Source organism: Chlorocebus sabaeus, chromosome 9 (assembly GCF_047675955.1).
Source record: "Chlorocebus sabaeus isolate Y175 chromosome 9, mChlSab1.0.hap1, whole genome shotgun sequence".
NCBI lineage: Eukaryota > Metazoa > Chordata > Mammalia > Primates > Cercopithecidae > Chlorocebus > Chlorocebus sabaeus.
The window spans coordinates 123,052,640-123,340,997 of record NC_132912.1 but is presented as its reverse complement, the minus strand read 5'-3'; the positions used below and the strand labels follow the sequence as shown (position 1 = coordinate 123,340,997).

The 288,358-nt window shown below is 42.6% G+C and overlaps 1 protein-coding gene across 4 annotated transcripts; it reads right to left on the bottom strand.

Moving 5' to 3' along the window:
* Positions 1-71,716: 71,716 nt before the first annotated feature.
* On the bottom strand, positions 71,717-207,768 carry PLPP4 (phospholipid phosphatase 4). 4 transcript variants are annotated; one of them, XM_007964268.3, is made up of 7 exons: positions 207,089-207,768; positions 157,452-157,560; positions 147,629-147,719; positions 142,735-142,798; positions 140,510-140,634; positions 84,043-84,213; positions 71,717-72,268 (listed from the first exon to the last, which is right to left on the bottom strand). In XM_007964268.3, the coding sequence occupies exons 1-7, from the start codon at positions 207,142-207,144 to the stop codon at positions 72,069-72,071; spliced, it is 816 nt and encodes a 271-aa protein (XP_007962459.2). In that variant the 5' UTR covers positions 207,145-207,768; the 3' UTR covers positions 71,717-72,068. The 4 variants fall into 4 exon arrangements, with proteins under 4 accessions (XP_007962459.2, XP_037865544.1, XP_037865545.1 ...); XM_038009616.2 differs by lacking the exon at positions 84,043-84,213; XM_038009617.2 differs by lacking the exons at positions 140,510-140,634; positions 142,735-142,798; positions 147,629-147,719.
* Positions 207,769-288,358: the final 80,590 nt, after the last annotated feature.

Sequence of the window (288,358 nt, the reverse complement as noted above, 5' to 3'; positions counted from 1 at the left end):
GTTGGAGATGAGAAAACCAAGGTCACAGCAAGGAAGTAAAACCAAACAGAATCTCTCCCCATCCAAAAATAACCCCGAAAGCTAGAGTAAAAGATGACAGAATTATGACCAAACACACAAAAATTACTTCAGTAATCATAAATTTGAAAAGAAAAAATATAAACGACGGGAAAGCCAGCTTGGGCCCACATGCCTAACACCTCCTCTGCCGCACCCTCCTTTGCAATTGAGATGACCAATGACAGCAAAACCTGGGAGTTCAAGGTAGGCTTGAGGCATAGGAAATGCAGAAAGTAGGAAGTTCCCAGAGGCCTCCTTGCTGCTGGTGAGTCTCCCTGAACAGCCCTGAGACTGCACAAATTCCAGACTCATGAGCAAATTTCTTCTAGCAAGCACCTCATAAATTCTGGAGATAGTAAACAAAGTTGTGTTAAAAAATCAATAATCTTGTAACGCACTGTTTGGAAATGTAGGAACAGAGTGTGCAGCCAACTCAGCCAGAAGTGTTCGAATTAGCATCAGAGACAGAGGCTGGTCTGTAAATATGAAATCAAATGGAGAATTGCAGGTGAGTGTGAGCAAGTGTGCTTTTTCCAGGGCCAGGCTCCACAACTGTGATCAACTCTGGCATGGCACAGCCCTGCTATCAACAATGTGTACTTTATATTCAGATTTCCTAGATTACAAGCAGTACAAGTTTCGTGGGGTCAAAAGTTTGTATAATCTTTGAGCTTTCTTCAAGGAAAAAAGAACAAAAAAAGTGATCATAAAACTTATTTAGAATGCAAAAAGGAGTTACAGTAAATTTCAAATTTTGTAAATTTGACAAATATTGCAGTCAAGATCTTCATAAAATAGTATGATAATTTCATTAACCACTGCCTGGTTTCTATATTTTTTTTGTAATTTTTTTGGCTAATTACTCTCTGATTTCCTTTGTAACATTTTTGGATGAAGTAAAATAGGAAGCTAATTGAGCCTTTGCTCTAACATGATTGACCAACATTTGTTTTATATTTGTTGATAACTTAGAAACATTTATGTTCACAACTTGTCATTGGTAATGCCATACAATTTTTAGGATTGTTGTTAAATTTGGGAAAATTCCATCATTTTCTTTTTGTATTTGAGATGTAACTTTTGGAAGAATTTTCCACAGATCGACTTCATAGCATCATACAGGTAAAGTTTCATTTCTTCTCTTCTTTATTCCTGGTGTAAAATACCAGACGTAACCTGTCCTGGTTTGAGGTGCGTTGGCAGAGTTAGTGGTAGGAATGTTCCTGGAAGTCATGCTTACATCTCGAGAACAAACAATAACCTGATACAGAAGTGGTTGCAAACCATGAACAAATCTGCCACTGATAAACCAAATGCTACCCAATTCATCATCCCCTTAGTTAGACCCCAGACATACCAACAGCCACTGCAAAGTCAAACCTATAAGAGTGAAGCAGATGGACGGGAAGTTGAAGTGGAAAGAGACAGTAATCTTAACTGACTGCAAACGAGATACTTTACTTGTGCAAATTTTACGAAAATGTATGACCACATGAACATGTTCCAGAGTTTTGGAAGTAGTATAAGCAAGGGACCCTGAAGCTGAAGCTTCACTAGTTTCATGGTGAATTCACTTGTACCTACATTCAAATCCTGCCTCTGCCTCTCTGCCTCTCACTAGGGAGTCAGGCAAGTTGCTTTCTCACTTGGTCATCTAATGTGTAAAATGAGGAGGAAACATATTCCTAGAAAAGGGCTTATTGTGAAGACTAAGTGTGACAGCATGCATGAAGGGTTAACATGAGGTGCTGTAACAAACAAACTCCAACATGTTAATGTCCAAAGACTGAAAGTTTGTGTCTCACACATCATCCTGATGTGGGAGTGTGTGGTCAGCAGGCGGCATTGCTCCAGCTGACAATTAGGTTCCCAGTCTCTTTCTGAGCTATGATCCTGCCATTCCTTAGGATCTAGGGAGTCTGTACTTAAACCTTGTAAGGAGAAAGAAATAGTGGGCCAGGAACACTCACTTAAAACCCTGGTCCTGGAAGTGGCACATAAGACCCAGCTCACCGTATTGACGAGACTGAGCTCATGAGCACACCTGTTTGTAAGAGAGGCTGGGAAATGCATCCCAGGTCAGCTGCCTCCCAGGATGGAGAGAGGAGTGTGCATTTTTGATGACAGCTAGTTGTCTTTGCCACAGTGCTTAGCCCAAGGCCAGGCATGCAGGAACAGATCAGGTGGCAATCAAAAAGATCAAGGGGACCCATGGCCCAAAAAAAGCCATCCATCTAAGCTGGGGGTAGCACACTCAAATGCCTTTAAGGACCAATCAGTTTGCATAAATGAATGAGGCAGGCCAAGAGCAAGGAAAACAGCTCTGTAAGTGTGAGGACAGGCAGCAAGTGACACCAAGGAGACCACAGGGTGGGGCTGGGCCACCTGGAGACTACAGACCTCATCTAAAGATGACCAGTGATACTTGGGTCCAGGAAATTGTAGCCCTGTGCAAATAGTGGTTCATTTGGCCAGAGCATCTGAATTTCCAAGAGAAGCTGGAAATTTGGATTTTTAGGTAATTTTTTTCAATCAATGAATGGAGTCAGTTATCTATTGTGTGGTTAAACAAACACACAAGTCATGCCCCAAACACCCATACTTTTACTCATGATTCTGTGGATGAGGAACTTGAGCAGGTGTGATAGGGATGACCTGTCTGTGTCATGTGGTATTCCCTGGAGGATGACCTGGGGTGGCCTCCTGCATAGGGTTGAGGCTGTAGCTGGGGTGACTAGAACAGCTAGAGATTAGCTGGGCACCAGAATCAATCTTGGCACCACTATTTACTATGCATTCTTTTACAACAACTAACTCTATTTTACTTGATTTCTATTTTGTTATACAGCATAGAAAATTAACCTGATGTGAAACTTTGAAGGTTTTGTGTCTCTAAAGAACATGCCACTGACAATCTGATGTTCTCTTCCTAGTCTCTCCCTTCCTAGACTCTCATTTTCCAGGTCAGGGTGGCCTGTGGGAGCCAAATCCTCTGGCTGCCTGTTTTTGTGAATAATGTTTAACTGGAACACAGCCACACCCACCTGTTTGCATATTGTCTGCGGCTGCTTTCTCTACAAGGGAGAGTTGAGTGGTCATGACAGGTGGTATAATCTGCGAAGTCTAAAACGTTTACTATCCGGCTCTTTACAGAAAAAGCTTACCAATCCCTGCTCTTTCAATTACTATTGGAATTACCAATCATTGAGCAGGGACTCTGTGCCTGCCTTAATATCCATGATCTCATTTAATTTTCACAACATTGCAAGGTATATATGTTGCTCCTACTTTGTAGAGGAGGAAATTGAGGCTCAAGGAGAGCCAGTGATTCACCCACGGTTCCACAGGCAGTGAGTAGAGAATATGGAACTCCAAACCTGATGATCTCTCTAGCAGGCCACACTGCCACTGGAGTGGACCATGTTGCACTGGCTGTGGTTGGGAGGGGTAGGAAGAAGAAATGGTATCCCGATATCAGTGGTGCCCCCTGTGTAGACACCCCTGTGTAGAGGATCTCTGTGGCTGGAAAGGAATAATGGAAATAATGAAATATTATTTCCATTAATGGAATATAATAATAATGAAAAAGAGCCAATAATGCAAAGGGCCTAGCTGGGTAGGAGTGGCCTCTCCTAAAGGTTGCCTGCCTCCCTATCAGCAGGCTGGATAACCCTAAATAAATGGCTTTATTTAAAGTGAGGTTTCAAATGGTGTCCAGGCAGGAATCTAGTATTCAAGTGTAAAGAGCTTGATTTTCAGTGCTTCCTGATTTCAGTCTTTAAGCATTTGTGTTGGTTGTAGAAGGTTATACTTTGTGAAAAGTAAAAGTAATTTATTGCTTTTGTAAGCCTGGGCTCCTCTGCAGTAAGCCTGGGCTCCTCTGCAAAAAAAATGCCCCACAGAAAGAAGCCACATTGAGGTGACCAGATGTGTTCATGCCACAGCTCTTAAAGGAGGACTTCCAGCATCTGCCCCAGAGAGAAAGTCATGCTGCACCTAAGCCAACAGAGGGTAATAGGAGTCCCTCAGATTTCCAGCTCCTTTACTGCCTAGGGAATCCCACCTTCCAAGGGGCTGGCTCACCTCCCTTTCTCTTCCTCCCTCCAACCTTCTGTGGCCAGTTTAGAGATCCAAGGGACCACAGTCAACTGAAGAGTGTGCAGCTTCTCTCCTCATCACCAGGCATTCCTTCACTGTAATCACATTTGTTTCTATGGGCAGTCATAGAGAAGAACAGTAAACCATTAGCTGCAGGCAGGTGGACAGGCCCAAATCCTCTTGCAAAAGCTTGCTCTGGAACCCATCTTAAACCATCTCTCTGCCTTGGGTGGGCTCAGGGAGAGCAGCCCAGAAGGGCTTTCTCTGGGGCATGGGGTAGGTAAAGGAGGTTTCTTCTGTTTTGAGTTTGGGACCAAAGTTTGGGGCACCATCTGAGTGGTACAGGGGTTGTCACCTAACATACAGATGCCATCCCTGAGATGAGACCACATTTGGTCTGATCATCAGTGGCATGTTCTTCAGAGACACAAAACCTTTGAAGTTTCACATCAGGCTAATTTTCTATGCTGTACAGAATACATATTTTGTATAACAAAATAGAAGTTGAGTAAAATAGAGGTAGTCATTGTAAAACAATGCATCATAAATAGTGGTGCCAAGACTGATTTCAGGTACCCAGGATCACTAAACTCCCCGGGGCCTTTAGCTGATACAGGAAGGAATGGGAATGAGGCCTTGGGTGGTGAGCTCTCTCTCATAGTAAATGTATCAGAACCCCATTCAGGACCTTTCCCACGTGCAATACACCCTATTCTTGGGCACAAAAAGGAGGACTTGGTTTTTTTTTGTTTTTTTGTTTGTTTGATTTTGTTTCTGTTTTTTGAGATGGAGTCTCACTCTGTCACCCAGGTTGGAGTGCAATGGTGCAATCTTGGCTCCCTGCAACCTCTGCCTCCTGGGTTCAAGCCATTCTCCTGCCTCAGCCTCCCGAGTAGTTGGGATTATAGGCGCCCACCACCACGCCCAGCTAATTTTTGTATTTTTAGTAGAGACAGGGTTTCACCATGTTGGTCAGGCTGGTCTCGAACTCCTGACGTCAAGTGATGCTCCTGCCTTGGTCTCCCAAAGTGCTGGGATTATAGGCTGAGCTGCAGTGCCCGGCCAAGGACTTGTTCTTGTTTTCTTCCTTTGCCCTTCCTCTCCAAAGCGTGTCCCCACTGAGCTAGAGCACTCAGACAGGCCTGGGTAGAGAAAGACATTCCAACCCCATCTCTTCTTTGTCTGTCTCTTTTTTTTTTTTGAAGGACTAGCACAGAGACTGCTGGAGCTTTCCTGCATGCTGTGTGATAAACCCACACGCTAGCCCAGGAGAGAAATACGTCTCTATGAGGATGTCAGGAAAGCAGCTTACACAAACTCAGCCTAGTGTCTTGCTAGCTAGTTTTAAACAGCATATGTGCCTAAAAATGTCTTGTTGGGATCCAGAAACAGATAGAAAAGCATTGAGGAAATTTAAGAAATCTGAGGCTGAAGTTCTTTTTATCCCATGCTGCTGTTTAGGGAACTCAGTTTTACAAAGTAAGCCTTCATATAGAATACTGTCGACTTCCCTACTATAATTTATAACCTGTATCTAGTTTTGTAATGTTACCCTCCTTCCCACTCCCTCCCACCACCGTTCCACTCTTGCATCTCTGGCTCTTTGTCACTGTTTGTTCACAATAATGACACCCGAGGTAATAAAAGAATGTTCCTGCAGTCTTTCTTCTGGGCAGAGTGGTGAAGTATAAAGGGCTCTGGATGAGTGTCAGAAATCTGAATTCAGAGCCCTGCGGCCTTCAGCAATTCACTTAACCTCTCTGGGATTCAATTAACTTGTGTCAATAAAGCAGTGGATTATCTCTGAAATCACTTGCAGCCCCCACCCCCCGACATACACACATACCAAATTAAGTAGGAGAATGAGAAATGTCTTCAAACAATAATGATAGGTAAAACCAAAATCAATGAATATGAAGAACTGAAGGAAGCATTCAGGCACCAGGGATCACAAAGGAGGAAATATTTGTCCGCTATAGCATTCTATGAGCTATGCAAATCCGATATTGATGGTCTCCAAGGGCAAGTTCACACTACCATTCACCATCAGTACAATTAAACCAATTTAGGAATATACAAAGCTACTAGGTAAGTCTAACTTTGGTGAAGAACAAGAAGTGGGGTGCTACATGCCCTCCACCCTAGAGAATGAAACAGATCCTGCTGTGAATGAACCCATTAATATTACTTTTTATGGGGCAGAGGGAAGAGCCTTGCTCCTAAGATATTGCAACCGTGCCTTGTTTCCTGACGAAGGCATCCATGGAAAGCTAATTAGTTCAGATCTATTCTCTAGGACATCATGCCTGGCTTCTTTTTGCCTCAGTTACTTTTCTAAGAGATTGAGATGAGGCTGTTGTATCTGCAGATCTATGGAGAAGAACAGCACTAATCCATATGGACCATCAGAACAGCAAGACACCAGCTGTTTCCACTGATCAATGGTGGGTTGCAAAGATGTCTATCAAGTTTACACAGCGATTGAGAGTTACACTTGAAGAATCAAATATCATAATAGATATCAAAGAACTTTGCAATCTGAAAATAGCGTAAAGATGTTGGTCATTATTTGGAGCTATCCAGTTAAAATCCTTCACTTTACAAAGAAACTGAAGCCCAGGGAAGGGAGGATGTGCCTGAAGTCACCAGCAGGAGAGTGGCAAGAGCCACCCTGGGGGTTAGGGCTCAGGAGAGTGGCCAGAAAAACAGACTAAGCTCTCGGACTGTATAAGTCATCTAACGACCAGGAGAGTACAATTTGCCTTTTTATCACCTTAAACATTTTGACTTAGAAGAATCTTAAAATGCTTTATTTGTGGCCCTGAGTATGCTTGGAAGCTACAATTAAACTCTAAAAATTAAAACAAGTTAGAAAAGTAAAAATTCCTGATTGGCCAGGAATCATATGGAATGAGGAGTTTGGCCTAATTGAGGCCAAAATCAATGGATGATTTTTATCTTATGATTAAAAGCTTTCATTTTGAGTGTCTGTTTTATGCCAGGAACTATAGCAGGCATTTTACATGCACGATCTTCACGTAATTTTCACACTAACCCTCAGGGTGGCCACGGGCTAGGAACTCCTAGCCCATTTCTTCTTTCATGTTGATTTATTTAAATTGGTTTCTCTTACTTACAAGCAAAGACTACAAACTATATATCCTATTGTTACCCTGTGGGATGGCTAGCATTTCCATCTCACAGGAAGACAAAAACCACATACCCATAGCCACCCAGTGCAGATCTAGGTTTTGCACCCAGGCCAGTAGAACCATAGCTTCCCCACCTTGCAACACACACCCTTACACTTCCTCCGGGCTCTCCACTGGAAGGACGGCCTCCTGACATGGGCCCAGGGCACTGTCAAAAACAATGGCCTCTTCCATGGGCCAAGAGAGGGACATCCAACCTGAGCCAAGCCACCAGCTCTGTCTTGACTTTGGGGTAAAACCCCACAGGAGGACAGCAGGTGGGGCTGGGTCATTCTGATGAACAGACCCTCAAAAGACAGCCCCTGGATTCCTACTCCCAGACCCTTGAGCTGTGCCCTTTGTCCCGCCGAAGGCTCTTTGTTCCACTGTCCTTCAATGCCCTTCTTCCAGTGTATAGAAGCTCCTAACCCATTCCTTCTTTCGTGTTATTTAATTTTTTTTTTTACTTAGAAGCAAATAATCCAAACTATGCATCATATCATTACACAGGAATCCATTGTTTCGTTTTCAAATGTCAACCACTAAAAATAACTTTCTAAACCCTTTAGCATCCACGTATCAGCTTTGTTACATACAATACTCTGAATATGTCAATATATTACTAATGAGAGAATCTGGGGTGCCTCAAAGTGAATACAGAAGGCACAGTAAATTGGCCTGCATCTTTACTGAGTCTAAGACACAAGGTGGAAGATACTTTAGGGGAAAGGGCACAGGATTCTTTTTCTTTTCTTCTAAATCCCTAACAGAAAACTTTGTGTTTTGCCACATGCTTTAAAATGTACCAAGGATTTGTCTTAATCAGGTATAGTAAGATATGCAGACACGGGAATGACAATTGTGAAAAAAAGTTTTTATTCTCACGGATCCCTAGAAACAGGAGGCACCCCATACCATACAGGCCATCTGTGGCAGGCACCAGGGTGGGTCTGGAGGCAGAAGGAAGCAAAAGAAGGTATGAGCATGGCCTTTATCGTGGTTTCCTTGGAAAAGCAAATGGGATATGTAACTTAGGTTTGTCTAATTTGAATAATGTTGGCGGGCTCAGGGATATAGGGGTGGTCGCCAGTTATCCAGTACCGGGCTCTGGGGTGATTTAGAGCCGTGGGAATATCAGCTTTGTGTGTGAGGTAGATAAAGGAGCTGGTTGGGTGTCTGGGCTCTAGATTGGTTGATTTTCATGTCAAACATATGCTCACAGGCAAGTCATTTGTTATCTCGAGGAATTAGCTAACCCTGGGAGGGGCAGTCTCTCCTCAGGTCTGCAAGGCCCCAGGATGTTAAAGCAACATAAAATATAGAAAATAAAGAAACACGATTCTGTACCTGAGCCCTGTGAAATCTCCTTGGTAACCTAAGCGAGCCTGCTATCACTCCCTAGGCAGGCCTTCCTCCAGTCCCCAGGGCTCTCCCCTACTGTCCTCTTGGTTTTCTCTAACTGGTGCCAAGAAGGAGCTGCTGCCTTCCCTCCACAAGGTCTCCATCGTTTTTACTTCTCATCATCCTCATTAATCTCCTGCAACTCAGGAGCCTGTTGAGGGTGGGGGAAGCACACAGTTCATGCAAGGCTAGTTTTGTATTAGAGAAGGGAGTTACAGTATCAAACAAGAGGGCAGTTAGAGGATCCTGCAGTCTCCTGCGCCATCCCCGGTGTCACTGGACTGTATGTGGTGTTTGGTCCTGCTATGCCCAGCAGGCTGAACCTATTCCATGCATGGTCTTTCCATTCACTTACTGGTCTTTCTACTCCTTTCCAGGCAGGACTTTGCAGGCTGAGTTATCTCAGGTCTGCACAAAATTTGAGATTTTCCTAGACAATGTGTGCACATTCTCTTTCACCTATTCCTCCAGGTGGGCTGGAATGTAACTCTTGAATCTAACACGAAGAACTGGTTCTTTATTCTCCAGGATTCCTTTGATGGGTTTGACCACTTAACAGTATCTACAGTTGCTCCACACCCCTCTCCTTCATGAGGGACATCCAGATGAGCTCTACATGCCACAGACATTTGGTGAGCACCTGTGCTCTATGCTATGTACTGTACTAAGTACTGAGGACATAGAGTTTGATAAAACAGTCTCTGTCCTCAAGAACTCCAATACCAGGAGGGAAGCCAGGAAAGTAATCATTGCGTTACTGTGGGCCAAGTACCATATGAGAGATGTGAGGGGAAGAACTGACACACAGGCTGCAGAGAGGGAAACTCTGGAAGTCCCCAAGAATCCCTTCTCTTCTGCTACACAGTGTACCCAATGCGTCTGGTAAGGGTTGGTCAACTAAGGGGAGAGTTGCAATCCATCACTGATTCTTCACGTTGTTATGAGTTCATGCAAAATTCATACAAGACCCTCAGCTCACTGCCATTATTATTGATCAGCCAATGCATATGTATCAGTCACATCAACATCACTCATTCTCCCTCCAACAGGAGCTATGTAATGAGAGGCCTCATTTAGCTGATGGGAACATGAGCTTGGCTTTCATCGTGAAGCGTCCGCAGGCATTCTAAAGAAATCATTGGACCCCAGGGGGAATTAATGTGAGGACACCACTAACTGATTTATTTTTCCAACTGGTTCCCTTAAAAGCACGAGGGTGATATCGACCGCTTGCCCTTCAGTGATTTTATTTTCCAGCCCCTTTGAGGAGGCCTGCATGGAGACAACAGTCATGCAGATTCCTTGGTTAATTCACAATCTAAGGTTGGAACTGCCTCAAAATAAGTGGGCTGGCAGCTGCCTCTGAAACTACATGGCCTCTGCCTAAAAGTACATGGGACAACCAGGCAGGGCCCCAAAGAGGCCCCAGACAGGCAACAGTTTAGATTGCCCTTGATTCCTCTTCTCTTTGTGAAAGTTCAGAATCATTCTGGCTTGCATCATGCTTCTGCTTTCTTTTCCCACACCCTAAACAAAGAAGACTCTTTGCTTGCTCACTCACTCTTGCAGTTTTCTTCCTCTAGGCCTCTTAGTCCATTTTCTGCTGCTTAAAAAAGAGAATGCCTCAAACTGGGCAATTTATAAATAAAAAGAATGTATTTCATACTGTTATGGAGGCTGAGAAGTCCAAGGTCAAGAGGCTGCACCAGGCAAGAAGCTTCATGCTGTAGAGTCTCCCTGTAGAGTCCTGAATTGGTGCAGGGCATCACAGAATGAAGGGGCTGAGCATGCTAGCTCTGATCTCTCTTCCTCTTCTTATAAAACCAACAGTCCCTTTTCCATAATAACACATTAATCCATTAACCCACTGATTCATGAATCTACAAATGGACTAATCCATTCATGACCCAGTCACCTCTTAAAGGCCCTATGTCTCAATACTGTCACATTCGGGATTAAACATCCACATGAGTTTTGGAGGGGACAGATACTTGAATTGTAGCAAGACCTTTGTAAAATTGCCTGTCTATGGTCAGCTTCCCACAGCAAAATACAAGCTCCACAAGAGATTCATGTGCTTTGCAGGATCCTCAGCACCTTTAGAAGTGGCTGGCGCACAACAGATATTTGCTAAATAATATGTGAGTGAATAAATGAATGAATTTTCTTCACTCTTCAACTTCAGCTTGTCTCTGTGGGGATAACTAGTTGCAAATCATCTCCAAAACAAAGCTCCCCCATCACCAGTTGCCTGTTTTCATTTCTCTCTGCTGCCTGCTTACACCAACATGCTTGCAACAGAAGCCTTCTTTTTCTCTAAACCAGCATACCCACCAGACCTTGCTATTTTTTACCAGCAACACCATCAATCACCCAATGGCTCCCATGCAAAACCTCAGTGTGGGGCTGCCGCCCCTCTTCCTTCTGCCAACCATAGCTTGCTATAGAGTCTGCTTAGTTGTTCATTGCAACGTTTCTGGCCACCTTCCTTAAAAAAAAAAATCAATGCCAATCCCATGGCCTAATTCAGAATCTCATTCCCTTGGACTTACCTATTACATCAGCCTCAGAACTGGTCTCATTGATTTTCTAATTCATTGAACACTTCTCCAAATTAGCGTTCCCAAAATTCTATGTTCATCTGCCTCTTCTCTAACCAAATCAAAAATCATCAACCACTCCCTACTGCCTACTGGCTTTAATCTTGGCATCCAGGGTCCCCCAGGCTCACCCCCTAATCATTTTATTTAGTTTCACCTCGAATAATTCCCAGATAAGTATTTTACCTCTATGTAGCCTTCTTCTTGAATGTGTCTTACATCCTCCCCGATCTGGACTTAGGTTCTCTCATACCCACTGCCCCAGGAGTCTCTCTTCTCAACTCTGTCTAGTAAAATCTCACCCAGCCTTCAAGGCCAGCCCAGATCACACCTCCTCCATGAAGCCTTCCCTGACCAGTTGAGCCCATAGCTCTTCCTGGCCCCCATCTGAATTCCTATAGCTTGTGTTGCTTATACCTCTCACTTGATCATAGCCTGAAGTCCTTAGTCATTTTTTCATGTGTTTTAGTCTTATCTCCTCAGCCAGCTGGTAAATTTCTTTTGAACAGGGCTCATGGTTCATGTTTTCTTATCTTCCCTACAGCAGTTCAGCTTCCTGTTTCCCAACCCAGGCCTTTCAGAGAGGAAGAACTCAGTGGATATCAGTTGATTCTGAAGTAAGATAAGACTGAAATAAAGGAACATCATGCTAGGAATCACACTATGCATATTAGGGAAGAGTATTTCCTTGGGGCATTTTTAAAGCATTCTCCCTCAAAAAAATTGGATATTTTAAATGGTACCAATGTCACATATTAGGTGTGAAATGCATTAGCTCACCTTAGGACTTACTTCACTGTTACTAATATACAGAAGAAAAAAAATTAGAGAACCTATTAAATTCTAATAATGAAAGTAGGCCATCTGGAAATCAATCTTAACTTTTCATATTTAAAGCACTTCGTTTCAGCAATAACTCCATGGATTTGGCAATAAAAGGCTCACAGAGTAACTCTTTTGCAGTATTTGCTTTCAAATCAACACAAAGGCATTATTTATTCTGTTCTTATTCAAATACGTTAAAATGCATTCACTTTGGATTTCAGGAAAAGTCCAGTGTGACTCTGGACTCAAAAGCCCAGATTTGGTCCTTGCGCTCTCCCTCCCTCATCACCTTCTCCTCTTTCCTAACCTGTCCTGAAGACTGGCTCATGCACTGAGGTCTGGGGAATCTTCTGATAAATGCAGTTTCCTGGATCCAGTCATAGACCTATGGCTCATGATCTCTCAGAGAGAGGCCCGGGACTATGTTAAAAATCGTCTCCTGGTGATTATGATGAAGAATCAGCTTAAGGAACGCCTTTAGGTGTGAAGAGGCCAACTGGCCTCTTAAGACCCATAGAGTAGCCAAAGAGTCTCTGTTGACCTCAGCTCACAAGCACAGTCTCATTTTGGACCACTCCACTCTCTAAGCATATGCACGTGTGCACACACATGCACATACACACGCTTGCACACAGTGCCTTTTCATACTTACACAGCTGCTCCACCTGCCTGGGTGTGCCCCTCCCCACCCTACCAGTTCACCCAGTCCTCCTGCAAAACCTCCAGACTGCCCTCAGGTTAATCTGAGCCCTTGCTCCCTGCATCACCACTGCCCGTGTGGCTCTCTAGTTGGACATCTTTCCTTCTTTCCTTTACTGCATTCAATGAACCTCAGTGCAGCACCCCTTGTGTGCCAGGCCCTGGGACTGTGGGCGCTCAGCACGTGGAACTGCATTGGCAAAGTTCCTGAGCCCCTGAGTTCAAGGCGCTTAGAATCTAACTGGAGAAACTTACCAGAAAACCCAAGATAAGCCTTACACTTTCAACATCCCTCACATGGGGCAGGCACAAGAAAGTAGTATACAAGTCAGACTCTGGAAGTAGAGCTTCCTGAAAGCTGACTCTTCAGCTGAGGTTCTGTTCTCTATTGTATTGCAGGTTTGGGTTGTTTGCATGGAGGCAAACACACAGTGTAAAGAGCAAAACTGTTCAAGATTTGTTGTAGAAAGCCTTTGATCCCTGTTTTCTGCCATTTCCTGTTCATCTGGGCAAGTCATGTTGACCCCCTTCTGCTGAGTGTTTTCATTTTCATCTTCATGTCTTTATATAGCAGATTTGAATTAACCTTTTTTTAATTCAGTTTAAGGAATTTTTGAGATGGAGTTTTGCTCTTATTACCCAGGCTGGAGTGCAATGGCACTATCTCGGCTCACCGCAACCTCCACCTCCCGGGTTCAAGCGATTGTCCTGCCTCAGCCTCCCGAGTAGCTGGGATTACAGGCATGCACCACCATACCCGGCTAATTTTGTATTTTTAGTAGAGACGGGGTTTCTTCATGTTGGTCAGGCTGGTCTCGAACTCTCGACCTCAGGTGATCCACCGCCTCAGCCTCCCAAAGTGCTGGGATTACAGGTGGGAGCCACAGTGCCCAGCCAGTTTAAGGCATTTTTAATTGACTTTACACTAGGGAAGACAGGACTTTAGTCCCTGCCCACGTGTGTCTTTCTACTTTCCATTCTCCCAGTAGAGCCATATTGTGATTTTGATTGGATCAATATCCAGTGTTTATAATATGACATCGTAACGTAACTAAGTTGTTTACTCCCTGGAGTTGCTTTTTAAACATTTGCGTAGTACACTATGTTCTTATTACTAAGATCAAACTCACAAACAATTGTCTGAATATCCTCACAAGAAGTTTAGATGCATTTGGTACTCTCTCAAGTTCATCTTCCTAAGGAAGCTCTTTCCCAGAGCCTTTAGCTGTGCTCCAGGATGGACCAGTGGCCCTGTGCACTAGTACCCAGCTATCACCCTGGCATCTCCTTTTACCATCATTTTCATGAATCCCCTCACCTCTCTCCTGCAGTGGATACTGCTTCCTATATCCATGATTTATGGCCCCATTTTGGTAGAGCACATTCTCTGATATTTTCCCAGAAAGGGTATCTGGAATGTAAACTTTGAGACTTTGGATGTTTGGATATGTCTTTGTTCTAACCTGACACTTGATAGTTTAGCAGGTATTTTAATTTGGGTTTCCTTAGAAGCAGATCCCAAGACAAGGAAGTTAGGGTAATGATTGTATTTGGGAGGTGATCCTGGGAGCATCAAGAGGAGAATGAGGAATTGAGACAGGGACAGGAAGGAACAGGTTACCATTGTGGGCAACTGGGCCTCAGTCTTGCTGGGGGCCTCTGGGAGACTGCATAGAGCACACCTCAGAGATGCCTCTGAAGGGCAAGAGAGCCCGTCCTCAGTTGAAGACTGTGGCTGCTCCTGCTCCTGGGGCATTCACTTTCCTTCAGAGTGTCCCAGAGTTACAGATGCTTGTCCTGCAAGCCATCAGGTCATCGTGCACAGATTCAGGGACTGCTGGGAATACAGGTGGATACTGACAGCATCTGTTATGGAGACCATTTCCCTCTGGTCTTTTTTTTTTTTTTTTTTGGGGGGGGTGGGGCAGAGTCTCACTCTGTCACCCAGGCGGGAGTGCAGTGGTGCAACCTTGGCTCACTGCAACCTCTGCCTCAAAGGTTCCAGCAATTCTCCCACCTCAGCCTCCGGAGTAGCTGGACAGGCTACTGTGCCCCACGCCCGGCCAATTTCTTGTATTTTCAGTAGAGATGGGGTTTCACCATGTTGGCCACCCCTCTGGGATTTTTAATGGTCCTTCCATTACTTTCGAACTTTGAGTGATGCTTTAGAGAGGTTAGAGCGCTTCTGGTTCCTGACCCTTCACATGTGAACAGGCTTTACTCTCTGGAGGCTGTAAGATCTTTTTGTTTCTATTTTTCTGAAATGTTTACAATGATGTACGGCAGTGAGTGTCTATTTTCATCCATGGTGCTGAGCCCTCAGTGGGCCTCTTCAGAGTCTGCTAAATTTTCTTAAATAATTTCATAAAAAGATGGTTGCCTCCTGTTTTCTTCCTTTTCTCTTCCTAGACCTGTGATTCAGATGTTGCACCTCTAGGTTGGTCCTTGGGGTCTTATCCCTTCTTCCTTAGTTTTGTTTGTCTTTTTATACTCTACTTTCTGGGGTCTTCATCTTTCAAGTGTTATAGTACATTATATTTTTCTTACGTTTTAAATATCTAGTGGTTTTGTTGTTGCATTGTTATTGTTGATGGAATATTCCTTCTAATAACATCTTGTTCTTATTTCATTGTTACCATGTCTTCTTTTGTATCTCTGAGGACACCTAGTACAGATTTTCTGGAATTTCCTTTTCCCTTCATAGCTTGTTTCTTCACAGTTTGTTTTGTTCGTAATTCCATCTTCCATGTTAGAGGGTTTCCTCAGCTGCCTGGCCATCCCTAGTTGTCTGTTTATATTTCAAAGCGGGGGACTGGAACCTCTGAGTAGACGTGTGGAGCTGGTTGATTGCAAACTTCAAAGCTGTGAACGGGTGGGAACTTTAATTTGTAGAATCTCTGATGAACGGATACTTAGGTCTCTCCTCATTTTCTGCTTTGTTGTGAGGATTGCGGGGAGGCAGGTTTCTAGCCACCAGCATTGTGGGAGTCAACTTGGGGGAGAGGGCTGGACACTTGGCATTCAGTATTCAATGCTTATTTTTTCTATTTTGGGTATGGCACTCCTGTGCCCAACCATTTGTGAAATCCTGTTTTATCCTCTCCAGAGAGAGGGAAAACTAGTCTTCCAGAAGGGAGAGGAGAAACTCGGAACCAATCACTTCTGATGCCACTTTTCCCCCGTTCTTATTTTAGTTCCTTCCCTTAACCTCCACTTACAGATACACCATTGCAGTAATTCCAGGCCTTTTAGGGAATTCTGGAAAGCAAGTTGGCTACAGTCTTTCCATTGCAGGTTTAGGATCCAGATTAGTGTTTTTACCCTTGTCTGTCTGCTTCCCAGCTACCAAATTTTCATTGCTATTTTCATCTCTCATCCTCCCTGTCCTTGAGGGTTTATATTTTTAAAATATCCCTTTTCTGTCATTTTAGTGTTGTTTCAAGAGGGAATAGTCATAGATGCATGTTAAAAACCCACCAAATTTACCCAGAAGCTTAATCTGAATTACAGTATTAGAGGAATGAGTCTCATTCATTTTTATTCCCAATTCCTCTGTCAGGGGCTCAATAATGTTCCTAAAATAATAATACAATGCTGTTTATACAGGAAATGAAGAAACAAATGAATAAATGAGCCATGGCTCAGCTGCTTCCTTGTGTTGTGGATCCTAGGGCTCCTTAGAGGCCCCTCGATGAGAATGATCAGAGCTCAGGAGAGCAGGAACCATCTCTTCCCCTTGTTCTTCATACCTCCTCTGGACAATGACTTGTTATGTGTTGGTTGTGTGAACATGAGTGTCTTCACCTTGGTGTTGTCATTATTTATTGAAATATCTGTCAAATGGCACAAATGTCTTTGAAACATTCACTTAAAAAAGAAAAAAAAATGAATTATTCCCTAACATGAGGAGACCAAGTATTTTCTGGTATAAACACCCCTTTCTTGCCCTGAGTCAGGGCAAGTACAAGTACAAGGTGATGGGGTCAGTCAACAAGTGGTTCTCAGGGATGCCAAAGTTGGGGACCATCCACAGACCCCTCTACCTTGATTTGCCACAGTGCCTCGATGTGCCTCATGAAAACCACTTCTCCATTGTTGCATGCCTAGAAAGTACCTGTGAGCAATCAAAGATGCCGTCTTCTCTGGGATGACCCATTAAGAAACTGACCTCCACCAACATAGCAACACAACCACTATTGTACCAATTATCTCAACACCTATGGACACGTGTGTCTCAGGCTAGATCAGTGTTCTCAAAATGTGGTTCCTAGATCAGCAGCATCAGCAGCATCAGCATCACCTGGGGAGTTGTTAGACATGCAAATGATCAGACCCAACTCCCTGTCAATTGAATCAAAAACTCTGGAGTCCAAGAGTCAGTGTTTGAACAAGTCCTCCAGGTAATTCAGATGTACTCTTAGTGAGAAACACTGGTCTGCAGCATTAGTCTTTGCAAGGCAAGGACCACATTTTATTTGTGTCCTTCCATATGTCTAGCACTACAGGTGTTCATATGTTTGCACAAATTATATGAGATTAACATATTAAGTATTAATCAAATGGAACCCTGAAAGGGTGAGTCATAAAACCCAGATGACTATTGACGTAAGCAAAGCAGCGAAATAAGAATTGAGGCACATTCTTCAGAAAGAGGCTATATGAGAAGTATGGGTTGGGGGGCAGGCAATGACAAGGGGAGTGGAGGATGGCAATGGCAAGAACAAAGTTACCCTGTTAACAGATTCACCTGAGATGTCCCAGAACATCTGCATGATTTTGGTTTGACCTTGTTAATAAAGTATGACACAGATGGAGAGAAGAGAAAAAAAACTATGTACCACGCATTTCCTATTTTCTCCTTGCTATTTTAGGAAGAAAGGAAATAGACTCATTTGTGCTATAACAAGTACATAAAGATGAAGCAGCCGTGCACTCACCTGGGTTCCCTGACAACTGCTGTCTATGGAATTGACCCCATTTCTTGCCAGGTTGCAGGTTGATCATGGTGGCCTCTGGACCCAGCCTTTTATACAGTCTACAACCAGTGACTGACGAGTACTCTGATCCATTACCATCTGTCTTTAATGTCCTTCAGCTGTCTGTGGGGACGTTTATTATTGATGGCCTTGGGCAGGCAGCAGATTGAGCTACAGAGAAACAAGTAGAGGATATGGCAAAGGACCTACAAAGGGGTTCAGGATTGCAAAGGGTATGATCAAATATCAGAGCTGATCATTCACCTGCTGTAGTCATCAGAGAAGTGTTTGCAACTCAGCTCCTTCATGGTTTATTTCAATTCTCATTTAGACATCACATCTGAAAGCTGGGAACAAACAACCCATTGCTCCTTTACTGTACCCATTAAGTATACAGAGAAAGAGGAATTAGCATTTCAAAGCTAATAATAATTATAATTATAATCCTAGCTAAAATTCAGGTGAACAGCTACTAAGCACCAACCACAGGTGTTTTACATCCCTTTCCTCACTTCACCTTCACCAAATGACAAGACTGTCTTCAGGTGAAGACCCTTGCCAAGGTCACAGGGGTAGAAAGTGGCAAAATATATATTGGATTTAATGATGGAATCACAACAGTCATTCCCCGAGCATGTGCTATTTGGGGGAAATCATAGGGTGATAGTGAAAGAGCCTGAGCTCTGAAGCTCTGAGCTCTGAAGGGTTCAAATTCTCACTCTACCTCTTAGCCACTCTATGCCTTGGTTTTCTTGTGAGTAAAGTACGTATCTCATATGGAAATTGCTAGGATTAAGTGAGTTATATCAAAAGCACATCGAAAGCACTCAGTAAATAGCAGCTATTGTTATGTGCACTGAGATCTTGAATTCACTATCTTCTTAATCTCCACAATAACTTTATGATGCAGGTAATTTATTATCTCCATTTTTCTGGTAAAGAAGCTGAGGTCTAACTAGGGAGCAAGGCTAAATGTTAAGACCACGTAGCTGGAAGGAGCCAGAGCCAAGCCCCAGCTCCTAATGAAGCTTTTTCTATCTCACATCACCAGCCTCCCTCATAAAGAACCTCATGCACAATTAAATGCAAACAAAGATACTTTCAGAAAGTTCATTATTGTGTTAGTTCACTAGGTCCTCCGAGAAGCAGGTATCAACATAGGATGGATGTGGAAGAGATTTATTGCGGGGGAAGTGGGAGGCGGGAAGCTGGAGGAGTCTGGGAGAGTTGCGGGATCAGATGCAGGTCTGATTTGAGTGGAGGATGCAGGGAAGGGCCGAGGCAGGCTGGGGAGTCTTGAGGGCAGAGTCCTTCTAAGACATTGGTGAAGCCCAGGGGGCGCCCTCGAGTCCAAGTCCCTTTTGGGAAGATTCTTGTTTCTCCCCAACGAAGTTTCCTTAGAATTCCTACCAAGCCCAGTCATTGGTCGTGAGCAGCGTGTGGAGCGTGATGCTAATGGCGGGATGGGCTTCAGCGGAGACCATCACCAGCTATGCTCCTTGAAGTTGAGGATCTGAGAGGAGCACTTTCAAGGCCGTCATAATTAGCAACAGAAATACCTGGCAAAATATTCTGTGGGAAGACATTCAACTCTAAGGAATATTTTGATGTCATGCTTTGTAAATCAAGAGGTCATTTCTTTAGTAAAAGGCTACTCTTGTGTGTGTGTGTGTGTGTGTAGGTGTGTGTGTGTGTGTGTGTGTGTGTGTGACAGAGTTTCAAAAAAACTCCTTCTCTGGAGTGCAATGGTGCAATCTCGGCTCCCTGCAACCTCCGCCTCCTGGGTTCAAGCAATTCTCCTGCCTCAGCCTCCCGAGTACCTGGGATTACAGGCGCCCGCCACCATGTCTGGCTAATTTTTTGTAATTTTAGTAGAGACGGGATTTCACCATGTTGGTCAGGCTGGTCTTGAACTCCTGACTTCAGGAGATCCACCCACCTCGGCCTCCCAAAGTGCTGGGATTACGGGTGTGAGCCACCGCACCTGGCGGAGAAAAGGCTACTTTTTACACAACAAAGGCTTCTTCCTCCAGGTTGGCCTCTTAAGAAACGCAGGCCAAGGCAGGTGCCTCTGAGTTGCCGGCATCTGGCTGACTTCCGGCCCTGCCCTGCAGTTGCTCATTTCTGTCTGTACTAGTCTCACCTCCTTCTCTCACTTCAGTAACCCCCGTTCTCCTTCTTTGAACTTCTTTGGTGCTTTCTGACTATTCCAAGGTTGTTTTAAGCTTCTAAGAAAAATGTCCTGATTCCCAAGGTGACCTAAAGATCTACAGGAGTTTTCTGGATTCCTTGAGGGGGTTCCCTGGGAAAGTTAAAGATCAGGTGTTTTGTGATGTTACTGAATATTTTATTTTCAAATGTGCGGGAGTGCATTATTTCTAATCCATTCCTTCCCTTCACATCACACCTTCCTTCTCACCCTCACGCAGTGCAACTGTTCCAAAGCGCAGTCCAGGAATGGAAAGTGGAGTCAAATGAATGCTGTGGGTGGGGAGATGATTCCAGTTGTTCTACCCTAAGGTGGCTAAAGAAGAACATAAAACAGCAGTACAAATTGTATTGCAAAGCCACAGTATCTAATCTGACCCATGCTTATTACCTTAATTTTTACTTAGAAATTATTATTTTGGGTGGACTTTAACCTGGATCATGGGTGCAAAACGGCATAAATTGCACTTTATGATTCATAACTTATGTCATTAAAACTTTTCTTCTTGATTTGATTCGGTTCTTTACGTTCTTTTAATGCAAATTTTCATGACTTCATGGGAGAAGCCAGTTCCTGTGCTCAGTTATTGGATCCATACACTGAATTTCTTCTTGCTGACCTCTAAACACTGCAAGAGGTCTCCTCATCAACACTGTAGGTCACTTAGCATAATGACTGGCATATGATAAGTGTTATAATAATCCTTTGTTGGAATAAACAATATTCCTCTTTCAGGGATGGAGGCCCATGGTTTTCAGTGAGTCACCAAGCCTTGTCCTCACGGAAGTCAACCCTTTCCTGGACAAAGAGAGACCAATATCCCAGCAGTTTCAGTTAAGAGAATTAAGTACAACCAGAGAAGTACCCTCTGGGTGCTAACTCAAACGGGTGGGAGACTTCACAGAGGCTCCCAGGAGTAGGCCACCCCATGCTAAACACAAACACAAACAGGCAGGACAAGGGATTGTCCCTGGGTGTTTGGCCTGCCTCTGTTAAGCTTGTGAAGACAACAAGCTCACCCCCTGCTTCGTTCTTTCCTGTTCTCCCCTTTCCAAAGAGCTCTTCCACCCATTCACTGAGTCAGTCCCAACCATGCTGCAAAGTCAAATTCTTGTCCACTTTATTATTGATAATAGTAATAAAATAGTAAGTTTCTATGTGTTAGCCACTATACTCAGTGTCCTCCATGCACAATGTCATTTCAGCCTAATAGCAGGATTGTTATTTTCCCCTTTTTGCGGATGATAAAACAGAAGCTCAGATTGATCCAGTAACTTTCCCAAGGTTATGCAGCTGATCAGTTATGGAACCTGGCCTTGAACCAAAGGCTGTCTCACAGATGGCCCTCAGCCCATCCATCCCATCCTCTGTCCACGAAGAACTTCTCCCATGCTTCTGCTCTCACCAATTCCTATTCCTTCTGAACAGTTATGGTTCTCACAGTCTGTGTACAACAATACGAATTTTACATTTGCTTGTGGTTTTTGCTGCTGCCTAAAATTTCATATCCCTAGTGGAGCAGCAAACTCTCACACACTGCTAGTGGGATGGAAATTGTTATGACCACTTTTGTAAACACTTCGGCAGCATCCATATACCTTCTGACTCAGCAATTCAACTCATAGGTATTAATCTAAGGGAAAAGAAAACATTTGCCTACACAATGCCTGGTAAAAAACTGTTCATAGTTTATTCATGATAACCCTAAGCTGGAAGCAACCCAAATGCCTGTCAACAAGAAAATATAGTACTATACCAATAATGAGCACAAATAAACTACAAACACATACAGCAATATCAGTGAACCCCACAAACATGCAGAGGAAAAAAAAGCCAGAAAATAGTAACAGTGTATGATTCCATTTTCACATGAGCCAAACAGGCAAAAGTAATCTATGCTAATTAATATAGGGATAACGGCTAGCTTTGGAAGAAGGTAGAGACTTCAAGGGAATATGAGGGAGAATTCAAAGAAGCTGGTGTTATGTTCCTTGATTTTGGAACTTGTTGCAAGGGTGTTTTCAGTTTGCAAGTTATATAAGCTGTACACTTAGGATATGTGTATGTAAAGTACAGGTTACAGATACATATCCTATGTGTATGTATGTAAACTATAGGTTAATAAAAAGTTAAAGCAAAATCAAAGGAAATTTTATACCCTTTTCTGGACAACAACTGGCTTAATGACTGGGACCATAGGTTACACCTTTCTATCCCTCTTTTTCTTTTTCAAATGTATAAGTTGGAGGTGTCCCAAACCTATCAATGATCAACTCTTTCTTTATTTGACATCATTTGTTTTTCACAAAAATCAAGATAGTTTTGTAGAAATACTGCTTACTTTTAAGTTGGGGTGTGTATATGTTGACAAAAATAGTCAAAGCCTGTAAAATATTTTAAGATATTTATTCTAAGCCAAATATGAATCACCAGTGGTCTATGACACAGTCCCAGGAGATCCTGAAAACATGTACCAAAGGTGATTAAGCTACAGCTCAGTTTTATACATTTTTGGGAGACATAAGACATCAATCAATACCTAGAAGATGTACATTGGTTTGTTCCAGAAAGGCAGAACAACTGAAAGTGGGGGCTTCCAAGTCATAGGTGGATTAAAAGATTTTCTGATTGGCAGTTGTTTGAAATAATTATTATATAAAGACCAATAATCAATATAAAGGAGTGTCTGGGTTAAGATAAGGGGTTTTGGGCCAGGTATGGTGGCTCATGCCTGTAATCCCAGCACGTTGGATGGCTGAAGCAGTTGGATCACTTGAGCTCAGGAGTTCAAGACCAGCCTAGACAGCATAGCAAAACCCCACCTTTACAAAAAATACAAAATTTATCTGGCCATGGTGGTGTGCACCTGTAATTCCAGCTACTTAGGAGGCTGAGTTGGGAGGATGGCTTGAGCCCAGGAGGTGGAGGTTGCAGTGAGCAGAGATTGTGCCACTGCACTCCAGCCTGGACAATAGAACGAGAGCTTGTCTAAAAAAAAAAAAAAAAAAAAAAAAAAGGCGTTTCAGAGACTAAGGTTTTATCATATAGATGAAGCCTTCAGGTAGCAGGCCTCAGAGCTCTTTTCAGACCTAAAAAGGTGCCAGAGTCTTAGTTAATTCTCTCTTGGATCAGGGAAACGACCTGGAAAGAAACGGGGATTCTCTACAGAATGTAGATTTTCTCCCACAAGAGTCATCTTTGCAGGGCCATTTCAAAATATGTCAAAGAAATATAATTTTGGGTAAAATAGTTTGATTTATTTTCAGGGCCTGCTATCTGTGGTGTAATGCTATAGTAGAGTCAGGCTGGAATTTGGTATCTTATTGCTACAAAAAAAGTCTGTTTCGTTAGTCTTAAGATCTCTGTTTTAATGTTAATAATGGTCAACTGTGCCTGAATTCCAAAGGGAGGAAGGTATAACGAAGAATGTCCAACCCCCACTTCCCATCATGGCCTGAACTAGCTTTTCAGGTTAACTTTAGAATGCCCTGGGCCAAGGAGAGGGTCCATCAGTTATTCGAAGGGCTTAGAATTTTATTTTTGGTTTACACATATATTAAAAATTTGTTCTTTCTTCCTATAAAATTATGGAGCCAACTCAATACCATTTGTGATTCTATCAGATTCTGACTGTCCTGAGTGTTATGCCTCAGAGATCTCCACTCTCATTAGTGTCTGTTCAGGTCAGGAAAGTTCCCTCCCATTGCTACAATAGAATCTTAGTTCTAATTACCAGGCTTATTTAGAACTATAATTGCTTTTAATATCTCAAATCCTTTGGAGATACAAAATTATTTGTTTTCAGCTGAACTCTAATTTCTATATATATTTTATTACATATATAATTATCCTTACATCATAAGAATATTTCAGTGAAGCTCTAATTCCCTTAAAGAAACTATATACAGATGTCCCCATGGATAAAAAAACCCGTTGACTCTCTCCATTTTTGATTTTATGTGTTTTTTTCTAACACTTCCATTTAACTATCATTTTCATCCCTCTGCTGAAATTCTCCATCTGTTCAAGCATGGTATCTACCTTTTCTATTACTCTTTTAACTTATTAATCATAATTCTTATGGTCCCTATCTCAAAGTCTCAACATCTGAGTCATCTCTGAGTCTGTTTCTGTTGATAGCCTTTGTCTCTTTACAATTTTTTCCCTGCTTTTCTGTATATCTTATAATTTGTGACTGCATAGGACAGCAGAGATGAAGGTAAATAGTATTTATTCTATAAACGATCCCAATATCTCCTTCTGTGAGAGCATTAGTGTCAGAGTTTGAGGTTATCTAGTCAGTAGTTGAGCTGGGTATGGGTTTTGTCGTTGCCACTGTTACCTTCAATAGACCACAGGTTTCAAATTCCTCTAGAGGTGGGAATCATGTTATCTTGTGCTTAGTGTGAGTGCCAAGGTGCCAGAATGTTTCCCAGGTTTCCTGCTTGCCCCTCAGCTTTCTGTTGTAGAGGGGAAGAGAGTTTTTCCTCCCTCTCTGAAGGATCAAGTCTGTTTAAATGAACTGTCAATAGACAGATTAACAGGAGATAAGGCATACAAATTCATTAATATGCAAGTATGCATGGGAGCCATACAAAATATGAGATTCAAGGAAGGGCCAGATGGCTGAAGCTTAAATACCATCATCTTCATAGGGGGAGGAAGATGAGGGAATGTAGGCAATTTTGAGGGGTAGTGAATTATTTTTAGGGAAAACCAATGAGCCCAAAGAATAGAGAATGGCCTGGGACAAAGTTCCTCTGAGCTCTGGGGAAGGTGGCAACACGTTTTGTGAAATTGAGGGGTAGAACTTCCCTGTGAATAAATGTTGTCTTATGCAGATAACATCTTCCAGGTAATGTCTCAGAGCTGCCCTCAGAAGAATAGATGAAAAGTCTGCCTGGATGTGGTGATGACTTTTAGTCTTTTCTCTTCTCTAGTAGCTCATCTTTCCTGGTGATTTGATAAAGTTTCTAGGGAGGGAGTTTTAAGACAATTGCATTTCTTTTGGAAGAATTTTTCTCATTCAGATGAGGAAACTTCTAGAGAATGCCCCTTACTATGCTTAGGGTTTCAGGGTGGAGGGAAGAAATAGGAGAAGGTTAGAAGGTCTTTGGTTCTGAGGCAACTTCTAACACCTTCCAATTCCCTTTAATTAAAAAGTACTCAGCATGCCAAAGCACCATACTTTGGGGTATCATTATCTGAGCTCCAACACAGCCAGCCTGGCATACCCATGCCACAGAGGGTCCTCTGTCCATGCTCTTAGCTCCCCTATCCCAGTGGCAGATGACTCTGGCCTATTATTCAGTGCTGGGCCTATATTGGGGTACAGAGGCAAGGGAAGAGAGGTAGATCTCAGTTCTTTTGGTTTAGCCTTAGTCTTAGGCAGGCACCATGTGCCTGGGCCTGGAGATGAGGCTTGCTCAGCATTCTAATCCCTCCTCCCCATGGCAGCCAAATACTGCTTCGTATCTGAGCTTGGACTTGGGCCAGAGTTTTCTGCCCCTCCTCGGCAGTAGGATATCTTGGGTCCCACACAGCTTCCTGCCCTTCCACTGGGGGTTGGAGATTTTGCTTTGACCCTCCCTAGCACACTAGTCTTTGGCCTGTGCCTTGGGGGAAAGAGAGTCTGCTGCCTCTCCCCCAGCAGTTCAAGGCTTCTTTCCTAGGAGGGAAGGGCTGGGGAGAGGATTGTGTTTATTCTCCCTACAGCCACAGAGAACTCCCCAGTACCTACCCCACCAAGCAGGGCTCACTCCATGTTCCTGCCCTATATCTTTCTCTCAGTAACTGGCGGAGCCATGTGGAGAAGAGCATGTGCCTCTGAGCTTCCTCTGTGTCCGGGCCCCCAGTTATTCCAAACTGACATTCTAGCCCACACATGGCTTTGTCAACCTAAAATAATCAAAAGGGTCATAATCTAGTTTAAAGAGAGTTTACACAAGCACAAAGTTTAAGGATGGCCAGCTACAAAGCAGAGATTCAAAAGAATGGAAGTCAGGGTTCCAAAGTGTAGAAGTTTGGAATCATTTATATAGATAAAGTTTAGGAAAGCTTAACAGAATTTCTGTATCTTTCTATGTAAGGCTTAATGCATAGTTATCATGATCTAATCAGTCAAGGTGATCTTTTTCTTTAAGAAACGGTATAGTTGACATTCCACACCAAAGATGTTATAGTCCTGGAGTCTTTTGCCCCATCTGGTCTGAGTTGGGTAAGGACAAAAAAAGCAGGCAGTGAGTCTTTAACAAAGACAGATGATTGGGAGGTGAGGGGTCTATTCTCTGGTCTCTCCTAGTCATTCATAGAACAAGAACAATGAGGAAGAGAGATAGTCCATAATCTAAGAAGCAAAATAGCAAACATGCTCTGTGACTCAGTCTCCAGAGCTTAACTTCCCCCTTGGCATAATAAATTCAGAGAGTCCTGAAATTGTATTTTCTTTTATAGCCTTTAATAGTTTTAACATCTTTTAGCTGATTTCTTTTTACACATCTGTATGGCAGCCACCTCTCTCTCCCATGTTCTGTGTAAGGTGACTGTTTGTATGTCTCTTCACCCTTTAATAGAGCCTGTCCCTCTTTGGAATTTGGTTTGTTTGCCTGGATTTCAGCCCTCTAAATGGCTCAAGAAAACTTACAATTGCTGTAGGTTTTTTTGCCTTTTTCTCATCGTTATGTGTAGGTTTCCACATCCTAAATGAAAACTGATTCTTCATTCTCTTTCAAGTTAAGACCAATAGGGACAAAACTAGTGTGCAGTTAATCTGCTTTCCATTTTACAGTTGGAATGTCTATTTAATCTATATTTCTGTTTACGTAAACATGTAATTTCAATAATAAAACACCAAATATTGCAATTATTTAGTATCTTCTGAAGGTCAATAACTTTTCTATCACTGTTTAAAGCTAAAGATATAATAAAGATTTTAAATAACGTTTTACCTAGTACTTTTGTGTAGAATAAACTTTCAAATTGTAGACTCAGTTGTAGATTAATTTATAGTTGAGTTCACTGCATGAAAATTTAAATTTTTCTTTGTAATTTGAACCTGCAGTTTAGCAAGGGGTTTCTCTAAGCTTGGAAAGGTACAACAAAGAACTGAAGGAACCACCCTTAGGAGCCATACGCTTCAGGCTTTTTCTTTGAGAATTCAGTGTTCTTGCCAAAGGTGGAGCTATTGCAGTAAGCAGACATATAGTTCAAACAGGCATAAAAAGAGACAGATTCAAAACCATTATTCAGAAATATCCGTTAAAGTTGTTCCCAATTTAAACTTTTCCTCCTACTTCCTTATTATCAGGGCTAGTATTTTCATGTAGGGTTTTTAAACCTCAGCACTGTAGATATTTAGGGTTGGATAATTATTTGTTTTTAGGTGGGGCTGTGATGTGCATTACAGAATGTTTAGCGGCAGCATCTAACCACTAGGTGCCATTGGCACCCCTGCCACACCATCCCTTCATTTTGACAACCAAAAATGTCTTCAGAGGTTGCCAAATGTCCCCTGGAGAAAGGGGCTAAAATTACCCCTGCTTGAGAACCACTGTTCTGAGTATAGACTATGACTATGGTCTACTTGTTTTTTTGCAATTGTATATCCTCCTGATACTTGGAAAACAAGGCTGATGTGTGTGTGACATAGTTTGGCTGTGTCCCCATCCAAAGCCCATCTTGAATTGTGGTTCCTATAATCCCCACATGTTGTGGGAGGGACCTGGTGGGAGGTAATTTAATCATGGGGGTGGTTACTTTCATGCTGTTCTCATGATAGTGAGTGAGTTCTCATTAGAGCTGATGGTTTTATAAAGGGCTTTTTCCCCTTTGCTCTGCACTTCTCCTTGCTGCCATCATGTGAAGAAGGACATGTTTGCTTCCTCTTCTGCCATGATTGTAAGTTTCCTGAGGCCTCCCCAGGCATGCTGAACTGTGAGTCAATTAAACCTCTTTCTTTTGTAAGTTACCCAGTCTCGGGTATGTCTTTATTAGCAGCTTGAGAACAGACTCATACAGTATGGTTGTGCAGGTTATTCACTACACAAGCGTACCTGGCCAAAAGTATAAGGAAAGGCTGAATCTAGCCATTGCTCTGCTCACCAAGCCATGGCCCTGGAATGCACTCTGTCTTGGAGGAAGAGGCTTCTAATTAAAACTTGCATAAATGTGCTTTGTGGGCTAGCACCTATTAGCAAAGTGTAAAATGTGATAAAATGTCTAGAATATCTGAAATTCATCTAGCCTGATTCCTTCTGTTTTACAGATTAGAAAATGGAGGTCCAAGGAACTCTGGAAAGGTAACGATGAGGGGTTCAACATCTAATTTAGACAGAAAACTTGGGATGGAAAGGGAGAATTTACTACACTTCAAGGAGAGCTTGACCACTAAACAGGGAACACATTCTAAGTCACATTTGGGAGAGGGGCTCTTCTGTGAGTCGGGGAAGGAAGTCTAGCCCAGTGTGCAGGCAGGTACAAAACAGAGATGAGATAAACCCCTCATATGAAAGAGAAACTGAGCAGGAGGAACAGAATGCCCTGGACCACAAAGGGGTTGTCCCTGAAGAACCTGCTGATGCCCACGACTAGGCTGGCATAGCCACAGGCAGTGTCTAATTCACCTTTATAGTCTCTGAGCTTGTGCTCAAAGCAGAAGCAAAGCAAAACCCAATCCTGGGCAAAACATTGTTGACTGTGGAAACCAGAAACAGGAAGTCCTCCTTATGGAAAGCGTAGGCTGTCCAGTGGAGAGAGCATTGCAAGAAGCTACTGCTTCAGTCCCTGCGACCATCAGAGAATTTACCTCTTTATAAGAAAGCATGGCTAATATGACACCTGTCCTCTTCCCGATGAGCCACACAGCAAAGGAGATAAGCACAGGCTGTATTTTGCCACTTTCTGCGCTGGTGTGTCTGGCTGTACCACTGACCCCTGGACTCACCAGCAGGAACACATCCCTTCCCAGGTCAAGCAAGGCTGTGGGGCTCTGAGCCCACTGACATCCTGGCACCTCAGCATACAGACATCTATCCCAATGCATGCTGTTCTCCTTGCTCCTGCAGGTTGACTTTGCCTTGGCCAAGGGCTCAGCCCTCTCACAGTCCCCCAGCAAGAATCTTGATCAAGTGGGATGGGTTTAACAGAAGCTGTATCAAATGGCACACAAGCTCAGAAACCACCATCGACATGTTGTTCCTCCGCACAACTCTAGGCTGGAACCGGTGGTAATTCTCCTTCTTGCCTCCTGCCCAGGGAGCCTCAAGTTTCATTGGTTCCTGTTTCTCTTGCTCCTCGAGGGTGATATGAAAATATTTAGGAAGCAACTACAGAGCACCAACTAGTTCTAACAGGTGCCCTCCAGAACACATGATCAGGGTCCCTAAGGCCCCCTACTGGGTCAGAGGTTCAGCCACTAGTGGCTGAATGACATGCAGGCAGTGAGTCTGGGGACTGTTTACTGGCATCCCACTGGTACAAGAGTATTCAGTGTTCTAACCCTGGTAGGGTCTTAGCAATGGATATCAGTCCCAAATCTTTCTCTCCTTCTTGGAGTACAGTTTGGCTCCTGCAAACTCAGACTCCTGTAGCCTTCAGGAGAGCTGCCCTCCTCAGGAGGTGATGAAGGGTCTAGAGATAACCCTTTAACAATATCCCCTTGCAATTTTCCTTCCCACAGAACACAGGCATGACACCTTTAAGGGAATAGCTTCACTATGCAGCCCAGGCTGCTGAGTCCGTCTCTGTTCTGCCACCAAACTTAGATGTTTCTGTAGAGTCTGACTTCATAACAATCTATAAGGCACTGACTCCAGCTATAGTCACACTGGAAGAATCAATCCAGCAGCAGCATGCACCCGGGGAGGGATATATTTCCTGTAACATCCCCAGTGGGCCACAACCCTCCTCTGGCTGCCGTGGCATGTGGCAGAGAGCATTCTGTCAGCAGCACAGACATCCAGGGTACACTCTGGCTGTGACTTCCATGCAGAGATTTGGAAATTAGCCATTGGAGCTGCAGTAACAGCGGCATGGAAAAATACAGATACACCTTGGAATGATTCAGATCCAGTTCCAGACTGCTGTAATAAAGCAAATATTGCAATAAAGCAAGTCACACATTTTTTTTGGTTTCCTAGTACATATTAAAGTTATGTTTACACTATAGTCTATTAAGTGTGCAATAGCATTATACCTGAAGAAAACAATCTGCATACCTTAATTTAAAAATGTTTTATTGTTAAAAGATGCTAACAATCATCTGAGCCTTCAGTGAGTCATAATCTTTTTGCAGGTGGATGATCTTGCCTTAATGTTGATGGCTGCTGACTGATGAGCGTTCTGGTTGCTGAAGGTTGGGGTGGCCCTGTCAATTTCTTAAAATAATACAACAGTGAAGTTTGCCATATTGACTGATTCCTCTTTTCATGAAAGGTTTCTCTGTAGATGCAAGGCTGTTAGCATTTTACCCATAGTATTAGAAATTCTATTAGAAATTGGAGTCAGTCCTCTCAAACCATGCCACTGCTTTATTAACTAAGTAGATGTATTACTCTAAATCCTTAGTTGTTATTTCAACAGTCCACAGCCTCTTCACTAGGACTAGATTCCATTTCAAGAAACCATGTTCTTTGCTCTTCCATAAGAAGCAACTCCTCACCCCATTAAAGTTTTGTCATGAGATTGCAACAGTTCAGTCATATCTTCAGGCCCCACTTCTAATTCTGGTTCTCTTGCTATTTCCACCATATCTGCAGTGACTTCCTCCACTGAAGCCTTGGGCCCCTCAAAGTCATCTGTGAGTGTTGGAATCAACTTCTCCCAAACTCCTGCTCATGTTGCTATTTTTACCTCCTTGCATGAATCATGAATCTTCTTAATGGCACCTGCAATGGTGAATCCTTTCCAGAGGCTTTCAATTTACTTTGCCCAGATCTATCAGAATACTCACTATCCACTGAAAGCTACAGCCTTACAAAAGATATTTCTTAAATAATAAGGCTTGAAAATAGAAATAATTCCTTGATCCACCAGCTATAGAATGGATGCTGTGTTAACAGGCATGAAAACAATCTCCTTGTACATCTCCATCAGAGCTGATTTCTCATGATGATTTTTCTCTACATGATGTAGTGAGATAAATGTCCCTTTCTTCAAAGGACATGTCTATCTGGATCCAATGAATGTGGCCTTATTTGGGGGAAGGGTCTTTCAAGAATGATTAAGTTAAAGATTTGGAGATAAGATTATCTCAGATTAGGATGAGTCCTAAATCCAATGACAACTGTACTAGCCCAGTTTCATGCTGCTGATAAACACATTCCTGAGACTGGGTAATTTATAAAGAAAAAGAGGTTTAATGAACTCACAATTCCATGTGGCTGGGGAGGCCTCAGAATCATGGCAGAAGCTGAAAGGTACATCTTACATGGTGGCAGGTGGGAGAGAAAGAGAGCCAAGTGAAAGGGGAAATCCCTTATAAAACCATCAGATCTCGTGAGACTTATTCACTACCATGAGAACAGTATGGGGAAACCATACTCAATATAGAAGAGAATTGGAAAAAAAAAAAAAAAAAAAAAAAACCAGAGGAGAGGATGATGTGAAGACAGAGCTAGAGGTCTGAGCGATGAGTGAACAAGACAAGGAATACCAAGGATTGCCGGCAGCCACCAGAAGCTAGGAGAGGGCATGGAACAGATTTTCCCTTAGGACCAGTCCTACTGACACCTTGACTTTGGACTTCTGGCCTCTAAGAGTTTGAGACAATAAGTTCCTATTGTTTTAAGTTGCCCAGTTTGTGGAAATTTGTTATGGCAGCCAAGGAAAATGAATACACAGGGTAACTGGTGATATGGTTTGGGGAGTGGCATCGAATGCTGGCTTTGACATCAGAGTAACCTGGATTTGGATTTGAATTATACCTCTGCCATCTTCTACTTGTACACCTTAAACAGGTGAGTTTTCAGTGTTCCATTCTGTACAATGGGGATAGTAAATAATATTTATTTTGTGAGGTTATGAAAACAAAATGAGAGATGCTTGCAGAATGCGTGGCACATAGTGGGTATTAGATGAAATTCAGGTTATTAGCAGGAGCTGCTATCAGAAGTTGGTTGAACACTGAGGTTAATGACTAGTTACAGGGGAGATAAGAAGTGACACAAGCTCCTTTAGAAGGAGGCATTCCAGAGGGACATAGTGGCTCCTCTTCTGAGAGGTAGGGACCGAAGACATTTGGAAGAAAAACTGAGAAGTCTATTGGCTGTATTTAGAAGAGGAGATGGGAGGAGGAGAGAGAAAGAGTAGACTGAGAAAGACACGGGGGAGGACCAGTTTTAAAAAAATGAAACAAGTATTGCTATTTTGGAAGATGAATACAGGGCTATTGCTCTGTGTTTCAGAGAAGGATGGAAATGAGGAAACTATTATTTTAGGGGATAGAAGGAGAAATGCTATAATTATAAAGGGGGTGTACATATCACTTCCTGTTGGGTGATCAAATGAACAGGCTCTGGGGAGGGAGTAGAAAGGAGAGGCCCAGGGAAGGATGAATTTTCTAGGCAGGATGCCTCTAGCTATCAAAATGGGCACTTGCCTGTCTCTTGGGTCTGGCAGTGACAATAGGTCACAGAGAAATTTCTAGGCAATTGTTCAGCATGAAGAAAACAGCACAGTCTTCAGGCACATTCAGCAGAAACTTAAAACTATGAAAAAAGAGTACAAAATATATTTCTCAGTTCTCATCAATATTGAGCTAGTCCTTGAGGTGTGATTTTGACAGTTGAGAGGGTAGTGTGTGCTCTAGAGAAAAAAGAAACAGCTTGGGCAAAGATAGTGGGTTAATCAAGGGGGTTTGGGAGGAGGGGATGGGAGCAGGTTTGTGCAAGGCAGAGGTAGAAAAGACAGGTGAGAAGCTAGGCATTGATTACTCCTGAGCAAGAGACTGCAGTGAGCAGAGGTATGTGGGAAGCTCTGCATAGAATAAACAGTATAAGGAGGATACAGGCAGCAAAGAGGCCATTTAGGAAGCACAAAACCCACGTTAGAGGCAGGGGTCAAGGGGAGGCAGGGGAGGATAAGGGTGGATACAGTGACCCTATGGAAGTAGAACTGACAAATGAGGCAAGGGGTTAAACTTGGGCTGCCATGTGAAGGGGCTAGGACTGGGAGTGAGAGACAAGCAAGAGCCTAAACAGGTCCCAGGTTTCAACCAGAGAGGCCTGGGGTTTGTGCCATCACCGAAACAAGGAGCTCCTGGAAGGAAGGGGAGCAGAGAATGGAAGAAGTTCTTTAGTTCAGATTGGACATCCTTGATGATCTTTAAATGTCCTTCTATCATTAGAATTCACAATGTATTAGGTTGGTGCAAAAGTAATTGCTGTTTCAGACCGTGAATTTTAAATCATTGTAACTAGGCTCAAACATATGTTTATTAATCAAAATAGAAACCATTACAATCAACACATTTTTGCCAATGAGAAATAAGCTTGTTTATTCCTGTAGTGTAAAAATTCTTGCTTTGGGATTTGACAAACTCTTGGAAAGCATTTTCTGCATCCTGCTGATCATGGAGCATTTTCCCTGGAAAAAAGTTGTAGAGATGCTTGAAGAAGTGATAGTTGGTTGGCGAGAGGTCAGGTGAATATGGCAGATGAGGCAAAACTTCATAGCCCAATTTATTCAACTTTTGAAGTGTTGGCTGTGCTATGTGTGCTTGAGCACTGCCAAGGAGAATTGGGCCCTTTTTGTTGACCAATGCTGGCTGCAGGCATGGCAGTTTTCAGTGCATCTCATGGATTTGCTGAATATACTTCTCAGATGTAATGGTTCAACTGGGATCCAGAAAGTTGTAGTGGATCAGAATGGCAACAGACCACCAAACAGTGACCATGACTTTTTTGGGGGGTGCAAGTTTGGCATTGGGAAGTGCTTTGGAGCTTTTTCTCAGTCCAACCACTGAGCTGGTCATTGCCAGTTGTCATATAAAATCCACTTTTTGTCACATGTAACAATCTGATTGAGAAATGGTTTGTTTTTGTTATGTAGAATAAGAGAAGATGACACTTCAAAGCAATGAATTTTTTTTTTAATTTTTGCTCAGCTCATGAAGCACTCGCTTATGGAACTTCTTCACCTTTGCAATTTGTTTCAAATGCCAAATGACCATAGAAGGGTCAACGTTGACTTCTTCTGCAACTTCTTGTGCAGTTGTAAGGAGGATCAGCTTCGATGATTGCTCTCAATGGTTACTGTCAACTTCCGATGGCAAGCTACTGCACTCCTCATCTTCAAGGCTCTTGTCTCCTTGGCAAAACTTCTTTTTTTTTTTTTTTTTTTTTTTTTTTTTTTTTTTTTTTTAGACGGAGTCTTGCTCTGTAGCCCGGGCTGGACTGCAGTGGCCGGATCTCAGCTCACTGCAAGCTCCGCCTCCCGGGTTTACGCCATTCTCCTGCCTCAGCCTCCGGAGTAGCTGGGACTACAGGCGCCCGCCACCTCGCCCGGCTAGTTTTTTGTATTTTTAGTAGAGACGGGGTTTCACCGTGTTAGCCAGGATGGTCTCGATCTCCTGACCTCGTGATCCGCCCGTCTCGGCCTCCCAAAGTGCTGGGATTACAGGCTTGAGCCACCGCGCCCGGCCGGCAAAACTTCTTGAACGACCACTGCACTGTATGTTCGTTAGCAGTTATCAGGCCAAATGCGTTGTTGTTGTTCAGAGTTGTCTCTGCTGCTTTACAACCCATTTTGAACTCAAATAAGAAAACTGCTTGAATTTGATTTTTGTCTAACATCGTTTCCATAATAAACATAATAAACAGTCTAAAATAAACAGCGGCAGGAGGAGGGGGGCACCCAAGATGGCCGAATAGGAAGAGCTCCAGCCTCCAGCTCCCAGCGTTAGTGACACAGAAGATGGGTGATTTCTACATTTTCAACTGAGGTACTGGGTTCATCTCACTGTGGCGTGTCAGACAGTCGGTGCTGGTCAGTGGGTGCAGCCCAACCAGCGAGAGCTGAAGCAGGGCAAGACATTGCCTCACCTGGGAAGTGCAAAGGGGAAGGGAATTCCTTTTCCTAGCCAAGGGAAACTGAGACACACAACACCTGTAAAATCAGGTAACTCCCACCCTAATACTGTGCTTTATCAATGGTCTTAGCAAACGGCACAGCAGGAGATTATATCCCACGCCTGGCCCAGAGGGTCCCACGCCCACAGAGCCTCCCTCATTCCTAGCACAGCAGTCTGAGATCTAACTGCAAGGTGGCAACAATGCTGGGGGAGGGGCGCCCACCATTGCTGAGGCTTAAGTAGGTAAACAAAGCCACTGGGAAGCTCGAACTGGGTGGAGCTCACCACAGCTCAAGGAGGCCTGCCTGCCTCTGTAGACTCCACTTCTGGGGACAGGGCGTAGCTAAACAAAAAGCAGCAGAAATCTCTGCAGATGTAAATGTCCCTGTCTGACAGCTTTGAAGAGAGCAGTGGTTTTCCCAGCACGGAGGTTGAGATCTGAGAACAGACAGACTGCCTGCTCAAGTGGGTCCCTGACCCCTGAGTAGCCTAACTGGGAGACATCCCCTCTAGGTGCAGACTGACACCTCACACCTCGCACGGCTGGGTACACCTCTGAGGCAAAGCTTCCAGAGCAAGAATCAGAGAGCAACACTTACTATTCAGCAATATTCTATCTTCTGAAGCCTCTGCTGCTGATATCCAGGCAAATAGGGTCTGGAGTGGACCTCAAGCAAACTCCAACAGACCTGCAGCTGAGGGTTCTGACTGTTAGAAGGAAAACTAACAAACAGAAAGGACATCCACACCAAAACCCCATCAGTACGTCACCATCATCAAAGACCAAAGGCAGATAAAACCACAAAGATGAGGAAAAAGCAGTGCAGAAAAGCTGGAAATTCAAAAAATCAGAGTGCATCTCCCCCTCCAAAGGAATGCAGCTCATTACCAGCAATGGAACAAAGCTGGACGGAGAATGACTTTGACGAGTTGGGAGAAGAAGGCTTCAGTCGATCAAACTTCTCAGAGCTAAAGGAGGAACTACATACCCAGTGCAAAGAAACTAAAAACCTTGCAAAAAGAATGGAAGAATGGATAACTAGAATAACCAATGCAGAGAAGTCCATAAACGAACTGATAAAGATGAAAACCATGACACGAGAACTACGTGACAAATGTACAAGCTTCAGTAACCAACTCAATCAACTGGAAGAAAGATTATCAGTGATTGAAGATCAAATGAATGAAATGAAGCGAGAAGATAAGTTTAGAGAAAAAAGAGTAAAAAGAAATGAACAAAGCCTCCAAGAAATATGGGATTATGTGAAAAGACCAAATCTACATCTGATTGGTGTGCCTGAAAGTGACAGGGAGAATGGAACCAAACTGGAAAACACTCTGCAGGAAGAAACTGCATCAACTAATGAGCAAAATAACCAGCTAATATCATAATGACAGGATCAAGTTCACACATAACAATATTAACCTTAAATGTAAATGGACTAAATGGTCCAATTAAAAGACACAGACAGGCAAATTGGACAAAGAGTCAAGACCCATCAGTTTGCTATATTCGGGAGATCCATCTCACATGTAGAGAGACACATAGGTTCAAAATAAAGGGATGGAGGAAAATCTACCAAGCAAATGGAAAACAAAAAAAGACAGGGGTTGCAATCCTAGTCTCTGATAAAAAAGACTTTAAACCAACAAAGATCAAAAGAGACAAAGAAGGCCATTACATAATGGTAAAGGGATCAATTCAACAAGAAGAGCTAACTATCCTAAATATATATGCACCCAATACAGGAGCACACAGATTCATAAAGAAAGTCCTTAGAGACTTACAAAAAGGCTTAGACTCCTATACAATAATAATGGGAGACTTTAACACCCCACTGTCAACATTAGACAGATCAACGAGACAGAAAGTTCACAAGGATATCCAGGAATTGAACTCAACTCTGCACAAGGGGACCTAATAGACATCTACAGAACTCTCCACCCCAAATCAACAGAATATACATTCTTCTCAGCACCACATCACACTTATTCCAAAATTAACCACATAGTTGGAAGTAAAGCACTCCTCAGGAAATGTAAAAGAATAGAAATTATAACAAACTGTCTCTCAGATCAAAGAGCAATCAAACTAGAACTCAGCATTAAGAAACTCAATCAAAACCGCTCAACTACATGGAAACTGAACAACCTGCTCCTGAATAACTACTGGGTACATAATGAAATGAAGGCAGAAATAAAGGTGTTCTTTGAAACCAATGAGAAGAAAGATACAACATACCAGAATCTCTGGGACACATTTAAAGCAGTGTGTAGAGGGAAATTCATAGCACTAAATGCCCACAAGAGAAAGCACAAACGATCTAAAATTGACACCCTAACATCACAATTAAAAGAACTAGAGAAGCAAGAGCAAACACATTCAAAAGCTAGCAGAAGGCAAGAAATAACTAAGATCAGAGCAGAACTGAAGGAGATAGAGACACAAAAAAACCCTTCAAAAAATCAATGAATTCAGGAGCTAGTTTTTTGAAAAGATCAACAAAATCGATAGACCACTAGCAAGACTAATAACGAAGAAAAGAGAGAAGAATCAAATAGATGCAATAAAAAATGATAAAGGGGATATAACCACCGACCCCACAGAAATACAAACTACCATGAGAGAATATTATAAACACCTCTATGCAAATAAACTAGAAAACCTAGAAGAAATGAATAAATTCCTGGACACATACACTCTCCCAAGACTAAACCAGGAAGAAGTTGAATCCCTGAATAGACAAATAACAGGCTCTGAAATTGAGGCAATAATTAATAGCCTACCAACCAAAAAAAATCCAGGATCAGACAGATTCACAGCCGAATTCTACCAGAGGTACAAGGAGGAGCTTGTACCATTCCTTCTGAAACTATTTCAATCAACAGAAAAAGAGGGAATCCTCCCTAACTCATTTTATGAGGCCAACATCATCCTGAAACCAAAGCCTGGCAGAGACACAACAGAAAAACAGAATTTTAGACCAATATCCCTGATGAACATCGATGCAAAAATCTTCAATAAAATACTGGCAAACCGAATCCAGCAGCACATCAAAAACTTATCACCATGATCGAGTGGGCTTCATCCCTGGGATGCAATGCTGGTTCAACATATGCAAATCAATAAACATAAACCAGCATATAAACAGAACCAAAGAAAAAAACCACATGATTATCTCAATAGATGCAGAAAAGACCTTTGACAAAATTCAATAGCCCTTCATGCTAAAAACTCTCAGTAAATTCAGTATTGATGGAATGTATCTCAAAATAATAAGAGCTATTTATGACAAACCCACAGCCAATATCATACTGAATGGGCAAAAACTGGAAGCACTCCCTCTGAAACTGGCATAAGACAGGGATGCCCTCTTTCACCACTCCTATTCAACATAATGTTGGAAGTTCTAGCCAGGGCAATCAGGCAAGAGAAAGAAATAAAGGGTATTCAATTAGGAAAAGAAGAAGTCAAATTGTCCCTGTTTGCAGATGACATGATTGTATATTTAGAAAACTCCATCATCTCAGCCCAAAATCTCCTTAAGCTGATAAGCAACTTCAGAAAAATCTCAGGATACGAAATCAACCAATGCTTGCAAAAATCACAAGCATTCCTATTCACCAATAACAGACAAACAGAGAGCCAAATCATGAATGAACTCCCATTCACAATTGCTTCAAATAGAATAAAATACCTAGGAATCCAACTTACACGGGATGTGAAGGACCTCTTTAAGGAGAACTACAAACCACTGCTCAATGAAATGAAAGAGGACACAAACAAATGGAAGAACATACAATGCTCATGGATAGGAAGAATCAATATCGTGAAAATGTCCATACTGCCCAAGGTAATTTATAGATTCAATGCCATCCCCATTAAGCTACCAATGACTTTCTTCACAGAATTGAAAAAACTGCTTTACCAAAAAAAGCCCGCATTAACAAGACAATCCTAAGCCAAAAGAACAATGCTGGAGGCATCAAGCTACCTGACTTCAAACTATACTACAAGGCTACAGTAACCAAAACAGCATGGTACTGGTACCAAAACAGAGATATAGACCAATGGAACAGAACAGAGCCCTCAGAAATAACACCACACATCTACAGCCATCTGATCTTTGACAAACCTGACAAAAACAAGAAATGGGGAAAGGATTCCCTATTTAATAAATGGTGCTGGGAAAATTGGCTAGCCGTAAGTAGAAAGCTGAAATTGGATCCTTTCCTTACCCCTTATACAAAAATTAATTCAAGATGGATTAGAGACTTAAATGTTAGACCTAAAACCATAAAAACCCTAGAAGAAAACCTAGGCAATACCATTCAGGACAAAGGCATGGGCAAGGACTTCATATCTAAAACACCAAAAGCAATGGAAACAAAAGCCAAAATAGACAAATGGGATATAATTAAACTAAAGAGCTTCTGCACAGCAAAAGAAACTACCATCAGAGTGAACAGGCAACCTACAGAATGGGAGAAAATTTTTGCAATCTACTCATCTGACGAAGGGCTAATATCCAGAACCTACAAAGAACTCAAACAAATTTACAAGAAAAAAACAAACAACCCTATCAAAAAGCAGGTGAAGGATATGAACAGACATTTCTCAAAAGAAGGCATTTATGCAGCCAATAGACACATGAAAAAATGCTCATCATCACTGGCCAGCAGAGAAATGCAAATCAAAACCACAATGAGATACCACCTCACACCAGCTAGAATGGCAATCATTAAAAAGTCAGGAAACAACAGGTGTTGGAGAGGATGTGGAGAAATAGGAACACTTTTACACTGTTGGTGGGACTGTAAACTAGTTCAACCATTGTGGAAGACAGTGTGGCGATTCCTCAAGGATCTAGAACTAGAAATACCATTTGACCCAGCCATCCCATTACTGGCTATACACCCAAAGGATTATAAATCATGCTGCTATAAAGACACATGCACACGTATGTTTATTGCAGCAGCAGCACTATTCACAATAGCAAAGACTTGGAACCAACCCAAATGTCCATCAATGACAGACTGGATTAAGAAAATGTGGCACATATACACCATGGAATACTATGCAGCCATGAAAAAGGATGAATTCATGTCGTTTGTAGGGATATGGATGCAGCTAGAAACCATCATTCTCAGCAAATAATCACAAGAACAGAAAACCAAACACTGCATGTTCTCACTCATAGGTGGGAATTGAACAATGAGAACACTTGGGCACAGGGTGGGGAACATCACACACTGGGGCCTGTTGTGGGGAGGGAGGATGGGGGAGGGATAGCATTAGGATATATACCTAATGTAAATGACGAGTTAATGGGTGCAGCACACCAACATGGCACACGTATACATATGTAACAAACCTGCACGTTGTGCACATGTACCCTAGAACTTAAAGTATAATAAAAAAATAAAATAAAATAAAATAAAATAAACAGCAAGTAATAAGTCATTAGCAAAAAAAAAAATAGAGAAATCCCATTAAAATGATTTATAACTTAACCGTCTTGATTTAAGAATGTATTCCAATATCAAACAGCAAATTCCAACAATGCAAAAATCGCAATTACTTTTGCACTCACTTTAGTACATCGGCTAGTTTCTTGTCATTTTGAATGTGGCCCTGGACCCAGCAGCATCAGCATCACCTGGGAACTTATAAAAAATACAGATTCCCAGGCCCTCCCCTGCCCTCCAGCCACTGATTCAGAATCTGCATTTTAATGAGATTCCCCAGGGGATCTGTGTGCACATGAAATTTAGAGAAGCACAGATGTAATCTGTTCTTTATTTCCTTCCTTCTTTGGTGCTTCTTTTAAAGAAAGGGAAAACACCTCTCTCCCCACTGCTTTAAATACAGGTGGCAACTAGTCACATATACTTCACAGCAACAATATTACCCAGTAATATTATGCATTGTGGATTTGTGATGTTACCCTGAGCCTTCTTCAGTTGGTCATCATTCATCTGCTAAGTTCTCTATTCTCCCCTTGTAGGTAAGAGAAAAACTGTGCTATCACTTTTTTTTTCTCACCTGACAAGGGTGAGTCCAACCAAAGGAGGATCTCCCAGAGATACTAAGTCTTTTTTTTTTTTTTTTCCACTAATAAGATTAGCCACATTGTCTGCTGCTTTGGAGTCTTTTAAGAAATTCTCTATCTCTCTCTCTCTCTCTCTCTCTCTCTCTCTCTCTCTCTCTGTCTCTCTGTCTCTCTCTCTCTCTCTCACACACACACACACACACACACACACAGTTTTCTTTTTTCATTCCAACATAAATATTAGTCACAACCTATTGATGTCCATATAGTACTTTGGGATTGTGACTCAAAAGAACTTGAAATTTAAGAAAAACACTTTTGCTCTGGTTATTGGAATATCCTTTAAAAAACACACTAAGTGTAAACCCAAGACTATGGACTGCCCATCATGAGCTAAAGCAAGCCAGCAAACATATTTTATTCAGCCTCTATAGTGTTTCCTTAAAAAGTTTAAGAGTCAATACCTAAAAATTGAGAGATTTTACTTAAAAGCCAGATTACTGGCATCTCTTGAAAACTCAGAAGCTCTAGTGATGCTGGGTGCACATTTCAGTGTGGCCTCAGGGAGTATGAGGCAAGGGGCTGCTGATGCTTTAGAAGATTCATCACTCGTTGTCATGGCCCACCTTACCTACCACTTTACCCATTTATATGACCTGCCTTGGCCTTGTGAGCTAGGCACAGCAAAGCAGATGGCACCAATGGGCAATATAATATGTTCCTGACCTCTCTCCCTGCAGGCCCTAGTGCTGAAATGCATCTTGGAACTGCTCTGTTGAGTAGCAGTTGAGTAGTGGGGGACATTCCACTCCCTCTCTCCCTGTGCCCTCTCCCAGTACACAGTCAGACCCTGTGTATTGTGTGTTCTCCATTCCTGTTGTTCCCCTTCAGTCAATCTTGCATCAATAACTTTATTTTTACAGATGAAGAAACTGAAGTTTTCTGGATCTTCAGGAATAGTACATAAGACTACTGTCAGATAAACCTGTCTTTGAATCTCAGTGCTACCATCTCCTAGCTCTGTGATCTCAGAGAGGCTTGTAAACCATATGAGATACTATTTCCTTTAAAAGGAGGATGTTAAACGTACCTACCTCATGGAGTTGTTATAATAATTAAATAAGTTAATACATATAAGGTGCATACCATCAGTAAGTACTCAATAAATGTAGCTATTGTTATAGCTCAGAGAAATTAAATGGCTTGTCCAAGGCCATGCAATTATTAAATGAGGGAGCTGATATTTAAACTCTAAACTGCCCATACTCTTTAACTTATGTTCTTTCTACTAAGCCACACTGCTTTTAACCCTATATTAGAAAATAGAAGGCGGCCGGGCGCGGTGGCTCAAGCCTGTAATCCCAGCACTTTGGGAGGCCGAGATGGGCAGATCACGAGGTCAGGAGATCAAGACCATCCTGGCTAACACGGTGAAACCCCGTCTCTACTAAAAAAATACAAAAAACTAGCCAGGCGAGGTGGCGGGTGCCTGTAGTCCCAGCTACTCAGGAGGCTGAGGCAGGAGAATGGCGTGAACCCAGGAGGCAGAGCTTGCAGTGAGCTGAGATCCGGCCACTGCACTCCAGCCTGGGCGACAGAGCGAGACTCCGTCTCAAAAAAACAAACAAACAAACAAAAAAGAAAATAGAAGGCTTTACTCCAACTGGAAAAAAATACTTACAAGGCACCTAGTATGTGCAAGGCCTTATGGACATAGATGAACCTTTAAAACTTATTTAAAATCTTACTAATAAGTTAGTATCTTATCCTTATTATTACATTTCTTTTACTTATTTTTGGCTCTTGGTTTTCTATCTTAAGTTGAAAACAAATAATTGATTTTATATCTTTCTTCTTTTTGAATATAAATATTTAAAATTATAAATTTCCCTCTAAATATTGCTTTAGCTTTCTACTAAAAATTTTGATATGATGTGCTTTTATTTTCATTCATTTTAAAGTGTTTCTATTTTTCTTATTATTTCTTCTGTGACTCATGGGTTATGTAGAGGTGTGTTTCTGAATTTGCAAATATTTGAAAAATGTTTAGATATGTTTTGTTAGTAATTTCTAAGTTAATTACATTTTGGTCACAGAACAGACTCTATGATTTTGATTCTTTTAGATTTATTAAGACTTCTTTTATGGCCCAGCATATAGTCTATCTTGGCAAATGTCCCATGTGCACTTGAAAATGATGTGTATTATGCTATTGTTGGGTTGAGTGTTTTATAAATGTCAATTGAATCAGTTGATTGACCGTGATATGTGTTATTCAAATGTCCTTTATCCAATATTCATACTTAATTTTGTTTTTAGTCAATTTGTTCTATAAATTATTGAAAAAGGAGTGTTAAAATCTCCAGTTATAGTTGTGGCTCTATTTCTCCATTCAGTTCTATTACCTTTGCTTAATGTGTTTTAAACTTGTTGTTAGGTGCATACATATTTAAGACTGACATGTCTTTCTAGTGAATTAACTCTTTCATCATTGGTCTATTTAACATGAACACTTCGGTTTTCTTATGATTAATATTTACATATACATTTTACATATCTTATTATTAACCTATCTGCCTTCATATTGAAAGTGAATTTCTTGAAGACAGCATATAGTTGAGTTTTATATTTTTATCCACTCTGACAATCTCTGCCTTTTAACTGAAATATTTAGGCCATTTACATTTAATGTAATTATTGACATGGTTGGGTTTAAATATACCATCTTGTTTTTCTTTTTTGTCCTTTTCTACCCACCTTTGGACTGAGTATTTTTAGTATTTCATTTTACCTCGTCTATTAGCTTATTATCTTTATCTCTTTTCTAAGGTGATTGCTCTAAGATGTATAATATATGTTTTTAACTAATAACCCAACATTACACTACTTCAAGTATAACCTAAGAACCATGTATTCTTATACCCCAATTCCATTATTGTTGTTTTATCATTTATCCTATGTCATAAACCCACAATATATATGTTTATACACAATATATAATACATATCTATACACAAAGTAACTTAAAATGGGCCATATATTTAAATGCAAAAGCAAAAACCAAAACTTCTAAGGAAAAACAAGATAGAATAAAGAGTATGTTAGAAAAGACAATTTTTTTTTGACAAAACACAAAAAACACCATAAAGGACAAAAAACATGAAAAGCTGCACTTTATCAAAATTAAAAACCTCTGTTTTTCAAAGGACACTGTTAAGAAAATGAAAAGTTAAATGACAGACTGGGAAAGAGTATTTGCAATACCTATTTATGAAATAGGACATGTAACCAAAATATATAGAGAACTCCTACCACTCAATAATAAGAAAAGAAACAACACAACTAAAAATTGGTAAAATATTGAAAACAGCCACACACAGAAGAATGGCCAATAGATACATGAGAATACACTCAATATAACTGGTCATTGGGGAAGTACAAATTAACAACACAATGATACAGCAACACCTACCGACTAGGAGAACTAAAATTTAAAGAGACTGTCAAGATAAAGTGTTGCTGAGGATGTGCAGCAACTTGAATTCTCATACATTGTTAGTAGGAATGTGAAATGGTACAGTTTGCAAACTGTTTAGAAGTTTTTCCTTTTTATAAGGCCAACCCTATACTTATCCGATGACCAACAATTCTACTCTATTTTCCAAAGAGAAATAAAAACAAACTTCAACAAAAATCTTAAAAACAAACATTCATAGTAGCTTCATTTATAGTAGTCAAAACCTAGAAACTTCTTATTTTCTACAAACAGGTGAAGGAGAACTGTTTATATATTCATACAATGGAATACATTCAACCATAAAAAGTAACAGCAATAAAATAACTGATGTTATACACAACAATCAAGATCATCCTAACAGACATGTTAAGCAAAAGAAGTCACACATAAAAGAACGTATGCCATTAATTGCATTTATATGAAATTCTAAAACCAGCAAAACTTATGATGGTGATAGAAATTGGATCAGTGGTTGGCTATGGGATACAGATTAATTCTGAAGGAGTGCAAGTGACTTTCTGAAGAGATAAAAATGTTCTATGTTGGAGTAGCAGTTAGACAACTGTATATATTTGTCAAGATTCATCAAACTGTACACTTAAAACCTGTGCATTTCATTGGTATAAATTATACTTTGATAAAGTTGATTTAATAAGTTCCCCTCCCATTGGGACAGCCTAGAGCAAGAAAATAACTGCCAAAGAAAAGATAGATGAAAATGGGTCATGCTGAAAAAGGAGACAGCCCCAGCAGCCTCAGCCAACCCCTTCTAGCAAGCAGCTAGCATCCTGCAGGGCATATTAGAACAGGGCAACATCTTTCAAAGAAATAAAGTGACTGAAGACTCATGCTGTTAGAGGATATACTTTGAGCAATAGAGCAAGTGCAAAGGCAACATTCCAACCCTCAGTCACAAGGGCCCTGTAAAACAAAGTGGACATTTCACAGGGGCAGTGTGGATGGCTGATGATGGATTAGGGGCATACAGGTGCCTCCATTATTCTGGGGAAAAAGAAGAGTCCAGCAAGACCAAACTATTCCTTTAGCTAAAGTTGAGAATTTTGTTGTTGTTGTTGTTGTTGTTGTTGTTGTTGATGGTGGTGGTGGTGGTGGTGTGTGACATGTGTGTGAATGTGTGCATGTGCATTTTAGCCTACTTCTTAGGATGGAAAATCTGGAGTCAGAAATTAGAATCACGCAGAGCCTTCATAGCCAGTTAACCTGCATCTAGTTTTCCTTCAAGAGTTCAGGTTTAGACATTCCCCTGGTATCTCTATGACGTCTTTAGTCAAAAGCAAACATGTAGATACAGCATTTGGGTGGACCCTATGAGGCTTATTAAATCAAAATTCTGAAAGTCAGAATTGCTAAAATCAAATTAACTGCTACAAATGTTATCTTTGTAAGGTTTCTTTCTGGGTGGAATACAAAATATTAAGCAAAATTCTGGGATCTTTTCTGTTTCTTCTGTGGTTTCAAATTCAGGACAGTTATATCTATGAACCACATTAGCTGAGTATCAGACCTTATGAAAATACAGGTATTACCCCCATGTACAGGGAAAAGCTTTGGCAAGCTTTCTTAATGTGAATATGCTATAATGTTCTTCAATCACCCTTGAGAATTGAAAATACAACCTAGAGATGGAACCAGGATTTACCTTCCTCAGAAAGATCAAAGGAATCCAGCATTTGCAGCTGAAACTGCAAATAACTAATAGTCGTCATACAATTCAATTTGACTGTAATTAATATTTATTACTTTTACTGCTGTGTGACATTTCCTCAGGCTTGTTTTAATCCTTTCAGCAAACTTCCCTTTATTCTCCTCCATCAAACAATTTTCAAGTTCCTGCCCCAGCTTACATAAGAGAGAATGACACTTCAGTGGCCCACCCACTTGATTAAGAATAAACTCCAGGAACAAAATACATGCTGGCAAGAAACCATATATCCAAGTAAGCATCCTGGCACACACGATATAACAAGCCTATAGGGGAGATAGGCTGGAGCTGAGCTTGAAGGCTAAAAAAGCAGATGGAGAAGTCAAGTAGGACCTTCCTGATTGGGGGACTGGGGAAGGAGTTAGCTAAGAAAAGCAATGGAGCTAGGGCTGAGGGTGTTCACTAGCCATAGACAATTGCTTGCTTGGCATAATTTGACAAGTCCCATCGAACACCAGTCACTCCCATTGTCCTTCCCTGCTGCACAAAGATATCATTATTCATGTGCATCTTGTCTAGGCTAAGGACCCAGGATCTTGGGAGGAAATTACACAGTCCATATTCATTTACTAGATCAAGATTAGCAACTGTTGTCATCCCTCAAAAAAAAGAGGAGGGAGAGGGTCAGGAAAAATAACTAATGGGCATTAGGCTTAATACCTGGGTGATGAAACAACCTGTACAACCAACTCCCACGACACAAGTCCACCTATATAACAAACCTGCACGTGTAGCCTGAACTTAAAATAAAAGTTTAAAATAGAAAAGAATAAAAGACTGCTTCAAAACAAAAAATAAACAAAAGTAAGTCTGGGTCAACGGTGGGTCAGGACTGACAATGGGAAGAGGAAGAAGTGTTTAAGCCCGGCTAAGAGGGTTATCGGTGTGAGAGTCCTAGACAGGGAAAGCCAGGCCATGCCCAGACTACACATCTCTATTATTATTCCCCATGGTGGACTTATTTATATGAATGCCACTGAGTTACAATCTCCTCTCCAACCCCAACCTCCAGGTCCTGTTTCCATTCAACTATGTAATGTTCGATGAACTGTTGGCAGCAGAAACAGTGCAACACGTGTATGCAAAGACTAGGAAACTAAGAACTTCCATTTCTGGCCATGACAGAGTAACTGGAAGCTGATGTATTTTCCAGCCATAAATTACTAGAAAACTAAATAATATATATATAACTGCTTTCAGGTATTGGACAACAGGTAGCATAAGACCATAGACCCTGAGAGAAGATAAATAACAAGGTGAGCCCCACAACCACCCCAGATTTCTGCCTGGAGGCACCTTCCAGGCCTCAGTGCCCAGAGCGATGCCAAGGAGAACACAGCAGTCTCAGTGAATTGATGAGACAGAGATCATAGTTTAGAGAGACTGAGGCAGCTTTGTGAGGTAGAATACTGGAGAGGAAAAAACTACACAAAGAAAAAGTTCCAGAAATCTGCATGGGTATCTCTATGGGTCTCTGGTTGAAAACTGAGCTGTGTATTTTCAGAGTAAAACTCCATCTAACTGGTCAAAGAACTGCTAGTTGTAAGCTGTGAGCTGAATAATTCCCAGAGCTCACACAGCGTTGCAAGATAGTTTAGTTCCAATCAGAGTAGAGAGACCTGGTTAAAATCACAGAGTATTTAGTAGAGACTTCACGAGGGCCATGCCATTGTACTAGCCCTAAAGACTACTTTAGGACCACACTAATAAAGCTTAAAAACAAACCTCAAAAAAAAAAAAAAATTGGCCGGGCGCGGTGGCTCAAGCCTGTAATCCCAGCACTTTGGGAGGCCGAGACGGGCGGATCACGAGGTCAGGAGATCGAGACCATCCTGGCGAACACGGTGAAACCCCGTCTCTACTAAAAAATACAAAAAACTAGCCAGGGGAGGTGGCAGGCACCTGTAGTCCCAGCTACTCAGGAGGCTGAGGCAGGAGAATGGCGTAAACCCGGGCGGTGGAGCTTGCAGTGAGCCAAGATCTGGCCACTGAACTCCAGCCTGGGCAACAGAGCGAGACTCCGTCTCAACAAAAAATAAATAAATAAATAAAAATAAAAATTGATGCTCAAATAACAACTTTCTGCCAAAGTCTAACTCTCTTTAAAGGATGACAACAAAATCCAAATACTCAACAAAGTAAAATTTACAGTGTTCAGCGCCCAGTTAAAAATTACTGTACAGGCCAAGAAACAAGAAATGATAGTCTATACAACCAGGAGAAAAATTAGGCTATAGAAACAGAAACTCAAAACCAAAATCCTTAGGTATATTTTTGCCTGTTGTTCAAATTCCTCTTCTCAATTAGCAATTGATTTTATCCCTGTCAAATTCTCTGAATATGAAGTCACTTATGTTTATTTCTCACTTAATGTGCTTAACAGCTAATTAACAAGATGTCTACAGAAAGTCCTTAGAGACCAGTAGACAGTCTCTGCCTTGGAAAAGCCAAAGGCTGGGCTTGCTTGGTTGAGAGGAGAAAAGCTTCTCACCCATGACACATGAAAATAACTAATACTTGATGAATTCCTTCCAGAGACTTTATGTGCCCACCTCCTTTTCAACCCATATGAACTTTTTGAAAGCGTCTCTCATCCTCACTTCCCCAACCCATACCTATGGTGATTTCAAAGTAAAAGAGTGAGAAAACCACATAGCAAATATTGACAAGTTCCCAGAAGAAAGTAGAAAAATGCAAAATTGAGACTCTTACTTGGATGATGCCTTGGTTTTCTCTCATATGCTTGGGGAGTTATACCAAATTATTTCCTTGGCTTTAATAAGCACATTAAAAAGTGACCCAACATTATATAACAATGATTTTATAAATAGCTACCTAGCACAACCTGAAGAAAGTAGCAGTCACCACGTCCATAGAATATATTGCCCCAAGAACAGGTAGAAGGAGAAAATGTTTTCCATCAGAACTTTTAAACAGTAGCTTAGGCTTGGCTTAGCTTCATAATAAATGTGATCAATGCAAATGTAAGCCTTTATTTTAAATGTAAAAATCTCTGCCCCCACACACAAGGCTCTTTACATGGAGAGTTAGGTGCCAAAGCAACTCTAACCATAAGAAGGATGCTTGTTCATTCTCAGAATATGCTGAAGCTCACTGAATTGTAGAACTACACAGTAGCTCCCAATGTTATTATGCTGTATGTCCTGGAGTTTAAGTGGCTTCTGCAGTGCCTCTTACTCATGTCATTGTGTGGGTGGTAGTATTCTGGCCAACAATGACCATGGGATTGAGCATCTTTTATAATCATCTTACTAGGTTCTGAGAGTTATCCAGAACTGACAGCACAGGGCTGCTTACAGATGCGAATTAAAAGTACAACTCAAGTTATTTCCTAGATAATGAGGGGAAGTATTTGTGATTTAACTTCTACCTACTATTGTTCCATGTGGAGTTTTTGGAGGGAAGTAATTGCCTCATTGCTGCAAAGTGTTAACTTGGTTTGTGCCTTGTTGTTGCTGCCATAGTTTTTTCCTCCTCTGAACTCTGCATGAGTCTAAGGGTTATTTGTTCCCAATGACTTGAGATTCTTTCAGGTATTCTATTAAGATGACCGCTTAATTTCCAAGAGTCAAATGTGAAACATAGAATCTCAGTAGTTAGTCTAACATTTTCCTCAAAGTTTAAATTTCCTTGTCAACATACCCTATATGTGTTTCGTCTCTGCTGGAAAGTCTCCAGACAAGAAACTCACTACTCACTGGCAAGCCCATTTCTCTATTAAGAAAGTTCTTAAAACTGAACCAAAGTCTCTTTCCTACTCATTGGTTCTAATCCTTCCTCTGCCATGCAAGAAATAAGCCTACTGAGTTTTGCATATGATAGCTCTTGATGTGTTATACTCTGCTCAAACCCAGCAGCCACTCCCAACGACCTGTCAAACCCCAAGTAGCCAATGACACTGCACTGGAATTCTGACTCTCTGGGTTTCTTTTTTTTTTTTTGGAGTGCTGGAGTGCAGTGGCGCGATCCCGGCTCACTGCAAGCTCTGCCTCCCAGGTTCACACCATTCTCCTGCCTCAGCCTCCCGAGTAGCTGGGACTACAGGCACCTGCCACCACGCTTGGCTAATTTTTTGTCGTTTTAGTAGAGACGTTGTTTCACCGTGGTCTCGATCTCCTGACCTCGCAATCCATCTCTGATTAAAAGAAATTTTCCTCCATTCTTCCTTCCTTCCTCTCATTTTCTTCTTTCCTTCCTCTCCCCTCCCTTTCTCTCTCTCTCTCTTCCTATTACAAAACATATACAATTTAAAAACATTGTTCAGAAACACCATCATATGCCTCCACAAGTCTCTTTGGTAGTACTAGACTCAAATCTTCTCCTCATAAGCACTGCTTTCTTGCTCCATAAAAAGAAAATCTCAGGTCTTATTTGTCTATGAAATCATGGTAAAAAATTATCTTTGGGGTCTTATTTTTTTTTCCAGAATGCCAATACTGGTCTGTAGGAGCTAGACCTCACCTTTCCATTTCATGACACAACTGCTTTCTTCTGAGCACAAAATGGAGCTGAGAGTCAAGACAATTACTTGGTTAAATTCAGATGACAAACATTTTGGTCTTAGCAGCTGATAGAAGAAAAAAAGATTTTATTAACATAAAACTTGCTGATGGGTGTCCAAAGCCTCCACAACATCACACACAGTGCAGACATGGCCTTTGAGAGCACACCAAGCTTAGTAACCTCCTTGCTCACTAAACTGTGGTGCTTCTCTTTTCATAAACATAAGCTGGGATCTTAGAAACTCCCCATCTGCCCACAGGTGAATATGTCATTTGAGAGAGGAGGCAGTTGTTACAACTCTTCATGGAAAGCTGACATTGTAATTGCAAAAATAATTTCAAATGGTATTTCACGTGTTTCATTATTGCTTGTGATACTGACGGTGTATGAACCTACTTTTCTCTTATTTCTTCTTTTTTTTTTTTTTTTTTTTTTTTTGAGACGGACTCTCGCTCTGTCGCCCAGGCTGGAGTACAGTGGTGCAGTCTCGGCTAACTGCAAACTCCTCCCAGGTTCATGCCATTCTCCTGCCTCAGCGTCCCAAGTAGCTGGGACTATAGGTGCCCGCCACTGCACTCAGCTAATTTTTTTTTTTTTTTTTTTTTTGAGACGGAGTCTTGCTCTGTCACCCAAGCTGGAGTGCAGTGGCGTGATCTTGGCTCCCTGCAAGCTCTACCTCCCAGGTTCACGCCATTCTCCTGCCTCAGCCTCCCGAGTAGCTGGGACTACAGGTGCCTGCCACCATGCCCGGCTAATTTTTTATATTTTAGTAGAGACAGGGTTTCACAGTGTTAGCCAGGATGGTCTCGATCTCCTGACCTCGTGATCCGCCTGCCTCGGCCTCCCAAAGTGCTGGAATTACAGGCATGAGCCACCGCACCCGGCCCTTTCCTCTTATTTTTATGGGAAAACACAAAGACCTTATTTTTCCCTCAGATCACATCAAAGTTAGGATAGATTTAAATGTACTTTTATTTATTTATATACAGATACTCAGATAAGTTGCACAGTCACATCCCTACATTTTCTAAAATGACATAATGGGCATCAATAACAGGGTAAAATTGTGGCTCTGAGCCATCAGACAGAAACTGACATTGTAGCCCAGCTGTGTGTACACAAACACTCAGGCTGATGAAGGCAGGCCATGGAATTCAAACCAGCACATCTTGCTGCTTTGCATTCAGCCTGCATCACCCGGGACAGAAAAACAGCGTGCTAATGAGAGAGAAAGCTGAATAACATAGAGTTCCTCTTTACAGGTTCCTCACATTAGCTGGACAAACTGAGTGTTAGAGCTGGCCCGAGGGCTGACGGTGAGCAAGGGAACCGTCCAGGAGCAAATGAAACTGTCATGAAGGAAATGCCAGGCTCAGATAGGCAGTTAGACCCCACTCAGGAGGAAGGAAACCAGTGAGAAGAGAGGAAGTGGGCCCCACCTCTGTTTCAGGACTTGGACTCGTGGTTACTGTCCCTTGCTAAGATCAATGTCCATTCTGTTCAGTCGCGTGGGATGCAAACTCTAACCAAACCTTGATGAAGAGGAAAAGAGAATGCATCGACTCAAGTACCTGAAAAGCCCAGGGCAGGGCTGGTTTCATGCATGACTGGGTTCAGAACCCAGGTGATTTCAGGAGTTCACTCCCTCCATGTTTTGCATCTGATTCCACTGCCTGGGATCCACCCAGAAGCACCTTCTGCAGTAAGATGGCTGCAGCTGTCCAGGTTCACCATTCTACCCTCACAGCAACTCTAGCCAAAACAGAGTTTCTCTTTTTCAGTGGTTCCCATTGAAACCATTGAACTGAGTCTCGATAGCTCTGATTGGTCAGCTGTGGGCCACATGTTCATCCCTTAACCAATCACTATGGTCAGAGAGATATGTTCTTATTGACCAGGCGGGGTCACATGCTCATCTCTGAAGCTGAGGTGGGGTCAGTCCTACATTGATCACTTGAAGGGTCATTGATCAAGGGAAGACCGAATCATTCTCAAAGAACAGTTGAATTCTATCAAGGGGCCAGGAGTGTAGGACAGCAAACAAAAACAGGTAACCACCTCAGGTTAAAAAACTGCATGAAGGGAGGGGTCACAGTTTACAGATGGCAAAGAACTCCTAGATACAATGCTAAACAGTGGCTTCAGTAGTCATCATCCCATATGTATCCACACAGGCTAACAGATTCTGTAACGGATTAGGGCTCTGCTCTTACCAGCCATCACTCTGACCCTGCCCATTGTTGAGGACTATGGCTCCCAAGTTGGTCTTGCCATGAGATTTTAAAAGCATGAAATTATCAAGGACAATTAGAATGAATTTGTCTTCATCATCAGCCAGTCAGATGTTTTGAGAACTAATAATGCTTAAAATCTATAGTGATCGCCTTTAATTATTCTTTCAGCCTGCAAGTTTTTGTGTTTTCTTTGCTGACTTTTAATAATGAAACTGGCTGACTTTTAATAGTGAAACCACTGTTCTGACTCATTATTTATATCAGGTGTGTTTCCAATGTGAACTTATAAAGTGGTAGACATTTCTTGGTTATTTTATGTTTTGTTAAAAGTATCAGGGGTCATTATGTGTAAGTTTGTTAATTATGTTGATACTTCTCCCAAGTGTTCTGTTACTCTCAATGTCAGACAACTGGGAGAAGTTGTTTTGAAAGTCACAGAGAGCAGATAAGAGCCTTTTAACAGATGTATTCATTTCTTTAATGAACTGGCAGTGTCTTCTCTCTGGAATCTCTGTTAGTCATTCCTACTGACTCATAGCAATTCCCTCTCTGAGCAGAAGTTCCCATGAGAGAAGACCCCAGCAGATGGTGATGTCAACTGATGGAAGAATTTTGGATGATGTTTACAAAGCAAGGAGATCTTATGACTCTCACCAGCAGGCTGGTGTCAAGTGGAGGAGGCCAGGCCTGGCTGTTGGCCATAGACTTGGCTGCAATTGGCAAAGGTGCCATTTTAACCTCCACACCCTGATCATCACTACCTACTCTACTCCTGACCAAGCTATTTATACCACAAACGCCTGACTACAGATAGGGGGGCATATGTGAATGAGGGAAAAAGAAAGAGAATGGGAAGCATTTTCCCATTTGTGCCATTACAACTGGTCAGGTCCCCACGCATTCACTTGTTGTCGTCTACGAGTCTGACAGCTACTCTGTGAGTTAGGTAGGGCAGGTATTGCTGCTATTTTACAGATGAGGCTCCTCCAGGATCACACAGCCATCTTGGATCCACTACCCGGTAGAGCTTGCGGAATCCTTCTCAAAGGGATTAACAGGATTGAAAGTCTGCCCTGCAGATACTGATCAGTCAAGACTTTCTGCATGTTCAGGACAGCTACTGTTCTCTCCTCCCACTATTTCAAATAGCTCAGTCTCAAACTCTAGGCCGATCTGAAGCCCTTGCCCCTTCTCTCTCCTAAAGGGTCAAAAGATATGGTAGCCAGGGAGCCCTTGAACATGCTCCTCCCAACAGCAGCCCAGAGTTCATGCAAGGGAAAGGCTTTGTGAAGACATCAGCCACCCTCTAGCAGATTATTTTATAAGTCAGATAAGCTAACTTTTTTGTTTCAATGTCTTCACTTTTTTCTTCTCTTGTTTATTTGTCCAGTTAGTCACTCTCTCGGAGGTAAACTGCATTCCCTACGGTGGCCACCAGTGTCCCAAAGGAAGAAGAGTTTGTGAACTGTGCTAATGATGCTACAGCATACCTAACCTGAACCCTGCCCTGTGTGCTCTTTGCCACATGACTCAGATCATTGGTCGGTCTTCTGTGAGCCCCAGATCTTTCTCTTTAAAGTGTTAAGCCACTGTATTATCAGTCCAATTTCTAATCATGGCTTTTACCCATTGTTAGTCAAAAGTAGAGAAGAGTATAAGGCCTTATGAGAGACCCCTGTCCATGGTATTTAGAGAGGTATAGAACTTCAGAAGTCATCCACTTCAAAGCTTTACAGTGGGTAATCACTAACAATTTCCTTCTCCAAGATTAGTCAGTAAGTAATAGTGAAAATAAGAGCCACTTTCTCAGGTTCTTGTCAGGGGCCAAGCACTTTTTCTAGATATTTTAAATGGATTGATTCATTTCATTTTCATAGTAACTTCCTCATTATCACAATGTTACAGATGAACAAACTGAGGGTAAGAGAATCTAGGTAACTCACCCAAGGCCACATAGTACAGCTGGGATATAAATCTGTGGGTATGAACCTGTGTTTGAGCTATGATTTGAATAATTCTAGAGCTATGACTCTCACCTACTCAGCTATACTTTTTCAACCAAAAGAAGAGATTAGCTTATGTATTGTGTGTGTGTGTGTGTCTGTGTGTGTGTGTAAAAGCATGTATAATAGGCCCTCCCTGTCTCCTTGCCCAGCTGAGGGCCTGGGGGAGGGAGAGACCCAGAGCACAGGACAGCAAAACCTCTCATTCTTTTTATTATCTTTCAGCAGCAAAAATAGAACCTGAATTAATATCTCAATAAATGATCCTGCCCTCCATGGACCAGCCAGTGGGCATTCAGCACTATGGACCCATCTTTTAGCTGGTGTGGGGGACAAGGAGACATGAGAGTGAAGATAATTGTAAAATTGTCAAAGGTCTTTCTTTCTTACTGAAATGACAAAGCTTGAGAGGTTCCTCCCTCCAGTCTCAGGATAATGAGACAGCATTTGCACACTTAAAGAGATTTTTCTCTCTCCTGAATGCTATTGCGTTCCACAAAAGAGCTCTGCTCTCAGTGTAGGGGAGGCTGATGAAGTTCTACTATAGCCAAACAGGCAGCCTGATAATATGACAGGACGACAGAGAGAGACAACAGAGCGACAGACACACGGAGAGGCAGAGAAGTGCTGGTAGAAGAATGAGCAGAGAAGTCAGAAACACACTGTGACGTATAGAGACAGAGAAAAGACACCCCAAGAATATAGAGACCAAGACAAAACCATGAAAGAGAACACAGCCAGAGTTAGAACTCACCAGTGCCCAGCTGTACATTAAATATGCTATCTATCATTCCCCAAACTTAACTCATTTCAAATTAAAGTAATAACTGTACTACTTAGGCCCCTTGGGAAAAACAAATGAATTGAGTGGGCTATCATATTGCAAACCTGCTTCCAGGTATCTGGTCACTCAAAGAAGTAATGTATTTATTATCTCTTGCCCACCCTCCATCCCCAAACACCCCTCTGCATGCATTTGGTCTCTCATAACCTGTCTGGTGTTGGTTTAAAAGCTGCCATGGCCTCTTTTTTTTCTGGCCATTCTGGCAAATGCCTCTTAGTTTGCTGGTGTGTTTTAATCAATGGGCCTACAGCTCCAACTATGCAACTGACAGCTTCTTGAAAGATCTTTGTAAATCACATGGGAATAAATAATATCATATGAGAATGGATTGGGGTGTCTGCTTTATAAATGAGTATGATAGCCAATACTTAGGTTAAAAAGGCTGAAGACGGTTTTTGTTGAGTTGGTTGGTTTGCTTTGTTTACTGGAAATAATGCCATTCAGGGTATCTGGGTTTGGTTGATTTGTTATTGTTTTTGCTTCTCTCCCCACAGCCCAAATGAGATAGCTTTGAACTTCCTGAAACACTTTTAGAAGAACAAGCCTTCTGTATCCTATAAGAAGGAAAAGACAGTAGAATTTGTTTCCAGATTTTATCTAATATAAGAAAGCCCCCAGGGAACTGTGGCATAATTAGAATGATACAGCCCCAGGTTTCAAGAGTTCTCTGTTTTAGCCATCAACTTGGGTAAGGAACCTAAGCTTGGTGAGCCAACCTTATAGGGATAATGGCAACAATGAAATAACATGATGTACTCATTCATTAATGTGGTAATATTAGTATATTGAGGAGTAAGTAATAGTGAAAATAAGAGCCACTTTCTCAGGTTCTTGTCAGGGGCCAAGCACTTTTTCTAGATATTTTAAACGGATTGATTCATTTCATTTTCATAGTAACTTCCTCATTATCACAATGTTACAGATGAACAAACTGAGGGTAAGAGAATCTAGGTAACTAGATTCTCTTAACATGATGTACTCATTCATTAATGTGGTAATATTAGTATATTGAGGACCCCCTCTAGGGACAGGGCTATGAAAGACAGAGGGGATCCCTGCTCCCATGAAGCCTGCAATCTAGAGAGGGCAGAAAGGAAAAAATATATACATATTAGTAAAGTAGTGCTGCTGTAACAAAGCGCCAAAAGCTAGGTGGCTTAAACAACAGAAAAGTACTGTCTCGTGATTCTGGAGCTGGAAGTTCAAGATCAAGGTGTCAGCAGGGTTGGTTTCTTCTGAAGGCTGTGAGGAGAATGAATCTGTCCCAGGCCTCACTCCTTGGCTTGTAGATGGCTGCCTTCACATTGCCATCCTTCTGTGCAGATCTGTGTCTAAACCTCCTCTTCTGAATAATGACTCCAGTCATGCTGGGTGAAGGCCTGCCCTAAGGACCTCGTATTCACTTGATTATCTCTCTAAAGGCCTTGTCTCCAAATAAGGTCACATTCTGAGGTACTGAAGGTTAGGACTTCATGGGGACAGGGACAATTCTACCCATAAGAATATATGGAAAATATAACTGTGACATGAAGGAACTTAGGAAAATACGATAAAAACTAATTGTGTGTGCTGGGGGAGAAGGGGTGCCGTCACAGTGAGGGCAGCACTCAGGAGGTGGCATCGAGGCTGAGGCCTGAAGGAGGAGAAAGAACTAGGTGAGGGAGAGTTATCCAGGCAGAGGCACAGGAGCACGGTCAGAAATCACTCAGCTGGTTTTGAAACCGTTCCCCAAAAAACTTTATAAAATTGATTAAAGGAAAAAAGTAAAATTCAACTAGGCTAGCAACACAATCAGCAGAAATCACTAAGCCAGCTTGCCCTTTGGCCCACTTCCTGGTAGCAGGTTGCTGCTCACAACCCCAGGATAAGGTAGCCCTCATCACAAGGCTCTTTGTTCTGTGGATAAAATCTAAGCGTTTCTCCTTTAGATTCTGCAAACTAACAAAACTATCCATCCCCCTGCCCTGAAGGACCCACTAAACAGCTGACTCATGGAAGACACAGTTTCCACATCCTGATAATTTCACTCCTTTACCGGACCAGTCGATGACCCCATATTTTCCAGCCCCTCATCCTCCACAATCCCCTTAAAATCTCTTGCCCAGAACTCCTCAGCAAACAGATTTGAGGCTGGGAATTCCTCCTGTTTTCTTGTTCAGCGGCCTTGCAATCATTAAGCGCTTTCTCTGCTGCAAATCTTGCTGTCTGAGTATTGGCCTGTTGCTGCACAGTGGGCTGATGAACCTGGCAGTTTTGCAACAGTTTGATGTGCAATAGAGAGAGAGCCCAGATGAAAATATACAGTGATGTGGATGAATCTTAAATGAGAAAAAAATCCAAACCCAAGGACATCATGTATGATTGTATTTATATGACATCCTAGAAAAGGCAAAAATCAGACAGCAGAAAGCAGACCTAGGGCTGCCTGGGGCCAGGGACGAAGAGCAAAGGAGCAAAAGGCAGCTTTGAGGATCAGTGAAGTGCCTTCTGTCTTGGTGATTACACAGTTATGTATTAGTCAGTGTTCTTTAGAGGGACAGAAGCTGAGGGGCAAGGAAAACCAGCCCAAGTCCCCAAACTGAAGAACTTGGAGTCTGATGTTCGAGGGTGGGAGGCACCCAGCACGGGAGAAAGATGCAGGCTAGGAAGCTAGGCCAGTCTCGCCTTTTCATGTTCTTCTGCCTGCTTTACATTCGCTGGCAGCTGATTAGATGGTGCCCACCCAGACTGAGGGTGGGTCTGCCTTTCCCAGCCCACTGAGTCAAATGTTAATCTCCTTTGGCAACACCCTGAGACACACCCAGAATCAATACTTTGCATCCTTCAATCCAATCAAGTTAATACTCAGTATTAACCATCACATATGTCATCCTAGAAAAGGCAAAAATCAGACAGCAGAAAACAGATCTAGGGCTGCCTGGGTCCAAGGATGGAGAGCAAAGGGGGCAAAAGGCAGCTTTTAGGATGAGGGAACTGCCTTCTGTATTGGTGGTTACATAGTTATGTACAAGGATCACAATTCAAACACCGTACACTTAAAATAAGTGAATATTGTTTTCTGAAAACAGCGCCTTAATAAAAAAGGAACACACCCATACACACTTGGGCTGCAGTGGAAAGTGGATTTGGGGGAAGTGAATGTGGCACTGATGGGTGGGAGGCATCCCAGCGCTCAGGTGAGCAGGGGTGACAACAGGGGTGGACTACGGTAGCCACAGTGAGCTGGGGGGAGTGGTTAGTTGTTGAGTCCACTTTGAAGGTAGGAGCCAGAGGAGATGCTGATGGATTAGAAACAGAGAATCAAGGAAAGGACCGATCAAGGCAGGTCCCTAGGGTTGAGGTTTAAGCAGATGAGTTGATAGTGGTCCCAGAACGCACAACACACTGTGAAATATCAACCAAACATAAAGAAATGTCGTCATTTCCCGAGATCCCTCTTTCCAGGATAGAGCACACCCCAAGAACAGCCTGGAAAAACTGTCTCTTCTGCATTGTGTCCAGCAGGCAGGACAGAGGGCAGAAGCTCCCACACCAGGTGAGCCTGAGATCCGCGTGGGTGAGTGCTCATTACAGAGTCCCAGTTCTGGTCCCCAGAGTCTAATTCAGTAGCTCTGGGTGGTATCTGGGACTCGATAATCCCATGAATGAGGATACTGCGGCACCTGTACATAGGCAACCTGAGAACTCACCTTTGAGAACACAGCCCCTGGGAGAAAGGGAACAACACGCCTCTGCCGCCTGCCACACACAGCCCACAGTTGCCCCTGGGTCAGACACAGGTAATGTCTTAACCTGTGTAGAGAAAAAACCTTAGACAAACTCAACTTAACAGAGTTTAACCGAGCAAAGAATGATTTGCGGATCAGGTAGCCCCAGGAATCACAGTAGATGCACAGACGCTCCAGCGCAGCCACGTGCTGGAAGAAGACATATGGACAAAAATACGAAAGTGACGTCCAGCAAAGGGAAGTGGGGTACGGAAACAGCCAATTCGTTACAGCTCTTGGTGTTTGCCTTATTTGAACATGGTTTGAACAGTTGGCTGCCTGTGATTGGCCGAACTCTGTGATTGGCAGAAGAGCAGGTGATAGTCTGCTTACACATTCAGTTAGGTTACAGTTCACTATGAACGGAGAAACCTTCAGGCTGAACTTAAAATATGTACGGAGGCAACTTTAGGCTAAATGTAATTTAACAACTGAAGCCACTGGGTGGGGATGCTTTGGATCCTGATGCCACTTGGCAGTGGCCTAGTTTGCTGAGTCACTTCCCCCAACTAGCTGCTCAGGTCACTGCTGAGGACACAGGCTCGCTCACCTATCCATCAACAGATGGGCTCCCACCCAAGGGGGCCACCAGGGGGTGGTCCTGAGCTGAGGCTGCAGCCAAGCTCTCCCAGTCCAGCTTATATGTCAGGCTCCCAGAAAATCCCATTCTAGGCTGGGAGTGTGTGGAGGCTGGAAATGGGGTTGGGGAGTCCAGGCTGTCAGGGTGGTCAGGAGAGTGAAGTGAACTCCTCAGGGTGCCCCGAGGCAGGATCTCAGCCTCTTCCTTGGGGGACTGCTGAGATGGCAGTTGTGCTGGGTTTGGGAGGGAGTGTCACCTCTGTGGGCACCAGCACAGAGCAGGGAGAGGAGGGAGCTGGCCACCAGCAGGCACACAGAGGAAACACATGCAACAAGTCCCAGACTGTGGAAACTCATCCAGAGTCCCTAAGTCCTTCCGTCCTCTCTGTTTCCTGAAATTCAGGGGTTCTGGGCAGAGGAAGCAGAAGCAAGCAGGCCTTCAGTTACCATCTCTGAGTGCCCTCCTGAGCCTTCACCTATGGCAGCTGCCTCTCCCTCTTCCCAGAGCTGGCCTCGGGCTGGCCTCAGGCTTCTGCAGCATCCTAGGGCTTCCCTCTGCCCCCATGGACCCCACATCCATTGGCCACCTGTGCACCTTGATGTCCACTGGGCCCAGCACCTGTGCTCCCATCTGCTCCGATCGCCCTACAGAGTGGTGACCTCGAGGCTGGGAGACCCGCAGCCAGGGAGCTCAGCTGCAGCCTAGAAAGCTCTGACCCCCTCTCCCAGCTCCCACTTCTCCCCAAATCTCCATCCCCCTTGTGACTTTCCAGGTTCAAACTTCCTATTTATATTCCCAGTTCCATTCTGCCTACACAGCCTGTCCTTAGAACACGTTTCTGGAACAATAATCTAGTAATGAGATTCCAATGGACTACAAAACATGAAGAAGGAGACACAAGGAAGGAACGAGCTCTTTTCTGTTTCTTAATATTCATTTATTCGACAAATACTAATTGAGCCTCTATTGTGCGCCAGGTTCCATTCTAATGCTGGAGACACAGACAACTCAAAACAGATGCCCCCCACTCAAGGGGCACATGGCACACAGGGAATAGATGCCTCATTACATCTGTTTAAGAAACAAAATAGCCACTGCGGAGATTCACAGCAGGCTGAACACGTGTTTATCTCCACTCCTCTTGCATCCACTAAAATGATAGTAAAGTTGTAGACCACCCATAAGGACAAAGGAAATTGGAGACGGTAGAAGAGAGATTGATTTCAGCAATGTTTTAAAGATAAAAATGTAGAAGGACAACAACTTCAGCCATCCTTCTCTGCTCTGACAAGCGCCTGCGCAGGGAGCACGCAGCTTTGGGCTGCAGAATTCCATCTGGAAAGGATTGGAAACTGACCACCCCAGGCAGGAAGAACCACCAAATTCACTGCAGGCCACAACTGTGCGTGGTGTTAAATGTGCAGGCTCTGCAGAGAGATTGCAGGATTCAAATCCCGGTTATCTGCTCACTGGCTGTGTGATATAGATCAAGGTTCTAAACATCTCTGTGCCTCTTCGTCCTCATCTGTACACCAGGAGCAGCAAAAGTGCCTTTCTCACAGTGCTGTTCTGAGTGTGCCTGAAAACCCATCACAAGCACTCAGTGCAACCCCGGACACAGGGTGAGCACTCAGTAAGAGGCAGCTATTAGCATCGCTATTTCTCTCTCTCAGCTCAGAGGGTCTCCCAGAGCAGCCAGTCCTCACACCCTGTCCCCAGTATGGAAGAACAGGTGGAACCTAATGCCATCACCGCATAGTATCGTTGGGAAGTTGTATGGCATCCCTTTGTTTGAGTTAATAAAGCCCTTTCCCTCCTTTAGATTAAAAAAAGAAAGAAATGGAATGGGCAGCGCTCTGCCTGGCTTCTCCTCCACATCTCTGAGGCGGGACGCTTCCCCACAGACCCGCAAATCACTCAGTCTCATGCGACCATCGTGCCAGGCGGAGCGTGAGGTGGCGGCAGTCCAGCCTCTGCATGTCACTGCACAAAGTTGACTCCACAGAGGGGAGTGACACCCACAAGGTCACACGCTGGTGACTGTTGGGGATGGGAATGCAAAGCCCTGTGGCCTCACCTGCTGTCTCTGTCCCTCCACGTTGCTTCCCATGTGAAACCGGCCACAATTCAAGGAGACAGGCAGAGCAAAGGGGGTTTGATAATATGTGAGCCTCAGGCCCTGTTCTTTCCCAAACCACACCCGTGTCTCCCACTCCTACCCCTCCCCGCCCTTGTTACATGGCTGCTTGTAACGTGGCGCCAGGCTCTCCAGAACTCCAGCGGCGGAAGGTGTCGCTCAGCATCAAAGATTTTCCACCACGATGGAGCAGCTGGATTCTCAATGACCAGAGGTGCAGGGAGAGCGGTCAGGCTTGTCCTGAGGAGCAGTGACAAGGCAGATGGCACCACCTTGTGAGGGAGGAGAGCAGCAGGATGCCCCAGTTATAGTGGCATGCAGGTGCCCCAGCCAGATGGCTTTTCCCAAGTGCAGATTTTCAGGCTGATCTGAACACCCAAGATTCCCAGCTTCTGTGCTGAGGAGTCCTGGCCTGCTCTTGAGCTGGTGAGACCGCAGTTCCCCTAAGGGCCTGCTTCCCAGCCGTTCTCTGGTTTAGGGCCCACAGTTGACCCCTCTGGGAGTCCGTTTGGCAACTCAGAGGATGCTCTGAGCACCTGGGGGAAGAAAGAACTTGCTGGCCTCACCCTTGGGACTCTGCAGGCCATCTGTGCTTTCCCTACTCCTCCTGGAATCTGAAGGGTTCTGGTCCCCAGGAGCTCCAGCCCGTCCTCCTGACATTGACACAGGAGACAGCCAACCGACACCACAGATATCCCACAATACAAGCTTCAGCAGAGCCAAAGAAGCAATGGTTCTGCTATTACACAGGCCTGGATGCTGTTGTCTTGCTCTCACAAGCTGTGTGACCTTGGGGAGGTGGCTTGCCTTCTCTGATTCCCATTTCATCTGTAAAGTGGTGGAAATTGGATGAATGACCCCAGAATATCCAGTGCTACTCAAAATCCTGGCACTGAGTTCTTCGGAAGAAGCCTCTGGACAAGGAAGGCCAGGGACTGTAGAATTCATCTATCAAAGATTTTAAACAAAATGGTCAGCATGTGAGAGAGGCTCAAGACACCACTCTTCTGGGAAATGAATTCATGTAGAACAGCCCAGGCCTCACAACACAGTGACAGATCACACTGACTAATCACAAGAACTAGCATTTATTGAGCACTTACTGTGTACCAAGCCCTGTACTAAGCACTTTCTGTACATACCTTCTTCATTTAATCCTCACAAAAAACCCATCTTACACATGAGGACACTGAATCTTTGAAAGATTTGTAATCTGCTCAAGGAAATATCTGAGCTGGATTTGAACCCAAGCATGGCTGAGTTTGCTCTTGTCTGTTATGAGGGTGGGAAGTTACTCTATTTTGATGATATTCATCAGGTCAACCCCAAAAGGCAGTCCCTGCTTTGCCTTGGGGGTTCACCCTCAAGCTATCAGCAGTGAGTGTGACTTCAAGGATCATTCTTTTCCGTTTGTTTTTGTTTGTTTTTAGAGACAGGGTCCCTCTCTGTCACCTAGGCTCAAGTGTAGTGACATGATCATAGTTCACTGCAGCCTCAAGCTCCTGGCCTCAAGTGATCCTCACAGGTAGCTGGGATTACAGGTGTGCACTACCATGCTCAGCTATTTTTTTTTAACTTTTTCATAGAGATGGTGTCTCACTCTGTAGTCCAGGCTGGTCTTGAACTCCTGGCCTCAAGTGATCCTCCTGCCTCTACCTCGTAAAATGCTAGGATTACAAGTGTGAGCCACTGTGCTGGGAAGGGATCTTTCTAGAGCTCCAGGGTGTAGATATAGAGCTGACTGGGAGTTCTATAGAACTTGGAATGTTCTACAAAGTCTGCTTCAGGCAATGGCAAGTCCAAGTGAAACGCGATTTATATGATCCAGGGAGAGCTACATAATCTATCCACCTTTAGACAATTTCTAGTGTGTATGTGTCTCTATGTATGTACACACGTGTATGCGCATGCATGCAAGGAGGTATCTGACTCCTCTTTTTAAGGAAGGCTGGGTCCGTCATTTCCTAAAACTCCCCTTTCCCTGAAGCTTTCTCTGCATATACACTGTCTTCACTGGCTCCTGGAATACAGGTATGAACACTTTTTGTCCAATTGGTTTCCATGTGAATGAAAACATTCTGCAATCCCTAAGAGGCTCACAAGTCTTTGGGTCTTTCCATGAGTATTTCTAATTTCACACTTTTCTCCAATAATTCAAGTATCCATCAGCTTAGCTCACCCTCTTCCTTGGATAACTGGAGGTTCTCCCTGCCCCTCTCCTGCTCCCCTTCTTTCAGGAGGCCCCCTAAGGAGTGAGCCCTGGTGTATGGAGGCTTCTCACTCCTTAGCACCCCTAAAGCTGTTTGTCCTGCCCTGGCTTTGGCTCAGATGGGCCTTTTTCTTCCAAATAGCTGGTGCCTGGAGCAACATCTGACTTAGGTTGAATACCCCTCAGACATATTACTTTTTCTAAAACTCAACATAGTGAATTTTGCTGTATTATTAATTCAGCCTTCTTATGGGGGAATCTGGTTCCCTAAGAGGATAAACTGTATCATTACCTACTGGTGGCAGCAGCAATTAGAGAGATTATAATTCAATTATAATTCAATTAGTTTTAATACCTGATTACCATAACAGTGTTGCCAGTGAAATTCTCCTACTTGTATCAGAATTGCTGTTTACTCTTCAGAGATGCTATAGACTGTATGTTTATGCCCCCCGCAAATTCAGATGTCAAAATCCTAACTTCCAATGTTATGGTATTAAGAGGTGGGGGCCTTTGGGAGGTAATTAGGTCATAAGGTTAGGACTCTAATTAATGGGATTAGTGTTCTTATAAGAGAGACCCCAAAGAGTTCCCTTGCCCCTGCCACCATGTGAGGACATAGTAAAAAGACAGGGGTCTATGAACCCTGAAGCACACCCTTACCAGACACTAAATCTGTAGATGCCTTGATTTTGGACTTCCCATCCTCCAGAACTGTCAGAAATAGGTTTTGTTGTTTATAAGCCACCAGTCTATGATATTCTGTTGTAGCAGCCTGAACAGACTAAGGCAAGAGAGTTTTAATGCCAGGTGCTTCCTTTATTCATGTCTCAGATACCCCAGGAGTTCTGCAATAATCACAACTATCAAGGTCTGATATCTTATTATATTGTCGCAAAGGTAATTGCTGTTTTGATCACTACTTTTAATGGCAAAACCACAATTACCTTTGCACCAACCTAATATATTCCTAATCACTAAACCATTGTAGAAGGTCCTATAAGGTTGGTGTTACTCCTGTTTTGCAGATGCAGACACTGAGGCTCATGGGTGTGAAGCAGTTTGCTCAAGGTTAAGTGGCAGAGATGTTAGCAGGACTGCCTGGCCCTGTTCTAAGTGGTTCTCTCCTCTGTGCCATCCTTGAAGAGCACCCTGTATGTGGATGAAAGCAGGTGCTTAGCATCACATCACAGGACAGTGTACGATGTCCCCAGGGCATCTGCGACTGTGTTCTATGTCAGTCTGGGGATCTTTCCAGGGCATAAAATGAAGAGACACCACATAGCAAGAAGAGACACCAACCATCACACAGCATATGTTGTGTTAAGATATTACTCTCATTGTCTGTCACTGGGAGCATTATTATTCCTGATCATTTACAGAATCCACTGGCAAGCAGTCATGGCAGCACCACTGCAAGCACTGGGATGAAAATATGTGATCGAGGAATGAAAAGCGGCGCTGGGCGCAGTGGCTCATGCCCATAATCCCAGTACTTAGGGAGGCTGAGGTGGGCAGATCACGAGGTCAGGAGATCAAGACCGTCCTGGCTAACACAGTGAAACTCCAACTCTACTAAAAATACAAAAAGTTAGCCAGGCGTGGTGGCGGGCACCTGTAGTCCCAGCTACTCAGGAGGCTGAGGCAGGAGAATGGTGTGAACCCGGAAGGCAGAGCTTGCAGTGAGCCGAGATAGCCCCACTGCTCTCCAGCCTGGGTGACAGAGTGAGACTCTGTCTCAAAAAAAAAAAAAAAAAAAAAAAAAAAAAGCCGGAGGCAGGGCATGTTTCACAGTCAAACAGTTTCTTCATGGCAGGACTTTTCAGAGCCTTTAATACGCTATTTTACATTTGGATCTGTAAGAGGAGAATTTAGAATCTATTAATCACACCTGCATTGTATTGTATTTTCACAAAGCTGGACCAGCTCTATTAAATTCCCTTTGAGAAAAGAAGAGGCCCTCTCTTCTTTTCCTCTGCCTTCATACACACACAAACTGCTTCTAGATTTCTAGTTCTTCATGTCCTCTACTCCCAGACAGCAGCAATGGTGCAAATTACATTAAAGTATTTATCCTAATTGAGACTGAACTCCTTTGGTCTAGGATGGTTATAGCCTGGGGCTCTCAAATCCATCTTCTAATATATTAACGCTCTTCTTGACCAAAGGAGGTACCCATGTCCCCAAACACATGGTGTGCTGAGAAGAGATAGGACATGCCTATCAAAGTTCTAAAGGCATAAACACAAACACACATGCACGGGAAAAAATACTGCCCAAAGAAGCACACATCTTTAACATTCACGGTAAACTTTACACTGAAATTGGCATTTTACTTTTTAAAACTTAGGAAGATGGTTTTGCTTTGTTGTTGCTACTGTGGTTGTTTTGCTTTTATTTGTTTTGAACTGGGCACAAAGAGCAAGATCCAAGCACTGTGTCAGGCTTCCCTCGAAATGCTACTGTAGCTGGATGTTTTTGTGTGTGTGCCAGAGTTTGGAATCACTAAATGCTAAAGATTCGGGAAACATGCCAGTTTAGATGAACTACCTGCCAGGCATTCTCTGAAATTTCCACCTGGGGTTTGCATGATGGATGAACTAACCTTTGGAAAGTTCGGTTTTGACAGGTGGGAGTGGAATTTTGAAGCCCGGTGTCATCATTGCAATGCTCTGTACACCTCTTGGAAATAACTCTTCCACATCTGGAGAGCTGGGACTGATGAAATTAAAGCTCTTGTTTAGAAGATGTTTCAGTTGTGAGAAACAGAAAGCAGCTCTAGTTGGGGGAAAAATGCATGCATTGGCAGGCTGTGGGTGGCTCACAGTACTGAAGGAAGAGCTGAGCAACCATTTCAGGCAGGCAGGAAATGGGGCACTCTGGGCTATCTGGAAGTAGGGGCTTATGTTTTTCTTTTCTAAGAGGCTGCCATTAAGGTGGCTCAGCTCTGTTCCAGCTCCTAGGAGTGAGACTGAGATTGGGTCACCTAGGCTGGGGGTCTTCCTTTTGACCAGTAGGTTTGAGTGGGGAGGGAGAGGGGAAGTTTGCCAGTCATCATTTCTGGAACCCTAGTCCTGTGTGTGAGGAGTTTTTCTAAGGAAGGAAGAGCCTTCTCAAGTGGGGTCAACTCCAGATGTGAAGAGGAAGCAGATAACTGTGGATGTGACATTCGTTCTGAACTGGAAAGAAGGGACATATGTTAAGTGATAAGTAACGGGAGGTGAGAAAACAGTGAGTTTAAGGAAAAGAACAGTATCTTCAAAATGGTAAAGCTGAGGGGAATGTGCCAGAACCTTCAGGGAGGTGGAGTATGCCCAGACAACTAGCACCGCGGTTTTACCTAGAAAAACTCTTTAGGAGAAGGGCAATTCAATAGAGCTAAATAGATTGACAAAAGAGCCAGCTCTTCTGCTCAAATTTTAATCCACTAAGAAGCCATGTGAGCCCTAAAGGAGACTGCAAACAGCCTGCTCTACATTTTTATGTGACTGAAGTGCCATTTTTGTGTTTTAATTAAACAAGTTTGGTGCTCTCACAGACACTGTTTATTGTCAACCCAACAGCCATTCTTTAACCCTTTTCCCAAGCAGGTAGAATCTGCCTCCTGCAAAGAGACTGAAAATGCTGGATATTCACTCTTCCTAGTCCCCCTGACTTCTTGGGGTGGCCATCTAACATCATTCTAGCTAATGCAAGTAAAGGAAATCTTTCTCAGGGGTGCTGGGAAACTTCTTCTTCCCTGATAAAGGGACCCACAAGCAGAGTTATCTTGTCACATGAATGGGCTCCTTTCTTTCTGCCTTTGAGCATGATGGGATGAGGATGTGATTCTTGGGGATGCTGCAGCCGCCTTGTGATCATGAGGGGAGAATCACTGGCATACTGAAGATGGTGGAGCAAGAGGCTGGGGGCTTTAAGAACACCAACTTCTCAATTTCTTATTATTTTTAATCTTAATAAACCCCTACTGATTAAGCTTCTTTCACTGGGGTGTATTGTTGGCTGCATTCTAATGTATCTCAATGGAAACAGTCGCCCAAGGTAAAATCAAACAATGTCATATAAAATGAAGATTCTTGACTTCTCTTGGGGGAATATGTGTTTGGGCCGGCATGGTGGCTCACGCCTGTAATCCCAGCATGTTGGGAGGCCAAGGTGGGCAGATCACGAGGTCGGGAGATCAAGACCATCCTGGCTAATATGGTGAAACCCCGTCTCTACTAAAAAATACAAAAAATCAGCTGGGCGTGTTGGTGGGCACCTGTAGTCCCAGCTACTCAGGAGTCTGGGGCAGGAGAATGGCGTGAACCCAGGAGGCGGAGCTTGCAGTGAGCCAGGATCATGCCACTGCACTCCAGCCTGGGCGACAAAGCAAGACTCCGTCAAAAAAAAAAAAAAAAAAAAATCAAAAGATCTGACAACACTGGGCCTGCCTTTCTATCCGACAAATAACAACCTGCAGCTAAAGAGGGTCAGCACCACTTCCCTTGGGTGTGTGCTTTTAGTTCTCCACAGTCTCCACCATTCCTTAATGTCCCCACTTGCCTCATTCACTGTAATCTCTTCCTAGTACCTCAAGGTATCTGAGCTTGTGGCTGCCGATCTCTAATATGGACTCTGAGTAAGTTTACTCAATGAAGGAAGAAATTCAGGCAGCCCACAGCTCCCAGGGTGGGCTCGGACTCTTCACACTGTGTGTAACCTACTTTGCCAAAGAAGACTGAATTAGGAACCCCACATCCAAAAACAGTCAGGGGTTGAGGAATAAATGTTCTCATTATGGCCATTTAATTGGTACACTGTGATGTTATATTTACTTCACATGAATAGAGCATGAAATTAAAACATAAGGATCTGTAAAAATACCTGCCTTTTGTGAACTGGCTTACATTGTTCATTATGACTCCTGAGGATCCTACCATCAGCTTCATGTTATTACATCATTTGTAGTTTTAACGATATTTTAATCAAAGCTTTTACATGGCCAGTCTTAGGATTTTCTGTGTAATTATCGGCATTAATAATACTCTGTTGTTACTTTGCAGAGTACTTCCTGGCCATTTATCTTTAATTATTTATATTAAATTTACACTTTGTGGTTCAGAATTTTAAGCCTTTAACAACTGAAGTACAATCCTTTTCCTTTCCTCCTGCTTTCTGTCACAGAACTCAGATAAAACCAGAATCAAATAAGAATGTGGGCCACATCAGGATGGGTTTTTTTTTTTTTTTTTTTTTCCTAACATTAGCAAAGGATTCTTTTCCTATATTTCTATTTGGGGCTTTATTTTTTGAAAATTATAGAGTTTTTAGTTAAATTATTGTTTAATTTTCTAATTTTAAATGAATTTTAGCTCAGAATTTAAAATTATGTCTTTTCAATTGCTATGATTTATCTCTTAAAATATCCACATTCATCTTCAAAGTTGCTTGCCAATGTAACTACTATAACTTTTAAAAAATCAATGGCTTGACTTTGGATGGAAGTCAATTCAAGCCTCCCCTTCTCCCACTCCATCCATGGGATAATCACATGACTCTGTGCCAAAGCCAGTTTGGAAGGACCAGCGCTGGAGAGAGCTGCACTGGGGCTCATGGAGCATAGTCTGTGGTACATGCACTCCAAGGTTAAGCCCATGGAGCTTAACGGAAATGGCTGATCAAAGATATTCTGATGTTTCTAACTTGGACATGCAGCCCAGCGCTGATCAGTTGACCATTTAAGCAGCCACTCAAGTCTCTCAAAATGCAGTCTGTTATGTTAACTGCCCAAAAGTGACACTCTTGGCCAGGTGCAGTGGCTCACACTTATAATCCCAGCACTTTGAGATGCTGAGGCGAGATCACTTGAGGCCAGGAGTTCGAGACCAGCCTGGCCAACATGGTGAAATCCCGTGTCTACTAAAAATACAAAAATTAGCCAGGCGTGGAGGTGGGTGCCTGTAGTCTTAGCTATTTGGGAGGCTGAGGCACGAGAATAGCTTGAACCCAGAAGCAGAGGTTGCAATGAGCCGAGATCATGCCACTGCACTCCAGTCTGGGCAACAGAGCGAGACTCCATCTCAAAAAAAAAAGTAACACTCCGGATAGCAAAGATGCATCACCTCGTAGCACCCAGGCCCAGGAATCTGAAGAACCACATGGTACATCCGATCGGAACTGGATGAAGGGGATGTTCACTGCCTTGAAAAAACAAGCTGGCCAAGGAGCAGTGTGCTGTATACTCAGACTGAAAAGGGTTCATATTGACTGGCTGGCTGGCTGTATTCAACAATGCAAAGAGCTGAGCGAGAGACATGGCACATTGCTGATTCTGTTCTTGTACCCTCTACCAGAGTCCTATCATGCTGAAACATTGCCTGCTAGATAGGAACGGGAACACACCACCACTTGGAGAATCCTTAGAGCAGAGCTCTGCAAACTCAGACCTTAAAGGGGAAAAACTCTCAGCCTGAAGCTGCTTCTTACCTCCAATGGCCACTCAGCCACTCCCTTGAGATGAGCCCCAGGCATGCGGTTTCTGATCTGTGAGATCAGTCACACCACTTCTTGCAGAAGAGCTAAGTAAAGCCCCCATGCCCCCAAAATTCACTGTATGAGGCAGAGCTACAGAAGTGGCTCCACAAACAGACTGGAAGATGGGAAGGATATTGTGCCCATGAACCCTCAGGCAACTACAGTGACCTCATCCCCCACACATGCACGCATGCATCTTCACGCTCATTGTGTTTGGTGGAGGTCTGTGCATGAAGTTATTAATTTTATTTGCTTCCAGATTCAATGATTCAAAAGCCCTGGAAATGCTCAAGCTGTCACTCCAAGTTTCAAATCTATTTTAGAGACATGGGCTATGAGAAGCTGATGGCTCAGAAAGGTTCTGAGCCTTTGCTTCCAAGCTCAGCACCTGGAATGACCTACAGACAAAGCTGGCTTTGGGTCTCTGCTGAGAAACCCGCTGCATCCCCAAATGACTTGTTGCACTGGGCGGCCAACACCAACTCTTCCAGGTGGGAGGTTTTATTATGTTTTACAACCATGAAAACATAGGAAGGTGGCTGTTACAGCAAACACTTTGGATACAGGAATCGGCCAAGCTCCCCAAACCCCACCTTTGCAGCCTCTTCCACACGTCTCTCAGAGATTGTTCCTGGAGTCCTTCGTTTGCAAATTCAAGGATGTTGGAAGTAGACATTTAAAGTAGCAGGAACACCATCAGTGAAACAGAAGCAGAAGTACGATGACTTTGAGAAACAACTGATGAAAAACACTACAGAAAACCATTTCTAGTGTGTTATGATGTCAGGGTGGCAGATGTGCCCAGGGCTTAGCGTCCATCCTCCCAGGACACTGGTCATACGGGGCCTTCAGTGATCCCCTCCAGAGGCAAGCTGGGTGCGCTGTCTGCTGTGGGTCTCTCCTCTTTCTTCAGCGAGGCTGGGACTCGCAGACTAACGTAGGGTTTATGGCAAGCTGTGTTGGCCAGAGGAGGATAGTGCTGTCTGTAGCAAATGTATGCAAAAATGAGGCCGATGACTCCGCCCACAAACGAATCTAGGCAGGAAACAGCAGAGCGGGAAAAATGGGTTACTATTTGTTCAAATGTGGCCAGTTATATTTTCCAGAAAGCACTTCTCCTTCCTGTTCTAAGACCTGGTTTGCTTATAGGACCCCCTGAAAGACTAACGGAAAGAGAAACCACGGTAGTGGCCTCTGCAAACTGCCATCATTTCTGGCACTTAAACATTAAAAAATGAGTACTTGATTCTTTCTTCCCTGTTTTTTGCTCTGTCGCCCAGGCTGGAGTACAGTGGTGCAATCTCGCCTCACTGTAGCATCCACCTCCCCAGTTCACGTGATTCTCCTGCCTTAGCCTCCCAAGTAGCTGGGATTTCAGGCACGTGCCACCACTTTCAGCTAATTTATGCGTTTTTAGTAGAGACAGGGTTTCACCATGTTGGCCAGGCTGGTCTTGAACTCCTGACCTCAAGTGATCTGCACATCTCGGCCTCCCAAAGCGTTGGGATCACAGGCGTGAACCTCCACACCAAGCCCTTCCCTGTATTTCTTTAACTCACACCTGAGCATTGCATAAACTCAAATTTGTATTCCTGATTTTTGAAATCAATTCTAAATTCTGGAAGAAAAATTCAAGCCATCTCTGTAGGATCTAAATATCTCGGGAGCTGTGTGTGTGTGTGTTTTTTTTTAGTAAGTTCCCACCAGTGTAATATTGCTGGTGTGCTGCTGAAAATCCAGCAGGTGAAAGGGTCTCTGCCTCATGATTAGTGGTTTCCCAGGGATGAATTGAACCTTCTGTGTCACAGACAAAGTGAATAAAACATTTTAAGACATGCCTGTGTTGGCAAACTCAGCAGACCTATGGCAGGAAGGGCTCAATTCTCTGACAGCTACAGATCTTACCAGCTGGGAGGCGAGAGGGGAGCAGGTGAGGCAGGGGGGTACATCTGCAGGGAATACCAGCCCTCTGCCCCAGGGAAGCCCCTTGCCAAAGAGAACATTCAGGTAGTTCTCAATAGAGACCTCATAAAAACAGCTCACACCAACAACGCTTGCTTAGTATCTGTGTGTGTGTTCACTTTAACTGTCTATGGGTTATTTTTGCTGAAAAGATTCTAGTCTAGTGGAAAATCTCCCCTAACCAAAAAAAAAAAAAAAAAAAAAAAAAAAAGGGAACTCTTTCAAGGTTGCTGTCAGGCTGAATTGCCATTCTCCATTGGGGGGGTCTCCACTTTCACAGTTATTTTCTTGTTGAACCATACAGACTTCCCGTAGACAGGCAGGATCAGCCCCATTTTCCCCAAAAGAATTGGGCTTGAAACCTGGAGTCCTGATCCTGTAGTTGCACTGGTCCGTGGTGCTGTGCACACACCCTGGCGGGTTCATTCCAGGCTCAATAACCACATGACTCTGAGGTCCCAGCCTTCAGGATGCAGCAGGCCCATGGGCTGAGAGGTGTGTCCGCCTGCATTCGGGTCGGGGCCAATGGTGTTCCTGAAGGATCAGTGCTCAGGGTGGTAAGTTTTCCAACACTTCTCAGTAAGCAACACACTGTAGAGACTTCAATTTAAGTCACAAACTAATGTGCCTCTGTCTCCTGTAGGTGACATTTTGAGTGGTTGTCAAAGAAATGTATCTTTCAAGAAAACAAGCTGCTCAATGCTTAGAAATGTGCATTGCACCTATCAGTCATTTTTTGTGATCCTGTTATTGGTATCCTGGTTCTATCTAGATCTAACAGGATAATTTCTGAGGACAGGGACAATATTTTCATATTTCAGTATCGTTCATAGAACTGTTTCTACTTTCAGAGTTTCTATGAAGCTAATAGAAAAACATGAAAAGTTCTATAATGAACAGCTTTATCTTCTTTAAAACAAATTTAGTAATTTCATGCATGTAATTTTATTAATCTGCAATAGCAAAGCAGGAAAAGAAGTATAAATAAAAGAAAAGCTTTTTTATTTTAGACATGTCCATGATGACAGCATAAGCTTTCCATGCATGCAGACCCGGGACCCAGGACACTGCTCTGGAACTGGACTTGGGACACAGCGGTGATGTTCTCTTAAGAGTAAATAGGCACAGCCATTCTCCTGCTTGGCTGACTCCTTCCCACTGCTGTAAGAGAACAGCCAAGCCCCTGTATCATTTAAGGCTGCATCCCTGGCCCTGCCAACCATCCCAGCTATTTCCCCTTCACTCATCCTACCGAAGCCATGGTCTTCCCTTTAGTTCCTCAAATACATGTGCTGCTTCTCCTCTTGGGGCTCCACATGTGCTGTTCTGATCCTGGATTCCCAGGAATCCCTTCTCCTCATGCCTTCCCCTAATCAATTTCTATTCATATTTCAGAGCTCAATATCATTTTTCTATTCATACTTCAGAGCTCAATACCCTTGTGCAACATAGCCTCATCTGACCTCCAGACTAGACCAAGTCTCCCAGTTACACATGTTAGTAGCCCATCCCCACTCCCTGTGCAATTAGAGTGGCGAACAATGACAAATTGTGCGACTGTTTAATATTTAATGCTGGACTCAACTCTATAAGGGTTGGCCATTGGTTCCTTCAACACCTTGGCCAACACCTCGCTCACAGCATAACTATGTTTGTTGAGGGAAATGGATACATAGTAACTCAGGGTTAGATTGGGTTGCTGTCCTGTGTGTTTTTGGGTGTGCCCCTTTCCCATTCTGGTCCTCTTGATGACCTCATCAGTAACATATTAGCATGGAACCACACGTCCAAGGTGCCTAAGAGGACTTGTTATATAAATGTTCCAGGAATTTGATCCTGAGTCAGCCTACTAAGGTCATACATTGAGATTATTTGGAGACTCTACCAAGGTGCATTAAGAAAATAGGTCATATCCCTTAGCACTTTGTGGGACCAAGGAGGGCGAATTGCCTAAGCTCAGGAGTTTGAGACCAGCCTGGGCAACACAGTGAAACCCTGTCTCTACTAAAAATACAACAACAACAACAACAAAATTAGCCAGGCATGGTGGCATGCACCTTAATCTCAGCTACTCGAGACTGAGGCAGGAGAATTGTTTGAACCCGGGAGGCAGAGGTTGCAGTGAGCTAAGATCGCACTACTGTGCTCCAGCCCAGGTAACAGAGCAAGACTCCATCTCTTTAAAAAAAAAAGAAGAAAGAAAAAAGAAAAGAAAAGAAAAAAAAATAGGTCATATCCTCTCGTTGGTTGAGATAAAATATCAGAAACAAAAGTCATTCTAACTGATCAAAGGGAGAGACCAAATAATTGTCACTGCTTTCTCCCCATACTAGTTCAAACGTCCACAACTGATGAACACAGTGTGACTGCGCAGTAGCTGTCTGGCAAAAAGGCAACGAATACATATTCGTGTCTGCTCAGACTTGGTGAGCAGCCATCAGAGTAGGGGGGATTGGAGGACAGCAGGGAAAACAAGCGGCATTACCAAGAATGAACAAGAAAAGGAAGTAGCAGATCCATTCCCAAGAGAAGAACTGTTTGGCCATTTGGAGGCTCCTGGGGCTGTGGTAAGGTAACCACCACTTATCCTCACCCCCGATCCAAGAATCTTCAATGCTGAGAAATCCTAAGGCTGACATTGCAGCTCCTACCAGGGCAAGTTGCTTTGCCTCTCTGAGTTTCCTTATCTCTCAACTGTGGATCTCAGTATGTGCCTCAGTAAGTTGTGATGATAATTTAATAATATATTACTTCTAATGATTATTTCATGGAGCATGCCAAAATAGGACATAAACATAGTATCCATCCTTGTTATCCTTTTCCCATTCCTCTCACATTCCACTCCAGAGCTGCTGGAGGCTTTCTCATCCTGCCCCATCCTTCTCCTCACACAGCGATGCAGCAGCTTACAGATCTCACCTCTCTGACATGGCTACATTTTCATAGCATTGTAAATAAACTTCTAAGGAACTTAAAAACACATTTGTCACCCAAGAAATTGTAAAACCATATGTACCATGAATTCTGGAGCAGGGCCAGAGGGCGTAATTAGCATGATTAAATGAAGTTGCTTAAATGAAGAATCTCTTCACTAGCTTATGGCCACCAGCCTATAAAATGTGTCAGGCCTTTTACTAGTTCAAGGTCTTAGAGTTGCACTATTGTTTTGTTTTTCCTCTAACCCCAGGAAACAGTCCCATGAGGTATTTTTATTAGCATCTAAAATGAGCCACAACATCTGCAGTTGAGCCATTGACTAAACAGACCAAAGAGTAAAACCTACAAATAACACCATTCAACATTCTATTTTCTGTAGCACAGCATTTCATTAGGTGGATCATTGACCAAAAGACATCAAACCATCCCAAGGATGTTTCCCAGACTTACTGACATAGCAGCATGCATGGAAATGACAATTCCTGCCAATTCTGTTTCCCATTTAATGGAATGAGTGAAAAGTGATATCACAGGTGCTATGGGAGTTATCAGAAGTAACAAGGGCAATGAAAGGTCTATCCAAGCTGCTTCTCAGCAAAGTCATTTTGGGGTTGTGTTTATTACAAAGGTGGTGAACAAGATCCAAACAATAACTTACTTTATGAAGGAGCTTGTCATCAATTGCCTCAAGTGGGCTATTGCTATTTTGATAAAATCGCATTCGTATCCTCTTGATAGACAAGCAAGTGGGGGACAAGAAAGCCCTTATTGGGGGAAAAACACTTGGGATTAACTTTGCCCCAAATCAACTGGACGTCTCAAAAGGGAAATAAATGGATCTCAGTGTTTTTGGAATACAAAATACTTCTGTCTCCTTACGTAGCACTGATGCCATTCATTCATACACATGCACTGCATATGTATCAGGGGTCGGGCATGATGGCCAAGCCTAGGGCACAGGCTGAACCAATGGGACAAGTCCCTGCTGTCCCAGAGTTTCCAGCAAAGGGACAAGACAGACACTAAACAATGACAGCCTTATCAGCAATTTGCAGCTATGATAAGCACCATGAAGGAAACGTGTAAGGGTCTGTGATCTCACCCAGTACACAGACTTGGGCTATTCCAGAGCAGAGGTTTTGCTGAGGACATGACCCTCAGGCTAAGACCAGAAGGATGAGCAAGAGTTAATCGGGAGAAGTTGAGGAGTAGAGGAAAGGAAGGCACTGGTGGTTTTCCAGGCAGAGAGAAGGGTGTGTGTGAAGGTGCTGATGACAAAGGAGATTTGGTAAATCTGAGAAACTGAAGGTAGACCCATCTTTTAAGAGAGGGGTAGTGTCTTTGTAAGACTATAGGACACAGGTTGACCAGTCATCTGGTGTGGGCTGGAGCAGAATGTTTTCCATGTCCCTTTGTGGCTCTGTGGAGCCCTCAGCATGGACCTGGGGCCCTGCTGTCTCTCTGGGCTGCCATCTATGCACTCTGTGGCCTCACACCTACCACCAGTGGGGTTTCCTGTTTCTGAATCTATCTCCCTGACTACATGTCATTATCTAGGACTCTGGGATGTTTCATCCCTATTTATTTCCCAGAACTCAGCAGACTTTTATTCAGTAAATGGGGAACTGACATGAGCTGAACAACATCTACAAGAGGCACTAAAGAATCAACATCACCAGCCACAAAGGGCCACACATTGTGTGGTTCTATTTATATGCAATGTGCAGAATAGGCAAACCCACAGAGATAAAAAGTAGATCAGTGGTTGCCAGGGCCTGGCACACAGAACACCAAAGAAAGCTGAGAAGAGACAGGTTCCCTTGAGTAAAACAAAGGAAGGATGCCAGTGAGACTTGGGAGCAAGCAACGTCCACCTTCCCTGGGAATTACATCATGGGGAAACACCAGGAGGCAGGAAGACGGCAGAAGTCCTGACTGAGAATGCCTCTCTTGAGGCTGAAAGCAGGCTATGCAGTGGACTTTGACGGGAGGGAGGGGTGAGCCAGGGGCTGAGGCTTCTCACGCTCTCCTGGGCACCAATACAGAGCCCGGTGGATTGAGATGGGCAGCCAAAACTCAGAGGTTCCCAGACAGAGGCGGGGGTTGGCAGCCAATGGTAAATGTGACTGTGGGCCCTGCCACACAGAGCAGCCAACTGTGGAGGGAAAATGAGGTGAGATCAATTCACTCGGGCTGAGGATGGTAGAGGGAGAATCTCAGTGTTTTTGTTCTACCCAGGCTGGCAGGCTTTTGGTGGGAACAATCATATTGTTCCAAGGGATCTTTTTCAAGTCACTTCATTTAGAAAATCTACAGATTGCTTCTGACAGCACAAGGGAGGCCTGGTTAACAGTGTGTGTCCCTCAGCCATGTGTGTGGGTGTGGGTGTGTGTATGTGTGTGTGCGTGTGTATGTGTGTGTGCGTGTGTGTGTAAGAGGCAAAGGCAGACAGAGAGATGGAGACAGAGACAGAGGGGAGGGAAGGGGAAGGTGTTACTCAACGTAAGGCTTACATGACATAGCTGGATTTTCACCCCTCCCTAACTCTGTTTATCTTTAAGAAATGGGGCCCCTGTGGTAAAAAGCTCCCTTTGTAACTGGACTACCTGAAACTGGTAAAACCAAGATAGCTGACAGAACAACTTCAAGAAGACCTCAGGCTTCATTATAATCTAATTTCCATGCTAAATGGCACTCTCACTAGCACCATGACAGTTGACAATTGCCATGACAACAACTGGAAGAAGCCATAAAAGGAAGGCAGCACTCTGGTTCCCAGGAGTTCACCATCCATTTCCAGAAAAAGAGTCGACTATTCCTCCCCTAGATTCTACTACCTGACCTCTTCGTTAGAGAAACCCTACATTTTAATCCCTTCACCCCTCACTAACTGAGAAGTTCATCTGAGAGCTGTGTTCCCCTCTCTCCCTCCCTCCCGCTCTCCCTCCCTTCCTTCCTTCCTTCCCTCCTTCCTTCCTTTCTTTCTTTTTTTGACGGAGTCTCACTCGGTCGCCCAGGCTGGAGTGCAGTGGCGCAATCTCTGCTCACTGCAAGCTCTGTCTCCCAGGTTCACACCATTCTCCTGCCTCAGCCTCCTGAGTAGCTGGGACTACAGGTGCCTGCCACCATGCTTGGCTACTTTTTTTGTATTTTTTTTTAGTAGAGACAGGGTTTCACCGTATTAGCCAGGATGGTCTCAATCTCCTGACCTCGTGATCTGCCCGCCTCGGCCTCCCAAAGTGCTGGGATTCCAGGAGTGAGCCACCGTGCCCAGCCCCCACTTCTCTATTCTTTGGCCATGGAATAAAACTTATTCTGCTTGATGCTCACGTTTGATTTCACGTAATGGCTCTGTCACACTGAACAGGGAATGATCCCATCCTTTGGGGCTACTGAGTTTATCAGTAACAAAAGGAAAGAGAACTCGAGAGAGTCCTGTGAGTTACAGAATGTCATCAGGCTTTGAAGCAAGGGTTTCTCCAAAGGGAATAGCTTCTGCCTGGGCTTCTTGAGGCCAGAAGTATTTTGTGCACATGAAACAGTCCAGCACAATATCCAACCACCAAAACACCTGCATTTGCAGGGTCAGTAATCTCCTGAAGTTTGGTAACTACATTTAGTTCATTGCAAATCACAGACCCTTCACAGCCCAATCCGGGAAAGCAGGCGGAGGCAATAATGGCCATCTTGAAAACTTCAACCCAGTTAGACAACTGTGTCTGTATCTGACCGAGACACTTGCCAACCTTAGTCTGGGTGGGAATAAATGACTGCTTCATTCTTTGAGACCGGTTTCCCTAGATTACATCCAGAGGGGGGTGTTCTTTCTTATAATGAAACACCACTCGGGGACCCAGGGCTGCTTCAAATGACCTATAAGTAGAGAAACAAGTGTTTAAAACGTTATCTCCAAACCTAAAGTCACATGGGGAGAGCCTGGTTTCAGGTGCAGGGACTTGAGGGGTCAGGGGACCTCATTATTAAGTCCAGTGATAGAGCAAACACCACATTCCTGGCACTAGTAGCTGTAACCCTCCATTTATGAGGAATCGTAATCACACAAGAGCGTGAATAGAGGCAGAAGTCGGTTTAATGACATGCTCTGCTCTTTGTCTGCATTTATTTTCTCTAGCAGGGGGATTCCACAAGTCTGAGCACCGTTAAACACACTGTCAATCACAAAGGGGAGCTTGTTTGAGAGGGTACTGGGCTTTGTAGTTAGCATCATCTGTGAAACTCTCCAGCTTCCAGTTGACCTGCAAGCCAGAATGTCACAAGGACACAGGGCATATCAGCCACATAGAGATTTAGTATTGATCCAGCTGGTTTTGTGTCTGGGGAAGTTCTGTTAAATGTTTCATGTGTCCTTCCCTATGCCATGGCCTGTGCCTCTGTATTTTCCTCACTTAATAAAACAATAGATTTGTATATTTGGAGTGGGCTGGGGAGGCAGAAAAGACCAGGGGGTGTCAATAACAGAAAATAACCATGATAGTGGAGAGAGAGAGAGTCATTGGAGATTATGGGCTATTTATTGGATATGATGTGTAATCGAGTAATTGGATGTATTTCTACATTAGGCACAGTTGCTTAAATCAAAATTGAAATGGAGTCATAAAATCTCACAACATGAATGCTGTTAACTAAAGTCTATAATGAGGGGGACTTGAGTTTTGCTGATGCTAATGGGCCTCCATGTGAATTCTCACCATGATGGATGGCCCCCGCCCACAGTCACTGGGCAGCTCAGTTCACCAAAGGAAAACAAGTTATTTATCTTAATCAGGCATCCTGCCTCAAACATCCACCTACACTGCAGTTGAAGACCTCACTCTGCCTCCCTCCTCCCAACGGGAAACCGTTGAGGGCTCCTTGATTTCTCCCTTAATAATTGAGTGTTGAATTAACAAAACTTTCCACTCCCAGAACATTGCTGCTTCTTAACATGTAACAGGGAAAAGAAATATGGAACTGGGGTACAATGTAGAACAGGGGTTCTCAAACTGGGCAGTATTGACATTTGGGTTTGGATAACTCCTTGTTGGTGGGCAGGGGGCCTTGCGATTGTAGGACATTTAGCAGCATCCCTAGTCTCTAACCCTCCACCCATTGGATGGCAGTAGCACCTACCTCTCAAAGTTGTGACAACTAAAAAGATGTCTACAGACATTGCTATATGTCCCCTGAGAGGTACAGTCAGCCTCTCCATCACCCAGTTGAAAACAACTGGTGTGGACAGTGGCAGACAGCCGCATGAGGGGGGAACTCAGGTAAAATGAGCCTGACTCAGAGCCCTTTAGAGTATCCAAACGAAGCTGTGTTCCTCTCCTGGCTGACTCCAAGGGTATAAGTTGAACAGATAATGACAGAGCTGAACTGGTCCTTGGGCTATATCAATAACCTGTACCAACAGATGCACGTTCAGTTTTGGCTGCAGAAGTCTACCATGATGCAGTTTTGGTTTGATTCCCAAATATGGTTTTAACCATGACTGAACATAAATTCTCTTGCTTTGCTTTCCCAACAGCCCACAGAGGATGAATATTCTCACTTGACTGCTCATAGTTCCTTTCTGTGCCTGTTGGATAGTATGGTTGGTTTCAAAGCCCCAGTTGCCAACAGGCCTTGGGTACACCAGCTGCAGCATAAATTCACCACTCTCTAAAGACAAGAGCTGTGATTCCACATTCCTTTACTCTGGCCACGTTATACTACCACAGCTAGGAAATGAGCAACAAAACAGGGTAGAGTCAGAGAGTGCTAAAGACAGGCCAGCCTCACATCTTAGGTTGTCAGTACTATGCAAAGGCTCTTACTGACTCCAAGATAAAGGAAAAACTGATTCAATTCTGAAACCCCCAAATCATTCCTCGAATCCAAAGTGACTGAATAAAAGTGAAAACCTGGCATTTGTAGCTTACAAATAAATCATGTTCCAAAAAAAAAATGTCTGCCTCCAAGTCAGTTGTTTGGGAAACACAACGCATCCTTCCTTAGCGAAAATGTACTAAGCAACAATGATACCACTTTGCATGTGTGTAGTAAATTTCCATTTACAAAGAACATTTGGACCCATTATTTCTTTCAATCTGCGAAAAGCTCTGTGAAATATTTAGGGATTAATTGTTCCTGCGCTCAAAGAAGAAACTGGCTCAAAAGGGATCAATGAGAAGCAGTCCATAAAAGGCCATTTGGCCCATAATATTCTCCATGGGGAAATGCCCTAACCACATATGTGGAAAACAATTCTGTGGGAAAATATTCCCAGTTCCAAGGGGGGGCTGTGCCTTTGTTTTTGTTGGCCCAGTGACTCTCTCCATCCTTCCGTCTCATGATGTGGCTTCTTATCATCCAGCATTTCATCCGAGTCATTGATTAAAAACAGAACAAGGGCAGGCTCAGACCTGTGACCCTCTTCTGACCTCCCCCATCAGGAGGGCCTCAGACCTTAGTAGCACTTGATACTTGCTGTGCTGTCCAAACCATGTCAGCATCTCTTTCCCTATACCCTTCACCCTTCAGCTCAAAGCTAGGCTGGGGTCACAGGACACCCAGAGCATGAGCTCCAGGAGGATATGGGGGTAGGGATGAGACTAGAAAGGAACAGGAGAAGCTGGGCAGTGCTGAAAAGAGCACAAGGTCTCCAGAGAAGATGAGGAAGGAGGGGCTCTCAGCTAGGAGTTCCCCTCAACTCTGTCCCCATCCATTGCCTCATTACCACTACAAAAAAAAAAACCTGGAAAAGGTAGGAAAAAAGAAAAGGAAAAGTCCTGCAAGGCAGCTGGCTGCAAAGACAGAGAGAGGGGGGAGATGAACAATGCCCAGCAACAGTTGGAAAACAAGAAAGGGAGAGGAGGTTTGGGTCACAGACCTATCATGGAAGCCCATTCATCCAAAGAAGCTGGATTCAGGCACGTTTTCTTTGCTTTGTTTTGTTAAAATTGACACATATGGTGGAGCTCTTTCCCAGTGCTTCTTAGACTTCATCAGCAATGATAGGCTTGCTTAACAACCATGACGATTCTAGACCACTGCTCCAGATGCACCTTAACAACCATGACGATTCTAGACCACTGCTCCAGATGCACCTCTAGAGAGTCCAATTTCTAGATCAGGGCAGCCTGATCAAGGTGATCCAAGGATTCCCCTTGGGAAACCCTGCCCTAGACCCCACGCTTCCCAGAGGCCACACCTCCTGTGGACATCACCTCCGTCTCGGCTCTCTGTGTGCTCTGGCAGGTGGTGGTTTTCTTTTAGACAGACTGTGAGCTGCAGTTTCTCTGCAGAAGGACATGGCATGGTTTAGTTATATTTCAGGAACAAGCCCCTCCCTTGTTTTGTGTTATTTGGATTTTTAACAAATATTCCAGGACTGACGTGTGTGTGTGTGTGTGTGTGTGTGTGTGTGTGTGTGTGTAGGCAAACCTCACCCCAGGCTTGCAGCTGTGGCTTGGAGCATTACTGGAATGAATCCCTGGCTGGATATACCTTTCAGAAGAGCATCCACGGTGACAAATATGTCCTTGTAGGCTGGATTCAATAAGCAAAGGAAGCCAAAAACCACTTGGCACTAAGTCTGAGGACTGAGGCAAGTGATCCAGCAGGAAAATCACATTTGGGTCTCAGGCCAAGGGTGACTCTAAACCAAAGGGCCTGACATTCTGGCAGGACTCAAGCAGTCTCCTGGAGCATGAAGGAGGAAGAAGACCTCCAATTCTTTCCCCAAGAAGGCCAGACCTCATTTGAACCAGCATATTTGCTTCAAAATTATATCCACTCTGTCATTTCAGCCTCCTCTGGTTTCGGACAATGGGCACTTAGCTCCCCACAACTGGTGCATTTCTACACCCATCCCTGGAGGAGAGGGGCAACCACGGTGAGGTCTAGTCAGGCCCTGGGCAGGGACTCACCTTGCCAGTGATGCTTGTAGTCACACATGCGGGACAGGGCAATCATCATGGCGCAGTACAAGGGCAGGATGGCAGCACAGAGCCGCCAGCTCTTTCCCCGCCCACTCTCGGTGAAGCAGTGCAGCTTTCCCGCCAAGTAGAACGTCGTGAAGCCAAGGCCTGAAAAGGCAACTGCCAAACAGAAACAGCAGGTGTTACTCTAGCAGGTGGTGAGTGGCAGGGAGTCAGAGCATGCTGGGCATTCCGTCTGCCACCTTGCACACCCTCAAGGCCAAGGCCATGTTGGCACCAGGCACTCTCTAGGCAATCTGTGCTCCTGCTAGAACCAGGCTGCTATGAAACTTTCAACCATAAGAATAATCTTCCAGGGTTACATGTGATCAAAACCTATTTTATTTCATCCATTCATTCAACAGTTATTTCAGGAGTCTCCACTCTGTGCTAGACAGGCACTGCACTAGATGTGGGGAAAAAAAGATGCATCAGATATTATCTCTGGAGTCAAGAGGCTCATGGTCTAGTTGAAGGACATACCATACTAAGAGATAATTTTAATATAATGTGATACATTCTATAAGAAACAAGTACATACAGAGCAAAGGACTGTGAGAACTGCTTAGATCTGAAGGGTATGGGAAAGTAAAGGGGCTAGGATCAGCCCCAGGTTTTTGGGTTGGGAGACTGAGTGTACAATGGTGGCATTCAGTAAGACGGGGCCAGCAAATGCTACAAAAGAGTGAGTTTCATGGAGAAGTCAGTGATGACAAATACCTTGTTTTCTGTCCGAAATAATGGTTATTGTTTTTTCAGAATTGCAAAGAAAACTCATGGCTGTGCTAAATCCATTGTTGAAAGCGTGGAGGTCTGAGTGTAGCATACATAAGCCCCAAGCTTTACTTACATCCAAGCAGGTATAAAACATAGTTGGGAGCTCAGTGAGATTTAAGGTGGGAAGGGCTTAGAACAATGGTCCTCAACCAGGAGGTCCTCAACTCTCCAGGAGGCTGGAGAGTTGGCTCCCATTGGTATTGACCCCATCCTGAGCCCTTTCAGGAGGAATAATGAACTTTATTCAAATCAGGTGGCTTAGCAAGTTTATCCACCTAATTACAGTAAATGCAGGAAGCACAAAAAAACTGCCCTGGGGCTTTGTGTGGTTAGGGATGAAAGTCTCCAAGATCTGAATCAGAGGAGAGGCAGCCTTGGGTGTTGCCAAACTGGCATCTCTTAGGGAAACAAAGCAGCAAACAAATCAATGAATATAGTTGAGCTGTTGAGCTATACAGAGTCACCTCTAATACCTGGGAAGCTTTAAAAAATACTGATAGCCAGGTTCCATTGCCAGCCATTCTGTTTGTAGTGGTCTGGTGGGAGCCGAGAGAAAGAGAGAGAGAGAGAGAGAGAAAGAGAAAGAGAGTGTGTGTGTGTGTGTGTGTGTGTGTGTGTGTGTGTGTGTGTACTCCCCAGATGATTCTAATGGCGGCCACAACTAAGCTTTGAGGCTTTCATTGAAGGCAGGTGCTACAGCTCCCCATCCCTCTGGACACCAGTCTAATCCAAACTTTCTTCTTGATTAGAAAGTACTTCTGAGGGGGCAGAGCTCCTAGGTAACCAGCCCACACAATGACTTGGCAAAACAAGTATTATAAATATTCTCAATGCCAATACACCAGCAACTTTAAGAGACTGCCCAAAGCCCTGAGCCACAGCCTGAGCATCATGCAGGCATTGGTGACAAATGCAGATCCTCAGATCCAGCCCACATCTACTGAGTTAGAATCTGCATTTCACAACATCCACCAGCAATCTGTGCACACACTGCACTTGGAGAAGACTTGGCCTAAAATACATTCATTATCTTTGTAAGAGACCTTGGAACGTCCATCTTAAGAAAATAATATAAAATACAAGGGAAATCTAGAAGGTTTTCTGCTCAAAGTTATTGATAAATATTGAAAAACTGAAAGTGATCAGTACAGAAGAACAGATAAGCAAGCTGTGACATTTCCATGTAATGGACTATGATGCAACCATGAAAACCACGTGATTCACATCTACAACATCCGATCTTTGACAAACCTGACAAAAACAAGAAATGGGGAAAGGATTCCCTATTTAATAAATGGTGCTGGGAAAACTGGCTAGCCATATGTAGAAAGCTGAAATTGGATCCCTTCCTTATACTTTATACAAAAATTAATTCAAGATGGATTAGAGACTTACATGTTAGACCTAAAACCATAAAAACCCTAGAAGAAAACCTAGGCAATACCATTCAGGACATAGGCATGGGCAAGGACTTCATGTCTAAAACAACAAAAGCAATGGCAACAAAAGCCAAAATAGACAAATGGGATATAATTAAACTAAAGAGCTTCTGCACAGCAAAAGAAACTACCATCAGAGTGAACAGGCAACCTACAGAATGGGAGAAAATGTTTGCAATCTACTCATCTGACAAAGGGCTAATATCCAGAACCTACAAAGAACTCAAACAAATTTACAAGAAAAAAACAAACAACCCTATCAAAAAGTGGGTGAAGGATATGAACAGACACTTCTCAAAAGAAGACATTTATGCAGCCAACAGACACATGAAAAAATGCTCATCATCACTGGCCAGCAGAGAAATGCACATCAAAACCACAATGAGATACCATCTCACACCAGTTAGAATGGCAATCATTAAAAAGTCAGGAAACAACAGGTGCTGGAGAGGATGTGGAGAAATAGGAACACTTTTACAATGTTGGTGGGACTGTAAACTAGTTCAGCCATTGTGGAAGATAGTGTGGCAATTCCTCAAGGATCTAGAACTAGAAATACCATTTGACCCAGCCATCCCATTACTGGGTATACACCCAAAGGATTATAAATCATGCTGCTATAAAGCACATGTATGTTTATGCACATGTATGTTTATTGCGGCACTCTTCACAAGAGCAAAGACTTGGAACTAACCCAAATGTCCGTCAATGACAGACTGGATTAAGAAAATATGGCACATATACACCATAGAATACTATGCAGCCATAAAAAAGGACGAGTTCATGTCCTTTGTAGGGACATGGATGAAGCTGGAAACCATCATTCTGAGCAAACTATCGCAAGGACAGAAAACCAAACACCGCGTGTTCTCACTCATAGGTGGGAATTGAACAATGAGAACACTTGGACACAGGAAGGGGAACATTACACACTGGGGCCTGTCATGGGGTGGAGGGAGGGAGGAGGGATAGCATTAGGAGAGATACCTACTGTAAATGACGAGTTAATGAGTGCAGCACACCAACATGGCACATGTATACATATGTAACAAACCTGCAGGTTGTGCACATGTACCCTAGAACTTAAAGTATAATAAAAACAAATAAATAAAAGAAAACCACGTGATTATGTAACAATATAGACAACACTTAGGATGCATGCTGAGTGAAACAAGTAGGACCCTAAAATGTAAGTTCAAGAAAATCATTACTATAGTACCAAACAGTGAACAACCTGCAGCTTTTCCAAATTATCTCTGATAAGAATGTGCCTTCTTAAAAGCGATTTTGGTTACAAACACAAGATTATACCAAAGTAGAACTTTTTCAGCAACCAAATTAAACAAAGTTACAGTGGCTTAAAAAAAATTTTAATGGAATATTAAACCAGGTTTATCCTAGGTATAAAAATGCAGCAAAAGAAAGTAAATGCAAATGTGAGTGGTGTGTGCACTGAGACATTTCTGCATAATGATTAGCATTCAAACATCAGAGCCGTGCCAATATATATTAAGTATTCTGCTGAAAGTAAAAATAAGTGGGAAGAAACCACATTGCTCAACCCTGCTCTAGATACTGTGGAGGAAGGTTATTAAGGGGTTTACATGATGTTCCAAAGTGGCCCTATTTGGCCACCATCCTAGCAAGCACAACCACCTCTTAAATTCTATCCTCATCCACTTTGCTCTGTTCCTTCTATTAATTTCATTCTTCCTTGAGGTATCTGAGTGGGAGAGGAGGCTGGAGAGTTGGCTCCCATTGGTATTGACCCCATCCTGAGCTCTTCCAGGAGGAATAATGGACTTTATTCAAATCAGGTGGCTTAGCAAGTTTATCCACAGAATTACACTAAATGCGGGAAGCACAAAAAAACTGCCCTGGGGCTTTGTGTGGTTATGGATGAAAGTCTCCAAGATCTGAATCAGAGGAGAGGCAGCCTTGGGTGTTGCCAAACTGGCATCTCTTAGGGAAATAACAAACAAAGAAATCAATGAACATAGGGCAGCTATTGAGCAGGAATTTCTGTGTCCCCATAAAAAATGACTTGGAGACTTTAAGACATATGAGTCATCAGCTCAAGCAACCAATACTGCCTGCAGCACCTCCGGGCACATCCAGGGCATGAGGAAGGGAAAGGGCCGTGCAAACCCTCCACTGTCAAGACCTCGGGCAAATGGTTTGAGGTGAGGTTCTCAGGCTCCTCCTGATCTCTCTGTCTCAGGAACTCGAATTTGGCCAGCATTGGCACCACAGGCTCTGACTCATTCTTTGGAGGGCAGGTAAAATGTATTCTCTCCCACACGGTGGGAGTCAGGACCACCACTGCGACCTCTCCAAAATGTTGGAGCCTCTGCCTCTTTGAAAAAGAGGATAAATTATTCCAAGCCATCTTTACAGGCTATATGTAAGAGCCTAGATCCTGTGAGCACCCAGCAGCAGCCAGTCTTCCTGGACACATGCTACTGGGTCTTTGAATATTTTTTTAAACATCACTGTGTGCCCTTACTTTCCTAAGTTACATGATGAGGCTCCAATTTCATGCTAAACCTTATCCTTGTCACTTTCTTACTGATATTTATAGTTATTGAACTAACATAATATCCTTTGACAAAGGACTTCTGGCCCAAGGGCATGTCTGAGCTATGGGAAGCCTTGGTTCTCTGCACTCCGGTTTTTCCAGTAACTACTTGAGGAAGAATGAGACTCTACCAACCTATACTGACTTAGTATGATTTCATAATTTTTCTGCCATCTCTTCCTGGCAGCTAAGGGGTTGGGGACCAAGATGCGATCTCTCCCATGAGCCATCTCCTACCCAACTCTGAAATCCTAGGACTCTAAAGCATCAAGGCTCAGATTCAAGTTCAACTGGGAGGAAGAAAAACAACAACAACAAAAAACCAGGAAGGCTGCCAAAGACATGTTTTCTGACTCTAGCCATAGGGCATCCTACTCTCTTCTCAAAGAAAACAAGCATTTGACACGCTGTGAGGAGGGGGAGGGTGTTGTATAATGTTTATTCTAGCATTGAACAAGTTAAATGACCTGCATTCCAAGTGAGTGTCTGTCCCCCACCCTACCCCCGTCTTCCCTTTATGCACAATCCTAGCTTTCTGCTTGATTAAGAACTAAAACTGAGACATGAACATTCAAAGACTTAGGGCATTAAACATTTTTAAACATGGGGATTATAAGAGAGAGGACAAAAGTACTCACATTCTGCTAACATTACCAACAACAGAAATGAGTAGAAAACTCCCAAGCCAGTGGGATGAGAGGATATTCAGAGTCTACTTGTCCTAGGCAAACTTGTTCATTTGCTCTCCAGAGTTGGAGACACACAGACCTCCCCCCGGCCCCCACCACACACACACACCTTTACTACTGATGGGAAGGAAGTAGGCATAGTGACCTGTGAGAAGAGCATGTGCCCCTCTTTTTCAAAGCCTTGTAGCAGGTTTTCTTTATTTGTAGCAGGTTTTCTTGGTTGTTAATATTTATGTGTTGATCTGTCTGTGAGTAGGAAAGATAGTCTAAACTAGGACGGAGATGAAAGATAATGGCTTTTCACCCTGTTTCTGACACTTGTGATGCTTACTGGCTATTGTGAATGAGGGTAGATAGGCAAAGCATTACAATAGAAGGAGCTGACATAGGTGGTAACACCAGGTCCATCCCATGAACAGGGCTATCTGCCTGCCTGGTGACACTGAAGAGGAATCACTGATTCTTCCCTCCAGCGACCCAGATGAGTTCAAAACTCTCCCTTTGCAAAGAAAGATCTTGTCATTGTGTTAGCTTAGGTGTAATGTTGTAGTTTTCCCTTCAACCCCAGTTGACTCTTAAACTAAGTGGAAAATCTTTGGACCCTACTGATTGCAAGAAACACAACACTGGCACCAAAAAAGCAAACTCTTTAAAAAACAAATGAGATAAGAATCGGGAAGACAGATCCTGCTTTTCATGTTGTATTTTTTTACTTTTGCTAATTATAATACATTTCTCCACACAAGCTGATAATTTCTGGCACTGAAGACACAATTGTGCTCTGATGAGTCAATCTATACAAACTTTCCATTTTGGGATGTTCAGAGAGTTGGTACAATCTTCTCTAAGAGGCAGAAGGGCAACGTTGGGTAGCTTAATAAACCTTAGTACGGAAGGGTGTTTTGCAGAGGATGTAAGCTCATCTCCACAAGACCGTTTGAAACAAAGGATGTGGGAAACAAGCCTGCCTGGTCAGTGCCTGCCCAACCTCATCAGCAGGAGGAAACTATGGCAAGCAGAGCAGGCAGAGGAGCATTCCATCAGAAGGACAGCCAGGTGATCAGAGGTTGAGTGCCTCCCACGGGCCAGGCACTGTGCTCGAAGCTTCTCATTACGTTGCCTCATTTCATCCCCAGAACAACACAACGACATAGTCATTAGGCCATTCTACCAATGAGAAATAGAGGCTCAGAAAGTACAAATCATTTACATGGGTTCGATGCAGCTTTTTAGAAACTATGAGTTCTCTTTAAATACAGCAAAAACTACAGATGTTCTTAGCGTTATTACAGTTACAGCAATGCTAACTGCCTATTTGTTTTCATACCCCCAGTAGGGACATGCCCATCAGGGTCACCGTTGAAGCTCTAGGACCGAACGCACTGCCTGACAATAGGAGGCACCCGACACGTAATGCCCAAATGAATATATAAATGGTAGAGACCATGTATTCATTTTACAAATATACTTGGACCCTATTAAGTATTCTGGCAAGAGGCCAAGGTCCTTGGGGACAGAAAGACATGAAAGGTCATGTCCTTTGTCCCCTGTTTCTAGGCAGGGTGATACCTGAGCTACCGAGCCATGTGAGATTTTCATCTCATGATGGAAAGGGTTGTACAGTCTTTTTTGAAAATGAGCAATGGGGAAAAGGAAAAGGAACTCAAAAACTCCTAATTAGTCTGAAAGCAAATGTCAGAGGCAGGAAATGCAAACAGAAAAAAGCAGACTGTAAACTCCTTTTGTTACCTCATGTTGCATTTTCAAAGAGGATTTTGTTCTGAGAAAAAGAATCAGCTCAGGCTGAATGCACAAGAAGTGCAGAGGAAGAACAGTCATGGGAGGAAAAATGACAGCGAGAGGAAGGTGGTCATCCTTCTGTCAACCGGCTGGAGGCACTGATCCTGGTCATGGGCAGTTACAAGGAGGGAAAGTAGCAGCAGAGGAGGATTAAGAATTTTTTTCATTTTTTTATTTTATTTTATTTTTTTATTTTTTGAGATGGAGTCTCACTCTTCACCCCAGGCTGGAGTGCAGAGGTGTGATTTCAGCTCACTACAACCTCTGCCTCCTGGGTTCAAGTGATTCTCCAGCCTCCCCAGTAGCTGGAATTGCAGGTACCCATCACTATGCCCAGCTAGTTTTTGTATTTTTGGTAGAGTTGGGGTTTCACCATGTTGGCCAGGCTGGTCTTGAACTCCTGACCTCAAGTGATCCGCCCACCTTGGCCTCCCAAAGTGCTAGGATTGTAGTCGTGAGCCACTGCACCTGGTTGGGAATTAAGGATTTTTGAATGACAGAAGCTGCTTTGGCTCCACTGTCCACCCCACACTCCTTGATGAAAAATGCTTATGAGAACTCATAAATGTTACTCTTTGCACTGCAGAAAACTACTGACAGTCACAAGGATGGGAAGTGGTTTTGCATATCTAAGCATCCTAATCTCCAGAAGGTCTAAATCCCCAGGATAACTTTTCCTTTGATTATACGCCACAATGATCTGAAACATAAATATAAAAATAAGCCTTCAAAAGGAAGAAATTGCCTTTTTCCATAATGACATTAGAGGAGCTGATAAGAGCATGAGCAGGATTAAACTAAAGATGATATTTTAATGAAAAATGATTTTTAGTTTACCTTCAAAGGACTTAACAGAGCATAAATTTGATGATGGTATTTGAATAGTAATGCACATTTAAGAAACCACCACAAGGAGTAGTCGTTGATTTGCCCAGTGTGCTCATCTGATCATCCTCTAATTGGAGTGCATGGACTTCAGGAGAAGCCCTTAGGTTGTAATAACTGTTTCTGCCTTGCTCTCTTCTAAAAGAGTAGCCTCAATTCCTCCTCCCTTTTACGAGATGTTACACAACCTGTCTCAGGGTTTGCTAGAGAAAAAGAACCCTTCTAACCTTCCGCTAGCAGCCTTGAGTGAGGGTCTTAGCCAGCACGAGAAGAGAATATAAACGGCCTTTGCATTAAGAAGATCTGCTACCCCTGAAATGTTTGGCTCAAATGCTGACTAATAGGGACAGTCTGTGATGAGTGCCGGCCACATGGCCCAATCAGATATTAAATATTGTATGAGTGGAAAAAGGGAAGCAGATTGACGTCAAGCTACTGTCCTGAGCTAAGCCAGGTCCTTATTTTTGTAACTCAAGAAAACTGTAGCACAACCCAGTCTGAGAAACCCCAAGTGATTGTATCAGTGATGAGGTGGCTTTCCAAGATTTCCTCATGTTCTGGTTTTTCTTGCAACAAATTCCCTGTCATCAAAGACCATTCCATGCTCATCTCACACATCATAAAGGAAGCTGACCATAAATAGAACTAGTAGCCTCATTACTTGACATAAGCAAAGTCTATCTTTCCAATACTTATGCCATCTGAATTTAGAAAGACAAATTTTATGTTTGTACAAGAACTGATAATTTTTTAAAGTCAGGAAGGCCATTTTAAATCTGGAAAAGCAAATAAGTTGCATTTTTCATCTCTTGCAACTTTTGCAGACACTGCTAATTGGGTCAGTGAACTCTTTATCAAACAAATAACAAACAAACAGCAACAACAAGAAGAAAACCCAGCTTTGGGCTCAGGATCTCCCTCAAGATAGTGTCAACGCACTGACTTGCCCCAGACAACAAATTGAGATCCACTTGCTGACTTCTCTGAAATAATTTAATCCAAGATGGCATTGAAGCAAAAATAACTCTTCTAGGTATTAAGACTTGGGTTCCAAATCAGTGTGGTGTCCCCTCAACAATCTCATCTATTCTCTTAACAGGCACAACATCTGCTTCAGCCAGCTCTCCAAAGACTTGATATTTGTGAAAGGACTTTGTAAAGAAATGCAACATACAAATAAAAGGTGTTACTTTTAGTAAAGCTGAGGAAACAAATATCTGGAAATATTGAATATGGAGTCTAGTCTCAAACCCAGACATGTCTATTTCTTAGCCAAAGTTTAGTTCCCATTTTCAAATACAAGAATGCCTAATAATTCCCAAACGTAGGACTTCTATTTCTAGCAGTGTAGCAGATTATATATTTTGTTTGAAATAATTCAATGTTAGATGAAATATTAAAACAATCTTTTAAACATGCCACTATGTTGACACAGAGAAAAATTAATAAAAACAAGGTTCCCAAAAATGAAGGGAGAGAAAACACGTAGGGTGCAAGGACACCGGAAAGCCAGAGATCCACACTTGACCCCAAGTGCGTCTGTGGGGAACTGCAGACCTTGAGCTTCCACTTTGATGTCTCCCTGGGGCATAAGGAGGAAGAAACAAAGTCTCAGGACTGCCCATGATGAAAAACATAACAGAAGATCCCTGAGTAAATCTTGCACCCCAAAGACTAAACAACCTGCTTAAGTAGGAAAAGGCTAGGCATGGTGGCTCACACCTGTAATCCCAACACTTTGGGAGGCTGAGGTAGGTGGATCACCTGAGGTCAGGAGTTCAAGACCAGCCTGGCCAACATGGTGAAACCCCATCTCTACTAAAAATACGAAAATTAGCCAGGTGTGGTGGCGAGCACCTGTAATCCCAGCTACTCAGGAGGCTGAGGTGGGATAATCGCTTGAACTCAGGAGATGGAGGTGGAGGTGGAGGTTGCAGTGGGCTGAGACTGCACCATTGCACTCCAGCCTGGGTGACAGGGTGAAACTCCATCTTAAAAAAAAAAAAAAAGAAAAGAAAAAGAAAAAGAATAAGTAGGAAAAGAAGTCTGCCCTTCAGAAGGAAACAGCAAGGAGGACACTTGCCTGTCTCCATCTTTGTGCTATGTGGAGAGATTTTAGAACTACAAGCCAACTCTCATAGGTTTTTGCTATCCAATTCATGCTTCTCATATGGTCTCCAAAAAACCTTAAGAGGAGAGTTAATTTTGAGTGGTCCTGGGGTAGTTAGTGCTGTCAGGCAATTGGCAAAATATCTCTCTGGAGGAATTCAGCTTCAACCCAGACATCAAAGTATTTCCCAAAAATAAACTTCTAGGAAAAATTAAAAGCCCAGAGTAAGAAAACTGAAACACAAAGATTTAGGATATCATAAATGAGAACCTATAAGAAAAGCTGACTCATAACAAGTTTAGATAGTAGAGTTATAAAGCATGAATACAAAATAACTATTTGCAATATGCTTGAAGAAATTTGAGAAAAGCTTAAAACTAAGGACAGAGAACAAGCATTATAAAAGAATAATAAAGCAGATTTTTAAGAAGACAAAATAGAATTTCTATAAATGAAAAATATAGTAATTAAACTTTAAAACTCAATAGATGGATTAAACAGCACGTAAAACAAACCTAAGTAGAGAATTAGCAAATTGAAAGATAGATTCAAATTTTAACTGGAATTTAGTTAAAAATTTAAAAAGACATATGAAAAATAATGAAGGAAAGATTAAGTGACATGGATGATATGCTGAGAAGGTCTTACAAATGTCTACGTGAAGTTCTAAATCAGAGGAGGAAGTAATAGAGAAAATGGAGAAGAAGAAATATTCCAATAGATAATGGCAGAGGATATCTCAGGATGTTGAAAGACACAAACTTGAGATTTATAAAGCCCAGTGAATCCCAAATAAGATATATAAAAGGAACTCCACACCTAGACACAGCAATAATAAAACTTTACAACACAAAAAGAAGCAAGTTGTTAAAGACATGCAGAAAGGAAGAAAAGAACACCTACAAAGGAGCAGCAGTTTAAGACTCACAGATGATTTCAAAAGGTCCAAAAAATCAAAGCTAGAAGCCAGTGAAATAATATCATCAAAGTTCCGAAAGAAAGAGTAACTGTCAAACTAGAATTCCATATTGAATAAGGCCATCTTCCAAGAATGAAGTCAAAGACAATTTAGGAAATTCAAAAACACACAGCATGTAGCACGCGCACACACACACACGCACACACAAATAAATCAAAGGAAATGTAAGGGATATGTTTTAGGCAGAAAGTGGTAAGGCTGAGACACACGAGGGAATGCTAAGCAAAGATACTGGCATATCTGTGGGTGAAAGTAGGCAGAGGTTGGTGGTTTGTTGGGAGGAAGGAGAAAGAATCAAGCTACAATTAAAATACCAGATAACATTATCAAATAAGTTAGAATATATTATTGATCACAGTTAAAGAATTTAATGTTCTTACATTGCTCAGAAGGAAGAAAAGGTATTAACCTGAGACTTCGTTAACTATGTGTGTTAAACTAGAGGTTTGATAGAACTTTCAAACTAAAAGAGGAAAATAATGAATTCAGACATAAAAACAGTATAAGAAAGGAGAAAGAAGTATATAAAGAATATATGAATAAGGCTTTAAATATGTGAGTAATTACAAGAAATAGAATTGAAATGTGCTCCCTATTTAAAAAATTTTTAAATGCATACATAAAATATAGGGCACACACAAAAAAGAAAAAAATGAGGCAAATATTAATGAATACAATTCTTTATCAATACTAATTTTAATTTTGAGGGTCTTTATGGTAAGAAGCAATATTAGAGATAAAGATGACCATGACTTACACAGTTAGTAGGAGGTATAATAGGAAGTATTATAATTCTAAACTGTTTACACCTCACTCCAAAATACATGAATCAAAAAAATTGATGAAATTACAAATACCCTAGAACTACAACATTTACCATAATAGTGGGAAATTTTAATTCACATCTTTGCTATTGACAAATTAAGAATAAACAGAAAACAGAAATATTAGATAGGACATATAAGATCTGAACACCAAATTAACAATCTTGTTCTAATAAACATATAACAACTTTGTGTCCAACAATTTAAAAATTCACTTTCTTTTAAAGTCATATAGAATATTTATAAAAACTGGCCTTATGCTAATTCTCAAAGCTAATCAAAGATCTAAGGACTGGTTATTTGTATAGATCTCTATCTGATCATAATGCAATTGAATTATAAACTATTTTGAAGATAAAACAAGAAAAATATCTTACATTTGGGATTTTTTTAAAGTTCTGCTAAACAACTGTGGGTCACAGAAGAAAACAATGAAAAATTAGAAATATCCAGAATTAAAATTAATGAAAATAATATGTATTAAAACTTACAGAATATAGCTAATGCAACATTTAAAGGAAAATTTATAGCCTAAATTGTTTATGTTAGAAAAACAAGATTAGCATTATTGAGCTGCATTTAAATTAACAATAAGTTCAAAAACAACAATAGAATACATTCAAAATTGGAAGAGAAAAATAACAAAGATAATAAGAAAATAATGAAAAGCAAAACAAACATACAGTAAAGAGGCTCAAAGCAAAAAAAAAATCAGTTCTTTGAAAAGACCAATGAAATAAATTGAAATGACTAAGTTCTAAAAACAAAAATTACTAAAATATCTCAAGACAAAAATATTTTAAATTCAAGAGTTTTATAGCTCTAGGTAAACTGATTCTATATTTTGAAAACTAGGACCAAATTTTCATGGGCACATTTTCCAGACATTCCTCCAAAAAATAAATCAACTCACATAGACACTTTACAAAGAATTAAAAATGCGGGGATATTTTATGAAGCTTGTTAACTATGATAATTGAGTCTTATATATTTTCCAATTTATGTTTGATCTATCACTCACCGAAATGTACATTTACATCTTTTTTGTTTGTTTGCTTGGTTTTGTTTTTGAGTTGGGGTTTCGCTCTTGTTGCCCAGGCTGGAGTGCAGTGGCGCGATCTCGGCACACCACAACCTCTGTCTCCTGGCTTCAAGCGATTCTCCTGACTTAGCCTCCTGAGTAGCTGAGATTATAGGCACCTGCCACCATGCCTGGCTAATTTTTGTATTTTTAGTAGAAATGGGGTTTCTCCATCTGGCCAGGCTGGTCTCAAACTCCTGACCTCAGGTGATCCACCTGCCCTGGCTTCCCAAAGTGCTGGGATTACAGGTGTGAGTCACCTTGCCCAGACTGAAATGTATGTTTATATCTTAAACAATTTTCATGGATTTTACAGGTCTCATACTTCTATTTTGTACATCTGTCTTATTCTGGTAACAGTAATTCCAAAACCATACAGGTATGGTACAAGAAATGAGAATTACCAACCAGTATTACTCAAAACATATTTACAAAAGTCTTAAACAGAATATTATCAACCAAATCTAGCATTGAGTAAAAGGGGAATACATCTTAGCCAAGGAAGGTTAATTCCAGGAATTAAAGCAGGTTTAATGTTTTTTAAATTGATTACTATAAATGACCACATTAATATATCAAAGGGAAAGTATCACTTTTTTGATCCACAAAATTCAAAGTTCATTCTTAACAAACTAGAAATGGAAGGAATCTCATAAAGAATATCTAGCAAAAAAGTCCTACTTATTGGTCACATGTTTAAAGCATTCCCTTAAGATCAGTAACAAGACACAAACGTTTGCTATCCTCACTTCTAGAACATTGCACAAGAAGCCCTAGCTAGAGAAGACAAGAGAACTCAATAAAAGGGTTAGGAATTAGAAAGGAAAAAATGAAACTGTCATTATTTGCAGGTGGTATGATTTTCTAGGTAGAAAACTCAAAATAATTTATGGATAAGTAATTAGAATTACCAGGAGAGTTTTTCAAAATTTCTGCATTAATAAAATTAATATACCAAAGTCACCGGCATTTCTGGATACCAGAAAATAATTAGCTAGGAAATATAACTTAAAAAATAAAATTTATAATAGTAAGAATATAAAAACCTAAGAATTAGTCTAATAAATGATGTGCAAATCCTTTAAAGACAGAAGGATAAAACCACTAAAAGACATTAAGACCTAGATAAATAGACAAATACACCATAAGCTTGGAAAGGAAGACATGATTTCTCCTCAAATTGAACCCTAGATTCACTAAAATCCCAATCAAAATCTCAATAAAGGTTTTCATGGAACTTGACAAGCTGGGTCTCAAGGCTGAGAATAGCTAAGACACTTCTGAAGAAGAGCAATGGAAGAGATGTGGTAGACAATCCTCTGCTTCCAGTTATACAAGGATTGCAACCTTGAAATCCCCTGCAACCTTGAAATCAGGCGTGGTCATGGGAGTAGCTCTGCCAATGAAATGTAAATATAACTGACATGTGTCCCTTCTGGGAGAAAGCATTACAAGTTGATAAGTGATTCTCCGTGCTCTCTTCTCGCCTGTGGAAGAACATACTGAGATAGTAACAGAGCCTCTGCCTGGGACCCTGAGTGACCACAATTGTATGTGTAGCATGAGCAAGAAACAAGCCCTTCGAGTTTTAAGCCACTGAGGTTTGTACCCAAAGACAGCCCAACCTTCCCTCCTAACCTATCCACTTAGATTTGTCTTATTTAAACCTTGTTATAAAATGTATTATGTCAAGACATATTATAAAGGCATAATGATTAGGACACTGCAGCACTGGTATAGGAATAAGTAAATAGACCCATGAATCAGAATTTTAAAAGTCAAGAAAAAGACCCATCTTTACATGAACATGAAATACGGCAGGGGTCATGGTATGTTGTTGGTCGGTGCACATCAATAAATGGTGCTGGTATCTATATGGGAGAAAAATTGGACTGCTACTATATCCAGAAATCAATTCTGGCTGATAAAGCTAAAGGAGAAAGCAAAACTATAGGGCTGTTAGAAGATAACTCAGTCTCGGAATTGACAGACATGTATTTAAAAATATACAAAAAATAAATACTAATCACAAAGCAAAGGACTGATAAAACAGACTTTAACATTCAGAACTTGGTTCATCCAAATACATATTAAGTCCTAGATTGGATACTTGTTTGACCAAAGCTCTAAAGGACTGCTGGCCAACTGGGAAAATTTGAAGATGGTTTACCTATATGGTGAGAGGAAATCTACTCAAATGAAAACTTGGAGGTTGGTGACTGAAAATTACTTTTGATTACATATACGGTTGACTCTTGAATAATGTAGGGGATGGTGCACCAACACCCCATGCAGTTGAAAATCTGAGTATAACTTTTGACTCCCCGCAAAATGTTACTACTAGCCTACTATTGACCAGAAGGCTTGCTGATAATATAAATGGTCAGTTAACCCAAAATGGTCAGTTAACCCACACTTTGTACAGGTTGGTGCAAGAGTAATTGCAGTTTTTGCTGTTAAAATTAATGCTACTATTTTTTTGTTTTGTTTTGTTTTTTTAAGACAGAGTCTCACTCTGCCACCTAGGTTGGAGTGCAGTGGTGCGATCTCGGCTCACTGCAACATCTGCCTCACGGGTTCAAATGTTTCTCCTGCCTCAGCCTCCTGAGTAGCTGCGATTACAGGTACGCACCACTGCACCCAGCTAATTTTTGTATTTTTAGTAGAGATGGGGTTTCACTATGTTGGCCAGGCTAGTCTCAAACTCCTAACCTCAGGTGATGCGCCTGCCTCGGCCTCCCAAAGCACTGGGATTATAGATGTAAGCCACTGCACCCAGTCTGCCATTACTTTTAATGTCAAAAACCACAACTTCTTTTGCACTAACCTAATATTTCAGAAAATGTGTAAGGTTTTCAAATCTGTTGATGCAGCTGTAGTGACAGCTTCACAAATGATTTTTTTCTTTCTTTCTTTTTGTTTGTTTGTTTTACAATGGTTCTTAGGCTTGATTCATTCATCTTGAAATGGTGGGCAACCACAGTTACAGACCTCAATCTATAGTACATACTCAGTACAATTCAACTTTTCCTTGTAATGTCACGACTTTTCTCTGCTTCTCGGGAGCACTTCCAGCATCACTAGTGACATTTCGTAAGTCCCATGGTGTTATTCAAGGTTTACACCATTGCTCCAAACACAATGGGAAATATGTGAGAACGGCGAAAAATCACTTTCACCGTGGCTCGCCGCCAATTTCGTGGAGACATGAACTGCCCACGTGAAGGTGATCAGCACCACACAGGTGTTTTAAGTAGATATTCAAAACACTTGAGCTCACCACAATAGCAATGGGAGGTGGCTATAAAATTACCACAGTAGCACAGCACGTTTTACAGTTAATCTTATGCAGTTGTGATTTAATACTGCAGCTTCAAGTTTATTGACTGCGAATGATGCCACGCACCACCTATGTTTGTATGTGTAAAGTCTAATAAATTTCAACTTTTCATAACAGATTTGTGTATATTTTATGATAGTAAATGATATATGTAGATGTAGTATCTACATATATTTTATGCATTCATGACATAGCTTTTTAAATTGTTTTTATATTTCTAGGCTTTGTGGTTCCTCTATGAGTTTTTTTCAAATTTTCACAAATCCCCCCAAAATTTTCAGTATATTCACTGAAAACAAAATCCACATATAAGTGCACCCTCACAGTTCAAACCTGTGTTGTTCAAGGGTCAACCGTACATACATACACATACATGTATGAAATTCAGAATATGAAATCCTGCAGAAGATACTAATTCTGGTGACTTCAGGGCAGTAAGAATATAAAATTCTTTTTAAAAAAGTTTGCTTCTCTGTATATTTTAACTTTCTACAATGTGTATGTACTCTTTCTTTAATAAGAGAAGGATTATAAGATAAATGAATTAATAAATACATAAAAGAAACATAAACAAATAATAAATACACAAACATCTCCCTTTTTTGTGGAAGGCAAAAAAAAAAATGAAAATGAAAAAGATAAGCACGGAAAGGGAGATATTTGCCACAAGTATGACCAACAAAGAACTAATATCCACAATATTTTTAAAACCCTAATAATTAATGAGAAAAAAGTGACAACCTAATTGGAAAAAAATTGGCAAAAGACATGAACAGGTATGTTATATAAGAGAAAAGCTAAGATCCATTAAACTAATGAATGATCTAGCTCAGCAGTCATCAGGAAAATACATATCACAACTACCAGGAGCTACCAATACATCTTCCAGACCAGCAAAAACTAAATTCTGACCATATTAAGTGCCGACAAGACTGTGGGGCAATGGGAACTTTCGTAACTTGCTGGTGAGAGTGTAAAAACAGTTTGTCATTAGTTACTAAAGCCGAAGATAAGCAAATGACCCAAAAATTTTACCACAAGAAATTTATCTGAGAGTTATATTTGGAAGAAGTACAAAAAGAATTCATGGTGACATTTTATAATAGGTCCAAACTAGAGATGACTCAGATGTCCATGAGCATTAGAATTATTCTTTTAAAACCGAAGTATAGTCATGGCTTAGAATGGCAGATAAAAATGCAAGTGAATAAACTCAGCCTGGGCGTGGTGGCTCACTCCTATAATCCCAGCACTTTGGGAGGCCAAGGTGGGCGGATCACTTTAAGGTGAGGAGTTCAAGACCAGCTTGGCCAACATGGTGAAACCCCATCTCTACTAAAAATACAAACATTAGCCAGGCGTGGTGGTGGGCGCCTGTAATCCCAGCTAATCAGGAGGCTCAGGCAGGAGAATAGCTTGAACCTGGGAGGTGGAGGTTGCAGGTCACACTGACCTGAGATTGCACCACTGCCCTCCAGTCTAAGTGACACGGATTAAGTAAAACAGCGTTTGTAGAATGTCTGGTGCATGCCTAGCATCCAGTAAGTGCTCAATAAATGCTAGCTGTATTTTGGAACTATAGTCAGCAGAAAGCCTCTATGCTTAGTTTACTACACTCAACAGGCGACTGGACTTTTTTCTGAATTTCTTCTATCATGAATGGCAAACTTAAATTTTACACTCTTGTCCACACCATTTGGCCTCCTGCCCAATAAATCTGAACACTCTCTGCATTCACAAACAGACATGTGAGCCAGAAATAGTTTAAGTTAAACATAACTCTTCCACTCCCGTCTCAAAAAAAAGAAAGAAGATGAATCAGTTCCTGCTACATACATCCATAAATAGAAGAATCTCAAAAAACAATAACGAGCAAAAGTAGCAAATCACAAAACATATGCTGTGTGACTCCCTTTATGTAAAGTTCAAAACCAGGAAAAACTAATCAATAATTTGCTTAGGAATGTATACATGTGTATGTGTGTGCATGTAAAACTATCTAGAAAAGCAAAGAAATAATTTTGAAAATCTCAAGATAATGGCCACAGTAAAACGGAGAAGGATCAGCCACCAGGAGGGTAATGTAGGATTTCTAAGGGTATAGTTAAATTCAACCTCCTAAACCAAGTGCTGGGTACATGAAGGACTGTTTATTATTATTACTTAATATTTATTAATATTATTATTTAATAGTAAGTATACTATTTAAGCCAATGATTATTTTTCTATATGATTTTGTACATACATTTCACTGTTAACTAATTTACCCTGTTAAACAACTGTGGTGTGCCAAGGAAATTATATAGTGCAGAGCAAATGCAGAAAGAGCTAGTAACTACACTGTTTGCTCTACAACGGGAGTTATGCAGCCATTCATTTGGTCATCAGGCAAGTCAGACCATTTTAAAAAGGAACACATTCAACTCCTTCAGCCCTTTTGTCATTGTCAAAGCTTAATTGTAAAACTCCATAATCACAGGGCATACGCTATGTATGCCAGGGCTACGCATGTCGACTGCAGCAACACACTAACGACCATAAAGTATTGAATTTGGTTTTTGGAGATGCTAACTATTATAATTAGGGAGGCTTTCCATAGCATTTTTTGTAACAACTGTGATTCAGCTAACCAGAAAAACAGAAGCCGTGCTCCTCAAGAAAAAACAACAAAGGAAACCTACCCAAACATCACCTCATTATTCAAGTGCAATGAACTCCAACTAATACTTAATTACAAGAGGCGTTTGGAGGCTCAGAGTAGAATAAGACATGGCATTCTCCGGAGGCACTTGATTGATTTCTCAGATTACAAAATTCAAGCCACTGAGAATTCTGAAAACATCGATTTAGCAAGAGAGAGCCCAGGGAGCATTCAAGGCTTGTAATGGGAATAAATTCAGATTAAATGAAACTGGCTGGGTTACCTGTTACAGATCTTACACCAGAACATATTTCAAGCTTCATTGCTGTTTTATTTTTCTAATGCAGCTATTTCTTAAGGGTGAAAAGACAGATTTCATTCCTTTTTTTCCTATTCATTACAACACACACCTGAGACTGGCCATTTGTCGTGATGGTTAGCATGATTCGCCCGGGCTCAGAAAAATGCTAAGCCAGGACTTGGATTATTTATTTTCCTTGAGAATTATTAGCAATAAAAAAAGCCCCACAATCATTAAAATAAAATAAAATAAAATAAAATACTTTTGTTACAAAGTTTTTGAGGAGGAAAACAGCTGCATGAATCATCAGTTGGAGATCTCTTCACTGACTACAACATCTTAACCTCAGTATTAGGTTGGTGCAAAAGTAAATTGTGGTTTTTGCCATTAAAATTGCAAAATCTGCAATAAACTTTTGCACCAACCTAAATATAAGATAGGTAGATGTGGATGCAAAGCAACATCTCAGTGCTGAGGTTTGAATCCTAGATTCACTACTTGCTGTGTGACCTCAAGCAGGATACTTAACTCTGTTTCTCACCTGCAAATGGGATCAATACAAATATCCACCTCATAGGGGTTTTGTAAGGATTAAGTAAAACAGCATTTGTAGAACGTTTGGTGCATGCCTAGTATCCAGTAAGTGCTCAATAAATGCTAGCTGTATTTTGGAACTATAGTCAGCAGAAAGCCTCTATGCTTAGTTTACTACACTCAACAGGAGACTGGACTTTTTTTCTGAATTTCTTCTATCATGAATGGCAAACTTAAATTTTACACTCTTGTCCACACCATTTGGCTTCCTGCCCAATAAATCTGAACACTCCCTACATTCACAAACAGACATGTGGGCCAGAAATAGTTTAAGTTAAACATAACTCTTCCACTCCCGCTGTGATCTCTAACATGAGAAAGAGAACAAACATCAGAAAAATCAAGAACAATGTCAGCCACCTGTCAGCTTTAAGAGAGACAAAAAATCTAGGACTAGAAGAATTAATCCCCAGGGCACTAACAGACCCTCCCCAGTGTGATCAAAAGTTACTTCCAGGAGTCTTTGCAACACGTGAACAGCAGGAAAGCTCCCAGAAGCCTGACAAAAGGAAAATATCTTGATTAGTTAAAATATACATACATAGACATTTAAAAGAAAACTTGGAATTCCAGAAGGTAAAGACCAAAGCTTTTGATATGGGTCTCTGGCAATAGTCACAGAACAGAGTGTGTGATCTAACAGGCCTCACCACTTTAGCTAAGAAAGAAAGCAGAGGCCGGGTGCGGTGGCTCAAGCCTGTAATCCCAGCACTTTGGGAGGCCGAGATGGGCGGATCACGAGGTCAGGAGATCGAGACTATCCTGGCTAACACGGTGAAACCCCGTCTCTATTAAGAAATACAAAAAAAAAAAAAAAACTAGCCGGGCGAGGTGGCGGGCGCCTGTAGTCCCAGCTACTCGGGAGGCTGAGGCCGGAGAATGGCGTGAACCTGGGAGGCGGAGCTTGCAGTGAGCTGAGATCCGGCCACTGCACTCCAGCCTGGGCGACAGAGCGAGACTCCGTCTCAAAAAAAAAAAAAAAGAAAGAAAGAAAGCAGAGGGGGGCAGTCCTGCAAGCCACAAGCCACCAGTCTGAGAAAACAAGAGATAGAGGGAGTGAGCACCCCTACAATTTGGTCCTCACTATACAGAGGCAGTTACTCTCTTGGAAGGATCCCTCCTTACCAGACTGGAATTTCTTAAGAACAGATGCTGTCTTTTTCACTTTGGGATCCTCATAACTTAATTTTGTGCCTGGCACCCAGGAGGCAATCAATAAATGTCTGTTGGGTGAATCAGTGAGATGCCAAGAAACCTGCTGAAGGTCATGGCTGACAGGCGATAGATACAAGACTTGAAATGACATTCATTCATGCATTCATTCATTCAAACAGGCAGGCACTAAACCAGGCAGACCCATGCTCTTTCTGTCTCTGCACCCAGTGTGTGCTGATGTAGTAAGGTGTTTGGCAAGGCCACAGTTAAGAAGCATAACAGGCTGAGCAGCAAAGAGCTATTTTGGAGTTTTAGTAGCTGACCGAACAACTAAACTAAAAAGTATTGATGCTGACCTGTTCAGAGACCCTGGTCTCATTTCTATTCAGTCTTTCCAGATGAGTTGGGTGAAAAATTGAAAACTGTGGTACCAAAGAAAGTCCATTTTATCTAAACAATCTCACGTGGCCCAGGCACAATGCAAGGAACATATAAAATGTGATTTAAACACTAGAAAAAAGCCAGCTGGGGACAGCCTACCATTTGTAAGCTTGTACATTATTCAGACCAACCAGAGGACAAACACAATTTTTTTTCAGTCTAGCTATGGGAGTAAAAGTTCTTCCATGGAGCCAGATTTTTCATTTTCTTTTCTAGAGGTAAAAATAAGTATTTTGTTATGTAGGTTCTGCTTGGTTTTAGTATTTTTAGTTTATTCTCCTTTACCTGTATTTTCCCTACTCTCTTCCACCCCCACTCCCCACATTTGCCACTCACTTTAATCTGACAGCCACTGGGAGATTATGAACATTCCCAAAATTTCTCAAAGGTGGGTTTGGGGCAGGCAAGACAGACATATGCTACCTGTACAAAGTGGCAGACAGAGCCAGCTGTCTTGGGCGTGCAGGTGGGAAGCTGCTGGACATATGCAGGGTGATATGCTTTGGATTTGTCTTCCCACCCAAATCTCATGTCAAACTGTAATCCCCAATGTTGGAGGAGGGGCCTGGTGGGAGGTGATTTGGTCACAGGGGCAGATTTCCCCCTTGCCGTTCTTGTGATAGTGAGTTCCCATGAGATCTGGTTGTTTAAAAGTGGGTAGCACCTCCCACTTCACTCTCTTCCTCCTACTCCAGCCGCGTAAGACATATCTGCTTCCCCCTCACATTCTGCCACAATTGTAAGATTCCTGAGACCTCCCCAGTCATGCTCCCTGTACAGCCTACAGAACTGTGAGCTAATTAGATCTCATTTCTTTATAAAGTACCCAGTCTCAGGAAGTTCTTTACTGCACTTTGAGAATGAACTAATACAGAAAATTGGTACCAAAGAAGTGGGGCTTTGCTATAAAGATACCTGAAAATATGGAAGTGTCTTTGGAATTGGGTAATGGGCAGAGGTTGGAAGAGTTTGGAGGACTCAGGCAAAGACAGAAAGAGGATGGAAAGTTTGGAACTTCCTAGAGACTTGTTAAATTGTTGTGACCAAAATGCTGATAGTGATATGGATAATAAAGTCCAGTCCAGGCTGAGGTGGTTTCAGATAGAGATGAGGAGCTTTTTGAAAATTGGAATAAAGGTCACTCTTTGTGCTATGATTTAGCAAAGAGACTGGCAGACTTGTGCCCCTGCTCTGGGGATCTGTGGAACTTTGAACTTGAGAGTGATCATTTACAGTATCTGGCAGAATAAATTTCTAAGCAGCAAAACATTCAAGGGGTAACCTCGCTGCTGCTAATAGCATATGGTCATATGCATGAGCAAAGAGATAATCTGAAACTGAAACATATTTAAAATGGAAACAGAACATAAAAATTTAGAAAGTTGGTAGCCTGACTATGCGGTAGGAAACAAACAAACAAACAAAAAAACACATTTTCTGCAGAGGAATTCAAACCAGCTACAGAATTTGCATACTAGGAGCTGAACGTTAATAGCCAAGACAATGGGGAAAATGCCTCAAAGGCATTTTAGAGACCTTCATGGCAGCCCCTACCATCAAGGTCTAGATCCCTAGGAGGGAAGAATAGTTTCTCATGGGCCAGGCCCAGGGTCCCACTACCGTGAGTAAGCTGGGGACATGGCACTCAGCATCATGGCCACTCCAGCTCCAGCCATGGCTTAAAGTGACCAAGGTACAGCTCAGGCTGTTGCTTCAGAGGGTGCAAGCTGTAAGCCTTGGCAGCTTCCACGTGGTGTTAAGCCTGTGGGTATGCAGAGGGCAAGAGTTGAGGCTTGGAAGCCTCCTGCCTCTTTCTCAAGAAATGTACTTTGTCATCAAATTGGTGAGATTTGCCTTGTGCTATTTGTTGTTTTAATCCATTGGGACTGCTGTAACAAATACCATACACTGGGTACCTTATAAACAACAAAAATTTATTTCTCCCAGTTCTGGAGGCTTGGAAGTCCATGATTAAGGCAGATTTGATGTCTAGTGAAGCCTGTTTCCTGGTTCAAAGGTGGTACCTTCTTGCTGTGTCATCGCATGGTGGAAGGGGCAAGACAGCTTTCTGGGGCTTCTTTTAGGACACTAATCCCATTCATAAGGACCCTATGACCCTATGACCTATCATGAGGCCCTATGACCTAATCACCTCCCAAATGCCCCAGCCCCTAAAACCATGACATTGGTGATTACTTTTCAAAGTAGGAATTTTGGGGAACACATTCAGATCATGACAACTGTCATATTAAAATGACCAATAACCAGTGGTAACTGAGAAAGAATAAGAGGCTTCCATCAGGATTTGGCAGGAATAAGTGTTTGAAAGCATCTATTAGAAGTGGTAAATTCATTACTACACATTTTCTTTCATATCATGCTGATTTTGGCTTCCCCATGCAATCTCATAACTACAAAGAATCAGAAGAATCAGATAACAGTAACTTGAACGTTGAGAACTCTAATGTCCATGCCCCTCTCAAGCACAGCAGAAGTGCTACCTATGGTGTATCAGTCAGCAGCAGAGTCTCAGCTTTCTTGGATCCTCCAAAGGCCTTTTTCTGCATCAATTCCATCAACTCCAGTCTTGTTACTCAGTCCTTGGAGAGCTGTGTAAATCAGCATAGCCCATATGCCTGTCTAATCACTGATGCAAGTCTACAGCTTGCAAGAAATGAGGCTCAGTGGTGAAAGTTAGTTTGTGTTCTGTAGGGCCAAAGTAGGTCATAGATTCAGTAAAGTTCAGTTAAAACAAAAAACAAACAAACACAAACAAAAAGCAGCAGCCAAGCCGCTTGTCAAGACAGTCAAAATGGTCCTTCTCCCCCACCAGCCAGATTGCTTTCCTGGGAGTGAGCACAAAAGTATGTGCATGTGAAACACAGGAAATATGCACATCAAATTCAAATAAAATTCTGGAGGCTTCCCAAGACATTTTTTGATGGCCAATGGTGATAGAATGAGAATGGATAATGTCAAAAACAATTAGAATCAAATCAAATTCCAACTTTATCCACTGGAGAGAAGACGATATACCACCCTGATGTTGGCTTCAACGTTTCATCCGGTAGATTAAGAAGCTGTGATTCAGTGAAAGGTCATCTAACTATAGGCAGCCAAATACCTGAGTTTAGAGAAAGATGCCTTATTCTCTCTGGTAATACAAGTTTTTTTTCAATGAATAAGAATTTGGCCTGCTAGGATTTAGAGAAATGTGTGGACTTCACAAAACAACATACAGACACACACGTCCCACCACCAACAACAACACAATCACCATCATTATCACCACCTGGGACAACAGAATTCAGCGTTTTACAATGAAGCTACTAATTCAACGAATAAGAATTTGGCCCGCCAGGATTTAGAGAAATGTGTGGACTTCACAAAACAACATACACACATACACACACACACACAAACACACACACACCCCACCACCAACAACAACACAATCACCATCATTATCACCACCTGGGGCAACAGAATTCAGCGTTTTATAATGAAGCTACTAATTCAACAAATATTTACTCAGTTCCTGCTACAAGTCTGGTCAGGTATTATGCTCAGTTCTGGGGGGCAAACAAGACAGACTTGGGTTTTGGCATTATGGAATTTAGAGAGAAATAATTACAAATTGTAAAAAAAAAAGTTAGGAAAGCCACAAATAGGCTTATGAAAAACAGAATGGTTGATGAGAGCAGGGTAGACTCCACTTTATACAAACCTGAAAGATGAGAAGGAGCAACTTATACAAACAGCATTAGAAGGAGTGTCCAAGGTGCATAGGTCTTAAGTACCCCAAAACATAGACACTCATGTAAGCAAGACCTCAATAAACATAGAGAACATTTCCACCACATCAGAATAATCTGTTACAGCTCTTGCCAGCCAGTTCTCTCCCTTGCCAATGACCTCCCCACTCAGGACAACTACTCTAATTTCTACACCATAGACTAGTTTTGATTGTTCTTGGACTGCATATAAGCAGAATATTATAGCTTATACTCTTTTCTGTCTGACTTCCTTTTCTCAACATAATGTTTTCGAGATTCATCCATGTTGCAATATTTGTTACTAGTTTGTTCCTTTTAATTGCTATGCATTCTCCTATTGATTAACTTTGGATTGTTTCCTGTTTGGGATCATTAGGAATAAAACTGCTATTAATATTTTGTACAAGTCCTTTTATGAATGTATGTTTTTATTTCTCTCGGGCAAATACCTAGAAATGAACTTGCTAGGTAGTAGGATAAGTATATGATTACTTTAAAAGAAACTGACAACCAATTCACAAAGTGGCTGTAACAATTTAGACATCACCAGCAATATTTGAGAATTACACTTAAATCCATACCTGTCAACATTTTGGCATTGCTGATCTTTTTGAATTTAGCTATTCTAATTGTTGTGAAGTGATTGTAATTTGTATTTCCCTAATGAGCAATAATGGAGCACCTTTTCGTGTGCTTACGGATCATACATACAGTTCCCTTTATGCAGTCTCTGTTCAAGTCTTTTTCCTACATTTGTATTGGGCTCTTTTTATTGCTGATCTGTACATACTCTTTATATATTGTGGATATGAATGTACAAGTCCTTTTGAGACCTATGAATTGTAAATATTTTCTTTCAGTCTGTGACTTGCCATTTCTACAATGTCTTTTGAAAAGCAGACATTTTAAATTTTGCTTAAGTTCGGTTTATCTTTTATTTTCTATCGTTGGTGCTGTTGTGTTTCTCCTAAAGAAATCTTTGTCTATCCCAAAGTACCAAAGATATTATTCTATATTATCTTCTATATGATTTATAGATGAACTTTTTGTATATGATTCATTTTGAATTAAGTTTTATACATAGTATGAGGTAGGGGTCAAGTTTACTTTTTTCCCATACTTTTATTCAGAATCTCTAATATCATTGATTTTAATCTTTCCATTTGCCACTAGATTACTTTGACACCTTTTTCGAAAATAAACTGACTATATATGTGGGTCAATTTCTTGACTCTATTCTGTTTTATTGACCTATTTATCTGTCCATAACCACATTGGCTTTATCACTATAGCTTTATAAGAACTCTTGAAATTGGGTACTGTCAGTATTTCAAACGTATCCCCCTTTCTGAAAATTGTTTGGCTATCCTGGGTCCTTTGGATTTTCATATAAATTTTATAATCAGTTTTCCAAGTTCTACATAAAAAATCTAAATATGGTTTTGTTGAATCTATATTTAAACTTAGGGATAATCAATATCTTAACAATATTGGATCATTCAGCCCATAAATATCGTATACTTTTCCACTTATTTAAGTCTTATTTCATTTTTTAGCAAAGTTTTATAGTTTGAAAAATATAGGTTTCACAGTTTTTGTTTATTAATTCCTAAGTACCTATAAATAGTACTTTAAAAGTCTCTCTTTTCTAATTGCATCTTGACATTGTATAAATATTTGATTGATTTTCTATATTGACCTTGTATCCTATGATCTTGCAAAATTCATTTATTCTAATACATTTTGTACATCTTAGAACTTTATAAATAAATAATCACGTTATCCAAAACTAATTTTACTTCTCCCTTGCCTATTACTTTATTTTATGGTCTAATTGTACTGACTAGGACCACCACTAAAATTTTGAATAAAACAGTAAAAATAGACATCTTTTTATGATGTCTGCAATCAAAAAGGAAAAGCATTCAATCTTTCACCACTAAGTATGAAGTTAGCAGTAAGCTTTTCATAGATGCCTTTTTCAGACTGGGAAGTTTCTTTCTATTCTTAGTTTAATGACAGATTTTTTGTCATGAATACGTGTTGCTTTTTCTAAGTCTATTGAGATGATTATATGGTTTTTCTTCTTTATTTTGTTAATGTGCTTACTTGCAATGGCTGATTTTCAACTTTTAAATCAACTGCATTTCTGGAATAAGTTCTAATTCTTCTTTATGTATTGTTGGACTTATCTTGATAATTTGAGAATTCTGTGTCTATATTTATGAGGAATTTTGGCCTATAATTTTCTTGGCTGCAATATCTTTGTCAGATTTTGTTATCAGGATTATCCTGTTACCTTATCTGTATAGCCTTACAGAGTCAGTCAGGAAGTGTTCCCTGTTCCTCTGGCTTTTTTAAAGTTTTAGGTAAGGTTAACATTTGTTCTTCCTTAAATGTATGATTAAAGACACCAGTGAAACCATCTGGGCCTGGAGCTTTCTTTCTGAAAAGGTTTTAAATGAAAATTAGATTTGTCCTTCATCTAGTATCCATTTTGGTTAGCAGTGGTTTACAAGGAAATTAATAATTTTACTTAGTTTTTAAATTTGTTGGCATGAAACTGCTTACAAAATTATCCTTTTTTTAAAGTATTTAGGATTTTTTAGAAGTATTCAATAGCTTTTCTTTCCTTCCTGATACTGCTAATTTGTGTGGGTTCTCTATTTTCCCTGGATCAGTCTTGTTAGGAGTTTATCAATTTCATTAATACTAAATAATAATAATAATAATAATAATAACAAGGGCAAGTTCAGTACCACGTTCTCCCTCATGTCTAGAATCAGAAGTACTTTATCTAAAAATTTTGGAATTGTGAGAAAATATTTACAAACTATGCATCTGACAAAAGTCTAATATCTATAACCCATAAGGAACTTAAATGAATTTACAAGCAAAAATCAAAAAACCCCATGAAAAATTGGGCAAAGGACATGAACAGACACTTTTCAAAAGGAGACATTCATGTTGCCAAAAAGCATATGAAAAAATGCTCAACATCACTAATGATTAGAGAAATGTAAAGCAAAGCCACCAAGAGATACCATTTCATAACAGTCAGAATGGCTACTATTAAAAAGTAAAAATATAACAGATGTTGGTGAGGTTGTAGAAACTGAATACTTATACACTGCTAATGGGAATATAAATTAGTTCAGCCATTGTGGAAAGCAGTTTGGCAATTTCTCAAAGAACTTAAAACAGAATTACTATTTGACCAAGCAATCCCATTATTGGATATATACCCACAGGAATACAAATTTTTCTACCACAAAGACATATGCATGCATATGTTCATTGCAGCACTATTCACAATAGCAAAGTCATTAAATTAACCTAAATGTTCATCAATGGTAGACTGGATAAAGAAAATGTGGTACACACACAGCATGGAATACTATGCAGCCATGAAAAAGAATGAGACCATGTCCTTTGCAACAACATAGATGAAGCTGGAAACCTTTATCCTAAGCAAACTAATGCAAAAACAGAAAACCACATACCACATGTTCTCACTTATAAGTGAGAGCCAAACACTGAGTACATATGAACACAAAGACAAAACATATGACAAAAACTAAGGCCTACTTGAGGGTGAAGGGTGGGAGGAGGGTGATGATCAAAAAACCACCTATTGAGTATTACGCTTATTACCCTGGGTGACCAAATAATTTGTACACCAAACCTCCACAACACACAATTTACCCATATAACAAACCTACACATATACCCCTAAATCTAAAAGTTAAAAAAAAAGATTGGCAATGTTAAACAACTGCCATCTACATTAATTCCCCAAATCTAACACCAATCATCATGGTCCACATGTATTCATTATTCTTAAGAAATTCAATAGCATGTGACTAAAACAAATCAGCGTATTTGGAAAGTTTCATGATATTATCCTCATAATATTATGAACTATTATTATATTCATTTCAAAAATAGAAAATCAAAGCTTAGAGAAATTAAGCAATTCTCAAAGTCAAAGAGCTATTTTGGATTCAACCCATGTCTCTCTGTTCCAGTGCCTAGGAACTTCTCACTGTTCCAGTGCCTATGAACTAAACCATGACATTTTCATGAACAAACAATCGAGATCCTATCACCACCACTGGGGCAGCCAACCTTTGGAAAGGTATGGTGCCTCACGAAACTGGGATAAAGACAGATGGAAAAAAAGAATCTATGATAAGAAAGGATGTCTGTCAGTTTTTCACATGGGTCAAGAAGTTTCACACTGTACTGAATAAAATACTATTGTTGATGGAAACAACAGAAAGTAATACTTTGACGAATGCAGCTCTAGAGGAATGTAGCTCTTTCTTGATTTATTAATAATCAATCATTCTCCTACTGGGTTTCTCCTCCAAAATATCAATTTTTTAAACACATACACAATTTTCAACATCCACTTCAAAACGATGGGAAGTATCGCTTGCAAGCTTATAATACGCTGTGTTGACCAAATCATGCCATTTCTTTTTATTAAATAATAGGTTCTCATAGGGTTATGATTTTCCCTCTTATTTCTAGAGATTTCTTTGAAATAAATGCCTTTCTTTGAAAGCATTAGCTTTCAAAGGTTGGATAGGGAAGGTTGGATAGGGGTTTGAAAGGCATTTATTTCTTCTTAATCAAGAAATATTAGGGTTTAACTAAACATTTATTTCAGGACTTGTTCTTATCAAATGCCTCATTTTAGAAAATAAAGAAAAATAACTCTCATTTCTATTATCTATGTTCACCATTCTTAAAGATTAAAAAAAGGACAACTATTTCAGGAACATCTATTTAAAAAAAAAAAAAAAGTGCTACCTAGAGTCCCTGAACTCTAGTAAAACACTGGACATACATGTTAGACCTATACCTTGTGAACATCTATTATTCATTTCACCTGTGAATCAGTGCATATAACAAATTTTCCAGTGCTAAAAACAATCATAGAACTGTGCTTTTAATTCTTCTTTACATTCAGGTTTACAGTGGGAAACACTTTCTCATGTATTCTCTAGCATTATCCTAACAACCATTTTGCAAAGGAGATAGATGACATGGAGAAGCAAATGTGGATTTTGCTAATCAAAGGTTTCTAGGAAGTTTGGAAACATGAATCCAGACCTGACAGATGGGTAGGCAGGATGTGGATGCATTTTCTCAACATCTACAGTGCCAGGCAGGGCAGGCTATACAGAAGAGCCAGGAGGGCACTGCGTGGGAGGAAGGAGCAGGAGCCACAGACCAGGGCAGGCACTGTGAGGGCTTGGGACTGACTGGTTTGAAGAGTACATGCTGGAGGAGAAAGAACGTGCTCTTCTCAAATAGGTAGGAGAGAAAATGCAAACTGGTTCAAGTAGGCTTTGGGAAAATCCCCAGGTTAGAATTCCCCAGCAAGTTATTAAAGGAATTGATGAGTGATTCTGAGTGATGCAGATCCCTAGGTTTTCGAGGCAGGTGCCACAGAGGAGAGATGAGGGCTTCTGGTGCCACTGTGTGGGAGAACTGTACAGGAAGGCTGTATAGCAGGCGGGGGATGGGGGAGGTGTAGGATGCAGGTCCATTTTCCATTCTCAAGAAGGATTTTGTGTGAGTAGGGTTTTCTAGAGGGACAGGACTAATAGGATAGATGTATATATGAGAGGGAGTTTACTAAGGAGTATTGACTCATACAAACACAAGGTGATGTCCCACAATAGACCGTCTGAAGAAAGCCAGTCCGAGTCCCAAAACCTCAAAAATAGGGAAGCCAACAGTGCAGCCTTCAGTCTGTGGCTATAGGCCTGACAGCCCCTGGCAAACCATTGGTCTAAGTCCAAGATTCCAAAAACTGAAGAACTTGGAGTCCAGTGTTCAAGGGCAGGAAGCATCCAGCACAGGAGAAAGATGAAGTCTGGAAGACTCAGCAAGTCAAGTCCTTCCATGTTCTTCTGCTTGCTTTATTCTAGCCAGGCTGGCAGCTAATTAGATGGTGCCTACCCAGATTGAGGGTGGGTCTGCCTTTCCCAGTCCACTGACTCAAATGTTAATCTCCTTTGGCAACACCCTCACAGACACGCCCAGGAACAATACTTTGCATCCTTCAACCCAATCAAATTGACACTCAATATTAACCATTACAGATTCAAATAAAAAACTGGAAGGCAGCCAAACCCCTATCCAACCTTCCTTTAGGCTGCATTGCCACTTCCAGGATAGAGTGAGATGAGACAACATTCAGAACCCCACTTCTGGTGAGCATGGGTTACCAGCAGAAGAGGATAAGTGAGGTCTCTGAGCCTCCCTTCCAGGGCAGAAGCATCACCCGAGCTTCCCAAATCCTGGAGGGACGCAAAGAGAAGGGAAGGAGTCAAAGCCCTTTTCTGGGCCTGCTACCAGAGGGTAAAAGTGAGCAGAGGCCAGAAGAACTATCAGGACAATGAAAGGAAAGAATGTCCACGAGTAAAGGCAAGAATGTTCATGAGTAAAGGCAGAATATCATACTCATCCCTTGGCTTTGTGTAACCAAATCTCTGGCCCTGAAAAGCACGACGATGTAGTGGAAAGATAAAGATCAGTAATAAACGAAAATCATTCTTATCCTATTAAATTGCTTTCGTAAATAAAGAGGAAGTCTTGGGTCACCACCCAGGACTTAGTTTCCTGAAGGACCGGGAAAGGGTAAGAGCAAATGAATTTGGAATTGGCCAATGGCAAGTGCTGGCTAAGTGGCTGGCTCTCCAGTTTGCCTCCTTGTGTCTGCCACAGTGCCACACAGGCAAGCTGGCAGCCCTATAAAGATCCTCACCTTCAGAGACCTACAGAGACCTACAGATGGTCCCAGAACTCTGATCAGCAATGCCTTCTCAAAGCAGAAGTGACGCCATCAACCAAGCACGTGTCACTCCTCGACCAAAAGCAAATGCTCAGGGAGAATCCCTGGCCCTGACAATGACCCTTCTCTTCTTCTGGCATAGACTTCCCTAGCAAATGTCTGAGTGGAGACAGCCTGGGCATCATCCTATTCCCTGGTTGATACTCTGATCCCCTGGCTATGCTTAGATGGGCTACACAAAGCCTCAAACCAATGGGCCCTCCTGCCAGTCCGATTCAAAAGTCTTCCTAGGTTTTCGGGTTTCTATCTATGTGGAAGTTCAACGATTCAGCCTGTGCTGTTCACCAAACCTGTAACATGTACAAAGTGCTAGGCTGGGCCCAAAGAGATGGCGAGATGAGCAGGCAGGCCTGCCTTCTAGGGGCTTGTAGTCTAGAAGGGAGGACAGGCTCACACTCCAACCTCCACTGGCTGGAGGTGGAAGGGGGAAGAGTGAGGCCTGGGGAGCAGGAGAGTCCATGTATGGGAGGGGAAGTTTCCTAGAAGGCAGGGATGCGAGCTGGGCCTTGAATGAGAGCCTTGACCAGGGCTCTGTGTTGCGGGGCGGGAAGGGTAGTGAGGGGCTTAGCAGCAGGAATGGGCGACTTGCTTTTGGGAGGATCGAGAGAATGTGGAAACTCAGTTACTACATCTTCACTTTACTTTGACTCTAGTCTCCCAGGCAGAGAAGATGACACATCCCCCAGGGGCTCCGTCAAAATTTCAGGGAGTCCACTATAAAAAAAAATTAAAACAGAAAATAACAAGTATTGGCCAGGACATTGGATATGTACTGTTGGTGGAAATGTAAAATGATGCAGCTGCTGTGGAAAGCAGTACAGTGGTTCCTCAAAACATTAAAAACAGAACTACCATATGATCCAGCAACTCCACCTCTGGGTTTATACCCAGAAAGAATTGAAATCAGAGGCTCAAAGAGATATCTGTACCCCCATGTTTGTAGCAGCATTATTCGCAATAGCTAAAACATGAGAGCAACCAAGTGTGCACTGCTGGATGAATGGACAAACAAAATGTCATGTAGACATAAAATGGAAGAATATTCAGTCTTAAAAAGGGAGGAAATTCTGAGATACGCTACAACATGGATGAACCCTGAGGATGCGTATGCTAAGTGAAAGAGAACAGTCACAACAAGACGAATACAGTATGATTCCATTAATATGAGGGGACCTAGAGTAACTGAAATCACAGACGGAAAACAGAGTGGTGGTTGCCAGGGGCTTGGTGAAGGGGAATGGGGAGTCGGTGTTTAACGGGTACAGTTTAGTTTTGCAAAATGAAAGAGTTCTATGAATAGATGGTGGTGATGGCTGCACAACACTGTGAATGTACGTAACGTCACTGCACACTTAAAAATGGCTAAGCTGGTACATTTTATGTTCGGTATATTTTACAACACCCCAAAAATCTACACATTCAGGAATGTTCTCTCCTCTGTCCCTCGTGGACAAGGCTGCAGGGATTGGTCAGGGCCAAATGACAAGCTGAGTATGGTTTTTTATTGCATTGAGAATCTGCCAATCTGGACTTGATGCCAGAGGCTAGTAATGCTTACACCCTCACCCGAGCACCAAGGCCTTCACAAGCTCCAGCTCTTCCCACCATAGGAGCTATTGGGAGCAACAGGCCAACCATAACAGCAGGGAACCCTGAGACAGGCAGCTGCAAGGTGCCTCGGCTCTGCCCCTCCTCTGCCTCTACCATCCACAGGCAACATCACCTCCTAGACAATGCCAGCTGGAGGAGGAAGGACTGAAAAGGTGCCTGTGCTAAAGACACTGACTCTAGTCCCCTGGGTGTCCCTGGGACCCCCGGCTCTATCCCCTGTGATGTTATTCACTTGGCTGTGGCAGGCAGGTCTCAAGTGCTGGTAGAGCTGGATGACCCTTACTGCTCATCTCTACCAAGGTGGTCCAGCCCTGCCACCCGCACCCACACTCACCCACCGTCCTGGGAATGGGTGTCAGGCTACACAGAGTACCACGTTCTTCATAATCTCCTTCTACATGCCCATGGGCCCTATGACACATTTCTTGGAGTAGTGTCTCTCAAGAATGAAGGACACAAACTGCCTCTGGGAGGAGCAAACCTCATCCCACTACATGTTGCAAATGCATAGAATAATTTTGGAAGATGAAGCCATCTTTTGCCCACAATCGGAGGTCTAATTGATCCAAATGCCCAGAATGAAGCATCAACAGTCACTCTGCAGTGGGTTTAGAGACTGTTACTGCATGAAAAAGCTTTTCACCCACTTAATTACTCAGCAGCACTTGTGGAATTGAGAATACAGGCTGAGTGCAAGAAAAGAACTAAACAAACTCTTACAAGGTCACTTTTTTGCTGAGGTTTACACATGTGGGGCAAAAGTCTTCTAATAGCACCTTTTCTAGGGGAGGCAGCCAGTTCCTCTGCAATGAGCTTGCATGGCCAAGCCTGTGCTATTCCAAATCCCATCTCTCATAAACATCCTGGAGGAGACCCAGGAAACAGTGGTCCCCAGGTTGTCCTCTAACTTTTTAGGACAACTATCCTAGTTGTACCCAGAGGCTTCCTTTGTGTCTCTAACAATTGCTTCCATAAATTATGTGATTCACTATTAATTCTGTTCTTCCAGTTTAGCCACCATCCAAAACAATACAATGGAGAAAACAGCAGGTACTGACCTTCTGTCCCCACTGTTTAAAATCAGACTCTGACTCTGGTCATTTGCATCTGAGCCCATGCTGGCTGACACACTGGCTGACCTCACCCTGGGTGTTCCTGCCTCGGTGACCTCTGTAGGTATGGGTGCAACCACTAACCAGTGTTCCTGGAAATGAACCTCCAGCAGGCTTCCTCACCTCCAAGCTGGAGGCTGGCAGGCAAGAGCGCCTTGCTGTGCTCATAACATGTGGCCATCTCCAGAGGCCTAACTCAAGGGAGGGCTGTTTGAAGTACACACTGACTTTCAAGAATGACTTAATGAATCACATGGTCAGGAGTTCGAGACCAGCTTGGCCAACATGGTGAAATCCCATCTCTACTAAAAATACAAAAAATTAGCCGGGCATGGTGGTGGTCACCTGTAATCTCTCAGCTACTCGGGAGGCTGAGGCAGGAGAATCGCTTGAACCCAGGAGACAGAGGTTGCAATGCGCCAAGATTGTGCCACTGCATTCCAGCCTGGGTGACAGTATGAGACTCCATCTCAAAAAAAAAAAAAAAAAAGAATAACTTAAATGGCATTTTATGTTTCTTAAATGCACAGCAGGCCATGACCAGAGAAACAGTCTTCGATTTTTTATTTTTGCTTTGAACAACTGCAAGACACGGAGTTTCCAAAGCATGTGGATCTGTACTCAGAATCAAATTAATACCATAAGTGGGGACACGAGAATCACTCCAAAAGGAACGTGTTGACTAAATACATGTCCCCTCTCACAGCAAAACACACGCCATGGAGGGCATCACTAAGAATGCAATAATCGAACAAGTACCGTTCAGGAGGGAAATAAACTGGACTGAAGGATTTGTAGCTTCCTCTAGTGTTGCATGAGACAGAAGTGCATTCCAGTAGGTACCTGTCAGGACTGCCTCTGGCTCTCCCATCATCTGGGGACAGAGACCAGTTTCTGACCTTTCCAGAATCATAGTTCAATAGGGAATGGCGTTACATTATCCCATCTAATTTCCCTCACAGCCTGAAAGGTAAGGACTGCAACTCCCATTCCACAAATAAATAAACAGAGGCACAAAGTGAAGCAATTGGCCCAAGATTGCATCATTACTAAGTCATGGAGCCAGCTCAAACTCAGGTCTGTCTGAGTCTGAAAATAATTCTCCTCTCATCAATACAGAAACACACTTAAATACGAAGTAACTCAGTTTCTTTATGTAGAGTAATGATTACAAAAGCAAATATATCGTTTTTGGCCCCAGGTGAGGTCCTGAAAAGGCATTCTTTTGACACTTAACAATATCTGGTTACGAATATACAGAAAAAGAATTTAAAAATGAATGGTCATGGTATTTAGACCAGAAACTCAAAAGTTAAAAGGCTCTATGTGGTCTGGTCCTTCTCCACCATAGGTTAACTCACCTCCCTCATCTGCACATGTGCCATGATGACAGGCAAGCGCACTGGAGGGTGTTCCGCTCAGAAACGCCCTACTTCTTGTGGCCTGTTCTCACCTCATTCTTCCTTCAGAAGTAATTGTCCCAGATTTGTCTATGTTAAAGACACCATTATCATGCATTACATAGTTTTCATACTAGCGCATAACAGGATTGTAATTAAGTGGCCATTTCCGTAATTATTTGTGTAATGTCCATTGTTGTCCATCAGGGCTGCCAAGAATAGTTGTTCAGGATGTGCACTGCCCAAGGGTGCCCAGCAGAGGAGCGAGGCCTCTTCTCACTTTGCTCTGTACCTTGGGTTGCAACTGCTAGGAGGATGCGATGCCTTTTCCTAATTGGCATAAGGCATTGCATGGGCTCACAGCAGTCCTGCCCTGTAAGCACTGCTACTTCCTCCTGCACCAAACATAAACCTAGTAGGTATCCAGTAAATATGTGTGGAACAAATTATTAAATGACTAAATGAAAATGAATACTTTTTAAACATTTTACAGAGTATTGAGAGTGTTACCAAAGATATCATGACAAAGGCCAAATTGTGAAGCGTGGCAATGTCACGTCACTTGTTCTAGCAGCTAAAACCTTAGCCACAGGAGGACACAAGCCCCGGGTTCACAGGACGAGCCCTGGGGAGAGCTGGTAGCTGTGCATTTGGCTCCCTCGCTCTCTCCAGAGTCAGCAAATGCAGTCATTTTTCTTCTTTTTTGGAAGAAAATAGTTTTGATAGAAAATAATTAGAATCTTATTTATAAAGCATGGAAAATGATCTCCAGGACAAAATATTTGGAGATTTGACCAAAAGACCATATTAGTAAAGGGCAAAAACGGAGACTTTTTTTTTTTTCCACAAGCTTATTAATCATCTTGGGATCTGTGGAGGGAGGTTCAGCTGGTGGCACTCAAAAATACCAAGTGTTTTCCCTAGCATCTGTTATTAGGTAGGTGCAAAAGTAAGTACGGTTTTTATAATTACTTTTGCACCAACCTAATAGTAAATAAATGTATATAAGAAAAGCAAGGGTCCTTCCTCCCTCACTCCTCCTATATAGAGTTCCTCATGAGGGAGATCCCATGAAAGAGAACAACTTGTGGCCTGAAATGGAATCCATTTATTGGTAGAAATAAGCAGAAAGAGGCTCTCAAATAACTTTTACCTTCTGAAAATGTCCGCTTATTAAAAAAAAAAAAAAAAAAAAAAAAAAAAAAAAAAAAAAAAGAAAAGAAAGAAAGACTTGAGGTATGTCCAGGCTCTGGAGTAAAAGTGATCATTTATCTCTGCCCCGCCCCAAGTCCCCAGTTCTCCAGGTCCACGTTCTCAAGCTTCCAGGTAGAAAGGGCCCTAACTCACAGGTGTTCATGTTAATCTTTCAGATCCTTAGCTCTGCTGGGAAGGCAGAGAGGGAATCCAGCAGTTACAAGGGGCCCACTGTGTGCTGGGCACAGTGCAATGAACTCACACCTCTTATCCCTTTCAATGATCACCAGGCCTTCTTTGACAGGCATTTTAAAGCCCTCCTATGAAGCTGATTAGACCGAGGCTGAAAGAGACCACAGAATTTCCTAGCTCCAAGTGACCTGACCTGTGACCATATCCCGACCCCTTCAGCCTCTAACAGCAGTGGCTCTAGGGGACAGGTTGAGCATCTGTTCCCTGCACATCCAGTTCCCCACCAGCACAGGCAGCATGCGTTCCGGCAGCCGGCAGAAGCCCTCAGAGAGGAAGGTTCAGCTGCCACCAGTTGGAAATCAGACAGGTGTGCATGGCCATAGTAAGGGCTGAAGGAATTAGTATGTATGAGCTTCTGACAGCCTGTGGGAAATATGAGAGAAGGGCAAGTGCAAAGGCCAAGGAAGGAAACAAGCAATATCTCCAGTGGAGTCTGCTGGCAAGAGCTGAGCTCTGAAATCAAGGGTTTGGGTTCTGATGTCAGATGATCTGGGTATAAATGCCAGCTCCGTGACATGCTGGCTGTTGACATGGAGTCAAATTATTGCACTCTCTCAGTTTCTTCAACTGGACAATAGGGTTAGTAATAGTAAAGACCTCAGAGATTTATTTTGAGGATAAAACAAAATAAAGCCTTTAAGGCCCTTAACACAAAATCTGACACATTTCACATCCTTAATAAATGATAGCCATTTGCATTATCATGGAAAGGACAGGGTGGCTAGAATGTAATGTATAAAGAGGAGGGGAGAAGGACATGAGGTTGAAGAGACAGCAGGGGACAGATCCTGCAAGGGCCTGAAGACCATGTGAAAGGGCCTGGGTTTTCTCTCAGGTGCACTGGAAGCCACTGCAGAGTTCAAGCTGAGGAGTGACCTGACACGATCATTCTAGAATGTCATTCTCCAAAAACATGAAACGTCTTTTCTATGTCTCTATCTCCAGTATGAAATCTGCTGCTGGCATAGAGGGAAGGTGCTATTTAGCACTAATTAGCAGACTCCGAAGGTTGATGAAAGGAAAGAAGCATTGGTCTGAATCATCCAAAGATGGCACAGACTTGGCTATAGAATGATCTGTTTCATTTTCCTTTGGCAGACTTAACTCCCTAATTATGATTGTTCTGGCTAACATTCAAATGAGTTTGCATTTTCCAAGGAGTGGCCAAGAAAGGCAGCCCCAGCCCCACCGGGAGGCGTAGGAAGCAAGCCTGGAAGGAAATGTTTGCTGTGGAGGCCCCCATGGGAATGACTTATCCAGGCTTATGAGTTCTATCCAAAAGGGAAAAGAAAATATCTGGTTCTAAGAAAATGCATACTAGATATGAATCTGAAAACACACATACACACACACACACACACACACACACACAGAGAAAGGGCCTGGTAGTTCTGAATCCAAAACAGAAGGTTTCTGTGGCAGGGCCCCAGCTGAGGATGGACACCCAGCTCGGGACTGGGACAATTTCCAGAAAAAGGGAATGTGGAACAGTGCTCGCTCATGGTATTCAGATCTTTAATTGTTTTCAGCTTTATTGAGCTCTAATTGACAAATAATAATTGTATATATTCAAAGCATACGATGTGATATTTTGATATATGTATTTATTGTGAAAAGATTGCCACAAGCAAGCTAATTTACATATCCATCACCTCACATAGTTACCTTTGGGGGAGGGGTGAGAATGCTTAAGATCTACGCTCTTTGCAAATTTCAAGTATACAACACATTACTAATTATACTCGCTCCCTGTACATTAGGTTTTCAGAATTTATTCATCTTATAAGTTTGTACACTTTGACCAACACCTCCCCATTTTCCCCAACCCCACAGCTCCTGACAATCAACTTTCTAATCTCTGCTTTGACGAGTTCAACTTTTTTAGATTTCACATCTATGTATGTAAGATCACGCAGTAGTTATCTTTCTGTGTCTGGCTTATTTCGCTTAGCATAATGTCCTCTAGGTTCATCCATGTTGTTACAAACCGTAGAGTTTCCTTTTCTTTTTTTGAAGTGGAATAATATTTAATTGTATATCTATATTTATCACATTGTCTTTATTCATTCCTCCATTGACAGGGTGTTTCCATCTCTTGGCTATTGTGAATAATGCCGCAATGAATTTGGTGGTATGGATATCTCTTTGACATATTGATTTCATTTCCTTTGGATATGGACTCAGAAGTGAGATTGCTGGATCATATGGTAGTTACATTTTTAATTTCTTTAGGAAGCTCTATGCTATTTTTCATAAGGGCTATACCAATTTACATTCCCACCAACAATGTATAAGGGTTCCCTTTTCTCCACCACTTCGCCAACATTTATTATCTCTTGTCTATTTGACAATAGTCATTCTAACAGATGTGTGATGACACCTCATTATAGTTCTGAATGGTATTTCCCTCATAATTAGTGCTGTTAATGTATCTGTTGGATATTTGTAGCTTTCTTTAGGACAATGTCTATTCAGGTCTTTTGCCTGCTTTTTAGTTGGGTTATTTGTCTTTTTGCTATTTAGTTGTATGAGTTCTTCATATATTTTTGATGTTAACCTCTTATTTGATATATGGTTTGCAAATATTGTCTCCCATTTCAAGGTTGTCTTTTCATTTTGTTTATTGTTTCCTTTGCTGTGCAAAAACATTAGTTTTTTTTTTGTAATCCCATTTGTTTATTTTTCCTTTTTTTTTTTTTTTTTTTTTTTAAACCTGTGCTTTAGGTGTCATATACTAAAAAACCATTGCCGAGAAGACCAAAGTTGAGGATCTTATTTCCCTATGTTTTCTCCTAGGTGTTTGATGGTTTCAGGTTTTATGTTTAAATCCTTAATTCATTTTGAATTGGTTTTTGTGTATGATAAAAGGATCCAATTTCATTTGTCTTTACATGTGGATATCCAATTTTCCCAATACCATTTATTGAACAGAGTACCTTTTCCCTCTGGTGTGTTGTTGGAGTCTTTGTCAAAAATAAGTTGATCCTATGTGCATCAGTTTATTTCTAGGCTTTCTATTCTATTCCATTGGTCAGTTTTTATGCTAGTATTATACTGTTTTGATTATTACAGTTTTGTAATATAATTTGAAATCAGGAAGTGTGATGCCTCTAGCTTTCTTCTTCTTGCTCAAGATTGATTTACCTATCTAGGGTCTTCTGTCTTTTCATGCAAAACTTAGGGGTTTTTTTCTATTTCTGTGAAAAATGTCATTGGAATTTTGATAAAGATGGCATTGAACCTCTAGATTGCTTTGGGTAATATAAACATTTTGACAATATTGATTCTTCATAAGCATGAACTATCCATTTATTTGTGTCTTTAATTTCTTTCATCAATATTTTATAATGTCCATTTCCCAAAAGATGTCCATTACAAAGGACACATGGTAATTTTTAATTTCTGTTTTTGAAATGTCTTGAATGATCTCTAAATTCAAATTTGGAAGACTATTATAAGTCAATAATTTGAAACAGTAATAAAAGAAAACCACACAAAATAGCTGTTATCCAATCCCTTTATAATTTAAGTCTACTCCATCACCAAGGGTTAAGAACAAGAACTCTGTTATTAAAAGGTTTCACAATTGATGATCCTAGGGGCTTTGCATCCACATGAAGTCACATCATGAAACAGGAAGAGATAAAATAAAAAACGAGGACATTTAATATTGCAAAAAAGACTCAAACTATCAAGAAGACACGATAATCATAAACAGGAATGTGCCTATAAACAGAGTCCCAAAATATATGAAGTAAAACCTCACAGAACTAAAAGGAGAAACAGACAAATCTACAACCATAGTTGAAGACTATCAAACTCTACTCTCAGTAACTGATAGAATAAGACACACACACACAAAAAGCAAGGACCAAAAATCTCTGAACATCATCATCTTAAGTAATTGACACATGGAATGCAACACCCAACAGACGCAGAATAAATTTTCAGATGTGCATAGAACATCCCCCAAGATAAACTATACATTGAGCAATAAAACAAATCTCAATAAATTTCGAGACTAAAATTTCATATATCATGTTTTCTATTCACAATAAAACTAAATTAAAAATTTATAATCTTAAGTAGGGAAGCCTTAAATATTTGGAAAGTAAACAATCAACTCCTAAATAGCCCACAGATAAAGGAAATCACAAGGGAATGTAGAAAATGCTTGAACATCATAATAATAACACCACCAGGGGCCTCATATTGTGGGGAAAATAGACTTCACTAAAATAATCCAGCCATTCACTAAGCAAATGACAATAATAAGCTTTAGAATGCAAGGTGAATAGTACTGAGAATTGCTCTTTTACCTAAATTCACTGGCCTCCAACAACAACAAAAAAAATGAGACATGCAAAGAAACAGGAAAATCCAATCATACACCGGGAGAAAAAGGAGGCAACAGAAATTGCCTGTGAGGGCCACCAGATGTCAGATTTAACAAAGACTTCAAAGTAGTCATTATAATTCTATTTAGAGAACTAAAGGAAAGCATGCCTAAGGAAGGGATGGAAGGGATGATGACAATGTCTCATCAAATTAAGAATATCAATAAAGAATGTTCTCACTCATAGATGGCAACTGAACAATGAGATCACTTGGACTCGGGAAGGGGAACATCACACACCGGGGCCTATCATGGGGAGGGGGGAGGGATTGCATTGGGAGTTATACCTGATGTAAATGACGAGTTGATGGGTGCTGACGAGTTGATGGGTGCAGCACACCAACACGGCACAAGTATACATATGCAACAAACCTGCACGTTATGCACATGTACCCTAGAACTTAAAGTATAATAATAATTTTTTTAAAAAATTAGAAAAAAAAAAGAAAACGTGTAAGGCACTGTGTTATACACTGTTCATAAACGAGAAATAAATAAAATGTTCCCCTTGCTCTCAAGAAGTTCAAAAAAAAAAAAAAAAGGATATCAATAAAGAAACAAATTATAAAAGAGAACCAAATAAAAAGTCTAGAATTGAGAAGTACAGTAACCAAAGGGAAAAATTTACTAGAGGGCCTCAGCAGTAGATTGGAAACAAAGAAGAAAGGATCAGCAAATTTAAGATAGTTTGATAGCGATTTTGGAATCCAATAAATAGAAGGAAAAAAAGAATGAAGAGAAATAAACAGTCTCACAGAAATATGGGACACATTTAAGCATACCAGTGTAGATGTAATGAAAGTGCCTGAAGACGTGATAAGAGATGAAGAGGAGCAGAAAAAAACATGCAAAGGAATAATGGCTGAAAACATCCTAAATTTGATGATAAACATTAATGTACACATCCAAGGAGCTCAATGAACTCCAAGTCAATAAATACAAAAAGATCCACATACAGATAATCATAATAAAAATAAGGAATGACAAAGAAGGAAAAAATATTTAAAGCAACAAGAGGAAAAATGATCTGTCACAAGGGACTCTAATAAGATAAACAGCTCACTTCCCAACAGAAACAACTCCAGAAGAAAACAGAACAATATACTCAAAGAAAAAAAAAGTCAATCAAGACAAAATCATTGTTCAAATCTGTAGGCAAAATAAAGATGTTCCCAGAGGAAAAAAAACTAAAGCTGAGAGAATTCATTGCTAGCAGACCCACCTTACAAAAAATGCTAAAGTCTTTAGACCAAAAACAAGTGATCCCAGACCGCAATTTGAAATCGTACACAAAAAAACAAAGAACAACAATAAAGTTGATTATGTAATTATAAAAGACAGTATAAATGCATCTTTCTTCTTCTCCTTTCTTAACTGATTTAAAAAGCAGTAATAAAGAACGATACCTATGTAATTGCATTGTTGTTCCTACAACATATGGAAAGATAATATATTTGCTAATAGCAGCACAAAAGAAGTGGGTGGGAGCAAAGCCGGATTGGACTAAGGAAATGAAACCAGATGGTAACTCAAATCCACAGGAACAAATGAAAAGAATCAAATATGTTAAGAAAGTAAATATAACAAATTCTAGGAATATATATATTTGCTCTCCTTTTTTCTCTCAGCTTCTCTAAAAGACATACAATTATATAAATAATAATTGTAACAATATATTATTGGGTTTGTAATATATAAAGATACAATATGTACAGTAATAGCAGCATCAAGATAGGGAGGAGGTAAGAGAGCTATACAGGAAAAATACAACCTTGGGTTAGGAAATTGTTTCTTAGATATTATGACGAAAGCACAGATAACAAAGGGGAAAATAGATAAATTTGACTCCATCAAAATTTAAAGCCTTTTGCTGTAAACAATACTACCATGAGAGTAAAAATACAACCCACAGAATGGGAGAAGAAATTTGCAAATCATATGTTTGAGAATGGTCTTGTATCTACAATATGTAAAACTACACTTAAACTTCAATAATACAAAGACACATAACCGGATTTAAAAATGGGCAAAGGATTTGCACAGAAAATTCTACAGATAAGATAAACAAATGGCCAATAAGCACATGAAAACGTCTTCAACCTCATTAGTCATTAGGGAAACATAAATCAAAATCATAATTAGATACTATTTCATACCCATTAGCATGGCTATAATAAAAAAGATGGAATATAACAAATGATGGCAAGGATGTGGAAATATTAGATGTCGGTCTGTTGGTCAGAATATAAAATGGGCCATTGTAATGCAGCAGGTTGGCAATTCCTCAAATTTATACCCAGAGTTACTGTATGTCCATCAATTCCATTCTTAGTTATTATTACCTTCAATAGCAAAAACCACAATTACTTTTGCACCCACCTAATATGTACCCAAGAGAAAACATATATCCACATAAAAACTTGTATACTATTTTTATAGCAGCATTATTCGTAATAGCCAAAAGCTGGAAACAACCCAAATGTCCATCAAATGACTTAGATACATGGATAAATAAAATGTGATCTGTATCCACATAATAAAAGATTATTGAGCAATAAAAAATAAAGTACTAATACATGCTACATCAATGAATCTTGAAAACATTATGCCAAATGAAACAAATCAGTCACAAAGGACTATATATTGTATTATTTCATTTATATGAAATGTCCAGAGTAGGCAAATTATAGAGATAGAAAGTAAATTAATGTTTGCTTAGGTCTGGGGATAGAGAAGGTGGGAACAGGTGGAGGGAGAGAGCTAATAGATTCAGGTTTTATTTTATGAGAGACAAAAATGTTGTAAAATTAGATTGTGGTGATTGTGCAAATGCTGTGACTATACAATAAACAATATACTAAAAACATATACCATAAACCATTTTAAATGGGTGAATTGAATCATATGTAAAATTTATTTCAAATGAATGTAATTAAATAAAGATCTTGCCTGATGTCAAGATCTAATATAATGCTATACTAATCAATATAGTGTGGTTCCATATGTTCATTGCAGCACTATTCACAATAGCAAAGACTTGGAACCAACCAAAATGCCCATCAATGATAGACTGGATAAACAAAATGTGGTACATATACACTATGGAATACTATGCAGCCATAAAAAAGGATGAGTTCATGTCCTTTGCAGGCACATGGATGAAGCTGGAAACCATCATTCTTAGGTAAACTAACACAGGAACAGAAAACCAAACACCGCATGTTCTCATTCATAAGTGGGAGTTGAACAATGAGAACACATGGACATAGGGAGCGGAACATCACACACTGGGGCCTGTTGAGGGCGTAGGGGTTAGGGGAAGGATGGCATTAGGAGAAATACCTAATGTAGATGATGGGTTGATGGGGGCAGCAAACCACCATGGCACGTGTATATCTATGTAACAAACCTGCACGTTCTGCACATGAATCCCAGAACTTAAAAGTATAATAAAATATATATACATATATATATACACACACACACACATATATATATATATATGTAGTGTGGTTCTTACATAAGGATAGGAACACAGATTAATGAATAGTATGCAGAGTGCAGAAGTAGACCCAAACTTATAGACTATTAATTTTTGCAAAGGCGCCAAAGTAATTTGATAGTGAAAGTAATCTCAACAAATGGTGCTGAATACATGAATACTGTTATGAAAAAATATGAACTTCAAACTCTACCCCATACTATAAACAAAAATTAGAGAAAAGCCTAAATATAAAAGCCAAAGTCATAAAGTTTTAAAGAAAACATATGAAGACAGATTTATAACTTGAGGGCGGGAAAAGGTTTCTTACGACACAGAGCACAATAGTCATAAAAGAAGAAAGTAGCAAATTAGATTTAATCAAAATTAAAAGCTGCTGCTCATCAAAAGACATCATTAAGAAAATGACAGGCTGCCAGGCGCGGTGGCTCACGCCTATAATCCCAGCACTTTGGGAGGTTGAGGTGGGCGGATCACGAGGTCAAGAGATCGAGACTATCCTGGCCAACACGGTGAAACCCCATATCTCCTAAAAATACAAAAATTAGCTGGGTGTGGTGGCACGTGCCTGTAGTCCCAGCTACTTGGGAGGCTGAGGCAGGAGAATCGCTTGAATCTGGAAGGTGGAGGCTGCAGTGAGCCGGAGGTTGCAGTGAGCCGAGATCACGCCACTGCACTCCAGTCTGGCAACAGAGCGAGACTCCATCTCAAAAAAAAAAAAAAAAAAAAAAGAAAGAAAAAAGAAAGAAAAGAAAATGACAGGCATGCTATCGATAGAAGAAAATAAGCATGAACAATTATCTGACAGAAGGCTTGCAAACAGAATATGGGGAAACTCCACCAATTAATATAGTAAGATAAGTGAAAGCCTGTATACAAATGACAAGGTGCACAGCATCATTAGTCATCAGGGAAATGCAAATTACAACTACAGAGATACCACTATACACCCACCAAAATGACTAAAATTGAAAAGAGTGATGACACCAAATGTCGGTGAAGATATGGAGAACTAGCATTTTCATAGACGGCCCATGGGAATGCCAACTGACACAAGCATTTAGTAAAAAGGCTGGATGGTTTCTTCCAATGTTAAACACAGACCTCACTTTTAACCAAGCAACACCATTCATAGTTAGCCAAGATAAGTGACAACATACGTCCACTAAAATAATCGTACATAAACATTCAGAGCAGCTTTATTCACAACTGAACAAACTAGAACAACCCAAATGTTTAGCAAAGGTGGGTAAAGAACGTGTGTGATACTCATTATAGTGAAATACATTTCAACAATAAAAAAGAATACATGATTGATACTTAACATGGATGGATTTCAAGACATACTGAGCCAAAGCTGTCAGATACAAAAGAGCACATACTATATGATTCCATTTCTATGAAGTTCCACAACAGGCAAAACTAATCTAAAGTTTTAAAAAGGCAAAAAAACAAAACAAAACAAAACAAAAACCCTGAACAGTGGCTGCCTCACGGGGATGAAGATTGACTGGAAATGGACAAAAAAAGAGATTTCAGTGTTATGGAAATATTCTGCATTGTGATAGGAGTATAGCTTACACAGTGTGTCCATCTGTAAAAACTGAATGGTTATGATTTATGCATTTTGATGTTAATTTTACCTTAAAATGCTAAAGTAACTTTAAGAATCATCATCACTGAATGGTGGTAAGAAACGGGACAGGATACAAGAAGGGCAGAATGCTGTACCTGGGGGAGATGAGGATTCGCTAGACATTGCTGTCTTTTATAGTCTGAAATGCTAGGCCGGGCGCGGTGGCTCAAGCCTGTAATCCCAGCAGTTTGGGAGGCCGAGACGGGCGGATCACGAGGTCAGGAGATCGAGACCATCCTGGCTAACACGGTGAAACCCCGTCTCTACTAAAAAATACAAAAAATTAGCCGGGCGTGGTGGCGGGTGCCTGTAGTCCCAGCTACTCGGGAGGCTGAGGCAGGAGAATGGCGTGAACCCGGGAGGCGGAGCTTGCAGTGAGCCGAGATTGCGCCACTGCACTCCAGCCTGGGAGACAGCGAGACTCCGTGTCAAAAAAAAAAATGAAAAAAAATAGTCTGAAATGCTGTACAATAAAAAGCTGAAAGAAAGAGGCATTGGGTTTTTGTTGGTTTGAGACAGGTCTTGCTCTGTTGCCCAGGCTGGAATGCAGAGGTGCAATCATAGCTCACTTCAGCCTCAAACTTACAGGTTCATGCGATCTTCCCACCTCCGAATAGCTAGGATTACAGGTGTGCGCCACAATCCCTGGCTTCTTTTTTAAAACTTTTTTTTTGTTTCTTTTATTACTTTTTGTTTTATCTTTTTTACAAACCCTTGTGTTAAGGGCTGACTTTCAATAGATCTCAGCAAAGGAGCTACTCTGCTGCATACGAAAAAATGTTTTCTAGAGACCTGGTCTCACTATGTTGCCAAGGCTGGTCTTGAACTCCTGGTCTAAAGTGGTCCTCCTGCCTCAGCCTCCCAAAGCACTGAGATTACAGACATGAGCCATGATTTCTGGCTTTGCATTGGGTTTTAATTATAACCTTTAATCTGACTCTGATCTTTTTTTCATAGAAATCAAATAGTGAGCTATTTCTTTGACAAAGAGTATTTTGAATTAATTACACAGTATCCATTGCTAAAAATATTCTACTTATTCAGACCAGGAATTTGGAGAGTGGATGAATTTAACACAGTGATCAATTTCTTCCATATATTTGCCTAATTACCCTAGAACAGGCTTCCTCAGCCTGGACATTATTCACATTTGAGGCCAGATAATTCTTTGCCACAGGGTCTGTCCTGTGCCCCACAGGGTATTCAGCAGCATCCTTGACCTCTGTGCTCAAGATGCCAATAGCACCCCCCGTTACACATGCATGCACACACACACACGTGCACACTTGCAACAATCAAAAATGTCTCCAGATGTTGCTAAATGTCCCCTGGGGATGCAAAACTGCCCGGTGGAGAACCACTGCCCTAGATCATGCGTTCTCGTATGTCCCCTGAGGAGATGAAAATTGGTTCCTGGGGAGATCTTAAAATCTTAGATATTACAATTATTTAGGGAAAAAAACCATTAGGAAATTTTTAAAAATGAGGGGCTCTTGCCTAGTACGCTGATGTCCCTTAACATGACTGTGAACCTAAAAGCTTGTATTTTTAAGACATAAAACAGATATATATCTGTGGCATTAACATTTTATGGTGGGAATTATTTTAAAAAAATCTAAAAAGGCTCCATGGGGAGGAGGGAGTGATAAACAAAACAAAACAAAACAAAACAAAAAAACCAAGTTGAGAAACACTGCCCTCCAAAGAGGTCTGTCTGATTCGGTTTTAAACAACCATTCCCTCCAGGGGTTTGACATGCCCAAAGCAAGCCTCCCAGGATCTAGGAGGAATCTTCCTTTATTTGGCAAAAACAACTGTGGTTGCTTCCCAGAACCTCTGCAATTGTCTTGAAAGCTTGAGATGTAGGGTTATAAAAATTCAGGGAGAAAACCATGAGGAGATCTTGCCAAGTTCGCTGATATCCCTTGACATATTAGTGAACCCAGAACTTTCATTTTTAAGTTATAAGAGAAACCACACAAGTTGAGGTGACCTCGGACACATGGCCACCAATGTGTCCTGTTGGAACAAACGACCTAAGCAGTGCCATTTTATACAATTCTTAAAAGAAAAGAGAGTGGTATTTTTCAAATTTCCCATCTACCAGCAAAACCCCTTGACAGCAATTTCATCCCATCGAATGATGCAAAACAAACAAACCTTGCAATTTCCCCTACTCTGTTTCCTCTTTCTTCACGCAAAGGCCTGCCTAACCACTCTAAGAAACAGCTGGTTTATAATATTGAATATTCACGCCCGATGGCATTAAACCTGGCATAGATGCTATCATGTGATAATTTCTCAATTCATAGTTAAAACCTACTTAGACTCTTTCAGCAAAAGCAAACTCCCAGACACGCAGCCGGTAAAAGACCATATAGTCTGTATGCTCCACCCTTAAGGACTCTGCTATCAACAGTAATAACACTGAGGCAAAGCAAGAACTCTCTTAAAAATGATTCCTCTACAATGAATGCATTAGAGCATCATGATGGTATTTGTGACTTTAAAATGATAGGGGAAGAAAGGAAGAGCAGTGTGATGGGTAACCTCACGTGTCAACTTGGCTAGACTATGGTGGCCAGTTGTTTAGTCAAACAAACACCAGCCTAGATGTTGCTGTGAAGGTATTTTTAGCAGTGAGGAATGTTTGCAGCCAACTGACTTTAAGTAAGCAATTATGGAGGGTATGATTTATTACCCTTTATAATGTGAGGGGCCTCATCCAATCAGTTGAAGGCCTTAAGAGTAAAGATTGAGGTTTCCCAGATAAGAAGGAATTCTACCTCAAGACTGCAGTGTAGAAATCCTACCTGAGTTCCAGCCTGCTGGTCTGCATATTTGGGGGGTCAACAATGTAACATCAATTCTTACCTGAATTTCCAGCCTGCCACCCTGCCTTACAGATTTCAGACTTGCCAGCCACCACAATTTCATGAACCAATTCCCTAAAATAAATCAATCGATTGATAGATTGCTAAGATAGATAGATGACTGATGATTGATTGATGGGTATTACAGATAGGTAGACAGATAGACAGACATCCTACCAGTTCTGTTTCTCCAGAGAGCCCTCACTAATACAAACAGGAACACACATTCCATCTAGGAGCACCTGAACACTACACCACTCTATGAAGATGGGAAGCAGGTGGCAAAGTAGATACTGACTTGCAGAGCTGAAGGCAGATCAATCTACACACCCGCAGAGGGTGGTGCTGATAAGAGGCAGCCCATTCACCAGGCAGGGCCCTGCAAAGGCCCTGGTGCCTTTGAAACTAGAGGCACCAGATACTGCAGAAGGCAGGGGGTGAACTATGGGGCTAGAAACAGGCAAATAGATAGAAAGTGCCGATAAAGAGAAGTTAAACGCTCCAGGTTTCCACACCTCCTTCAAAGCCAGGAAACCATCCCCTTTCCAACTCTTGAGGAAGACAGACGTTTTAACTATCTGAGGCTCTGGTTTTGGAAACACAGATGAGTAGAGGGCATGGTTGAACAAACAGATGGAAAATAGGGAGATGATGTGAAAGACTAAGAACTGACCTGTGAGTGCCGACACCCTTCTGCACAGCCTCCAGAATGCCAGGTTCACATACAACAGGCAGGAGTACGAAGAGCCTCCTCTAGGGAATCAAACAGCCTCAAAGTAAAGGCCAGATGCTAACATTAGAGGTCAACCAATGAAAACCCAGCTCACTCCACTCACCCTCAGCGAAGCCCAGTTAACAAGCCCTTGCCCAATTAGCTTTATGATTCAACCTTAAATAACAACATACAGCAAAGGTACCAGATATTTAAGGAAAGCTAGATACAAAAACACACAAATAAAGGGAAGGCAGGGCACAGGTGAAACCTGCAAACAAAGCAGGGTAAGAGATGACGTATCCATGAAAAGACAAAAACAGGATGTTAATGATTTTTCTCATCAGAGTTCAAGAAAGAGCTCTTGGAAATTAAAAATATAAAAATCATAATAAAAATTCTGTAGAAGCTTTAGTAGATGAAAATTGTAAAGTCTCCCTGACGGATGAATAAAAAAGACAAAGAGACAGTAGGAAAGAAGAGAGAATAAAAAGATCAGTCCAAGAGACTCAACATCTGCCTAATACAATTCCAGGGAGAAGAAACAGAGAATACAAAGGTGAGGTACAGGCAGTTCCAGATTCAAAAGACCTACAGAGTGAGCAGAACGATAAATACAAAAAACAAATCCCGGTAAGGTACATCATTGTGGACTTTAGATGGTGAGACACAGAGAAAGAACCGTCCAAGTGTCCAGAGAAAGAAAAACAAAGCAAAGGCAAGGAACGCAGTCAGACTTCTCAAGCACAATGTGAACTGGAATCCAGCATGGAAATGATTTTCCTCCTAGAATTCTACAGGCAGCTAAAGAATAGAATTAAGACATTTCATAACTAAACATCTCAAAACATGTAACTTGTACGTACTCATTTATGGGAAACTATAAGATAAAGGGCTTTTCCTCTCTGGAGGCTTTCCGTGTCCCCTGATTGGAATTCTCAGCTCCCCAATCCCAGAGTGTGGTGTTCAACAACTTAATGTTTGACTTCATCCTGGAGAAAAACATGTGCCATGTCTGATCACTCTTGTACTCTCCCCAAGGGCTCAGCCTGGTACACACCTAACGGAAAGAACTCAAGAAGCACCTGTTGAATCTTCATCAGCCAGGAATACATTTTAGACTTTCTCTGTCGTTTAAAAAATGTATTCCACAAGCAATAACTGCCCCTTTTTATACTGTAATAGAGTTTAAAATGTTTAAAATGGAAACGTGCACAATTTGAGTGCACTGGTCTTGCTTTAGTAAAGCTTTTTAATACTATCTGTTTGGAGCAGGGGCGACTGCAAGGTTAGTAAATTTTCTCTGTAAAGGGCCAGATAATATATATTTTCAGTTTTGTGGGCCATGTTTCTCTTCTGAGACTCCTCAGCATGGCCACTGTAAAGTGAAAGAGGCCATAGACAACATGGAAATGAACAGGCATCTCTGTGTTCCCGTAAAACTCTACCTATGAAAGCCAGCAGCCACTGGACTTGGTCCGCATGCTGTCATTCGCTGACACCTGGATGAGAGTAATGCTTTATTTATTCCCACCATCTTCACAGGAAAGAAGTTTCTTAATACCTCGACGCAGCATTAATAATTTGGTTTTTCTATTTTTCTCTCTTAAATCTATCCTCTCTCTGGAAGTCGAATCAATACTCAATCAAAAATCGAGATTATGCTCTGAGAGACAAATTCTCTTTTCAGAATATCCCTGCTTTAAGAACTATGGGAAGGTACACTGCCTTTCTCCACTTTAAAGCCTAAGCTTCTTTAGATTGGATGAAAATCACTTGCTCTTTGAAATTGTGGTCTCTGCTTTTCCAATCAAGGGTGGTTTAGGCTGCCTTACAGAGCAAGCCCCATAAGAAGGCTGCCATGGGGAACTGCTGTTTGCTGAGAGTTTGACACATAAGCCCTTCAGACAAGCGTTGTTTGGCTGCTTATGGTAGATTAAGAACAAGATCCTTTGTTTCCAAAAGAAATCAATGTTTGTTCTTAAGTTCAAAGAAAACCAACTGTTCTAAGGACGATATGAGGACACGGACTCCATTCCAGCCGCCAATTATCTGCAAACACAGCAGAAGCAAAACCCACGTCTACCTAGCATGGAGAATTAGTCTTAGGCGATCCCTCAGTCCAGAACTCCCCTGCCCAGCCACTCAAGTCCAGCCTACGAGACTGATTTCTTAAGGAAAAAAAGAGTGTTTGTATCAAAATGGGAGTCCACTTAGGTCACCCCCTCTGAGATGCAGTCACATCAACTACTAGGCTTCTTATTAGCTACTAAGAAATCCAGAAAACAGCACTGGTGGTTTTTTTAAGTGGATATGGCACTCCCTCCAAGCCAATCACTAACCTGTCATTTAAAAAAAAATGAGAAAATAAATGAAAGTACCACCATCAAAGCCTAGAGGCTGGGTAGAATTCCGTGTCTGCCAAGGAGTAAAACTGCGTAACATTTTAAGTAGCATCATAAGCAAAGGATCTAATTGCCTCTGCCAAAAAGCTGGTCTAGCACCAATCAGATGTCAGCCATGCATTTGTCAAGGCAGCCGAAAGCCAGCCATGTCAGAAAATGCTTCCTGGTGGTTGGAAGGGAGGATGTGCATCTAAAATCAACATTTTTGTGGGGCCCAGCTTCTAATCTCCGAGGTCCAGTAGCCTGACAGCTTGAGAGATTCACATGACAGCTATTTCGTTCCCAAGTTCAAATGCAACAGTAGACAGTAAATTGTGCTACAGTCCCCCATCAACCATTCTAAAAGCCAATATTAAGGTTTTTCTTAGAGTTTCACTTCTTGGGTGCTTTTACTTTCTGAAGCCCCTTAAGATTCAGCACCAAGTCTTTGGGAGGACAGAAAGTGACAGGAGGGAGAAGGGAGGAATGAAAGAAGGAAGAGAAGGAAAGGAGAAGAGAACAAAGGAAGAAAAAAGCTAAGAGAACTTCAGTGACCCCACCAGGAGACAGATGGAGAGCAGATGGGAGCTGATCCCAGGTGAATATTATTCCAGGTACCTCTAAACAATGCCAGCATGGGACTCCCTGGAAACAAGGAGGCAGTAACTCAATACAGCAGGAATTCCTCCAGCTGGTAACTACAAGTCCTCCAAAACAGGTGATCACTTAAAATGGGACTTCATAGAGAAAAAAAAACATATTGAGGCAGGAAGCAACTCCAAATGGGTGTTCTGCCTTAAGTCACAGGAATGGCTGGAGCCTGCAAGAACCCTGAGCCTTTTTTTTTTTTTTTTTTTTTTTTTTTTTTTTGAGACGGAGTCTCACTCTGTTGCCAGGCTGGAGTGCAGTGGCATGATCTTGGGTCAACCTCTGACCCACTGGTTCAAGCTGTTCTCCTGCCTCAGCCTCCTGAGTAGCTGGGATTACAGGCATGCGCACCAAGCCCAGCTAATTTGTGTGTGTGTGTTTTTAGTAGAGATGGGTTTCACCATGTTGGCCAGGATGGTCTTGATTTCCTGACCTCGTGATCCACCCGCCTTGGCTTCCCAAAGTGCTGGGATTACAGGCATGAGCCACTGCACCTGGCTGAGCCTTTCTTTTATAAGAACACCTACCACTGGGCTTAGGGTTCACCCTAAATCCAGAATGATCTCATCTCGAGATCTGAACTTAATTGCATGTGCCAAGATCCTTTTCCTTTTCCTTTTTCTTTTTTGGCATGTAAATGAGTGTTCATTCTTTCAAATAAAAATATACATAGCAAAAGGATTATGACAGTCAAACAAGTTACCATATCCATCTCATCACATGGTTTATTTTTTTGTGATGACAGCACCTGAAATCTACTCTCTTAGCAAATTTCCAGTCCACAGGGTCGTAGTATTATCAAACAAGACCCTTTTTTCAAATCAGGTCACACTCACATGTTCCAGGGGCTGGGACTTAAACGTATCTTTTTGGAGGCAACTACTCAACTCACCACAGTTTCCAACAAACTAGAGAAGAAAATTAGTTATTTACTTAAATAAACATGGACTGTAAATGCTTTGTTGTATTTGATCATTGAAAGTCCCAAGACAGCAGGAATTCCTCCAGCTGGTACCTACAGATATTCCTGTCAGAGCTGGTGTCCTTAGACAAGTTACCAAGCCTGCTTGGTGCCCTTGTGTGTGAAACTGAGACAATCCCCCACCTGGTAGGTTGTTGTGCAAGTTGACAGTGATTCATTTAGAGTATCTGCCCCCAGCTAATGTGTGGTTGACAGGCCCTAGTTTTCAATGGCTTTGAGCAACATGTCCAACAGCCACTCTCCAGGAAACAGCGTTCAGTTATTTCTTGATTCAGCCATTAGTAGGATGTGTCTCAGGTATTTAGGGAAAAAAAGAGGCTAAAATAGCAGGCTTGCTAAAGGTAAATAATAATCAGACTTGTAGGAGAATTAAGGACTTGGCATCATGAGAAGAGCCTGTCATATTCAAGATGGTCATTTGTGACCATTACCCAGGAATCATCAACTAAAATACACCATCTCTCACTACCTGGGCACTCCCCAGGACACGAGCTGCATCTTATTTATCCTTGCATCCCCCATGCCTGGCACAGTGCCTGGCACCTGAGTCATGCCATATGAACTGACGGATGGATGATGACGTGAGCCAGAACGCTCAGGAAACTTCAGCTCTGATAATCAATAATCATGTAGATAACTACTGTTTATTGGAAGTCACAATACTAAGTGCTTTACATATACTGCATGGATTAAATAAGATAATTTATGTTACCATTTTGGCAGAGCTGCTGCTCCAGAAATGGGAGGGATCATCACCACTTATTTAATCCTCATTCCAACCCATAAAGGAGTCATTCTTATTCCCATGTTACAGCACGAACTGAGGCACAGGGAGGTGAAGTTCCCCAGCTAATACCTGGCAGAGCCAGGGTTTGTTAGCCTTCAAAGACCTGTGTCCTTTTCAGCTACATTGCACTGCTTCTGATTCACAGTATTAAGTCTTTGTTTTAAGGCATTCACACATCTATAGTCAGACTATAAACTGGAGGTATGGGGAGATGTATCTGTATATGCATGTACATACATATGCATATGTATACATATGTGCTATATATTTGTGTACACACATGCGCAACACCTCAATTGAAGAAATAAACTAGAGAGAACAATGACCTAAAAAATGGAGGGTCCCAGGGAGCATGGAGAATTCCCTTGTCCTGAATCGTACTGTGCAGGGGTAAAGCATCACATGTTACGCTCTGCCAAGCTCATGAAAGCAACACATACAATGTTTTATAAGCTCCAGAGCCTCATCCCAGGCTTATTACTTCCTGTTGAATAATCTTGTTTCTAAGCCAAACACCGTACAGTGAAGAAAAATGAACTGCACTTGACATTCACATACCAGTGCTTTGCTCTGCACCTAAATTCCCAAAGACAGAGAGCAGGAAACATGACTGGGGGCATTAAGAGCATCCCAGCCATGAACTTACAGGAGGAATGGATGCTGGGGAAGCTTTTGCGGCCCTCGGACACCAGATCAGGGTCACCTGTGCAGTGCATTTCCGAGTTCATCACTCCATCTGGAAAGCAGCGGTAAAAGAAATCGGGGCGAGGTCTACAAAAGACACCATGGACATTTTCAATATAAAATGTTGCCATCACAAATGACCCCAAGCTGACCCCCCCAAATCCCCACTGCCCCTAGCTCCTTCCTCAGCCCCCTTGGCCGTCAACACTGGAGCTCCCCACAGAATACTCTAGACACAGCCATTTGAGGAAAAGCTCAGGCTTTGGTGTCAGAAAAATCTGAGTTGGCGCTCCCACGTACCACTTACTCGCTTTATGACCTTGGGAAGGTCACTTGGTCTCCCCCAGTTTCAGTTTCCATGTCTGTAGAAGGGGGAAATCAATACTGACCCAAAGCTGAGGTCCTGAAGATAAAGTGACATGACTTACAGGAGGCACCTAAGCAGTGTCCTCTGGCCCAAGCTCCTTGTTTGACAGGTGTGAAAAGGAAGGCTTCATGCCACCCGTAGACTAAAAGTTACTTCCTGTCTTGATCTACCGCTCTATTGTTGGATATTGGCATGGATTGCTCAAATGCCAATCCATAGGTCTCATCCAGAAGAGAATGATAAATAAGTAATCCTATTTATCTACTGCTCTACTGTTTGATCTATTTCAGAAGCTGCCTTTGGGATCCAAGACTCCGGGCGCCTCATGTCCATATATCCCGAATTTGGGTGGCCACTTGCCCTTCCTGAAATGGCAGGCCTCACCTGGCCTTACTGAGAGATCTTAAATATTCAGCTCCATGATGCAGAAGACACAGTGCCCCAGATTGGCCTCTCTGGTCCAGGACATGGGAAAGAGACCTCTACACAGGGGTGGCCCTGGGCCTGAAGTTGAGCCTCCTGCAGCAATCACAGCTGAAGGAAGTCCTGAGTGCTTACTGGGCTTCAGACGCAGTGCTAAGGTCCACACACCCACTGTGCCATATAATCCTTAGGAGAACCCTGAGGCAGAGCCTGGGGCTGTCTGTATTTCACAGGTGCAAAAATGAAGGCTCTTTATTGCTCAAGGTCACACACATCCAGTAAATGGCAAAGACGAGCTCTGAACACCAGTGCCTGGATCTTTGTGCCAACATACTTCACCGCATGCTTTACTGCCTCACTCAAATGAGGGTCCTTACACAGGTAGGTGATCGCCTATCACCTCACATTCATACTCAACTAATATTCGCTGAGCACCTACCATGGGTGAAGCATAGCTAATGTTAGAAACACAGCGCCTGCTTTCTGAGCACTCCAAGTCACAGTCCTGATCACTGGTCCTTCAGTTCTGCAACTCAGGTAGGGCCTAAGCAGTCTACCAGAACAGCTGGGGTTCTGTCTCTCCAGTACTCAGCCAGCGTTTCTCCAAGTACGGATGTCCACCTAATGCACCAGAACCTCAGAGGGCCGAAGCCTGAGAGTGAGCACTGGTTAGGGCACTGTGGTAGCTCTAAGCACACAAAGTTAAGGGAATACAGCAGCAACAGGCCATGTACTGCCTGATTTTTATCTATTTCCTGCCCCCTCAGTCCCTGGTCTGCATCCAGTAGATAAAATAAATACTAATGTTCTGAGAGGGGATCTAGTGTGTCCCAGGCCAACAGCCAGCTAGAGTTAGTTAGGTCTTGTATTCAGATGTTTTGACTGCTCATGTCTGCAGAGACCAGCTCTTCACCAGAGCAGTCAGAAGAGAAGGAAAGATAAATGGAAAACAGAAATCATTTCTCAGGGGCAGTAAGAGAAATGTGCCATAAGCCCAGGCTCAGATGCCAATCCATATGTCTCATCCTGAAGAGAATGATAGGTAAGAAATCCTACTTATTTATTAGAGACCAAAACTGACAAGTGAGAGGGTGTCAGGGGAGGCCTTGGGCTGGCAGTGGAAGGAACTGGAAACACCAGCAGTGAGCTTTGTCCCCCAAGAAAGTATGGTCAGTGGGCATTTCCTTGCCAGTGATCTCCTGGCTATTTTAGCATTCTAAAATAGTGAGTTTGTAATTCAAAGGAAAGATCTGTGCAAAGGATGGAAAGCTCAGAAGGACGGTTTAAGGGAGAGCTAGATGAGCTCAAATCTGTCCCATCCAGTGTCTGCTGGCCCAGCTTCCTATACAGATGACCTTCATAGTCTAAGTCACCATTTCATTCTTCTTGGAACTTACCTTCCCACTATTAATTTAATAGTGTTTGTGCAGACTCCATTCAAAGCAAGAGCCAAGGACACCGCTACAAAACAAAACCAACAAACAGAAAAATAGCAAGCTGGCTCTCAAATCAAAATCATCATCATCATTATCATCATCATCACTGTTACATTATAATACTATTTAATGACCATAGAAATAGGCATGAATACTTTGAAAACAGAGATACGTTTGGGTTGCTAGAGCAAAATATAATTACGCCAGGACTTTGGAGAGTGACTCATAAAATTCTAGGCCCCTGTGTCATGAAATTTATCTCTCTGCCTTGACTGAAATTTTCACAATCACAGAGGAGCTCATCCATCATTTTCTGGCCTGATATGAACAGATTTAATACCACAGCATGTAGAATTTCTTTTACTGGTAGCAAGAAACATAACTTTTTTTATTTCCTCCTGGCAACCTTCTCAGACATAATTCTAATCAGAGCAGCTGCTGGAATCCTACTGCAGAAAAGGACGTTCCCACTCGGCAATTATCTCATTATTGACCCATCACCAGCCGACAGCTGTCCATTTGTTATCAAACAAATCACTGTTTCTGCGAAGGTGCAGAGTCCAAAAGCCTCACTGGCTTTGGAGAAGGTCTGCCCAGGCGGTGCTTTTTGCCATCTAAAACAGCAAGAACTTCTGGGATACATTATTTGACCATACAGAGCACAGGGACTTTCTCCAAACGGTTTGGGAAGACTTTGCCAGACGCAGCACAGATTGTCCCGAAGGCCGCAGGTAACATGAGTCACAGAGCTTTCACTGCAAAGATCTTGCACCTCTCTCCTGTGGTTTACTGAGAGTGCATAAAAGGCAGAGTCATCACCATCAATGTGATAGAAGGTCAAATGCCTCACAGAAGCAATAAAAACCTATTGATGCCCTATTCCACTGCTTTGTTGAATAATAAAGCATGTGAGCTACCATTTCCCTTTGGCAAATATTAACTGTTCAATACTAGCTGAGATTTATATAAGAATTTAGCAGTGAATGGGGGCATTTTCGGGAAGGAGCTGCCTAGGGCAATTCACGGCCCATCGAGAGAGACAAATATGTTGTTCTATGAGCAGAAAGTATTGTGGAATGGCCAATACCACTAAGAGCACGAGCCACAGAGATGGGAACACAACCCACCTGTTTTTAGTAAGTCATCTGAAGCAGAGAGAATGGGAGGGACACATTCAAATGAACATCTTTGTCAAAGGGAAACAAATCACCTACGTGTGAGATGGGGGCAACTGGCCATATCCGAGTGTGGCAGAAAGGAGGGACAGGCCACAGTCTTGGAGGGCAGAGCGTGAATCAGCAGCACAGCACTGCCATTAAAACACGGAGCATGAAATGGGCGTGCAGAAATTGGAACTGAATATGAGGGAACTTGGAAAGATCCACTGACTGCATTCTGAACACATAGACCCTTCCTTCCTCAAATGCCAGCTCCCCTTCTCTCTGGCAAGCTCAGAGCACTGTGGAGAGGCCTCTCTCCAAGAGGGGAGAAAAAATTCCCTAGAATATCTTTGCCATATTCTCTCCACAAACCCTGATAATTAACAGGTTGTGAGATTGCCGGGAAATTACTGTGGTCTTTTCTCTGTTAGGGCTGGCCTGCCAGGCTCACTGCTGTGTTTTCCCAGTGGGGCTGGACTCATTCTCATCCTGGTCCTAGCATGGCCTCTCTGGGAACAAGCAACCCTGGCCAATTCCCTATCACCCCACGTAGACCTTGGTGAACTTCATACACAGCCACATGGATCACTTCCCCAGCCTCTGAGCCTGGTGGGCTTATCACAGCACAGAGCCGTTCTTTAAAAAGTCTGAAGTAGCTAAGCTGGAAAATGTATGGATGTGTTATAACCACCAACAATTGGCAACTTTCCTGTCTGATCCAAACACCTGAAGGAAACAGAAAGGTAGGAAGCTGGTGATGATATTTAACACAGTTATTTCAGCATTATAGCAGGAACCTAAACTGTTTAATATTTTTATCGGAATAGCACAACCCTCTGGGGATCAATGCAGGAGCCCCTCACTGATACCAGAGAGAAAGCTGTGCTGGGATCAGACCCATGAAAGGCTGGACAAAAAGAAAAATAAATGGCCCCCATCAGGAATGCTTGTTCATTAACAATAACCCAGTGGGTCTGGTTCATAAAGGCTGTTCTGTTTTTACAGCATCCCACAGCACTGTGGGTTTGAGAGAAGAGTCAAAAAGACAAACCATACTGTGTCTGATAAAAAATTTCAAAGCAACGTGTCCCGTGAGTTGGCTTGTAAGCAGCCTGTACTTAGGACACTACTGGTTATAAGCATTCCAGGGGATTAGAGGGCTTTTGTTGTTCCTTTCATTGCTGTAGGAAATCAGTACTATTGTGCTTTTATAACAGGGTTCCTAGAGTATACAGACCTGACTGTTTTGCAGCCTGAATTCCTAAAAGCCCAGAGCTGCATGGGGCAAACCTCACTCCTCTCAACCAATGCCAGATGCACAAACATGGCCACTGTTTACCTGGAGATGAGGGCAGCACTTGGGATCCAGGTTTGGAAGCCTGGGTTAAAGTCTGCTGAAGACATCTGAGTAAAGAAGAGCACTGAGAACTAAACCTCCTGGTTGATAAGAGTCCTGAATTCCAGACAACACTGGAAAATCTATACCCACTTTTCTGTCCTTGGCTTTTAAAGATCACCCACCTCCACCCCCTACTTCCAAGGCTTCCTAAAAGTAGCAATTAAAAAAAAAAAATCTCTACACACAATGGGAGGCTGTTCATCATTTTTATAGGGCAGGCTGTCATTTATTTAGGCAAACAGAACATCCAATAATTCCACCTTCTCCTGTTAACATATAGCAGACAGAGTATGATGTTCAGTTTTGAAATGTCAACCCAAGGGAGATTTCGCTCAGAATGAAAAGTCTGGAGAAGGCAACTGTGAGCTACTCACTGCTGTGACAGCAGCCCCACTCTAAAAGCTGGCCATCAGTGAGAACCACAACCACGAAAGACAGTTCTTACCCACAGTCACTTATCTTGAGACTCCATGCCAAGGGAGCCACTAGAATAAAGCATGAACTAAAGGGATTTCCAAGTGAACTGAGAGCGCTCCCAACAGTACTTTTTGGAGACTATGGTGACATCCATCCAAACACTGCCTGGCCACTCAAGCCATGTGTGAAGGGACACCTACCTGTGTCCTTGGAGAATGTGACCTTTTCCCACCTCAGCTGAGGAGACTGAAACCTGTGACCAAAAGGCCAAGTCATACAAGGGCAGCCTGTGGTACACACCTGACCAGAGGGAGGGCATCAACAGGTTGACCAGGGACTCACGGCTTTTGTGGCCATGCTGGATAAATGAGCTGACTCTGTCTAGGAAGTACAGAGACTCTGTCTACGAAGTCTGGACCAACAAACACAGTGAAACTTGGTGGGTGGGCATTGAAGTTGAACAGGCAGACAGATTGGGGGCAGAAGCCACCACCACTGCAAGCCCAAGCCTCACATACACCAGAGACATGGGGCAGCAGAAACAAAATTGAGGCAGAGGAATCAGGCTGGGAGTGTCAGGAGAAGAGGGAAGGCATACTGCAGTGGTCATGAGCCAAGAGGGAGGTCTCCCCCTCCTGACGGCCCAGTTCCCCATTCCAGTCCCTGTGAGGTGCCTCTGAACTTTTCCCCCTTTTTCTTGGATGTATCAGAGCCCTGTAATTAAACCCCTAATTTATTTGAGCTAATTTGAGAGGGATTCTGTTCCTTTCATCTAGATAGGGTCTAACAGAAGCCCAGTTATATAGGAAGCATTCTCTGTGCTACGTTAGGGCAGGAGCTGCTTGTTGTCCCACACTCCCCAGATGCAGCTCTCACACTCACTCCCTTACCATGAAAAAGGGAGGACTATGTTTTGCTACATTTTCATTTCCTCAAAGCCCAATAATTAACAAACACACCCTTAAGTGAAGGCTCTCATTTTCCAGACTTACTGTGCCATTGAATGGTAAGTCCATATAACACACCAAAAACAAAATTTAGGCTGAGGATTTGGGTAACTTTTAGGTGACTGTCAAAAAAAGAAAAAATCAACCTGATTTGGTTTTTCTCATGGTCAAAAAGCTGAAAACTTGGCTACAGGTTAGTTTATTTTGTTTGCTAAACAAGCCAAGTAGTTTTGGCTATCTCTTGGTGCTGTCATTTACTCAGGATGTGATTAACATGAAGACCAGAAAAACACATTTAATCCTGAAATGTCAAACTCTTGTCCCCTGCAGACATGGCTTAGCTTGGGAAGAATTTATAACAATGATGTTATAATCAATGACAAAGATCATAACACTCTTCACATAATAGTGAACATTTAACTACCAAAATGTCTTCAAACTTAAGATGAGTTATAGAGTTTGTTTGTAATATCTATTTTATTTTACACCCGCACTTGCCCATGATTGCCTCTAGCCAACAGTGTTTGGTCGAGGAGTCTGTTGTTGATTTCTGAATTGCCCATAATGTGGGTCTATTAGCCAAAAATGTGAGACTGGACAGTCGGAGGTAACAAAGTTTTAGATTTACTTTGCCTACTGCCAAGAGCTGCCCAGAGTGTGCACTTGAGCAGCACAGCTCTCTGGTGTGTAGGGGGTGTTATGAGCATTCAGCACAACGGACAGCGACAGCGGGCGGCCTCTGACCATCCTCCATTTAGGACTGCACACTGGCTCTTATTTGGGCTTACAGTTTATCTTTATTTTATGTTGTTCCTCCCCAGCTTAATTTGACCAAAAGAAAAAATCAGCTGGATGCAACTGAGATTTCTTAAATGCGATCATCTAATTAAGGCCAGCCCCATTCCCTAAAGCAGGAACTGTGAATACTCTACCTAAGAAGGCTTCCTTAATTTCAGTCTTGTCTGTTCGCCGGATAATTTTCACCACACAAATAACAGCCAGGGGTGTGAGGAAAGAAATTGCCTGGAAGAAATAACAAACAATCCCTTATGAGGACATCAGTTTGCTATCAGAAGGGCTGATTGATAATTAGTTCCCGTTAGCTTCATTTAGACTCCCTGGTTGAATAATCTTACTGAACTCCTGACCTCAAACAAAAAAAAAAAGGATGATGTATGTCTGTGCTTAAAAACCACACAGACTTTAAAAATGGAAGATCTGATTGTAGGTTATAATTGATTTGTAATTGCTGAGAGCCATGTTTAAAGCAGTGACTTTTTAAATGGAAAAAAAAACAGTCTATAATTACAATGAATCATGTTTGCCAGTAATTCCCCTCATGCTCTCCTCTGTGGAAGGGTGAAGAACCCTTGGCCTCCCACTCCCATCTCTCTGGAAACATGAGTGCATTTGGGACTCACTTAGAGTCAATCAATTCATTCCTTTTTGGTGTTCTTTTGTTGAATATTTATCTCTTCTGCAAAGCAGAGTTTAGTCTGTTTGCATAAAGACTCTCCTCTTCCCTTCCTCTATCCCCTTTCCTCCACATAGATGCTCAACTCAGACTTAATGAGTTAAACTGGTGGGATTCAGATGCAACCAACACTCATTACAAAACCTACTGTGAAGTGGAAACCATGGTAGTTACCATCAAGTCCAGGAGACTCTTACATCCTTATGATAGCTCTGTGACTGCCTCCTCCAGGCTTGAGGACCAGGTGATGTGCCTGGGAACACACAACTGGAGAGAGGCGAGGCCAGGATTTGGGGACAATGTTTCCCTTCCCATATTGAGTCTTTATTCCAGCTTTCTATAATTAGTAAATTGTTTTTCAACATTCCACCGACCATATAAAAGGTATTTATGTTACTTCCTTATGACTATAATATCTCAGGATAACAACATCAGAAGAGACTGAACATCTTACAAATCCAGAATTGGCCTACCAGTCAGTCGTGGGAGGGCTGGGATGTAACTGTTGACCAATAGTGTTCATAATTCTGGAAATCTCCCTCTCCACTCTAGCAAGCCGTCACTTTTTGGAGAGGTGCTTCCTGATGGGACTAAGGCATGGCTGGAAGATGCTCTTCTTTTTTAAATTTATTTTTTATTTTTTGAGATGGAGTCTCACTCTGTCACCAGGCTGGAGTGCAGTGGTATGATCTCTGCTCACTGCAACCTCCACCTCCCGGGTTCAAGCAATTCTCCTGCCTAAGCCTCCTGAGTAGCTGGGACTACAGGTGTGCACCACCATGCCCAGCTCATTTTTATATTTTTAGCAGAGACGGGATTTCACTATGTTGGCCAGGAGCTCTTCTTTTGTAAAAACAGAATTCACCCAAATGAATGCAGGCTTTTAAAATTATTTGAGATGCTCCACACCCTTACTACAATCAGACAGCTAGAGCTCAAATCATCTTGGGGACTCCCCTTTGGGAACTGTCTTCAGACGTCACTTGTATGAGACATGGAAAAAGCCCTCTCCTTACCTGTCACCATTTATTTCTGACCAGAAGTAGTAGTAACCAGTTTGACGATACAGCTGTGGCCCTGAATGATTTAGACTGTTTAAAAGTCAAATAAGCAAGTCTTGCCACCATGGAGGGTATTCAGGTGCTAAAAGGCAGATGTACGACAGGAGATTCAGAACCGCTACAGAGAAAGCAGAGGATTCCCTTGGGGGCTATTCAGAAGGGCAACACTCATGAGTTAAGAGGTCCAGTAAGTCTGTGAAAGTTGCCATAAGTTATTGGGCAGCTCTCACACCTAAATAACTACATGGCTTGTTAAAGTACTGATTTCCTCAAACATGCTTATATAGCAGGTCTAGAAATGCATATTTTTAACAGTATCTCAAATGGTACTGATGCTGATGATTGAGAATTATGCCTTAGACTTTTGACTCACGCATTTAGTGCTTAAAGAACAAGAACTGAAGCACCACTTACTAAAGTCCAATGTTATGGTCAAGGCCAAAGAAGCCCTTGTTTCTCCAAATCCAAACATGAAGCCCACCAGCTTACCTTTCTGTTTTCTGTCCCTTCAAGCACTGCATACAGACCAGGCAATGTGCTCCCAAATAGGAGAAGGCAACTCACCAAATAGGGGATGGCCCAGTAATGACCACCAGTTCAGTGTTTATATAGGAGAACAACATGGTTCTGAAGGAAATATTTCAAGACAATCCCAGCTGGTATAATCTAAGGTTAGGCAATAATGAAACCCCAGAAAAAAATTTGAGTTGGGATGACTTTCCCAATGAGGTTTCCAAAGGAAATTCCAGAGCAGAAACTCACTGCCCACACAGGAGATGTAGGTGCCAGGTGGGAGGCGCTCAGGATCAAAGTCAAGTGTGCAGGCTGAAGAATTCGTTAGAGCTGCTCAATGACTCCAAGCTAGTGGCCTGATGGTTCAGCGGTCTCCTTTAGAACTGTTGCCTGCCTCAACTTGCCTCTTCCTAATTGGACCCTCACCTCTACTTCCCCCAACAAGGCTGGACTTAATTTAACTCATGCTACAACTTCCCTAGGTAGATGTATTTTGGTGTCTAGAACCACTATCAACTGCTCTTGAGCCAAGGCTAAGCACCCAGGAGGGCCCAAGGCTCCCCACCTCAAGGGCTTCCCAGGCGAGGAAATGCAGCCTTCAAAGTGCCGTGTGGCTGCAGCCAGAGTGGCTTCAGCAGAGGTGTCTGTGTGATTGCAAGACATGGCTTGTTTCCTTCTCTCATCCTAACAGCAGTGGGCCCTGGTGTCTCCTTTCTTCTTCTGGAAACGTATCAGCCATATCCTTGGGTAGCACGGTCCATGAATCAGGATGGATAGAGACATAGTTACATGCATCATTCACCCCCTTGTATACAAACATTTTTTAACTGAAAGTTGGAATTAAGAGGTGACCTTCAGAAGCCAACACATTGGGAAAACAACTTCCTCCTGGGGCAAAACACCTGTGAACTGAGTGAAGGAGGAATGAAGAGAGTAAGCACCCCACCACCTCACTTTCACTCAGCAAAGCAGATTGAATTGAAGCCAGTGCATATGCATTCCACTCTTCGGACAAAGGCCATTGGTAGCTGCGGTTCTGCTGCCTGGGCCAGGGGAGCAGATGACAATGGACAGAGGGACATAAGGTGGGGATGTTCCCTTGTACCTCCACACATGGGCAGAGATGAGGGGAAAACATGAGCAAGCAAAATCTCACTTGGTATTGTTTTATCTTCCGTTAATGTTTCCATGTCTAATTTTAAAAGAATCAAATCCAAGGAAATCCTAGGATGAGCCCAGGGTAGGAAGATGGGGAGTGGTCAGTGCTTATTAAATGAGACCTGAGAGAAAACAAAGAATTCCAGACAAACACTGCTGCAGAATTCAGAGAACATATTGAATCCTTCTTGGACTTGAGTTCTGCTCACTTGTTATGAGTATGGGGCTGCTGAATGTACATACCTAGGTTAGAATGACAAAGGCTAATGTGTACTGAGAACTTACTAAGGACTATGGTCTATTCTAGATACCCCATGCAAATTGACTCATTCAATTCTCAAGCAATCCTAGGTGGAAAAGGCTCCTTACTTAACGCATAGGAAACTAAAGCACAGAGAGGTTCAGCAACCTGCTGGAAGTCACACAACTAATCAAGTGGTAAAATGAGGATTTGCACCCAGGTCACCTAAATTAAGTTCTACACTTTTAGCCACAATGTTACAGCAGTTCCTACCCTAGAAAGTAAACATTAAATAAAATACAGTGCATGCTTTTTTCCAAGTTAAAAAAGAAATGTAAGGCGGCTTGTTTCCAGGTCCAGGTCATAGATAAGTCAAAGAAATTTCAGTGACAGCTGTCACAGCTTAAGCACCTACTATGTGTTAAGGACTTACCTCACACTTTCCAATCTTCTAACTACTCTGTTGTGGAAAATATTATTCCCATTGTACAAATAACCAAACTAAAAATCATAGAGATCAATAAACACACAAATGCACACAGCTAGTGGGAACAAGACTCCCATACTGGGTTGCCATGCTCCTGGGTTGGAGTCTTGAATCTCGGTGATTCCCTTAGCCCAAAAGCTTTATTTTACAGATGGTGAAAATCAGGCTGACAGAGATTATATATTGAACACCACCTTTAAAGTTACTAATTGTACTGCACAGTGCCCACACAAAGAGATAGCATATGTATCATTAAGCAGGATCTGGGATGTGGCTAGTTTTGTATGTAGCTTGTTCCACAGGTTGGGAAGCCAGAGCTCTGTATTAAAAAAAAAAAAAAAAACAAAAAAAAAACAAAAAAAAAACATGTGTGTGGAATGGTCTCAGATTAAGGAGAGGTGGGTTCAAGCCCTAGCTCTGACACTTATCCATTCTTTGTCCTTGAGCAAGTCACTTAACCTCATTAATTCTCAGTTTCCTTATCTATAAAATGGGTATGATGATAATAATATCCATGACAGGTATTATTCACAGAATTTCAATTCACTAACAGTTATGGAATGCTGATTAGGTACCATGCACTAAGTAAAGTGCCATAGGTCTGTCACCCCCATTTGATGCTCTCTACAGCTTGATGAGACATGTTCTTAAAGATGCCTTTCACAGATAAAGAAAGTAAAGTGCTAGGAGGGGAGTTGATCTTCCACATTTGCATAGCTAGTGAGTGGCAAGCTGGGAGTTGACCCGTAGTAGGCCACTATGGAGCCCATACCAACTGCCCACCAACAGGGTCCAACAGAGAGCTACCATCCAGCAAATGCTGGTTGTTGACTAGTATTTCATTATTTTCTGGAAAAGACTGTTAAAAGGGTATCAGGATCTTGTCACCAGACATATAGGATTGAAGGATTTTCAGTTCAAGCCTACCTGCACCCTGAGATCTGAGTAGTGTGCACCTTTGAGTAAAGGAAGGAAGCTAGGGAGAGAAAAGGGAGCCTAATTCTCCCAGGCACCCTGACCATACCCTAAATGACCAACTAGGGTATGGAGCATCCACCCATGAATCAACACAGGAAGGGGCGCCAATCCCTGGCCAGTTCTGCACCCAGAAAGTGGGTCATCCTCATGGGCTGATGCATGGCACCGTGCACCATGCTGCCTGGGCACTTCCGGGAAACCACAAAATGTGGAGCAGTGTGTTTGAGAGGGGATGGCATGAGGATGCCAAGGACTTCTAACAACCAGAAGAGATCGAAGCCAGTGCAGCCCTGATGTGAGGGTGTTAGCCAGAGAGGAGCTTGTCACTAGGGTTCATTCACGTCAGACAAAACAAAACAGTGGGCCCAAAGTGCCTTCATTTCTGGCTTTTGACAGAAAGGTATGTTGCAAAGTGATTATAAAGACAACTTTAAGACACTCAGACACTTGGAAAAGGCCCTGCTGTGGGTAAACAATTACATCCCGTCACAGATAAAAGAGCTGTCTAAGACTCTTAAAAAGAGCCTAAAAATTAAAGTGTCTATCATGATCCAGCCTTGTCTCTTTTTCTTCCTTCTTCCTCCCCAAAATGACTTTATTTCTGTCTTCCTTAGAAGCATCCTATCCCAGAATAGAAAACCCTGGTATCAAATCAACACAGTATCTATCAGTAATAGTCTATGAGAATAAATCTGGACCTATCATGATCGAAGCAAAAAGAGAAGAGGGCAAAGAATAGGGCTTGGGTGGATTTCTTTTGGAAGCCAAGGAAAAAAGTTTGCAAAACCTATCATTCCTTAAACTCCTTACTGAGTCTTACCTATTCCTCAAGGCTTTTTAGTGAAGCATTGTCCACCTTGTGTTCATGTCTGTGCCCCTCCCTAGACTTGAAACCATATCTTATTCATCTTTCCTCATGGCAAGTGTTTCATAACCATCCACTGAATTAGGTTGTAATTAACCAATCCAAAGCTATCCTCAGTCTAGCTCTATCCCTGCCCCATTCTTAGCCCTTACGCATAGATACTCCAAACAGACTCTATTGACAGGACCTACATGGGCTCACTCTCCATTTCTCTGCCTTTACACGCCTCTCCACCTAACCAATCATCAAAGAGGCATCAAGCAGAGTGCCTCCAAGTGAGAGTTTGCACTCACAGCCGGTGCTCAGATCCTGGTCCAGCCACTGACGGATGTATAATCTTGGACAAGTTGTGTAATTTCCCTAGTTTTGTTTTCTCCACTGACATTATGAGATTAACAAAAGTGCTGACCTCAAAGGATTCTGAAGATTAACTGAGATGTTCTTTATAAAGTTATAAGCACAGCCCCTGAATTCAAGAAATGTTTACTGTTGTAGCTGATGAAAAAGAAAGAAGAAGAAAGAAGAAAGAAGAAAGAAGAAGGAGAAGGAGAAGGAGAAGAAGAAGAAGTAGTTCCCTAGAAGTTTACCTGGGCCTCTCCTCTGGCCCTTTTCAGATTCCATTTTGTATTAGAGTACCATCCTAATGTACCAGCGATCCTGGAGGGTCCCTGAAGGTACACCCCAATTCTCACTGGACTTCTTATCCACTATAGCCCCTATGGTTTTCTTTACCCATAGCAGGCTCCCTGAAAATGTCCCCTGAATGTACAAAGAAACAACTACTACAGATAACAAAACATGTACCAAAAGCAGCAACTAATACCAATGAAGTTGTCCTACACAAAAAGTAGGTTTTTAAAAATGTTCTGATAAACCCCTCACACTCAGCAAGCAACCGGTACCTCTTTTGAATAAGGAAACAGCCTTCCATAAAGGCCTTGGGCATATCCCTGAAATGCTAAGCAAGACTTCTGAGTGCATCTGAAAAGAATTCTCAGCCAGTCTCTCTGGTCAACAGGAACACTGGGTTGTCAAGGGAAACAAGCTCTTGGATTTAAACAGTTCTAACTACACCCAACTTTCAGGGTGACAGACATCACCTGAGCTAATGGCGCCACAGACAGCGAAAGTGCAAGTTAGGAGGCTTCCAGTGACATTATTGCCATTTACTCTGCACTTAATTCCCTAGCCATTATTCTGTTAATTTTCTTGTTACATTTGCCCAATTGACTCGTCTAACTCGCACACACATGACTCTAGAAGCATTAATTATCCAATAAAAGATATCCAAGTCAATACCAGCTGCTTCTAAAAAACACCTTGGTAAGAAAGTTAGAAAGTTCACCTTTTGATTAAAACATTCCAACCAAAATTAAAGGAGACCCCAGGACTTTTTTATGTAGTAAATAAAAAAATTTAAGCTTTCAAAGAAAATCAAGGCATTTTATACATCAGTGAAAATGGATGTTCTATTACCAATTATTCTACCAACGTCTGAAGGTTTTAAAGGACCAAAATAATATAATGCTTTATATTAAATTTTTAAAACCCAGGAGAACAAATCTTTTTTATGGGGTGACAAAATATTTTTCATCTTTGCGTTACAGGTATTATAAATGTATCTATTACTTTCCTTGTGTTATTATGGAATTGTACTAAATCGTGCAACCAAATGAATGAAATTCATCAACTGCTATTAATGAAATAAAAGGTTGAACTTATTTCATTAGGAGAATAGAGGGTATGAATCAGTATGTGTGGCTGAATATCCTTCTGTTCTCTGAGAACCCCAGTGCTGAATAAGCCCTCTACTGACTAATTTCTACCACCACCAGCATGCAAATTGCTCCATCCTATTTGTGTCTGTAGCCAGAATATTTGTGGCATTTGTATCTAGACTTCAAAACAATCCATTGTTCATAAATCTAGGACACAGCCACAGATTTCTCACAACATCCCATATGAACATTCATCTCCAAATTGTGTTTTTACAACACATGAAATGTAAAATGTTATGAAAAATAGGAGTAACTGATAAATAGAAGCTTCTTCCTAGTAAAGCTATTGAGTAAACTCACTACACATACACTGCTTCCTTTATTTCTAGGATTTATAGAAGATGTGAGTTACAGCAGAAATGAAAAAAGCCTGATTTTAATAGCCATGTGTTAGTAATTCCCTACTCACAACAACCCTAATTTGTCAATTTCCCTAAGATTTATAAAAATCCAGTTTACTTTCCAGTAGAAAAGTAATTATTAAGAAGCAATTAAAATAATACTTTAATGCTCGCTGGCATTATGGGCATTTCCAAGAGTTTGCAAAAACGCAGATCTTTCCAATCATCACTAATTAACAAAATTTCCTCCACAAAATCAGAGGGATTTCTTTCAAAATACAAAAATGTTCCCTGTGTGTCTATGAAGTTTCTGGAGCAGTTCCCAGAGAGGCACGAGACACCATGGCAGGTCAACAGGAACAACCTTCAAACTGTTGGGAGGCTGCCCATCCAAAAGCGACATTATCGTTCCATAACAAAGAGGAGCTTAAATATTTCCTCTGCTCCAGAAAGGTTGGATGGTGATTCTCCAATTCTCCAGGGCTTCGTTAGCATCAGCAAGGAGTTCCAGACACTCTGCCTCCAACTCTCAGGGCAGCCTCTTGGCTGAGAGCTGAGCTCCAAGAGCTGGCTGCTAGAACCTGGTGCTGTGCTCACTAGCTATGTGACATCGGGCAAGTTCCCTCATCTCTCTTGGGATGCACTTTTGCATCTGTGAAATGTGGACAACAATGACATCTTCCTCACTGGGATGCTGGGTGGAATTAAATTAGACCATCATTTCTTAAGCTCTCAGCAAAAAGCCTGGCATATAAGCAGTGAAATGTAAAAGGTTGTGGCAATTGCCATGTGGCATTGGGGGTTGGGGTGGGGTAAAATTTATCTCAATATATTCACCAGCTCTATGGGTGCGTGCCCATTTATTCTAGAAGGAGAGAGACACAAGACACTCTCAAGAGGTTGAAGCACAGGGTGGTCTTATTAGTGGCCAACAACTGACCAGCTAAAACCAGAAAAGAGGTTAACAGAGCTATCTGGGTACCTTCATTTGGGCAGAATCAAGGCTTATCCTAAAAAGACAGTGGACAGAAAATTCTCATCACTGGCTTCTAGTCTTCCTTTACTGTAACTCAGCATAGCCCAGACAAGCAAGTCCTTTCTCATTCTACAATATTGGGCAATGACTTATAGAAAGTAGAAAAGTTCCTCTTCAAAGCTCGTCTTAGTTTTAAAATAAAATAGGCACTAGGAATAATAGCTTCTTACCCTAAAGCCTCCTATCAACTGTTAGTTCTTACACTTTAGCCCAGTTAGTTGCTTTGGCTTGTTCAGGCATGTCTAGACAGGCCGAGGCAAGTCTTAGCTTATAGCTTATGCCCCTTCCTTATTTGGAAATGTTATTGCTTCTTTAAATTCTTCATAAGCAACTTTCTCTTTTCCTTTGTTCTGCCTTGCCTTTACCTATTTAAGAAAGTTTTAAGCTGTTAGCCAATCAGGTATTAGTTTTGACTGTGAGGTCCGGCTCCAGCCAATGGAGACAGGACACAGTAGCAGGGACAAGCTGCAAAAGGGATAAAAATTGCCTCCCTCCTTTGTTCAGGCATGTTCTCATCATTGCTCCATCTGTGATGAGCACCCTTTCTGCAGAAAGTAAACAATGCCTTGCTGAGAGAATTAAATCTATGTTCGTGTGCTATTTCTTTGTGGCACCAGGGAACAAGCATTTCTAACAGTGTCCTTCTCACATGACCAAGCAGCTCCTATCATGACAAGGAACTGGATTTTAATTTGATGAGCTGCTCACCTTCTCTTTCTCTCAGGCCACCCACTGTCTTCAGGGTTAGAAAAACAAAGATGAAAACCCATTTGGTTCATCTTTGAGACAGCAGTCAAATAAGGCATGAAATCATGGTACTTACAAACATGAGGCGGGTAGGTATGTTATCTGATTGCACCAAAGGATTTTTATAGAGCCAGATCTCTTCCGGTTGGATGACTCTCTGGAACGGATCCAAAAACTCTGTAAAACTGAAACGTAAAAAGAAAAGTACATAAAGGTTAAGCGTTCTGTTGCTGCGGGAAGTTCCCAAGGAAGCCCCCCACTATGCACCCTCAGGGGGGAGAATCCAGACTGCTGCAGATGGGGAAAGAGACAGGCCCTGCTGTCAGTTCTCACTGGTTCAAAGGCTTGGGAAGGACTGAAAGAATCACTGAGACTTTACAGACTCTTCCATCACCACCTGCCAGCAAGGACAAATTCCATGCATAAGGGAATACCTTTGTGTGTACAAAGACTCTAAGGACTTGGGGTTCCAAAGTAAACTGGAAACTGAAGTCAGAATGGGGCAAGGCCAGGGCAGCAGCATGGTCTCTTGAAAACAAAATAGGCTTGAGGTGAAACATAAGCAAGGGAGTAACTGGCACAGCTGCCCGTGTGCTGTCTTCATTGCTTGGGCAATGAAAAGCAGTCACGCCAAGAGAAAAACTAAGAAAAGGGCAGAAATGCAGGGGTTTGCTTTTTCAGATCTCAGCCATCAGGCCACCTCCCAGCTCTCCAGCCAATCTTTACCTGAGGAACTAAGTTCAGCACCACTTCAGATGCAGTTGGAGAGGGCAAAAGAAGCCAGGTCATTTGGGGCTTTGAGTGCCAGGCTAGAGGACTTTGATTTTGAGCCAAGGAGAGGTTTGGTAAAAGAGCATGGAATGGGAATTCCAATTCAAAATGGTGGCCCTGGCCATGGTGAGGATGGGACTCGGAAGACAGAATAGAAGGCAAGGTGGGAGGTGCTGAGGTTGTGGCAGCTGTCCCTGCAAGAGAGACTAGCAGACTGGAGAGGAAATGGATGCCATGGAGAACCTGTGGGCAGGAGTGGCTGAAGCTGATTCCTAGGCTTCTGGTTTCGGTTTCTGGGAAAAGGATTCCCATGATCCAAGATGAGGAGTGCAGGGGAGCAGGAGAGGAGGAGAAGCTCAGCTTTCTCCTCCTCTAGGAAACCCTCTAGGGTGGCCAGCAGTCTTGGTTTGTCCATAACTTTTCCAGTTTTAGCACTGAAAGTCCTATATCCCAGGACACCCCTCAGTCTTGAGCAAACCAGGACAGTTGGTCACCTAAAGCCATCCCAGTCTCCAGACAGAATCAGGAGTCCCACAGCCCCGGTTTCTATCCCAGATTTGGGACGTTGTACGAGTATGTTCTGTTTGCAGCTTCAGCTCCCCTGTGAGGGTATGAGGGCAAGAGCCACTCTAGGGCTGTCACCTCAGAGCCCAGTAGCACGGCTGGGCCACTGTAGGCACTCAGAGACCACAGAAGTTAACATCTATTTGGGACTTTGAACAGGTGACACTGAAACTATTCTCACTTTGATCAGCGTGACTCTCAATTCTATTGCGTATCTAAGAAACCTAAAATCCACCCATCTTCTGTGTCTCTCTCCCTGTCTCTCCCTCCCTCCTTCTCTTCCCCCTTCTCTCCCTGCCTCCTCTAACTGTGATGTTTTAAGTCCTAAAAGTCTGTATATTTATGTAATTTCGAAAAGCAGTGGCACCCATGACCGTTCTGCTCAGCACTGGGCCCCCAGCGCCTCTGCCTGGCACACAGGCATCACTTGGTGGCTATTTGCTAGATGACTGAATGGACTCCTGCAGTGCCATCATCACAGAACCCAGTCAACCCTCCACCAACCCTGAACCTGGAGCTAGATGACTGAATGGACTCCTGCAGTGCCATCATCACAGAACCCAACCAACCCTCCACCAACCCTCAACCTGGAGCACTTCTATTACAGAATCCCTACTGCATCCCCTCACTGGGGTGCAAGTCACTTCTGCTATCAGTCTTCCAAACCTCCTCTAGAGCTGCCTGGAGGAGCACCCTCTCTGGGCATCAGAAACCTGCTCTCTGCCCCAGCTCGCCAGCTGAGCTGCTCCGTGCTGTGGAGCAAGCTGCTTCCTCTCCCAGGGCCTCTGCAATGGGGGAGGCTGAACTAAATCTGAGACTTCAATTTGAGAAGGGTCAGAACCTTCTAGAAAACACCCTACCACAGACCTAAGACTCCACGTGAACAGAGTCTGGTAATGTGGATTTTAAAACACTATGATGGGCCAGGAGTCCCCAGCATTGAACTAAATGACACCTAAGGGTCCCAGAGCCTAGGATCCAAGGACAGGACATCCTGTAATTTAACTCTTCTCATTAACAACTCTTCCACCCACTGCAGGACAGGCTCTAGAGTCAGGTCCAGCAGCGTTCAAACTCCAACTCTGGCACATGGTGAGTCATTTAACATTTTCTGAGCCTCAGTTTCTTCATCTCTGAAAGAGACACACCTTACAGAGTTGGAATGAAAGTTAAACGATGGAATATATATGTAGGGCCTGACAGAAGAGAAACAAAAACTAGAATTGTATTACTATTATCATTTTACTCTAGCCTAAAGCCGCATGTTTTTATTAGACGGTTTTCGGGCTTTGTTTGATTTTGTGACAACCGACTCCCTGCTCCCAAGTGTTTTTAAGACATAATGAAATGAAGTGAAATGAAATAAATTTTGCTTGAAGGATGTCTTTAAGAATGTGTAGTGTATCTCTGATAACCAAAGCTTCAGAATACTCCAGTTTCTGTAGCTACATAACAAATTACTTCAAAACATTTTATTTTGCTCATGAATTTGTGGATCAGGAAATTGAGAGGGGCTCATCCTCTAGGTAGTTCCCACTTAGCATCTCTCATGTGGGCACAGTCAACGGCTGTCCACTGAGCAGGCTGTTAGCTGGAACCCCTGCTGTTGTTTTTCGTATAACAGGACACAGTCTCTCCCCTCTTACCTCAACTTCCTATTCTAGGGGTGGGGGGAATCAGTGACACTGGAGATGACTAGTTGCTGTATTATGGATTTGAGTTTCATTTGGCTATAAAACAATCTTGTTGGGAGAAGTGGGGGGAGAGAACCTCTTCTCACACACACATTGAGACAGATCCCAACTGGTCAGTGATCTTGTTTGTAAGAAAGAGATTCTGTTGGTTGAGTGCCTAAAGAGAAAGGTGATTGGCCTTTGGATCATACCAACTTAGCTAGCGTTGCTAACCAACTGTTGCAAGCTCTGAAAATAAAGGATCTTGAACCCCACCCCTCCACCCCTAGAAAAACCCTTCCTCTCCAGCACTGTGGTCTCAAGGTGGTCAGAATTATTCATAGCTACTGGCTTCCCCTACAGCAGGTATCCCAGGAGAACAAGGCAGAAGCTCAATGGCTTTTTCCAACCTAGTCTCAGAAGTTGTGTCATGTCATCTCCAGTCAAAAGTGAATCCTAAGGTCAGTCTGGATTCCAGGGAGGGGAAATGACTCCACCTATTGACTGGGGTGTGGCAAGTTCTTACTATAGAAAAGCAGATGAATGAGGGATATGGCTGCAGCCACCTCTGAAATATACTCTGCCACCCACAGGGTGCTACTGACACTGTGATGGCCACACACTCCCACTCTGTGAGACCCCAGAACCTTGACTCCTATTTCTTCTCACACAGCCGGCCACATGGCAATGGGACCAGGTACACCACAGAGCACCTTCCTTCCTTGTCTTGTTTGTCTTTCAGGTTTTATTATCCTCCTGGCAATTTTTCTAAAGCCTGGTGCACCCAGCATTTTGCACAATCCCTCACTCCACCCTGAGTAGCTGCAGCCAGAACCCATCTATCAAGCAAATTATATCCTCTGGGAGCAGCAGTACTAAGAAAGATCGATGTCCCTTCTCCAGCCATGCTTCAGCCACTGGCGTCTGTCTCAAAGAACGCAGACAGTGGAGCTAATATGCAGAGGACCACGGTCTTAATAAAGCTTAAGGATCTTAACAGGGACAGAGGAGGGCACATAGTGGAATGGAAAGTCCTGGAGAGGTTCAAGGTGTTCCCAAGAGAGAACATGCCCAGGCCTGGAAACATCCTTCCACAAGCTCTTTGGAAGTGGTTTGGAATCCAAGAAATGGGATCCCTGCTTCTAGGGAAGGTGTGAAGGCGTGATCTCCAGCAGTGTGTTACATTGGCGGTTCCCAAACTTTAATGTGTCCAGGGATCACTGGGAGTCTTGTGACTGCAGATACAGAGACAGCAGGTTCAGAAAAGACCTTAGAGCTAGCATTTCCAGCAAGCTCCTGGGGGTGCCGTGCTGCTGATTTGTAGATCAAACCTTGAGTCACAAGGGTCCAGGGCAGCAGCATCTTGTGGGATCTTGTTAAAAATGCAGAATCTCCAGCCCCACCCCAGACCCAGTAGATCAGAGTCTGCATTTAACATAATCCCCAGGGAATCTTCTCCATGACTGTGGTAGAAGGTGGGTCACATCCATGTATTACATTGGTGCAAAAGTAATTGTGGTTGTTGCCATTTTTTTTTTTTTTAAGCATAGCAAAATCCCCAATTGCCTATGCACCAACCCAGCACAATCTAAATCTAAACCCACCTCACAAAGCCATTAAAATCATCTCAAGCACCACTTGTGTCATGGGGGGAGAAAAAAATATAGAAAACAAAATGAAAACTCAAAGGCACCGAAACCTGAAGCCATTCAGTGTAGAGGACTATAGCCCAGCCAGCGTTAGTAGCTCACAAGTGTCAGTATATTCCTGGCCAGCGTAATTACGGACGTCCTTGAGTTGTTTAAGAAAAAGTTAAAGAAATTGCAGCAACTCTTTGACCACTAGAAGGTGGGTAAAACCATTTAGTTTACTTTTATTTCCAATAAATACAGAAATAAAGCCCAGAAGGCTCTGACAGATCCAAGGATGCAGAGGTCCTTTGGGGATGAGGGTCAGGCCTGTTGTTTTCACTGTGAAGGCCTTTCCCCTTCTCTGCAAAGCCTTCATTAAGAATAGAAGAGCTTTTGGGAGGCCCAGGCGGGTGGATCACATGAGGCAAGGAGTTCGAGACAAGCCTGGCCAACATGGCGAAACCCCTTCTCTACTAAAAACAAAAAATTAGCCGGGTGTAGTGGTGCGTGCCTGTAATCCCAGCTACTTGGAAGGCTGAGGCAAGAGAACTGCTTGAACCCAGGAGGTGGAGGTTGCAATGAGCCAAGATCATGCCACTGCACTCCAGCCTGGGTGACAGAGTGAGACTCCATCTCAAAAAAAAAAAAAAAAAAAAAAAAGAATAGAAGAACTGGTGTGTCTGTGTACATAACTCGGGGCCCTCTGTACTCAAATCATGTGGATAATCACACTAGTTATCCATTGCATCTCACAATATGTTTAAGAGTAGAGAGTAAGGCTCCTAAAACTTCATCAGGTTTGATGACCAAAAATAAACAGCCCTATGAATTCTAACAGATTACAAGGTAGCATTTATGAATCATTTCAAAGGAAAAATGCTATTTAATGAGACCGTATAGGTGTGAATGCAATATTTTCTTCATTGTTATCAATAAACTCTAGTTCAGCAGCCGTGCCAGTCTAACCTCAAAATCACAGACTTCCCCCATTACAAGCATTGATGAATTGTTAACTATTGTCAACATCATTTCACTTAATAGGGATTCAAACTAAAAATAAAATGTCCAAACTGTGCAGGTCAAATGTTACTACATTGAAAAGCAAAGTTACTACCAAAGTAAACATATTATTTTCTTTAATGATAATTTTAACTGCCCAAAGTCAGGTAAATTGTTGGATTTTAATCCAAGACATACTTCTATTTCTTTGCTGTTTAAATTGGACAGTTATCTTTTTTTTTTTTTTTTTCTTTTTTGAGATGGAGTCTCGCTCTGTCGCCCAGGCTGGAGTGTGGTACTGCCATCTCGGCTCTCTGCAAGCTCCGCCTCCCAGGTTCATGCCATTCTCCTGCGTCAGCCTCCTGAGTGGCTGGGACTACAGGCACCTGCCACCACACCTGGCTAATTTTTTGTATTTTTAGTAGAGACAGGGTTTCACCATGTTAGCTAGGATGGTCTCGATCTCCTGACCTCATTATCTGCCTGCCTCGGCCTCCCAAAGTGCTGGGATTACAGGCGTGAGCCACTGCAGCCAGCTGGACAGTTATCTTAATCTATTTGTATCTTAATTTCTCCTGGGCAAAGTGGGGGCAGTTTTACATATTTTCTCCTTAATTTTCTCATGATATAGTTTGAAGACCTTTAAAACACATTCACTTAGTACCATAAGACAGGGCAAGAAAAAAATTCATGACAAAAATTCAAAGATGTAATTCTAACTTTATGCCAAGCAATTTTCTCTTGTGCATTGTTCATGTGTGGTTCCGATGTTTAAAGGGAATAGAGCTTATAATTACATATACATACACACAAAATGCACACACACATACCCCACACACATAAACACACACGTGTGTGCACACACATACACACTGCCTGAAATTAAGTGAGTGGAAGGCAAACAAAAGGATGCAATTATTTAAGATGCAGGGAGAATCCACTAAAATTAACCAAAATGGAAAAGAGGTAAAGGAGGATCTGACATTCACTAAGAATGAAAAGCAAGAAGAAAACTGAAGTCGGAGTGATCTGAAAGCAAAATATAACAGAAAACCACACACCTTTCCCCTTTAAGCAAACCGTGGCTGCCAGTGGCTCTTTCACTGCTAAATCACAAAAGCACCACCTACTACCTTTTTTTGGTCACCTGAATCTTCACCTACAAGCAGCAGATGCAATTCCAGAGGCACACGTGGCATGACTGGGGGCTCTCCAGACCTTTAACCAGCTTGGCATCAAATTAGAATATGGTCCTGCCCCTAGGAGGATCCCCAGACTAGGGCTAGATAGGGCAGCATCTAGACTCATGACAGATAAGAACTACACTCACATATGCTCACCTGCGCGCACACACACACACACATACACACACTCACACATTCTCTCTCTCTCTCTCTCCCTCTTCCTCTCTCTCTCTCTCTCTCTCTCTCTCTCTCTCTGTCTCACTCCTATGCTCTTGTTAGTTAATTCTGTTTCCATAGCTCAATATGACTTAAGGACCCAGGATACGTATCTTGTTACACAGAAAGGCCACAGGAGGGGACAGAGAGTGGACTATCATCTTTGCCAAAGTTTTCTTCATTCAACGAATATTTACTGAGTGTCCATGATGTGCCAAGTACTGTTCTACAACACTGGTGAATACAAATATGGTCCCAACTCTTATGGAGATTACAGATTGTATAATCTGGGTCACAACAGATCGTGGAATTGGGTGTTGAGGTTTTTCCTTGTACACATCAGAACACATGAGCTTGCCACTGCACTCTGCTTTAAGATGATGTCTAGATTGGAGTGCCCCAGTAGTTGGTCTCATGAAATAGCCTCCCAAACAGAGCCACCTGTGAGGACCCTGGTCCTCTAGGGATGTTCCAAGGTATGTATCTATCACAGTCCACATGTCAAATGTGGCAACAGGTGCAGCCCAAAGTTGGGAATCCAAAGGAATGGCTGATGTTGACATCACATCAGCAGAAACAGCAAGTCCACGACAGGGACAGTGATGCCACTGTCCCCCTGGGCCTCTTCTAATTCAAAGTCAAGTGCCCAAAGCCCCAGAGGATCCCTATAATCTTCTAAAAGAGTTTATGGATTTGCCAATGCCCTTAGCCCATGTGCCTGAATGACAGGCCTTTTTCAAGATAGGTTAAAACTCCAGGGGGCTTTAAAGTCAAGTACTAGGATGACAGACCTCACCATCCTTTTCCCCAACTATAAATAACACAAGATTATACTGAAATACAAACCCAATCAGATCATTAGACTTAGTCCAAATCCCTGCTTTGGTGTTTGCCGTCAGGGTGGCTTGAAAAAAGTCACTTGACCTCTCTGAAGCTACATATCTTCCTCCTGTCCCCCAAGACGCTGCCATACCTTCCAAGGCCATTGTGAACATTCTGTTCAGTAATAAGTTAGGGTCCAGCACAGCACCTAGAGCACCAAAAGCCTCCATAAACGGTGACTGTTTCTCTTACACATGTGAATATGCTGGGTGTGAGAAGGCTGCCCCACCTTCTTTAAGCCCCACCTGAGGGTAGTGAGGTTGTGTGTTGGGGAAAGGGAGCAGATAGAAGAATGGCAACAAAAGTCTGCATCATTTGGTCATTCTATGAGCAAACAATGGCCCAGAAAGTCACTTTCAACAACTGAGATCTGAAGAAAAAAAATAATAACACTTGAAGACACATGATAAAACGTTTTCCAGGTGAGAGCTGAAAGGAAAGCATGTTTCCTTATTGCACTATTGACTTTTCCTCCCTAGTCAGCCTCTCTCCGGCAACAGGAAAAAGCTCTTATAAACAGGCATCAGATGTGGTCAGCAGAACAAGCAGGCCACTCCACTCTTGGCAGGAAAGGAGGCGTATCAGGTTACTCATTAGTCCTGGGAACAAGGGGTGGGTGTGGTTATAGGGAGAACATGTTGCTGGATTATCTCTGTGAGCCTGTGGGCCAGCAAACTGCCCTCAGACAGGTCTTTACTGTGAATTGGAGTAGTTGGCTATCCCCCAAAACAAAGTTAACAATTAGAATAATAATCATAGTTACTTATGATATTGCAGACATCTTATGCCAAGCCTTTCACTTGCTGCTTTCCAACAGGACTTCATCCTCATAAGAATCCTATGAGGCAGGAATTACCATTATTCCTGTTTTAGAAATGAGGGCACTGAAGCTACAAGATGTCAGATGTCTTGCCTACATCTATATGGCACAGGGTGCACTATTCCTCCGTACATGCACTGGACTTTTAAGGAAGTCAAGCAACACAGTCATACACAATACACACACACAACACATACATACACGCTTTCCCCACCAACTCGGTGTTATCTGCAATTATTTTAATAAGACACAGACTTCTCCCCAGTTAGAGATATAGAGATGTGACCTTACTCGGGAAATGCAACATGTCGATCTCCAGTCTCAGTGTGGACGACTGAGATCAGATTTTTGCAGAGCAAAGTTTGATGTTTGTTGGAAAGAAGGGAAAGAAAGAATGCACAGGGAAGGAGGTGGAAAAAGAAATGAAGACCCCAAGAAGTTGCTCCCACCAACTCTCTTGTACCTATAATCCAAAGAGGGGTTTCCTTTACAGCAGCTGATTTAATCAAATAATCCACCACTCGCCTGGATGAGGAAGAATGGCATACAGAGACCAGCCCTGGACCAGACCAGGAACAGCTCCCGGAATTACCACCCCCTCTTGGAGATGGTTCTTCTTGCTCTGTGATAAGCCTCCCAATAGATGCAAAGACTGAGGCTTAGCAAGCATAAATGCAAACCCAAGGCAGAGCCGGGATTCATGTCCTCGTGCCCTCACTCTAAATCTCATGCCCTTTTCAACTGTGAGGGCACAGATTCTACAGGCAGCTCTCCTGGGTTGGATTTTGATTCTTTCCTTACCAGCCACGTGACCTTGGGCAAGGTGCTTCACCTCTCAGGCCTCAGTTGCCTCATCTCTGAAGTGATGCTGATAATAGCGCCTACCTCAGAGGGTTGGTATAAGGATTAAATGAATTAGTTCATATGAAGTGCTTAGGAGGATAGGAGGATGAGTACACATAGTGAATGAATAATGAAGGTGTTAAATTTGAGCAGTGTAAAGTCTAAAATTGAGGCCCAATGTTATGTCTTGTTTTGACAACTGAAACAAAAATGGATTTAAATGTCCTAACCACAAGTTCCCCTCCCTACTCTGCTTTCACAAATAAGGTCCTGTAGCCAAATAACCTTTCTTATTGACATCATCAGGCACAGTTTCTGCTTATCTCTGAATAGTGAGTCTCAGCTTCCTGCTAGCTTGTGGAATTATTCAAAAGTCAATTACATCCTCCTGCCATTACCAGGGACCACCCCACCCTCCTGATACACTACAAAGCCTGCCTCCCATAGTCCCTGGCTGTTCACTCTGTTCCTTGTGTCCCTGCATGGTGCGCAGTGTACTCCTCCCCTGGGCTGTGAGTATATGTGAGGAATAAGCTGCCGTTGATCTCATCTACCCAGTGTTGAGTGTCATGTATGACCATCCTCATAACCCTAGGGCAGGAATCCCTCCCTCGACAAAAAGGTGTCTAGGAGACAATGAAAACATGTACTCTACTGCTGCACCCTCCTAAACACACTGGGCTGGGATGGGTGTGGATTGGTGAGTGGAGAGTGTGGAAATGTGTGGCCCAAGCCTGGGGATGTCATCCATCTATCCAGCTCCTAGGGCATGGAAGGCAGCGGGACTGGCAGAGAGAGGACCAGAACAGGCCGTGTGGGTGAAGCAAAGCTCCCAATGCAAAGCCTCTGCCTGCTCATGCCAACTCTTCTTCAGCTTAGAAAAATGACCCTAACTTGCATTCTTTACCTGTGGCTCCTGACACTGGAACCACTGGCCCTTTCTTCTGTGCCCTCAACACAAGGAGACAGGAAGGCCATGGCAACCCACTGAGCATTCTTCCCAAACACACATACTCTGGATCTCATCAAACCCTTAGACCCAACAGGGGAAGAGGAACAAGTCAAACACCCTCAATGAACAATTAGGTGAACCCAGGAATAAAGCTAGAATAAAGCTAAATGTTCCAGATTATAAGAGCCTAAAGAGACAAAACAACCAAAAATGAAACATATGTGCTCTGACTAAATCTTGGGTCAAAACAAACCAAAAGCTATTAAAAAGAAACACTGGGGATGATTGGAGAAATTGTGGGATTAAAGAATGAATTAGATTTTAGGTGATAGGAAGTATACTAATTTTCTCCAGCGCAGTAATGACATGGGTATGTAGAAGAATGCCTTCTTTGTAGGAGAAGCAGCTGAAACATTTAGGGGGGTTTAGGAGCCTCATATATCAGTAGTTACTTTCAGGTAGTTCAGAAAAATGCATATATAAACAATAAATAGAGATATCCAACCAATATGATTACATGTTAACAATTGCTAAATCTAGGTAGAGTATATAGGGGATCATTCTACTCTTTCAACCTTTCTAAATATTTGGAATTTTTCAGGATAAAAATGTTGGCATAGAAAGGTCCAGAAGCAGGACCTCAAAAGTGGGGACATAGCAAGGAAGACAGTGTTGCTCTGAAAGTACAACAGCTGGCAGCCAGAGCTGCGGAGTTGAAAACCCTAGACGCTGCCCTTGCCTCTTACTCATGGTGTGACTTGGGCAAGGTATATGTCCTCTCTGAGCCCTCTTCTGTAAATGGAGATAACTGCCACTATCTCAGCGGCTGTGGGGAGGAGTAAGCAGTGAGGTAATACAGAATGGACGTAAAGAGCCAGGCTGTTCTGTGCTGTATATACCTTCGCTTCCTGCAGGAGTTGTCTTCAGCAGCAACAGGATATTCAAAACCACTTCTGCCTCATAATAAAAATAGCAAAACACATTCAAACATGCCTGCTATGGGGCATGGTGAGAACGTAAGCGTATTTGGCAGCAACACAGTGGGCAGAAACCACATGCATCACCCCAGAAGTCCAAATATTTAGTGCAACTACTTTCGAACATTTCTACAGAGGGTGCCTTTCCTTTGGGAGTAAACAACAGAAGACTGAAAATGTTTTCATTGTCTGAACACAAACAGAAAATCCTGGTCTACATAAACCTGGGTGCAACGGCTGACAGAGCAGGATCCAGTCGAGGCCTCATAAACTGGGTCAATCAGTTAAGTTGCCCTGCTCATCTGTAAAATGGGCAGAGCACACTGCTAGGAGGTGGTGAAGATTTGAGATAATTGTCAAGATCTCACAAGAGGCACTCAGCAACTAGCATTAATAGTAATACTAATTACCAAAACATTCTAAATGAAAAACAAATGGTTTCCAAAAGCTTGTATACCAAATATGTGTGGACCTTATTTGGATCCTGATTCAAAGAAATTATGATTAATTTCATCAGGTATTACAATAGTAATGGGAGATCACTTGGGTTTTTTTGTTTGCTTGTATGTTTGTTGTTGGGGTTTTTTGTTGTGGTTCTTATAGATTAAAATTCCATCTCAAAGTGTTTACACACAGGATGCCATATCCAGGATCTGCTTTAATAGACTTCACCAAAAAAGGGAGAGAGGGAAGCAGATAAAACAAAAGTGCTGATAATTAGTGGAGGGTATTTAAAAATTTTCACATCAAAAAGTTCCGTAAAACAACTGTGCCCATTGGCCATTGAGATGCTACAAAATTAGGTGTTTTATCAACTAAAGCAACAGCCTATTACTGGGAAATGTTTAGCTTCATCTAGATTTCAGTGAAGACAATGGGAGGAGTAATGAGAAAAATTACAAAGTAAAAGGAAGGGCAGGATAAGAAATATCAGAAACAGAAGGAAAGAGAAGCTGGAAAGAGGTTGGGTCAATCACAAAATGAGCCACTTTCAAAAGCCTCAGGTTAAAGATGCTGGTGCCCTGCAGCCTGGGGGCACTGAGGAGCCCTCTCCCTGGCTCAGATGTGGCCCTGCATGCCTCCAAAAGCAGCTGCTTAATAACTTTGAGCAATGAGGTACTGGTGAAAGTGAGCATCACAGTGGTGGGTGACTTGAGGCAGAACCAGACCATTGAGCTTGTGACTCAGGGAAACCTGCAGAATTCACCTCCTACTGGCTTCCTGGGCATCCCAGAGCCCAGATCCGCCTTAGCACAAGCCAGGTCCCCTCACCCAGCAGAGCCAGCAGCCCAGAGACCTCCAGAACTCATCTCCTCTCTTGGCCAAATAAATTTCCCAATGGGAAATGATGTTTGGTGCACGGACCACTTGGCTGTACCTGAGCCACAGGCAAACGAAGACACATGGAAAGACATAGAAAGACATACTTAGCAAAGGAGGGACAAGGGGAAAGTGTGTATTTCCTTGCTATGAGATCTCAGTCTCCAACTAATCTTTAACTCTAAAATACCTAGTAAAGTGTTCATTCCCAGATTAAATAGGAGTGTTTAGGAATTTAGCCAGAGCCTAAAGCACTCTGGGACAGTCTATGCATATCCCGCACCAGGACACAACAAGACTCTAGGATATGACCCTGAGCAGAGATAGGGGCTCGAGGACAGGAAAGAATGCTACTCATCACTCAGGAGAAAACAGTGAAAGATAGAAGTTAGTCTGAAGGTGCTTTTGAGCTGCCATTTTCATTAAAACACAATATACAGAGAGCACGTTTTCCTAAATACGGCCTGAGAGGTGTCTTTAAGATTTTCCATCCTTGTAAAGTCATCTGAATTCCCCTGGCTCCAGTGAGCAGCAGCACAGGTGGCATCAGGCCTTTCTGCTGCTCCCTCGAGATCTCGCCCGAGTCCTTGGCAGAAATCAGCACAATCCTGACCTGACACCCCTGACCATTTCTCTGACCTACTGTTCCCCCATGGAGGAACAAAGTTGTGTTCTAGAATGGTCTGGAGGTGAGAGGAATCAGATGTGTAAGATGAAACAGCCACAAATACAGTCCATGATTAGAGGAGAGGCTGAGGGCAGGCATCCAGGACAGGGTTGCAAATCATTCAATGAGGCTCTGGAATGCAGCTTCCCGCAGCATGTTCACCCGCTCGGTGGTTGAGCTCTGGAGAACGCGGGAGCTTCCTTCCACCCTGAGGAATGGTAGGGGCTGTGGTTTTTAAGCAAATAAGGAGCCCTCATTTTTGCCCCAAAAGTTTTTGCTCATGGTGGATATCGGTAGATGTTTCCATGGCCACCTGTACTGCAAACTCTGAACTTCTCAATTCAAATGCAAATGCAGGCATCTCACCCACGTGGCCTATAGAACTGGTCTTGACTTTGGACAGCTGGAGACATCTCCAAGGTGGTGTCTCTGTCCCCACCAGCGGCCATTGCCTGAGTCAAGGACCAGGAATGGCTGCCCGTTTGGTACAACTGGGCTTTATGATTGAGGTTGAGCTGCTCACTTTGAGTCTCCCTCAGAAGAGGATAGAGGATAACCAGGGTCATCATCATCATCATTACTACTGCAAAGATTCAGTGCCCCCAGGCAGAATGGAGGGGTCACAGCAGAACACCAGCTCCACAAGGGCAGCAGGCATGCTTGTCTGCTTGTGATCTGAGCTGTATCCCCAACACTTAGAATAGTGTCTGGCATGCAGTAGGTGCTCAATAAATATTTGTTAAATCAATGACTGAACAAATAAATCCATGTCAGCTGTTCCAATAAAGACCCAAGCCTCTGCCACATGGAATCTTTAATCGGAAGCTGGCAGCTGGCAGCCTGAACTAATTGCAGCCTGCTGCATATTTGGTTTGAGCTGCTCCATGTAAAAAAAAAAAATTTTTTTTTAAAATGTAACTCATGGCCAATATTTTAAAAACAGAAGCTCTTACATTAACATCTGAATTTCTGGCTTCTGATGAAGCATTTGATCTGGCAACCTTGAGTCTGCATCTCCCCGTGGCAGCACTCAGTCCAAAAAACTAAGAAGCAGCTGCCCACTTTGGACAAGGCAAATGCTCACCCCAAGGTCTTCCCCATCCAGACTGCCACACCCATGTGTTTGTGGCCCACTCCTATCCCAGTTGTGCAGTGTGACCCTGTGCTCACACCACCTCTCACAGCTGCTCAGACTGGCTGCTAGCTGGTCTGGGGAGTGGTGGGTATTTAACAGTCACCAGGGCCCCTCAGTCCCACTCTCTGAAGTCTGCTCCCCTGTGAACAAATGCATGTCTATTCTTAGGGAGCCTGGCCTTTGCTGGGTACTCATTCGCCAAGTGGTTCATTAAGACGAAGTGGTCCACAGCATTTGTGTGGTCAGAGTGTCCCTGTCCACCACCACTATCACCACCAATTCTCCAATGAAAGATCAACTTGCAGACGTTGCATTCTTCATCATCTATCCCAGCTGATGGAGCTATACCAGCCCTGCTGCACTCACTGAGAACTGGGTTTGATACGTCACAGACTGCCGGAACCGCTCCTTATTCATGCAGCACATGAGACATCTTCAGAGGCACCTAGAGGGAGAAAAGGAAGTAGGGAGGCAGGGAAGGATCAGGTGATCAATTTACTGAGTGCTTCCTACTTGCCAGGAAGCTGCTAGACACTTCTTACATCTTATCTCAATCCTCACAAGTGAAAAGTAGGCACTGTTATCTCCATTTTCCAGAGAGGGAAGCTGAGTCTCAAAGAGGTTTCTTGTCCTGCCCAAAGTCATTCCGCTAACAAGCATCAAAACTGGAACTTAGACTTCTAACGACAATCCTGGGCTATTTCCATTACAACTATTTTTGAAAATGTGGGGCAAGAGCACACTGAGGTGGGGGTGGGACGATGGGTGGGCTGAAGACAACAGCTTGACTCGGTGTGTGGTGGGAGGACCCAGAGCCTGCCCAAGTAGTGTGGGATACAAGCTGGAGCTAGTTAGCAGCATGTTGGACTAGAGATCAAAAGAGCTAACTAGCAGTGACTCGATCACTGATTACTTTACAACTGTAGGAGCCTCTTGCCCTTCAATGTTGCTACTTCTTTGTCGGTAAAATGGAAATTCATCCACCTACTCTTCTTTCATGTATTTGCAATATGGCAAGATAGTTAAATGAAATGAAAAGCATGAATTCTGAAATATGCTTCCTAGGATTTGACCTTAGCCAATCACTTTACTTCTGTGTGCCTCAGTTTCCTCATCTGTAAAAGGCTTATTATACATGCAATGACTGGCACATAGTAAGCAGGTTTAATAAATGTTACCTTTCAGTCATCATTCATTCATTCATTCACTCACTCATTCATTCAGCACGTATTGACATTCCACCCACATGGCAGAACGGTTTTAGGGCTTCAAATAAGATAATAAATGTGAAAATGCTTTATAAACCACTCAAGTAGGGGCTGGCATTGACTCTGGGCTCCTGGTACTGCCTTTCTGTTCTCTGATCACTCTCCCTGCTCATTCTTTTCCCCAAGCTCCTTTTCCCTCCATCCAGGCCCTTTCTGAATAATGTCACCCCACAAGGCCATCTTGGGATATGGTCCTTCTCCAGTGGGGACCACATCTGCTCCCAGGGAGCCCCGGACTTCTGGAGCCTTTTCTCATCATGGTCTCCATCCCTTAGTTCCCCTGCCCTCTCCTGTCTTGGATTTCCAGGTGCCTCTGGGTTGAGAGCTTTGGGTTTCCTGCTGGCGTGGGAAATGGTCAAGGACCAGGTAAGAAGCAGCTACCAACTCTGGAAGCCAGGGCATTTCACGTTCTATTCTTGGCTTAGCTGCTAAAACAATCTGAGTAAATCATTTACAATTCTCTCTCTTTCTCTGTTCCTCATTTTTCTCATTAAGGAACTGGACTGAATGACTTTAGAGGTTTTTTTCTGTCCAAATGCTATGAATCTCCCTCCCAAACAATGGAGAAACCAAAAGTTTCAGCACCCCTTCTATATTCCAGGTGCTGAATTATATACTTAACATTCATTATTTCATTCACACTTACCATGACCCTATAAGGTTATCTTGTCTATTAAAAAGCTGATTTAAAGGTCAAGTAATACTGATAAAAGGAAGCTAATAGTAAGCTGAGAAATAAATGAAATGTTGCTTCTCCAACAAATGATTTCCTAAAGTCCTTTAACTTGTGATTTTGTAAGTGGCATCAACGTGTCTTAAAATGAATCAGTTATCTGTGCAATTGACAATGTTACCAATCAGAACGATCCCACTGTAAAATACCAAAGGTTCACCTAAATCACTACACACCACATCAGTGGAAGAACTGCCCTCCCACCTGGATGTGTAATAGCTTTGTTTAAAAGCGTAACAATAAAACTCCCTATTCTCACTGAAATACAAAAATCCAGAGCAGAAGAGTTACTCTCGCCATTCTCAATCTGTTGGCAGATCTGCCAGACTTATAAGGGAGACTTCTCTGGAACCTGCAGTTGTGATTGTAAGGTCTTAATCGGCTTTTGAGATTTTGCACAGCACAGCAAGTGTGGATAACAAGTTTGGGAAAGAGCGTAATCAAGTTACTTTAGTTTATCCACTATCATCTGCCCCATCTTCCCCCTTGTTATCTCATTCTGCAATTACTTGCATGGAAAATGTTTCTGTAATGGAGACAGTGAAGGAAAAGTCAGCAAACCCCTTCTGAATCCCACAGTAAGCAAGGACTCATGTCTGTCCATACACCTAGGACCCCTGCAGGAGGCAGCCCACGTGGGCTGACCTTAAGGTGGGCAAGGTAGGTAAGAGGTAAAAGCCCAGGGAGCCTCTGCTCCAAGGCTAACAAGCTCATCACACTATGCATTCACTTGGAAGCTCACTGTTACCAGACCCTAAGAGAGGACTTGTGCCTGTCTGGTCAAGGAGTGGACACCACTGACCAACGCCACATACATCCCAAAGGAAGCCAGTAAGCAACGGCAAAAACATCTGTCGATGTTCCTCACTGACTCTGACACCTGAAACCACATTCTCCTCCCTATAGCAGTAGTAATTTAAAACAATAATATAACGTATAACAGCTGGCATTTATGTGTCACACGTAGTTCTGAGCACTTTCAATGTGTTCCACGTCTTTTCAACCTCACAACCACTATGAATGATGTACTAGTATTAAGCCCATTTTACAGCTGGTCAAACTGAGGCTTTCAGGGACCACACAGTATTAGTGCAGCCAAATTTCAGAGCCACACCTGAGTAACTTCAGAGCCCATGTTCATACTAGCTAATTGGTATTGCCTCATCTAGGGGACGGTGGACATGGAGGCGGAGGCAGGGCAAGTCCATATCTCCCATCAAAAGCAAATCTTTCAAAGGAGCATTTGAGGAGGAAAAAAAAAAGAAAACTTAAAAGAAATAAGAGGAAAGCCTCTCACAGATGGAGGTTGATGGGGCTGCCCCGATTTAAGACTGTTGGCAACACTAGTAAGATTGATGGTGGGCATGATAAATCCACAGAAGCAGGCCCTGGCCTCAACCCGGACACCAAGTGCCACACTGCACAACTGTGGGGTTGGCATCTGTGTTTCTAAACCTTGGTTTCTCCATGTATAAGATGAGAGGGCTGCTTGGCTGGTTTTCAAGCAGCATCCTTCACTGAGTTTTAGGGTTTGGGAGCTTCTAACTTGAGACCAGAGCAGAGCAAGAATATTGTGCAGCAGTGGGTGTCCCCCCAGCTGCTTACTAGGCTCCATCATTGAGCTTTTAAAAATGTCACTGTCCCTGCCTCATCCTAGGCTAACTAATACAGATCTCAGGGCAGCCAGAGTGGGGCAGGCCTACTGTTGCAGTCACCTTACAAGGAGAGATGGGCAAGCAGCAACTCAGGAGGTGAACAGTCCACATCGCTGTATTCTTTTTGCTTTTCTTGTTCTTTTATTTCAATTTTCTTTTTGATTTTTGTCTTTACCTCATTTATTTCCCTGCTGAATGAATCAATAATGGTTCTTTTGTAAAAATCTGGCAAGAAATTCACAGTATCCAGCATCAAAAACCATGTGCATGTTTTGAGTTCCACTTAGGAACCCTTCTACTTAACAGGGATTCCCCTTCTGAAGGAGGTGCTATTTTGTGTGAGCTAAGGCAGTAGGCAGTGTTCTTTCTGTACCACTTGCCTTCATGTTAGGCTGGTCTGGGCTGGAAGTAGGTCTATAGGCCTTGGAGGCCACTCCTAGTGGGCCATATCAAGACTGGGGTGTGGGTATGGAAAAGAGAGACAAAGGGGTCCCCTCCAGTCCTAATGCAGAGGCTCAGCTCCTGAGCAGGTGCAAAGAGTTTAGCAAATGTTTGTTGAGCTCAAAGCCTGTGCCAGGCACTTGGTCCCAGAGTGAATAAGGCACAGTCCCTGCCTTCAGGGAGTTCTAGGGGGAAGGCACAGGTTTAGAAACAGATGGTGTAAGTTTCCTATTGCTGCTGTAACAAATGACTACAAACATAGTGGCTTTAAATAACACAAGTTCTGGAAGTCAAAAGTCTGATGCAGATCTCCCTGGGCTAAAGTCAAAGTGCTAGCAAGGCTGCATTCCTTTCCAGAAGCTCTAGAAGAGAATCTACTTCCTTGCCTTTTCCAGCATCTAGAGGCTGCCCTCATTCCTTGCTTTGTGGCCCCTTCATCTTCAAAGCTAGCAATGGCAGGTTGAGTCCTGTACATATTGTATCTCTCTGACCCCCTCTTCTGCCTCTTCTTTTCATCTTTTAAGGACTCATATGATTACACTGGGCCCACCAGGTAATCCAGAATAATCTCTCCATCTCAAGGTCATCTGAATAGAACCTTAATTATATCTGTAACCTTAATTCCCTTGGCCATGTAAGGTTATATGTTCACAGGCCCCTTGAATGAGGATGTGGACATCCCTGGGGGAACATTATTCTTCCATTTTTATGGTTTGAATGTGTCCCCCAAAGTTCATGTGTTGGTCCCCAGTGCAACAGTATTAAGAGGTGATCCCCAATGCAACAAACGTGATCCCTAATGCAACATGTTAAGACATGGGAACTTTAAGAGGTAATTAGGCCATGAGGGCTTTGCCCCCATTGAATGAATTAATGCCATTATTGCAGGAATGGGTTCATTATAAAAGCATAAATTCACCCCCTTTTACCCTCTTTCACCTTCTTTTGCCCTCTCACCTTCTGCCATGGGATGGTGCAGCCTGAAGGCCCTCACCAGATGCTGGCACCTCGATCTTCGACTTCTAATCTCCAGAAACATGTACCAATAAATTTCTGTTTATTATGAATTATCTAATTTCAGGTATTCTGTTATAGCAGCATAAAACAAACTAAGACAGCCATACACTGACCATTTATGGTGATTGACTATTTGCAATGATATACTATTAGGTAAAAGGGAAGAATATAGCAGACCGTGTGCTCTCCCTTTTGTTAATGTTGTTAGTGTTTATATAACATGCACATGTGCAAAGAAAAAAAAACAGACAAAAAAAATCCCCAAAATATTAACAATGGTAACATCCGCTCACCTACCAGCACAACACATTTGATATTTCCTGTAGCACTTATACAGATACTTGCTCATTGCTGGTCATCCCCACCAGCCTGGAAGCTCCATGACTGCAGAGCCCTCATCTGTCTCTCTTTCCCTCTGTGTTAGTCCATTTTGTGTTGCTATAGAGAAATACCTGAGGCTGCGTAATTTATAAAGAAAAAAGATTTTGCTCAAAATTCTGATGGCTGGAAAGTTTAAGATTGGGCATCTGCATCTGCTGAGGGTCTCAGGCTGCTTAACTCGTGGCAGAAAGCCCAGGGGAGCTCCACATGCAGAGATCACATGGCCAGAAAGAAAGTAAGAGAGAGCAGGGAGGTGTCAGGCTCTTTTTAACAACTAGCTGTCATGGGAATTAATAGAGTGAGAACTCACCCCACCCCCAAGGAGGGCACTGATCTACTCTTAAGGGATCCAATCCCTTGACCCAAACACCTTCCATTAGGCCCGGCCTCCAACAGTGGTGATCAAATTTCAACATGAAGTTTGGACGTGTCAAATATTCAAATCACAGAATCTTCTATTCCAGGGCCCCATCACTGGAGGGATTCGAGGCCCATGGTGGTGACCACAGTGGAATGCCCAAAGACTCAGTGTATGCCTGGGACATTCTAAGTGCTTTACACTCATTCACTTCATTAACTCACTCAGTCCTCACAAGACCCCCTAAGAGAATGTATTAATCAAGGTTCTCTAGAGGGACAGAACTAATAGGATAGATGCATATATGAAGAGGAGTTTATTCAGGAGAATTGACTTACACCAAAACAAGGTAAAGTCCCATGATAGGCCGTCTGCAAGTTGAGGAGCAAGGAAGCCAGTGGTGGATCAGCCAGAGTCCCAAAACCTCAAAAGTAGGGAAGCCGACAGCACAGCCTTCAGTCTGTGGCCAAGTGTCTGAGAGCCCCTGGCAAACCACTGGTGTAAGTCTAAGAACCCAAAATCTGAAGAACTTGCAGTCTGATGTTCAAGGGCAGGTAGCATTCAGCATGGGAGAAAGATGAAGACTGGAAGACTCATCAAGTCAAGTCCTTCCACATTCTTCTGTCTGCTTTATTCTAGTCACACTAACAGCTGATTAGATGGTGCCTACCCAGACTGAGGGTGGGTCTGCCCCTCCAGTCCACTGACTCAAATGCTGATCTTCTTTGGCAACACCTTCAAACACACACCCAGGAACAATACTTTGCATCCTTCAATCTAATCAAGTTGACACTCAGTATTAACTATCACAAGGGGCAATGTTACTACATTCCACAATTTGCCCTTTAGCAAACTACCCCAGCCCAACTGTCCCAAAGGCACCCTCAGAGCCCTCAAAAGAGTAATTTGGCCCACTCACCTGCTTCTCCTAATAGAGGCCAGTACTGAAGCCATGTTCTGTTTCTAAATAATAATTCCCAATGTATTCTAATTCTGACCTGCATAAAGACTCTTCTCAGAGATCTTACAGATGAGAATGAAATCTGCAGAAACCCACCCCATACCACTTGGCAGCGATACGACACAGAGTGGGGTGAAGGAGCAGGGCTAAGTCTCCAGGCTGGATGGAGCATGGAAAACAAGAGAGTGATTTGGGTGAGAAGAGAGGGAGTGGGGGTCTACACCAGCCCAGCACAATGGAAGGTGCAAGGACTCTGGAGCCATGTGAATCAGGTTTAGAATCATGGATCTGCCACTTGGAGGTGGAATCCTGGGCATATCACTTGCCCACCCTGAGTCTTAGTTGGAACCACGGTCTCTGCCTCCAAGGGTTGAACAGTGAGGACTTTAGGACATGCACAAGCCAGCTGGATACAAGCCCTGGAATCTACTTTCCAATCAATCAATGTTGCTATTGTCCTCATTACTCTCTCACTCTATTCCAGTCACACTGGCCTCCCTGAGGTTCCTTGAACTTGCTAAGCATGTGTCAATGTCAGGAATTTTGATTTGCTGTTCCCTCTACCTGGAATGCGCTTCCCCAGACACCTGCATGGCTTGCTCCTCATTTCCTTCAGGTCTCTGATTAAATAGCATCTTATCAGCCAGATTTACTATGACATTTCTATATAACATAGCAACACCTACCCAAACTAACCATTTCTGTCCTTTACACCCTTAATTTTTTTTATCATTCATCAACATCCAACACGCAATATCTCCCCTTGCATACTTATTCATAGTCTTCCTTACCAGATTAGAAATATGAGCTCCAAGAGGGCAAGAACTTTACCTGTTTTGTTCACTGCTGTATAACTAGAGTCTAGAATTCTGCCTGGTGTCTAACAGGTGTTCAAAGAAATGTTTTGAGTAAATCAATGATCCCTCTCTATAATTTCAAAGAGAAGAAAACTCATATACACTTACTGGAAAGCCATGCATAGGCAGGATGACCAAGGGTGGGGAAGCCAGCAGACTGGCAGGGCAGCCTGAGGCCAGGAAAGTTTGACAATTTGATTCTTTTTCCTCTGCTCTGATATCTCACTACTAGGCAGGGAAAGCTCTGTCAGTTACCTACACTGTGTGGAAATTGTAAGTCAACTGTTTTTTGTGGAAATCTTCAGCTTATCCGGACAACAGATTTCTAACCACCGTAAACACAAGCTGCACAGCTGAGAACCTCAAAGCAGATGGGAATTACAACCATCTTTGTCAGTTGGGCTCCCATGTCAAGTGCTTTACAGAACTGGAGATTAATTCTACATTTTACAGCTGAGGTTCAGAGAGGTTAAGTGGTTGAACTGTAGTCATGCAGCCAGTAAGTGGCAACAGGAACCCAAGTCCATGGCTGTCTTTCAATCTGTGAGTTTCTCCAGTCACTCCATGCTACTTCAGGGTCCACCAGAGAATAATGTCTGTGTGTTAACCATGCAGACAAGGTTGGCTGTTTGCTGTCTCTGGGGTGGCAGGAACTTTTCAGAGTGGGACATACACTGAGGCAGTCAAGGGTCAGCTGCTGACCCACAAACATCAACAGAGGAGCCAGGAGAAGACTCCATAAGACAGACACCAAGTCTGCAGCTACTAACAACAACAACAAAAAAAGTCTACACATGTCAGACACTGAAGTGTTATTGTATTAGTCTATTTTCACACTGCTGATAAAGACATACCCAAGGCTGGGCAATTTACAAAAGAAAGAGGTTTAATGGACCTACAGTTCCAAGTGGCTGGAGAGACCTCACAATCATGGCATGAGGCAAGGAGGACAAGTTACGTCTTACATGGATGGCAGCAGGCAAAGAGAGGGCTTGTGCAGGGAAACTCTCCCTTATCGCATGATGAGATCTCATGAGACTTATTCACTATCATGAAAAGAGCACAGGAAAGACCACTCCCATGATTTAATTACCTCCCACCGGGTACCTCCCACAACATGTGGGAATTCAAGATAAGATTTGGGTGAGGACACAACCAAACCATATCATTCCACCTCTGGCCCCTCCCAAATCTCATGTCCTCACATTTCAAAACCAATCATGCCTTCCCAACAGTACCCAAAAGTCTTGACTCATCTCAGCATTAACTCAAAAGTCCACAGTCCAACATCTCATATAAGACAAGGCAAGTCCCTTCCACCTATGAGCCTGTAAAATCAAAAGTAAGTTAGTTACTTCCTACATACAATGGGGGTACAGGCTTTGGGTAAATACAGCCATTCCAAATGGGGGAAATTGGCCAAAACAAAGGAGCTAAGGCCCCAGACAAGTCTGAAATCCAGCAGGGCAGTCAAATCTTAAAGCTCCAAAATGATCTCTTTTGACTGCATGTCTCACATCCAGGTCACACTGATGCAAGAGGTAGATTCCCATGGTCTTCAGCAGCTCCACCTCTGTGGCTTTGCAGGGTACAGCCTCCCTCCAGGCTGCTTTCATGGGCTGGCATTGAGTGTCTGCAGCTTTTCCAGGTGCACGGTGCAAGCTGTCAGTGGATCTACCATTCTGGGGTCTGGAGGAATGTGGCTGTCTTCTCACAGCTCCACTAGGTGGTGCCCCAGTAGGGGTTCTGTGTGGGGTCTCTGGCCCCACATTTCCCTTCTGTACTGCCTGAGCAGAGGTTCTTCATGAGGGCCCCACCCCTGTGGTAAACTTCTGTCTGGACATCCAGGTGTTTCCATACCTCCTCTGAAATCTAGGCAGAGCTTCCCAAGCCCCAATTCTTAACTTCTATGCACTGGCAGGCTCAACATCACTTGAAAGCTGCCAAAGCTTGGGGCTTGCACCCTCTGAAGTCATGGCCCAAGCTCTATGTTGACCCCTTTCAGCCATGGCTGGAGCAGCTGGAATGCAGGGCACCAAGTCCCTAGGCTGCATACAGCACAGGGACCCTGGACCTGACCCAGGAAATCACTTTTTCCTCCTAGACCTCCGGGCCTCTGATGGGAGGGCCAACCATGAAGACCTCTAACATGTCCTGGGGGTATTTTCCCTATTGTCTTGGGGATTAACATTTGGCTTCTCGTTACTCACACAAATTTCTACAGCCAGCTTGACTTTCTCCTCAGGAAATGGGATTTTTCTTTTCAATTTCATTGTCAGGCTGCAAATTTTCCAATCTTTCATGCTCTGCTTCCCTTATAAAACTGAATGTCTTTAACAGCACCCAAATCACCTCTTGAATTTTTGCTGCTTAGGAATTTCTTCCGCCATATGCCCTAAATCATCTCCTTTGAGTTCAAAGTTCCACAAATCTCTAGGGCAGGGGAAAAATGCCTCCAGTCTGTTTGCTAAAACATAAGAAGAGTCATCTTTGCTCCAGTTCCCAACAAGTTTCTCATCTCCATCTGAGACCACCTCAGCCTGAATTTTATAGTCAATATCATTATCAGTATTTTGGTCAAAGCCATTCAACAAGCCTCTAGGGAGTTCCAAACTTCCCCACATTTTCCTGTCTTCTTCTGAGCCCTCGAACTGTTCCAATCTCTGCCTGTTACCCAGTTCCAAAGTCGCTTCCACATTTTCAGGTGTCTTTTCAGCAGCACCCCACTCTGCCGGTACCAATTTGCTGTATTGGTCCATTTTCACACTGCTGATAAAGACATACACAAGACCAGAAAATTTACAAAAGAAAGAAGCTTAATGGGCTTACAGTTCCACATGGCTAGGAAGGCCTGACAATCATGGTGGAAGGCAAGGAGAAGCAAGTCATGTCTTAACATGGATGGCAGCAGGCAAAGAGAGAGCTTGTGCAGGGAAACTCTCCCTTATAGAACCATCAGATCTTGTGAGACTTATTCACTATCATGAGAAGAGCACAAGAAAGACCTGCCCCCATGATTCCATTACCTCCCACTAGGTCTCTCCCACAACACATGGGAATTCAAGATGAGATTTGGGTGGGGACACAGCTAAACCATGTCAGTTGCTAAACAGCAGCACAGTAGAATCTCAGCATCAGATGCCCTCAGAGTAGGATCAAGCTTCAGTTATCTGCTCCTTACTGGCCAGGAAACTTTGATCATGGTCTTTGTTTCCTTATCTGCCCCACTGAGGTCACAGAGCACCAGACACCTTTCAGGGAGGCTGTAAGGACCCAGTTGTATAAAGCATCTGATGCCCAGGGAGCTTCCAGGAAGAGTTAGCTGTTGACATTGTTGTTGCCATTATCATTATCCTTCAACTCTTCCACTTCCAATTTAAAAATGCTCTCCACAATTCAACATTTGCAGTGAATGGGTGATTCCTCGAAGCAAGCAGTCCATAGATGGTTGGAGCTACAATGGTTTTAAACCCTTTCCATTCTAGGAAATGAGTTATCCCTTCTGCCTGATGTCCCCTGTGCTGCCCTGAAGCCCCTCAAAATAGTCCATACCCTCCATCCTTGACAGCCTGCACATGATACAGCCCTCACCACATCCTTTCGTGTTCTGGTTAGGCACCTGCAGTTCCACCATGTGCTTTCCATAGCACAAGGGCTAGAAAGCTGCCACTCCTGGATGGTCTACAGGGGTACAAGATCTAGCAGTGTGGGGCCTAGACTCCATCCCACGCTCCAGGAATGTATGCCACCAACCAAAGTGTCCACTGGGATCTGTCCGTGCCAGTCACTGTGTCACAGCTCAGGGTGGGGCATCTCACAGGCAGACACAGACCCTGCCCACCAGGAGTCCTTAATCCACAGGGAAGATATACAATCAGACAGACAGTGGTCACATGGTTTGGTGAGCACCCTGATGGGGAAGAAGGGGTACTCTCAGAGTGTTTGGAAGAAGAGCATAACTTACTCTGCCTTGAGACTTAGGGAAAGCTCCTCAGAAAAAGTAGAGCCCAACTTGGGCCTGAAAATCAAATGGGTTGGGTGAGGGAGCAGAGGACAGTGGGTAGAGTGTTGTTGTAGCAAGAAAGGAAAGACGGGGGGGCAGGAGCAGTGTTGGGGGCAGATTAGCACCCTTTAGGTCTATGTGCCCTACTGCTGTTAATAGTATAGAAGGAAGAATTAATCTTAAAAATCAACATTTAGGAAACCCAGGACCTTACTAACCCCACAAACTGCCTTGGCTCTCTCCCATCGCTGGCGGCTGCTGCCAGCTCTGCTGAAGTGAGCTGCCGGCTGCATGTGTAATCCTGTTAGGATTTACCTTGTTAGTTTCAGACGCATCCTCTCTGTCAAGATTTTTATGAATCCTGATTCTATTATTCGATATATTAGCTTTCCATCTCAGTCTTCTGTCATTTGCAAATTTGATAAGACTGCCCTCTATGTCTTTATCCAAGTTGCTGATCAAAACTTTGGACAGAGGAGGTCAGATTCAGGGTCCTGAGGCATGGCCCTGGACAGCCTCACCATCCTTGCCCCAGATGCACATCCACAGCCAATAATCCTTGGATACACTCCTTGTTCAGCCTCTAACTATTGGATTAGTCAGAAGATGTTCTGCTATTGTACTCAAGGGGGCAACACACTCAGTAACAAGAATGGTAAAACCTCATGCTCTAGGAACTCAACTACCAAAACTGTCCCTCTCTAAGAACGAGTCAGTAATCAAAAAGGTCTAGGCATGCAGAAACCTCCAGCACCTAAACCCTGCAGCTGTTCAGACACTCAGGCTAAACCTAAATATGAAATAAGAGTGATCTTACTTTACATACAGTTTTAACAAGGTGACTATCTCCTTTCAAGGCCTTATCAGATTATCAGCTGCAAATTAGAAATCGAAACTAACTTGCTTTAGACAGCACACCATCCACAGCCTTTCAAGAATAGAGAAAACATTTTAAACTATAAGAAACAAACCAAAATAATTACAACCTCCAGTTATTTCATAGAAAAGGACCTCATGCCTCATCAGAACAAGAAGGAATTACATGACTACCTGAGGGCCATCTGTCACCATTTCATCTCCAGCCATTGGTTAAATTACATTTGACAGCATTTGGTTTAGAATGAAGGCAACAATTTTTATTTAAAAATGCATGATAATATGAGTGTTATTAATGGTGTGAGTAAATATTCATTCATTCAGCAAACACCTCCTGCACACCATGCTGAGCCAGATCCTGGGAAATGGTGGGAAGGCAGTGCAGGACAGCAATAACCCCAACAGGCAAGGTTCCTGCGCCCATAGAACATACAGCCCACTGAGCAAAGGCAGATGATAAACAGGGACACCAATAAATAACAGGCAGCATCATTTTAGATTGCAACAAATGCCATAAGAAAAACAAAACAGAGGAATGTGATAATGGAACACGGGACAGCTGCTCAGTGATAGTTTATCCAGCAAGGAACATTTGAGCAGGTCCCATGAGGATACCAGCCAGATCAGGCACTACTGGGAGGAATGTAAATCGGAAAATCATTTCTGGAGGGCAATTTGGCAAAACTGGTGGCAGTGGGGGGGATGAGAAGTTTATTTTGTTTTGTTTTGTTTTTTGTTGTTTTTGAGATGGAGTCTCGCTCTGTCGCCCAGGCTGGAGTGTAGTGGCGCAATCTCGGCTCACTGCAAGCTCCGCCTCCCGGGTTCATGCCATTCTCCTGCCTCAGCCTCCCGAGTAGCTGAGACTACAGGTGCCTGCCACCATGCCTAGCTAATTTTTTGTACTTTTAGTAGAGACGGGTTTCACCATGTTATCCAGGATGGGCTCAATCTCGTGACCTCGTGATCCACCCACCTCGGCCTCCCAAAGTGCTGGGATTACAGGTGTGAGTCACCGCGCCCAGCCAGTTTTTTGACTTAGGATTGCCTTATCCAGAAATTAAGCCTAAGAACATACAGAGGTGTGCACAGCAATGAATGTTCCAGGTTGTTCATTAAGGTGTTAACTACATCAACCCTAAAAACTGGGTGTCCAACACCAACAGGCTGGCTGTATTAAATTATTTGCTTTCATTTAATGGACTGTGTTGCAGTTTTTTAAAAAACAAGTCAAGAAAAAATATTTGGCACAGAAAAATGCTGAGGGCATAAAACCAAGGGAAAAAGGCAGACTACAAAACGTTATTTCAGATGAGACATATCTCTTGTGTAGAGAAAGTACTATGTATTATCGTGGGAACAGGCATAAGACTGAAAGACCACACACAAGAATGTTAACTGTGGTTTTCTCTGGGTAGTAGGATCATAAATAATCTTATTTTCCATCCATTTTATCTGTGTATCATATAAGTTTCCTACATCAAGCCTATGCTTGTTTCATAATTTTATCAAATAGCTGAGTTAAAATAAAAAGAAAGAATTCCAGCAAAGATAAGTTGTTTAAAAGCTGTGGTTTTGGAAGAGGTGAGTTTCAGCTATGAGGGTAAAGCAGGCACCCTGAACAGCTCCCTTCCTGGAAGATGTGCCAAGTATCTGGGCCTGGAAGCTGCACCTGAGGAAATGGGCCAGACTCCATGAAGGACCCCTCACGAGAAGGTGGGACAGTCAGCTCCAGGCATGGGTCATGATGAGAAATGAAAATGTGGAAAACCTTGGTATGTGTCCTGACATTTAATCAAATGTGCACAAACCCACACTACCCCACTGTCACCTTTGCCGTCTCCCTCCTTGATCCAACCCTGCACAGCCTCTAAGTGGCAAAGTGCAATGCGGGCGGGCCAGGGGTTACCCATTACAGGCAGCTGATGGAGTGGCAGACCCAAAGGGCATCTCAACGAAACCCTTCACCCTTTCCTTGCTGCGTGCCTTCCTGTAGAAGAAAATTGTCCTCCTTGAGTGATTCATGCCCTCCTCAACTTGTCCTCTAAGATTTTCTGCATGTCAGCAGGGCAAGCTATGGCCCCTACCTCCTTTACTCAGGCCCAGGAGATTCCCATGGGGAGAGCCCGTTCCTCCAGTAGGCAGAAGCGTGATCTAAAATTCCCTCACTGCAGTCAATTCATTCACTTGGTATTTCCTGAGCATCTACTATGTGCCGGGCATATATCGGGGGTGACAGAGACAAGGTGAACACAATAGCCAAGGCCCCTCCTCCCAAGGGACTTACTGTAGAGAAGGGCAAATGCTTTCCTAGCCCAAGGCCATGCCGGGAAATGACACCCAGACTGCTTTCTCTCTGACACTGATTCTTACATAGAACCTGACTCCGTTCAGTGTGGCATCAGACCCAGCTCAGTCCAGACCAAGAACTGCTTTCTGATTTCCCAACAGAGGCAAGAGTTTGTGATTTCCAGCTCAGCCAGCAGAAACATGGGGGGTGATTTTCAAAGCACCTTGCCAAGAAACAAACAAACAAAACTGACGATGGGAACACTTCTTTCTGGAGCACAACCTTCACAAAGTTATTTTCTTCTGCTTTTTTTTTTTTAACTTGAAATAATTACATTTAATCCAAAAGTTATTCGACATACCTTTAGATTCTCCGAGAAAGAAAAAGAAAAGCCTCAGGCAGTAATTCCAAATGCCGACACAGCAGATTTTTTTTTTTTTTTTTTTTTTTTTTTTTTTTTTTTTTTTTTTGAAACACCATTCTGGATTAATTCAAAGCAGGCAGCTCACATTCTTGACAGGAAAATGAAGACCATGATTCACTCTTTCGGCATAAAGTACACAGATAATTAATCAAGCTTCGTCCGAGTCTCTTGATGCTTTTTACATTGGTTATTCTAAGGCAGACACAATTTTCCAACGAGTCTGCTGACATCCAGGGAGAGGTTTGATTTGTTAAAGAAAGAAGCCAAGATTACGGTGAACTAAGATAGTTCTTATAAACAAGTGGCTCTCATAGGCAAGACAAGGTCAGGGTGACAAGAAGACCATTGGGAGAGGGCACAGAAAAACACTGTGCTCTCAAGACAGAGGCAAGAAGAAGGGTAAGGGAAGCTTTAGCCAAGCACCTGTGAAGGCAATGGAAGGGCTTACACTTGTGGTGTTCTCCCTGCATGCCAGGTACCACCCTGCTAGCATCTGTGCCCTGAGAACCCCATCCAGTAGGCAATATTTCTAGGGAGGAGAGGTTAGAGTAACCCAAGTAGAGGTAGAAGCAGCATTTAGTCCCACACGTTCTGGCTCCTGATCCTGGGATCATCACCACCAGACCAGACTGCATCTGAGTGTGGGTTTGTTATGACCCGCAGTGGGCAGGCCAGTATGTGGAAAGCTGGGGACAAAGTATCATCCCACCCAACTGCAGCAACAGAGCAACGGGAACAAGGAAGTTGAAAGTCAGCCTGGACTCTAATTCCATCTGTGCCACCTATTGACAAATGACTATGGGCAAATGACTTCCTTCCCCGAGCATCAGTTTCCCCAATTATAAAGTTAGAAAAATGACAGCATCTACATCATGGTGGTGGTGTAAGGTTTAGATGAGATAATTGCACACAAAGCATAAAAACATTACCTGGCACAGAGTAAGCCCTCAACAACAGCAAAAAAGAGAAGCAGCAGCTGTTATAACTTATGGAAAAGAGTCCAAAGGGCTGGCCCTGGGGCTGGAGAGCTGGAGGCAAGGCCTGCACAGGGGGGAACAGCTGGCCCCAGGCAAAACGCGTCCTTAATGTCCTCCACTCCCTTTTTGCTCTTAGCTCTGAGAGCCACCATTCTTCCCACCCAGGTCCCAGCTCCACTGCAGCCCAGATCTCCAAGGGTCCTGCTGTCCATGTGGACAGTTGTGACACAGGCACATGCCACTATTTATCTCCATGTTCCCTGGGCCTGATACAGTGCCTGGCACAATAAGGCCCAATCAATGCATGTCTGAGGCTGCAGGAGTGGAGGAATGGAAGTGATTTCAGACATTATCTTAAGTGAGGGTGGTGGACACTGTGCCCCCTGCCCACATCATGCCAGGATAAGAACCTGGAACAAAGAAAGTCAGTGTTACCATCTGCAGATATTTTTCCCAAAGTGCAGCTATTCCCAGCATGACATGTGGTACCCTCTGGGTTTTCAAGCTGGTCTTCGTAGAAAAAACACCTCCAGAAACACCCACCCCTGAACTTCAGGTTCCATCCCTTTTCCTGATACTTAGAACAAAATTCACAGGAAACCTCAGGCCATGGAGACCATTGCGGGAGAATATACCACTCAAAGGCCAGGCTCGCTCATCATCTCATGTTGTTCTCTGGACCTGTGAACACGTCTGTCTCATGCATCCCACAGAAGTATGATAAATACACAGAAGGGAACTGCCAGGACTTCCTTTAGAGCAAGAGTTTGTTGTAATAAAGAGCAGCTCTCCCAAGTAGCTGCCCCACAAAGCCTATCTAGAAACACAGCTGCATTCATATAACCTCCAATGAATGGGAAAAGAACAATGCTAAATGTGCAGAACCCATGCACTATTAGGAAGGGAGGAAGTCCCACGCTAATGCAGGCCTGTGGGGCCAAAAGTCAAGACACCGAGGTGCCACTGAACAACAAGGAGGCTCTAAGTAAGGCCCTTGGTTAAGAGGGAAAAACAGAAAAATCTTCTTAAAAAAAAAAAGAAGGGAATGGATATAATAATCCCTAAGGATTCCCCCAGGGAGCTGCTGGGTATAACATCACTCATGCTGGGGGCCATCTGGTGAATGTCAAAGCGCCGCTTACTCGGGAATTGTCAATCCCCTTTGTATCCATGATTTCACTGAGGTCACCAGGGTCATCTAATTATAAGAAAGCCTCACTATCAGCCCCTTTCTTCCCCCGCCCCATCCAAATCTGGTGTAAATTGTTTCAAGACATAAAATACTCAATTTAAAATTTTCACTCAAAACACTGTCATCTTATTTACTAACAATGTGACACTGGGTGAAACCTTTAACCTCTCTAAGCTTTGAATTTCTCATCCAAAAAAATGAAAGGATGATAAAATTCCTACCTCATAGAGTTGTTTGAATAGTCAAGGAGTAAATTGCCTTAACTATGCCACTGCCTGGCATATAGAAAATGCTCAATAAATATTAGTTACTACTATCATTGTTCTCATCATTATCATATCATCATCTCTAGAGCCAAACAACCCCAGTTTGCTTTTAATGAACAATAAGAGCTTTTTGTGTCGGGATAAATAAAAGCAAAGCATCAATGTTACACAGGGGTTTTCATAAATAAAGCATTAATATTTAAAAGTCTAATTTAATATTATATGACTGAAGATCTTTTTATTGACCCACAAGAATGAATGAAAACATAATATATTCAGGAACGATGTATTTCCATAATCAAAAAATAAATAAAAATAAATGTGGGACTTCTATATAACTGTCATCGGTATTATGTACATTAATTCAGGGCTGATATTTCAAACAACACACCACAGAAAAGTAAATTCTGAGCTGAATTTTGTAAAACAGGTAAATTTTAGATAGACAAAATGAGGCCATTTGAAGGATAACTCAGAGAACCATAAAAATAGTCATGGTAAAAGTAAAAATTGATGGATTTTTTAAAACTATAATTTTGCACGTAAAAAATGTAAACCTGTGTCAAAGAAAAAATGTTAAATCTCTTCAAAGAGACATCTAGGTCAAGATGGCTGATTGAACTCATATATTTTGTCTCTCTACCCTCTTGAAACACCACTGAAAGTAATAAAAACATAAACATAAATCCATATACAGTTTGAAGAGCCTCAAAGAGTACCAATCAGTAAAGAAGAAGGGGAAAAAAATTATGAAAAAGATAAACCAGATAGAAAAAAATAATACATAGTACAACGAAGAAGAAACCTCCATATAAAGGAGGTTGGCCTCTATATTAGTTCGTTCTCACATTGCTGTAAAAAAACTACCTAAGACTGGGTAATTTATAAAGAACAGAGGTTACCTAGTCCATGGTTCCGCTGTACAGGGAGCATGGCTGGGGAGGCCCCTGGAAACTTACAGTCATGGCAGAAGGGCAAAGGGGAAGCAAGCACATCTTCACCGGGCAGCAGGGGAGAGAGAGAGTGAAGGGGGAAGTGTTACTCACTTTCAAACAACCAGATCTCATGAGAACTGTATCACGAGAATAACGAGGGGGAAGTCTGACCCCATCATTCAATCACCTCCTACCATGCCCCTCCTTCAATATGTGGGGATTACAATTCAACATGAGATTTGGGTGGGGATGCAGAGCCAAACCATATCAGCCTCAGAAGGGGAACCCAAGTTCTACATATAAATTTCCTTCAAATTATTTGGCTAACTCAGAAATTGCAATGTGCAGAAAAAGACTCCAAGAACCCCCAGTGGAAAGTAACAGTCACAGTTCAAAGAGCCAAGCAGAGATTTCAGCACCTAGCCAGTGCTAGGAGATACAGTCTGGGACTGAAATGTATCCAAGTTAGGCTTTCTACTGAAACCTCAGAAGGGCAAAACCATAGGAGTAAAAAATCACATCCCAGATTAAGGGATACAATCTAGGGAAAAAAAACAAGATAGATTCGCCCGACAATAGCCTAGAATCAAAGTTCTGAAGACTGAAATGACCCAAAAGTAAATTAACTGCATGCCAAAACAAAATTCAATACTCTTAGGGGAAAATAACAATCCAGCATCTCTACAATGTATGTTTCACAATGTCCAATATGTAATAGTTACTAGACATGCAAAGGAAGAGAGACAATGTGACCCACCATCAACAGAGAAGGTCAAAGGTAAAGATCATCTTGATGTGGGAATTGGTGCAAAGGGATTTTCCATTATAAATATGTTAAAAGATGACAGGGAAAGATGAACACAATGGATAACAGATGGAAACTTCAACAGAGAAACTAAATCTCTAAAAAACAACCAAATGAAAATTCTAGATCTGAACTCAAGAATATCTGAAATAAAACATTTATTGCATGAACATACCAGCAGAATAGACACAGTAGAATCAGTTGAATAAAGAATTAGTGAATTCGAAGACAAATCAATAGAAATTATCTTAAACTGAGCCACAGAGAGGGAAAATACTTTAAAAATAGAATAGAGCATCCAAGATCTGTAGAACATTATTAAACAGTCTAATATATATGTATATGTACATGAAGAACCAAAAGTACAGGAGCAACAGAATTGGGTAGAAGAAATATTGGATAAAATAATGTCTTAGGACTATTTAATTGATGAAAGACATCAAACCATATCTCCAATAATCTCAATGAAAAGAAATGGGAAAAATACAAATGAGTCCAACCTAGACACATCACAATAAAATTGCTGAAAGTAAAACATAAACAGAAAGTTTTAAAAACAATCAAGAGCAAAAACGCATTACATTCATAAAAGCAGCAATAACAGTAGAAGCTGACTTATCATCAGAAACAATGGAATCCACAAGACAATGCAAAGTGTTGAATGACGACTGTCAACTGAGAATTCTACATCCAACCAAAAAATCTTTCAAAAATAAAGGCAAAATAAAGATATTAATAATTTCAAGAAAACAAAAGCCAGGAGAATTTATTTCCAGCAATCTGTATTATAAGAAATGCTAAAGGAAGTTATTCAGGCTGAAGGGATATAATCCCAAAGGGAAAAACCAAATCTAACAGAACTGATAAAGAACATTGAGAATGATAACTATGTCAGCAAATTTTTTAAAATTTTAATTGCTGTGAAAGTATGTTGATTGTTTAAACTAAAAATAATTTAAATGTTTTATGAGATTTATATATAGAAGTAAAATCTATAACAATATACCAAAGGCATGAGAGGAGAAATGAAAGTACGCTGACATACAATTTTTACATTGTACATGAAATGGTATAATAAATGACGCAGGGAAGATGGTGGTAATAAGTAAAAAGTGCATATTATAATTGTGAAATAAACTACTAAATTTTTTAAAGAGATATAGCTAACAATTCAATATAGGAGATAAAATGGAAAACAAACAAGTTTCTAGTTAATCTAAAAGAAGAAAGAAAAAAGAGAGACAAGAAACACATGCAACAAATAGTAAAAGGTGGTAGATTTAAATTCAACCATATTAATAATTGCATTAACTGTAAATGGCTTAACCACTCCAATTAAATGGCAGAGATTGGCCAGACAGATAAAGTTAAAAGATATAACTAAGTGCTATTTACGAGAGCCATATGTTAAAAATAAAGATACAGATAAGTTGAAAGTAAAAGGATGGAAAAAGATACTCTATGCAGACTTTAACCTCAATAAATATAATGTAGTAATATATTAACGTTAAAGTAGACCTTAAGATAATAATATTAATACAAAGACAAATAGAAATTTTATAATAATAAAAGCTCAAGCATCAGAAGGAGATAAAATTTAAGAATACTAACTAGAAATATAGACATAGAAATTATGACATCCAAATTACTAAAGTAAAAAAGGAGGGTAGCAAAGAACGCTTGAGCTATTCAGCTAAAAGAAAGAAACAAAGGGGATAAAACATAAAAATAAAGCACCATAAAAAGAAAACACATAATAAGTTGGTTTTAATAACACAAAATATTAATTATTTCCAAAAAACAATGTGAAGGCTTTAATTATTCTTGTTTGACAGAGATAGCATACCTTCAAATTAAAAAGACCAAATTAAAAGAATAAGACTACAGAAAATTTTAATAGCGTGGCTACCTTCTTTTACTATATTTAGAACTTTACACTCACCAAACTATTCATTATGTTCAATTTATATAAATTTACAGCCAAAAAAATGACTATGTATGAGGCCACACAGAAAATCATAATCAGTTATAAAATATAGAAATCATACAAGCCACAGTCTCTGGTCTCAATACAATAAAACTATTTCAGCACTATCATTATCTGCCTTAAACGCCAGGAAACTAAAGCACAGAGAAATAAAGCAACCTACCCAAATGATAGCCAGTAAGTAGCAGATTTGTATTTAGGTATCCTGGCACTAGAGCCTGAAACCGTAACCCCTGTACTCCACTCCTTCCCAGCGGGTGGAGTGGGGCGAGTGTAGTGGGGGCAAATTTTCCCTACAGATATCTAAAAATACTATAAAATTACAATAATTAAAATGTTACTTGAGACAATACTCGGCAAATAGATATTCAGAATAGAATTTAGTTGCAATCCCTTAAGATGCAAGAAAATAATGGACTATTCCATAACCGACAAACCATTTGAGTGGGACAAGTAACAAATAAAGAGCCAAATCATTAACAAATTAAAATTAAAGAACAAAAGCATAAAATACTAGATAATACAGAAGAACATTTCTGTTTTAGATGGGAAAGGACTTTCTAAATAGGACTGAAACTGAAACAAAGAAAGACTCATAGATTTAACTACATAAAATTAAAACATATACAATAATAGAAATTATAAAGAAACTTAAAAATCAACCATAGACCTGGAAAAATATTTGCAATATATGAAAGAGAAGATCAGTATTTATAAGGCATAAAGCACACCTACACACCAGTAAGATTAATTCAGAGATCCAACAGAAACACGGATAAAGGAAAATACAGATATTTCACTGAAGAAATACAAATTGCCAATACGCTTGTGAAAAGATGCTCAACACTAAACATAAAGAAATGCAAAGTGAAGTAAATGTTACATTCCAGGCCATGGCAGAAATACAAAACATCCAACATTGGCAAGGATGCACAAAAACAGACACCTTCACACACGGCGGTGAAATGTAAGTATGTGAAGCTCTTTGGGTGGACAATTTGGCAGTATTCACCTGAATTTAAAATGCACGTGGGCCGGGCGCAGTGGCTCACACCTGTAATCCCAGCACTTTGAGAGGCCAAGGCGGGCAGATCACGAGGTCAGGAGATCGAGACCATCCTGGCTAACATGGTGAAACCCCGTCTCTAGTAAAAATACAAAAAAAATTAGCTGGGCCTGGTGGCGGATGCCTGTAGTCCCAGCTACTCAGGAGGCTGAGTTAGGAGAATGGCGTGAACCTGGGAGGCGGAGCTTGCAGTGAGCCAAGATCGTGCCACTGCACTCCGGCCTAGGTGACAGAGCGAGACTTCGTCTCTTAAAAAAAAAAAAAAAAAATGCATGTGGTCTTGACCCAGAAAATTCATTTGTAAGAGTTTATCATGCAGCAATACTTGAACAGGTGCACTACAATGTATGCAACAATTGCAACACTGTTTTTCAAAGCAAAAAATGAAACTACCCTAAGATTCCATGAATAGGTTAATACAATGGAACACCACACAGCCAGTAAAAAACAATCAAGTATGTGTTTATATATATAATATCTTAAAGAGATGAGTTTAAAAATTAAGCCATAAATAAAATGTGTTTCCAGTAGTTTTGTTAATTATGTACAAATGTGTATAAAAAGTGAAGAGAATGGAATAGGCAGAGAAAGTTGAAGTGGTTCCAGGAGCCTTATACTTTTTGTATTGCTTTAATTTTCACAAGTATTTTATAATCCTCAAAGAAATTTAAGTGAGGAGAAATGCATTCATTTCCATCACATTCATTTTGGTGTAATTCTTCCTAGTATTTGCGCAAATCAGACATACTTCACATAGCTGCAATTCCAAGGCATATTTTTTGTATAGTGTTTTTCCTTAACTATTACATCATAAAATTTCACCACATTTCTTCATGATTTTCAAATGATTCTTCCAGTAACTAGTTAATATTCTATGTGTTCACGATCTACCAAATCATCTTCAAATGTTGACCATTTGAGTTTTAATTTAATTTTTATTTGACAAATATATTTACTTTGTTTTGTATGGAACACAGCAAAAACAATCTTTATATATGAGGATTTTGGTATCTCTTCCATTAGTGCCTCTATGTATTTTTTACCAAGGATTCTAAGTCAAAGGGCAGGAATAATTTTATGGCTGTTTATGCACTGTAATATCTTCAAAACAGCTGTACCCATTTACTATTCCACCTGAGCATCTGATCACATTTGAAAACACAAACTTACACATTCTGGATAGTAATCTTTACTTTCTGATTTTTCTTAAATATTTTAGTTGATATAAAATGTAGAAAGGTTGATTTTTTGATAGATTGTCACTTTAAATATTTCTAAAGCAATCACAAAAAAATCATTCAGTGCCCTATCCTGGAATATTTCACTGGCCTCTTTCCATAACAGAAAACATCTATATTGATTTTTGATTGTGTATGAAATAATAAATGCTTACTATAAAATAATTTAGACATAAACAACATTTAAAAAGCAAATAGTACATAGTCCTATCAGCACAAAATAACCACCATTAAAACTGTATTGTGTATCTTTATAGAGATGTAGGCACAATTGATTTTATTACATTACCACATTAAACTAGCATCATGCACACTTTTGTAAGCTGCTTTTATTATGTAACAATGGTTCATAGATGCCTTCTCAAGTTAACAAATAACTACCTATTATATAACTAATTTTAATAGCTGCACATTCTTCCATTGTAGCACATAAAAAGCTTCTGCTAATGTATATTCATTGTTATTTTGTTGTTTTCAGATGCATATCTTGCATTGCTATAGAAATCACAGATTTACATTCGATAATAAAGACACGTACACACTATGTTCATTGCAGCACTATCCACAATAGCAAAGACATGGAATCGACCTAAATGCCCATCAATGATAGACCAGATAAAGAAAACGTGGTACATATACACGATAAGCTACTATGCAGCCACAAAAAAGAATGAGATCATGTCCTTTGCAGGCACATGGATGGGACTGGAGGTCATTATCCTTAGCAAGCTAATGCAGGAACAGAAAACCAAGTACCACATGTTCTCACTTATAAGTGGAAAGACAAGAACACATGAACACATATAGGGGAACAAGAGACACTGAGGCATACTGGAGGGTGGTGGGTGGGAGGAGGAAGAGGATCAGGAAAAGTAACTAATAGGTACTAGTCTTGATACCTGGGTCACAAAATAATCTGCACAACAAACCCCCATCATATGAGTTTACCTCTGTAACAAACCTGCATATGTACCCCTGAACTTAAAATAAAAGCTAACATTAAAAAATCACAGATTTAAAGTGTGGCAGTCTTTGAACTTTTGTTAGTTTTCTGCTCATATCTGTTGCCCATTTTTCTGTTGATGAGCTCTTCTCTTTTGTCAATTGGTAAGAGCTCTCTGAATGAGGGAGCATTAACTCTTAACTCTGTAAATCAGGACCTGAGAAGTGTCATAATTAAAGCATACGATTGTGACAAGTGCCGAATGCAGAGGTGGCACATAGTAGGTATTAAAGTGTTCTTTCTTAGTAGCTAGCAGGTGTCTCCTCCGCCTCCCTGCCTTCCTATAACCAAGGTGGCAATAGATGTCAATTATAAGATACCTACACAGGCCAGGCACAGTGGCTCACGCCTGTAATCCCAACACTTTGGGAGGCCGAGGCGGGCAGATCACAAGGTCGGGAGATCGAGACCATCCTGGCTAACACGGTGAAACTCCGTCTAAACTAAAAAAAAAAATTTTTTTTAATAAAAAATCTAGGCGTGGTGACGGGCGCCTGTAGTCTCAGCTACTCAAGAGGCTGAGGCAGGAGAATGGCGTGAACCCTGGAGGCAGAGCTTGCAGCGAGCTGAGATCCGAGACCCGAGATCATGCCATTGCACTCCAGCCTGCACGAGAGAGTGAGACTCCATTTCAAAAAAACAAAAAAAACCTACACACACTTATATATCGGCAATTTCTTTTTCTTGGATTATGATTCAGATGTCTTCTAGGAAATTTCTAAATCCTAGTTGAAGGCTCAGCTCTCTCCTGCAGTTTTGAGAGCTACGCTATTTTATTATCATTATTATTACACTGTGATGCCAGGCATCTTTTAATTGACCTGTATGTTCACCTCAGTTCTAGGAAGGAGGGAGGTGGAGGAAGGAAAAGAGACTCGCCTTAGCACCTACTATGTGCCATCTTTGTGCAAGGCACCTGGCACATCTCACATCACCTCATCTTTACCATCTCCCTAGGAGGTGAGATAGTGTCCCCATTTTACAGATGAGGAGGCTCGGACACATCTTTATAATCAGCAGAGTCAGGGTGTCACGTCTTCACCATGATTTCAGTGTTTTGACCTATAAAACTGGGAATTTCATTCAGTTCAACCTAAAAATAACATACACAAAGAAATGTGCACTATTCATAATTAAACAGCTGCCCAGAAAACTCCCCAGTCTACCAAGCCCCCTCCCACCACCCTGACTTCTAACATCATTTGAACTCTATAGAAATGCAGCCATAAAGCGTGTGCTCTTTTGTGTGACATTTTTGGTTGAACATGTTTTTGAGATTTATCTCTGTTGTCGTGGGTGGCGGCAGTTTGTTCATTCTCATGTGCTCCAATTTATTTCTTCATTTTACCCACGGATATATGGGATATTTATCATTTTTTGGCTATTAAGTGCAATGCTGCTATCGGTTTTTGGTGAACATTTTGTAATTTCTTGTAGGGATCTACATAGGGGTGGAACGGCTGGGTTTCTCATCAGAAGTGGGCCATGCTGCCCATCTGCCTGCAGAATGGGACCCATTTGTCAGGCCCTGTCACTTGCCAGGCCCACTGCATGCTTTCTACAAGGTAGCTGCTCAGCAGATGGAGATTACAGCGTCATACAGGCTAAATATTGCTTTCAGAGGTATAGCTGGACAGAGAAGCCAAATCCTTCCTTAAGAACTTCTGATGAGAAACTCAGCCGTTCCACCCCTATGTATATCCCTACAAGAAATTACAAAATGTTCACCAAAAACCAATAGCAGCCCTACATTTAATAGCCAAAAATGATAAATATCCCATATATCCGTGGGTAAAATGAAGAAATAAATTGGAGCACATGAGAATGAACAAACTGCCACCACCCACGACAACAGAGATAAATCTCAAAAACATGTTCAACAAGAAAAGTCACACAAAAGAGCACACGCTTTATGGTTCCATTTCTATAGAGTTCAAATGATGTTAGAAGGCAGGGTGGAGGAAGGGGGCTTGGTAGATTGGGGAGTTTTCTGGGCAGCTGTACAATTATGAATAGTGCACATTTCTTTGTGTATGTTATTTTAGGTTGAACTGAATGAAATTCCCAGTTTTATAGGTCAAAATACTGAAATATCAGCAATTTCATATGGTTCAAACTAATACTTCAATAAAATATGTTTTTTAAAACCCTCTGGTAAAGAAGAAAGAAACATCTAGCATTGATTGGCAGACTGCTACCTTTCTAGAAACCAGCCTAAATGCTCCTGCCACTTCTTGCCCTGTTTTTCTGCCGATTTGTCTTGCTTTGTCTTTAGTGGAGACAAAATAACTAATTCCTCCTTTCTGTGGGATACTGTTTCACAGTTACATATTGAAAGACTGTGATGAAGCTGCCCCTGGGTTCTGCAGCCCCAGTTCCTCTCAGCCTTCTTTCACTCATCCCAGGAATCCCAAACCTTGCTCTCAACACCTATGCAACTTCTGGTTGAATGATGAGGGCCCACTGGCAGGCAACAGTCTTGTCAGAAGGAGCTTCCTCGCTGTAAAAACAGTGTTTCTGTTTCATCCACATAGAACAGCAAGATAATATTTTTAAAGAAGCACTATTACCAAGATAATGTTTCTATTTACAAATGCTATCATCGAAAAATAGAGGTAGTGAGCTTTTATGAGCCTTGCGTGTGTCACAAAAGGCATAATCTTTACAACTAATTGAGATAACTTTATCCACAAGTTATACAACCATGCATTTCTTTTGCAGTGCCGGGAGCATTTATCCCCCTGTGGGAAAACATCATCAATTCTCAGAATTCTGGGTACAGCCAACTCATCTTACAGTGGCAAGTAATATTTCAAACAGAAGGATTCCCCATTTATCAGATGACAAGGCAGACACCTTCTCAGGGAAGGGAGCAGAAACACTCGGGCGCCATTGCACAGCATGCACAGATGGGCTGAGAAGGTACCTGAAGAAAAGCACCCCCTGGGCGTGGCTTCTAACTGAGCCCTGTGTGCAAAGTTAACAATGGGGACATAGCATTTTCCTTATGTTACGTCATCTAAGAACACAACATAGCATTTTCCAGTATGTTATCTAATGCAGCTATGCTGGTAGCACTTTAATTCGACCTCCTAGAACCCCTGTTGTAAAGGGCCAGCAATTTAAGCCACCACTGAGAAACCGCAAGGCTGAGGCCGGCCCACCCCACCAGACAGCAAGCTCTGGGGTTCTGACTCACTGGACAAACTCATGGTAAGGTACATCCCTCACTTTTGAGGCCTAAAAGGAATCATTAGGAATACACTTCCAGGAGTTGATTCTTGTCTAGAAATCCGGTGGCAAATCATTTGTAAAAAGAACATCATTAGACACCTACGGTGTTTCTCTTTAGCGTATATTATGGATTCATTTCAACAAAAGGATAATAATGATAACATCACCATTTGCTGAGCACCTACAATGAGCTGGATACTGTCCCATTTAATACTCCCAATATGTCAATAAAATATGTTTAATATAGTTCAAACTGATACTTCAATAAAATATGTTTTTTAACATATTCTTACATTCATGAATACGATGGACATTCCCATTGAACAGAAGGAGAAACAATGACAGAAGGGGATAAATACTTTCTCCCAAAGCTCACACAGCACATTAGTTGCAAACCAGGATTTGGCTAGGCACAATGGTTCACACCTGTAATCCCAGCACTCTGGGAGGCCGAAGTGAGAGGATCTCGTAAGCCCAGGAGTTCAAGACCAGCCTAGGCCACACAGACCCCACCTCTTCAAAAAATAAAGCAGCTGGCTGCAATGACACACCTGTAGTCCCAGCTCCTCGAGAGGCTGAGGTGGGAGGACTGCTTGAGCCTGGGAGGTTGAGGCTGCAGTAAGTGGTGATCACGCCACTGCACTCCAGCCTGGGTGATAGAGCAAGACTCTATCTCTATATACAAAAAAAGAATCCTCTGGGCCTGTAAGAGCAGGGCCCAAGGAGATGGCTGGAGTTAAGGGGAATAGCTATGGTTGCACCACTGCACTCCACCCTGGGCAAAAGAGAGAGACTCTGTATTAAAAATAAAACAAAACAAAACAAAATAGGATTTAAGCCCTGGTAATCTGATGCCAAATGCCACTGTCGTAACCACTGTGCTATGCTGTCATTTTTAGACACTACATGTATGTAATAGGGATTAACAAGGGTGGCGAGAACTTACTAATTTTTGTTATATGTACCACAGGCACTTAAAGTACCTTATCTGATAAAATGCAGTGAAGTAAGTATTAGCTCCATTTCCTACATGAAGAAACTGAGGTTCAGAGATTGAAGGCAACTTGTTAGTTAGTGGCACAGCTAAAACCCAAAACACAGACCTGCCTGGCTCCAAAGCCCGAGGTCTTTAGTTATAGCTCTTTACCTCAAACAACTCATTTGAAACTTGTTTCTAGGCTGGGTGCAGCGGCTCACGCCTGTAATCCCACACTTTGGGAGGCTGAGGCAGGTGGATCACGAGGTCAGGAGATCGAGACCATTCTGGCTAACACTATGATACCCTGTCTCTACTAAAAATACAAAACATTAGCCGGGCATGGTGGCAGGTGCCTGTAGTCCCAGCTACAAGAGGCTGAGGCAGGAGAATGGCATGAACCCGGGAGGCGGAGCTTGCAGTGAGCCGAGATCGCACCACTGCACTCCAGCCTGGGCGACAGTGAGACTCCATCTCAAAAAAAAAAAAAAGAAACTTGTTTCTAGAGAGCAAGCAGAATGATTCTGACCGTATTCGTTAGATAGAAAGGACTGATGGTACAGTAGCCAATCAACCCCAAAACTTCAGTGAACACAAAAAGTCCCCCTCCCTTTAACAAAGGCCACTCTAGTGACAGGATTCTCCAGGGCCACCGCCTGCTGCCTCTACCCTGCGGTGCTGCCATCCATTCACTGGCCTGCACATAAGTATTTCCCAAAGGCAGTGGATGGAAGGAGCCCCTGCTCAAAATGCAGATTCTGAGGGCCTCGATCTCTATTTTAATTCAGTTAGCCTGACCTGGGCCCCGCGTAATCCTGACGCAGGTGCTCAGCAGACCATCCGCCCCTTAAGTAGCTTTGCTTTGGACTGATGCAGAATGCTCAGGTCTGTAAAAATTATCCTGGGAAACTGAGTCAGGAGGCACCGACCATGCTCGTGCCAAGGCCAAGCTAGGAGAAGGAGAAAGCAAAGAAGTTAAAGATGCAGACAGCTAACCACAACGCAGAGCAGAGAGTACTTGTCCTGGGGAGCCATGAAGCAGGGCTGTGGCCACGAAGCCCATCACGGTCAGCAAAGCCTGCGCGTCCAGCCAAATGGTTCCTTTCCACCCCGGGGCAAACATCTGAGCATGGTACGGTCTTGTTTCAAACCTCCAGGCTCCCCCAGTTTTGCCCCTGTGGGAATGACCACTGCCCTGCAGGGCCCTGAGGCCACTTGCATTCTCCATCCAGGTTCGCTTCCTGCCACTCCCACACCCACCACCCCAAAACCCACACTGAGGCCAGACTTGGTGACCTCATCCCCACCCAAAATATGCCTCCACACCTCCGGGCCTTTAGCCTGTAGGAATGTCCTTAGGCCTAGGATCCGTACACCTGGCATTCAGTGCTCAGCCCTGGGCAGCCTTCCCTGGCACATGCATCCTCCTTCTCAGTAAAACCAAGCACCTTGCTCCAACTGTCCCCAGCATGGAGTCTTACACTGGGCTCTTAGGGGCAATACATATGAATCTGTTCGTTTGTGTCGATATTTCAAAAATCTACCTGACACCCAGTGCCCTCAAGCAAGTCACCTGGACCAGGTAAAGCACCAAGTTTCCCTGTGTCTTGCTGGAATTACACCAATCAAAGTGTACCAGTGAAAGGGAAAGGAAATGACTATCACAAATGCTTGCACCTAGAAGGTGCCAAATATTCGTCAAGTGGATGAACAATGAAAGAGAAATGTTTGGAGGGAAAACTTTCAAAACCAGTAATTGCATTGGAGAAAATAACCAATGGCGGCCCTCTGTGTGCTTTCCCTGCTGGACTGTGAGCTACTGGGGGCCACCTGGCCTTCTCTCTCCTCTCATCCCCAGGGCCTGGCAAAGGCCTCTTGCATCCTAAGAGCTCAAAGAAGGATGCTGGATTATCTAAGGGGAGGTAAACACCATTACCTGTACACCCTGGCATCCTGAGCAGCTCCTGGGGGGACCCTGCAGACAGAGAGCCACCAGAAATGACAGAGAGGGATGGGGAGAAGGGCAGATGGAAGGAAGGAAAGAGGAAGATAAGACCCCAAGGAACTCAAGCCTACAAGTGAAACAGACAGACCACCTTTCCCCCAGCCCAGCACATGAGATTGTTATCATCTTTCTAGGGTCTTTTCTGCAATGTTGTAAATACAGAGTGCTTGAACTAATTGATGTCCTGGGAGAAGACGGCCAAAAACAGCAGAAGAAAGCAGTGTATCCCTAGTTTCTTACTACTACGATTGATGTTCTCACCCGCAATTTACTCACCACATCGTACCCTTAAAATCCATGCCATGATCAAATCCCATCTTTTAGGAAGTGTGAACCACCACTGCCATCCCTCCACCTTTGAGGTCTCATCCTAGCGTGTGATTTTAGAACTCGAGTGACAGCTTCCCACACATCACTCCAGGCAATGTGCACTTGCTAGGAGATAAGGAGTCGAGGAAGGAATTGCTCACAGGATGTGGCCAGTTTCATAGCAGTCTGGAAGCTGGATGTCTTCTGTCCCAGAGGATGACCACTCAGGGACATGCGGTCAACCGCCTGTTTGAAACAGGGTTACACCTCCTGCTAGCTGAGTGACTTCAGGCAACCTACTCAACTTTTCTAAACTTTGGTTTCTTCATTTGTAAAGTGGGAATAATGAACAGAATCCAGTGAGATGAGGCTTAAAAGAGAAATCACATGGAATGCCTTTTGCATGCAGTAAGCCCTGGACTGACCAAAACTGGCTGCTATTTTTTATGAAGCAAAGTGATTGAGAGTCCAGACCTTGCAGATGGAGCATCTAGATTTAGGTCTCAGAGCTGCCCTTGTTAGCCCTGTTACTTGGGAAGTTCCTTAATTTTACTGTGCTTCAGTTTCTTCGTCTACGACAAAGAAATATCAATATACCCCCTTCATCAGGCTAAACGGCATATGAGATAGTTTTCACTGGTGCCTGACACACAGTGAGATCTCAGTAAATGATTGCTATTGTACTGGTGATAGTGGTCAAAGTGAGTAGCATGCGCCTAGTAGTGCACTATTGGTCTGCTGCGTGTTAACCAGCCATCTCCTTTCTACACTATGTGCTTGCTGAGTAAGGTCTGTTGCTAGCCTTAGCATTTGCAGAAACACTCAAAAGAATCTCTCCTGGAGTCTTGGGTAGCAGCAGGACAGAAAAAGCCCAAAAGTGCTTCTCCTTCCTGCTCTGCCCACAATCCATGAGTAAGAGCAATAGGACCTCAAGGCCCACACACTTCATGGTACTAAATGCAGCCTCAAAACTTCACATTTCACTTTTATTTCTCCTAAACACTGGGTTCCTGTAGCCAATTTATCTTCTGTTATGTTAAACTTGATATGCCAGCCTTGATTTGCATTACTCCGCTAATTTCCTTCCCAGCGATTTGAAGTCCTCAGGCAGGACTGAGCACCTATGGGGCGGTTGTGGGGGCGGGGGGCCTGGAGAGCATCCTCTCAGAATTCTGAATACACAAAACCTCAGCACTGTGCCTAGTCTAGAAACAGAAAATGGGATCTTTAAGAGTCAGTAAGGAAAAGTTTGCATCCCTACTACCCGTGGGCCCAAACTGCATTTTATTAGCTCTAACTTCGAATCTTTGAGGAGCATATGGGCTACGGGCAGCAAGATCCCTGCTCTCATGCAGAGCAAACGTAGTCAGAGAACACGCACATCTACAGGTGATGTTTCTCCAGGGGCAGAAGTTTGCAAAGAAGCAAGATACCCCCTCTCCCCCCAAAAAATTCTTTCATCCTGAGCAATAGGGTAGAAATACCAAGCAAAACTAGATGATGCGTTATACTGGCTGAATTGGACACTGGCTGCAACAGAGAAATCAGATTCAGCCTGCCCATGGGGACGTTCTAAACCCCTGTGCCACTGAGACCACCATCTTCGTGAGCAGAGGTGGGTACAACCCACTGAATATTGCCATCATTCCAGTGCTGGCAAAAGGAAGAATTAAACTTCCCCCAAAAGGCAGTCTCTGTCAAGGTGCCAGACGCTTATCTGAGAAAACAAGGGGTCATCTGTTTCTGCATGCTCCCAGCCGTCCTCCCAGAAGTCAGTACATGCCTGATATTAACAGCATCTGAACATCCAAGAGCTGCCCCCCTAGGGAGGCTCGCATCAATACCAAAGTTGGTTTTTGCAGGTACAAGAACCACAAGTTGGACACACTGTTACCAATTTGATAAGAAACCTGGGAATCATCCAAAAATGCCATCAATGTCCATGTGTGACAGCAGATCCCCTATTAAGTAACACAAGAGGGAACTTCAGAGAACAGAACATAAACTGCCTGTCCGGTTTTTACATAACACCCTTAGAAAAAGCAAGACACGCATAAGCAATAATTACCAAGTTTTCAAATTTACTGCATAGACCATTGTATACTTGTAAACATCTCATAAATATTTGGAGGGATATTGGAAGGCACACCTGAAAACTATAAATATTTTTACATATTGTTGGATCCTTTTTTATCTGAGCACCCCCAGCAGCAGTCAAACCAGATAATGAGATAGTGTAAGAGTCTATCTCACTTTATCTCAGCATTCTTCCTACCTTCACCCAACAAATGTTAAATTCTACTGTGCACCAAAAACTATTTTATCATTTCTATCACATAATAATTTAATGAGATTTCAGCCTATCTGCTAATTAGAAACTGTCCCCATCTGATCACACAGCAATCACTAGTTTTAACGTACATTCCAAAGGTAGAAAATAGAGTAAGAGAAGGGAAAAGTGTTTTGTTTTTCCAAATGCATCAAAACCCAACTGAAGTTCTCGTTCCTTCTTCTCAGTGAATAACACCAGTGTTCGGGCAGAAGGCGGGAGAGGGGGGCTTGCTTGCATCTGGGGGAGCTCGTGGCCTTTTCTGATGGTGTGAATAAATACTCTGGATGAATTTAATCCCTGGTAAAGAAAAACATGCAAGAAAGGGCATTTCTTTCCATGTGTATACCCTGGGCTGCCCAGAACAGAAGTCATCTTTGACACAGCACACCTGCCATGGACGACTCCAGATTGAGGCAGAAATTCAGACAGGGCCTCCTGTTTGACTTGGGAGGGCTTTTCCAGAAACGAAAACAAAAACAAACAAATAAATGCATGGCAAATCCAAAAAGTTCATGCAACTTTAATATTTAGAATGTGGCAGAAAACATCCATGGGCAGAGAGGGGGAGAGAATTTGGCTCACTGATGGAGGGACTGGTGCAGGTGTGGGTGCCTAGGTGACAGCAGCTCACGGGAGGCTGTGGGGTGGCTCTGAGCTGGTGTTCTGGGCTCAGATCTGAAAGAGAGAGATGCGACAGCTCCCTGCAGCTTGGGCCCAGGAGGTCATTGAGCGGTGGGTCCCTGGGCTCACAGAGAAGGCTCAGACATCTCTGAAAGAACCTGCGCCACCACTCCTTTCTCTTTTCGGGATCGCTGTTCCCAGTGCCAGCCGCTCAAAGCCACCCTGGGCATTTCACGGCTGCCCTGGAGGGCCTCCGCCCCCAAAGCGGACATCGACTGGGCACAGAGCTCCAGGTGTGTGTTTCCCACCCCCAGCTGCAGCCCCTTGACTTCTCAAGCCTCCGCAGCAACAGTTTCTCAGTAGGAGAAGCGCTGCAAACGCCCGCTGGGAAAACGCTCCGCAGGACCTGGGGCGCTAAAGCCGGGGACATGGAAGGAGTCCGGCCCTCAGCACAGCGGGGAGGAACCGGAGATGGGGCCAGGGGCAAAGACTTCCAACGTGGGCCTTAAAGATCACACAGACGGAGAAACTTCCCGAGGACACGGGCCAGGGTGCGCATCCCTGTTCAGAGGTGCAGCCCTGGATCCCCTGGGCAGGTGGTGCGGCGCTGGCGACAGGCGCGGGCCCGGTGAGAACCGGAGCAGGTCTCAGCCCCGGCGCGCGGGGGTCGCTCCGCGCCTAGGATCCCAGGAAGGAGACAGGAAGGGTCTCTCTTGGTCCCATAGGGCACGTTGCGGGCACTTGGCGGGGAAGGGACCTCGAACCCAGGCCCCGGTGGGAAGCGGCGGCGCAAACTAAGTTAGGGCACAGAGAGGCTTGGTCGGTGGGTCCCCCGCGTCAGTGCGCCCTGCCCGCGGCGCGCCACTACTTACACGAAGACTCCGAAGAGCAAGGCTCGCACCCCGATCTCAATGGCCAGCTCCCGCATGGTGCGGCCGGAGCAGCTCCCGCGGCGACGGCTGGCGCTCTGCGCGGCTCCCGCAGCTCGGCCGGCGTCGGCTCGCCAGACCCTGGGAGGCGAGGGAGGCGCGCTCCAGGCCGCGGGCGGGGGCGGAGGCGGGCGCCGGGCGGGGGAAGGCGCCGGGGAGGGCTCAGCCCAAACCTGCCGCCTCGGGCTCCGGGTCTCCGGGAAGCCGCGCCGGCCGCTCGCGATGCTGCGGAGCCAGCGTCCTAGTGCGGAGCCGGGGCCGCCTCGGGGACTCCGGGCTCCCTCTCCCCGGGAACCGCCTCCGCGTCCTGGGCCCGCGCCGGGCACACGCGACCCGGGGAGGGGAAGCCCGGGAAAGCCCCACCGCCGCCGCCGCCTCCCTGCGCACTCCCCGCCTCCCCCGCCAGTGGGCGGCCCCTGGGCTCCGCGCCCGGGCAGCGCGCTCACTGGGACTCTGCCCGCGGCACCTCTGCAGCTCCTGGTCCTGCCTCCGACACCCGCTGTCCGGGCTCTCGCTCCCTGGCACACGCACGCACGTGGGCATGTAGTGGACGAGCGCTCTGGGGATTCTCCAGGGCTCAGGGCAGCCCTGGCCAACCTCGGTCCCTGCCGAGGAGCGCTCCCTTCCTCCCGTGTTCGGCCCTCCCTACACCGTTCGAACCTGAAATTCTTTCTTTTTTCTAGGAAGTTCCCCCAGAGATCACTCGCGGGCTTCGCTTTGCTCTCAGGAGATGCCAGCCAGGGTCCAGGGCTCTGGCACAGAGAGAGAGCAAAGGCGAGCCTGGCTCCCCACCATGCCACCAGCGCCAGGTGGCCCCTGGGGACCGAATCCTCTCTCCCCCACTACCTGTCCCCCGCCCCCAGCAGCTTGGGGCTGCTGAGCTGTGGAATATGAAAAAGCTCCTGCCACCGTGCCTGGCCGGCGTGTGGGAGGTCAGGGTCTCTTGTCGCTGACACAGCATTCAACCAGCCGTCCGCCAGGCAGCAGGTAGAACTTCAGAGCCTCATCCTCAGGTTCAGAGCCAAAAGTCCAAGCATCGCAGCAGGCCTAGGGGTCACGCCCTCCAGCTGGAGCCCAGCAGGAGCTTGGATTTGCTTTCCCCAAAGCTGTCAGGATTTTATCTACTTTTCTTAGAATTTGAACTTCTTGGCTTCACTAATTGAAACCAAGAAGACATTTAAAATGCAAAAACACACAGTAATTATAACCATTAGGTTGTTCCTGGGGAGCCCAGGCCTCTCTTGGATTTTAGGAGAGACCCAGCCAAAATTGTGTGAGCAGAGGACACGGATTAGAAGGTGGTTCCTGGGACTGAGGAGCTACGGCTCAGTCCTGGATAAAAGGGGGAGCGGGTAGAAAGAACTTAGGAGGAGGCCCTTGGCATCAGCAAAGGGCAAACAGACCCTACCTTCAAAGGAAACACTCGCAGATCAGAGATACCTGAGCCCAGACATCTCAGAGGCTAGGGAGAGAGAGAGGCAGAGGGAGTAGGAACAACCCAGGTTCTGTGTGGGAGGGACTCCAGCCCCGAGGCACCGCAGGCAGGAGCTGCATCTGCTTTCCTCATCACTCTATGTCCAGTGCCCGGCACACTGTGGATACCTGGTTGATACTTAGTAAATGGATAAGTATATATTCAAACATATATATATGTATATATGGCTATGTATGATATATTCATTCATATAATATATGGCCATATATAGCATCAGGCACACGAGGTGTCAGGTGCAGGTAGAGTCGGAAGGTCTTGGAGAGAGGAGGCATGCTTCTGTCCCCTCTGTATCTTGGGCCCAGCAACTACCTTAGACATAACGACTCCCACGGGTTGGCAAAGTGGTGTAGGAGAGCCCATAGGCAGCCCAGTGAACTCTGACGATCTGGATCTGAGATTGTCAGGTGGCCATATTCCAGCAGGGCATACTGACAATAGCCCCTGATATTGGGGCATCACTTACCTATAAGCATCCACTGAGCGTGAGTGCAGCCTGTGCAAAGTTGTGTGCTGGGTGATATGATTCATAATCCATCTCTGCCTTCAAAAAGACAGGGAGCTGATAGATCACAAGGAGACATCAGGGAACTATGCAAAGCAGTATTAATAAGTCACAAACACGTGCTTCAGAGAACCCGATTGCTTAGAGGTCAGAAGTTGGAATCACATCATCCGTCTGAGATAGCCTGAGGACACAGCCTCATGGAAAGGAGCTGGCTTTTGGACCAGGCGCGGTGGCTCATGCCTGTAATCCCAGCCAGGGTGGGAGGATCGTGAGGTCAAGAGATCGAGACCATCCTGGATAACAGGGTGAAACCCCATCTCTACTCAAAATATAAAAATTAGCTGGGCATGGTGGTGCACGCCTGTAGTCCTGGCTACTCAGGAGGATGAGGCAGGAGAATCTCTTGAACCCGGGAGGTGGAGGTTGCAGTGAGCTGAGATCGTGCCACTGCACTCCAGCCTGAGTGACAAAGCAAGACTCCATCTGGAAAAAATAAAAAATAAAAAAATAAGGAGCTGGCTTTTGTAAGGCAAACAAAGAAAAAATGAGGGGAAGAAATTCTTGGTAGGGGCAAGAAAGTAGGTGCAAGGGAGCAGAAGGTGGAAGTGGTTTGGTAGGACATAGTGAGTTGACCCATCTGACGGAGCAGAGAGACATCCCGAGGTGAGGTTGGTGGAGGAGACCTAGTCATGACAATCCTGCCTGTCAGGGTCTATTACCAGGGTCACAGTGAGAATCTAAGTTTATTTGTGTAGAGATACCCGGAGAGCAAGTCAGAAGGGGCATGTAACTTCACTTCATGGTCATTAAGTGACTCTGAAACACATAAATCTAAAGAACTGCCCAATTAAACCCCCATTTTGCTGGAATTTATTCTCCATTATCTCCTCCAAGTCCTCATCCAGTGCAGGGTGCAAATCCTGCCACTGAGAAGGCATTCACCCTTGAGGGAGCATGTACCCTCTTCAGACGGCTCTTTCAAAAGCACTTCCTTATAGGGAACTGCTACACACCACCTTGCAACTTACATCATTGCATTAGTCCTGTCCCACCAGCTACTTGGAACTGTCACAGTCAATGCTTCTATGGTGACAAACAACAGATGGCTCAACCTAAACTTATTTAAGAAAAGATGATTGAAAAGTCCAGTGGAAGGTCAGCCTTCATGCATGACTGAATTCTGAGTGCAAGCAATGTCATCAGTACCTGGTTCTTTCCAACTCTCTGCTCTGTCTGCACTGCATTGACTTCAGTCTCAAGCTCCTGGTAGTTTCAAGATGGCTGCAAGCATTCCAGCTTTACACCCTCTCAAGTTCAAGTCTGGCTAGAAAGACCTCTGCCTAGGTCCCAGCACTCCCAGCAAAAGTGTCACAGAATGTCATTGTTGCTGCCGACCCTGAACCAATCACTGTAGTCAGGGAACCATGATGGATTGATTGTCTCAAGCCTGGTCACATGCTTCATCCCTACCCAAAGCTTCCGAGACTGGGGCAAGACGACCCTACATATAGAGGGCTGATGCTTTGGAGCAGGGAAAATGTTTGATGGGAAAGAAAACAACCAGGGGCCACCCTGTTCCATGCTGCATGGTGGGGTCATCCCCAACCATGCAGATTAAAGACAACCAGTGTTCCTCCCTACATTCTTGTCCAACTCCACGATCATTAACCAGTAAAAGGGAGGTATTCTTGGTGCTCCATGATAAGGTTGCCCAATTTCTACGATTGTCAATACAGACTTGCAATTTGTTGTAAGTTTGTGTTCTCTGAAGGTGGCTTTAAACAAAGCTATGATGTCATCCTTGATGCTTGTCTTCAGCTGCCCAGCCTCTTCTTTCTCCAGTCCCTTTGGCAACCCTGTTATCTCCTCTAATGATCCCTTTTTCCATTTGCCAAAGCCTGCTGTTAAGGGAAAGCTCTAACCTTATTCATTATATAAACCTGGATCAGGATGTCTCTGGGGGGTCTCTTACACAGAAGAATCTATAATTTAATCCAGATCCTTCTTGAAGGGCAGATAGGCTCTGATACCTCTGAAAAGTACTGCAGATGGCATCTTCAGTGCCCCAAATCACAAAGCAGGAAGCAACGCCTACCCCAACCCCCCACCCCCCGCCACCCCACCCCACCCCCCGCCAACCCCCACATTCCTTTCACGTGTTTGGAGGTAGCTGGCTCTAGCAGCTGTCCAGCTATGAGCCTGTGCCAAGCAGGTAGAGCCCTCCTGAAGTGTCATATTGCTGCACCAGCAGACAAATGAGCTTACAGGGAGTCAAGAAGCAGAGCCAGGTTAGATAATGTGATCCAGCCAGAGCGCCCAGGTGCCAGGCTTGGCAGCCCCTGCTGGGTCTTTTTAAGATCCCCATGGAATGTGATGAGTCCTCTGGTGAAGGAAGCGTGGGTCAGAGCTTCAGCAGCGTCAGAAATGCTTTATCGTAAGAAAGAGAATAAACATGTCAATCTCCCTGCCAAGACATGATGAACCCATAGCTGTAAAGTGTGAGAGTGATCTTTGAAAAATCACTTCAGAATCTAGATACTCATCGAGTGTAGCTTCCTCCAATGCTTTTGTGGCTGCACACATTTTCAAAGTGCCACTTTGGGGAAATCTCCCATATTTCATATTGAGTTTGTGGGCATGCCAAGAAAATAAATTCCGTCCCTCTGTAGTTTTGCTTATGTTGTTAGAGGTTTTTTTTAACCCCCAAACAGTTTTTCCAGCAGGCTGACCCCAAATTGACCAGGCTTTTGACTGTTTCCAAAACCCAAAGCCACCTTGAGAGAACACAAACTTGCAACAATTTCTTGTCATCTCATTTTCAGAAGTTATACTTTGTATCTGAGCGCTACCTACTCACTTGCTCTAAGAGCTGTCTTGGTAACAAGCAGCCAGCACAGTGACCCTTATCCACAGAGGTGCACATATCCAAGCTTTCCTCTATATCCCAGCTTCCTTTATATCCAAGCTTGGCATGAACTTGGCATGAACCAAGCCTGGCATGAACTTGGTGATGTGCCTGCGACCCAAGAGGGATTCCAGAAGGTTACCAACTTCAGCCGGGTCCATGAATATCTTCCATAATGGTCTCAATAAATATCTGCTTGATACCTCCAGGGATGTAGAAATCACTCCACTCATTCCATTTCCAGAGAGAGCTATTGTTTGAGTAGAAACAGATTTGCCTCTAGCCTACATTGATGGGCCCATATTGTGCTTTGGGGGCCACATAGAATAAATGTAATATCTATTCTTCTACAATATAGCCCTTTAATTATTGTACAACTACAAAAGAAGATAGGGATAGATACGTAGAGCGAGAGGGAGGAAGACAGAGTCTTCTCTTTACCAATCTAAGTACTCCTTTGTTTCACCTTCTTTCAAGCAGCAATATTTATGAGACCTCTGAGAATATTGGCACTAGACCTGATGCGGAACTTCATTAGGCCAAATTCCACATAATAAAAAGTAATTTTCTGGCCAGGCGTGGTGGCTCACGCCTGTAATCCCAGCACTTTGGGAGGCTGAGGCAGGCAGATCACTAGAGGGCAGAAGTTCGAGGCCAGCCTGGCCAACATGGTGAAACCCTGTCTCTACTAACACAAAAATTAGCTAGATGTGGTGGCAGGTGCCTGTAGTCCCAGCTACTCGGGAGGCTGAGGCAAGAGAATTGCTTGAACCAGAGGCAGAGGTTGCAGTGAGCTGAGATCGCGCCACTGCACTTCAGCCTGGGTGACAGAGTAAAACTGTGTCTCAAAAATAATAATAATAATAATAATAAAAGGTAATTTTCCTACTTACAGGGAAGAAGTAAAGCACAGTAAAAGTAAATTAACCATTTCATGTCTTTAGAGTAGGTGTCATTCTGTCAAAGGAGAACATGTATGAATTAATAACATCTTCAGGAAAAACATGGTACTTCATTTCTTTCTTTCTTTTTTTTGTTTTCTTTTTCTTTTTTTCTTTTTTTATTTTTTTTGAGACAGAGTCTCACTGTCGCCAGCCTAGAGTGCAGTGGTGCGATCTCGGCTCACAGCGAGCTGTGCCTCCCAGGTTCACGCCATTCTCCTGCCTCAGCCTCCAGAGTAGCTGGAACTACTGGCACCTGCCACCATGCCAGGCTAATTTTTTGTATTTTTAGTAGTGACGGGGTTTCACTGTGTTAGCCAAGATGGTCTCGATCTCCTGACTTCATGATCTGCCCACCTCAGCCTCCCAAAATGCTGGGATTACAGGTGTGAGCCACCACGCCCGGCTGGTACTTCATTTCTTAGAAAAGTTTAAGTGCGGAACTATGTGTATTATTTTCAAATTCATCATGTGAAAAGTCAGAGTACCATTTCCCTTACTTCATTCAGAAAGCATCATATGGGAGCCTCCAACAGGATTCTCATTGCCATGGATCAGCAGTCCCTAACCTTTTTGGCACCAGGGACCTGTTTCATAGAAGACAATTTTTCCATGGACAGGGTGGTGGGGATGGTTTCAGGGTGATTCAGGTGCATTACATTTATTGTCCACTTTATTTCTATTATTATTATATTGCAACATATAATGACATAATTATACAACTCACCATAATGTAGAATTAGTGGGATCCCTGAGCCTGTTTTCCGGCAACTAGACAGTCCCATCTGGGGTGATGGGACACACTGACAGATCACCAGGCAGTAGATTCTCATAAGGCACACACAACCCAGATCCCTCACATGTGCAGTTCCCAATGGAGTTTGTGCTCCTGGGAGAATCTAATGCCACCACTGATCTGATAAGAGGTGGAGCTCGGGCAGTAATGCCAGGGATGGGGAGTGGCTGTAAATACAAATAAAGCTTTGCTCGCTGGCTCACGCCCCACCCAGCACTCATCACTCACCTCCTGCTGTGTAGCCCAGTTTCTAAGGGGTCGTGGCCTGGGGGTTGAGGACCCCTCCCATAGATGCTGTGGCAGTAACTAGAATCCAGGAATATTAGGGCAAGAACAACATAAAAAATAGAGACACCTTTGTACTTCATGTACAGCTAGTTCTGTTCCTTCATTTGTTGGAAGTCCAGAGCCTTGCCAAGATGCCCCAGGGAGGGAGGGACAGGATCTGGGGCAGAAGCAGAACCCAGGTTCCCTCTCTTACACTCCTGTGCTCTTTTATGGCCCCAGCTGCATCTTGGGCGACATTTGGTTTTGATTTTTGACATTGTAGTTTTGATTTACATTTCCTTGATGGATGATTAGGTTGAGCATCTTTTCTTTTTCTTTTTTTAATTTTTATTTTAAGTTCTGGGATACACGTGCAGAACATGCAGGTTTGTTACATAGGTATACATGTGCCATGAGGGTTTGCTGCACCTATCAACCCATCACCTAGGTTTTAAGCCCGGCATGCATTAGCTATTTGTCCTGATGCTCTCCCTCCCCTCGCTCCCCAACCCCCACAGACCCCTGTGTGTGGTTCCCCTCCCTGTGTCCATGTGCCCTGTCAAGCATCTTTTCATGTGTGTTTTGGCCATTCTCATTTTCATAAAGTACCTATGCCTATCTTTGGCCTATTTTAAAAATTGGATTGTTGTTTTTTATTATTGATTTTAAGGAATGTACAATATATTCTGAACAGTAGTCCTTTGTTTGTTATACATATTATGAATTTCTTCTCTTCGTCTGTGGCTTAACTTTTCATTTTCTTACCAGTACCTTTCAACAAAAACATGTTTTTAATTTTGATGAAGCCCAATTCATCAATTTTCTCTTTTATGTGTGTACCTTTTGTGTCCTAAGAAATCCTTCCCTACTCTACATTTGTAGATTTTCTCCTGTTTTCTTCTAAAAGCTTTACAATATTAGCTTTCATATTTATGTCTGTGTTATATCTCTCTTGCATGTGGCATGCAAGAGAGATGAGATTCTTTTTTTTTTTTTCGTAAGGATGTTCAGTATTGTTAGTTGAAAAGATTGTCTTTCCACAATGAATTGCCTTGACACTTTGGCAAAAACTGATCATTTGTGCGGGTCCACTCAATTATTTTTATTTTTTCCACTCATCTCTTTCGGGTCCTGATCTGTGATAGACAACGCCAAGGGACTTGCACAAAATATTTCTAGCAGCTTTATTAATAATAATCAAATATTGGAAATGACTCGAATGCTCATTAACATAAGAATGAAAAATAGTGGCATATTCATATAATGAAATACTACTCAATAATATAAAGAGTTACTAATACATGCAAAACACATGAATAAATCTCAGAAGCATTGTTTTAAGCACAAAAACCACACATAAAAGAAGTTCTACCCTATAGTTTCATTTATATGAGGTTCTAGAACAGGCAAAACTGAGAGAAAGCAAGATGGCAGTTACGTCCGGATGGAGAAAAGAAAGGGGCATGGGGAACTTTGGAGGTGTTAGAAATATTCTGTACCTACTTAAGATGCAGGTGACATGGATGCATATATTTGTCAACATCCATCTAACTCTATACTTAAAATTTGTGATTTTATTGTGTGTAAATTATATCTCATTTTTTAAAAAAGAGGAAGAACAAAGGGAAAACAAGGTAAGTCACAGGATATGGAAGTAAATTCTCAGTGGAATCCCTCAAGAAAACCATGCCAGCTCCTCAATTTGTCCAAGCATTCTATTTGCCATGGGATTAGATTTCTCCACAAATAATGCTATGTTTGTCTCACAGAGACCCCAACTAAAAGATTGCGTCCAGGAAGTATTTGGAAGCTACTAAAATGCTCCTTGCAAGGACACACTCAGGTAACAGTATAAACTATTTCCCCAGAAATATACACACTCTGAAAGAAAAGCTTACCCTCAAAAGGGTGAGTCAAAATATAGCAGTATGTTTCTTGCTACAGCTGGTTGGAGGGATCAAGAAATATAAGACACTTTATGTTGTCTTTCCACTGCATGCATGCTAAATGCTGGAGGTATGCAGGAGCGTCACATCTTTGAGTTGGAGAGAACCAGTATACCATCCTCCCAACATCTCTTCAAACCAGAGTCCCTTCTCCAGCATTCCTACCGAACAGGAATCTGGCCACTGACCTGATCCCACTTGTGAGCTCAATACTTCCCAGCCCATTCTTCTGGGATGACTCTTCATTTGCTTTCAAGTTCTTAGCCATCATTAACTAGCAATTTTCTTCCTAGTATCTTTCACCTGTCAGTCACTTTCTTATCTTCAGAAGAAGGAAAAGACAGCCCTACGCAGCTCCCTACCTGTACTCTTCTTAGAGTCAAGGGAGGTCAGGCTGTTCATTTGATCCATCCTTTTTCAACACCACTTCTTGCCTTATAAGTACTGCAGAAATATCCACCAATGAAAAGAAAAATATCCTCATTTATGAAACAGGAACCCCCAGGTCTTAACTGCTATCCTTGGAATGAAGTCAGCTGCAAAACCAAAGAATAACTGGACAGTGAAAAAGAACCTTTTAACCTCAAAAATATCAACCCTTACTAAGGCTTTTCTTTCACCATGATAGCTTCCTTCGTATAAGGAATCAAGGGGCTTCCCTCTTCAAAGATCCCCTTTTAAAGTGTGGAATTTCCCAAGTAAAATTATATATTCAACTGTTTTTTAACAACATCTTATTTTTCATGTTAATTTGCTGTTAATAACACATTTCCATGTGTTACCTCATTTGACCCTCAACCAGGAGCTCATACAAAAGAGAAAGTATTATTGTTGTTGGTGTTGTTATTATTATTACTACTATTACTTCCACCTATCTTTTTGGAAGATAAATCTCAAGCAGTTACATGGCTCACCCAGACCACCAAGATGGGCAGTTTCAGAGCAGGAACTAAAGGGCAAGGCTTCCCATAGCAGGTTGTGTGCTCTTTCCATATGCCAAGGCACCTGGCCCTCACTATTCAGGTAGAGATTGCTTGCTCTGACAGCAGAAATAGAATGCAGGACCAGTGCCTGGGAAAGGCAAGAAGAGTGCATGGGCTGTTGTGTTAGGGGTAAGGAGAAGGGGCTCATGACAGGAGGGAAGGGAGGACCAGGCCCACCTTCACTTGCACAAGTTTTGCCAAGCATATCTGTCCTCTGAGAAACTTGCATACACTAGATGTACAGAATGTGATTGTAGCCACAACTACTTCACCAAGTCTTCCAGACTGGCAGGTGAATCAATTGATTCCTCTAGTACCAACTGATAAAACCCCCACTCAAATTGCTCTGGACAGCAATGTCCAGAGGGGCTCAAACAATGTTACAAAGCCTCGGTGTTTTTGCCAGTGTCACTCAATACTCCTCTGTTGTCTCCATACTCAAGATTTTGTCTCCTTTTGCAGCAAGTTGATGCTGGTAGCTCCAACTTAAAGCCTCACAGGTTCAAGTTCAGCAGATAAAAAATTAAAAAGAAATAAGAATGTATATATACATATATTCATACACACACATATACATTTTTTTTTCCAATCACTTCTTCAAAAATCCCTAGATTTTTCCTTATTAGACCAGCTTGGGTCCTGTGGCTATCGCAGCTGGAGTTTGCAGTGCAATTATGCTGACTGGATTAACTCTGGGTCAGAGACCCATCCCTCAAACCAAGAGGATTACGAGTGAAGAAAGGATAGATCTTTAATGTCATGTGCTGTTACCAGAAGGTAAAGGGATGTTTGGAAGACAAGTTTCAGCTGCCTACCACATGGCTCTCCCTGGAAGATAATCACCATTACAACAGGACCTTCGTCATGTTCACTGCTATGTCCCCTAGAAAAATACTTGGCACAGAGTAAGAATTCAGTAAAAATTAATATTTGTTGTATGAACAAATAAATGAATGAGCTTCAAGCACTGAGGGAATCTGCTAAATAGGGCATTATGTAATTTGGTTTGCTCCGCTCTTCCCTCGTCTAAAAAAGGAAGAGTTGGGTCCCCAGTACCTCCAGCGGCTATCCTTGGTCATGTTAAACTCACCTGTCTGAAAGTCTGTTTGCCAGTTGAACTTAAAGCAGACAGCCCATATTATTTTCCATCATGGTGCAGGTAACATTGATGAATTCCACAAGTTGATATATATATATATAAAGACTGCATCTTAGAGCCCAACTTCTAAAAAAGTCATTTTTACTCTTTATTCCCCTTCAAAGATATTAAAAGTCTGCTACTGGGGAACAACTTGCTTAGAGCAGTGATGGATGGATATACATATACGTTGACACAGTGAAGCACTGCCAATGACCAATAGCACAGGCAACCTCGATTTCCGAAGCTCTTGCCCTGTGGATGTAGAGTCTTTGCAGACCTAGAACATAAAGCTGCCTCCCTCCTGGGAATAAAGCTTGCCTTAGCTGACCTGATACTAATCAATTTCTCCAAATATGACTCTCAAAGCTATGGGGTTCACAAATCATAATGTATGTATAATGCTGGGATTTTAGGGGCTACATGAAGCCCCCAGAAATTGCTTGTAAAGTTTGGAGTATTTGTTTATATTTCTCAAAGTTCATCGTTTTTCATGTTATTCTCAGAAAGCTTCATAGAAAAACAAGTCAAAAATCTCTGCTTTTATAATTATCACATCAAACTACCTGTGACCCCCTTAAAATTTGATCAGCAGCAATTCCAGGACTGCCCCAGATGCATTAGATGGCACTTTTTAAAACAGTTCCAATTGAATAACAGATTTCCTACCATGATCAGACTTGGAATCAGGTCCAGCCAGGTATCTGACCCTGTCTATCAAAATATTCGGCCTAGCAAGGGCCTCTGAACATGAGGAAAGAGGAAGGACGTCGCCTGGAGCAGGGCAGCGGGCCCATCCAGGGTGCCCCTGAAGTCTGGCATTTCAAAATACTGTCTGTAATGAAGGCTATCTTTGCAAAAGAAATGACTCATCTCCCCAGGATAGATATCCGCAAGGCTTTTCCAGTGCCATCTACATTTACTCGCCTCATCTCCTCTAGTAGGACCCTAGAGACATTTATGCGAGACTCCAAAGACTGGGTGAGCATAAGAATGACCAGTCCAGAAGAAGAGATGGCATTTGATGACCAGCTGCCAGTGACCCCTTTCTTGAGGTTTCTTGACTCAAAGATAGTGGACACGTATTACTCCTCCAGTGAGCTCAGCATCCATTTGCCCTTCTTATGCTAATAGCTCCTAATTTTCTTCTGGGGACCACTACAGTGTAAGGCCTAAAATTAAGGTCCAATGTTGTTTTGCCTTGACATCTGGTGAAACTGGGAGGGGCTTGTATGGCCTAACTACAAGTTTCCCTCCCCACTCTGCCCCCATGGATAAGGTCCCGTAGCCAAATGGTCCTCCTTACAAATGGGACAAGAAGCAGTTTCTACTTATCCCAAGTGTCAGGTTTCCGTTCCCAACCAGACTGAGAGTTACTCAAACAGGCCAATCACGTCCTCCCCCAAGAAACCAGGGGTCACCCCACCCCCTTGATACTACAAAGTCTGCCTCTCACAGACCCTGATTGTTCACTGTTCTCAAGTGTAGCCTCCATGTCACCCTGCAGAGCATGCAGCGTCCTCCTCCCCCAGGCAACAAACTGCTGTTCATTTCATGTGTCTGGTATCAGGACTCATGTGCCAGCCATTCCATAATCTTGGGACAGAGAGCCCTTCCTTGCCAATGAGGTGAATAGGAGGTGACTAAGACAACAACCCCTCCCCGACTCTCAGATCCGATGCTTCCAGTGAAGCTGACTTCACTTCTGGCTTAAGGGATGTGTATCTGACTTGGGCCTAGCCAATTAGAGTGGACATTCAACCAGCCACTGATTGGTTCAGGGATGGACACATGACCCACTTAGAGCCAACGAGATGCAAGACAGTTCCTCCTACTGCTGAGAAATGCCCTCTTTCTTCTCCTTTGGACTTAGACCCTAGAGGATGTGGGACCAGAGCAGGGATCTTGTCACCACGTAGATCCTGAGAATTAAGTTAATATGGAGGAGAGCAGGCATAAGACTTGGAGAGATTAGGCTCTACTGACACCATATGGGGCCCCGAGGCAAGCTGTGCGGAAAGCCACTAATACTTGGACTTACAGTCATATGAGCCACTGCATTCATGATTTCGTGTAAGACGGGTTGATTTGGATGTTGTTGTTTTTTTCTGTCACTGAGACCTGAATGAATCATTAAAATGTATTGTATCAACCACAGAGTACTTGCTAAATACCTACCATGTGGCAAGCACCCTTGAGGGATATGTGGGGGACCCAGGAGGTATAGAGGCTACAGGGGCTTAATTAGGAAAGCAAGATCAGTATCCAAAAAGCAAGAAGCTAATGACTAAATGCCACCTTAAAAGGCACAGATACTGGCAAGAGGAAGAAGAGAGTGGCTACTTTGGAGATGTTCTTCGTCGGCTGAAGAATAAAATTCCATTCTGGAGTGACTCCCTCTCTCCTTTGCCCTCTAGTGATCCATGTGCATGACAAGGAATTGTCAGCAGAGAAAAGAAGGAAAGAGTGATGTCAGGACAAAGCTGACCCTTTCCCATATTACCTGAAGTTCATCTCCTTATTCAATTCACAGGTCTGTTTTAGAACTTTCCAGGATGCAAGATGTTCTGACACTTGAGTAATAAGTGATATTCACAAGACGTTTTCCCCTTTTCCATGCAAAGGGTGCTAATGAGGACGGGTGCCATAGCTCTTCTCCTTCTAACCTTTGTCAAAGTCGTAAGGTAACAGTCTCCCCCCTTTCAAGTTCCATATCATCAATAGGTCTAATGTTATGCTTTGGTCTAATGTTACTTTTTCCTTGTGTAGATTAAAGACCACCAATGGCTTTAATCTACCCAAGGAAAAAGCCAAAATGGAGATGTGGTAACTCAGTCCATGCCAACAACCTAGAAGTTTTGCTTTGGTTGTGTCTGCTGAATTGAAGCAGAAGTTTAATAAATAGGCCAAGGTCACAGTTGGTCATCAGGAAGGACAGTCAGCTATCCCTTTAATCACCAACAACTGTCTCCAAAGCAGGCCCCTCCCCCCATCCCATCCCCTGAAACCAGGTTAGGGAGGGAGGATGTTGAGTGGATCAGCCACTGGTCAGTGACCAAAACACAGAGCAGGAATGCATCCCACAGGGCATGGGTCTGCACTAGCACTGGAAATAGAATTCAAATCATGTAGATCTGTTTTTTCCTGATTTTTTTTCATTTTAAAATATGTTAAATTTACAGAATAGCCCAGTGAACATCCATACCTAGATGCACCAAGTATTAACATTGTTCCACATTCTCCTCTTTCTCTCTCTCTCTCTCTCTGTCTCTCACTATATATATATATATGTATACACACACCATACATATGTATGTATGTATGTAAATACATATGTATATACATATATACATAAGTGTGGTGTGTGTATGCATATATACACACACACACCTGTATGTATGTTTGTGTATGTATGTCCATATATATTTCTTTCCTGAATCGTTTGAAAATATATTGACAAAATTATGACACTTTAACCCCCAAAACTTCAGCATGAATCTCCTAAGGATTTTTTCCTACATAACAACATCACTATTAAACCTAAGAAAAATCAACAATAATCCCATAACATTATCCAATATCCAGTCTACATTTAAACATCTCCAAAATACATTTTACTATTAATAAAAAATTTGACTCAGCCTATGTCATTTAGTTACTATATCTCTTTGGCCTCTTTTAATCCCACCTCCCATTTTATTTAGTGATATTGAAATCTTGAAGAACTCAGGTCACTTGTCTCGGGGAATGCCAAGATTGTCAGAACAACATTCTGGATTTATCTGATTGTTTCCTCCTGGTGGCATTGAGTTTGTTCCTTTCCCCCACCCCTGGGCAATCCCATCGAGCTGGGAGTTTAGTCCACAGACTTGGTTGGATTCAGGCTAAGCATCCTAGGCAATACAACCTCATGGGACATCTGAGCACCTTATGTTGCATCATATCAGGTGCTCATAACACCAGGCTGGTCCAACATCTGCCCACCCACCCCAAGTTTTCCCCCATCCCCACGACAGCCACATACAACACCCAGAGGTCTTGCAGCCGGGAGTCTGCCTAACCTGGGTTCCAACTCCATTCTGCCGCCACAGGACCTCGGGCACATGACTCAATCTCTCTGAGTCTCAGTTTCTCTACTTAGCATCTCTTAGCTAGTACTGTACTTTTGGTCTTAGTTTCAAATCCAGACCCTGAGGAGTCTCCTTTGTTCCAGGGAATCCACTGGAAACATCAGAGAGAAATCCAGCTGTTCCCTATTTGACTCTAAAGCAAGTAAATTTTAAAAAATAAAATAAAATAACCCAACCAGTCGGATATCTGTCCGTAAAAGTCAGTTCCTGACCATCAGGTCATTTTTGTAGTGGCTTTTTTTGGGTTTTGTTTTTGTTTTTGTTTTTCTGAGGAATCTTGCTCTGTTGCCCAGGCTGGAGTACAGTGGCACCATCTTGGCTCACTGCAAACTCCGCCTCCGGGGTTCAAGAGATTCTCCTGCCTCAGTCTCCCATGTAGCTGGGATTACAGGTGCACACCACCGTGCCCAGCTAATTTTTGTATTTTTAGTAGGGATGGGGTTTCACCATGTCGACCAGGCTGGTCTCGAACTCCTGACCTCAGGTGATCCACCCGCCTCAGCCTCCCAAAGTGCTGGGATTACAGGGATGAGCCACCACACCCAGCCTTTTGTGGTATTTATTGTAAACACAATTCCAAAAAATTACTCGTAAAGAGAACAATTTGGGGACATTGAACTTCTATCAGAAATAGATACTGTATAGTCTGCTCATTGAATGACTTGTGTGAAACATAGCGAACATGATTGTACACAATTCACCAATTTTTTATTGAATCCTATGAGTATCATGTAGACAAAAAGACACCCTGTTCCCAGAGGGGAAAGTTTCTTGTTTTCAGTGTTTCCTCATCTGTGCCATTAACAACAGTTAATCAATTTGTGCAGTGGAGAAAGAAGCGTGCACATTTTGCAATTAGACCCATCAGAAACAAGGTCTTGTTGTAACCTTTGGAGTCTGACAGACCTGGTTCGAAGCCCAGCTCTGCTACTCCATCACTGGGTGACCTCAGGCAAGTGACCTAATCTCTCCATATTCCAGTTTCTATAAAATGGTGATTAAAAATTACGCCTGCCTCGCAGAGCTTTCGGGGCATGCCGCAAGGTGAAGCGCGTAAGCACTGAGCACAGGGCGTGGCACATGGCCTGCGCTCAGGCAACGGAGCAGCAGGTATTATTTTGGCGAGATTTTATTGCCAGGAGCAGAGTGGATAGGCAGAGAGGTTCATTCCACTAAGCCACTTTGGTGATTCTCAGCCAGCCTCTTCTGCAGTTTGGCTTTGCCTGTGTGTCCATCTGTCTCCTCTGGAGCTGTTCGACTAAAGGAGGAAGGAAGGGGCTGTCATTTCCACAGGCTGCGTGGTACAATGAGAGGGTTTCAAACCTGGTTCAAGCGCCTTTAGTCAAGCAGGTGGAGTTGTAAAATATATTTTCACCACTTCAACAACTGTAATAAAAAAGAACATATGCCTCCTTGGGCGGCATACTAAATCTTAACACATCAGAGCTTGCCAGTGCATGAACTGGTGTGGCCACATAAACTCATTTTTGTGCAAACTTTGGGGGGAAAAAACCCACCTTCCATCTCTATGTAGGTCTGACCTTCATATCAATGTACTGGTAAGTGGGAGTGCTGCATGCTACACTGTTGATGTTAAAATTTCTGGCCTCCACACATCTCCTTGCATCAAATGCAGAAGTGAGCACAGCATTCACCTCCCAGTGCTTGCCCTTGTCACCGTGAAACAGTCAGTCGTGCAGTGACAGGCGAATGTACAGACATTCATGCCGTGCAAACTGTGCAGCCATCCCACTAGGTTAACACTGCCTGCTGGAAGCAGGTTGTGCTTCTCTCCAAAGGTTCTACCGCTTCTTGCTTGATTAAGAGTTGAAGAGTGGAAACGGTTATTAGATTCTGTTAATGGTCCAATTCTGAAAACAATGATTACCCACTTCTCATGCTTCTGGAACATTTTTACTGAAGAGTATATACTGTGCTTGCAAAGCAAGATCTCAAATATGTATTGTTAGTATTTGTAACTACCTGTGTGAAAATGGAAATTTTTCTCTTCCATACGATCCAAACCACATACAGAAGTGAATGGGAAAGAAGAGGGAGAGGAAAATAAGATAACATCTAGTAGGCATAATAATGTCTTAGTTTGGGTTCCTCTAGAGGCCATTCCTAAGACAAGGGCACAAGTGCTTGGAGCTTATTTGGGAAGTGATCCAGGGAGCCCAGAGTGAGTGGGGAAATGACACACGGAAGGGAGAAAAGGCAATTCAAGGTGCATTGCAAGTAGGTGACCCCTGTGGGCAGATGAGACTTAGTTCTGCTGGGGAACTACACCAGTGCCTCAGAATCATCCCCCAACCCCTGCCCCACCTGGAGCCAGGGTTTTCATTCACCAACCTCTGTCGGTTTGTAGAGAGCCACTGCTGGGGAGCCAAGAAGATAGCTCCTGGCACATATGGCCTTCCCTAAACTCCGGCCAAGCAGAGGACAACAGCCAGAGAAAGCACTTAACAAAAAGTTACAGGTGCTTGCAGCTGGCAGCTGAGACTGGCAAAGAAGAGATAGTGAATACTGAGGGGTAGGGGTAGGGCAGTGTGGTATGGGCAAGGCGTGAATATTATCCGTCACTCTCCCCTCTTTCCCCTGTCTCCTCCACTTTTAGTGACAGCTAGCAATTCTGTGTGTCAGATGCCTTATCTATATTACATCACATGATCCTCACACCAATCCCATGAAAAAGGTGCTATTTCTATCCCCATTTTACAGATGAGGAAACTGAGGCTTGGAGAGGTTAAATAACTAGCCCCTGATGCTGTCTTACAAACTATAGCTTCAGCATCAAACCGAAGCCATCTGACTTCAGAATCCTTGCCTTTTTATCACTCCACCAACAGATTTATTTATTCTCATGTATAATGCTAACTAACTGATTATTCCATCTTTCTCTCCCATGGCAAATTGAAACAAAAAATGCCAGACAGACATGCGGCAGCTGTGTCTCAGCACACAGGGACGACAGGGGCAATCTCACAGCAATGCTGCACAACCTAATGATGAGTGTACAATGCAAGTGATTGTGCAAAGGTTAAGTAGTGTTCAACACCTCCTCTTTTAAAAGGAACAGAAGAATATGATGTGGTTTCTGAAAGACTTCCCACAAGAATCATAAGAGACGTTCAGGTTTGCGCTTCGGAAGAGTCTATTTCAATGATCTGGATTATCCATTTCTTGGCAGCGCTGGGCGAATGAAGTGTTACCTTCCTCATTACAGAAGCTCTAAGCCAGCTAGATTGGTTTCAGAACTAGAGAAGAAACGTGGCTGAAGGGCCTGCGGAGTGGGATCCTTGTGGTGCATTAGCAAAGCCCCACTCCGGGAGGAGGGCTGAGGCCCGTGCTGCAGGCGTCTCCAGCCCCACAGTTCCTAGAATTGCTATAGCGGGAGGGAAGGCTGGTTTTAGGGAGAGGCTGCAAGATCAGATTAAATTAAGCGGGGAAGTAGCATGAACAGAGTACGCCTCCTTTTGTCTTCAAAGGTTCCCCCCCATCCCCGCTTTTTTTTTTTTTTTTTTTTTTTTTTTTTGAGACGGAGTCTCGCTCTGTCGCCCAGGCTGGAGTGCAGCGGTGCAATCTCGGCTCACTGCAAGCTCCGCCTCCCGGGTTCACGCCATTCTCCTGCCCGGCGGGTTCATGCCATTCTCCTGCCAAAGCCCTTTTCAAAAACTGAATTCGGAAACAGCCTAACCTCCTGGGAGGCACTCCATGAGAGGGCTTCTGCAGGCCAGTTTTAAAGAGAGGAGTGAGGTTCAGACACCTGCAGGGGTCAGAACCAGAAGGAAAAATGTCTCCTCTGAAGCGGGTGCTCTGGTCTGACTACCCGCCACTCTTCCAGAGAGTTCTACAACTTTGAATACCCACCCTTCAAAGGGACTAGATTGACAATGATTCCTTTTAGACACAACCTTGAAAATGGGATGTATACAATACTACTGTTCTCATCTGATTTCTTGTTCTTGCAGATTAACTGGCATGGGGCGGGGTGGAATTTCTATGAACTGCTGAATAACAAGCCCTGCCTCTATGGTGCAGGTCATCACTACCTAGTGACTGTCACATCCATAGCATTATAAATCTGTCAAATGATCAGCCTGCACCCTATGCCTCTTACTTGAACATCAAACAGAATTCACCAGGAGGTCTCTTCCACTCCACCTTGGTTTAGCCAACCCTGAGATTACTCACTGGAAACAAAGCAAATGCAACACACAGGGAGCAACATTTAATGCAAAATCCTGAAGCTGACAACAATATTACCCTCTCCAACCCCATCAGCATCAACAGAATCATCCTCTTCTGTGGTTTCAAATCATCTAAAGGAATTTTTAGGTCTCAATCAACTGAAATTTGAAAAAAAAAAAAATCACTTACAGGATGTGTTAAACTTCTACTTGTGGGAGTCCATGTGAGGACTTCTAAATCGATGAACTACATGAGAAAATTCCAGAAACATTAAGAGTGTAGGCAGTGATTCTTGGAATTTAACCATTTGCTCAGCCCATCTCCTGCTGAGTGTCACTCAAGTAACCCAGCAGCCACTTGCCAGCTGTAGAATATCAGAACAGACTGGGAAGGGGGAGGTGAGAAAGAAGTTATATATATACACACATACAATGAAATATCATTCAATCTTAAAAACGAAGGAAATCCTGACATATGCAGCAACGTGGGGGAACTTTGAAGACATGATGGTAAGTGAAAGAAGCCAAATCACAAAAGGACAAGTACTGTATGACTCCACTTACAGGAGGTACCTAGACTAGTCAAATTCATAGACACAGAGAGTAGAATGATGGCTACCAGGGGACAGGAGATGGGAGAATGAGGAATTCGTGTTTAATGGGTCTGGAGTTTCAGATTGGGAGATGGATGGTGAAAAGTTACACACTATGGATGTGATTACTGCCATAAAACTGTACATTTAGAAATTGTTAAAATGATAAATGTTATTTTACATATATTACCACAATAAAAAAAAATCCCTACTGGAGGGATTTCCCATCTTGATGTCTTTACATCGACCAAAGTCCCAAGCACAGCAATGATCCACCGCAACACTCACAGCTCACACTGTTGATTATTGTAACATACCCTGCTTTCCCGCTTGCATTTTTCACCTCCTTGTTTTCTCTGGCTGACAAAGCGTTATTTCTTGGCAACTGACTATTCTATGTCAGAAGCCCCATGGAGTAGACGTTCCACTGGATGTAAGAAGTTGGGAGAAAAAACTGTTTTTAAAAGACCAGTTTGTAATAGCATAATACTCTAGGCTTCCTATTTCAAAAAATCTGGCAAAGGAACTCATATTGGGTTCTCTTTTTAATATAGAAAACTAAAAGCTCTGATTCATTTTAGCCAAAGATTTTAGGCACATATAATGTTCTGCTCAAAATCTAAGAACAATTTATATAATTTTTCATAATATGCAAAGAATGAAAAGGTCAAACAGGGAAAGTGACTTAATGTCTTTGAAGCTCTCTGTACATTATAAATTCACCCTTCTTTGCAACACCATCACTCATCTCGATCTGGCAGCAGTTTTCACTTCTTCCTGTCAAAAGAGACTGTTGCTGCAGCAAGGAGTTACACAGACGATCCTAAAACAGTAAAAACAAAGGAACATTCTCCTTTAAAAAGAAACGGAAGCAGGATTCCCGAAAGTGTATCCTGTGAACTATCAGCATCAGAATCACTAATGTGCTTATTAAAAATGCAGACGTCCTGCTGAATCAGAATCTCTGGGAATGTAGGTCTAGATCTGCTTTTTATTAAATAAGGTTCCCAGTAACTACGGGAAGGCCTGACTGAGGCAAGCTCATGGAGAAAACTAAGCTCATTTTTGAGTCTTCAATCAAAGGCTGGCTAGTGAGGAGCAGAGAGACATGGAGCTCAGTGCCTGTCTGACTCCATAGCCCCCATCCCCACCATGGATGCCACATCCCTTCTCCCTCATGACCCCAACATCCTCATTTCCAATATCCTTCCCATATCCTTAGACTCAACAGTGGTTGGCTTTGAAGGGGAGAGCAGATCACTGTTCCCCTAAGGACCCTCAGTGGATGAAGACAATCTGGTCATGGTCATGAAGACAATTGGCCATTGGATGATGGTCAATCTGGTGCTGGAACCTCAGTGGTACTCTCTCAGCTTCCCTGTTGGGTCTCACCACTGTGGGGGTTGCCCTGCCTGGAGCCATCAAGGTCCACCCCTCACTCAACCAGAGCCCGTGCCCCAGATGCCCTGCAGTAGCCAAACTAGTGTCTGTAAACAGATCTTGGTCTTAAGTAACTTTTAACCATTGCTTGTGGCTACCTGGAGGGCTGTGGCCTGTGACTTCTGACAGCTGAGTTAGAAACTTGCCTTCATGGATTTGCAATGTCTGCATGGGCTGGGGGCGGGGGGGGGGGGGGGGCAGGGTGGGGCAAGGACAGCCTCAGGTTACCAGAACACTGTCTCTGCTCTTTCATTGCTTTTAAGACAGTATTTTTCATACTTCAGTGAATTATTTACTTCTATAAAAATACAGGTACTTGTATTCATTTACAAGTACTTATGTAGCACTTTCTATATTCCAGACAATCTTCTAGGGATTTTATAAATATTAACTCTTTTAATCTTTATAACAGTATTGAAGCAGAGGTTGTTTTTACCTCCAGTTTTTAAATGAGGCAACTGAAACACAGAGAGGTTGAGAACTTTGCCCACAATTGCACAGCTGGTAAATGGCAGAGCCAAGGCAGTCTGTTTTCCTAATTTGTGTCAACCTGTTTATATGGGGTATATATAAGTTAATGGCAAAATAAAGCACATCAATAAAAACAAACAATGTATTAAATTCTGGTTACTGTTGCCTATCCTGAGGCTTACTTTCTCTTTGTTGAAGGGGAGATTAAAGAGTGTTTTTAGAGGCATTAAAGGAAATAGCACAAAACTATGATGCCTTCTCATTGACATAATTGGAACTGAAAGAGAACTGCAAAGTGAGTAACTTTCTTATTTTGTGGGTCAATGTTATTTAACACCACAACAGAGCACAATTTATAGTACCTCTTAGGGAGACAATGTGCTGATAAATTATTGTTTTTGTGCCATAGGTGCCAGAGGGCATTTGTTTTCTCATAGTTTCAACCTCTTCTTGATAACCCTGTGTGCTGATGCTTTGCTGGAAAGATCTTATCTTTTTTGCGCAAACTGTCTTAGCCCTAGTCAAATGATTAGAAAATCCCTATAAGTTGCGTCTAAATTAACAAAGACTTTATGGTTGAATATTTCCAATCAACACACAATCATCAGTTAATAGGAGTCTAGGATGGTGGTTCTTAACTTGAGGTCTCTGGACCAGTAGGATGGGCATCACCCAAGAACTCTTCAGAAATCCATATTCTCTGAGCCACCCTAGGCCTACTAAATTACAAACTGTGAAATAGGGCCCAGCAATCTGTGTCTGAATAAAGACCTTCAAGTTCAAAAAATCTGGTCTTTAAAAAATAGGCAAACCTAGTACACAACCATAGTACAAATTTCATGTAAATTTCTTGTCATGAGTTAGATTCTTAAGAGCTTATTTGGAATCAAATCCTGGCTCTACGATTTACTGCTTATGTGACCTTGGGCAAGTCATTTAACCTCTGTAAATCTCAGTTTCCTTTTCTGCAAAATAGGAACGATGAGACTTGATATATAGGGTGTTACCCAGTAAATTAAATAATGCATGCAAAAGCTGAACAGTGCATAGAATATGACAAACGCTCGAGATATGTTTGTCACTGGTATCATTATCGTTTTCATCATTATTGGTACAATAGCACTTGATGAGAAGTATTTTAAAAGGAAAGGAGGCCAAGCATGGTGGCTCATGCCTGTAACCGCAGCACTTTGGGAGACCTAGGCAGGTGGATCACTGGAGGTCAAGAGTTCAAGACCAGCCTGGCCAACATGGTGAAACCCCGTCTACACTAAAAAAAAAAAAAAAAAAAAAAAAAAAAAAAAAAAAAAAAAAATTAGCTGGGCCTGGTGGCTCACACCTGTAATCCCAGCTACTTGGGAGGCTGAGGCAGGAGAATCACTTGAACTCAGGAGGTGGAGGTTGCAGTGAGCCGAGATCACACCACTGCACTCCAGCCTGGGTGACAGAGCAAGACTCTGCCTAAAAAAAAAAGAAAGAAAGAAAAAAAAAAGAAAAGGAAAAAGACTGTCTGTGAGTCACAGATGAGAATTCTAAGACAGGAAGAGGTATTCCAGCTCAGCAGCTCAGAGGGTAACCAGGCAAGGATTGTAGACCGAATCCATCTTGTTCAAAATATGTGACTGCCTACTCAAACTCTTCCTCCCACTAGCCTACTACTAACTAGAAACATCTACATTCCTCTCTCTGAAGATCCCTAGAATGCAGAAATGATCCTTTCACTAGGTATTTCCAGCCCAATTCTTCTCAACTAAGGAAAGATTGGAAGAGAAAGAGTTGGGGAGGGAAATGGGGTGGCAAGGAGAACAGGCAGGATAGGGGCAGGGATGAGTAAGACGGGTGGACCTCTCCTAGGCAGATCTCAGCTCTTCTTCCACCCCACCCCCTCTCCAAGGCCCCTCACCTCTTACAGCCCCCATGCTCCGCCTTCAAAATGTGTAAGTCTCATGTCCTTACTGTCCCCCCATGCAGGCTGGAATTTTGTAATCCAATCTTTACTAAAACCAAATAAGAGGAAAAAGAAAAAAGAAAAAGAAGCCTGAAGAAATAAAAGAAACAAACAAAATCCAGAAAACAAGCGGTGCACTCTGAGGACTGGGGTTTGATCCTACAATAGTAGCACAACAAGGACCTGCTAATGGATTTTCTCCATTACAGTGGAATCAGAGGGCTGTCCAAATAGAAATGCCATCATCCCAGGGGAGCCCAAGTTGATAGGCAGGTTTTTTCTCTCTCTCTCACCTGAAATTCTACCCCGAGATCACATCTCTTTAATTTTACTCCTACTTTCTCCTTTGGGCTAAGTCTTGCCAAAGGCAGGTAAGATCAGGACGCCTGGCACAGAGGTGACTTGAGAAGATGTGAAAGATGAGAAAGAGTCCATCTGATAGAAGACGAGACAAAAATGAACAACAACTGAGTACCTAATATGTGTCAGGAACCTTAATTAATCCACATAGCAAGTCAACAAGGCATTAATAAAAATAGCTATTGTTATTGAGTACTCAGTATGTGCCAAGCATTGCCCTCAGCACTTCACGTGGCTTCATGAACTACATATTATTATCATGTAATAATATCATGACTTCATGAACTACATATTATTATGATGCCCCTTTTTCAGATGAGGAATTTGAGGCATAAAGAAATTAAGAATCGGGTCCTAAGTCATACAGAAGTAAATCGCAGAGCCTGGAGTTGAACCCAGGCACTCTGACTTGAAAATCCACCCTTCTAAGCAATGTCCTTGTAGGAAGAAAGACCAACAATACCGCAAAGGTACAGAGGCCTGAGGATGAACAGATATCCAGAAAGAGCCAGGAAGTCGGCAGGAAAGTTCCTTAAATGTTGAGAAAATGTTACGGTTTCAGGCTCAGGAGATTATTTGCATGAGATAAAGAGAGGATGGAGCCGCCCTGAGGCTTGAGGCAGGTGCAGAAAAAGAAAACTCAATTACAATGGGGGAAAAAAAAGAATTGAGACCTGAAGAAGACAAACTGCTATAGCAATAGCTACATCAGAATTCTTGGTTGTAAGGAAGAGAAGCCACATCTAACTATCTTAAGCAGACAAGCAGTTATTTGGATGGATTTCATAACATTGATAGAAAAGACAAAGAACCAGACTCAAAAAGCAAAAGCAGGCAAGAACAAGTGAGATCCAAGCAGCAGAAATTGCACCATGGTCACATCCAAAAAAAGATACTATCCCTGAGTGCTTAACTGTAACCTGTCCCTGATTCTGCTACCATGGCTGTGAGTGACTGCTCGCTCGGTATCCCCTCATTAGTATGCCACACCCTCAGGTGGGGCATCGGATTGAGCCAGGGTCAAGGTCCCACTGAGCTTCTAGAATCTCTGGCAGAATCCTTTCTGCCATCAAGAGTCACACAACACAAGGTTAATTATCCTATCCCTTCTCCTCCAGAACCCACAGCATCCATGGCAGCTTGAACATAGATGCTCCTGTGCCAGTTTAGCTGAGATCCTGATGACCAGCTAGCCTGCATGCCATAGAACACAAACAGCTGGAAAAGTGTCCAAGAGAGAAGGGAACCAACATGCCTTCTGTCTCATTAGATATTTTAGCTTTAAAGACTTTTTCCTTGGGAGTCATCATCAGCCTTGTGACAAATTCTCGTTCACTCAGAAGGACTCCAAAACCTTGAGGTCCAATGTCATCCAGATGACAAGGTTCTTATTTTAAGTGATGGATGAGCAGTGGTCAATGAGGATGACCAAATGCTCCTGGAATCAACAGGCTGGGAACAGCTCTGCCTTATGACTCCTGTGAGCACATTGCTCTTTGAGTGACTGATAACCAGAGGAACTGTAATAGGGAAATGTGCCGGAGAGTAGGGAAAGTTCATGACTGTTCATGTCTGCTGATCTCATATCCACAGAAGGAGTCACCGAGACTGTGAGATTTTCTTTTCCATCTGAGCGAGGGCTGGACCTGCATCCAAATTTCCTTGCCTACACTTGTGATGACCTGAAGACCACGGTATAAACTCTATGGCAGTGATCCACTTTGCCAAGCTCCCAGAGCTCTCCTATGTTGCAGGTTCATCTTTTTGCTTATTTCCAATTTGTCACTGGAAGGTCAGAAAATGAGTCATTAAGCAGGATGCCATGAACGTACTGAGTGCTTAAAGAATCTGGCAGCTGACACCAAGGCAGAATGTGCATATTATGGGGAGAGCACAATTAGCACTGTGAATAAGAACCAAGCAGCTGACCAAGGGTGACAACAAAGGGAAACTTTTAATGAGGAAATTTAATTTCCAAGGAAAAACCTCTAGAAAATTATAAACTCAATAATTTGATTTAATCATCTGCATTTGAATAGCTCTGCATGAGCAACACATTTAAACATTTATAAAATTAAGATGCTAAAATTAATGTTTAGCTATTATAGAAGTGCTCATAATTGTCCAATGATCGTGCATAATTAAATAGCAATCTCGAACATTGCAGGATGGGGCTGCATTCAATGAAACTGTGTCAAGAGCCAACCTGAAAGATTTATTGGATGCAAAGTCTGTGAGTTGTGAGCCCTCTTGTGGCCACAAAGCACAGTGCAGTCTACGCCCTACCTCTACCCTTAAGTCCTGGAGGAGTTTAGGGGGCCAAGAATCTAAGCATGAGGCCAGGACCCATGATTTTAAGAAAACTTCTGGGCAGTAAGCACACCCTCTCCTTCTGGATGCCAACAGAGATTCCAGGACAGAGCCCAAACCTTTCCAAGCCTCCAAGGAGGTGTTATCCAAGAACAACTCCTCCCATTCATATAGCTTCAAGTTGCTTCGATGTACAGGAGCCTTTGATCTGCAAGAAAAGCACTGTTGTCTCCGCCTAAAGATGCTGAAACTGAGGCTCCAGAGGATGATGTGGCTTGCCCAAGGTCTTTTGTCCTTCAATCTGATTTTAAATGCTGCCTCTCAAAAGAGGCCTTTCCTGACCATCCTGTATAAAGTTATACCAGCACCCACCCACCCACAATAGGTCCTGTCACACACTGGAACCTCTTTATCCTATTCACATGCTGACCACATGTTAGCTACATGTCTCCCACACTAGAACAGAAACTCTAGTGGGTCCAGATCTGTCTCACTCACCCATGTGCCCCTGACCAAGGTGCTCAGGGCTTAGCCGGGTGTGAAGTGCCTAGACATCCTGCTTGGGTTGACCACAGGCCCCTCACACTCTGTGTCCAAAGCTTAACTCCTGAGCTGTCTTGTCCCACGGACATTCACCATCCCAGTTTGGAGGCACCATTTCCCACCTAGTTGCATAAACCAGAAATCAGAGTGTCTCTTGACTCTGCATTTGGAGAGCTGGCCCTGTGTCTCCCATCCATAACTAGCAGACACCAACTTCTGCAATTCCAGTTGCTTGACTGTGCCTGCCGCTCTCCATTCCCAGCCACACTTTCTTTACACAGGACATGATCATGACTCATTTGCATTATAGCAAAAGCCTGCCAGCTGTCCTCCCCAGTTCCAGGCTGTAGCCAGAGGGTACTTCCAGAAAGACAAAGCTCCACCCTTCCCTCTGTCACTTGGAACCCTCTAGGAGCTCCTAAAAGCTCCCTAGTGCTTTTAGGAGAAAGTCCAAAATAGCAAGCATGCCTAACACAGCCTGCATGATCCGGCCCCTGCTGCTCCTCCATCCGCCCCTCCTACACCCCATTCCACACTAACCCCTTTCATGGACATCATCTTACTGAATTCTCACAATAACCATGCAAGGGAGACACTACCAGTCCCATTTTTTTTTTAATGAAGCAAGTTTGGAGAGGCAAAAGTCACTTGACTGGGGTCCTGAGGCCTCCTGGTTTAAAACCCATTGCTTTTTGTACCTCCACCTGCTGTTCCTTACTGTCATCCTTGGCATTGACAACGTTTGTTGAGCACCTCCTGTGTATAAGACACCATGCAAGACAGACTCCAGGATATCCTTTCTCCCCCTCCATCAGAAATGCACTAATCAGGTTATAAAAAACACTCTTGTTCACACACAGTTAGCAAGATACTAACTGGAGACCATCTGACTCCAGCTCCTTTAATTCCAACATTTAGAACTGTGTCCCATCATAGGTACTCAATAAATAATTGTGAAGTGAATAATTGTCCTTTAATTCCAACATCTAGAACTGTGTCCCATCATAGGTACTCAGTAAGTCATTGTGAAGTGAATGATTGTCCACACCCCTTCCTCCACTCCCTACCACCTTTTAGGAAGAACAGTTGTCTATAGTGTTATTAGAGCAGCCCACCTTATAAAAGGTAGTGCCTAAGAAAACAGGAGCCTCACTGGTATTTGTCTCTGCTTCTTCAGGGTCCTATGAGTCTAGAAAACTGTTTCGTTTCACCCCTGCAGGAAGATCATAATTCTACCATCACGCACGCCTCCCATTCCATTGACACACCCTACGATGATGCCGATAAATAACTATTGTAGAGATGCTGGAAGACACCAGCCACACGTGGACTGTGTCCTGAGACTGCAATATGTCAGGGGCTTCAGATATGACCTATATTGAGGTTAGAGTATAGACCCAAGTTCTTGCAAAGTTCTACTAAGGCAATGGCTGCAGGGAGGCAGAGGCAGTCCCAAGTGAGAAACGTGTTCTAGGCAGCTGCTCATGCCACAAGAGTTGTCCATTTACATAGTTGCCATGGCAACCTTACCATCAAATTTGGAAAGTCTCACGAACAAGACAACCCTAGTGTTAGAGATTTCATGAGAAACACAGACAGATCCAGCCCCAGGGGATGCGTTTTCTTTGGAGGACTTCTCTATAAAGCCAGCCACAGGGTAGAAAGTCTATAAAGGCTGATAAGTATGAACAGGAAAGCAATGAAAGCCTCTTGAAGTTTCAGCCCACTAACTCAGGCTTTGTAAAAATCAAAAACAGGTTTTTTTGTAATCTTTGCCCTGGCACGCAATTGTTTCAAAAACTATTTTTTGAATATGTTCAGAAAGGAATATATTTTTATAAAATTGGATTTTCTTACAAATTGAAACATAGAAAAAAAATACATATATATATAAAATTGTTCCATAAAACTACCTAGAAAACTAAAGTGGCTCTGAAGATTGGTTGCTCCAATGCACTCTAATTTGTGATTAGAACATCAACATTGACTAGTAGGAAAAACCGGCGATGTTGACCTAGGATCTTACGCTACTAGTAAGTTATTTGTCTCGTTTGAGGCTGGTCATGAAAATCAATAAGACAGTACATGACTGAAAACACTTTGGAAAAGCTAAAATGCTAATCCAATATTAATAATGTTTGTTTAATCTCATCTCACCAGACTTGGGGCCTTGTTTCTGCTCACTTGGACCTTATTTCTTTTTTTCTGTGGGTATTAAATATTCCTATTCTATTGTCTTTGGCCATCACATGGAACCTGAGGTCAGGCTGTGAGGACATTGTGAAGTGAGTGTGTTTATGGGCACATGGCCACTTATCTTTGTGCATGGATGGACACATAACATTGAGTGGAAACCCCTGGCCATCCTGACATGACAAGCAAAGGCCTGGTGATTGGACTCTGACTCTTCTAAGCTTGGTTTAGGGCAAATGACTTCACTAAACTTGGGGGTTGGAATGTCCATTGTCACCTTTTCTGGGCACATGGTCCATAAGGATCCCTTCTGTTATTGGAGGATAGCCCTGCCCTGCCCACTGCTGTCCCACCCCTATTCCATAACCATGACCGAGGCAGCCTCCAGCATGCGTGTTGTAGGCTTCAGCTCTTGGGCTACATGAGGATCCTCTTTTGCTTTTGTTGAGACTTAATATATAAACCGCAACATAATTTGAGAAGAAAAAGAAACACATTTTTATGAAATCTAGTACACAGCAGGCCGGGCGCAGTGGCTCAAGCCTGTAATCCCAGCACTTTGGGAGGCCGAGGCGGGCGGATCACGAGGTCAGGAGATCGAGACCATCCTGGCTAACACGGTGAAACCCCGTCTCTACTAAAAAAGTACAAAAAAACTAGCTGGGCGAGGTGGCGGGCACCTGTAGTCCCAGCTACTCGGGAGGCTGAGGCAGGAGAATGGCGTAAACTCGGGAGGCGCAGCTTGCAGAGGGTGAGCTGAGATCCGGCCACTGCACTCCAGCCTGGGCGACAAAGCGAGACTCCGTCTCCAAAAAAAAAAAAAAAAAAGAAATCTAGTACACAGCAATACCTATGGTTCTTCACAAAGCTGCGCTTTATTATTTAAAATGCATAACTAGGATGGGTGCAGTTGCTCACACCTGTAATCCCAGGACTTTGGGAAGCTGAGGCAGGCAGATGACTTGATGTCAGGAGTTCAAGACCAGCCTGGCCAACATGATAAAACCCCATCTCTACTAAAAATATAAAAATTAGCCTTACCTTAGGTGCCACATGTGATTTGAGGGGTCTTCAATACCACTGGACCAAAATGTCCACTCATCTCTATGCCTACCAACTTATTCTCCAGAAGACTAGAATGAATGAAAATAGACAGATGCTACCTGAGAGCAGAAGAAAGCCTTTAACCATTAAGATCATCCTTTCTTTTCCCTACTCATTCTTTCATCCACTCGTCAATTATTTATTCTAAGAACTTGCTGAGCACCTACACAGTGCTATGCCCTGTACTAAGCACCGGGGACCACGGTGAAGAGGACCCAGACCTGATCTCTCCCCTTTCTCCCCATTCTCCCTTCACATGGGCTTTGCTCTTACCCCAGGAAAATTGCACTTGCCCTCTCCTTAGCTAAATGTTCTTCCCACAACTCTTCAGCAAGCTCACACTACCGCTATCCTTCTGGCATCAGCTCACAGTTCACCTTTACAGAGAAGCCCTTTCCTAGCAAAGGGAAGCCATGACAGATGGTACCTGGAAAATCGGGACATTCCTACCCTAATACTGAGCTTTTCCAATGGCCTTAGCAAACGGCACACCAGGAGATTATTTTAGGAGGGTCCCACGCCCACAGAGCCTCCTCCCTCACTGCCAGCACAACAGTATAAGATGGAACTGCGAGGCAGCAGCGAGGCTGGGGGAGGGGCGTTCAGATGCCTGCCTGCCTGCCTCTGTAGACTCCACCTCTGGGGGCAGGGCATAGCTGAACAAAAGGCAGCAGAAACTTCTGCAGACTAAAACGTCCCTGTCTGACAGCTTTGAAGAGAGTAGTGATTCTCCCAGCATGGATTTTGAGATCTGAGAATGGATGGACTGCCTCCTCAACTGGGTCCCTGACCCCCGAGTAGCCTAACTGGGAGGCATCTCCCAGTAGGGGGCGACTGACACCTTATATGGCCGGGTGCCTCTCTGAGAGGAAGCTTCCAGAGGAAGGATAAGGCAGCAACATCTTCCGTTCTGCAGCCTCTGCTGGTGATTCCCAGGCAAACAGGGACTGGAGTGGACCCCCAGCAAACTCCAAGAGACCTGCAGCTGAGGGTCCTGAATGTTAGAAGGAAAACTAAAGACCAGAAAGGACACCCACTCCAAAACCCCATCGGTACGTCACCATCATCAAAGACAAAAGGTAAATAAAACCACAAAGATGGGGAGAAACCAGAGCAGAAAAGCTGAAAATTCTAAAAATCAGAGCACCTCTTCTCCTCTAAAGGAACGCAGCTCCTCTCAAGCAAGGGAACAAAGGTGAACAGAGAATGACTTTGACGAGTTGAGAGAAGAAGGCTTCAGACGATCGGTAATAACAAACTTCTCCGAGCTAAACGAGGATGTTTGAACCCATCGCAAAGAAGTTGAAAACCTTGAAAAAAGATTAGACGAATGGCTAACTAGAATAACCAGTGTATAGAAGTCCTTAAATGACCTGATAGAGCTGAAACCATGGCATGAGAATTACATGATGCATGCACAAGCTTCAGTAGCTGATTTGATCAAGTGGAAGAAAGGGTATCAGTGACTGAAGATCAAATGAATGAAATGAAGCGAGAAGAGAAGTTTAGAGAAAAAGAGTAAAAAGAAATGAACAAAGCCTCCAAGAAATAAGAGACTATGTGAAAAGACCAAATCTACATCTGATTGGTGTACCTGAAAGTGACAGGGAGAATGGAACCAAGTTGGAAAACACTCTTCAGGATATTATCCAGGAGAATTTCCCCAACCTAGCAAGGCAAGCCAATATTCAAATTCAGGAAATACAGAGAATGCCACAGAGATATCCCTCCAGAAGAGCAACTCCAAGACACATAATTGTCAGATTCACCAAAGTTGAAATGAAGGAAAAAATGTTAAGGGCAGAAAGAGAGAAAGGTCGGGTTACCCACAAATGGAAGTCCATCAGACTAACGCTGGATCTCTCAGCAGAAACTCTACAAGCCAGAAGAGAGTGGGGGCCAATATTCAACATTCTTAAAGAAAAGAATTTTCAATCCAGAATTTCATATCCAGCCAAACTAAGCTTCATAAATGAAGGAGAAATAAAATCCTTTACAGACAAACAAATGCTGGGAGGTTTTGTCACCACCAGGCCTGCCTTACAAGAGCTCCCGAAGGAAGCACTAAACATGGTAAGGAACAACCGGTACCAGCCACTACAAAAACATCCGAAATTGTAAAGACCATTGATGCTAGGAAGAAACTGCATGAACTAACGAGCAAAATAACCAGCTAACATCATAATGTCAGGATCAAATTCACACATAACGAAATTAACCTTAAATGTAAATGGGTTAAATGCTCCAATTAAAAGTCACAGACTGGCAAATTGGATAGAATCAAGACCCATCAGTGTGCTGTATTCAGGAGACCCATCTCACGTGGAGAGACACACATAGGCTCAAAATAGAGGGATGGTGGAAGATCTACCAAGCAAATGGAAAAAAAAAAAGGAAGGGTTGCAATCCCAGTCTCTGATAAAACAGACTTTAAACCAACAAAGATCAAAAGAGACAAAGAAAGCCATTACATAATGGTAAAGGGATTAATTCAACGAGAAGAGCTAACCATCCTAAATATATATGCACCCAATACAGGAGCACCCAGATTCATAAAGCAGGTCCTTAGAGACCTACAAAGAGACTTAGACTCCCATACAATAATAATGGGAGACTTTAACACCTCACTGTCAATATTAGACAGGTCAACGAGACAGAAAGTTAACAAGGTTATCCAGGAATTGAAATCAGCTCTGCACCAAGTAGAACTAATAGACATCTACAGAACTCTCCACCCCAAATCAACAGAATATACATTCTTCTCAGCACCACATCATACTTATTCCAAAATTGACCACATAATTGGAAGTAAAGCACTCCTCAGCAAATGTAAAAGAACGGAAATTATAACAAACTGTCTCTCAGACCACAGTGCAGTCAAACTAGAACTCAGCATTAAGAAACTGATTCAAAACCACTCATCTACATGGAAACTGAACAACCTGCTCCTGAATGACTACTGGGTACATAACGAAATGAAGGCAGAAATAAAAATGTTCTTTGAAACCAATGAGAACAAAGATACAACATACCAGAATCTCTGGGACACATTTAAAGCAGTGTGTAGAGGGAAATTTATAGCACTTAATGCCCGCAAGAGAAAGCACGAAAGATCTAAAATTGACACCCTAACATCACAGTTAAAAGAACTAGAGAAGCAAGAGCAAACACATTCAAAAGCTAGCAGAAGGCAAGAAATAACTAAGATCAGAGCAGAACTGAAGGAGATAGAGACACAAAAAAACCCTTCAAAAAATCAATGAATCCAGGAGCTGGTTTTTTGAAAAGATCAACAAAATCACTAGACCACTAGCAAGACTAATAAAGAATAAAAGAGAGAAGAATCAAATAGACACAATAAAAGATGATAAAGGGGATATTACCACCGATTCCACAGAAATACAAACTACCATCAGAGAATACTGTAAACACCTCTACGCAAGTAAACCATAAAATCTAGAAGAAATGGATAATTTCCTGGACACATACGCCCTCCCAAGACTAAACCAGGAAGAAGTTGGATCCCTGAATAGACCAATAACAGGTTCTGAAATTGAGATAATAATTAATAGCCTACCAACCAAAAAAAGTCCAGGACCAGATGGATTCACAGCTGAATTCTACCAGAGGTACAAAGAGGAGCTGGTACCATTCCTTCTGTAACTATTCCAATCAGTAGAAAAAGAGGGACTCCTCCCTAACTCATTTTATGAGTCCAACATCATCCTGATACCAAAGTCTGGCAGAGACACAAGGAAAAAAGAGAATTTTAGACCAATATCCCTGATGAACATTGATGCAAAAATCCTCAATAAAATACTGGCAAACTGAATTCAGCAGCACATCAAAAAGCTTATCCACCACGATCAAGTTTGCTTCATCCCTGGGATGCAAGGCTGGTTCAACATATGCAAATCAATAAATGTAATCCATCATATAAACAGAACCAAAGACAAAAACCACGTGATTATCTCAATAGATGCAGGAAAGGCCTTTGACAAAATTCAACAGCCCTTCATGCTAAAAACTCTCAATAAACTAGGTATTGATGGGACGTATCTCAAAATAATAAGAGTTATTTATGACAAACCCACAGCCAATACCATACTGAATGGGCAAAAACTGGAAAAATTCCCTTTGAAAACTGGCACAAGACAGGGATGCCCTCTCTCACCACTCCTATTTAACATAGTGTTGGAAGTTCTGACCAGGGCAATTAGGCAAGATAAAGAAATAAAGGGTATTCAATTAGGGAAAGAAGAAGTCAAATTGTTCCTGTTTGCAGATCACATGATTGTATATTTAGAAAACCCCATCATCTCAGCCCAAAATCTCCTTAAGCTGATAAGCAACTTCAGAAAAGTCTCAAGATACAAAATTAATGTGCAAAAATCACAAGCATTCCTATTCACCAATAACAGACAAACAGAGAACCAAATCATGAATGAACTCCCACTCACAATTGCTTCAAAGAGAATAAAATACCTAGGAATCCAATTTACAAGGGATATGAAGGACCTCTTCAAGGAGAACTACAAACCACTGCTCAACAAAATAAAAGAGGACAGAAACAAATGGAAGAACATTCCATGCTCATGGATAGGAAGAATCAATATCGTGAAAATGGCCATATTGCCCAAGGTAATTTATAGATTCAATGCCATTCCCATCAAGCTACCAATGATTTTCTTTACAGAATTGGAAAAAACTACTTTAAAATTCATATGAAGCCAAAAAAGAGCCTGCATTGCCAAGACAATCCTAAGCCAAAAGAACAAAGCTATAGGCATCATGCTACCTGACTTCAAACTATACTACAAGGCTACAGTAACCAAAAAAGCATTATATAGTACCTGGTACCAAAACAGATATATAGACCAATGGAACAGAACAGAGCCCTCGTAAATAATACCACACATCTACAACCATCTGATCTTTGACAAACCTGACAAAAACAAGAAATGGGGAAAGGATTCCCTATTTAATAAATGGTGCTGGGAAAACAGACTAGCCATATGTAAAAAGCTGAAACTGGATCCCTTCCTTACACCTTATACAAAAATTAATTTGAGATGGATTAAAGACTTACATGTTAGACCCAAAACCATAAAAACCCTAGAAGAAAACCTAGGCAATACCATTCAGGACATAGGCATGGGCAAGGACTTCATGACTAAAACACCAAAAGCAATGGCAACAAAAGCCAAAATTGACAAATGGGATCTAATTAAACTAAAGAGCTTCTGCACAGCAAAAGAAACTACCATCAGAGTGAACAGGCAACCTACAGAATGGGAGAAAATTTTTACAATCTACCCATCTGACAAAGGGCTAATATCCAGAATCTACAAAGAACTCAAACAAATTTGCAAGAAAAAATCAAACAACCCCATCAGAAAGTGGGCAAAGGATATGAATAGACACTTCTCAAAAGAAGACATTTATGCAGCCAACAGACACACGAAAAAATGCTCATCATCACTGGCCATCAGAGAAATGCAAATCAATACCACAATGAGATACCATCTCACACCAGTTAGAATGGCGATCATTAAAAAGTCGGGAAACAACAGGTGCTGGAGAGGATGTGGAGAAATAGGAACACTTTGACACTGTTTTTGGGACTGTGAACTAGTTCAACCATTGTGGAAGATAGTATGGCAATTCCTCAAGGATCTAGAACTAGAAATACCATTTGACCCAGCCATCCCATTATTGGTCATATACCCAAAGGATTATAAATCATGCTACTATAAAGACACATGCACATGTATGTTAATTGTGGCACTATTCACAATAGCAAAGACTTGGAACCAACCCAAATGTCCATCAATGATAGACTGGATTAAGAAAATGTGGCACATATACACCATGGAATACTATGCAGTCATAAAAAGGATGAGTTCATGTCCTTTGTAGGGACACGGATGAAGCTGGAAACCATCATTCTGAGCAAACTATTGCAAGGACAGAAAACCAAACACCACATGTTCTCACTCATAGGTGGGAACTGAACAATGAGGACACTTGGACACAGGGTGGGGAACATCACACATTGGGGTCTGTCGTGTGGTGGGGGGAGCGGGGAGGGATAGCATTAGGACACATACCTAATGTAAATCACGAGTTAACGGGTACAGCACACCAGCCTAGCACATGTATACATATGTAACAAACCTACACGTTGTACACATGTACCATGGAACTTAAAGTATAATAATAATAATAGAAAAAAATTTTGATCAAAACATTATACAATGGCATATTAAGATCTACAAGACATAGTGCTAAGTAGAAAAAGATAGCATTTTAGCATGGACTGAATGATATCATTTCTATATTTTAAAAGGAAAAGAAACCAGACTTGTAAGTGTGTACACACAACACACACACACACACACAGACACACACACACACAGATGTAAATGCATGTTCTGAAACATTTGGGATGTTTTGTAAGTACATTTAGCAAATTCTTATCTGTGATTTCCTAGGAAGAAAAGAAGGAGAAAACTGACCGACTTTTAAAATAATTCTGAAATGTTTTAATTTTTACAATGAAACTGTAGTCATATATTGCTGTAATTTTTAAAAAAACATTAAAAATCACATATCAAAAGAAAAAGGTAAAAGAGCACTGCGATATCACTTCACATGGAGGTCCCCCTGGTTGGGTTATTTTCTTGCTATTGCATTGTATGAATTCCTTATATATTTTGGATTTTAACCCCTTATCATATATATGATTTACAAATATTTTCTCCCAATCTGTGGGTTGTCTCTTCACTCTGTGCATTGTTTCTTCTGCTGTGCAAAGCTTTTTAGTTTGGTGCAATCCCATTTATTTATTGCTGCTTTTGTTGCCTGTGCTTTTGGAGTCATATCCAAGAAACCTTTGCTGAACCAATGTTGTGGAACTTTTCCCCTATGTTTTCTTCTAGTATATTTACAGTTTCAAGTTGCATTAAAGTCTTTGTTCTATTTTGAGTTAATTTTTGTGTATGATGTGAGTTAGGGGTCCAATTTCATTCATCTGCATGTGGCTATTCAGTTATTCTAGCATCATTTATCGAAGACACTGTCCTCTCTTCAATGTATGTTCTTGGCACCTTTATCAAAAATCAATTGACTTTAAACGCATAGGTTTATTTCTAGAATCTCTATCCTATTGCATTGGTCAATGTGTCTGTTTTTATGCTGGTCCCATGCTGTTTAGATTACTATAAAATTGTCATAGATTTTGAAATCAGATAGCCACCAGTTTCATTCTTTTTGGTCAAGATTGCTTTGGTTTTTCAAGGTCTTTCAATTAGACAGGAGCAATAAATTTTAGTGATCTATTGGACAGAATGGTGACTATATAATAAATAACGCATGGTATATTTCAAAATTACTGAAAGAGTAGATTTTAAATGTCTTACCACAAAAAGGATAATTGTGTGAGATGATGAATTTGCTAATTAGCTTGCTTTAATCATTCCACAATATAAATATATATATCAAAATATATATATGATATCCTATATATTTATATTGATACATATATATAGGATATCACATTATATCCTATACATACATACAATTATTATTTCTCAATTAAAGATAAAAGTAAAGAAAAGAAAGAGGTTCCTCTGGGAGCTATCCCACAGAGTTTCACTGGAGGCCCCTCTCAGCTAAAATCCCTGCTGGGCACAAGGCTTGATCCAATCCATCTTAGCATTTCTAGTTTGCCCTGATTGCATCCTCATTCACCTGGCCAGTTGTTTGTGGATTCTGACTCCTGACTTATTTGTGACTGAGCATGTAAGCACCATCCAAGGTTTAGGACGTCTGACATGTGTGCCCTCCACCATTTGGCTTTGAGCCTTCTTTGGGTCAATGCATGTCTTTTCGTTTCCTTGTCAACTATTCCTTACCTTCCCCAGGAAGTGAAAGAAACTATGTTGCTTAATCCTTAGTCTCAGAGCTCATGAGAAAAGAAACTCAGCATTTCTATAAATAAGGGCAAATTCATAGCATTACCTGGTGATAAGGGGAAGAGTAAAGTTTCCATTGGAATTTTTCCTTCTGTGCTGTGGATAATGGATCACCCATATGGTTTTCGGTTTTCTTTCCAAGATTCTGAAATAGATTAGCTCAACATAGGGGAAGGCTAAATCATTTTTGGTTGGTCGAAATTTAGTCACATCAATACAATAATGTCTTCACTAACTGAAGTGCTTGGGCATTTCAGCTGTGACTGGGTTCATCAGATTCACCTTTTCCTGGGTGGCCTGACCCCTACTTCATTCCTGCCCTTTTTACCAGTCCCAACAGCAACTGTGACCTGTCCAGGCACTGTGTGCCCAGCACACACTGACTGCAGGAGAGAGGAAGAAAGCACAGAATGTGGGCTTGAGAAGGAAGCATTTCCCATTTCAATTCAACAAGCATTTTGAGATGCTAAGAATAGTTATACCCTGTATTAAGGCCTGGATGATGAAGGCCAGTAAGAGATAGACCACAAGGCCTTCTTGGAGCTTCTCATCCAGCTTAAGAGACTGCCACATGCACACATAATATCAGTCTCATCTGGTGACTGATAAAAATAGTGCCATAGGCCAGGCATGGTGGCTCACACCTGTAATCCCAGCTCTTTGGGTGGCCGAGGTAGGTGGATCACAAGGTCAGGAGTTTGAGACCAGCCTGGCCAGCATGGTGAAACCCTGTCTCTACTAAAAATACAAAAATCAGCCAGGCATGGTGGCACGCACCTGTAATCCCAGGTACTCAGGAGGCTGAGGCAGGAGAATCACTTGAACCTGGGAGATAGAGGCTGCAGTGAGCAGAGATCGTGCCACCGCACTCCAGCCTGGGCAACAGAGTGAGACTCCATCTCAAAAAAAAAAAAAAAAGTGCTATAAACAGAGACTTATGAGTTCAAAAATTAGGGGTCTTTTGCTTAGCCAGGAGAGTCTAGGAAGGATTTCTGGAAAGACAGATGTGTGACAAGTAGGAGTATTTCAGCAACGAAAGATGAGAAAGGCATTCCAAGCAATGATAAAGGCATAAGTGAGAGCATGAAGATTTGAGACAAGCAGATTGGCATTGCTTAAGCATGAAGGATGATTGATGTGGACACTGGGAGGAGATGACATAGAGGCAGATAGGGCCCAGGCAATGGGGGTCCTCAAACACCAACTTAGACAATTTCCACTGCATCAGAACATGCCAAAACTGGCATTTCAGTATTGACTCTTCAAAGCAGTGACTCTTATACAGAAATTTCAACACTCCTGTAGTGAACCCATGATGTATGAAATAGGTTGAGGGAAAGGTATGTTAAATACTGGTTAAAACTTGATCTTAACTCTCGTGGCCATTCTTTTCTAAAATAAAATGGTTCCTTTTTAGAAAGTTCTAGATAATGAACACCAGGATGATTGCTTTTCAGGGAGGTGAATGCAGAGCTTGCCTGATGGTGCAAGTCCTGGGATGTGCCCTGAAGCGTTTCCATCTATTCTGCTGAATTGTCTATGGAAATGGAATGTGTTTGTGCAGAGGTGATTGGCTTCTCTCATCAAATTAGAGAACAGCCAGATGTTCCCTGTTATCTGCAGTACAGCCTGGGTATTGCCATCACAGTGTTCCAATGGGGACGGAAATGATGGATGACCTCCTAATTTACTGCAGTAACTCCAAGTGCCTACAGCATTTGAGAACCAAATGATTCAGTGCAGTACTCTATTCAAACAGGCATTTTTTTCTTTTTTTTATTAAGCAAATGCAGATAATTTAATATTAGGCCAGCCAGAAAATGTGTTGGGTTTACTTAAGAGTAGGTTTTGTTTTTTAAATTTTACTTTAAGTTTTGTGCAGAACGTGCAGGTTTGTTACATAGGTATACATGTACCACGGTGGGTTTTGTGTGCTGTGTTCATTATGATTACCTCAGCCTTCTATTCCAGCTCTCTTAACTTGTTTTTAGCCAAGTCTATTCTCTTTCTTACAACGTCATTAATTTTTTTAATTTTTTCTGTTTCTTTCTTACCTAAGACCTGATATCTATTAATATTTTAATCTCTTCTTTAAGCTCTTGCTTTATTGAATTTAAGTTCTTCCATACAGCAAAGCACTTGTTGGAATGAACTTTCACCCATTTCTCTGACTTCTTTGCCTGCTATGTCCTTCCCTTCATGATCTGGTCTCTAATGTTTTTACACAGTTTCATGTTGTTTCTATTCATGGTACTCAGTATGATTAAGATCTTCCGTTTCAACATAATGCAAGTGAATCATCCACACATTTTTTTTCTCATTTTTTTTTTGAAATTTGCTTATTTTCCTCTTAGAGCTTCTCTTCCTTTGCACTTTCATTAAAAGCACTGCCCTTGGGCTCCTGCTCTTTTTTTTTTTTTTTTTTTTTTTTTTTTGAGACAGTGTTGCTCTGCCGTCAGGCTGGAGTGCTGTGGCGTGATCTTGGCTCACTGCAACCTCTGACTCCCTGGTTCAAGCGATTCTCCTGACTCAGCCTCCCGAGTAGCTGGGATTACAGGCACCCACCACCACACTCAGCTAATTTTTGTATTTTTAGTAGAGATGGAGTTTTACCATGTTGGCCAGGATGGTCCTGATCTCCTGACCTCGTGATCTGCCCGCCTCAGACTCCCAAAGTGCTGGGATTACAGGCGCGAGCCACTGTACCCAGTCAGGCTCCTGCTTCTAAAGTGCTAGCTACCCCGTGCCATGGGGAAGGCCATCTGCCTTCAGGGTACATTTACTAATTCAGAATGGAGCCCTTGGCTTCCAATGGAGACAACCAACCGCAGTGTCCACTTCCCACATTACTCCTGCCTTGTCCCAGGACCCATCTCCACTTCAATCTTAGGACTGGGGGTGGGTGGGGGGGGTGGGAATTAGACAAAAACGTTAAGGTTGGCCATGGCATTAGTCCACTGGGCAGGAGGGACTCCATCTTTCCTCTCCCTGAAGGTCTCTACCATTTTGACCCTGAGGACTTCTCCTCTGGACTCCCACATTGAGAACTGAGGGAAGTTGTTCTTCATTCATCTCTCTGGAGCTCCTGGTGCTCTGACTCCTGCTCACCTGACCCACGCTCCCTATCCAGGAGGGTCACCTGAAGCATAATAGCAGTTGGTTAAGGCAGAGTCTGCCCTGTGTGAACACCTGGTTTCTTCATCCTTCCAGAGTGTCCGTGGGGCTTGGTTTCGGCAGCGGCCACTGAGGCAGTCAACCCTCTCAGCTGCTGCCTCTAGGAGCTAATGGCAGAGGTCCCTCCAAATAACCCCCGCTGTTCTCTGCTGACTGCCTGACCTCACACAAGCTTTTGTTTCTGGGATGAGAGACACTTAAATTCTCAGCTTACTTCCCAAGCAGAGAGAAGAGACACGATTATTCACAAAGATGCCAGAGCAAATTGCTTAAAATATAAATCAGTTCATGTCATTTTCTTGCCTAAAACCCTTCAACAGCCTCTCTCATTGCACTTTGAATAAAATCCAAAAAATCCTAAGACCTCACCATGGCCCACAGCCCTCCATGGTAGAACCTCTTCTCTCTTCCCCCATCATCTGTGCCTCTTGATGGGGATCAGGATATGCCACCCCCCAAATATGCCACTTTGGTATGAGGCTCATTATGAGTTGAAGGCATTTGAGAATCAACAGAGGCAAGAATTCTCTTGCCTCCCGTTTGCTGCCCAAAAGCAGGATACAAATTTCCCTTTGTGAAGGTGTCCCCTTCACCCTACCAGGAACAGGAGAATAACCTTTATCACTAGAAATAGAGTCGGCACCAAGAAAAGTTGTCATGAACAAACCTTGCTGAAATAGCCCTTTTCTTCCATTACTTTCTCCCATATATGCTCTAGTCACTTTTCCACAACTTATTGTGCCTTGAAACCCAACTCCACCTTACTTTGCTAAAATGGTGTAATATATATGCTGCTGAGTTGAACTGCTTCTTTGAGTTTCACTTCCTTTCTGTAAACTCCTATCCACATAAAATATTAATAAAATTTATATTACTTTTCTCCTGTTAATCTGTCTTTTTTCCATTAAATTTGCAAGCCCCGGCCACTGAACTTAAGAAAAATAGAGAAAAAGTTTTTCCTCCTCGACAGTCTTTTTTTTTTTTTTTTTTTGAGACAGTTTTACCCTTGTCGCCCAGACTGGAGTGCAGTGGCACGATCTTGGCTCTCTGCAACCTCCACCTCCTAGGTTCAAATGATTCTCCTGCCTTAGCCTCCCAAGTAGCTAGGATTACAGGTGTGCACCACGACGCCCAGCTAATTTTTGTATTTTTAGTAGAGACAGGGTTTCACCATATTAACCAGGCCGGTCTCAAACTCCTGACTGCAGGTGATCCACCCCCCTCAGCCTCCCAAAGTGCTGGGATTACAGGCGTGAGCCACTGTGCCTGGCCCCCCCTTAACACTCTTTCCTCCTTCCCCCAGCAACCCAGCCATACCTGCCTTCTTCAATTCTTGAAATGCACTGAGCTCTTCTCAGTTCTTCCACAAGCCCTTGCCTCCCCTAGAAAAGCTCCCCCACCACTTCCCATCTCATCTCCAGGTTTCAGCTTAAATGCAATAAGAAGGTCTCGTCTACTAATCTCCCTCACAGCACAGGTTATTTCATAGGCACTTCTGAAGACGTGTGTTTGTGCTGAGCTATTGTCTCATTAGAATGCGGACCTCAAAAGGCAAGGACCAGGTCTGATATGCTGACCCCCAAATCACCCCAGCACCCAGCACAGCATCAATACACAGTAGGGGCTCAGAAACGTTTGTTTATGAATGAATGCCTTGCCCTAAATAAATGCTTAGGCTCAGGACAGGAGCCACACTCACTCCCCAGTGTTCCTCCGGATAACTCTTCCAGTTCCCCATGAACTAAGGACCCAGACTTCCAAGACTAAGCCTGCAGTTTCACAGACTCAAAGCTTCTTCACCAGTCTGTAAGTCAGGAGATATGTTTCCCAAGAAAAGGGGTAAGAAGGCAATCTTCTCCCTCCTCCTCGACATAGCCCAGCCCCAGGGCCCAGGGTTTGTCCATATAGTCCCCCAAGACAACGTTCACCTCCTTGGGATGGCCGGGGCAAAATGTTTCAGAGAACCTGAACATCATCTAAAGCGCTTTTTTGTGTAACTTTCCTGAGTAACTCAGAAACAAATGTTACAACATTTTTAAGAGATTTGGCATTTGGTGCCACACGAGGATACATAAAATGAATTAATTATTTAGCTATTTTCTGTAAAGCAGCTCCATAATACCATTGAGGGCTCTGTGTTTAATTCTACTAAAGGATTACAGTCAACTTAATTTCTCCCTTTCATATTTTACTAACTTTTAAGTCTATAGCAGCATAAAAGATGAAAGGATGCATTCGATTGTTTTAAAATGCTAATTTCAGCAAGCCTTTGGTGGCTGTTCAAGGTGATTTCTCCTTTAATGAGGAAATGACTTGGTGAATCTGACTCCCATGTAAACTGTTGGGTGTTCTGTTCACAGTGTCGCTAATTTGGGCATTAAATCGATCAAGAGTAGTTTACATTGCAAACCTACAAAACCCGCATTTCCTTCACTATTGGCAACAACAAGGAACCAGCTCTATGTATATAAGTCAAGCGTTTGCTCTTTTTTGGAAGGCAGAGTGGTAATAATCATAAAGTGATGGAAAACACACACTGGTAGCAATTCTACATGCACAGAAGCTATGGGGAAGTAGAAGTTCACAGTAGTGGCTAAAATAGGCAGAACATATTGCTTCCATGACAGCTGAACTCGGAGACAGGGAGCAATGAATGGCCACCGCAACCGGGAGACGCAATCATGTGGCCTTGAGAATGGTGGCAGAACCCAAATGTCCTCCCAGTTCTCTTATGAGGCCCAGTTCTACCACTGATCTCTGTCTTCCTAATTTGGGGAGTATACTTATATCTCACTATTGAGGTAATCTAAATGGGTCCTGGCAAGCAACAGTCTCAAGGCAGTGCCACTGGTCCTATAAGAGGACCAGGTGGCAGGCATGTCTGGCTCAATGCAAACATACCAATGCTGGAGAGAAAAATAAGTCAAATGCGGGCACAGCCGAGGGAGGGACCGCAGTGTGTAGATAAATGAAATAATATACCTATGGTCATGTTGGAGAACAGTCTTCATCACACACTCAACTACGTGAGCAGCAATGTGCCTGGCATATGATAGCCAGGGTCAGACATATGAGCACACGGACTGTGCAAAGCCACAGCCCCAGGTCTAGCTGGGAGTACAGTAGTGACCAACAGAGAGTCCCTACCCTCAGGGAACTAATGTTCTAATGGGTAATAAACAAGTAAACAAATAGCTCAGTCCTGCTTGGCATTTTCAAGAGGAAAGGCTCATGTGAATGGAGGTTGGTGGAGAGGGAGAGGGTATGAAACGCAGTCAGAGAGGTGGAAGGGGGAGTGGTGAGTTGCTTGGATTTTACTCCACGTTTGGCAGGAAATTATCCAAAGATTTTAAGCAGAGGAATCACATGATTCAATTTCTGCATTTCAAAGACCAAGCTTACTCTAATTGTTCTGTGTAATCACACTACATTGGGGCAAAAGTGGAAGCAGAGGGAAAGAAAGTGAGAGGCTATCACAATATCGCAGGTAGGAAGTGAAGGCAGCTTGGACTGGGTGCTGGTGAAGGTGACAAGAGCAAGATGAGTTTGGAGTGCAGTCTGAAGACTGGGAAGACCCTGAGGAAAGATTTGGGTGATATAGTCCCAAGAAATCGGTGTGGGAATGAGAAAGTAAAGCAAGGAAGGGAAGAAAGTCAATAGAAGACGTACTAACCTCTGTGGACAACTGGGCCTCTGGCTAGCTGGAGACTCTCAGAATCAGCACTGCTCTGATGATGGGCAAATCAGCACTTGCCCCATAGAAGGCAAGGACACTGATGTGTCTGTCCACTAACTCTCATACCTTGTTGACTAAGGGTTGCTCCTAGTTATGATTTCTGGGCTGTTTCAGAAATTAGCTTCAACCTCTAGCGAAAGAACACCCTTGGACAGAGAAACAGGAAGCTGTTGGCATGTAAGAGAACTGTCCCTGGTGGCCTCCAGGGTGGGCTGAGGGACCTCCCACAGCACCTTTTACTCTCAGATTCTCATGTCTTCTGGAAAGGCTGGGGCTGGTGCCCAAGGGGAGTGGCTACCTTAGAGAGTAACAGTCACAGTTCCATCATGACTGACAGGAGGCTGAGAGAAGGGCACAGAGGAATCACATTGGTAGATTCAGGAAGATGGAGCCGTTCCATCTATTTTATCAGTAAAATAAGAAAGTGGGGGGGGTCTTCTGTTAGAGAAGGTGGGCAGGTGAAATTGCTGGAGATTTGTTGAAACTGAAGGTATAAGATGTCATCAAGAAGCGTGGAAAGTGAATTTACCAAGAAAACGCAGCATATGGTGGGAGGAGGGCAAAGTGCTCATTTTGAGGTCAGAAACAGCCATCCCAGTTGTGGATCTTTGTCCAGACACTTTCAGGTGTGTGGGTGTCAGCACACCGGTGACCTGTATCAATAAGGGCTGGCACATTGACAGGTGTGTGTGAAGAAGTGAGGAGGAACACCAGAGAGTTGAGGTTCATGCTTCAGCATCCAGGGGAATCCAGGTTTTGCGGGGCCTGAGACTTAAACACTTTTGGGTGCCGTCTTTAAGAAAAAGTTTACAAAATCACAAATATAAAATTAAAAACAAAAGCAAATATTTGTTTAGAATGATAAAATAGATCACAACAAATCATAAATTTTGAAACTCAACACATCCCAGAAACATCACTTAATCCATGAAAATAACTTTTACTAAAGAACACAACTTTTTATTATATTAATTTCCTTACTTTTTCACCTACTTATGTGCCAACAATTTTGTGATATTTTCTATACAGAGAACAGAAAGATAACTCAGTCTTTCTTTTAACAAGATTGATTGATATTTGTTTGTTACTGATGGTTGGGGCGAGTAAAGCATGTGACTTCGCACATATACTCTTACCGTTTGTAATACTCTTACAGGTTTTATGCTACAAATAGAGACATTTTGACAAATTCTCTTGCACACGATGCCCATAAAAATACATATTGTGTTTGTAATTGTAAATGTTGCATCATTGAGGATATTCTTTCTGGCAAGGCATCTATGAGAAATTTCCAGACTCAGTTCTGGATCTATAGAGTTCAAGCTCAATTCTCCCCCACTGCTCATATACTTCCTGTGCTGAGCACTGTAGGACATGATCAGATCACGATATAACCTCTGGTCCTGGCCTCTCATGTCATAATGATGGGTAAATCAGCACAATCGTCAGGTGGCATATTCCTGGAAGCCACTTCTACATGAAGACAGCTAGCAACATTGTATCCATACATCAGATGTTATCCCTCTAAACCCAAACTAGATGCATGCCCCACTCAACTTCCCCTTAGCCATATCCCAAAACTGCCTGTGGCTACACCAGCCCCACCCACCAGTCCCACCCACCAAAAGGGGATGTGCAACAGAGGGGAAATTTGAGGAGGAAGAGACAGTAATTATAACTCCCTGTGGTTTAATATCTCACAATTGTAAATTTTACAATTAGCATGAGACCTGGGAACACATTGCTAGAGCGTCTCTTAGGTCCTTGGAAGAGGTCCCTGCATGTGGAGACCTCAAAGCCTAAATACCATTAGCTACACACTCAAACTTCTCTGTAAGGCATAATCATCGTGGTGGGTCAATCATCTCCAAGCTACTCAAGAACTACGGACATCAGGGGTATTAGGCAGTGTGATACTGTAACTTAAGTGTCAGCTTGACTGGGCTAAGGGATGCCCAGAGAGCTGGTAAAACATTATTTCTGGGCATGTCTGGGAGAACATTTCTGGAAGAGATTAGCATTTAAATTGGTAGATTGAGTAAAGATCATGTTCACCAAATGTGTGGGCATGATCTAATCTGTTGAGGTCCCAAATTGAACAAAAATAAATGAAGGAAGAGCAATTTTTTTCTTCTTGAGCTGGGACATCCATCTTCTCCTGACCTCAGACATTGGAGCTCCTGGCTGAGGAGTTCCCTTTGGATTCTGGAACTCACCCCAGCAATCCCCACCCCTGGCTCTCAGGACTTTGGACTCAGACTGAATTATACCCCCAACTTTCCTGGTTCTCCAGCTTGCAGATGACATATTGAGGGACTCTGGGGTCTCCATAATCATGACAGCCAATTCCCATAATAAATAAATCTCCTTATATATATACATACATACAGACACATACACACACACACACGCACATCCTATTTGTTCTGTTTCTCTGGAAAGCCCTGATGAATATAGCGGCAAAAATAGAGCAAAGTAAATGAATGGAATGTGTGGCTCATGGTGAAAACAGTTGAAGTGGGTGGCAATGGAGTCAATGTCCTGGGAATACAGATGATGTGGGCCACAGGCTGAGAAGCTTGGATTTGAGACTTTGGATTCAGTGAAGGTTCAATGGAAACAAGAACAAGAGTGCGACCATGGGAGTCATGGGCTTTAAACAGCCTGGAAGTGGTGATCATTGGACACAAGGAGGCCAGGGAACTTAAAGAGGTACTGAATGGATTCTAGAGAGGCACTGTCCAGTATACCAGTAACTAGCCACATGTGGCTACTCTACTCACATTTAAAATGGCTACAATTAAATGTGGCTGATGGCTGCTGTATTGGACAGAACAGATAGAGAACATTTCCATCATTGCAGAACATTCAGTTGGAAAGTGCTGCTCCAGAAGATACTGGAATTATCTAAGAATTATGACCAAAGTGTTTAGGTATAAGAAAACAATAAGGCCGGTTAACTGAATTCAGATCCTGGCTCCACCAATGACTTACAAAGTATCACCTTAGACATACTGCTTAGCCTGTCTCTGTCTCATTTTTCTTGCCTCTGGAATGTGGGGTAATAACAGTACTTACCTTAGAAGGTTGCTGTGAAGATAAGTTAATATACAGAAAGCACTTAGAAGAGTGCCTGGCAGGTAGGAAACATTACCAAGTGTTAGCTAAGGTGATTATATGTTAAAACTTGAAATGAATGAAGGAGAATAAAAGGGAGAATCAGAATCAGAGGATTATTGTCGCAATGAGGGGCAGAAGATGGCATAGCTTGATGGTAGGACTTGCAAGAAGCTGGCATATTTACAGGGCACAGGCAATGGAAGAGAGGAAGACACCAAAGTCATCTGAGGTTCTGCAAAACATAGTATGAAAAGTATGAAAGGCCGGGCGCGGTGGCTCAAGCCTGTAATCCCAGCACTTTGGGAGGCCGAGACGGGTGGATCACAAGGTCAGGAGATCGAGACCATCCTGGCTAACACAGTGAAACCCCGTCTCTACTAAAAAATACAAAAAACTAGCCAGGCGGGGTGGTGGGCGCCTGTAGTCCCAGCTACTCGGGAGGCTGAGGCAGGAGAATGGCGTGAACCCGGGAGGCGGAGCTTGCAGTGAGCCGAGATCTGGCCACTGCACTCCAGCCTGGGTGACAGAGCAAGACTCTGTCTCAAAAAAAAAAAAAAAAAAAAAAAAAAAAGAGAAAAGTATGAAAAACAACCCGCTCTTAGGAAGTCTATAGGGAAGCTGAATACTCAGGGTGCAGCTTCATATCTGCAGATGTAAGAATGTGAGAAAAGCCTTCAGAGAAGAGATTGTGCTGCCCCGTGTTTTGATGATGGTGGACCCTGTGTCCCAAATGGTCCGGTGGAAAAGCCAGAAAGCAGGGCAGGTGGGGAACTGGGTCAAACTACAGTCAGACCAGCATAAGAGTCAGGGTGGCAAAGGTTTACCCGGAAGCCGGCACTTCTGGAGGTGCCCAAGGCATTCAGGTTTGGAATCCATGACAGGATGCAACAGACCTAATGTCCCCCAGAGGATCGTGGGCACTCATCATACTCACAGCCTCCTCCTCACGTTTCATGGATGTTTACAGTGGTATGTTGGGCAGTGTGTTAGGGGTCATCAGAGAAACAGAATCAATAGAGTATATATGAGTATATGAGATCTATTATGGAGGCCAGCTCATGTGATTATGGAGGCTGAGAAGTCCTTCATTCTGCCTTCTGCAAGCTGGAGAACCAGGAAAGCCAGGGATGTAATTCAGTCCACATCTGAAAGCCTGAAAACCAGGAGAACAGAACCAAAGGCAGGAGAAAATGAGTGTCCCAGATCAAGAAGAGAGAGAGAGAGAATCTGCTCTTCCTCTATCTGTTTGTTCTATTCTGGCTCTCAGTGGATATTAGATGATGCCCACCCACATTAGTCAGGGCAGATCATCTCTACCCAATCTACTGATTCAAATGCTAATCTCTTCCAGAAATACCCACATAAACACTCACTACCAGAAATAACGTTTTACCAGCTATGTGGGCATCTCTTAGCCCAGTCAAGTTGACACATAAAATTAACGATCACAGGCAGTGACAGGCAGAGGAGTGGAGCTCCAGGTGAGTTAATATTTGAAAATCAGGTGATTCTTTTGTTTTAATCTACCTACCCACCAACATACCCCTGCGTTTATCCCTCCCTCAGTCCTCTGTCTACCTATTCATCTACTTACCCACTAACTCATCCACCCACCTGTGCAGCCAATTGTGTACCCTTCCATCTTTCCACCTGTCAGTCCGCCCAGCCACTTGCTACCCACTCATATATCCATTCATTTGAATCCCTATTAAGTTCAGTGTTTCATTTAGACAACCTTTTCATTTCCAGTCATATATCTCAATTTCTCTTTAAAATGATGGATTTTATGCATGCAAACCCCTTGTCTCATTTATAATTTTATCTTCAAGGCTGCAATTCAAGCCATTTTTCTCTCCATAGAGGCCCCTTCTCCTCCACGCTATTTGCATTACTTGTGCATGACTAATTAACTTCTTTAATCACAATAAGCATCCTTCCAACACTGTCAGCATTAGGAAAGGACACATCGTAAGCATTGAGGTGTTGTTTCCTTAAACATAATAAGGAAACAATAGCTTAGGGTTTATAATTTTACTAATGGTAGAGACATTTGCCCAGAGAGAGATGGATAAATAAAATCCAGTTCAGTAGCTAACAGGAAAAAAAAAAAAAAACCATAAATGTATAAGCAGAAGAAAGGATTATGGAAAATATGCACTAAGCCTGCTTGTGCTGTCTCCAGAATAGTGTTCTGAGGAAGGATAGTAACAATAACTGACATTTATGTAAGTCTTACCGAGTGTTGAGTTCTGTGTATGAATTATTTTATTCAATTATCACTGCATTAAAAGATAAATTTAGCTATTATCCCTCTTTGAAGATAGGGAAACTAAGGCATTGCTCCACCTTGCAGTCAAGCATAGGCGGTAAAGCTGGGATTACAGTGAGGCAGCCTGACTTGAGCCCAGGCTCTACCCCCGACCCTCCCCCTTTGTATGGAGGGGAAACACTGAGCGTTGAGGTGTCATAGGCAGCTGGGTGTAAAGTGGAAACAGCAAGGCCTAAGAGCCAAAGGCCCCACATGCTAGTCTCAGTCCTGCTGCTGCCTCACTTGTTACCTTGGGTAAGTGACTTTACCCCTGTGGCCCTTGTAACATGAGAAGGCTGGACTACATGATCTTTTGTATCTGTCAGCCTCGAAGTCTGAAATAGCTGCATGACCCTATTGCTCTCTCTGGAATTCATCTGTGGTGTTAAGCCAAAGTTGCCACAAAGTTACCCAAGCAATCAGAATTACCCAGAGCAAGGATCATAGGTGGAAATATCAACACACCAACAAGGAAACACAGTCTGGGCAATTCTGTGCCTGATGAGAATGCCAGAGAAGATCCCAGCAATCAGAAACTACGCACAGCAGCACCTTGATGCCATCCCCTGGAGGACCTGCAAACCACAGTGCATTCTTTTTTTTTTTTTTTTGAGACAGAGTTTCATTCTGTTGCCCAGGCTGGAGTGCAGTGGCACGATCTTAGCTCACTGCAACCTCCACCTCCTGGGTTCAAGCAATTCTCCTGCCTCTGCCTCCCTAGTAGTTGGGATTACAGGCACCCACCACCACACCAGGCTAATTTTTGTATTTTTAGTAGAGATGTGGTTTTACCATGTTGGCCAGGCTGGTCTCGAACTCCTGACCTCAAGTGATAAGCCTGCCTCAACATCCCAAAGTGCTAAGATTACAGGCATGAGCCATTGCGCCAGCTTCTCACTACGTTCTTTACAAGTAACAACTTACAAGAAGGCACATAAGGAAGATCCAGAACAAAGATGATTGACTCACTGACTCCTCCATTCAACACATATGTGCTGTGTACCTACTACATTCCCTGGAAGCAACCAAGTGCTGGAGATGCAAGGTGAATAGAAAACAGACACAGGAGACAGCCAAACACTCAACTTTGAGAACTATGACTCACCCTGTATTAGAAGTATGCACAAATGTTTTGAGGGCACAATCAAGAACTATTAATCCATGCTCTTTTTCATACCATTGGCTTCCTTCAGTTCCTTAAACTTTCTGAGCTTTTTCCCTCTGCTTTCCCAGGGTCTAAAATGCTCTTCCCCTTGCCCTAGGGATGAATGCCTCCTATTCATCTTCCAATGATCAGATTACAAGTCTCCTCCTCCAAGAGGTCCCCTTTGATCTAGAATTCCTCTGTCATTCTCCATCTTAGCATCTGATTAGCCTTATGTTACCTACCACTGTTTTAAATCATTTGTATTTATATATCTACTTATTCCTTTACACCCTCAGGAGGGCAGGCATTACATCTGCTATGTTATCCATGGTATCCCCAGTGCCCCAGTTAGTGCCTATGTGTAATTTCAAATGTTTTCTGAACAAATAGATGTCTGGGAAGGACAGGGAAGTCTTCATAGGGAAAACATCTAAAGGAAGAGCAGGATTCCTCAGCATGCAGAGTGAGGACAGGGGTTTTTAGGAGACCACCATATGCAAAGGCACTGGGGTAAGATCAAGAAGGCTGATCCCAGAAAACTGCCTGATGGGGACCAAGGGACTTGTTCCCCTCTTGATGCCTGAGGACCTGTCCCTGAAAGTATCAGCCCTTCCATCTTTCTTCATTGGGAAAATGTTGAGTCACAGCAAACAAAATCGCTCAGTCTAAAATAAAACAAGGCTAAGAAAACTCAGGAAATGATGCAAATACAGCTTATCAGATGCATAGGTGGGGAAAAAAAAAAAAAACCTCACAGTTGATGAAATTGCACATGAAAATGAAGCATGATTTGTTTCCAGATTGTTCTACAAAAAGCATACACTATGTTTGTCTTGGTGTAATTTACTAAAAGGACTGGCAGACAGTTATTAGCACATTAGTTTAATTTATACTTGCCAATAGGCCCACTGTGTCATTCTCATCACCCATGAGATCAACTCTGGATACTACAGTTCTGTCAAAAAAAAAAACAGGCAAGGCCTGTCTGCCTTCTCATCGGCCCCAGGTATTAAGTGCCTTCTTCTCACCTCATCCTTCATTCACAAGGATCGGAGGATGCACAAGGGGCTTCCTCTGAGTTGCAGAGCACCATAGAAATTTGGTTTGTGGCATCTTTTAGGCCCTACTCAAATGCAGATGCCAACTCTCGTCCCTTCATGTTACCCATTTGCATAGAAAGTGCACTCTGGGGCTTCTAGTTTTGCGATAGGAAATTAACCAGTGATACAGAAAGGATGCCACATAACATTTAAGTTGATTCCAAACATGCTTATGGCAGGGCTGGTGCCACAGTGCATACACCAGTGGAATAAATAATGATTAGATACCCTCCTTGTCAAGTAGAATTGGAGAAGTGGTCATTACTTGAGTTTATGATTCCTCAAACAAAACAAATGAAAACACCCTTCCTAAGAAAAAGTTCCCCCATCTAAGCATTAGCCACTCCCTGGAGTTTCAGTGGATGCCAGTTCCATTTCTAAAGGAAGCATCTTACAGAACAAAGGTTGGAGACTACAGCGGAACCTTGCTGGAACTAACTTTATGGTGAGATTGTTCAGGGAAGCTACAGCATCATATCCCATAGATTTACTGTGTTATAAAACACGGGCAAAATTATGCTTTGAAATATTTACTGATTGAGTATAACAAAGGTTTCTGTACGTCTTAGTCAGTTTGGGCTGCTATGACAAAATTCCATAGACTGGGTGGCTTAAACCACAAACATTTGTTTCCCACAGTTCTGGAGGCTGGATAGTTCAAGATCAAGGTACCAACAGATTAGTATGTGGTGAGGGCTCTCTTTCTATTTTGCAGATGGCCACCTTCTTGCTATGTTCTCAAGTGGCACAGAGAGAAAGAGAGAGAGAGAGAGAGCAAAAGAGCAAGAGCACACTCTTGTCTCTTTTCCTGTCTTATAATGGCACTACCCTATGATGGTAGCTTCACCCTCATAATTTCATCTATAGACCTAATTACTTCCCAAAGGCCCCACCTCCCAATATTGTCACATTGAGGATTAGGGCTTCAACATATGAATTTGGAAGTTGGTACAAACATTCAGTGCAGAGCAATAAGTAATAAAATGTTTTTGCCTCCCTTATCAAACCCAGCTTTGAAGTCTACTGTTGAAAAACTTGATTTTTATCCCCACCTAATCACACTTTAATTTTTAAAATTTTCAGTGCTCCTCCAAAGGGAAGTTACACTTTTGAATCAATTAGAAACTTCTTAATAATCAGGTATTTAAACAATGCCCTATCCTGTGATTTGAAGTAGTGTCTGCCTAACCTCTCTGGGGGACACTTGACAGTGCAAAATGCTCAGACAGCTCCTGGGGACAGCTGTTCTACCGTTTTTCTCACAAGTAACAACCATGTTCCCAGAATTTCCAGGAAAATGAGGTAGGAGGTATTCCTGTTGCATTTTGATGTATTTAAGCAGCTCCATAAATCAAATAGCTTGTGCCAAGGAATTTCTTGTTTTTCACCAAGAAAACAGTTAGGGGACTTCAGGACCCATCTCCATTGTCACAGATTAGATAAAATGATGACTGTATCTCACAATAACTCTAATGCAAACAGCTCCACTGAGTCTCTGCAAAGTTCAAAGCACATCTAGGAGCATGGAATGGTTCCTCCAGGAAGCCACTTTGCTAGCATCTGTGATGTGCAGGCATAAAATATACAGCAGACAATTATTCAAAGACAGAACTATTCTCTTTCCCTCTCCCTCTCCCTCTTCCTCTCTTCCCCTCTCTCTCTCTGGCAAGTAACTCAGTAAATGTATGGTGCCATTTTATCTATTATTAAAATGACTATATAAAATGAAGGAGAATAATTCAGTAATTTGGCCTATAAAAATGAAACAAACTGGGTCATCCATGAACGGGAGCCTGGTTCCCAGCATTCTGGAATGTTCTGCTCATTCCAGAATGTAACTTCATCATTTAACCTGCCTTGCCCTGCCTTACTTACTACATGCCCCTCCTGCTGGGCTTGTTTCCCACCCTGGGCTCAGGACCACCCTGCAGAGACTTGCCTGCAAATGCAAGAAAATGTGTGCAAGGGAACTTCCATTATGGCCCTCCACCCACAGTGTCATTATTTTAATAAAGGCAATGCAAGCACAGGGAGGGAAAAAGAAAATCTCAAACTGTACAGAGAAAGGGTTAAAGTGAGAAAGGACCATTCTCTCTCCCCTTCCACTTTGAGTCCTTTGCAAAGATAACCATTATCAACATTTCTTGCACATCCTTTCAGTAAAATATCAACGTGTGCAACTGCATACATTTGCATATGCTTTTAAAATATTCAATTAGGGTTATGTTTTATATATGCATATACTATTCTTGATTTTTCTCTTAACGTGTTGAAAATCACTTCACATCACATACATCACTTTTTAAATTTGTATTTCATTCTACCTTTTATTGTGGTAAAATATATATAAAACTTATCATTTTAACTCTTTTTAAGTGTATAATTCGGTGGCATTAGGTACTTTCACAATGTTATGTAGTCATCGCCACTATCTATTTCCAGAACTCTCTCATCATACCAAACACAAACCCTGTACCCATTAACCCATTTATGCTGGAGGTTGCAATTTTTGGAATTGCAGACGTGTGTGAAAAATCAGACCCTGGCGATGACCTTGAGCAGTAGGATATAAATAACTCCCACAGGCTTAGCGTTCCAATAATGCAACAGTAGGCATAAATGGGCAATAACTCCCTATTTTCCCCTCCCACTAACCCCTGGGAACCTCTTCCTACTTTCTATCTCTACAGATTTGCCTATTTCAGGTACTTCATATAAGCAGAATCAAATATGTGTCCTTTGGTGCCTGGCTTATCTCACTTAGCATAATGGTTTCAAGGTTCGTCCATGTCATAGCATGCCTCAGAAATCCATTCTTCTTTAAGGCTGAATCATATTTCATGGTATGGATATGGTACATTTTGTTCATGCATTTATCTGTTGATGAACACCAACTTTTGGTGACTGTGAATAATGCTACTAGCATACAAGTATCTGTTGAGTCCCTGCATTTAATTATGTTAGGTATAAAGCTAGGAGCAGAATTGCTAGATCATATGGGAATCCTATGTTTAACTTTTTAACTGCCAAATCATTTTCCACAGCCACTGCACCATTTTACATTCCTACCAGCAATGCACAAGGGTTCTAATTTCTCCATATTGTCCCCAGTGCTCGTTATTTTATTTTTGAAAAAATTAGCCATCCTAGTGGGTATGAAGTTGCATCTCACTGTGGTTTTGATATGTATTTCTCTAATGACTAATGGTGTTAAACATCTTTTCATGTGTTTATTAGCCATTTGTTTATCTTTTTTGGAGAAATATCTCAAGTTCTTTGCCCATTTTTGAATTAGATTGTTTGTTCTTTCTGTTTTTTAGTTTTATCTGTTTTTTAAATAAACTTTTTAAATTGAAGCACTACATATATAAAGTGTCAAAATCATCAGTATAGAATTTGACGAATTTTCAAAGTGAATACATTTAAATAATCACCATCTTTTTCAAGAGATAAAATATTACCCAACACCCCAGATGGCTCCTTCATGCCCCATCCTAGTCATTGGTTACCCCCAACAAAGGTCACCCTCACTGTAGCTTCTATCACTATCATTTAGTTTCTCCTGCTTTTGAGCTTCAGACACTTGGAATCACAAGATATAATATGTCCTACAGGTTAAGTATATTTTATCCAAAATACTTGGACTAGAAATGCTGTAATTTTTTTTTCAGATTTTGGAACATTTGCAGTATACTTAGTGGTTGAGCATCTCAAATCCAAAAATCCAAAATCCAAAATGCTTCAAGAAGCATTTCCTTTGAGTATCATGTTGGTCCCCAAGTTTTGGATTTGGAGCATTTCAGGTTCCAAATTTTCAGATTTGGGATACTCAAACTGTATTTTATTATCTTTCTTATGTCCAGCTTCTTTTACTCAACATTATGTTTGTGAAATTCATCTATGTTGTTAGTTTATTCATTTTAATTGGTGTATGATATTCCAATAGCATGTTTATTCCACAGCTTATTGATCCAACCTATGATGTTTGGATATTTGGATTGTTTCCAGTTTGGGCTAATATAAATACTCTACGGCAGTTAGGAACATTTTTATAATGTCTTTTGGTGATGATATATATGCATATCTGTGGTGTATACACATAGCAGTGGATCTGCTGGGTTATATGCTATGCATTTTTTTGGCCTTACCAAAAACCAGTAGTTTCCAAAGTGGTTGTACTGATTTGTATTCCAACCAGTAATATAATTATCTTAGAATAAATATCCTGATTAATTTTAGTAATCCATTGTGTAGATATGCATAATTAAACTCTCTATTCTCCTACTAAAAATGTTTAGCTTGTTTGCAGTTTTTAAATTTTTATATTTTTGCTATTATAAACAGTGCTGCAATGAGTATCCTTACACATATAAATTAGCAAAGTTTTGCAAATATAACCATAGGGTAAATTCCTAGCAGGGTAACTCCTTTGCCAGCACATCTATGCATTAAACATTTTGACAGACATGACCAAATTACCCTCCTACATGGTTGCAAACATTTTTACTCCCACTGACATTAGGAGGTTGACTGCCAAATACTACCTCCCTACCCTGTCCCAACAGCAGTTAATTTAATTGTTTCCAACTTGATGGGTGAACAATGGCATCTCTTTGTTGCTCTAATTTGCAGTTTTTAATTATGGAGTGAGTTTCTTACTTTCATTTTTAACCTGTCACTGCAGCCAGTGAAAACAGGAGGCAGCCACTTAACCCAAAGATAGGAGAAGAAGCTTCCTTCTCACAACATCAGCGTCCTCTCCATGCAAGACAAATGGTAAATCCAACTCAAATTTGCTTGTCAGGCTCTGAAGTTCTCAAAAGCATCTGGAGTATATCATAACATTGCCTTTTACATTACAATTATTGGTGGCATCCTGGCTGTGAACTGGGTCTCAGTGGGCAGTATGCCTGTCTCATGACTGGCTGCTCCTTCCTGCCCAGTCATTCTCCTAAGAGCAACTCTGTTATGTCTGTTGAGGCAACAGGAGATTACATCTTCACCAGCAGTAGCAGTGTGGCTTGTCAGGACTTGCCTGGGCTGGCGAAGTTCCTCACGGCTTCCTTTGACCATGAAAGTTTGAGTGTTGAATTCTCCCTATGGTTGGAGAGTACCATCTCTGCAAAGACTCTAAATGTGAGTCCTATGCTAGCTGGTTCCCAAGAAATATTGAAGGCTGCTGTGTTTGCTTCCTATGGCTGCTATAACGGAGTCCCAAAAATTAGGTGGCCTCAAAACCAAAAATGAATTATTTCATAGTTCTGGAGGCCAGAGCCTGAAAGCAAGGTGTCAGCCGAGCTATATTCTCTGGAAAGCTTCAAGGGAGAATCTGTTCCTAACCTCTCTCCTGGCTTCTGGTGTCAGGGCAAGCCTGGGCATTCCTTGGCTTGCAGCTGTGTAGCTCCCATCTCTGCCTCCATTGTCATCACATTGCATTATCCCTGTGTGCACCTGTGTCCACATTTCTCTCTTTTTCTAAAGACACCGGTCATACTGGATTAGAGCCCACCCCAAAGACTTCCTTTTAGCTTGAATACATCTTCAAAGAATGTATTTCCAAATAAGGTCACATTCACAGGTACTGAGGGTTAGGACTTCACCATATGTTTTCAGGGAGACACAATTCAACCGATAACAGCTGCGTAAATCTGGAAACTTGCCTTTAAACTCTCACCTTCCCAACCCTTAACACCAAGTAACCTGAGTCATTTTTCCAAATTATGGGAACCCTCCTGCCACGCTCTTCCTAGGATATATGTCACAGCTCTGGCCATTTGCAGAATCAAATCCAAACGCCTTAGCATGGAGGCCCTCCAGTGCCCATCCCTTTCTCATTTCTGCCTCTTCTTCACTACTTCCCCATCAGATTCCTTGCATTCCAGCACCCCATGGCTATTTACCCTTCCCCCAACATACCCTGCTTTCTGACTTTTATTTCTAAACCCGGAACGTTATTCCCTCATGCACTCTGCCTCCTGAACTCTTTATTCATCCCTCAAGCCATCCCCAATCAAATGCCACCTCTTCCAAAAAGACTGCCCCAATCCTCCCTTGGGGTGGGAAGGTTAATTCGTCTTCCTCTATAATCCAGACCCCACTCCTTGTATTAATTCCTTCCGCCTATAGCTAGACCTTGATGTGCCCATCTTCCCTGCCAGGGAATCTCTTCAAGCTAGGAACTGTGGCCTGTATGAGTGAATACCAGCACATAGTAGGTGCTATTGGAGTTTCTGGAAGAGAGACATGGATGATTTAAGGACAGTGGTGTGAGCTTCTAACTGGTTGCAGCAGAGTGGAGTCAGCACACCCCATGTCAGGTGCTCATGAAAATGAATAGGGACCACTTCAAGCCAACTCCCTTCCCCCTTCCTTAGTGAGGAAACAAAGTCTCTGATACCTACTCTTGGCATAATAACTGAACACAGCACTGACTCATTCTCCCCACTCTGAGGACAGGGCCATGTCCTATTTGTCTTTATACTTCAAGGGCCTAGCACAGCCCAATAGGTCAATAGGTCTCTGGTGAGTAATGTCTGTTTGATAAATTAATTCCTTGACCACTGAACCAGAACTAGGCACAGTGCTTGCTGGTGGTCAGAATTGGAACCAAGCTTAGGTAGAGTTGCCAATGGTAAACACCTAGCACAGTGGCCCTCAAACAGTAGGGGCTGTTGACATTGTCATTTATTACTAAAAGGAGAGTGAACTTGACTCTTAGATTTGGTCTCGATGAACCTGCATTTCTTTCAGAGGTTGAATTGAGTTTCCTGACGAGTACCAGAAATGCAACAATTTGGTGGTATTGAGGAGAAACCTGAAAGCTTGTTCCCAGAGGTGCTGGGGGAACAAAATTCAGAAGCAGGTTCTTCCTTTGTGTGGAGTGGCCACGGGACACATACAGGCAAGGCCCAGAAAGTGCTGTGAAGAAGGGTTCAAGGTTCTCCATGCCCTACCTCCAACCCATCTCCCCTGCCCACCAGCTCATTCGCAGTGTTTCTTATCTCAGCAAATGACCCCACTGTCCATCCTGGCATCAAGTTAGGAAGTTAAGCGTCATCCTGTACCCTGAACCTCTCCACTACCTTTCTAAATCTAAAACTACATCTTGTCAATGTCATCTTTTGAACTGCTTCCAAAGATCCAATTATTCCCACTACCGTCTCCATCCCATTTCCCCCATCTCTCCCGGGTTCCCTACTGCTCTCCCATTTCCATTTCTGCCCCACCTACACTGCAGCCAGAGAGGTCCTTGAAAAATGGAAATCAATTGCATTTAACACACAGATTCACAAACACTCGTTCTTAAGACTCGCTCTTGAAACCCTGTGAGAGTCTCCCCTTGAAACTCTGTAAGAGTATGGGGATAAGTGTAACAGGAATTCTCGGCAATGCCTACCAGACCCTGCATAGCCTGTACAATACTCCCTACCCTCTCACACCCACCTTGACTTGTTCACCCCTCACTCACTGCCACACTGGCCTTTGCTCAGTTTTTGGTACACACGTGCCCCTTCTCACCTCAGGGCCTTTGAACTTGCTGATCCATCTTTCTGGAATGTTCTTCTCTCACCTTGAACCAAGTAAGCCAACCTCATCCTTCAGGTTCCCTTCAAGCACCACTTCCCTGGAAAGCCTTCCTTATCCCTTCTGCTTAAATCTGATCTCTCACTGCACACTCTCTGATACGGTATGCCTCTCCTTTTTTCCACTTTAGTGCTCACTGTACAATTATTTGATGCATATTTCTCCCTTACTATGCTGTAGGCCCCAAAGGGAAGGCACTGTTTTTTCCTCATTATCACATTCTCCTGACCTAATCAGTACCTGGCATGTACTAGGTGCACAGTAAACAGTTGTTGAATGGATACATGATTAATTATGAATGAATGAATTAACATGGCTTTGTAGTTGCCTGTGTGCCCACTTGATTGAAATTCTGGTATCTTGCACTACACAGCAGGGTGGAGGAGATGAATTGTTTTTCGGACACGTGTAAAGGAAGTGCTACTGATCACCCAGTTTGTCATAAAATAATCTCAGTAAGGCAACCGCTGCAGCTACCAGGACAGTGAGTGAGTAAACAGTGTGGGTCTCCCCACAGTTGGCACTAGTTGAAAATGTTCCCCAAGTACCTTATATAAAACTGTTCAGGGAGGTTATTTATGCTGATTTATCCATTGGAACATTAGAGGATGTTTGCCAAGAATAATGATTTCCATTGCAGCACAGGTAGTGCTTCTTCTGAGAAAATTACCCAACAGATTTGGCTGCCTCTCTAGGCACCTGTTTGAAGGTGGAGAAACGATGTCAACAAAATAGAAACGAACCCCGTTTATCCTTCATTTGCTATGCCAAATGGGCAGGCAGCCATTCAACTAAAGCCCAATCAAACAATTCAGACAGCTATAAAATGAAGAGGTGTAGCAGCAATAATGGTGAGAACGATGCTGAGCATGCTGGGTGCTGTTTATTGAGCTCTCTGCACGCCAGGCACAGTGCAGGACACTCTGTAGATATGCTCTTGTTTAATGCTCACATTCTGCAGATGCGAGTCCCTTTGAGGAATGAGTGGCTCAGAGAGGTTCAGCGTATCAGCCAAAGTCCACAGCAAGAAATTGTGTAGCCCAGAGCTCCAGACCTCGGTATATGTGACTCCAGCGGAGTGAGTCATTGTGAATTATAAACCAGGTAAATCACCTCCCTGTTGCCTCCACTTCCCCACCCTCTGCCCCAGTCAGTTCTGCTACAGCAAAACTGGGGGACTTAGCTCATATCTGAATGGCAACTGTGTGACCTGAAATCCGGATAATCCTCACAGTCCTGTGGTGTACAGTATTATCATCCCATTTTACAGATGGGCAAACTGAGGCCTGGGGAGGTTAGTACATGCCTACAGTTCGTCATTAGTAAGTGCCTTTCCAGATATTTGAACTCAAGACTCTGGCTTGAGATCTCCTGCCTTATTTGACTCCCCTTCCCCTATGTAACGTGCCCCTCTTCTGTCCATAGCCAGTATCACTCTCACCCCCAGGCAGCAGCACCTAAGAGAAAAGGATTAGAGAATTGAGACCCAGGCTGATGGAGAACCCCCTGCCTAGTTTTTTTTTAACCCAAACCTAATTTCTTTGCATTTCTGGCAGGTGCTGATTGCAAAAATTACTCTGCTCTCTTTCCAGAGCTGCTGAAAACACATGAAGTCAGAGGTCGCTTAGCAAAATAAAGACACTCTATTGAAATCATAGGTCTGATTTAAATTAATGTTCTGTAGTCTATCCATCCATTTTGGGGGAATCAGAAACCATAAAAGGATTCTATCACAAAATCTGCTCTTCCTTTCCCCAGAACAGGCTTATCCCAGGACTCGACCTGGAAAAGTCAGCTGCAGCTGCCAGTGCTGAAACTCTGAAAATGACCCCCCAGTTCCTAAAACATTCCCCCTCCCTTGGAAGTTCTAGAAAGATGTCAGGTTTCATTGGAGACCTCTGTCAGTCCCCAGCTACTTCAGGGCCTGAGGGTGTCTTGGAATGATGGCTCTTTGAACAGATTAAATTACATTTGCTGAGAAAGGATAGTAGACAAAATGCAACTGAGAAACTCCATCAGCGTTTCCTTGACAAAAGGTCTCTTCCATTATGACTTCAGTTGTTCTCTCAGCCTTTCTGATTAAAATAGAATTACTTTCACATTGGTCCAGAGGAGACAGGACTCTGGAATGGAAACTACTCTTTCTACGTAGAAACAAAAAGTACAGAATTTTAAATGACACAATCCAAAGTTAGACATGTAGGACTTGGGCAGGACCTACTCTGAACACTGCACCCCAAAACCTTGCCTGGGTGGCTAAGGGGAGGGTACATGAGTATCCACGGCCACAAACTCCCTGAGGGCAAGAATCTTGGTCTAGAACAGAGGCTGCCATTTAATAAATACTTGAAAAATATTTATTACATGATCAAATAACAAAAGTAGAGACAACCCAAATATCAACCAATAGAGAACAGCTAAATTAATGAAGGCATACCAAGACTCCAGCTCAGAGATTAATGATAAAGCAAGAGCCGACAAGTTAGCTGTCGATGGTATATGGCTAAGGGCAAAGGGAACACCTTACATTGTCACACTTTCTTGCCAGAATGAAAAGAACAAAAGCTATGGACAAGTGTGTGTTTGTGTGTGTGTGTGAGAGAGAGTGTGTGTGTGTCTCAGGGTCTGGAAGAATACACACCAAACTGCTAGCGGTGTCATGTCGCAGGAGCTGGACTAGAGAAGAGGATTTAGGGAATGGAAGACTACCACTATTTTTGCTCTTCCGTTGGGTTTCAATTTCTAATAATCAATGTATATTGATTCTGTAATAAAAAAAGAGAAGTAAATTAATAATACAAAAAATAAAATCAGTTTCCTGTTGACTTATAAATTGAGATGTCGGCTATACAAGCTTCCAAGTTTCCAGTTCTCCAAGATTGTGGCATTCATTCACTGGCATTGATCTGTCTCTCTGGAACTCCTGGGGCTCCAGCTTTGAATATGCAGTCAGTGATTCTTGGCCACGTGACAAGGGAGATGGTGGGCAGGGATGGTATTGGAAGTTTATAAAACACAAGACTGAGCCCTGGCCAATCAATTTGCATGAAGCATCAGAAATTAAAATATCTGCTGAAAATAACTGGAAAAATCATGTAAGTTGTGTGTCATGGGAACTTTGAGACAAAGCTCTGGAGTGGGAGCCACCACGACCAACAGTTCTGGAGTGAACACAGTATACCCACCGAGCAGGGGCTCAGGATAATAAACACAAGCACTTATTCACTGGAAGGTCCCAGGCACCAAACTGTGACTGAAGCTAAGAAGCACTTCAGAGGCAATAATTTGTTGCTGATACAGTTTGACTGTGTCCCCACCCAAATCTCATCTTGAATTGTAGCTCCCATAATTCCCATGTGTCATGGGAGGGACCCAGTGGGAGATAATTGAATCATGTGTGACAGGCCTTTCCCATGCTGTTCTCATGATAGTGAATAAGTCTCATGAGATCTGATGGTTTTATAAAGGGGAGTTCCCTTGCACCTGCTCTCTTGTCTGCCACCATGTAAGACTTCCCTTTGTTCTTCCTTTGCCTTCCACCATAGTTCCCCAGCCATGTGGAACTGTGAGTTAAACCTCTTTCTTTTATAAATTACCCAGTCTTAGGTATGTCTTTATTAGCAGCATGAGAACAGACTAATACAGTGGTTCTACAGGCTGCTCTACAGGCTACCCTACATCTCCTCCTTTCTCTTCTCTTTTTATCTCTTCTAAACCCTCCAGAGGGCCTTCCTCCCTTCCCCCAGTCCCTTAGGGTTATCACTTTGAGCTTTTCACAGTTACCTCCCCCAACTCTACTTCTTGGAGTTCTTCTTGCCATCCCAAGCTAAGCTGTGGAAGTTCCCTAACTTCCTGGCTCTTTAAAATAAGCACTTCAGGCCCCTCTTTTTGTTTATTTGAAAAGGTGTATTGCCAATTATGAGGGACAGATGCGTGATTACAAAAATATGCTAGTGGAGAATTTATCAAACCATTAAGCAGTGGTTCCAACTTTAAGACTCATTAGAATCACCCTAGAAGCTTGTAAAAGTCCCTGTCCCTAAAGACTCCTAAGGTTGATACATGTACAGATAAAAGCTGTCATGTACATTTAAAATTTTTTCACATGTACTTTAATGAAATCACCAGGTTTTCTAAATTAACCCAAGGCCGGGCATGGTGGCTCACGCCTGTAATCCCAGCAGTTTTGGAGGCCAATGCAGGTGGATCACCTGAAGTCAGGAGTTCAAGACCAGTCTGGCCAACAATGGCGAAACTCCATCTCTACTAAAAAAAAAAAAAAAAAATTACAATAATTAACTGAGTGTGGTGGCAGGCACCTGCAATCCCAGCTACTTGGGAGGCTGAGTCAGGGAGAATTGCTTGAACCCGGGAGGTGGAAGTTGCAGTGAGCTGAGATCACACCACACTGCACTCCAGTCTGGGCTACAGAGTGAAACTCTGTCTCAAAAATAATAATAATACAAAAATAGAAAAATAAAAGGAAATTCATCCAAGTGGAAAAGTAAACACAAGACTGGCAGTCCAATCAATCTCATTCCCGAATAACAAGAGGAACTGGGGAGAGCAGGAAAAAAAGTGGAGGCCTCAAATAAAATTTAAAAAAAAAAAAACTGTACATTTTTATGCCTAAAGTCAAGTTAAAATGTTTTAGAAAAGATTCCAGAAAATATTCAAATTAAATATTAACTGTAAATCCATTTGTTTATATTAGAGATATGGATCATTAGCTGCTGCTTAGAAATCCAGTAATTCAATCTTTAATATCTAGAAATTAAAGAGAAAAAGAGACAATATAGTCTCCTGTCATTACATAAAACTGAAACTCCAAAGACATTAACACAAAGACCAAATGGTAGCCAAATGGAAAAAGCTATTGCCAGCAGAGAGAAGAAGCTTACATGAAACTAGTGCAGTAGCTTCTGGGGTCACAGTTGGAGGAGGTTCTCTCAGACCCTTCCTGACCACCTTCCCTACAAGCATCTGCTGTAGTTCAGAGCAGAGTTGGCCAGGAAGGGGATGCACAAAAGGGCTACAGCACCTAAACCAGGCTTGGGGCAGAAAATGCAAGATGGGAGGGGTTGGTTCAGGGACCATGGTCTCCCATCTGGCCACCTTCTGGAACACTTAGGACTTAATAAAACCCTGGCTGGGAGGGGGCCCCAAAAGTTTCTGGTAGCCTCTTTCCCTGGCCAAACTACTAAAGTTTCTTTGATTTGCAAGGGCTAGACCAACGTTAGCTAGATGGGGGTGTGAAAATTCTTGATACTAGAGCATCTCATGAAAAGGATAGGAACAAGGGAGTTGCATAGCTAAGGCGTGTGAGGCTTTCTCTCTGAATGTCTCCCCTTAATGTAACTTGGCTCCCGTGACACGGCAGTGCACTCCTAACCCTAATTGTCCTGAGTTAGCATAGACTCCACAGGCTAAGGACTCGGTTCCTGGCAAGACTGCCCTTACTCCAGATGCCAGCCACAGGGTCAGAGGTCCCAGGCCACCTGAGATTCTTACCAATTAGCTGCATATTCAGAAGCTTCCCAGAACCACCACAGATTTAATAATTCACTAGAATAACTCACAGGACCTTGGAAAGCACTATACCTACAATGGAAGTTTTATTATAAAGGATACAAATCAGGACCAGTGAAATGAAGAGACATATACAGTTAGGTCTGGGAGGGTCTCAAATGCAGAGCTGTTCTCCGTCCCATGGAATCATGGCCCATGCCCCTCTTGGCACATTGATGTATTCACCAATCAGAAAGTTCATCAGAGCCCCAGTATCTAGAGTTGTTATTGAGATTTCGTTTTGCAGGAATGATTGATGGACTCACTGGCCACATCACTAAACCCAATCTTCAGCCCCACTCCTCTCCTCAAAGATGGGACTGATGGCTCAAAGCCCTAAGCCCCTAATCACATGGTTGGTGTTTCAGACATGACCCACCCTGAGTCATCTTCACATAAATTCGGACGTGGTGTAAGGGCACACCATGAATAACAAAGACACTTGTACACTCAGGGTATTCCTAGGATTTAGAAGCTCCTTCTCAGAAGCCAGAGACAAAGATCTGACAAATACTTTATTATATATATCTCCATGCCCTGCTTCCGATTCTTCATTTGTTTTCTCCAGGAAGCAAATCTAATTGACCCATCTCGGGCCCAGAATCCACTCTTAGTTTAATAAACCATAGGACCAAGGAGCCAAAATCAAGCTCCTAGGGCAAACCACTCTAAGGGATACATTGGAGAGGAGGGGCAGGCAGATCCCCTCTCCCCGCAGGTGTCTACAAGGACCTGATTAGTAGCATTAAGTCAATAGTCCAGCAGCCAGGAACAGGAGACCTGGATTCTAGTCTCAGTTATTTCCTTGGGAAAACAAAGGCAGTTTATGTATTACTAATGAAAGAATTGAATGTATCCTGGAACACTGTCAGAGTTGAAACAAGCATTATAAAATCTGTCAGAAATGAGATAGAGACGCCTGTGGAAGGTGAAACTTTGTGTGAGAAGATGCATTTCATTAAAATGACAAAATTTTCTCCAAGTAATTGAACCCTTCTTCAATCTTACCACAGAAATAGCACGAATGTGCTGATTATATGAAGCTCAGAGATTATGTTAGGTCCTCCACTTCAGAAAATGATGTAGGAAAATTTATATTTAGGAAACACCTGTCATTCCAAAGACTTTACATTAAAAAACAGCCAACGATGAAAGGGAAAACAATTGGATATGTTTGAAATATTGAAATAAATGGTGTGTGATCTCATCAAAACAAGAAAGCTGAAAATACAATGTGGCATTGTCCTGCCTGCATACACACAGGCAAATTAATGTGATACAAGAATGGAGAAATCTCACCGAATTGCTAATATCCAAAGACAGAACATTCTTTATGCTTTGACCCAGGTTAATAATTTATCCCACAGAAACTGCTATGCATGGTCAGTTTATAAAGTGAGTTGATAAGGAAGCTTTTAGAAACAAGAGAACCAAAAAACACTTGGATGCTCAAGATCTAGTTTATGTTTATGCCACATTTCCTTTTCCAACCTGTCAAGTCTAACTGAAAAGAAAAGATTGATGCCCATAAACTACCCCAGGGAGCCTGTCCTCTGCCTGTGCACTGGCCCATCCAGCATTGACTTAAACTCCCAGTCATAATACAGGAAGAGCAAGCCCTGTTTCTAGTTTGGCTCCAGACAGCATGATACAGTTGGGAGGATTTATCTCCAAACAGATACGGTCATAACCCCCTTCTCCTAATTTTGCAGACAGGCTGGCTGTAAGCTCTGCACACACACGAAGTAAAATGCATGTAGGGGAAGCATGAAGCCACTGCAGAAACCAGTAGGTTTCGGGGCTGCACCCTGATGATGCTGTCTAATCAAAAGGATCGTTCATCTCAGTGACAAGTGATCCACAGGCCACAGACCTGAGGGACACGGGAGTAATTTCAAAGCATTCATGAATACATATGGCAACAGACACTGTCATTTTGATCTGCATTTCCATAAAAATAAAATGATGTGAGATTTATGCCTGTAGGTGCTACTAAGATTAAATAAAACTACTTTTTAAAAACCCTACTTTTTAATCTTTTTCAGAATTTCAACCTTTATTTTAGATTTAGGGGTTATATGTACAGGTTTGTTACATAGGTATATTGGTATATTTGGTGATGCTGAGGTTTGGGATAGAAACGAATCCATCACTCAGGTAGTGAGCATAGTACCCAATAGTTAGTTTTTCAACCCTTCCCCTTTCCCCACTCCTCCTTCTAGTAGTGTCCAGTGTTTACTGCTGCCATCTTTATGTTCATGAGTACCCAATGTTTAGCTCCCACTCATAAATGAGAACATGTGGTATTTGGTTTTCTGTTTCTGCATTAACTTGCATAGGATAATGATCTCCAGCTGCATTCATGTTGCTGCAAAGGACATAATGTCATTCTTTTTATGGTTGTGTAGTATTCCATGGTGTGTATGTACCACAGTTTCTTTATCCAGTCCACCACTGATGGGAATCTAGGTTGATTCCATGTCTTTGCGATTGTGAAGTAGTGCAAAGAACATATCAGTGCATGTGTCTTTTTGGTAGCAGTATTTACTTTCCTTTGGGTAATGAGATTTCAGGGACCCAGCAATGAGATTGCCAGGTTCAATGACAGTTCTGTTTTAAGTTCTTTGAGAAATCTTTAAACTGCTTTCCACAGTGGATGAACAAACTTACATTTCTACCAACAGTGTATAAATGTACCCTTTTCACCACAGCCTTGACAGCATCTGTTGATTTTCTGCTTTCTTATAATAGCCATCTGGCTGGTGTGAAATGGTGTCTCATTGTGGTTTTGATTTGCTTTTCTCTGATGGTTAGTGATGATGAGAATTTTTTAATATATTTGTTGGCTACTTGTATGTCTTTTTTTTTGTGAAGTGTCTGTTCATGTCTTTTGCCTATTTTTTAGTGGGTTTATTTGGTTTTTGTTTGTTGAATTAAGTTCCTTATAGATTCTGGAGATTAGACCTTTGTCTAATGTATAGCTTGCAAATATTTTCCCCCATTCTGTATGTTATTTATTGACTCTGTTAATAGTTTCTTTTGCTGTACAGAAGTTCTTTAGTTTAATTAGGTCCCACTTGTCAATTTTCATTTTTGTTGAAATTGCTTTTGAGGACTTAGTCATAAATTATTTCACAAGGCAGATGTCCAGAATGGTGTTTTCTAGGTTTTCTGCTAGGATTCCTATAGTTTGAAGTCTTACATTTAAATTTTTAATCCATCTTGAGTTAATTTTTTATATGGTAAAAGGAAGGGGTTCACTTTTATTCTTATGCATATAGCTAGCCAGGTATCCCAGCAATGTTTATCGAATAGGGAGTCTTTTCCTCATTGCTTATTTTTGCCAACTTTGCCAAAGATCAGATGGCTCTAGGTGTGTGGCTTTATTTCTGGGTTCTCTATCCTGTTCTCTTGGTCTCTGTGTCTGTTTTTAGACAAGTACCATGCTGTTTTGGTTACTGTAGCCTTATAGTATACACACACATACACACAAACTACTTTAAAAGTATTCCTCAAGTTATCCATACCATTTTTTATTATATCCATTCTCAATTAACAGGTACTAAAAGTATAACTTCTATCAAGTGAAGATCTTTTGATGTTTTCCCCATTAAAATTGGGGTATTCCTCAGTCCCCTCCAAGTTGAGGGTAGCTTTTTCTAGTTCATGTTTTAGTACCCAGTGAGGTGGCTTTACTCAAAACCCTAAGTACTTGATCAACAAGCGAAGAATTGCACACCTAGTGAGTCATGTTGGAAAGGGCCTGGAGAGCCCTGCTTCATGCTTACTGGGTCTGCAGATAGTAAATGTACTTAGAAAAGTCCCCTACGAACTCAAACCAAACAGTTTCAAACAGGAATGGTTTTTAAAACAGCAATAAGAACCCTTTTGTGAAGCCTATTTTTCCAAGCAAAATGTTCACAGTTGTTCAACAGAAAGGATGCAAGGGTTAATCATTCATTGGTTCAGGAAACATGTATGGGAGAATTCCCTGATCGTACTTTATTATAGAAATAGGAGAGCTAAGAAGTGAACTCTGTCCTCAAGGATTCCCACCTGGTAGGGAAGTGGACAAATACAGATGGTGAGACTCCACAGCATGTCCCATGTACACATGTCATCTGAAGATATCCAAGTGAGAAAGTGGAAAACCTCAATAGGAAAAGTGCAGCTGATGAGTCTCAGTAAACCAGATGGAGAAATATTTGTGGCTGCTGTAGATCAGGGAAGACTTCCTGGAGAAAGCAACATTGGACCTGGTCATTAAAGATCATCTCATATTGCTACTGAGAGAGGAGAGCATCAGATCTTAGGCAAAGTGCAGCATTGAGACCTGGGATCTATGCGCACCTCATGGAGCATGAATTTGTTGGAGCCAAAAGACAGGTGCCAATGTTAATGATTTCTTTGCTTTTTTCCTTAGTCACTGTGGGCCATCCCATGTCTTCCCAAAAGATGACATGGGAACAAACACTAGATCAACATGTCACCAAAGGCTCCCCAGGCCTGGTGCACCAGCCTGTGGCTACAGCGAGTGTCATACGCGTCAACCCAGGTGTCCCTGGTTCTTTTCCCATGTGCCCTCCAGCCCTGTGAAAAAATGCATGTGTATGTTCACATACATGCACACATTCTCACACAGCTTCTGTAGATGTGGTTGCCATTTTCCTCACAATATCCATTCATCTCATGCACATTTACACACATACCTCCAAAGAGTCACCAGGGAGCCCTTGCATTGGCTCAGGACACTTCCTGCCTGCTTTTCCATCCTGTTAGTGCAGGCCAGTGTCCACAGTGGCAATGCTAACATTGGAGTCAAAGGGGCAGTCCTTTCGTTCTCCCAGTGCTGCCAGCCTTTGCAGGCAGGGGAAAGCGGCTTCTCCTACTCTGCAGCTATGTGGTGCCCCTCCATAGGCGGGGGCATCCTGTCTTCCTCACGTGTGGTCATGGCTCCTACCAAAGCCATGCCATGGTGTCCCTCCTCGCCTCACCCCTTCTCCAGAGGACTCAGACACAGTCCTTGGGGTCAGAGCAGGACCACCAGTGTCTGAGACTCACCCCATCCCAATCCTGTTTCTTCCCTACAAAACCTTGCTGCTCAGCTGAACACATGCAGGCCAAGGCCTCCTGGAAGCAGCTTGTTACAAGGTGAATGAGGTGGGCAGGTGGGGGGAGCCTAGACTTGAGAGAAAGGAGTAGAGGACACCTCACCTCCCCCTCTCAGTCCAGGTTGGTCACTCTGGTCCTGAGCGATTCTCATGAACAGGTTTGGGGGGGTGTGGCTGAGCACTGATATTGATCAGCCTGTCTGTAGATGAAGCTAGCATGCATCTGAGGCCAATGAGCAATCTAGGGGTTCCTTACTGCCAGGAGGAAGTCAGCATATTTGATCACCTCAAGCCCTCTGAAAAAAGGAAAAATATCACAAATACCAAGGATTTTTATAAACCAACTAGCCATTATGTTAACCTATTAAATTTGGGCTCAGATCTAGCAGAGTGTGAATCCCAATAACTCCCATCTTTAGATGTTTTTGAACCAGGCAGACGGAGCGAGGGACCTGAAATTGTCCCAGGGTGCTTGCCTGAAGTTGTCCCAGCACGTCTTTACCCAGGATAAATTCACGATGAAGAAATTGGAAACACAGACTCACCTCAACAGATCTCAGCTGGGGGAACAGTACCAACACAACTGGCATGATAAAGACTGAACTAACCTGAGACCCAGCTTCGGTGGACCCTCAGGGAAAGCCCTTTCTCACCGCTGTTCATATTCTAGTGAGTGACTCATCTGTCTTCCCAGGACACTCCGCGCAGTCATTCCCACACAGCTTCTGTAGATGTGGTTGCCAATTTCCTTATAGCATCCATCCATCTCAAGAAGGGCAGAAGAGAGCCTCCTGACACACTCGATTAGGGACCCCAGGCAGACGTTCCTCATCATTTACATTTCACAGATTCCTAGTCATCTTTAAAATGGAAGGGGAAAAAAATAGCCCCATCTGGCTATTTTGAATGCTTACGTTTTTAAATAATATTGTGTAAGACATGGTATTTCAAAATAGCATCCAGAAATCAATATTTTTAAATCTTATAAACTCATTATTCAAATGTTTTAAAATATGCTTACAAAGCATTACTTTGCTCTGGGTGGCACAAAGAGCCATTAGAAGTGGATCTTATTCTTTTAACCTTCCTGTAAGTACATTTCTATTACTGCTCAAATCTGTGTTAATATCATAATGGCTCTACACTGCCAGCTAATGTAATGCATTATGAAGCATGAAGAACTGAGTAATTTTCAGATTATGGGACTCAAATCTACTTTTAATGGGTACCTAAACTCCTATTTATATAATATTACTTTTCAATAAATCATAGAAATGACCCAGAAGTTTTTAATTACATATTTGAAAACTCCTAACAGCTCCAGAAACCCCAATAAATCTGATCACACAAATTAATATGTAATGATTCATTTGACTTATACAAGAAAAATGTATTTTAAATGCCAGTGAACAAAAAAAAATACATCTACATATGTCACCTTTGAGTTCATTTGTCAAGAGGAGAAAAGGGGAAAAATGATGTGTCATATTACAGAAAAGTTTGCTGACTTAACTCCATTTTTCATAAATCAGATATTTTATACTAAAAAGGAGACTGTTTTGAGGAGAAAATATGAGTTTATTATGCAGATAATTTAAATTGAATTAATAGTATTTGAAATATTTAGATTATTAGATCCAATCTGAGGTAGAATGATTTGAATTAGTTATACAGCATGGTGCATCAATTGTCTTTTTAGTTATTTTGTCACTTTCTGTTCTAGAATTGTTCTTACTCTCAGCAAGGCCAATTGCTGCTATAAAATTTTGGTGTTTTCCGAAATATTAGTCCAAAAACATCTAGATTGCTTTTCCCCCATGTAAAGCCAGAAACTAATTTCGTTGACTGGAAGTTAGAAATTGCCCTGTAACGAATTGCAACTCGTTAGTTGCAAATGGGCTTTTTCAGTGGCATAGACTCAACTTCCCAACTTCTGGGCTTGTTTCAGAGTCATTTGGCCAGAAAGCTAGCAAGGCAAGCCCTCCTCACCCACATTCACCCAGGAGCAGGATCTCAGCTGTGTGTCTGGATAGTTTTTGTTGACTCTTCCGGACCTGCCTTTTCCCTTCCACCACGCTAAGTGCATCACCTGGACATCCACTTAGTTCCAGCTCAAGAGGTACTGCCAAGAAGCAGAGAAAGGGAAGAAAGTGAAACTGGGATGCTGTGTTAGTCCATTTTCATGCTGCTGATAAAGACAGAAATTTACAAAAGAAAGAGGTTTAATTGGACTTACAGTTCCACATGGCTGTGGAGGCCTCATAATCATGGTGGAAGGCAAGGAGGAGCAAGTCACATCTCACATGGATGGCAGCAGGCAAAGAGAGCTTGTGCTGGGCAACTCCTGTTTTTTAAAACCATCAGGTCTCCTGAGACCCATTCACTATTACAAAAATAGCATGGGAAAGAGCTGCTCCCACAATTCAATCATCTCCCGCCAGGTCCCTCCCATAACACATGGGAATTCAAGATGAGATTTTGGTGGGGATACAGCCAAACCCTATCAGATGTCTGTGTCCCTTGGCCCATTTGTGGTCTCTGCAGTTTGGCAGGCTTCCTCTACCTAGGGCCATTTCCTGGTGTGAGCTCCTCTCTTCCAGCTTTAGCTCCTCCCTCTGTGTTCCTGTAAATACTCCCTCCTATTGCCCCTCAAACCAAGGGCTGGTAGGAGCAACTCTAGGGTCCTGCACCATCCCTTGCTGTTTTCTCCTAATCCAGCCCATACCTTTATAAATAGCCTCCTTATTAAATGCTGCCCAGTGACTCTGTGTAAGCCTCTCTGGTTCCTGCTGGGCCCTGGCCATTGCACTCCATGAACTAGTTTCTTTGTTGTACGTGATCCCCAGCAAATCTCTTAGGAATTATGTTTCTTTTTTTTTTTTTTTTTTTTTTTTTTTTTTTTTTGAGATGGAGTCTCACACTGTCACCTGGGCTGGAGTACGGTGGCACCATCTTGGCTCACTGCAACCTCTGCCTCCCAGTTCAACTGATTCTCCTGCTTCAGCCTCCCAAGTAGCTGGGATTACAAGCACCCACCACCATGCCTGGCTAAACTTTTTGTATTTTTAGTAGAGATAGGGCTTCACTGTGTTGGCCAGGCTGGTCTTGAACTCCTGACATCGTGATCTGCCCACCTCTGCCTCCCAAAGTGCTGGGATTACAGGCATTAGCCACCGCACCCGACCATGTTTCCTCTTTTCCAAAAGTGAGAGGAAACAAGGATGCAGAGGCCAGAAGGCAGGCAGGTGCCCAAGCAGACAGTTATCAAGGCCTGGGTAAAAAGGACAGAAAGGGGGGAAAATCCCAGTGAGCGGAGGGAAAGAAACGCCACGACCCATAGAAAGCTGGTGGAATTCTTGAGTCTATGACTTCTGGAGTGAGTCGTGAATCATGGAAGTAAGTCCTGGTTTCAGTATAATTAAGAAAATGTAAAAAAGAAGGAAAAGAATAAAGAAAGGGGAAAGGACCCTCAAATTTGCTCCTATCAAGATAGAAAAGAAAAATGAGACAAACTACGCACGCTTTGGGAGAATTCAACTAACAATGACCACCAATCATGTTAGTTCCTTTCAAGGGGTGTAATGGGTTGAACAGCATCCCCCCAAAATTTATATGTACCCCAAAACTCAGAATGTGACCTTATTTGGAAATACAGTCTTTGAAAATGTAAATAGTAATAGGACAAGGTCATTTGGAGTAGGCTGGGCCCTAATCCAAGGGACTGTGTTCTTCTAAGAAGAGAAACACACACACAGAGGGAAGACAGCCATGTGAAGAGAGGCAGAAACTGGAGGGATGCCGCCGCAAGCGAAGGAACCCCAAGGCTTGCCAGCCACCCTTGGAAACTCGGAAGGGGTAAGAAAGGATTCTCCCCACCGAGCCTTCAGAGGAAGCAAAGCCCTGCTACCAAAACCTCGAATGGGACTTCTAGGCACCAGGACTGTGAGGGAATACATCTCTGCTGTTTTAAGCCCACTGCCCCCACAGTTTGTGGCACTTCGTTCCGGCAGCCACAGGAAAGGAACATGGGGTAGTGTTCTCATGTGACTTGCTGCTGTCTCAGGAATGGAGTCCTCATCCCTGCTGTTCTGTTAACGCGTCAGCCACTTCTGCCTATGCCCAAGATTGATAACTGTTCTACTTTGACAACGTGTCTTCTCCCCAAGGATCTCTCAGGGCCTGTGTCCCCACAACAGCCCCTGTCCATCTCTTCCTTCCCTCTCAGTCTCTCCTACCTCCCTCCTGTCCACCCAAGACCCTTTCTCCACTTCCTGGGACAAGACAAACATGAGGTCACAAGAGTCCTGTAAGAGAGAAACCGCCATGCTCAGGTGGTGCCCAGGTGGCCCCTCAGGCCACACAGCAAGCAGCTGTGTTAAGTGTCAGCCTTTGTCACTAGCATCACCCCTTTCCCCAACATGTTAGCCAAGCAAAGAGCTGGGAGACTTTGAGATGATTTATATTTTTCTCTTGAATTGTCACCTTTCCCCATTGATGGTAGTAGGGTCTGTGTTGAATATTCACGCCAGGAATATGCCAGAGCAGAATGCAACCAGACTGCAAGACTTCTTGACTTTTGTTTTCCAAAATCCTGAGCCCACAGAGTTGAGCAGAGCTTGAGGAAGAGGCAGAGCGGCTCTGAGAATCCAGATAATGTAGACAATGTCTTCCCACTAAAAAAGAAGAGAGGCTGGGTGTGGTGGCTCATGCCCGCAACCCAGCACTTTGGGAGGCCAAGGTGGGAGGACTTCTTCAGGCTAGGAGTTTGAGACCAGCCTGGGCAACATAGCAAGACCTCATCTCTACAAAAAAAAAAAAAAAATAGCCAGGCTTGGTGGTGCACCCTGTTGTCCTAGTCACTCAGGAGGCTGAGTCTGGAGGATAACTTGAGCCCAGGAGTTTGAGGCTGCAGTGAGCTATAATCACACCAGTGCACTCCAGCCTGAGCAATGGGGCATGAGACCCTGAAGAAAGGAAAGACAGAAAGAAAGAGAGAGAGAGAGGAAGAGAAAGGGAAGGGAAGAGAAGGGAAGGGGGATTTCCCTGAGAGCAGCAGAAATATGGCTCCCCACAAAGAGATAGCCACACCCAGGAAGGACCCAGAAGGACATCTCAGAGATGTCAAGAGTCCCAGCCTCCCCAAACTCCCACACCCCAAGCATAGTGCAGGAAACCCTTTTGGACTGAAACTTGTCAGCATGGAAACAGACAGGGCTAGAGACCTTTCCTCTGTCTTCTGATCTGGGTTACTACTCAGGAAGTGGAAGAATCAAAAAATGACTAAAATTGGATTTTTCCCAGTCTGGAGCTTAAAATTAGATTTAAATTTTAAAAATAAAATTCTGTTTCTTACACAACTGAGTTTATGGCCTAAGCATCACTCAAGACTGCTTTTGCATTTCAATGAGGGCTGAGATGATTGAAGAACAGGTAAAATTTATAATAAAGGAAGCTAGCATTTCTTCTTCTCGATATAAAATCAATGGAAATGCAGGCATATGTTCAACAGAAGATATATACTAGAAGGTTCCTAGGAGCACTGCCCATAACTGGCCAAAAGTGCCTAGTGACAGGAGAATGGATAAGCTGTGGAATATGCATGCAATGACACAGTGTCCAGCAATGAGAATGAGCGATTTACAACGACACACAGCATGGTTGAACCTCACAAACAGAATGCTGAGTGAAAGCAGCCACATGACTCCATTCATATGAACTGCAAAAACAGGCCAATGAATCAGTGCTGTTAGAAGTCAGGAGAGGGGCTGTCCACGTGGAGAGGTAGTGATTAGAAGGGAATACGAAGCGGCTTCTGGGATGCTGGTTAGAGTTTAGGAAAATTCCAAGCTGAGCTCTTATGATTTACATACTTTTCTGTGCTGTATGTGTATTATGCATCAATATAAAGAAAGTTAAAGGTTAGGAGAGATTTTTAGGCATAGCAAGCCAAAAAATATAGAGTTGGAGGCAAAAAAGATACTCAAGAAGGACGGATAGAGGCAGACAGGGACAGGCAGGGACCAGTGCTAATAGATGTTCTACTATCTCTCAGAGCATTTAATATGGGGCCATCATTGGGATACTAAACATTGGCATGGGATGGAGGATGAGAGCAAGGGATGAGATATTTGAAACTATTTGTATGGAAAACCCTGGCATATAGCAGGAAACCCACTCATGTTTCTGCCAGCCTTCCCTTTCTCATCACCTGCTGACTACGAACATCTGTGCTAAAAGTTCTGAATTTTATAATGAGCAGAGCTGTTCGATCTTATAAATACCTAGTGCACGAGAAAAAAAATTCTACAGCCAGAGACAACTATTTGCATTGGTTGGTTCCTGACGGTGTTAAAACATATAACTTGCAGTGTTTCTTGGGGGATGGGGGAATGCTGCTCACTCATATGTCACAGCAATTTAATGACTGCTACAAATTGCTTTTTTTTTTTGGAAAACATAATATTGTTGGAATCATGTAGGGGCATATAAAAATGTGCCGAGAATAATTCCGTTTTGGAAAGCTGCATGCGCTTCCTTTCACTCCTGATGAACGAATCTGAACCCACCCAAACCTGTACGTGGCACAAATGATCTTCGGACTTCCTAACTAACACTCACTGTGGGTTTCTCCAGTGGTCTGAGAAACACTATTTTAGCAGGGGACTCGCAAGCCCTGTGGAGGACAGGACCACCAATTATCAATTGCTGGCATTAATATGCACCAAAAGAGTATACATTTACGCGTCACCCTTATGACTTCTCAAGCATTTTTCTACTTGATTATTCTTCCTTACCAGAATGCATGTTCATAAGCTGCATTACCAGCCCTCTAATGATGCCATGTCATACCCAAATGTCACCTCATTATTTCTGACACTCACAGAACCCACAACAGTAAAAGCCAATTATAGACTAGAGAAATCCCAGGAGACCTCACCTGCTAACAACAGCTAATAAACTTCAACATCATTAGGCCAGGAGATCATGGCCCCACACAATGGGTATCTCTGCATATCTGTCCTGGGCAGCAGGCCCCTCTGTGCATGGGATTGAAGAGATCTAACTTGGTATAGCTGGCTGGTTAAAACTATTCTGAATGTCCCAGCAAAAAGCCATGGGATTCATTAGCAGCTCAAAGACTAAAGGGCCCTGAGTGTTTTATTCCAGCAGACACAGGAATGGGTTTTAGATGGTGGTTCACTCTCTGACTCACCTTGGCTGGGCAGGGACATTTCCTAGAATGCCTTCTGTGTATATGGATCTGATGTAAATTTGGCCAGGGGAGAAATCTGCCCAAGATCTGAAAGGGAGAAGCGGAGCAGCAGCTATTATTTTCAGGAAGTTATCGTGGTTAGGCAAGGTGTAAAGAAAGGCTGGGAGGTTCCAGTTTGTCTTCCCATATTGCATCCAGTTCTTCTTCCCAAATGCCATCCTATTGACCAGAAGCATGGTCAGGCCCACCTGAGACAGAGGAACAGCTGTCCACAGACCCTGCCTCCAGCCCAGGGGGCATGGTCCCTCTTTAGCGGTAGGACCTTCCTGGCAGCTTCCCAGCCTTACTGCAGGCTCCGCCTTCTCTGACCCTCCAATTCTTCTTTCCAGATTCTTCTTCCAGTGTGAAGCACACATGTGGTTTTGAAGGAGTCTTGATGGACCTCTGGTCAGTAAGTTCAATGGAGGTGATATGGTTTGGCTATGTCCCCATCCAAATCTTACCTTGAATTGTAGCTCCCATAATCCCCATGTGTCATGGGAGGGACCTGGTGGGAGATAATGGCATCATGGGGGTGGGTTTTCCCATGCTGTTCTCATGACAGTGAACAAGTCTCATGAGATCTGATAGCTTTATAAAGGGCAGCTCCCTCGCACGTGCTCTCTTGCCTGCCGCCACGTGAGACATGCTCCTTCTTCACCTTCTTCCATCATGATTGTGAGGCCTCCCCAGCCATGTGGAACTATGAGTCCATTAAGCCTTTTTTTCTTTATAAATTACCCAGGATAGGGTATTTCTTTATAGCAGTATGAAAATAGACTAATACAGGAGGCAACCAGAAGGAATCCATCCCTTCAACAGATATTTATTGACAACCTTGGTGGGCCAATCTCTGACCTTGGGAGATAGAAGGGAAAACAGTTGGCGCCCTGTCTTCAGGAGCTTACACATCTAGCAAGGGAATATAAACTGTCATTTACTGGGAGCTTACAATAAAGCAGGCGCCGGGCTAAGAGCTTTACGTAAACAGTTTCACATCCTTGCAAGCATAATTTTATGATGTAGGTACTATTATTACCTCCATTTACAGACAAGGCACATTTAAATGACTCTAGTTCAGGAAACTGTTAATCCTGATCAATCCTACTATAACATCCAAAAAAAGGCCTTACTAAAGGACAGTGGACCTGCGGGCAAGGCCAGCTGCTAGCCAGGGACACAGCCTGACCTAAGGCAGCCCAGGTGCATGTGGGTTGGTTTTCTTTTGATGCATAGAGAGATTAAGCCACAAATCAAGCTCACAATGTATTATTGGATGTTTTCTCTGTTAACAGATCAATGAGTGTTAGTACCAGCACAGAAAACAATTGCAGGAATACCCAACTCAGTGGTGGTTTTCTCTGAGATGAGAGAGAAAGACAGTGATTCCAGACAATGCTCACATTCCAAGTCAGACATTTCACAGTATGTGAATTTTTAACAGTGAGGATATACGCTTTTGTAATCTGGAAAATAAATGAAGCTGCTAATAAGGCCAGGAGCTTGTGTTGTAATACTGATTCAGTTAGAAGACATTGTCACAGCAAGCACCATTTGTGCACAGGTAGCTGACTTGCCCAGACCATTCCATCCTCACACGCTGCCCCCTCTCTCCCTTCATATACATTCAGAGAACAGAGCTGAATTTACTGATTGTTCTGTGATAAAGAAGTCCAAGTACACCCATAATTGATCTTGCCTTATGCTTATTTTGCAATTCAAATCAAGGCCAAACCATTAATCATTCTGGCAGAGCCCAGAAAAAATTGCATACACCAATATTTTGAATGTTATCACCTGCTGTTCAGGAAGTATTGAACCAAAAAAACTTGACAGTGATTTCATTACAATTTTTAAATATCATTTATAATGTTTTTGTGGTTCTGTCACAAAACAATCAGTAAATGTATATTATTCAAACTGTGTTACTAATGAAAAAGGACAGATTTTAGTTTGCCGATATTCTTCTCGGATAGATTTTACCTTCTTATGTCAAAGAAAATAATGCAAAAATGAACTGAAACTTTACAAAAAGACAAGTTTTCCTCATTGACAGCGTCAATAAAAACCAGAAGTCTAACTCTAACTATACAGCTAGGCCTCAGGAGAATTCATCTTTTTTAGGTCAATAAGGGATTCCAATTTTTAGGGACTTCTAGTTCCATTGTATAGTTTGGAGTGCCAACAAAATAAAAATAGATTTCAATCATAATTTCATGTGTTGGTGAGTGAAAGTGTTCAAAGGGCACAAAGTTGTGGGTAAAGAGCCGTATTCATGTCTTCCAACCTCAGGACATTTGCACCCCTTTCCTTGGCTCTCTGTCTTCCAACTATCTAATCCCTCCGACTCCCCACCTTATTCATCCTGCTCATCTTCAACCAGCCCCCAGCTCTGGGGAACTTTAGTTTCAGATCGTCTGTGTATGCAGAACTTCCCCCTGATGTTGAGAGCTCCCTGTAGCCAGGGACTGACTCTATTGCCTTTGGCCCCAGCATCTATTCCAGAGCACACATTCAATACTCGTTAGTAACAAACAAAAGGTGTTTGACCCGAATTGAATTTCCAGCTTTGCCACTACCAGCTGCTTCATGCTGAACAAGTCATCAGCCTTGCTGAACTAATGTTTTCTCATCTGTAACATGCAGTGAAAACACAACCAGTGCATTACATCATCCAGAACTGCAGAAAGATCCAAGGCTATAGGGATGAGAAAGTGATTTGAAAGGCATAAACTAATACATATATTATGGGGCTATTCAGGGCTCAATTCAGAGCGAGTCAATTCAATCTAAAGGGAAGAAAAAATTGTTTTCCAGTTTTAACTCTTTCTAATTTATTCAAGTCCAAATAAAGAATCCATTTACATTTATTCATACAA

Excerpts from the sequence above, each read along its gene's own strand:
- PLPP4 (XM_007964268.3), bottom strand. The coding sequence starts at position 207,144 with ATGCGGGAGCTGGCCATTGAGATCGGGGTGCGAGCCTTGCTCTTCGGA. Across the intron at positions 147,720-157,451 it reads TACCTACCCGCCTCATGTTT|GCAATTTCTTTCCTCACACC; the intron begins GTAAGTACCATG and ends TATTTCTTCCAG. Across the intron at positions 140,635-142,734 it reads ATTAAATTAATAGTGGGAAG|ACCTCGCCCCGATTTCTTTT; the intron begins GTAAGTTCCAAG and ends TGTCTTTTGTAG.